Source organism: Podarcis bocagei (assembly GCF_964188305.1).
Source record: "Podarcis bocagei genome assembly, chromosome: 15".
Classification (NCBI taxonomy): Eukaryota; Metazoa; Chordata; class Lepidosauria; order Squamata; family Lacertidae; genus Podarcis; species Podarcis bocagei.
Window position 1 is genome coordinate 8,001,330 of NC_138141.1, and position 267,328 is coordinate 8,268,657.

General features: G+C 48.5%; 9 protein-coding genes and 1 long non-coding RNA gene across 19 annotated transcripts in view; 8 read left to right on the plus strand and 2 right to left on the minus strand.

The window, feature by feature from the left end:
* LOC308574123 (uncharacterized protein) overlaps nt 1–21,163 on the plus strand; it is a 36,996-nt gene extending 15,833 nt beyond the window's left edge. For 5 of the 7 annotated variants that reach the window (XM_081171587.1, XM_081171590.1, XM_081171592.1 and 2 more), the window contains 20 exons: nt 876–1,060; nt 3,917–4,109; nt 4,706–4,860; nt 5,952–6,058; nt 6,713–6,837; nt 7,604–7,948; nt 8,474–8,619; nt 9,806–9,884; nt 10,470–10,688; nt 11,671–11,814; nt 13,068–13,234; nt 13,721–13,833; nt 14,625–14,743; nt 14,927–15,087; nt 15,435–15,547; nt 16,340–16,464; nt 16,881–17,099; nt 18,135–18,239; nt 19,625–19,714; nt 20,920–21,163. In XM_081171587.1, coding sequence (XP_081027713.1) covers nt 876–1,060; nt 3,917–4,109; nt 4,706–4,860; nt 5,952–6,058; nt 6,713–6,837; nt 7,604–7,948; nt 8,474–8,619; nt 9,806–9,884; nt 10,470–10,688; nt 11,671–11,814; nt 13,068–13,234; nt 13,721–13,833; nt 14,625–14,743; nt 14,927–15,087; nt 15,435–15,547; nt 16,340–16,464; nt 16,881–17,099; nt 18,135–18,239; nt 19,625–19,714; nt 20,920–21,071 — 3,062 coding nt within the window. In that variant the 3' untranslated portion in view covers nt 21,072–21,163. The remainder of the gene's footprint in view (nt 1–875; nt 1,061–3,916; nt 4,110–4,705; nt 4,861–5,951; nt 6,059–6,712; nt 6,838–7,603; nt 7,949–8,473; nt 8,620–9,805; nt 9,885–10,469; nt 10,689–11,670; nt 11,815–13,067; nt 13,235–13,720; nt 13,834–14,624; nt 14,744–14,926; nt 15,088–15,434; nt 15,548–16,339; nt 16,465–16,880; nt 17,100–18,134; nt 18,240–19,624; nt 19,715–20,919) is intronic. The other 2 variants (XM_081171588.1, XM_081171589.1) reach the window with 2 other exon arrangements.
* A 670-nt stretch (nt 21,164–21,833) lies between these two features.
* LOC308574206 (leucine-rich repeat-containing protein 26-like) lies at nt 21,834–28,948 on the plus strand. Of its 2 annotated transcripts, XR_014002359.1 has the most exons (3): nt 21,834–22,986; nt 24,061–24,455; nt 28,481–28,948. XR_014002359.1 is itself a non-coding variant. In XM_081171823.1 (2 exons), the coding sequence occupies exons 1-2, from the start codon at nt 22,317–22,319 to the stop codon at nt 24,330–24,332; spliced, it is 942 nt and encodes a 313-aa protein (XP_081027949.1). In that variant the 5' UTR covers nt 21,834–22,316; the 3' UTR covers nt 24,333–24,641. The 2 variants fall into 2 exon arrangements, 1 of the variants encoding a protein (XP_081027949.1); XM_081171823.1 differs by lacking the exon at nt 28,481–28,948 and having other exon boundaries at nt 24,061–24,641.
* A 17,696-nt stretch (nt 28,949–46,644) lies between these two features.
* LOC308574536 (uncharacterized protein) lies at nt 46,645–82,707 on the plus strand (the record flags this gene model as incomplete). Its single annotated transcript, XM_081172425.1, has 30 exons — nt 46,645–46,775; nt 46,949–47,073; nt 48,044–48,214; nt 48,921–49,028; nt 49,971–50,117; nt 51,147–51,557; nt 52,424–52,664; nt 54,282–54,499; nt 54,922–54,991; nt 55,984–56,213; nt 57,753–57,937; nt 63,940–64,132; nt 64,741–64,895; nt 65,976–66,082; nt 66,779–66,903; nt 67,713–68,057; nt 68,588–68,733; nt 69,928–70,006; nt 70,569–70,787; nt 71,681–71,824; nt 73,086–73,252; nt 73,739–73,851; nt 74,634–74,752; nt 74,935–75,095; nt 75,443–75,555; nt 76,338–76,462; nt 76,879–77,097; nt 78,134–78,238; nt 79,605–79,694; nt 82,391–82,707. The coding sequence occupies 30 exons, from the start codon at nt 46,645–46,647 to the stop codon at nt 82,573–82,575; spliced, it is 4,947 nt and encodes a 1,648-aa protein (XP_081028551.1). The 3' UTR covers nt 82,576–82,707.
* Nucleotides 82,708–87,210: 4,503 nt separating this feature from the next.
* Nucleotides 87,211–89,878, minus strand: LOC308574298. Its single transcript, XR_014002457.1, has 2 exons — nt 89,842–89,878; nt 87,211–88,970 (listed from the first exon to the last, which is right to left on the minus strand). It is a non-coding gene; the product is annotated as an uncharacterized lncRNA (long non-coding RNA).
* An 8,236-nt stretch (nt 89,879–98,114) lies between these two features.
* Nucleotides 98,115–134,836, plus strand: LOC308574124 (uncharacterized protein). The gene is made up of 31 exons (XM_081171594.1): nt 98,115–98,190; nt 98,871–99,025; nt 101,373–101,503; nt 101,677–101,801; nt 102,788–102,958; nt 103,680–103,787; nt 104,779–104,925; nt 105,984–106,394; nt 107,262–107,499; nt 109,100–109,317; nt 110,346–110,534; nt 112,072–112,256; nt 115,053–115,245; nt 115,842–115,996; nt 117,082–117,188; nt 117,881–118,005; nt 118,896–119,240; nt 119,770–119,915; nt 121,109–121,187; nt 121,785–122,003; nt 122,982–123,125; nt 124,353–124,519; nt 125,396–125,508; nt 126,306–126,424; nt 126,608–126,768; nt 127,116–127,228; nt 128,017–128,141; nt 128,558–128,776; nt 129,813–129,917; nt 131,803–131,892; nt 134,616–134,836. The coding sequence occupies exons 1-31, from the start codon at nt 98,139–98,141 to the stop codon at nt 134,798–134,800; spliced, it is 5,040 nt and encodes a 1,679-aa protein (XP_081027720.1). The 5' UTR covers nt 98,115–98,138; the 3' UTR covers nt 134,801–134,836.
* Nucleotides 134,837–137,142: 2,306 nt separating this feature from the next.
* LOC308574125 (uncharacterized protein) lies at nt 137,143–184,774 on the plus strand. Its single transcript, XM_081171595.1, has 32 exons — nt 137,143–137,185; nt 149,592–149,668; nt 150,342–150,496; nt 152,848–152,978; nt 153,152–153,276; nt 154,250–154,420; nt 155,144–155,251; nt 156,194–156,340; nt 157,375–157,785; nt 158,660–158,897; nt 160,533–160,750; nt 162,281–162,469; nt 164,002–164,186; nt 166,982–167,174; nt 167,772–167,926; nt 169,010–169,116; nt 169,808–169,932; nt 170,823–171,167; nt 171,694–171,839; nt 173,032–173,110; nt 173,674–173,892; nt 174,871–175,014; nt 176,236–176,402; nt 176,889–177,001; nt 177,799–177,917; nt 178,100–178,260; nt 178,608–178,720; nt 179,508–179,632; nt 180,049–180,267; nt 181,290–181,394; nt 183,250–183,339; nt 184,545–184,774. The coding sequence occupies exons 2-32, from the start codon at nt 149,596–149,598 to the stop codon at nt 184,694–184,696; spliced, it is 5,028 nt and encodes a 1,675-aa protein (XP_081027721.1). The 5' UTR covers nt 137,143–137,185; nt 149,592–149,595; the 3' UTR covers nt 184,697–184,774.
* SLC18A1 (solute carrier family 18 member A1) lies at nt 140,144–230,177 on the plus strand. 3 transcript variants are annotated; one of them, XM_081171703.1, is made up of 17 exons: nt 140,144–140,926; nt 142,501–142,606; nt 200,674–200,867; nt 201,842–202,208; nt 205,031–205,089; nt 207,779–207,862; nt 209,019–209,111; nt 211,622–211,711; nt 213,656–213,699; nt 213,787–213,847; nt 215,985–216,080; nt 221,203–221,281; nt 221,770–221,821; nt 223,827–223,890; nt 226,500–226,619; nt 227,099–227,232; nt 229,437–230,177. In XM_081171703.1, the coding sequence occupies exons 3-17, from the start codon at nt 200,729–200,731 to the stop codon at nt 229,548–229,550; spliced, it is 1,596 nt and encodes a 531-aa protein (XP_081027829.1). In that variant the 5' UTR covers nt 140,144–140,926; nt 142,501–142,606; nt 200,674–200,728; the 3' UTR covers nt 229,551–230,177. The 3 variants fall into 3 exon arrangements, with proteins under 3 accessions (XP_081027829.1, XP_081027831.1, XP_081027830.1); XM_081171705.1 differs by lacking the exons at nt 140,144–140,926; nt 142,501–142,606 and adding an exon at nt 191,948–192,391; XM_081171704.1 differs by lacking the exons at nt 140,144–140,926; nt 142,501–142,606 and adding an exon at nt 196,697–197,346.
* LOC308574084 (leucine-rich repeat-containing protein 26-like) lies at nt 184,972–188,942 on the plus strand. The gene is made up of 2 exons (XM_081171543.1): nt 184,972–186,600; nt 187,629–188,942. Exons 1-2 carry the CDS (start codon nt 185,925–185,927, stop codon nt 187,898–187,900), a joined length of 948 nt encoding a protein of 315 aa, XP_081027669.1. The 5' UTR covers nt 184,972–185,924; the 3' UTR covers nt 187,901–188,942.
* Nucleotides 230,178–235,037: 4,860 nt separating the features above from the next.
* On the plus strand, nt 235,038–249,168 carry MAK16 (MAK16 homolog). The gene is made up of 10 exons (XM_081171824.1): nt 235,038–235,123; nt 236,625–236,674; nt 238,406–238,515; nt 239,611–239,675; nt 240,783–240,934; nt 241,340–241,394; nt 242,317–242,391; nt 244,320–244,430; nt 245,115–245,171; nt 248,476–249,168. The coding sequence occupies exons 1-10, from the start codon at nt 235,109–235,111 to the stop codon at nt 248,668–248,670; spliced, it is 885 nt and encodes a 294-aa protein (XP_081027950.1). The 5' UTR covers nt 235,038–235,108; the 3' UTR covers nt 248,671–249,168.
* On the minus strand, nt 248,960–257,573 carry TTI2 (TELO2 interacting protein 2). The gene is made up of 7 exons (XM_081171712.1): nt 256,193–257,573; nt 253,235–253,421; nt 252,393–252,485; nt 251,194–251,381; nt 250,966–251,109; nt 249,800–249,962; nt 248,960–249,251 (listed from the first exon to the last, which is right to left on the minus strand). The coding sequence occupies exons 1-7, from the start codon at nt 256,855–256,857 to the stop codon at nt 249,150–249,152; spliced, it is 1,542 nt and encodes a 513-aa protein (XP_081027838.1). The 5' UTR covers nt 256,858–257,573; the 3' UTR covers nt 248,960–249,149.
* Nucleotides 257,574–267,328: the final 9,755 nt, after the last annotated feature.

Consider the following 267,328-nt stretch of genomic DNA (forward strand, 5'->3'; position numbering starts at 1 on the left):
CCTGTTGTTTGGTTCCAGCTTCTGCCCACCTAGCAATTCGAAAGCACATCAAAGTTCAAGTAGATAAATAGGTACCACTCCAGCAGGAAGGTAAACGGCGTTTCTGTGCGCTACTCTGGTTTCGCCAGAAGTGGCTTAGTCATGCTGGCCACATGACCCAGAAAAACTGTCTGCAGACAAACGCCAGCTCCCTTGGCCTATAGAGCGAGATGAGCGCACAACCCCAGAGTCGTCCACGACTGGACCTAACTGTCAGGGTATCTTTACCTTTACCTTTACCTACCTGCTTAAGAAAGAAGGGCCGGCCAGATGGAGAGGTAGTTGCCAACCTGGCATCCAGAGATTGCCACATGGTCGCAACTGGACCTGTGCCAGTCACAAAACGTGCCTGGCGCCTGGCGAATTTAAAACACTGGATGAAGCCCAGGATCAAAGGGGGAGGGGTGAGGGCAGGCAGCAGCTTGGGCTACTAAGGGGACAGTGTGGTGTCACCATGTGACCTTCATCTCGGGTTGTGGGAAGCAGCTTTTAGCTCCTGTGAGACATGGGCTCCGGACTGAGAGGAGATATGAAAGCTATCTTCAAATATCTCAAAGGCAGTCACATGGAAGGTGGAGCAAGCTTTGTTTCCCCCCACTCCGGAGGGTAGGGCTTAAAGCAATGGCTGTAAGTTACAAGAAAGGAGATCCCAACTAAGCATTCTGTCATAAGGAGTGCTCAACAGTGGAATGGACTTCATCTGAAGATGGTAGACTCTCCTTCCTTGAATGTTTTTAAGCAGAGGTTGGATGCTTGAGTTGAGATTCCTACATTGCAGGGGGTTGGGCTAGATGACCCTCGGTCTTCCAACTCTATGATTCTGTGATTCACCACAGGCACCGCCTTCGTGTGGTTTGGGTTCCTTCGGCTCAGAGGCAAACAGTCAGCCCTGTGCACCGATCCAGAGCAGTCCCTGGTCTATATTGAGCTTGCGCTGGACCAGCGCCTCAAATGTGCTTTCTGGGGGCTGCAGCCAAATGGTCGACTCCGCAACATCGCAGACCCTCCTTCCTGCCTTCAGGTAAATGGAACTGGCACTCCCTCTCCTGAATGATGTCAAGGGATAAACTCTTTGATAGTGGTGGAGTGAGGGGGGCAGGAGGAATCGGCCACCCTATTTATTTATTTATTTGCATTCTATGACTGCTTTTAATCTCAGTCGTCTCTTTCCAGTCTCTCAAATCTACAGGGAAAAAGCTTTTATTTATGATATTGGTTAATTTGAAGTGGTTGCTAGATCACAGCAACTCCTTTTCCAGTTTTTATTTATGTCCTTACTAATTTTTTCTTAAGTCACAGTAGAACACACAAAGAGTCTCTGTTTTCACATCACTGAATTGTTCCAACAAAGCAATATGTTGTAGGCAATAAGGGCTCACCCAGACTGCTTTCGATTCACACCCCTTAAAGCAGCTTAAATTTATACAAGCTTCTTTTTAGGAGCTGATTGATTCTCTCTCTCTCACACGCACACATTTATTTCCCCTCCGCTCCTGAGAAGACAAGCAGGGGGCAGGGTCCTTTGCAGGGGGTGCCAACACCCCAAATCCTTTAGGGAAAGAAATGCAAGATAGTGCTTCAAAACAACCTGCTCTGGCATAGTTCAGGGTCATGGTTTTGAGCCCCATGGTGGGCCAAATAATCTTGCAAAACAGAGCATTGGAATACAGTGGCACCTTGGTTCTCAAACGGCTTATTTGTTGAACAAATCAGCTCCCAAATGCTGCAAACCCGGAAGTGTTCTGGTTTGCGAACGTTTTAAAGGAAGTCAACTGCAGCTTCCGCTTGGGGGAAGGAAGCTCCTGCAGCCAATCAGAAGCCGCGCCTTGGTTTTCGAATGGTTTCAGGAGTTGAACAGACTTTCGGAACGGATTAAGTTCAACAACCAAGGTACCACTACTGAGGAGCCTTGTGGTCCCTTCCAGCTCCACATTCTATGATTCTATGTACCTTTTTTGGGGGGGGGGGAACCCCACTGCCTCTTCTGCTTATTTTCCAGCATGAACCTGAGGAGACGGACGGGGCAGCAGGAGATTCCTCACCCTGATGCTGGTGGGGGCCTCTTGGCTAAGTCCTGGGGTTTTGCTCATGCATTTCAAAAAAACCACCAATTAATTAATTACATTGATATACCCTGCTTCATCTGAAGATCTCAAGGCAGTTCAAAAGATTAAAGAGCAGGATAAAAGCACAAATAAATTGAACAGAAACAAAACAAAACAAAAACAGCCTTTAAAACACATTTAGAAGGCTGCAGAATATTAATCAGCCCACCATGTTATTTTTGGAAAGGTGAAGACTCACTGCACAGATATACATAAAAGGTCAGTGTTGTTGTTGTTTTTTTAAATGCAACACAATGTTTTAAAAATGCAACAGCCCATTGAGTGCAGACTCGCTGACCAACCATTTGACTTGGTGGCAGGTAGCCTCAGTGGCAAAGGCCGTCTCTCTTCCCCTCACACCAGCTGTATACCCACCATACTTCATTTAAAACACCCCCGTTCCAAAAGGGTGCTGGGAATTGTAGCTTTGTGAGGGCTGAGCTACAGTTCCCAAGATTATTTAAAGGAAGGAGATGAGCATCAGGAATATGGCACACATGCAGCCACCAGCACTGCCGGTTTGAAACCAGCTTGGAACAGCATCCACTGCCCTGCATTTCCCAGCTCTAGAAACTGCATTTTTGTGTGAGTGCTGCTATTTTCTTTTAGGTGTTCCTTGTCCCTTTCACAGAAAAACTACTTGTTTAGGAGTCATGAGAGTTAAATAGATTTAAGTCTGTAGTTTCGGGGTGACATCTCAAGGCAGTTTTTAAATGTTTGATTGTTTTGCTGTGTTTTTATATTCTGTTGGAAGTTGCTCAGAGTAGCTGGGACAACCCAATCTGATGGGCGGTGTAAAAATAATAAAATTATTACTAAATTATTATTACAAAGAAAGGAGCTCTAATTCCTGTGGGGTATCTCTGTGTGAGTTCTTGTGCCAGCTTGCCGATGAGCTCAGTTGTTTGTGGGTTTTCCCCCTTCAATAATTAGTTTTCAGTTACAATAATCCAATGGTAGGCGGGATATCAAAACCAAAATCTTCTTCTTCTTCTTCTTCTTCTTCTTCTTTTTCTTCATTATAACAATGCCAAGTTATAATACAATTATGAACCCCAGTCATTCAGATGCCAAATTATATACCATATTTTTTGCTCTATAAGACTCACTTTTTCCCTCCTAAAAAGTAAGGGGAAATTTGTGTGCATCTTATGGAGCGAATGCAGGCTGCACAGCTATCCCAGAAGCCAGAACAGCAAGAGGGATCGCTGCTTTCGCTGCACAGCGATCCCTCTTGCTGTTCTGGCTTCTGAGATTCAGAATATTTTTTTTTCTTGTTTTCCTCCTCCAAAAACTAGGTGCGCCTTGTGGTCTGGTGCGTCTTATAGAGCGAAAAATATGGTAATTTAGGAGGCCTCCCATGTGCTAGAATTGATGGTTTGATGATTTACTTTGTTTCTGCGTTCCAAAATCTTATTGAGCTCAATTCCATTCCATTCAAAATAACACTCCCTTATACAACAACTGCAATATTAACGGCATCCGTTCATTTTGACACATTAAATGATTAACAAATCTGTAGGTGAAGCACTCAAACTACGTATATCCTTATTCCTTCTGTGTGTGACAATTATTCTGTCCATTGTGTTCCTTCCTGTCCGGTTAGCTCAGTTGTTAAAAGTGTGATGCTAATAATGCCAAGATTATGGGTTTGATCCCCGTACAGGTTCATATTCCTGCATTGCAGGGGGTTGGACTAGATGATCCAATGGGTCCCTTCCAACTCTCTGATTCTGTGATTCATGCAGGCTTCTCCCCTGTTCTCTGTGCAGGTGGCACCAGGCGGAGTCTCCTTGTTGAGCAGTTCAGACTGTTCCACAGACACCAAGAGCTCCTTTCGCCTCTTACCGGACCAGCGGCTGCAGAATCTGCACTTGGGGTTCTGCGTGTTTCAAGGAGTCATTCACACCAAGCTCTACCTGGGGAAGTGCACCCCACAGGCATTGTACTTTGTGCTGGATCGGGGTGTGTTCTTTTAAAAGTATACTTGCCCCTCCCTTCCTCCAAGGAGATCAGGGCAGGAGACTCCTCCCTCCCCTTTCACATTTTATCTTCACCACAACCCTGCATGGTAGGAGACTTGGGTGAGGCAGAATGACTGATACAACACCTGGTGCTTCGTTGGGGCCCATCTCACACAGCCAACAGTTTGGACTGCTTCATTTTGCTGTGGGGAGGGGTGAGCTGTGATGAGCCCAGCTGGTGTGTGTGCAAAAGGAACCCTGATGTGTTTGTCAGCAGACTTTGCAGGTTGTGTGAATTAGATTGGCGTAATCACTTACAGTTTCTGGAGTTCAAAGGCTTTATTCATGCAAAAACTATTTATAGGTTGGGCGGAGATGAGAGAGAGAAAGACATTTTGTCAGGACAGAATAAAAACAAAATAGCTCAGGGTTAAGGGGCAGAGTAAACAGAGGCTACAAGCAAGTGCTGACTAGATTCTTAGACAAACAGTGCCTTGTATGGTTTAAGTAACACATGTAGAAATTCAGTGAGAAGGAAATGTATTTGTTTTTCTCCAACGGTGTGCACATCATGCTCTTTGCCATTTCCTCCTGCAGATGTGTACTGCCCCCAGTCCAGGGCCTGGAGATCCAGGAAGGACAAATGCCTCTTCCTTGTCTTGGATGCGGCCCTTGAGTGGAGCCAGGCCCTGAAGTTCTGCCAGAGGTTCCACGGTGGGAGCCTGGCCACGCTGAGCAGCCCACAAGATCTGGTGAGCAGTTGCTCTGGTCTGTGCACAGGGAGTATCTGAAATGGCACCTAGGGCTGCCAAGAGTCATTTGGGCCCCAGGGAAGAAAAAACAAATGGGGCCCCCACCCAGCAAGGGCTGGCCAGCTAAAAGTATTTACACAGGATATAAAATAAATTTGTAATCTCATTTTTATGTTAATAATAAGCACGATAAAATTTGCTTGAATTCATTTCATTCTGGATTGTTTGATTGGATGTTTATTTTTATTTTTTTAAAAAAAATTATTAGGAATTTCAATTTCAATAACAATTTATCAAAAATACATCATCCTCATTTCCCCCCATTTCCCCCCTCCCCCCTCCCCCAAAAAGAAAAAGAAAACCCTCCCCCCCAGACTTCCCTCAGCTCCTCTCTCTGGTTTCTCAGCATATGCTATTCTCTTCATATTGTAAAATGATTATTGTAAATAATCCTTAATTAATCTATCAATATGTTACCAATAAAAAAAATGTGTATGTTTATTCAAAACCTGCCAAGGAGTCCAGTTCATTTTGTTGTTTCTTTAAGTACTTTGTAAAAGGTTCCCATTCTTCTTTAAAGTCACAGTTATTCTTATCACGTAGTTTGTGTGTCAATTTCGCCAGTTCCGCGTAATCCATCAGTTTCTCTTGTGACAATTCTTTGGTCGGGATTTCCTCATGTTTGATTGGCTGTTTAAATGTGTTGTCAACCACTTTGAGATTTCATTTAAAATATAAAGTCGTATATAAATGAAATGAATAATAATAATAACAATAATAACAATAAATCCCACTGGGGGAAAATCTGGTGCCATTGCGGCGACTGTAAATTAGGTCTAGTTCAGTTGAGTTTCTAACACTGATCACTCTGCCTCATGATAGAGCCGGCCCTACATAGGTAATGGCGCTGGGCTTCCCAGTCTAGGCTCTTTGCGCTCTTCCCAGCATCTTCTTGGCACTTAGGCCTCTCCACCCTGCTGTCTCTGGTGGCTTTGCACAGTTTGCATCCTTTGGGGTGCGCTGACCGGCAAGATAACCCACTGTGTGTTTTTGACTGGCGAAGGAGAATGACCTTCTGCGTTCCTCCACAGGTCTGGCTGCAGAAAGAGCTGGAGGTGAGTGTCTGGACTGGGCTTCGCAGTGGCAGAGGCTTGTGGCATTGGGCCGATGGGGCACCCTTCAACAAAGCATTGCGGCGGTAAGTAAGAACCCCTGAGAAAGAGACTGTGGGGCGGGATGGGTGGATTGGGGCCATTTGTCTATTAAGACGGCAATCCTGTGCACACCTGCTTAGAAGTGCATCTCACGGAACTTAATAAGAACCACTTCTGAATAATCAGTCAATAAATAATAGAAGCAGCTATAGTGCAGAGATTGAAAACACTCGCTGCCAAGTCATCTTGCCATCCGTACAAGAACCCAGTAAGGTTGGCCACTATCATTGTCACCATATTGCAAGTGGGGGAAGGTATGGGGAGAGGCTGCAGCTGGGAGAGAGTTAGTTTATCGTAAGCAACTTTCAAAGGAGTTCTATTTTTATTTAATTACTTTTTATTATTGTATTGTATGTTGAAAAGTCTCAACCTCCCAAAAAATTATCAAAGGAGTTTGAGGTCTCCTAAGGAGCTGTTCAGGTCCTGAAGGTCTGATAGAGAAACGTTCAGAGGAGCTGTTTCATTCACCAGGCTTATCTTTGCCTGGATCTAGCAATTGCAAGTCTTGAACAACTTGCTTTGATTTCCAAGAAGGTTGTCTGAGAAACATGGGACTGAAGCCAAGCCAAGGGGACGAGATGTAAAAGTGAGCACCTCAAAAGGCTTCCCTCACCCTCTGTCATTCTCTTTGGGGCCAGCTTTGTTCTCTCACAGGGTCCCTCGGACATAGAAACCTGCATGCTGGCCCTGAGCTCCGGCTTCCTGAAGGCTGAGCCGTGCCACAGGCCTCACCGCTGGATATGCCAGGCCTCCCACCAGAGTGGTAAGCAGAGCTGCTTTGGGCTGCAGACAATTTTCATTTCATAGAATCCTAGAGTTGGAAGGGACCCCGAAGGTCATCCAGTCCAACCCCCTGCAACACAGCTGTCCCATACAGAGATCGAACCTGCAACCTTGGCATTAGCAGCACCACACTCTAACCAGCTGAGCTATCCAGGCTGAGTTTTCATTTTGGTATCTATGGGGCATTCCTGAATTGCAGGGGGTTTGACTAAATAACAACAACAACATTTTTTATTTATACCCTGCCCTCCCCAACCAGAGCCAGGCTCAGGGCAGCTAACACCAATAAAATCACAGTAAAAACATAATAGGGGAAAGAGAGAGGGATTTTTTTAAAAAAAAATACAGGTTAAAATGCAATTTAAAATACAGCCTCATTTTAGAATAGCCGATAAATCAAGACCATAAGGGGAGGGAAACATAAGAGTCAGACTGAGTCCAAACCAAAGGCCAGGCGGAACAGCTCTGTCTTGCAGACCCTGTGGAAAGATGTCAAGTCCCGCAGGGCCCTAGTCTCTTGTGACAGAGTGTTCCACCATGTCGGGGCCAGTGCTGAAAAGTCCTTGGGCCTAGGCCACATAGGGCTTTAAAGGTCAAAACCAGCACCTTAAACCTGACCCTGTACTCCACCGGGAGCCAGTGCAGTTGCTAAAGCACTGTGAATGTGATCCCACGGCAAGGACCCCGTAAGGAGCCCTCGTGGTCCCTTCCAACCCCACAATTCTATGATTCTCCCCTCCCCTCAGGCTCCTACATGACCTTCCCTGAGAAGTCCTTCTATGGTGCGCCCTCCTTGGATCTGAGCTTCCCTTCGCTGGAGGCTGCCAAGCGGCAGTGCTCTGCCTTGGGCACGGGGTGTGATGCCGTGGTCAGCTCCGCAGGGGGCCACCGCCTTGCCAAGGGGACACGCCTTGTGGCCCTGGAAGACCCTGATGCCAGTTCGGCTGCTGCCGTGCATGTCAAGACGAGCTGCCGGCCCGGCTTCTCTGGCCAGGACTGCCAGTCGATGTGCCCCCGGTGTGAGCCAGGCCTGAGCTGCAACCCGCTGACGGGCCTCTGCGATGGATTCCTGCGCTACAGAGAGGCAGCCGGTATGTGCATCTCAAAGCAGTGGGCTAATGGGGCTCTCCTCCAAGCCGTCCCTAATGCAGCCACCCTCAATCCCATGCAAAAAAAGGTCACATTTGGAGAAACAGGGTTAAACCAGTCGTGGCACTGGCTCCAACCGCCAGCCCTGGAGCCCTGAGAGGAAGGAGAGCTGGTGGCCTCATTTGGCACCATGGAGCCCTTCAGACCTTCTGCTGCTCCCCCCCCCAACCTCCCTTGCCACCTGTTTGCTCCCTTGCCCCAGTGCAAATGGAATTGCAGCTGCCTTCAAGCTTGTAGCTCTTCCAGAATAATAATAATATTTTTTATTTATACCCCGCCCTCCCCAGCCATGGCCGGGCTCAGAGCGGCTTGCCAGGAAGCATCATGCCTTCTGACTTAAAAACCCTGCTCCTGAGTGCCAGGAGCCAGGGGGCACCCTGCAGTTACTTGGTGCACAAGGGTGTGTGGTTGCCGAGTAACCCCCTGGCACTGCGGTCAGCTAGTAATGGCCAAACCCCTTTCCCTAGCGGCGTATGCCTCTCTGAAGTGCCTGCCCCTGGATGACTGGGTGTTTGAGCATGGAGCCTGCGTGTCCTTGGAGCGCTACAGCAGGCAGGACGAAGCAGCCTCTGCTTGCCAGAGGTACCTGGGTGCTACCGTGCAGAAGGTCAAGGTGAGATGGGGTCCCTGCTGGAGGCTGGGGGTGGGGGAGGAGGTAGGTTCTGGTGAACTTCTCACATTGGAACCACCATAATTTGACTTGACTAGAGTTGAGAGGGACCCCAATAACCATGGAATGGGTGTGCTATGCCAACCTCCTGGAGATGGGCTGTGGGAAGGGGTCCTGGGTAGTGCTTTCTTTCTAGGAAAAAGGTGCCGGAAATTTTGCCCTGGCTGCAAAATTTCCTCAGGGCCAGGAAAAACAAATGCATGTAAAACAATTACATGATTTACTGGAACTTCATTGAGATCTTGGTATATAGTAAAGGTAAAGGGACCTCTGACTGTTAGGTCCAGTCGTGGCCGACTCTGGGGTTGTGGCGCTCATCTCGCTTTATTGGCCAAGGGAGCCGACATACAGCTTTCGGGTCATGTGACCAGCATGACTAAGCCGCTTCTGGCGAACCAGAGCAGTGCACAGAAACGCTGTTTACCTTCCCGCCAGAGTGGTACCTATTTATCTACTTGCACTTTGACGTGCTTTCAAACTGCTAGGTTGGCAGGAGCAGGGACTGAGCGACAGGAGCTCACCCCGTCGCGGGAATTCGAACCGCCGACCTTCTGATCAGCAAGTCCAAGGCTCTGTGGTTTAACCCACAGCGCCACCCACGTCCCTATCTTGGTATATAGAGATGCATTATAAATAACTTGCTGCATTATGCATGCCTATTTTTACCACAGGGGTAACACTGTCCAACATTTTGGCAGGACCTGGGCTCGCATCTCCTTCCCCAAGCCCAGGAGGCATTTGCCCAGCTTAGGGAAGAAGGCACAATGCTCTAAGGGGGTCTGCCTGGCTTTGGGAAGGAGGCAGCAGGGCTCCAGAATCCTGTCGCAGCCTCCTGCCTCCTTGGGAAAGGAGGCGTGATGCTCTGAGGGGTCCAAGAGCCCTTCCTCCTCCTCCCCTCCAAAAAGGTGATGGCTTTGTGTACCATTGTGTCCCACCAGAAAAAAAGCACTGATCCTGGGACAGGCAAAGTACTTTGAACCTGACATGCCTGATCTCTCCCGCAACCTCCCCTGGTCTTGCCCCAACCAACCTGGCCAGGGATCAAGGGGGTGATGATGGGAGCCCAGCAACATCTGACTGCCCCACAGGCTGAGCTGCCCCATCTCTCCCCTTTCTTTCTTTTTTTCAGGCCAGGGCTGGCTTTGCTGGTGGCGAAAGAGGAGGCTCAGAGCCAGGCAGCTTCCGTTGGGCTTGCCAGCGACCTGAAGGTGGGAGTATTCTCTGGGGAGAAAAGATGATGATGAGAATTTATTAAATTTGTATACCGCCTTATACCGGCAGGTCTCAGGGCGGTTCTCAACATAAAATCACAATATCACAAAATACATAATAAAAACAAGAACAACCCAGTAATCCCACTGGCTCCCCAAACACATTTTAAAAGGGCATTGGATGTCAGTCAGCCAAAGGCCTGGTTAAGGAGGAACATTTTTGCCTGGCACCTAAATCCCCACTCAATCTGTCTTTGATGCACTGAGGGGCTTAATGCCAACGTATCCTTATAGCGGAGAGGTGGGGAATGTTAGGGGTCTTTTGCCCTTTGTCACACTTCAGGGGATGCCCCCGGGAGCTGAGTTCCAGGCTGCATACACACCTTATATTTAAAGCACATTATCCAATGTACCCTGGGATCTGCACGTTGTTAAGGGTGCTGGGGGGTTCTGGCTCTGTGAGGGATAAACTACAGTTCCCAGTTTTCGGGTGGAGGAAATGTGCCTTAAGTCGCCTTGTTCTGTACATTGCCAGGAAGAGCTTTCACTTTATTTCTCCCGCTTCATGGCATCCCCACACAGATGTGGACCTGCCATCTTTCAGGGAGAAGCTGCTCCTTCCTCAGCAGCGCTCGGCCCCCCAGCAGAGGCGAGCGTCGCTGCAGGAAGCCAAGGACGCCTGCTACCTGCGGAAGGAGGGCTGCACGGGGCTGCTGAGACTTAGCGGGGCCTATTACCTGGTGGCAGGGACGGTGTTGGTGGACAGCCCTGGCTCGGACGCCATCCTCTACGTGAAGGCAGGTGAGTGGCTGCTTCTGCTGCACTTGAGATGCAGGAGGACAGGGAGGAGGTTGGGAAGGGGGAATAGTAGTGGGTTGGTAGATCGGGGGCTGGAACACCTTCCTCCCTCCATTTCAGGGATGCCCCTGAACACTGCACAGCCCAGCAAGGTGCTTTAAATGTGTCTTGTGGTGCCAAGTTAAAGGCCAACCCAGTGTATGGCAGTCTGAGCTTGTGTGGATTAGAAGCCCCTTTGTCAATGGATTTCAGGAGCCTTTCCCAGAATAAATTCATGCCTGGCTTACTGCCCTTTGACCCATCCTACCTGGGCTGAGGAATGTTTGCAGGTTCAGCTGCATGAGAAGACAGGAGACGTCTCCCACTATGCCTGTGCCCTGTTTCCAAGAGTGACCAGTCAGATGCTTCCGGGGAGTCCCCAATGAGGGCTGGGAGGCAATTTCATTATTTACTGCTTATTTATTTCAGCCCAAGAGGCTTCCAGTTAAAACAAGGCAGTCCCTGCAGGCTTACAATCTAGAAATCACGACAGACACACACAAGGGGAAAGGGGCAGGGAGGGGAGAGAGAAGCAGCCCTTCTCTGATGGTCTTCAGAGGCTGACTTGAAAGAGAGATCCCACTCTGGTGTCAATAAAAGCTTAAGATTTGCTGGAGAGGACCAAAGACCTGGTGGCCAAACACATCACACAAGGCACGAAGGCAGCCCTAACCCCACCTGGCCAGTACTGAGACTTTCCTCCCTAGTCCAGTGCTGAGAGAGGCTTCCTTGTTGAGGCTGGCCATTCCTCCTGTGTGTTGGTGTGTGCCTGTGCCGCCAGGTTCAAAGGCTGAGCTTCAAGGCTGCAGGATCTGACCCCTGACACCTCCAGTGACTTCTGCAGGGCCTCCAGCAGACATGCCTCTAGAGTATCGTGAGGCCAGTCAGAGGGGCTGGTGTCTCCAGGTAGCTCACTGCCTTAACCGACAACTCTCTGTCCTTGCAGCCTGCTCCCCCAGCTTCTGTGGGGATGGGTGCCGGCGGCGCTGCTCTCCGTGTTTGAGCACATCGACCTACAACCCCCTGACGGGCCAATGCGATGGGCGCCACCTGCGCTGCGTCCGTCGCCTCACCCCCTCGTGCCTTCATGGTAAGTTTGGGGGGCGGGGCGGAATATGAGTGACATAAAAATGCTGCAGCATGACTGAGAGAGGCCTTGTTGGCATATGACACCTGCGCTCAGAGATCTGCCCTGGTTGCTGATTTGCTCCTGCACCGAGTTCAAGGTGTTGCCATTTGCATATAAAGCCCATGGCAACTTGGGACCAGTTTACCTACGAGATTGTGTGATTACATGTGCCTATCAACTGCTTAAAAGGTAAAGGGACCCCTGACCATTAGGTCCAGTCATGACCGACTTGGCATAACTGGCATTGCTACAGGTGCCACAGATACACTTTGTTATAGTGGTGTGGGGGTGTGTACAATTTGACAACAAAACATACAAATTCTATAGCAAAACCAAAAATAACATCAAATTGACCTCCCCTCCCCCTCTCATCTGTGGTTTCTTTCATTTTATCTTTACTGCTGCATATCCAAACCAATACCTTATTATTTATTTTCTCTAATAATTTCCTTGAGTTATCTTTACTGCTCATCTTACATTAACCTTGCTAATGTTTTAAGTTGTTCACAATTAAAAAAAAAATACTCAGTAAATTTTCCCCAGTCTTAGTTAAATTTCTTTCTTCCTGGTTCCTTACTCCTCCCATCGAAGTTTAGCCATCTCCGCATACTCCACCAAGCACCTACACTTTGGAACTCACTGCCTATTGAGGTCAAGCAGGCGCCTGCTAAAAACATCCTTGTTTAGGCAAACCTAGCCAGGTGTTTGGAAAGTGGATGCGAATTCACATCCATTTTTTCCGCAGCACTGGAAAAAGTGGATGTGAATTTCAGTCTCTTTTAGTACTTTAACTTCCGTATGTTTAAAAGTATTATTGTTAATTTACTTGATGCTACTGTTTTATCTTTCGGTAAGCCACTTTGAGGTGTGTGGTTTTTTTGTTGTTTTTGTTTTAAATACAATCAAGCGGTGTATCTTTTTTTAATGAAATAAATATGTACAAGGCAGGCCTTCTTTTGCTCCATGAACTCCCACTGTTGGATGCATTTCTTTAGCTTAATCATTTACACTCATCTTTTCTGTTAATAAAATAAGCCAAGTGGCTTTGTGATAAAAGGGAAAGTCAACATAGAAAAACAAAACAATACATCATTGGAAATAACAACATTGTCAAGAGGCAGCGCTACAACTTCACAGAGAACAGGCAGGCTGGCAGGTTAGAGTCAGGGTCATGTTGCGAAGCTACTACTGCTCTGCCTGTGGTTGTTTTCCAGGTTTGGTGAGCTCGAGATGTCCACATGCTCCTGGCTGGTGGTTCTGGGATGGTCACTGCTATTACGTGGAGGAGCACAGCAGCAAGAACTGGCAGGGGGCAAAAGCCACCTGCCAGACGTATGGAAAAGACGTGGGCCTCCTGACCCTCAGCAGTGCCAAGGAAAAGGCAGGTTGGGAGCTAGCCATGCTCCCAGGTGGCATGGCTGGCGCTCCATGCTTCACTGTGGGGTAGCTGCCAGTAAGCGTGCGTGGCCCAGTTCAAGGCCAGTATATGAAGCCCTAAATGACTTGGGCCCATGCACCTTCCCCATTGCCAACCATCTTGGACTCTGCAAAATCAGTAGGTGAAGCCTATTCAGGGATGTTACTACAGGGCCTTTTCAGTGGTGGCTCCCATTTTGTGGAGTGCCCTCCTCACTACTGACTTTTAGGAGGAAATTTCCAAGCATTCCTGTTTGCCAGGCATTTGACGGCTGAAGGACAATGTTCCTGGCAACCAACCCTCAGATCACTGGGCGGGAGAACGTTTCCCACTTTTGGGAGGCTGTTCTAACTCTTTATAGGTGTTTATACCTACAAACATTTTGTTTCAATATATGAAGCTATGAAGCACATTGCTGCTGCCAGAGAGCTGAATGTTCTCCCCCTCCAGGCCTGGATAGCAGCCATGGTGCAGAAGAACAGCTGGACGGGGCTGAATGATGTCGATAGAGACGGGACTTGGACATGGGCAGAGGGCCGAGCAGCCAACCTCTCTTCTCCCTGGTGAGTGTTTTGGGGGCAGGTGGCTGCCTTCAAGTAGACATGGGCAACCAGACCAGCATTGACAGGAAAGACTCCCTCTATGCTGGGCCAAGGATTGAACCCAGGACCTCCAGCCGGCGTGGCCTGTCCTGTTTCGCTGCCTAAGGCAAAGCATGAAGGTGCTACCCATGCTGTTCCCAATTACTGGGGTGTGTGGCTATGGCTTCTGGGTTCTGTCAAGGTCTTGCGAGCATCCTGTGAGATCACGTGCTGTTCTTGCAAGATCACCCTGGAAGCTGCTACTGCTTCAGTGGAGACAGTGGTGGTGGTGGGATTCACACCCATGGAGGGGCCCCTTGGATTCTGTCACCTGAGGCAGCTACCTCAGTCTGCCTCATGGAGGACCCGGCCCTGTTCTACAGGCAGAGCAGGTGCTTCACAACTGACAGAGGAGATCCCTTGATACATTGGTCCTCTGGCGGCCAACTTACTCAGAACTCCAGCAAACCTGACAGAATCATAGCGTTGGAAGGGACCCCAAGGGACATCTAGTCCAACCCTTATGCAGCTTCTGAAGGAGCGTCTTTGTCTAGGGAGACTGAGGAGGGACAGTGATCATCTCCCTGCATCTCCTGCCACCACACTGTCAGAACTGCACCCCCAGCTTGCAAGGCTTAGCACCTCATTCCAGGTCCCCATTGTCCTTCCTTCTCTGTCTGGCATGTGACTTTGGCTTCCTTGGCACCTGCCATTCCTTGTCGAGAAGTTGGTGGTCCCAGCCATGTGTGACCCATTTTTGCTTCCCTCGCTAGGTTGGCGGACACACAGCTTGCTACCGGGGGCTGCCTGGAGATTGGGCCGCAGGGAGAGGGGCAGGTGGCTGCATCCTCCTGCTCCGAGCTCAAGCCGTGGGTGTGCGAGGGGCCACTGGGTAAGTGCTTGGCGGGACTTTGGAAGGGGACAATGTCATCAGGTCCCAATGCTCTCACCTGTCTCTCTTGGCCAGAGAGCCTCTGCTCCACTGAATGGACTTTGGGAATGATGGACTATGGTCATAATCAGGGAAAGCGGCTTGGGCCTCATTCTGGATAATATCCCCCTGCCTCCTCCTCAGCACCCCGGAGTTCCTGTCCGACAGAGCCTGGGTGGAGCCACTGGAATGGCAGCTGCTACTTCTGGGACCCCTCCTTGGCCAGCGGGTGGCAAGAGGCCCTGCATGCCTGCCGGAGATTCAAGAATACAGAACTGCTGCACCTGACCTCTCCGCAAGAGAAGGTATGGCTTTTCTGTACCAGCATCCCTCCAGAAGCACAGGGCCCCTCATGATGACCTCTGATGGCATGCAGCCCATGGAGTTGGGCTGCAGTTTTCAGAAGACGGCTCCCTCACTGGTCCTCCCCTCAGCCTGCAACCAGGGGCCAAGTGGTGCTTGCCCTAGGGAAGCCGGAGCCCTCTCCTTCCTTGATATTGACCTTTCTGGAGAACCCTGTGCCACCCTGTACGTGCCCAACTCCCCCACCGCTCTCCGTGCAGGGAGGCAGGTGAAAGGCCAACTGAGGCATCATGGGATGGTTGCCTTCTTTCCACCCACCCTGAGGTTGCGGTTGCCATGTTTGTTCCAGGACTGGGTCCGCTCAAACTTTGGAGGCTCCTTCTGGACGGGCTTGAATGACCTGAAGGAGGAATCCGTCTTCCGGTGGACAACACAGGAGCCCCTCAGCGAGCAGATGGCACAGTGAGCACCCGGGTGGCTCCTCCAGGGCCCTTTCCCCCTTGATATGAGTGCCCTGTGGGCGAAGGGTGCTGGGGAAGGTCATTCCCCACCAAGCTTGAAGTAGATCAGCTCAGATATCCCCCCAACAATGTCATTATTTTGTAATAGAAAATAGCTCAGCTTAATCCAAAATGACCCAGTTGGCATTGCACCCCCTGACTGGGCATATGCGATGGGATCCAATCCCAACCCAACTCCTGTGGGCCTCCTCCCTTATCCATCAGAGCTTCCTGACATCAGTGGCTGGGAAAACTGCATTTTCCATTCCTCCTTGTACCTGGTGTGCTGTATAGCCACCCTGCATCCCTTCTGTCTGTCTGTCTGTCTGTCTGTCTGTCTGTCTGTCTGTCTGTCTTTCTCCCTCCCTTCTGCCTGCTGCCACCATCAGTGTAGCAACCAATGAACAATGGGTCTGGAAGGAACATAGGACTGTGGCTTAGGGGCTTAGGGGAAGGAGGGAAGAAAGTGAACACTGCCCTAGCTCAGATGAGAATCTGAGCCATGGAAGAATCGGTTGGGAGGGTAATGGTGTTCATCTCATATTCGAGGAAAGCATTGCATTTTGAACCAGGAAATATGAGATGTGGCAATACCTCTGATGATGAATTGAATTTATATGCCCTGGAGTGCTGGCATCCTAGTTGAGAGCATTTGCAAAATTCCTTTTGGAGGGAGCTCTTGTGACCCCGCCCCCCCACCTGAGCCCTGGAGCAGAAACAACCCTCTTCCTTTTGCTTTTGTGTGTGGGGAAAGGTACCTAAAGGATGATATGGCTGATGGGGGCCTGAAGGACTGTGTGTGGTTTGACTCATCAACGGGGCTTCTCAGCGATGCCAGCTGCAAGGAGGAGAAGCCCTTCCTGTGCAAATGTAGTGAAGGTAATTTGTTTATTTGTTGAATTTGTGAGCTGCTTTATTTTGCCCAGGGTAACCCAAAGCTTCTTACAACCAACCCAACCCTCCTTCCCTGAGGAGGGAGCACACAATCCCCATCGCTCTTTCTGAATGCTGAAACCAGGCCCCTGCCCATGCATGTGCCCCTTTTGAAAACTACCTGAGACCCTGGAGCCTGGCTGTTATTTTTACTTGTTGGTTATGATGGTCTTTTCTTCTGCTCTGCTCTTTCACTGTGCTTTTATGTGAGTCACTTTTGGGGGTTGTTTTGGGGACAAAAAGCCGCATTCGAATGCATCCGCAAATAAATAATTTTACAACATGCCATGTAAACAGGCTCTGTTGGTGGTTTTAATTGTGAAGCATTAGCTAAGCTGGCCACACCATGTTTCCCTTCCCAGCAGCCACAGAATGGTTTGATGAGCAACCTGGCCACGGCGTGGCAGGAGAGCCGTCCGTGCTGTACCCCTCCGCTGAGAGCCTGGAGCAAGCGAAGCAGGAATGCCTGATGGAGCACAGCGTGTGTGCCGCCGTCCTCCAAACAGGGACTGGCTACTATCTGATAAGCTCCACAGATAGCATTGTCGCCAAGCCAGATTCAACGCTTTACAGGTGGACCAGTAAGTGGGTCTTGCGTAGGGACGGGAAGAGAACCCTCTTCGTGTCTTCTGCCTGAAGGACATGATGGTTCCTCCTTGCAGAGGAGTGGAGCTTCCAGGTGTCGCGGCAGTGCACTTCTCTCCAGGGAGAAGGAGGTCTCCTTGGGGGCTTTGAGAAGGATCTCTAAAGCCCCTGTGAGCAGCAGGGATGCTGGACTAGATCTTGCCTAGATCAGCAGGGCTCTTCTTATGTCCTTGTGAGAGAAAGGCATCACCAAAGTGTAATTCTGAACCATGATTTACCTTGGAGTCAGCACTGCCTGCCCAGGGGCAGAGTGTCACCCCCAGCGATCTGCAACATGCCTGCATCCTGGCTGCTCTGGTGAGGAGCACATGCACCAGGTCATCCAGGTCTGCAATGCAAAAGCCTTAGGGTCTGTCCAAACTGGGGTTAATGCAGATCGTGAACCACTCACGCCTACTTTTTTCCCCCTCATCCACGTGGGGGCTCTCCTCCAACAGCTCCCCCCTAAATCGAGAGATTCCTTGTGCTTTGAAAATCCAAACAGGAGAGCTGCATGGGTTGCATTAAGCCCAGGTATGGACAGCCCTTTGTCGAGAGCTGCTTCCATGTGCAAGACATGAAACTGGTGTAGCTTTCCCTGTTGATTAAAGGAAGAACTTCATCTGCTGGACTTCTGTGCATCATGCTGATGTGAAAGAACAGCGGGAAAGCAATGGGGGGAAAGTGTCAAGCCAGCTGCAGTCAGTAGGCCAGCCTAAAAGGCGAAGCCACTGTCCATCTCGGCCTCCTTTCTCTGCCCTCATTGGCTTGCCTGAGAGCCAAGTTGAAACAACAACAGCAACAGTTGCTCAAGTCAGGTGTTTGATGAGAACATCCTGCTGGCTTTTAATGCTGTGTGTTATGTCGCGAAGCCCCAGAAACGTGGTTGCTTGGAGGAGAGAGCTGTGTGATGTCAGCTGCTTCTGGGGCCACCATGCCCTTCCCTCTCATGCCTGAGCCCTGCTGCACTCATTTGCTCTGTTTCCTTTCAGTCTGCGCAGAGGGCTTCAGCGGCCCCTCCTGTCATAGGGCCTCGGCACCCCCACCACGACCTGCCTGCGACTGCAGCGGCCAATTCCAGACAACGGCTGAGAAAGGTGAGGGAGCCGGCAGTCGTTGTCACAGAGCCTCTCTTGGGGAGCAGCAGTGGCTCAAGAAACTCATTTTTTGTGGCCTGTGCCAACATTCCAGTGGGTTACATAGCATGGCTGGCAGGCTGTGGCCACTTAGGAGTGCACAAGTACCTGCTCAGTTGCTGAGCACCAAACCTGGATGAATGTGGTTCACCCTAGCAGCAGTGTGTGTGTGTGTGTGTGTGTGTGTGTGTGTGTGTGTGAGAGAGAGAGAGAGAGAGAGAGAGAGAGAGAGAGAGAGAGAGAACATCTTAGTCATACTTACCTGTGTGTAGCTGCTTCCAGCAGGACATCCTGTTCCTGCCAGCTGTCCTGGGCAACCCCAGTGACAGAAACCTGCTTGTTGCAGAGGCGGGTGGGGACAGCAGGCACAGAGAAGTCTGTTTACTTTCCTGATGGAACAGGTTCCTATGCTTTCCTTTTGACGTGGCATAGCTGCAATCCAATCCCCGCTTACCTGAGAGTACGTTCCGTTGAATTCAATAGGACTCATTTCTGAGTAGACATGGTTAGTATGGTGCTGTTAAACATGATCTGCCCTCTCACACTGGAGGTGACAAATTTCTTCCCCCTTCTCCTGGATTGTTTGCTCGGTCTCTCTCTCTCTCCCCCCCCCCCCCGGCCCCTTCCTATCCTGGTCTGCTTTCTTTTCCTCTTGAGAACGGTGCCATCAGAAGGTTAGCCGGATGCTATGCTGGGCCCTGCAAAATGGGAGGGGGGCAATATGTCTTCATTGAGTCATGGAGAAACAGGGGTAGAGGAAGGTCTAAGTGGGGTGGGTGGAAATACAGACTTGCATTTTTGAGGCAGCAGCAATTCCATTTCTTAGATAACTTATTCAGGAAGCAAATTCGCCCCTTCGGTTAACAATGAATGACTTCAGTGGACTCTCTTGCGCCTGGTGTGTGATGCTAGCCAGTCCTTAGATCTTCTTGGGAATGGAACTTTCTGACCCAGCCTTCAGCCCTGTACATCTGGGGCTTGGCTCTGTTACTTCAGCAGTGGTGGAAAGCCACAGGCTGAGATGCTTGGGGGTGGGAGAGGCATTCCAGAGCTGTGGGGCAGCCCCTTCCCTAGCCCTTGGAGGGTGTTTTCACCGGAGTCTGGCACTGTCCAGTCCTCCTACCATGTGTACTGACCCCACCATTTCCTGGTTCTGCCATCCTTCCTTTGCACAGAGTATGGGTTTTGCAGTGTGTGTGAGGGGGGGGGGAGAAGTTGACTTAAACCAGTTTACACTGGTGGTAGCATAGGCATTTGCATAGTTACATCCTGCTGAGTAGGAAGAGGAGGCAGTGAGTCTGAGGTTTTGCCTGAGACAAATAACTAAGGGGCCTTTCTTGTTGCAGTCTGTGGTGTCCCGGTGCAGACGTGTGTGGAGGACTGCCAGCAAATGACAACCTGGAGCAATTGCTCTCTCTGCCTGCCTGCCTGTACTGGTAAGCAAAGAGCCCCTGTCCCGTGAGTTGGGTTGGGAGCACATGGGCAAACCCTCCGCATTCTCTGGGTCCTCAGTCTCTGGGCTTAGATTTCCAAGGATAACAGCTTTCTTTCTTAAAACAATATCCCTGGTGTGTTATTCCTTGGCATGGCATGCCGTAAATAGTCCTGCATATCCTTACAAGCCACTTTGCAGGACCTCAATCTTTCTGCAAGGTAAACAAAATAAAAATAAACATTGCAAAGCCCAAGCTCCCCACTGAAGCAGAGCTGCTTGCCAGACCTTGGCTTCTTTGCATATGGAGAGGTATTTTGCTAAACCTGCCTGAGCCACTGAAAACCGGCCTTACCAGGCTTCATTCTTCTTCATTTATTTGATTTGTGTATTTGTACACTTTACTGGCTGTGCTGGCAAGCTGAGCAGAGGTCCATGGCCTGTTGTTTACAGTAGGATCCCAATGGATGCAATGTTAAGTGTTGTTGAATTTGGGCCTGGTGATGTGGAGAGGGTGAAGCACTCAGGGGCCTCTGGCAGCCGGTACCTCTTATTTGGGTGGGTGGGGGACACTACAGGTGGCCAGGCTGTGTCTTGTGGCCACTAGTACAGCACAAGTCCAGTGACACTAGATCCATGCACTGGCTGCCCAGTTCCTTAAACTGCGAAGCTCTTTGCCACTTACCTGTTGACGGGGCTCGTGGGATACTTCCTTGCTAGTTTCGTCTGACTGGTTGCTGGCTGCTTCCTTTTTTCCAGAGCACCAGCCCTAAAACTTAGGATTGTGCTTTGTATCAGCAGCTCCACCTCCTGCCCCTGCCACGCCCCTCCTCTTTAGTTCTATGTTTAACATATCCTGCCTTTCCTCCCAAAGATGGCCAGGGTGGCAGCAAGTAACAAAACATTACCAAAAACCTTTCAAAACATTTTAAAATCCTTCCAGTGCAGAGGAAGATTGGGAAAAGTCTCAAACTGAAAGTCTTGTTGGAAGAGGAAGGTCTTCAGCAGAGATGGTACTTCCCCTATGCTGCCTCTCCCAGCAAGGAGCCCTCTTTGGGTAGCTGAAATGCTTCTTCAGCTGACAGCTTTGCGCTGGCAGGAAGGGGTCCAGCACAGGACCCTCCTCCCTCTTCAGGTTGGCCTGGGCTTGGAGAAGTCGGCAGGTATGGAACCAGCCAACCAGTGTGCTCTCTTTTCCTCTACCCCCAGACGTGACCCTGATGAGCGGCCTAGATCCTGAGGAGCTGGCCCTCATCACCATGGTCCAGTACAAAGTGCTGCACTCCCTCAACCTCACCGCAGAAGACGAAAGGGACCGGGGAAACTCCTCCAAAATCATCTATGATGCCAAATACCCATGATGCTGTTTCCGCACCCTGGAGGAAGGAAGGAAGGAAGGAAGGAAGGAAGGAAGGAAGGAAGGAAGGAAGGAAGGAGGGAAGGGGTCAATAAAAGGTTTGGGGGGGGGTTCGTCCCCTCCTATCTTCTTGAGGCTTGCATCCCGAGTGTTCCTGTTTCCATTGGGAGCTTGGCTGGATGGATGGATGGGCAGCAGCAGGGGCTCAGGGCAAAGTGGCAAATTTGGGTGTCCCATTTGTAGAGGGAGGGAGTTGTGACACCTTTCCACTCCGGTTGGCCAGCCACATGCCTCAATGGGAAACCCACCAACAGGACCTGCATGGAAGAGCAACTCTCTTTTCCTTTGGCTTCCAGCAATGGCTATTCAGAAGCACCCCCTCCCCCCATGGCTGTTGGCACCTGCAGTCCATGGGGCACCCCTTGTGCAACTGGAAATGGGCCAGTAGCTGGCCCGCCTTATGGCGGAACAAAAGCTGCTTTGTCAGAGTTTTCATCCGCTTCCTCCATCGTCCTGTCCCCTGCAGCAGACAGCCAAGTCCCTCTCTGTCAGGAGCTGGAGTCAAGCGTAGGCAAGGCCCTTGGGAATCCTGGTTCCAGCCTCGTGAGCATGTTGTTGCATCATTCCTCCTGCTTCTCCTCAAATTTGCCTAGTCCTTCTCCTGAAGCCACCCAAGCTGACTGTCACCCAGCTCTTGTGGTGTGAATCCTCTCAGCTATAACTATGCCTTGTGTTTCAAGGCTGACCTTACCTTACAGGCTTCTTGCTGCGAGCCTGAAATGCTGCTCTGAGCAGCTCCTTGGAGGAAGGGCAGGGTGAAGCACACTAATAAGTAAACCAGTTAACTTGCCTGGCATGATGTGCCAGGGCAGCCTGAGAGCAGGAGCTGAGGGGTGATGCCAGGCAAAGCTGGGAGCTGGCTATCCCAGGGCAGCCTGGTGTGGCTCTTTTGGAGGAGACAGGCTGGGCCAAGGAGGAAGCTGTGGCTTTGCCCCTTGGCAGGCGAGGCTGCCCTGTTAAAATATTTGCTAAGGAAGAGTGAAAGCTCCACCCATCATCAGCTGCATCCAGAAGAGCAGCCAAGTTAATAGCTGGGCAGAAGGACTCTGCTGGAGCAAGGGCAGTTGCTAAGAAGGGGAGCCCGAGAATTGCCCTCCTTTTGCAGGGAAAGGCTGGTGGGTTGGGAGGTTTTGGGCACAAGCTGTGAATCCTGGCCCAGGAGTCAGGGTGGGCATGAAGAGGAAGCTCCATGGCTTGGTGTGGTAGAAGCCAGGTCCTCCCCTCAGGCTCTAGCCTTACCCGCTGCAGTTGCCTTCAGACCTTTGCCACTTTCGCCCTCCTCCTCCTCTACCCATCCCCCAGCTGCTCTGCCTGCCCAGCTGTTTGCAGCTGTACCTCTGGGGAAATCAACTGCATGGAACACAAGCTGCGCTGGGTGCCGGAGGACCTTCCAGCCAATGCCACCACTGTCCTGTTGGACTACAACCGCATTGCTACCCTCCAGAACCGCACCTTTGTCATCCAGGGCAGCACCCTGCACCACCTGAGCCTTCGGAGCAACATCCTCGGGGTCATCCATCCCCAGGCCCTAGCTGGCCTTAGTGAGCTGCGGGAACTGGACCTGAGTGGGAACTACCTGATTGTCCTGCAACCCAATACTTTCCTCCCCGTCCCGAGGCTGAGGATGCTGAACCTGGGGAACAACAAGCTCTTGACGCTGGAGCCAGAGCTGCTCCGGTCCTTGCCCCACCTCGAGTCTCTGTTTCTGCAGGGCAATGCACTTGTCTCACTCTCGCCCGACCTCTTCAGCCACCTGCCTTCCTTGCACTTCCTCAGGCTGCACAACAACCCCTGGGGGTGCACCTGCGCCATCCAGCCCCTCTACCAGTGGCTCACTGACAACGTGGAGAAAGTCCCAGGTGAGCAGGACTCAACAGGGAAAGGGTTGGAAAGCTCACCTGTAGCTGGCGGCTTTAACAACAACGATCACCTTTATTTATTGTTTTATTTCATGAAATTTATAAACAGTAGACCCACAACTTAGGCACATTTAACTTGTGCACATTTAGCTTTATACGCTTGGCAAAAAAAATATTTTAAAACTTTTTTTAAAAAACGGGTGTCTGGGGGGAAAAATGATGTTGACAATTCCACCAGCACTCGTGTTTTGACTCTACACAATTTTGGATTTATGCACTATCCCTGAAATGTAACCCTCATGTAAGATAAGAGTTGACTGTACTGCTTGACTGTAGAAAACCTCAAAGTGGTTGAAATTTTTATTATCAGTTATCTCCACTGCCCTTCAAAGTTCCAGCAATACAAGTCTGTGAACACAGTTTCTCAAAACAAACAAATAAATTGGAGCCATAACAATTTTTTTTAGGGGGAGGATTCAGTTTCCCCAAGCAGCTTGCCAAAAAGAATACATGGTGTGTGGTGGGTGAAGCAGGGCAGCTGGACGCAACTGGCTTTTATTATAGCACCATCAGCTCCTTTAGAAATGACTAACCATCTGTTTGTTCATTTAGGGTTGTATCCAACAAAGTTCAAAGCAGACCCATTGGAACAAATGAACCTAAGTTAGCCATGTACATTAGTTTCAGCGGGTCTCCTCTGAGTAGGACTAACATTGGATACAATCTTTATTTCTAAATTAGATTCCTTCCCGGCCAGACACCCGGGGGGGGGGTCACAACTATCTCCGGTTTGGCAATTAATCATGTAGAGGACATATTGATGGATTTTTATGGAAGTTATGCACCACATGGAACTGCTATTTTGATTTCTTTTCTGGCTAAATTTAGAACAGCAGGTGCCTTGGTCTCCCTAAAAGGTCCTAGCAGAAGCAACCTCCAAGCAATCCACGTTAATTCCTTTGTCAGGCAGCTTAAGAGCTTAAACCGGTTTGTGCTTGTTGGTTAGCAACCAACATCCCCAACTGCTGCAATAACCACAGCCTTGCCCTGAGTCTCTGTCTCTCCCTTTTCCAGAGGTGGACTCTGTCTCTTGCAAACGCCCCACACAGCTCACCCAACATCCCATCGCTGCCATTGGGAACGAGTCCTTTGCTCACTGCCGGGAGCCCTGGCTGAACGTAAAAGATTATGCTTTCTTCCTGCTCATTGGCCCGTCCACCTTCCTAACCAGCATCTGCATCTGCATCCTCTTCGGCTCGCTAGCGGTGGCCCAAGCAAAGATCCTCAAGGTGTCGTCCATCCAGCCAGGAGCCCTGGCAAGGCGTGCAGAGCGCGGTCCTCGCTAGCCAAGCTGCACCTCCAAACTGCCACTGTTTTGATGGCTCCCCCTCAGTCTCTATGGTGTAGTTACGCTGTGGCCCTGCAATGTGGGTCACTGTTACTCCTGGTTTGTTGGTGGTATTGAGGGGGTTTACCTGGATGGGAACGTGAGAAAGCCTTGGGTAAGAGTGTGGGTGTGCAGCTAGAAAGCAGGAGGCAGGTTTGCAGTGAAGTGGCAGCAAGTGGCTTCTGGACCTTTCCTCCTACCCCACCCTTTGACCCTGGAAGAAGTGACCCCCACCAGCTCAGTTCCAAGATCACAAGCCGGCCTTGAGTCGAAGAAGAAGAAGAGTTTGGATTTGATATCCCGCCTTTCACTCCCTTTAAGGAGTCTCAAAGCGGCTAACATTCTCCTTTCCCTTCCTCCCCCACAACAAACACTCTGTGAGGTGAGTGGGGCTGAGAGACTTCAAAGAAGTGTGACTGGCCCAAGGTCACCTAGCAGCTGCATGTGGAGGAGCGGAGACACGAACCCGGTTCCCCAGATTACGTGACTACCACTCTTAACCACTACACCACACTGGTGACATGCTAGAAGTTTGTGAAATTATAGCCAGCACAGAGAAATGAAGCTGAATGTGGGAAGATTCAGGACAGACAAAAGACAGTTTTTCTTCGTGCAGCACAGAGCTAAACTGTGGAACTCGCTTCCATTGGGAGGCAGTGATGACCACCAACCTAGATGGGTTAGGACAAATTCATGGCTATTGGTGGCTACGAGCCGTGGTGGCTAAGCTCTGCCTCCACAGTTGGGAGGCACCAAATGCTTCTGAATACCAGGTGGTGGAAACCACAAGAAGGGAGAAGGCCCGTGTGCTCAGGTCCTGCTTGTGGGTTTTCCAAGGTGAGAACGGATTCTGGACAAAATGGGTCCCCACTGGCCTGATCCTGCAGGGCTCTTTTCATGTTCTTGCCAATAGAAATGTGACTGGGTGGAGCAGTGTTGACACCTGCAGCTGTGGGCAGAGGCAGTGCTGAGCACCCTTCTTCTGCTCTGCTGCGTGTCAGCACCATCACTGGCTAGAGTGTGTTTTGCAGCCGCTAGCACAGCAGAGGTCAGGGGGAGCCAATCAGCTTCCAGCTAGCGCTCTAAAGCAGGGGTCAGCAAACTTTTTCAGCAGGGGGCTGGTCCACTGTCCCTCAGACCTTGTGGGGGGCCAGACTATATTTTGAAAGGGGAAAAAACACACGAATTCCTATGCCCCACAAATAACCCAGAGATGCATTTTAAATAAAAAGACACATTCTACTCATGTAAAAACACATGCTGATTCCCGGACCGTCCATGGGCTGGATTTAGAAGGCAATTGGGCTGGATTCAGCCCCTGGACCTTAGTTTGCCTACCCATGCTATAAAGCTATCAGCTGCTGGGCCAACTCCTTCGTCTGAGACCTGATTTCTCTTCAGTTTAAGAAACCTCCTTGGCACTTGTCCTCTTTGCGTGGCACAGCAAGTGTTCTGAGATGATGCCACATAAGCCCCTGAGGAAGGGTGACTTGCCCAATAACTGCAAGCCTATAGCAAAAGGTAGGGTTCGAACACAGAGATCAGCAACCAATCCTGTGGCATACCCAAATCTGTGACTCGAAGATGGCTGGTTGGGGGGGCTGGCTTCTCAGGACGGGAAGGATACAGCGAGGCCTGAGCCAGCACACACACCTGCACAAGTTTCTGTTGCACTTAGGAGAGCTTTAGGGTCTGAACAAACATAGAGCGGAGAGGATGGATGTGGCAGGCATGTATGTGGTGCCAATTCAGCTCCTTAGATGGGGATGTGGGTCAATGCTGTGCCTAGTCTGGTGGTAGAGACAGAGGTGTCTACTGGATGCCTCCCATGGTGACTTCAAAATGACTGCCTTTTCATTCTGGGGGTTGGAAAGCTGCTGACCCCTTTCAGCCTGCAGCTGGGCCCACGCAAGGCTGCTCCCCCCAAATGGGTAACCAGAGACCGAATCTTACTCTTCCGCACACATTCCCACCTGTCTGCTGCTCAGTTGCCTAGAATTCTACTGCTTGGGGTGGAAGTTCACTCTATTCACTGGTTGCTAGAAAAGAGGCGCGTCTAAAGCTGGTGATGCAAAAGGAAATTTGCTTCCTACTGAGAAACGTCACTGCCAGGCAGAGTAAGCAATGCTGAGCTACATGGGGAAATAATCTGACCCTGGGAAACGATAGGCTCCCATGTTTCCCAGAGCCAGGAAAAGTGGTGCATTCTTGCTATTTCCCTAAAATTAATTGTCAATTTATTGAGGAAAGGGTGTTGCCATGTGTCAGGGGTTCAGGGACAGAGGCACAGGTGAGGGGGGAGACGGAGAGCGATGGGGAAGAATCCCAGGACTGTGAGGAAGAGGAGGACAATGACTTGAGGTCTTCCATGAGTCTCTCAAGTGAATCGGAGGATTCCCAGAAGGGGGCGCCCCTAGTCAGGCCAAGGGGGTTCACAGGGGGGACATGCCAGGGGCAGGGAAGCAGCAGGGAAACCCTGAGTGGGAGTGGGAGATCGGGGCCGGCTTCCCAGCAGGAACGAAGTGAAGAGAGGGGAGTTCCCAGTGTGACACACGGAGCAGAGCAGGAAGGAGACAGGGGAAGGAGATCGGGGCAGAACGTCCTGCCGGAAGAGGCGGAGAGTAGTACAGGGAGTAGTGTAAGTGTCAAGAGGAAGGTCAGGGGTAGCGAACGCGCGCCAAGTTCAAATGTGGAGGTACGCGGAAATGGAGAGAGCCTGGAGGAGGAGCCTGGCCCCAAAGCACGAAGGAGGGGGGAACAGGCATCTGAGGAATCCGCTTCAGGAGAGAGCAGGAGAGAAGGGACCCAGGGGGGCAGAAAGACCCTGCGGAAAAGGAAAGACAGGAAGAGGTGGACTAGCACAAGCCTCTTAAGCTGGTGTAGGGGCGGGACCGATTCAGAGGGGACTTAAAACGTCTAGGCTAAGAGACGCGGGGCTGCGCGCCTCGGTTGTGAAAGCAACAATGAACTGCAATAAACAGCCTTGTATATAAGAAGAACCTGGCGTTGGTCTTTTGTGAGCTGAGACCTGAGGCAGCCCTGACACCATGTGATAAGTTTTAAAGTAATAAAACACGGTCCACTTTGCTCTGCACATGCTCAGAGGTGCTGTCAGTAGGCCAGCCAACAGCATCCGTGCAGCAGAAGTCTTGTATATAGCAGCTGAAACCAGGACAGGACACTGTGGCCCAGACAGCCAGTCCTGCTTCGCTTCCTGCTGTGTATTATTCCCAGGCCCCACAGCACTTCCTCTGTCTGAGCCATCTGCTGCGGTCAGAATGCAGCAGGGTAGGATAAGATGCCACCTCACTTCCTTTCAGGCAAAGCAAGCTAAATTTGGCCTCACCGTTCAAACTAGGGGCACCCTTGTGGCAAAAAGCTACCCTTCCAGGTTTCCAGTCCCTGCCATCTGCCTTCCGGATGCCTATCTCACCCGCTCCCTGTTTCTGCCTCCTGCGTAGTCCTTCAGCTGCATGCAACTGTCAGGTCATGGCTACAAACTCCTTTGCAGGTTCCCATCTCTGCTTCACACCACCTGCAGCTGCTGCAACTCGACCTTGACACCACTCCAGCACATGCCGTGGGGCAGGTGGTGTTTTTAGGGTTGCCGTTTTAAAAGCAGTAGCTGTCAGGAGCTAGAGTCAAGCATTAGGTCAGCTATCAAAGAAAAGCACGGTGTCAGTGAAGTTAACTCCTTATTCGAGAAACCGAAACGGCACAGGCCTAGTGGTCCCAGCAACTCTTCCCAGTAGGTCTTGCTCCAACAAAGTAGTTGCGAGGAGGTCCCTGCATTCCCAGAACTTCCTAAGGCTCCTCCTCTCCAGGGTCTTTCCCAAGCAGTCACAAACTGCTTGCACACAGCCCCTCTCTGCTCTGACCTCTTCAGGGTGTGGGGTGTGGAGCTGGTCCCAGCAGGAAGGGGAAATACCCTGGCTTCTTCAGCAGTCTGCCTCACCATGCATCTTGGCCTGCCTCCTCTCCAGCCTCTGATTCTGGACTGCCCTCTTCCTGCTTACTAAACCCTGTTAACCCTTCAGCTTCCAACCCCTCCTCCTTCCAGTCTTCTCCCTCTTCTCCTCAGACCACTCACCGTCATCCCACCTCCAGTCACCTGACTCTGAGCCTTCTGGACGAAAAACTTCAGTTCGCCATATTCCGGCATTCTCCCTGAAGTTTCAGAAACTTTGAATGCCGACATTAGGAAGTGTCAGGCACTCCCCGAGCTATCCTTGGGGAAACAGAGACTTAAAGTTGCAGCAAGTTGGGTGTGACGACTAGAGGTGAGTCAGAAACGAATGTGGACAGCAGACAGTAGGGTTTGGCAGGCAGCCCTGTACGAAGGCAGTCTCCCTGCTGCACTGGTTTGGCTACATTAGCTGGCAGCCAGTTAATCCTAACACACAAACATTTCTCTTTCCAGACAGTCACAGTTCAGAAGGCACTTCAGTTCCTTACTTTCCGAAGTCCATCTGTGCAATATAAGGGCTTATACACACGACCCTTTCTTCTCTCTTTCCAGGAACGGTCTGTGATTTAAACCTCCATGGCCCCTCCCTTTTTTTGCTCGGGAGCTTTCCCTGCAAAAACTCGCTCTTTAAAGCTCAATCGTAAAGCAAACAGCAATCTGAGTAAAAACTGAATTGACATTTGCTCTGATCCAGATTTGAAGAGCGGGGTTTTGTGGGGAAAGCTCAGGTCAAAACAAAGCAGAAACCATGCTCAGACACAGTGTGTTAAAGCACAGATCAGTGCCTGGAAAGAGTGGGGCAAAAGGTAAATGTGGATAACGAAAACCTAAAAATAAAAGCCCACTTGTAAAAAGGTGTGCAGGTACATCCCACGTGGGAAGCAAGCAAGGGCTGTGTCACTGCTGCATCTCATGGACCCAAGAACAGAATTTATGTTTTGTGTGTGTGTTGAACAGTTATGCAGAGTGGGTATTCACTGGCCATAGTCAATAATTTAGTGAGCAGAATAATAATTGCTCTGCAGACACAAAACAGAGAATGCAGCCATTAAAAGGAGAGCCCGTGTGTTTTCACCCTGCAGTCTCTGCACTGCAGAGGGTTGGACTAGATTGTCCCTTGGGCCCATTCCAATTCTCTGATCCTCCAACCTTTACTTTTCCTTTGGAGCATGTGCCAGGCCCTGAATGAAGTGCTGGTTTTTGAACTTGCTTTTGATCTACCCCCACCCCAAGCTTCAGGTATACAGTATGTTTATCCAGTTAAGGTTCATTCCATTGGAAGGGCTCTCAGTGGAATAGCCTCTGCTTTGCCTGCAGGATGTCCCAGGTTCAACTTTCACTGGCATCTCCAGGCAGGGCTGAGAGAAAGATTCCTGGCCTGAAACCCGGGAGAGCTCATAATACTGAGCTAGACGGACCAGTAGAGGGAGGCAACTTACTGTGTTTGGCGCCTTTTTAAAGAGAAATAAACTGGATGTCTGGGAAGAAGTCGAAACAGTGCTCTGCGCAAGAAGGTATGTGTGGTTTGCTGACTGCCACAAAGGCCTGCCAATCAACACTCTACAGCTTGATGGGGGTTGAGAAAGGGCTTCGTAAGAAAGGCCAACCAATCGTCACTCTGCGCAGCCGGATGGAGAGGGAAGTGGCTTAGGGCTGCCACAGTTGCCGGCTAGCTGTTGAGATTCTGCACAGCTGGATCCTGCCGAGGACAGAAAGAAATGGTTGGTTCTACAGCGGTACCTCGGCTTACATACGCTTCAGGTTACAGACTCCGCTAACTCAGAAATAGTACCTCAGGTTAAGAACTTTGCTTCATGATAAGAACAGAAATCGTGCTCCGGCGGCGCAGCGGCAGCAGGAGACCCCTTTAGCTAAAGTGGTGCTTCAGGTTAAGAACAGTTTCAGGTTAAGAACGGACCTTGGGAACGAATTAAGTACTTAACCTGAGGTACCACTGTATTTCGAAGGCTGGAAGCCGAGAAAGGAACAATGGCAGCACCATACGAAATCTGTACATTTGTGGACAACCTTTCTTGACTAGTCTGCCCTTCAAGAGTCAAGGTTGGGTTCTTACTGACCCACTTGGAAAAAAATAAAATCTGTGTATGGTAACTAAAATTCTGCAACCTGTACCCCATCTGTAAATTAAGAAGATGCTTACGACTTCCCCTTGCTATTCTGCTAATCTTGGGAAGGGACATAGAAGCAGTTCAAGCCAAGCCCCTTACCCCCCAACCCACAATGAGAAAGTTTTATTTTAAGGGGCCGGGGGTGGCAAGAAAGCTGAGTTTTCTGCAACAGCCCCTTCCTTCCTTCTCGAAATCAATACAACTTCTTTTTGTAAAAAAATGGAATCGCCTGAAGTGAGATGAGCGCCGCACCCCATGGTCGCCTTTAACTGGACTTAATCCGTCCAGGGCTCCTTTACCATTACCTTATTATTCACAATAATTGGATACTAATGTGCAATTAAAAATTCCATAAATGCACACATCTCTTTACGAGATCATCGCCGGAAGGCACCGGTTCCCCCTCCCTTCTCCCCACCTGCCTCCCGGCGCCGCTACTCACTGAGCTCGGACACGACTCCGTTCACCATCCCTCGAATGGCCCGCAGCGCTACTGCGCAGGCGCTCATATAGGCGCTGCTCGCCGGGCTCGGCCCTCCCTCCCTCCCTCCTTCTCCGGCCCCGCCCCTCCCGCGAGCCGGCGGGGAGAACCCGGAAGTAGCAGGAGGGGGAAGGAGCTGGCCAGGGTGCTGAGCGGAGGCGGGAGGGGAGAAGGGGGATCTGTTTTCAGCCAGAGCTCCACAGGGAGCGCCTGGGATCTAAACCCTGGACCTGAATATATATACATATCATATCTTATCATAGAGCTTGGCAGTGCTCCTGAGCATGTGCAGTGTGCTAGCTCCACTCTGCTGAATCAATCAATCAATCAATCAATCAATCAGTGACTCCATCAATTTGTTTCAGTCACTGACCAGAGTGAATTCCACTCTGCAGTGTACTACATTTGCTAAAGAGGAGCCCTTTCCATGCAAGAATCATTTCACCTCTGCAGAATATTGAGCGCAATTCCCCCTAATAATAATAATAATAATAATAATAATAATAATAATAATTTATTTATACCCCACCCATCTGGCTGGGTTGCCCCAGCCACTCTGGGCAGCTTCCAACAAAACACTAAAATACAATAACCTATTAAACATTAAAAGCTTCCCAGATGGTTGGGATATAAATGATATTGCTGCTGCTGCTGCTACTACTACTACAACAACAACAACAACAACAACAACAACAACAACAACAACAACAACAACAACAACAACAACCTGCTTGGGAACAGGGTGAAGATTTTGGAAAAATGTGTTTGGTTTTTTTTCTCTCCTCCAGTTTCAACTGCAACCATGGAAAGGTTCTGAATCTCGTACAAAAGGGATGGGGAACATGTGACTCACCTGATGTTGTTGGACTACAACTCCCATCGTTCTGGACCCTGGCCACACCGATACCCCATCCACGCTGCAGAGAGTAGGAATGTGTCCTATTGACCCCAATATTGTATGCTAAAGATATGCCCTTCACATGCGATACTCCCTGGAGAATATTGAGTGAAATTCCCCCACTGCTTGGGAACAGGGTGAAGAATTTGAAGAAACAGGTTTTGTGATATGTGCTATTGACCCCAATATAGTTTCTGACTGCTTTGGCAAGTGCTTTGACACATGACATTAAAGGGCACACCCAATTCTAGCTTGAGCTGCATGTTCTGTATGTGAATGTTATTAAGGCGGCATAGATTTATTTGAAGAGCTTCCATGTCAAAGGGCATGTGTGCCAGGAAGTCCCACACTTTATTTATTACCATTTTTAGCAGCAATGTAAAAAACCCCAGCATAAGAACAAAACACACAGTATAATTTTGTAGTCATAGATATGGTAACATTAATATTGGCTCATAATATTGATGTAACCATATCCACCAAATAATAATAATAATAATAATAATAATTTATACCCCACCCATCTGGCTGGGTTTCCCCAGCCACTCTGGATGGCTCCCAACTGAATATTAAAAACACAATGCAGCATTAAACATTGAAAACTTTCCTAAACAGGGCATACAGAAAAAAACCCTTAATGATGCAAACAGTGATTTGGTTCTCTCCCCCCCCCCATGTTGTTGGGTACACACACAGTGCAAACCTGTCTCAAGGAGAGAAATCCAGCTTCTATACTCTACCAAACAATACAATACTTTTTGTACACCCTTATTTTGCAAGTGAGCCTGCCTGCTTTTCCTTAAACCCCCCCACCCCAGCCCTTCACAATGGCAGATAGAAATATTACTTTCTGAGAGTTTTGAAAATACAATATCCCCACAGTGAAAATGCAATATCCTGCAGTGTGGTGGAGAAAGAGATGTGCCCACAGTGTAACAGATGATAAACAAATATGTATTGCATAATAAATTGATTGTGGCAAAAAGACCCAAGTCTCTACTCTTCTGAAGGAATAAACAAATAGCAACATTTATTCTGGTCTGGAAAAATTGTCTGCATGAACCATAACAAGGGCCATAACCTGTAACAGTTATCTGCCACTGCAGCCTTTATTACTCAAATATTGGATTAGATACCAATCACAACTGCATGATAAGCCTCTGGGGAAAAAACAAACAACCTACTATGATTGGAGCAGTTTTTAAAAACACTGTACCTTCGAGTGTTTTTTTATGTGCAACTTAGCTAGTAATGAGCAGCACCCTGGATGGTTTTCAACTAAGTTTTACTCTGAGTATTGTCATTGAAATAAATGAAAATGTCTGTTACTGTAGGTCCATTAATTTCAGTGGGTCAAGTGAAACATAGCTGAATACTACCCCCTAAGTCCAGGGATGTGAGAGGTGGCATTTCTGTGTGGGTCCTTTCTGGTGGATGAGTACATGCGTGGCTGGCCCAAGACATTTTGCCACCTATAGCAATGGATAGGATGGCACCTCCTGCCTGTTTCATGTACACAGAAGCTGACTGGACTGACAGGTGTCACTTACTGGTGTTGACCTATAAAGTCTTACACAGCTCAGGACCCCAGTGCCTTAAAGAAACAACTCTCCCCATACAAACCATCCCAGACCCTGTGCTTGTCATCTGAGGCCCTTCTCTATGTCCCACCTCCCTGAGAGGTTCGGAGGGTGACATCTAGGGATTCACCCATCCTTAGAGTGGGGTGTGCTGTTGTGCCAGACCTATAGTCTTTAGGCCTCTCCTTTTTGGCTCTAAAGGTCACTTTTCCTGGGCCACAGGAAGATGTTGTCATCTTCCTGCATATGGGGTTCTCTGTCAGGGGTGGGTTTGAGCTGATGGACATTGTGAACTATGGGTTAAAATTAAATGGTCTCATGTCTTGAGACCAATCCCCCATGTCTGGATGATCTGAGATAAGGGAGCCATGTGGCACTGGGTTACCATTGTGATACCTGGGAGGTCAAGTGTATGACTTGCTGAGTCATTTCATGACTACGTGTAGAGATGGGTATCATAGTCTCTAGGACATTGCATGCCTTGCTGCTGTCCTGTTTGCATGTCAGGAGCCTGAGTCAGGTGTAGGTCTGTAATAAAAAACACCAGTCTCAGTGAAGTTAACTCTTCATTCAAAGAAACTAGAACTACACAGTCCTAGTGATGCCAGCAACTCTTCAGTAAGAGAATGAGCCAGTTGTGAGGTGAGCCAGTTGTGAGGACTGAAGGTCCCTGTCTTCCCTTCCTCTCTGGGTTTTTTTTCCAAGCTATCATAGACTGCGTCTGTATGCAACCAATCTCTCCTCTGATCTTTTCATTTCTCTGTGTTTTCTGGAAGACTGGGGGTCGGGAGCGCATGTCTGTCTCCTGGCCCCCTCTCCTCCCAAGGGTCATCTAGTTCAACTCCCTGCAATGCAGAATATGCAGGTTGCCAATACAGGATCAAACCTTGGCATTACCAGCTCCTCGCTCTAACCAACGGAGCTGAAACAGTGGTCTACTTAGTCCATGGAATAGCACTGGATATGAGCTTGTTTCAGCGTTAAGCTTAGAATCATGGAACTGTAGAGCCCAAGGATAATCTAATCCAACTCCCCACAAGTCATGAATCTGTTCCCTAATGCGGGGCTTGAACCCACAACCCAGAGAAGAAGAGTTTCATGCTCCACCAACTGAGCTATCTCAGGTTGAGAAATGACAGATTGTTCTCACTTTTCAGGCTAGTCTTGGAAAGGGGCCATCTTTCGATATAAATCTTTTGATATAAAGTCAACACATCAAAGCCTGCTGCTCCAGGGTCACTTAAAGCAGCTTCCGTCGTTCCTGCTCCTCTTGACACAAACAGGATTTCAACACATACAGTCAAGTCAATGCAGCCATTGTTCACTGATTTTTCGGCCTGGTACATTTCCCCTTCTTCAGACATCTCACTGTCAGCGCATAAAAGAACCATTCATTCATGGTAATGCCCCAAAGTATTGTGTCGGTCAATTAGGTGAGGTGCTCTTGTCTTATATGAGCCTTAGGATTGCAGCGTTAGAATCATAGAATCGTATGGCTGGAAGGGACCGCAAGTGTCATCTAGTCCAACCCCCTGCCATGAGATTAATAGTCATCTAGTCCCACCGCCCTGAGATTAATAGTCTCATGTTCTACTGACTGAGCTTTCATGAAGCAAAAGCAACTGGAAAAAATTTCAGCATCAGAATCCTACTGCTTCAGAGAGCTAAATAGGTGTGATAGCTCTGTCAGTAAAGCACAAGGTGCTTCATCTCAGGGTTGTGGGTTCAAACCCACGTTGGGCAAAAAATTCCTGCATCCCCAGGTAGGACAATGGGAAAGCTCAGTTGGTAAGAGCATGAAACTCTTAATCCCGGAGTTGTGGATTCAAGCCCCATATTGGGCAAACGATTCCTGCACTGGCAGGCAGAAATTCAACAGGGGCAGCTGTCTCCCCATCCTAACCAGATGTTGTTGAACAAATCTGTTGAGGTCTGCTGCAAAAACATGGTCATTCTGCAAAAGGGCCACCATTCTGCTCTCTTCTTGACCAAGGGAGGTGCTGCTTTTGCCTCATCCATTTTTTCACCTGTCCGACTATGGGTGTTTTTGGTGTGTGTGTGGTTCCCCCCCAGTAGTTATTGTTTTTGAGTCAAAATTTATTTCCTAATGCCTTGTTTCCCCCCAGCACTGATCATCACCAGTAGACCACGAGACTCTTCATCTCATCAGAACTAGACCATTCTATGATCTATGACCAGCAGCAACAACTAGTAACAAAAGGCAGGCTGTGTTTCGGCCTAGTGGCTGGAACCTTTAAACCAAGCCTGCCTAGAGTTATCAGTTGCTAGGCAGTGCCCCAAAGCAAGCGGGATTTTTGGGTGTGTGTGTGATGCTGTGGGCGTTGCCACTCTCTCTTACACACACATAGGAAAGGTTGCCTATTTCAGAGCCCTCAACTGCTCCTCAACCATCCTGGTGTGTGTGTGTGTGTGTGTGTGTGTGTGTGTGTGTGTGTGTGTTTGTGAGAGCACAGAGGCCATTTTGTAAGCATCCATACTGGGTGCTTTAACCACTCCTAGAGTCTTTCTGCTACAGGCCAGCTCTATAAATTAAGTCAGTCAATATATATGGGGAAAGCCAAGTGTAACTTTGAGAAGGATCTGAAATACTTCCTTTGAAGCTTGACTTTGTTTTATTCTGGATTGTTTGATTTTTTTATGGTGGGGGTGAACCATGTATTCCTTGGAGGAAAAAGTAGGATAAAAATGCAATAAATAAGCTCTTCTGCTTACATCATTAAGAAAGCTGGAGGGGCCAGCGAGATGGAGATGTCAGTTGCCAGCCTGCTGCCCAGAGATCTCCACGTGGTCACAATTGGACCTCTGCCCATTGCAAAACTCACCTGGGGAATTTTTTTTTATAAGATATTTATTAAAGTTTCACAAATTATATAATCAAACACAACAATACAAACAAACACAAACAAGAAAAAAACCAAAACACATATGTCAGAGGCTGCCTCAGGTCTCAGCTCACAAAAGACCAACGCCAAGCTCTTCTTATATACAAGGATGTTTATTGCAGTTCATTATTGGTTCCACAACCGAGGCGCGCAGCCCCGAGTCTCTAACGTCAGACATTTGAAGTCCCCTCTGAATCGGTCCCGCCTCTACACCAACTTAAGAGGCTTGTGCTAGACCACCTCTTCCTGTCTTTCCTTTTCCGCAGGGTCTTTCTGCCCCCCTGGGTTCCTTCCCTCCTGCTCTCTCCTGAAGCGGATTCCCCAGATGCCTGTTCCCCCCTCCTTCGTGCTTTGGGGCTGGGCTCCTCCTCCGGGCTTTCTCCATTTCCGCGCGCCTCCACATTTGAACTTGGCGCGCGCTCGCTACCCCTGACCTTCCTTTTGACACTTACACTACTCCCTGTACTACTCTCCGCCTCTTCCGGCAGGACGTCCTCCCCCGATCTCCTTCCCCTGTCTCTTTCCTGCTCCGCTCTGTGTGTCACACTGGGAACTCCCCTCTCTTCCCTTCGTTCCTGCTGGGAAGCTGGCCCCGATCTCCCTCTCCCGCTCGGGGTTTCCCTGCTGCTTCCCTGCTCCTGGCAGGTCCCCCCTGTGACCCCCCTTGTCCTGACTAGGGGCGCCCCCTCCTGAGAATCCTCCAATTCACTTGAGAGACTCATAGAAGATCTCAAGTCATTGTCCTCCTCTTCCTCACTGTCCTGGGATTCTTCCTCGTCGCTCTCCGTCTCCTCCCTCACCTGTGCCTCTGTCTCTGAACCCCTGACATCCATCCCCCCCTCGAAGCCCCCCTTCCCCCCTCCTGCTGCTCGGGCGCAGGTTCCGGGGGCTCCGCCGTTGCGGAGGTCGCTGCCGGACACAGGTCGTCGACGTCGATCTCCTCTGCTTCCAGTTCATTGTTTGTGTACTCGAACCCATTGTCCTCTCCCAACATGTTCACGTCCTCCCCTCCCCCTGTTGCCTGGGTGGGGTCTGCTTGCCAAGGACCCACCCGCCACCTCATGCGCCAGTCCTCTTCTGGTTGGTCGTCCCACCAGTAAGAAGGGTCGGTGTCCACCCCTGAACACGATCCCCTTGGAGGGCTCGACTCTGGCGTCGTCTCCTCTGCGGAGGAGAACCCTCGGAAGGTGCTGGCGGAAAGTGTGGGCGTAAAAAGCCAATCGTCGAAAAACTGTGCTGGCATGGGCCTGTGTGGGAAAAGGGCATGGAACTCGTCCTTGAGGAGGGGTTCGTGCAAAGCGTAGTCCGGCACCCAACTGTTGGTGCTGGCCGGGGCGCCCACCCTGGCGAGAAAATATTCTACTCCCTCTTCCCCCCATCTCGAGTCCAGAATCTCTGTGATCTCGTTGACTGGTTCGTCCTTAGGAGACCTCCCCCTCTTGGGCGACTCCCTGCTTGGTTCTGGTGCCGTCCCTGACTCCTGAAATCTGTGTGGGGCCTTGTAGGGGGTGAGCATCGACCTATGAAAGACCGGGTGCATTCTGGAACCCTCGGGGAGGGCCAATCGAAACGCTACGGGATTGATCCTGGCCTCAACTTGGTACGGCCCTAGTTGCCTGTGTCCTAGCTTCTTTTTAGCTAACGACTTGGCCGGCACCGCTTGGGCCGCTAACCATACCCAGTCTCCCACCTGGATGTCTTCCCCCTCCCTCCTGTGTTTGTCCGCCTGCACCTTATAGGCTTGTTTAGCTAGCTCTAAATGTCTCCGTAGCTCGTCGTGCACCTCTTGCAATTCTGCTGCGAAATGGGCGGCTTCCTGTGGCGCCCCCTCCCCCGTCGTTACGAGCCCCGGGAAGGTTCTGGGATGCCTCCCATTGTTAGCGAAGAACGGCGTCACCCCCGTCGACGCGTGCTTCGTGTTGTTGTAGGCAAACTCAGCCATCGGCAGGTAATCCACCCAAGCCGCGGGTCGCTGATTGGCGTAACATCTCAGGTACTGCTGCATGATCGCGTTGACCCTCTCTGCTTGGCCGTTGGTCTGCGGATGTCTCGCCGACGACAGGTTGATTTTGACGTGCAGGATCCCTAGGAGCTTCTGCCAGAAGCTGGACACAAACTGGCGCCCCCTGTCGGACAGAATGGACCGTGGCAACCCATGCACCTTGAACACGTGGTCGATGAACAGTTTGGCTGTCTGCTCCGCTGTTGCCACCTTCGCGCAAGGAATGAAATGCACCATCTTGGTGAACAGGTCTACAACCACAAGCACCGCCGTCTTGCCTCGCGAACTGGGCAGATCAGTGACAAAGTCCAGCGCCACCCTCTCCCACGGTTGCAGTGGCGTTTCCAGCGGTTCCAGCAGTCCCGCTGGTTTCTGGTGCACTGGCTTGGACCTTTGGCACGTGTCACACCTGGCGACGTACTCCGCGACCTCCCCTCGCATCTGGGGCCACCAAAAGTCTCTGGCCACTAATTCCGTCGTCTTTTCCTTGCCGAAGTGGCCAGCGCTGGGTGCATCGTGCAACTGCTGCAGAACCTTCGCGCGGAGATCGTCTCCCGGAACGTAGAGAGCACCTTTACGGGTCAGCAGGCCGTCGCGTATCTGGAACTCGTCGTCCTTCGCTGTGCCCCTCCGCACCTCTTCCATCTTGGACTGTGCGAACGGATCCGCCTACAACGCGCGACGCACCGCCTCCAGGTCCACGGCGGCTGAAGCGCACGCCCACGCCTGCGGTGCAAAAATGTGCTTGGCTGCCACCGGTGCCGCTGCCTCGAGATATTGCGGTTTCCTGGAGAGTGCATCTGCTATGACATTGTTGTCGCCTGGGATGTACTCTATCCTGAAATCGAAATCCGCAAAGAACTCCGCCCAGCGTATGTGCCTCTGGCTCTGTAGCTTTGCCGTGCACCAGTACTCCAGGTTCTTGTGGTCCGTGCGGACCTGCACGGTGTGCTTGGCTCCGATGAGAAAGTGCCTCCACGCCTTGAAAGCTGCGTGGATGGCCAGCAACTCCCTGTCCCAAATGGTGTAGTTCTGCTCCGACTTGCTGAGCTTCCGGGAGTAGAAAGCACAGGGCCTCCAGTTTCCCTGCGGGTCTTCCTGTAAGAGGACGGCCCCCACCGCTCTGTCAGATGCGTCAGTCTCCACCCTCATGGGCCTGCCAGGATTCACGTGTAGCAGCTGTTCTTCGGACGCGAAGAGACTCTTAAGTCTCCTGAAGGACTGCTCCGCTTGGTCCGTCCAGGTGAACTTCTTCTTCTTGGAGCTGAGAGTGTCCGTGATAGCTGCCGTCTCCTTGGCGAAACCCCTGATGAACTTGCGGTAAAAGTTGGCGAAGCCGACGAACCTCTGGACCTCTTTCCGATTTCGCGGGCTCTTCCAGTCCAACACCACGCGGACCTTGGCGCTGTCCATGGCCAGTCCCCTGTCGGACAGCCTATAGCCCAGAAAATCCACCTCCGTCACGTCGAATTGGCACTTCTCCAGCTTGGCGTAGAGCCTGTGCTCCCGTAGCCTCTGCAGGACCTCCTTCACGTCGCTCTCATGAGCCTCCGGCGATTCTGAGAAGATCAGAATGTCGTCGAGGAAACATACGCACTTCTTGTAGAGGAGTCCCGCTAGCACATGATGCATAAAAGCTTGGAAAAAGTGGGAGCCATTTTGGAGACCAAACGGCATAACTCTGTATTCGTAGGTGCCCAACGGCGTGAACATGGCCGTCTTCCACTCATCACCCTCTCGCACGCGTATGAGATTGTAAGCTCCGCGGAGATCCAACTTGGTGAAGATCTTCCCTTTCCGCACCGTTGCGAGCAGGTCGTCAATCTTGGGCATGGGAAAGGCCGCGGGTTTTGTCTTTGAGTTTATGAATCTGAAGTCTACGATCAGCCTCTTTTGGGGCGTGTCTTTCTTCTTCACAAAAAACACAGGACTGCCCCCTACAGCCTTCGATTCTCAGATGAATCCCCACTGCAGATTGTGATCTATGAACTCCCTGAGCTCCTGCAGCTCCTCCTCGGACATGGAATACAGCTTCACAGGCGGCAGCGTTGTCCCTGGCAAGAGGTCAATAGCGCAATCGTAGGGCCGGTGAGGTGGCAACTGGTCAGCCTCCTTTTTGCAGAAAACCTCCAAAAACCCCTTGTACTTGAGGGGTACTGCTTGCGCCATGCTGAGGCGTAGCTGCTGCCCCTCCTCTTGGCCCTCCTCCTCCTGACCGGTCTGGATGCAATGCTGCGCGCAATAGGACGAGCCGAAGGTGAGCTGCCGCTGGTACCACGCCATGGTCGGGCTGTGCCTATCCAGCCAACTCATGCCTAACACTATAGGCGTGTCTGACAGGCGGGTGACGTTGAAACTGATGACTTCTCGGTGATTGCCAATCTGCATCACCATGGGCGGCGTCTGTTGTACCACTTGCCCCCCCAGCAGCTTCCTGCCATCCACTGTGACGACGTTCAATGGCAGCGTGGCTGGCAGAAGCTCTATGTGATGCTGCTTGATGAACTGCACCCCCACGAAGTCTGCGTTGCTCCCACTGTCAATTGTGATGGGGACCTCCAGGGTGCGTCCATTAGGTAGCTGGAGGGTTGCAGTGAGCTGCACTACAGGTTTGGGTGGCAGGGGGTCTGTAGGCTGCAAAAGCGCTGGGGACTGCTCTACTGATACGCCTGGCTGTGCCCCAACATTGCTGATTCCAGCCAGGCATTGTCGTTTCCCTGAAACTGCTCTTCATGTTGTGCTGCTGCAGTTACTGTTGCCAAGGCTGCAGTGTGCTGCCGGAGCCTCTGGGGACACTCTTTCGCCATGTGCGTTGCACTGTCACAGATGTAACACTTCCTGTTCCCTCTAGGAGGCTTCTTCTTGACTGTTCCGGACGCTGGGGCTCCGGCCACTGACTGAGCCTTTGCACTCCCCAGTTCCATAGGCTCCTCCCCTGGCTGCAGCTGAGGGGAGAGATGCGGACGTCCTGGATCTCTGGGAAACAAAGGAGGCACTCTAGACGGTGCGTGAAGCTGGCTACCCCCCTCATTGCGCCAAGGGCGTTCCTCCTGGTGCACTCCAATGGCAAGCGCACGCTGCACCACATCTGCCAGGGTTTTAGGTCTGTCCCCCCTAGCCAGTTCGTCCTTCACCGGGCCAGAGAGCCCCTCCCAAAATAAGTCTCTGACAGCCAGAGAATCTTTCTCCCATCGCAGCACATTCAGCAAGGCGAAAAAGCGAGCATGGTACTGACGTACTGAAGCCTTGCCTTGCCTTAAACCATGGATCTGCTGGCGTGCCACATCCACATCCACGCTAGACTGAAAGCAAGCGTCCATGCATTTGATAAATTCATCAGAGTCCCTTCGAGCAGGGCAATCCTCGCGCCACAGATTGCGCAGCCAAGCCCTCGCTTCCCCATGCAGGTGGGACACAATGAAACCCACTTTCTCCTCCTCATCTGTAAAGTCGTCGCGAAGCAAATGCAACGCATATTCTACGTCTGCTTTAAAACTGGGGTATTGCTGCAGGTTCCCATCGAAGTGGGCTACTAAGTTGCCCCCTCTTCTGCCCAGGGCTACTCCAGCAGCTTTGGTCCCCGGGAACCCCACTTGGCATGCATGATCCCACCTGGCTTGCAGATCTTGGCACCGCTTTTCCGCCTCTTCCCCCTTCTTCTGGGAGACCACTACCTCAGTGGTAAGCCGGGAGACTGCGTTGCGTAGCTCAGCTATCTGCTGCTCCATACTCATGGCTACCAAACTTCGTGAGCTTTGCAAAAAAAAATTTTGCGTAGTTTTGAGAGGGGACTTACTGTCAGAGGCTGCCTCAGGTCTCAGCTCACAAAAGACCAACGCCAAGCTCTTCTTATATACAAGGATGTTTATTGCAGTTCATTATTGGTTCCACAACCGAGGCGCGCAGCCCCGAGTCTCTAACGTCAGACATTTGAAGTCCCCTCTGAATCGGTCCCGCCTCTACACCAACTTAAGAGGCTTGTGCTAGACCACCTCTTCCTGTCTTTCCTTTTCCGCAGGGTCTTTCTGCCCCCCTGGGTTCCTTCCCTCCTGCTCTCTCCTGAAGCGGATTCCCTAGATGCCTGTTCCCCCCTCCTTCGTGCTTTGGGGCTGGGCTCCTCCTCCGGGCTTTCTCCATTTCCGCGCGCCTCCACATTTGAACTTGGCGCGTGCTCGCTACCCCTGACCTTCCTTTTGACACTTACACTACTCCCTGTACTACTCTCCGCCTCTTCCGGCAGGACGTCCTCCCCCGATCTCCTTCCCCTGTCTCTTTCCTGCTCCGCTCCGTGTGTCACACTGGGAACTCCCCTCTCTTCCCTTCGTTCCTGCTGGGAAGCCGGCCCCGATCTCCCTCTCCCGCTCGGGGTTTCCCTGCTGCTTCCCTGCTCCTGGCAGGTCCCCCCTGTGACCCCCCTTGTCCTGACTAGGGGCGCCCCCTCCTGAGAATCCTCCGATTCACTTGAGAGACTCATAGAAGATCTCAAGTCATTGTCATCCTCTTCCTCACTGTCCTGGGATTCTTCCTCGTCGCTCTCCGTCTCCTCCCTCACCTGTGCCTCTGTCTCTGAACCCCTGACAACATATAATTTCAAATCCTTGTTTTCTTAAAACTTACTTCACCAACCTCCTCATACCTCCCCTTTCTGCATTCCAGAAATATTTCAAATATTTAGTTCAGCAAATCCTCACCCTTAATTTTATCTAATTGTTAACCTTTCTTTTCTTTTAACTTAATCTTTACAGCTGTAATCCACTTAATTTCTAAAGCCGCATCATTTTAACACTCATTAATTTTACAATGTTTCTTAAGATAGTTCTTAAATATACTCTGGCTTCTCCTCAGATCGTATAAATCTTTCGCCTTTTTCACCTGGGGAATTTTGAACAGTGCTGGGTACAGAGACCAGAAAATTTGCTACATTACCACATGAATTGGTAGCATTGAATTGAAGGCATGAGGAAGACCAGTATGCAGTCTGTTCCTTGACAAGGTTGGGAACATGTCCTGGCAGGGGATGGAGATCTCCTATCCCAGAGAAAGACTAACTGTGATGTAATTTCGATTTTAGGGTGAGGGGTCAGCGGCTCTAAGGATGCATCCGAAGGTAGTCCGAGTCGTGTTGGGGTTGCTCTTCGCCAGTTCTGGTAGGAAGTTCCTGGAGGAAGACAAGAGATAAAAAGTGGGAAGATCACAATATTTATTTCAAGTCCCCTGGCTTTTCTTTCTTCTTCTTATGGATGCAACTGAGCAAATTCTGAGTCATTTTATCTGTGGATAAAATTATGAGGGGTGTGTGTGTGTGTGCAAAAGTCCTAGGTGTCAGAGTCAACCCTTCCAAAACTGTTAGGCTGGCAAGGCAAAGGAGATAAAGGCTGTCTGTAACCAGCAAGAGCAGTTCTCCTTAGAATAAGAGAATCATATATTTGGAAGGGACCCCAAGGGTCATCTAGTCCAACCCTCTGCAATGCAGGAAGTTGGAGTTATTGTTCTTTTTTGTTCAACTGAGGTTTTAAAGCAGAGATTGGATGGCCATCTGTCATGGATGTTTGAGTGGAGATTCCTGCATTGGAGGGGGTCGGGCTAGATGACCCCTGGGTCCCTTCCTATTCTATGATTCTGTGGTTCCCAGACCAGCAAGCAGGCCCAACCCAAAAGCATTTCTAGTGCCCAGGAACACCATCTGACATGCCCCTGCCCTCCTTTGTCCAAATCCCCAGCTTTGAGAGGTGGGAACAAGAAGCTGCTGTTTTGAAAGTTAGCAACAAGAAGCTAACATTTTACTGATGCCACCTTTCCTTTCCACACAGTGCTGGGGTTGTGCCCCCCAAGGTGGATCCTGTACAGGAATGAGCTTTGCCTTTACATCCCAGCTGGCTCTCTTGTTCTGTCCTGGAGTGAAGCCAGAGTCTTCTGCAGGGACCAAAAGGCAGACCTGGTTGTCATTAAGGATTACCACAAGCAGGTAAGAGGCAGATTTTGCAAGCTGCAGGCTGGGAATGCTTTAGTTTGGGAGGGAGGAAGCGAGGGAAACCTCACTTGAGGTTGACTGCCTGGCATAGAATCCAGATCTGACCCAGGTATGGCAATGGCCAGGTGCTCTAGGTGCCGTGTTTCATTTCTGCTTTATCTTTTAAAGGAAAAATCTCAAAGTGGTTGACAACCCACTAAAACATCCAATCAAACAATCCAGAAGGGGGGAAAATTCAAGCTTCAAGGAAAATATTGCAGATCCTTCTCAAAGTGACAATTTGCTTTCCCCTTATTTATTGACCAATTTAATTGATAGAGTGGTCCCAAAGCAGAATTTCTTTAGGAAGCCAGTGTGCTGTAGTGGTTGAAGAGTTGAACCAGGACCTGGGAGATCAGGGTTCAACTCCCCACTCAGCCAGTCATGAAGCTCACTGCGTGACCTTGGAGTCAATCACAGACTCTTAACCTACTTCGCAGGGTCGTTGTAGGGATTAACTGAGGAGGAGGCGAACCAAGAGATCTCTGCAAAATGCACCCGGCACCTGGCGAATTTCTAACACTGTTCAGAACCCTTTTCTATTTTCTTTTTTAAAGTAATATTTATTAGAGTTTCGAGTAATACAAAGAACAAAAAGAAAAAAAAGAAAAAAAGAATTCATCATTTACAGTCCCATTTTCAATAACTTTTTTCCGCGACTTCCCCTCACCTCCCCTTCTTGTATTCCAAGTCCAAATATTTATCCAACAAGTTCTTATCTCTAATTTCTTAACCTTAATTTGTTATTATACTTATTTATATTAGATTTTTAACCTTAATTCATTATTATATTTAATTCAATTTATATATCAACTTTTAACTTATATACCTCAATCATTTATAGAAAACTTTTTCTAAGGTCGACCCTATTTCCCTTCCACGAATTCCCCATTCTTATACTAATAGCAACACAAAATTAAACAGAATAAAAAAGATCAAGCCCCCTTTGGATTTCCAAACCCCACCCTCCCTTCCCCGGTTACGATCCCCAAACCATAGTCCATTAGTCAATCTATTATTAGCCTGGCAACCTCACGTCCGAGGCTCTTAAATCTCTCTCAGTCCCTTTCTGCCGGCTTCCAGAACCCTTTTCTATTCTGCACCCAATGAGGGCTCTTGAGTCCCAGGTCGGCTAGGTCATTTCCTGAGCCCAGGAACATAGCTAGTGCAACTAGCTGAGCATTGTCTGCACTGACTAGCAGCAGCTCTCCAAGATTTCATGCAAGGACGCTGCCCCAGCGCTACCCAGAGATGCTGCCTTCTGCATGCAAAGCAATTGCCCTAACACCAAGCCATGGCCCCTTTCCTGTAGAAGTCCCTGGCAGAGACTGTTGGGAAAGTGGCGAAAGTTATGCTGCCTGCCTTTGCTCCCACTGCAGGACAGCTCAGTCGGTAGAGCATGAAACTCTTTTTTAAAAAAATATTTTTATTACAGATTTAAACAAAACATATTATCTTAATACATATCATCCTTAATTCCCCCCATTCCCCCTCCCCCCATAAAATAACCCACCCTCCCCTCCCCCCTGACTTCCCTCAGCTCCAGTCTCTGGTTTCTCTACAAATACTATTCTCTGCATATTACAAAACTGTATAAATCCTTAATTTATCTGGCTGGTTATTGTCCATAAAAAGTTTGTGAGTGTTTATTCAAAACCTGCCAAAACCTGCCAGTTCACTTTGTTGTTTCTTTAAGTACTTTGTAAAAGGTTCCATTCATCATTAAAGTCACAGTTATCCTTGTCCCATAGTTTACGTGTCAATTTTGCCAATTCTGCATAGTCCATCAGTTTCTCTTGCCATAGTTCTTTAGTCGGGGGTTCCTCATTCTTCCATCCTTGTGCTATTAAGACTCTCCCCGCTGTTGTTGCATACATGAAGATATTTTTCAGCTTCCTTGGCAGGTCTTTTCCTACAATCCCTAACAGAAATGCTTCAGGTTTCTTAACAAATGTTAGATGGAACATTTTCTTCAGTTCATTGTATATCATTTCCCAAAACTTTTTAATTTCATTACAATCCTACCACATATGATAAAATGTCCCCTCCTTTTCCTTACACTTCCAACACACATTTGAACTGGTTTTATACATTTTACCTAACTGCACTGGAGTTATATACCATCTATACATCATCTTCATATAATTTTCTTTCAGCAAAGAACAATCTGAGAGCATGAAACTCTTAATCTTGGGCAAAAAGATTCCTGCATTGCAGGGGTTTAGATTAGATGACCCTTGGGGTTCCTTCCAACTCAACAATGTTATGATTCTGTGATTTTATTATGCTGCCTTTGCACAGATGTTCCTGACGGAACTCTCAGACAGCACCCGGGAAAACGCCTTGCACTACTGGATCGGGTTAGCATGGCGAGAGGCGAGCAGTCAGCTCGCCTGGGTGGATGGGACCCCATTATCGCAGAGCTGGTACAGGTAAGAGAACCTTGATGCGTGGCTCTGATGGCAGAGGGCTCCAGTGTGGGGCTTCAACCCACAACCGCAAGATCAAGTCTCCTGCTCTGCCGACGGAGCTATAAAAGTGGTTTGCTAAGAGATCAGAAGCAAGTTCTTTGCTTTTGGATCTTGAACTCTTTCTGCTTTATCAGAAACTGGCTCCAAGGCCACCCCAAGAAGGAGCGTTGCACACAGCTCGTGGGCATCTACGCTGGCCAGTGGAGGGACTGGGATTGCGGTGCCAACGTGTCCTTCATCTGTGAGATGCCCATGAAAGGTAAGAGCAAAGGGGGTGTCTCCTTCTCAGCCTCGACATTCAGCAACCAGCAGGAGGCATAATGAGGGAGGCTATAGAAATACTGCATTTTGCTGATGAATGGAGAAAGCCAACCCCAGCAGCCCTCACTAATTTTAATAGTAGTAGTAGTAATTGTAGTAGTAGTATTTATATCCTGCCCATCTGGCTGGGTTTTACCTCCCCAGCACCCAGGGTCGGCATGGAAGGGGTCCCTTGACGCTTCAAGACTTAGTAGCCATTGACAGGCCTCTCCTCTGTGCATCACACTGTTGACTCATGTTATGCTTGTTGTCCACTAAGACCCCTAGACCCTTTTCACATGTACTACTAGTAAGCCAGGTGTCCCCCATCTTATATTTGTGCAGATGGTTTTTCCTACCAAGGCGCAGAACCTTACATTTGTCCCTGTTGAAATTTTGCTAGTTTGGGCTCAGTTCTCCAATCCGTTAAGGTCATCTTGAAACCCGATTCTGTCTTCTGTGGCAATAGCTACCCCTTTCACTTTGGGGTCATCTGCAAATTTGATGAGCATCCCCTCAATTCCTTCATCCAAGATGTTAAACTACAGCGGACCCAGGACAGAGCCCTGCGGCAGCCCCCCTTTCCCCCCAGGATGACGAGGAACCATTAACGAGCACACTTTGGGTTCAGCCAGGCAACCAGCTACAAATCCATCTAACAGTTTCCTCGTCCAGCTCACATTTTACCTGCTTCTTCACAATAATATCATGGGGGATTTTGTCGAAAGCCCTGCTGGGGGAAGTGCAAAGGGGATCTCTGGATTTCAGGAGGAGAAAGTGTGGAGGGGAATGCTGGGTGGATGAAGGGGAAATAAAGGCAGTGTGAGGAGTTCACCATTTACATTAATCTAAAATGTGGACCTGCCCACCAACTTCATAGCTGCACCTTCTTGTACCTCTCTCTCTCCCCTTGTGCCTTTCCTGTTTAGATGCCCTCCCTGGCTCTGTGAGGAAAGTGCCCTTCCGCTCCCACTGCTATGCCTTCCATTTCCCATCCTTCCGGGAACTGAGGTCATGGAGAGAGGCCCAGTCTTTTTGCCAGGAATCTGGGGAGGGCCTCGCAATTGTTGGAGATGAGGAGCAGAACACCTTCCTGTCAGGTGAGGGATGGAAGCAGCAAACCAGTAGCCAAGACAGTAGCATTTGGGGCTGATCTAGCTGGGCTCCTCTTAGAATAATAGAATCATAGTTGGAAGGGACCACAAGGACCATCTATCTAGTAGTCCAGCCCCCGCAATGCAGGAATCCTTTTGCCCAACACGGGGCTCGAACCCATGAACCAGAGATAAAGAATCTCATGCTCTACCAATTGAGATATGTGCTTCTTATTAGTTTTTTAAGTGCCCTTAGGGGATGGCTGTTGCCATTTATCTCTTTATATTTTAAATATTTGGGGGGCTGCTTTTCTGGGCAAATGCCCCTTTAAAGATGCTTACAGTCAAAAGCAGCAAAAAAATGAGATTTTCAAAACTTAAAAGAGCACATGTACCCAAATGCCGCCCTCAGAATAACTCTCTTCCTCCTCCTCTTCAGTTGGTACAGTGTGGTGCTGATAATGCCAAGGTTGCAGGTTTGATCCCCGTATGGGACAACTGTGTATGCCTGCATTGCAGGGGGTCAGACTAGATGACCCTCGGGTCCCATCCAGACCTACAATTCTATGATTCTATGAGATGGTGGCATTTATTGTCCCCATTCAAACTGAGAGGTAGTAGTGATGGTTTTGCACTGGAAGAGGGTGCGGGGAGCTGGCCATCTAATCCTTACCAAGAAACATCTGTGATGGTTTCTCCTTTTCCTCCCCAGATGCCTTTCCTGAGGACGGCTGGCAGATGTGGATCGGGTTGCGCTTTGGCACCTCATGGAGGTGGAGCGACTCGTCAGCCCCCCCAGCCTATTTCCGGTGGCATCTGGGTATGTTGAGTCCAAGCATGATCGCTCCTGAACAGAAGGGTCCTGAATCACAGCTGGTTCTCTGTGTCAGAACTCTTGGTTGCCATCCAGAACTGCATAAAAACTAGAATCATAGATTTGTAGAGTTGGAAGGGACCCCAACTCAACCCCCTGGAATGCAGGAATCTCAACTCAAGCATGATGACAGATGGCCATCCAACCTCTGCTTCAAAACCTCCAAGGAAGGAGAGGCCACCACCTTCTGAGGGGGTCCAATCCTCTGTTGAACAGCTCGTACTGCCCTAAAGCTGTTCCTAACATTTAGTCAGAATCCTCTTTCTTGTAACTTGAATCCATTGGTTCGAGTCTTAGGCTCCAGAGCAGCAGAAAGCAAGCTTGTTCTATCTTCCATGTGATGACCTTAAGATATTTGAAGATGGCTCTCATCTGTCCCATCAGATTCCTCTTTTTCAGGCTAAACATACCCAACTCTCTCTACTGTTCCTCATAAGACTTGCTCCATAAGACCTGGGGCTCTTTATTATTTTATTGCCCCTATTTATTTATTTATTTATTTATTTATTGCATTCATATCCCACATTTTTCTACAAGGAGCTCTTTCCCTCCACCCTTAATCCCCTTAATCCCCACAACAACAATGCCCAAATTAAGATTTGAACCCTGGTCTCTCCCAGGCCCTAGTCTGCAATACCACATTGACTCAGCTGGGGTTCCTTCTCCACACAAATGGGCTCTGGGATGGGGTGTTGAGGCTGGGGGAAGGGTGTGGAATGGGCCTAAAGTTCTTGCCCATTTCCCACTTGGGGTGGGAAAGAAGTGCAGGAAGTGATAATGAAGGTAGCATTAGGAAGTGTGTTGGGACTTCCTGGAGACTAGGTAGGAGGCTGTAGCTAGAAGCCGCTCATATGGGCTCTTACAACCCCTGGCTGCTCTATTCTCTAGGAAAAGCCCCTGAACAGGTGAAGGACCAGTGTGTGGTGCTGAGTCTGCAGCCCACCAATATGGCCCAACATGGGACGTGGCAAACCAGACCGTGCAATGAGCGTCCTACGACCGAAATAACAGGATTTGTCTGCCAGCACAGATATGGTGAGTGCCATAGATGCTCAAGGGCAACAGAGGGGCCGCAGACAGGCTGGAGCAGAGAGAGAGAGCTGCCTCTTAACTCCTCTCTTCTCATGAGTGGAGAAAAGGGGAGCTAAAATCACAAAGCAATTTGCAGTATAAAAGCACCACTCAGGTGTGAAACTGTTGGATTTTCATCTGAAATGCTGGACATCATCTCAAGGAAAGCAGCTGATAATAATGATAGCGATAACGATATCGGTAACGGTAACCAGAACTGTAACCATAACCATAACCATAACCGTAACAGTATGATATCAATTAACGATAACGATAAACATAACGGTAACGGTAACAGTAACAATGTTATTAATTGTACTCTGCTCTAGCCACTCTGGGATCTAAGGAATTAGCAAATTCCTGATAAATTAGGTAGAAAGACTAGAGGAACAGACTATGCAAAGGGCTGGCAACAAACCTGTGAAGGACTGAGCTGAGAGTTTGAGACAAAATCCCTCTCCAAAGGCTTTTATGGGAAATCTTGGAAGAAAGCCCTCATGTAGGGGGGTAGCTTTCATCCCCTTGAATTATAATTATAATTATTTAAATTATGCCAACCTTATATAAATTATATGCCACCCTTCATCAAGATCTCAGAGTGGTTTACAAGAGGCAATTCAAAAAAGGCATGCTCATTTTGGTTTCAGAATCGGCATTTCGTAACTGCATAAAATCCTTCTGAAAGATAAAAGAATCTGGATTTGGGGGACAAGTTTGGGAACCTCAGATTCCACATGTGAATTTTTGTAGGTCGCTGCCCCTCCCAATCCCTTTTGCCTCGGCAGGGGGTGGGGGGAGAGGCAGTGGCTGAGTGCTAGGGGGCTGATCCAAAAGGCGGGTGGGCTTCTTGTGGGATGGAGCCCTCCGATGCTTCCTCTCACAGGCTCTGAATGAAATGAGTGTTGGGAGTCCTTGAGTCGAGCTCCACCAATAACAGCAGGCTCCTCCGCCTTGCCTTCCCTGGGCCTAATTTGCTCCCATCTCTGTTGCCAGATTTTTGTGGTCCGCCGGAGCCTGTGTACTTTCCCCTCCCTGGCGGGATAGGTCCGCACGCCACAGCTGACGTCACCTTCTCTTTCCCTGGTCATTCTTCCTGCACCCTGTCCTTGGCTGGCCTCCACACCGATGCCACTCATTTCCGTCTAAGCCTGGAATCCAATGCCACCCACGTGCGTGGCAGTGTCACCACAGATCTCAGCGGCTCCCTGGAGCGCAAGAACTTTTCTGGGGTGCCCTTTTCGCCTGGGCTGTTCAGCACATGGAGCCTCTTCACTTACCCTGACGGCCTCGCAAGCTTCTTGGACCATCAGGAGCATTTCCGTCTCTCCGGCGCCCAAGACATTCCCTTCGCAAACCTCGGCTCCTTGAGGGTAGTGGGAGCAACCGTGGCCAACGCGTCTCTAGGTAGGTTGGGGTGGATTTTTTTTGGGGGGGGGACAACGAAAGAAGATTCCTCCTTGCTTTTGTGGGCAAACATTGATGTTTCTGTAAAGAGATATGGGTGGTCCCTGCAGCAAGCCCCTTCTACCTGGTTTCCTTGGAATTCATGTCAACAGAGATATACGTCTCCTTGACATATATCTGCTAGCTGAGCATGATAGTCGGAAAGGTTGCACTGCCTGCAGATCTCCAGGTGCTTCCCTTGCATGTTGCAAGACTGCCAGCTTTTTCTTTCTCTTTTTTTCCATGCGCAGACACCATGCACATACACCATTTCCCATGCACAGACACCATCACCCCCAACAAGGGGGGGGGACAGTACAACCAAACATGGTGTAGTGGTTAGAGTGTCAGGTTTTGGACTTGGGAGATCAGGGTTCAACTCCCCATTCAGTCATGAAGCTCACTGGGTGACCTTGGAGTCAGCCGCAGCCTCTTAGCCTACCTTGCAGGCTCGTTGTAGGGATTGACTGAGGGGGGGTGAACTATGGACTCCTTGGAGAAAAAGGTGGGAGATAAATGAAATAAATAAGCCTTTCTGCTAACTTGCTTGCATAAGAAAGCTGGAGAGTCAGGTGGAGATCACCGACCTGGTGCCCAGAGATCTTGACGCAGTCGCAATTGGACCTGTGCCAGTCTCAAAGTGCGACTGACCTGCAGCCCACCCTCTCAATTCCCTCCAAGTCCACCACTGATTGTTTCCAGGAGTAGCTGAAGGAGGGCAGGGAAAGGCTACAAAGGCTTTTTGTGCTTTCCCAGAGAATCTGCAAAGGAGGGTGCTCACATTGTTGGGTAAGTTCAGAGGCTGACCTCTTTGCCTTCCCTTCCAGAGTATCGCCTTTCTTTTGACCTACACTTCCCCAGCAGTGGCAGCAGCCTGCAGCTGGAAGATGCCATACGCCGCTACCTCAACAACTTCGCCATCGGGCTGTGGGTTCGAAGTCAACCTGCTGCTGCTGCTGCCGCTGGCTCCCGCAAGATGTGCCTGGTCAGCTATGCGCTAAAGTGGAGGCAGCCAGAGTTTGCCCTCTTCCTCCTCTCCCCCTCTGGGCTGGAGTTCCACATCAAGGGGTAAGCAGGAGGTCCCTCCACTGGCAATGATGGTTTTAAATGATGCTTCCCTCCCAGCTTTTGGTCTTGGATGTGGGTTTGAGGTTTTATGACATTTTATATGGGGTTTCTATACTGTGTGTGTATAATGCTATATATTACATATCTCCACAATTCTATGATTCTATGTCCTTTGCTGCCGCTCTAACTTGGGCACCAAAATGTTTCGAGCTGGTGGCACAGCCCTCTCACCATCCCAGTTGCCAGGAAGCCACTAAGTTTCTTTGTACTCCAAATGTCCATTATGTGAGGGGGATAGCTCAGCTGGCAGAGCATGCGACCCTTAATCTCAAGGTCGTAGGTTTGAGCCCCACATTGGGAAAAAGATTTCTGCACTGCAAGGGGTTGGACTAGATGACCCTCATGGTCCCTTCCAGCTCTATGATTCTATTATCCCAGTTCCCTGTATTCTTTGGGTGTGGGAGGGAGTCATGTGCTTTAAATGTGCTTGATGTGGATGTGGCCTCAGTTAAGGAGAGTTTCATCAACGAGCCACCTACCAAGCAATTTACAGCAATTCCAAAATTATAATTTTTGACCTCATGGCTATAAATGATGTGATCTGAACAAGCCAGGAAGCTGGCATGAAATGTATTCTTTGAAATGCATTTGCTGATTTATCTGCACACATCCCAGCCTGAGCATGGAAAGGTAAAAGTGATCCACAGTAATCCATGCGACGGTCATTTCCAGGCTTGACTACTGTAATTCGCTCTATGCGGGGCTGCCCTTGAAGCTGTCCCAGAAACTCCAGCGGGTGCAGAATGCTGCAGCGAGGCTCCTCACGGGGTCTCTGCCATGGGAGCATATTCACCCAGTGCTTTTCCAGCTGCACTGGCTCCCGGTGGAGTACAGGGCCAGATATAAGGTGCTGCTTTTGACCTAGGACCCTCGTACCTACGGGACCGCCTCTCCTGGTATGCCCCACGGAGGACATTAAGGTCCATAAATAGCAACACCCTAGTGGTCCCGGGCCCTAAGGAAGTTAGATTGCCTTCAACCAGAGCCAGGGCCTTTTCAACTCTGGCTCCGGCCTGGTGGAACGCTCTGCCTCATGAGACCAGGGCCCTGCAGGATCTGATTTCTTTCCGCAGGACCTGTAAGACAGAGTTGTTCTGCCTGGCCTTTGGCTTGGAGCCAATTTGATTCCCTCCCTCTCTTTCTTTTTTCTTTTCCTTCTCCTCCTGCGATGAGGCTACATTTTAATATTTTAATGTTTCAGTATTTTAATGCTGTATTTTAATTTTGTTTTTAAGTTGTAATCATTCAACTTGTTTTTATTATTGCTTGTAAGCCGCTCTGAGCCCGGCCTTGGCTGGGGAGGGTGGGGTATAAATAAAAAATATTATTATTATTATTATTATTATTATTATTATTATTATTATTATTATTATTATTATTAAAAGGAGAACCCAGATAGCTCAGTTGTTAGAGCATGAGACTCTTAATCTTAGGGTTGTGGGTTTGAGCCCCATAATGGGCAAAATATTCCTGCACTGCAGAGGGTTGGACTAGCTGACCCTTGCTGTCCATTCCACTTCTATGATTCTATCACTTCTTCCCGGTTTCTCTTTGCAGGTCAGTGATGTTCAGCGGCACCCAGGGCTCCTTTATGGATGGATCCTGGCACCATGTGGCCGTCTCGGTCTCCAGCGCTCCTGGCTACCCGTCCTTCAAGGTCTTCGTGGATGGATTTCTCTGGGAGCCCCACTTCGCTGAGAGTAGCAGCTTCCTGAGGAAGGGGCTCTCCCTTGGGGGGAAGCTGATAATTGGACAGCTAGAAGTGGGCAGCAGAGGTAAGTCCCTCCTTTGCACAGAGGCTGTAGGCTTGCCCTGTGGCTGTAGTATAGAAACCCCATATAAAATGTCATAAAACCTCAAAACCACATCCAAGACCAAAAGCTGGGAGGGAAGCATCATTTAAAACCATCATTGCCAGTGGAGGGACCTCCTGCTTACCCCTTGATGTGGAACTCCAGCCCCGAGGGAGAGAGAAGGAAGAGGGCAAACCCTGGCTGCCTCCACTTCAGCGCATAGCTGACCAGGCACATCTTGCGGGAGCTGGTGGCAGCAGCAGCAGGTTGACCTTGAACCCACAGCCTGATGGCGAAGTTGTCAAGGTAGTGGTGAATGGCATCTTCCAACTGCAGGCCGCTGCCACCACTGGGGAAGTATAGATCAAAAGATCCCCCCCTCAAAGGCTGGGCCCATAACAAAGACTTGGGGAAAAGCCGTAGCCCCTCCATCTCTCACCTCCATGCCCCCACATCACTGGTCCTCATCTCTGGGCAATAGGGTTCTGTCTTGGGCCCGGTCTTATTCAACATCTTTATCAACGACTTGGATGATGGACTCAAGGGCATCCTGATCAAATTTGCAGATGACACCAAACTGGGAGGGGTGGCTAACACCCCAGAGGACAGGATCACACTTCAAAACGACCTTGACAGATTAGAGAACTGGGCAAAAACAAACAAGATGAATTTTAACAGGGAGAAATGTAAAGTATTGCACTTGGGCAAAAAAAATGAGAGGCACAAATACAAGATGGGCGACACCTGGCTTGAGAGCAGTACATGTGAAAAGGATCTAGGAGTCTTGGTTGACCACAAATTTGACATGAGCCAACAGTGTGACGCGGCAGCTAAAAAAGCCAATGCAATTCTGGGCTGCATCAATAGGAGTATAGCATCTAGATCAAGGGGAGTAATAGTGCCACTGTATTCTGCTCTGGTCAGACCTCACCTGGTGTACTGTGTCCAGTTCTGGGCACCACAGTTCAAGAAGGACACTGACAAACTGGAACGTGTCCAGAGGAGGGCAACCAAAATGGTCAAAGGCCTGGAAACGATGCCTTATGAGGGACGGCTAAGGGAGCTGGGCATGTTTAGCCTGGAGAAGAGGAGGTTAAGGGGTGATATGATAGCCATGTTCAAATATATAAAAGGATGTCATATAGAGGAGGGAGAAAGGTCGTTTTCTGCTGCTCCAGAGAAGCGGACACGGAGCAATGGATCCAAACTACAAGAAAGAAGATTCCACCTAAACATTAGGAAGAACTTCCTGACAGTAAGAGCTGTTTGACAGTGGAATTTGCTGCCAAGGAGTGTGGTGGAGTCTCCTACTTTGGAGGTCTTTAAGCAGAGGCTTGACAACCATATGTCAGGAGTGCTCTGATGGTGTTTCCTGCTTGGCAGGGGGTTGGACTCGATGGCCCTTGTGGTCTCTTCCAACTCTATGATTCTATGATTCTATGATTCCATGATTCTATGATTCTAAGGGGCTCTTACCACATCCCTGCATGTTGGGGCTGCATTGTAGGGACCAGCCGCTTTGTGGGTGATCTGAGTGAAGTCAACCTGTGGGACCGAGCCTTGCCCGAGGTTTCCATAAAGCAGATGGCAGCCTCAAGGACTCGGTGGAAGTTCCCTGGGAACGTGGTGAGCTGGAGCACACTGGTAGCAAAGAAGCCTTCCTCTGTGCAAATCAGCACTGCGAGCCAAGACCCAGGTAAGTGGGCTGGTGCAGCCAGATATATAAGCTAATCGCCAAATGGCACCTTAAACCTAAGTTACAGTCGCCGCAATGGAATGTCTAGGCACCAACTCCCCCCCCCCATGAATATTTGTTTTTGTTGTTATCATTTCTATACCGCTTTATATTTTAAAGGAAAAATCTCAAAGCGGTTGACAACACATTAAAACATCCCATCAAACAATTCAGAATAAAACAAATTCAAGCACCTAGGGAAATATTTTAGAACCTTTCAGTGACATTTAGCTTTCCCCATACTTGTCGACCAACTTAATTAAAAGAGCTGCTCTATAGCAGAAGTAAATCTAGGAAGCCAGTGTGCTGTAGTGGTTAGAGTGTCAAAACAGGACCTTGGGAGAACAGGGTTCAGATTCCCAGCCAGCCAGCCATGAAGCTCATTGGCGTCAGTCGCAGCCTTGGAGTCAGTCGCAGCCTCTTAACCTACCTCACAGGGTTGTTGTAGGCAATGACTGAGGAGGGAGTGAACCATGGAGTCCTTGGAGGAAACGGTGGGCTATAAATGCAATAAATAAGCTCTTCTACCTACCTGCTTGGGACGTGGGTGGCACTGTGGTCTAAACCACCGAGCCTAGGGCTTGCCGATCAGAAGGTTGGCGGTTCGAATCCCCGCAACGGGGTGAGCTCCTGTTGTTCGGTTCCAGCTTCTGCCCACCTAGCAATTCGAAAGCACATCAAAGTTCAAGTAGATAAATAGGTACCACTCCAGCAGGAAGGTAAATGGCGTTTCTGTGTGCTGCTCTGGTTTCGCCAGAAGTGGCTTAGTCATGCTGTCCACATGACCCAGAAAAACTGTCTGCGGACAAACGCCAGCTCCCTTGGCCTATAGAGCGAGATGAGCGCACAACCCCAGAGTCGTCCACGACTGGACCTAACTGTCAGGGTATCTTTACCTTTACCTTTACCTACCTGCTTAAGAAAGAAGGGCCGGCCAGATGGAGAGGTAGTTGCCAACCTGGCATCCAGAGATTGCCACGTGGTCGCAACTGGACCTGTGCCAGTCACAAAACGTGCCTGGCGCCTGGCGAATTTAAAACACTGGATGAAGCCCAGGAACAAAGGGGGGGTGAGGGCAGGCAGCAGCTTGGGCTACTAAGGGGACAGTGTGATGTCACCATGTGACCTTCATCTCGGGTTGTGGGAAGCAGCTTTTAGCTCCTGTGAGACATGGGCTCCGGACTGAGAGGAGATATGAAAACTATCTTCAAATATCTCAAGGGCAGTCACATGGGAGGTGGAGCAAGCTTTGTTTTCCCCCACTCCGGAGGGTACGGCTCAAAGCAATGGCTTCAAGTTACAAGAAAGGAGATCCCGACTAAGCATTCTGTCATAAGGAGTGCTCAACAGTGGAATGGACTTCATCTGAAGGTGTAGACTCTCCTTCCTTGAATGTTTTTAAGCAGAGGTTGGATGCTTGAATTGAGATTCCTACATTGCAGGGGGTTGAGCTAGATGACCCTCGGTCTTCCAACTCTATGATTCTGTGATTCACCACAGGCACCGCCTTCGTGTGGTTTGGGTTCCTTCGGCTCAGAGGCAAACAGTCAGCCCTTTGCACCGATCCAGAGCAGTCCCTGGTCTATATTGAGCTTGCGCTGGACCAGCGCCTCAAATGTGCTTTCTGGGGGCTGCAGCCAAATGGTCGACTCCGCAACATCGCAGACCCTCCTTCCTGCCTTCAGGTAAATGGAACTGGCACTCCCTCTCCTGAATGACGTCAGGGGATAAACTCTTTGATAGTGGTGGAGTGAGGGGTGCAGGAGGAATCGGCCACCCTATTTATTTATTTATTTATTTGCATTCTATGACTGCTTTTAATCTCAGTCGTCTCTTTCCAGTCTCTCAAATCTACAGGGAAAAAGCTTTTTTTATGATATTGGTTAATTTGAAGTGGTTGCTAGATCACAGCAACTCCTTTTCCAGTTTTTATTTATGTTCTTACTAAATTTTTCTTAAGTCACAGTAGAACACACAAAGAGTCTCTGTTTTCACATCACTGAATCGTTCCAACAAAGCAATATGTTGTAGGCAATAAGGGGTCACCCAGACTGCTTTCGATTCACACCCCTTAAAGCAGCTTAAATTTATACAAGCTTCTTTTTAGCAGCTGATTGGTTCTCTCTCTCACACACACATTTATTTCCCCTCCGCTCCTGAGAAAAATGAATAGGAAGACAAGCAGGGGGCGGGGTCCTTTGCAGGGGGTGCCAACACCCCAAATGCTTTAGGGAAAGAAATGCAAGACTCCGGGAGTAGCTTGATAGTGCTTCAAAACAACCTGCTCTGGGATAGTTCAGGGTCATGGTTTTGAGCCCCATGGTGGGCCAAATAATCTTGCAAAACAGAGCATTGGAATACAGTGGCACCTTGGTTCTCGAACGGCTTATTTGTTGAACAAATCGGCTCCCAAATGCTGCAAACCCGGAAGTAAGTGTTCTGGTTTGCGAACGTTTTAAAGGAAGTCAACTGCAGCTTCCGCTTGGGGGAAGGAAGCTCCTGCAGCCAATCAGAAGCCGCGCCTTGGTTTTCGAATGGTTTCAGGAGTTGAACAGACTTTCGGAACGGATTAAGTTCAACAACCAAGGTACCACTACTGAGGAGCCTTGTGGTCCCTTCCAGCTCCACATTCTATGATTCTATGTACCTTTGGTTTTTGTTGTTGTTTTTTTTTATATAAAATATTTACCGTATTTTTCGCACCATAGGGCGCACCGGACCATAGGGCGCACCCAGTTTTTAGGGGGGGAATTCAAGAAAAAAAATCTTTTTCCCCCCCCCGCAGCCCCAAAGAGCAGCGTACAGGCTGCACACAACCTCTCCCTGCCGGAGGGGTTGCGTGCAGCTATGGATCAAGCCAAGGCAGCGAGCGGGATGGATCCCGCTCGCTGTTTTGGCTTCCCCTTTAGCCCCGTGCAGCCTCTCCTTGGCGGAGGGGCTGCACAGGGCTTTCCTGGCTTTACTGGGAGGTGGGGGGATTCCCTCACCTCTCCCCAAAGCCCGCAGAAGCCGTGCAAACCCTTTAAAGAGATCACGGCTTCTCCTGGCTTTCCTGGGAGGCGGGGGATTCCCCCACCTCCCGCAAAACCGGCAGAAGCCGCGCGCCTTTTAAAAGGGCTGCACGGCTTCTCCTGGCTTTCCTGGGAGGCGGGGGGATTCCCCCGCCTCCCGCAAAACCGGCAGAAGCCACGCGCCTTTTAAAAGGGCTGCACGGCTTCTCCTGGCTTTCCTGGGAGGCGGGGGATTCCCCCGCCTCCCGCAAAACCAGGCTCCCCCCCCAGCCTTCTAACCAAGTCGGGGGACAGCGGCAAAGGCGCGCTGCGCCCCTGCCGCTGTCCCCCGAGTTTGCGGGGCTGGCGACGGGGAGGAGCAGGCTTCTCCCCCCGCCAGCCTTCTAGACAAGTCGGGGGACAGCGGCAAAGGCGCGCTGCGCCTCTCCCGCTGTCTCCCGAGTTTGCGGGGCTGGCGACGGGGAGGAGCAGGCTTCTCCCCCCGCCAGCCTTCTAGACAAGTCGGGGGACAGCGGCAAAGGCGCGCTGCGCCCATGCCGCTGTCCCCCGAGTTTGCGGGGCTGGCGACGGGGAGGAGCAGGCTTCTCCCCCCGCCAGCCTTCTAGACAAGTCGGGGGACAGCGGCAAAGGCGCGCTGCGCCTCTCCCGCTGTCTCCCGAGTTTGCGGGGCTGGCGACGGGGAGGAGCAGGCTTCTCCCCCCGCCAGCCTTCTAGCCAAGTCGGGGGACAGCGGCAAAGGTGCGCTGCACCCCTGCCGCTGTCCCCCGAGTTTGCGGGGCTGGCGACAGGGAGGATCAGGCTTCTCCCCCCGCCAGCCTTCTAGACAAGTCGGGGGACAGCGGCAAAGGCGCGCTGCGCCCCTGCCGCTGTCTCCCGAGTTTGCGGGGCTGGTGACGGGGCGGAGCAGGCTTCTCCCCCCGCCAGCCTTCTACCCAAGTCGGGGGACAGCGGCAAAGGCGCGCTGCACCCCTGCCGCTGTCCCCCGAGTTTGCGGGGCTGGCGACGGGGAGGAGCAGGCTTCTCCCCCCGCCAGCCTTCTAGCCAAGTCGGGGGACAGCGGCAAAGGCGCGCTGCGCCCCTGCCGCTGTCCCCCGAGTTTGCGGGGCTGGCGACGGGGAGGAGCAGGCTTCTCCCCCCGCCAGCCTTCTAGCCAAGTCGGGGGACAGCGGCAAAGGTGCGCTGCACCCCTGCCGCTGTCCCCCGAGTTTGCGGGGCTGGCGACGGGGAGGAGCAGGCTTCTCCCCCCGCCAGCCTTCTAGCCAAGTCGGGGGACAGCGGCAAAGGTGCGCTGCACCCCTGCCGCTGTCCCCCGAGTTTGCGGGGCTGGCGACAGGGAGGAGCAGGCTTCTCCCCCCGCCAGCCTTCTAGACAAGTCGGGGGACAGCGGCAAAGGCGCGCTGCGCCCCTGCCGCTGTCTCCCGAGTTTGCGGGGCTGGTGACGGGGCGGAGCAGGCTTCTCCCCCCGCCAGCCTTCTACCCAAGTCGGGGGACAGCGGCAAAGGCGCGCTGCACCCCTGCCGCTGTCCCCCGAGTTTGCGGGGCTGGCGACGGGGAGGAGCAGGCTTCTCCCCCCGCCAGCCTTCTAGCCAAGTCGGGGGACAGCGGCAAAGGCGCGCTGCGCCCCTGCCGCTGTCTCCCGAGTTTGCGGGGCTGGCGAGGGGGAGGAGCAGGCTCCCCCCCGCCAGCCTTCTAACCAAGTCGGGGGACAGTCCCCCGAGCTTGTGGGGCTGGCGGTGGGGCTCTCCTGAAGCCTGGAGAGCGAGAGGGGTCGGTGCGCACCGACCCCTCTCGCTCTCCAGGCTTCAGCGAAAGCCTGCATTCGCACCATAGGACGCACACACATTTCCCCTTCATTTTTGGAGGGGAAAAAGTGCGTCCTATAGTGCGAAAATACAGACAAACCCAACAATACAAACAAACACAAACAAAAAAGAACAAGTATAATTTCAAACCCTTATTTTCTTATAACTTACTTCTCCAACCTCCTCATACCTCCCCTCTCTGCATTCCAATTTCAAACTTTAATTTAGCAAATCCTCACCCTTAAATTTATCTAATTTTTAACCTTTCTTTTCTCTTAACTTAATCCTTACAACTGTAATCCACTTAATTTCTAAACCAGCATCATTCTAACATTCATTAATTTTGCAATGTTTCTTAAGATAGTTCTTAAATTTCTTCCAATCTTCTTCCGCCGTCTCTTTTCCCTGGTCTCGGATTCTGCCGGTCATTTCTGCCAGTCCCATATAGTCTATCACCTTCATCTGCCATTCTTCCAAGGTGGGTAGATCTTGTGTCTTCCAATACTTTGCAATGAGTAATTCTTGCTGCTGTTGTAGCATACATAAAGAATGTTCTGTCTTTCTTTAACACCAATTGGCCGGGCATGCCCAGGAGAAAGGCCTCTGGTTTCTTAAGAAAGGTATATTTAAATACGTTTTTCATTTCATTATATATCATTTCCCAGAAAGCCTTAATCCTTGGGCACGTCCACCAAAGGTGAAAGAAGGTACCTTCAATCTCTTTACATTTCCAACATTTGTTATCAGGCAAGTGGTAGATTTTCGCAAGCTTGACTGGAGTCATGTACCACCTATAAATCATTTTCATAATATTTTCTTTTAAGGCATTACATGCCATAAATTTCATACCGGTGGTCCACAACTGTTCCCAGTCAGCAAACATAATGTTATGACCAATATCTTGTGCCCACTTAATCATAGCAGATTTCACCGTTTCATCCTGCGTATTCCATTTCAACAGCAAGTTGTACATCTTTGACAAATTCTTAGTTTTGGATTCCAGATTCTATGTACCTTTGGGGGGGGAAACCCCACTGCCTCTTCTGCTTATTTTCCAGCATGAACCTGAGGAGACGGACGGGGCAGCAGGAGATTCCTCACCCTGATGCTGGTGGGGGCCTCTTGGCTAAGTCCTGGGGTGTTGCTCATGCATTTCAAAAAACCACCAATTAATTAATTACATTGATATACCCTGCTTCATCCGAAGATCTCAGTGCAGTTCCAAAGATTAAAGAACAGGATAAAAGCACAAATAAATTGAACAGAAACAAAACAAAACGAAAACAGCCTTTAAAACACATTTAAAAGGCTGTAGAATATTAATCAGCCTACAATGTTATTTTTGGAAAGGTGAAGACTCACTGCACAGATATACATAAAATGTCAGTGTTGTTGTTGTTTTTTAAATGCAACACAATGTTTTAAAAATGCAACAGCCCATTGAGTGCAGACTTGCTGACCAACCATTTGACTTGGTGGCAGGTAGCCTTAGTGGCAAAGGCCGTCTCTCTTCCCCTCACACCAGCTGTATACCCACCATACTTCATTTAAAACACCCCCGTTCCAAAAGGGTGCTGGGAATTGTAGCTTTGTGAGGGCTGAGCTACAGTTCCCAAGATTATTTAAAGGAAGGAGATGAGCATCAGGAATATGGCACACATGCAGCCACCAGCACTGCCGGTTTGAAACCAGCTTGGAACAACATCCACTGCCCTGCATTTCCCAGCTCTAGAAATTGCATTTTTGTGTGAGTGCTGCTATTTTCTTTTAGGTGTTCCTTGTCCCTTTCACAGAAAAACTACTTGCTTAGGAGTCATGAGAGTTAAATAGATTTAAGTCTGTAGTTTCGGGGTGACATCTCAAGGCAGTTTTTAAATGTTTGATTGTTTTGCTGTGTTTTTATATTCTGTTGGAAGTTGCCCAGAGTAGTTGGGACAACCCAATCTGATGGGCGGTGTAAAAATAATAAAATTATTACTAAATTATTATTACAAAGAAAGGAGCTCTAATTCCTGTGGGGTATCTCTGTGTGAGTTCTTGTGCCAGCTTGCCGATGAGCTCAGTTGTTTGTGGGTTTCCCCCCTTCAATAATTAGTTTTCAGTTACAATAATCCAATGGTAGCCTCATTATAACAATGCCAAGTTTTAATACAATTATGAACCCAGTCATTCAGATGCCAAATTATATACCATATTTTTTGCTCTATAAGACTCACTTTTTTCCTCCTAAAAAGTAAGAGGAAATTTGTGTGCGTCTTATGGAGCGAATGCAGGCTGCACAGCTATCCCAGAAGCCAGAACAGCAAGAGGGATTGCTGCTTTCACTGCGCAGCGATCCCTCTTGCTGTTCTGGCTTCTGAGATTCAGAATTTTTTTTTTCTTGTTTTCCTCCTCCCAAAACTAGGTGCGTCTTGTGGTCTGGTGCGTCTTATAGAGCGAAAAATACGGTAATTTAGGAGGCCTCCCATGTGCTAGAATTGATGGTTTGATGATTTACTTTGTTTCTGCGTTCCAAAATCTTATTGATCTCAATTCCATTCCATTCAAAATAACACTCCCTTATACAACAACTGCAATATTAACGGCATCCGTTCATCTTGACACATTAAATGATTAACAAATCTGTAGGTGAAGCACTCAAACTATATCCTTATTCCTTCTGTGTGTGACAATTATTCTGTCCATTGTGTTCCTTCCTGTCCGGTTAGCTCAGTTGTTAAAAGTGTGATGCTAATAATGCCAAGATTATGGGTTTGATCCCCATATAGGTTCATATTCCTGCATTGCAGGGAGTTGGACTAGATGATCCAATGGGTCCCTTCCAACTCTCTGATTCTGTGATTCATGCAGGCTTCTCCCCTGTTCTTTGTGCAGGTGGCACCAGGCGGAGTCTCCTTGTTGAGCAGTTCAGACTGTTCCACGGACACCAAGAGCTCCTTTCGCCTCTTACCAGACCAGCGGCTGCAGAATCTGCACTTGGGGTTCTGCGTGTTTCAAGGAGTCATTCACACCAAGCTCTACCTGGGGAAGTGCACCCCACAGGCATTGTACTTTGTGCTGGATCGGGGTGTGTTCTTTAAAAAGTATACTTGCCCCTCCCTTCCTCCAAGGAGCTCAGGGCAGGAGACTCCTCCCTCCCCTTTCACATTTTATCTTCACCACAACCCTGCATGGTAGGAGGCTTGGGTGAGGCAGAATGACTGATACAACACCTGATGCTTCGTTGGGGCCCATCTCACACAGCCAACAGTTTGGACTGCTTCATTTTGCTGTGGGGAGGGGTGAGCTGTGATGAGCCCAGCTGGTGTGTGTGCAAAAGGAAGCCTGATGTGTTTGTTAGCAGATTTTGCAGGTTGTGTGAATTAGATTGGCGTAATCACTTACAGTTTCTGGAGTTCAAAGGCTTTATTCATGCAAGAACTATTTAGAGGTTGGGCAGAGATGAGAGAGAGAAAGGCATTTGTCAGGAGAGAATAACAACAAAATAGCTCAGGGTTAAGGGGCAGAGTAAACAGAGGCTACAAGCAAGTGCTGACTAGATTGTTAGACAAACAGTGCCTTGTATGGTTTAAAGTAACACATGTACTGTATTAGCTGGAAATTCAGTGAGAAGAAAATGTATTTGTTTTTCTCCAACGGTGTGCACATCATGCTCTTTGCCATTTCCTCCTGCAGATGTGTACTGCCCCCAGTCCAGGGCCTGGAGATCCAGGAAGGACAAATGCCTCTTCCTTGTCTTGGATGCGGCCCTTGAGTGGAGCCAGGCCCTGAAGTTCTGCCAGAGGTTCCACGGTGGGAGCCTGGCCACGCTGAGCAGCCCACAAGATCTGGTGAGCAGTTGCTCTGGTCTGTGCACAGGGAGTATCTGAAATGGCACCCAGGGCTGCCAAGAGTCATTTGGGCCCCAGGGAAGAAAAAACAAATGGGGCCCCCACCCAGCAAGGGCTGGCCAGCTAAAAGTATTTACACAGGATATAAAATAAATTTGTAATCTCATTTTTATGTTAATAATAAGCGCGATAACATTTGCTTGAATTCATTTCATTCTGGATTGTTTGATTGGATGTTTATTTTTATTTTTTTAAAAAAAATTATTAGGAATTTCAATTTCAATAACAATTTATCAAAAATACATCATCCTCATTTCCCCCCATTTCCCCCTCCCCCTCCCCTAAAAAGAAAAAGAAAACCCTCCCCCCCAGACTTCCCTCAGCTCCTCTCTCTGGTTTCTCAGCATATGCTATTCTCTTCATATTGTAAAATGTTAAAGATCCTTAATTAATCTATCAATATGTTACCAATAAAAAAATGTTTATGTTTATTCAAAACCTGCCAAGGAGTCCAGTTCATTTTGTTGTTTCTTTAAGTACTTTGTAAAAGGTTCCCATTCTTCTTTAAAGTCACAGTTATCCTTATCACGTAGTTTCTGTGTCAATTTCGCCAGTTCCGCGTAATCCATCAGTTTCTCTTGTGACAATTCTTTGGTCGGGATTTCCTCATGTTTGATTGGCTGTTTAAATGTGTTGTCAACCACTTTGAGATTTCATTTAAAATATAAAGTCGTATATAAATGAAATGAATAATAATAATAACAATAATAACAATAAATCCCACTGGGGGGAAATCTGGTGCCATTGCGGCGACTGTAAATTAGGTCTAGATCAGTTGAGTTTCTAACACTGATCACTCTGCCTCATGATAGGGCCGGCCCTACATAGGTAATGGCGCTGGGCTTCCCAGTCTAGGCTCTTTGCACTCCTCCCTTCATCTCCTTGGCACTCAGGCCTCTCCACCCTGCTGTCTCTGGTGGCTTTGCACAGTTTGCATCCTTTGGGGTGCGCTGACCGGCAAGATCCCCACTGTGTGTTTTTGACTGGCGAAGGAGAATGACCTTCTGCGTTCCTCCACAGGTCTGGCTGCAGAAAGAGCTGGAGGTGAGTGTCTGGACTGGGCTTCGCAGTGGCAGAGGCTTGTGGCATTGGGCTGATGGGGCACCCTTCAACAAAGCATTGCGGCGGTAAGTAAGAACCCCTGAGAAAGAGACTGTGGGGCGGGATGGGTGGATTGGGGCCATTTGTCTATTAAGACGGCAATCCTGTGCACACCTGCTTAGAAGTGCATCTTACGGAACTTAATAAGAACCACTTCTGAATAATCAGTCAATAAATAATAGAAGCAGCTATAGTGCAGAGATTGAACACACTCGCTGCCAAGTCATCTTGCCATCCATACAAGAACCCAGTAAGGTTGGCCACTATCATTGTCACCATATTGCATGTGGGGGAAGGTATGGGGAGAGGCTGCAGCTGGGAGCGAGTTAGTTTATCTTAAGCAACTTTCAAAGGAGTTCTATTTTTATTTAATTACTTTTTTTCATTGTATTGTATGTTGAAAAGTCTCAGCCCCCCAAAAAAATTATCAAATGAGTTTGAGGTCTCCTAAAGAGCTGTTCGGGTCCTGAAGGTCTGATAGAGAAACGTTCAGAGGAGCTGTTTCATTCACCAGGCTTATTTTTGCCTGGATCTAGCAATTGCAAGTCTTGAACAACTTGCTTTGATTTGCAAGAAGGTTGTCTGAGAAACATGGGACTGAAGCCAAGCCAAGGGGACGAGATGTAAAAGTGAGCACCTCAAAAGGGCACAAGTCAGCAGGCCTGCCAGGCGCCGTCTCTGGCTTCCCTCACCCTCTCTCATTCTCATTGGGGGGGGGGCAGCTTTGTTCTCTCACAGGGTCCCTCGGACATAGAAACCTGCATGCTGGCCCTGAGCTCCGGCTTCCTGAAGGCTGAGCCGTGCCACAGGCCTCACCGCTGGATATGCCAGGCCTCCCACCAGAGTGGTAAGCAGAGCTGCTTTGGGCTGCAGACATTTTTCATTTCATAGAATCCTAGAGTTGGAAGGGACCCCGAAGGTCATCCAGTCCAACCCCCTGCAACACAGCTGTCCCATACAGAGATCGAACCTGCAACCTTGGCATTAGCAGCACCACACTCTAACCAGCTGAGCTATCCAGGCTGAGTTTTCATTTTGGTATCTATGGGGCATTCCTGAATTGCAGGGGGTTTGACTAAATAACAACGACAACAATTTTTATTTATACCCTGAGAGGGATTTTTTTTTTTAAATACAGGTTAAAATGCAATTTAAAATGCAGCCTAATTTTAGAATAGCCGATAAATCAAGACCATAAGGGGAGGGAAACATAAGGGTCAGACTGAGTCCAAACCAAAGGCCAGGCGGAACAGCTCTGTCTTGCAGGCCCTGCGGAAAGATGTCAAGTCCCGCAGGGCCCTAGTCTCTTGTGGCAGAGTGTTCCACCATGTCGGGGCCAGTGCTGAAAAGTCCTTGGCCCTAGTTGAAACCAATCTAACCTCCTTGAGGCTCGGGACCTCCAAAGTGTTGTCATTTGTGGACCTTAAGTTACTCCGTGGGGCATACCAGGAGAGGCGGTCCTGTAGGTACGTGGGTCCTAGGCCGCATAGGGCTTTAAAGGTCAAAACCAGCACCTTAAACCTGACCCTGTACTCCACCGGGAGCCAGTGCAGTTGCTAAAGCACTGGATGAATGTGATCCCACGGCAAGGACCCCGTAAGGAGCCCTCGTGGTCCCTTCCAACCCCACAATTCTATGATTCTCCCCTCCCCTCAGGCTCCTACATGACCTTCCCTGAGAAGTCCTTCTATGGTGCGCCCTCCTTGGACCTGAGCTTCCCTTCGCTGGAGGCTGCCAAGCGGCAGTGCTCTGCCTTGGGCACAGGGTGTGATGCCGTGGTCAGCTCCGCAGGGGGCCACCGCCTTGCCAGGGGGACACGCCTTGTGGCCCTGGAAGACCCTGACGCCAGTTCGGCTGCTGCCGTGCATGTCAAGACGAGCTGCCGGCCCGGCTTCTCTGGCCAGGACTGCCAGTCGATGTGCCCCCGGTGTGAGCCAGGCCTGAGCTGCAACCCACTGACGGGCCTCTGCGATGGATTCCTGCACTACAGGGAGGCAGCCGGTATGTGCATCTCAAAGAAGTGGGCTAATGGGGCTCTCCTCCGAGCCGTCCCTAATGCAGCCACCCTCAATCCCATGCAAAAAAAGGTCACATTTGGAGAAACAGGGTTAAACCAGTCGTGGCACTGGCTCCAACCGCCAGCCCTGGAGCCCTGAGAGGAAGGAGAGCTGGTGGCCTCGTTTGGCACCATGGAGCCCTTCAGACCTTCTGCTGCTCCCCTCCCCCCCATAACCTCCCTTGCCACCTGTTTGCTCCCTTGCCCCAGTGCAAATGGAATTGCAGCTGCCTTCAAGCTTGTAGCTCTTCCAGAATAATAATAATATTTTTTATTTATACCCCGCCCTCCCCAGCCATGGCCGGGCTCAGAGCGGCTTGCCAGGAAGCATCATGCCTTCTGACTTAAAAACCCTGCTCCTGAGTGCCAGGAGCCAGGGGGCACCCTGCAGTTACTTGGTGCACAAGGGTGTGTGGTTGCCGAGTAACCCCCTGGCACCGCGGTCAGCTAGTAATGGCCAAACCCCTTTCCCTAGCGGCATATGCCTCTCTGAAGTGCCTGCCCCTGGATGACTGGGTGTTTGAGCATGGAGCCTGCGTGTCCTTGGAGCGCTACAGCAGGCAGGACGAAGCAGCCTCTGCTTGCCAGAGGTACCTGGGTGCTACCGTGCAGAAGGTCAAGGTGAGATGGGGTCCCTGCTGGAGGCTGGGGGGTGGGGGAGGTGGTAGGTTCTGGTGAACTTCTCACATTGGAACCACCATAATTTGACTTGACTAGAGTTGAGAGGGACCCCAATAACCATGGAATGGGTGTGCCAAGCCAACCTCCTGGAGATGGGCTGTGGGAAGGGGTCCTGGGTAGTGCTTTCTTTCTAGGAAAAAGGTGCCGGTACTCTGGGTAATTGCCCGGGGTGCAAAATTTCCTCAGGGCCAGGAAAAACAAATACATGTAAAACAATTACATGATTTACTGGAACTTCATTGAGATCTTGGTATATAGTAAAGGTAAAGGGACCCCTGACCGTTAGGTCCAGTCGTGGCCGACTCTGGGGTTGTGGCGCTCATCTCGCTTTATTGGCCGAGGGAGCCGACATACAGCTTCCGGATCATGTGACCAACATGACTAAGCCGCTTCTGGCGAACCAGAGCAGTGCACAGAAACGCCGTTTACCTTCCTGCCAGAGTCGTACCTATTAATCTACTTGCACTTTGACGAGCTTTCAAACTGCTAGGTTGGCAGGAGCAGGGACTGAGCGACAGGAGCTCACCCCGTCGCGGGAATTCAAACCGCCGACCTTCTGATCAGCAAGTCCAAGGCTCTGTGGTTTAACCCACAGCGCCACCCGCGTCTCTATCTTGGTATATAGAGTTGCATTATAAATAACTTGCTGCATTATGCATGCCTATTTTTACCGCAGGAGTAACACTGTCCAGCATTTTGCCAGGACCTGGGCTCGCATGTCCTTCCCCAAGCTCAGGAGGCATTTGCCCAGCTTAGAGAAGAAGGCACAATGCTCTAAGGGGGTCTGCCCGGCTTTGGGAAGGAGGCAGCAGGGCTCCAGAATCCTGTCGCAGCCTCCTGCCTCCTTGGGAAAGGAGGCGTGATGCTCTGAGGGGTCCAAGAGCCCTTCCTCCTCCTCCCCTCGAAAAAGGTGATGGCTTTGTGTACCATTGTGTCCCGCCAGAAAAAAAGCACTGATCCTGGGACAGGCAAAGTACTTTGAACCTGACATGCCTGATCTCTCCCGGAACCTCCCCTGGTCTTGCCCCAACCAACCTGGCCAGGGATCAAGGGGGTGATGATGGGAGCCCAGCAACATCTGACTGCCCCACAGGCTGAGCTGCCCCATCTCTCCCCTTTCTTTCTTTTTTTCAGGCCAGGGCTGGCTTTGCTGGTGGCGAAAGAGGAGGCTCAGAGCCAGGCAGCTTCCACTGGGCTTGCAAGCGACCTGAAGGTGGGAGTATTCTCTGGGGAGAAAAGATGATGATGAGAAGTTATTAAATTTGTATACCGCCTTATACCGGCAGGTCTCAGGGCGGTTCTCAACATAAAATCACAAAATCACAAAATACATAATAAAAACAAGAACAACCCAGTAATCCCACTGGCTCCCCAAACACATTTTAAAAGGGCATTGGATGTCAGTCAGCCAAAGGCCTGGTTAAGGAGGAACGTTTTTGCCTGGCACATAATCCCCACTCAATCTGTCTTTGATGCACTGAGGGGCTTAATGCCAACGTATCCTTATAGCGGAGAGGTGGGGAATGTTAGGGGTCTTTTGCCCTTTGTCACACTTCAGGGGACGCCCCCGGGAGCTGAGTTCCAGGCTGCATACACACCTTATATTTAAAGCACATTATCCAATGTACCCTGGGATCTGCACGTTGTTAAGGGTGCTGGGGGGTTCTAGCTCCCAGTTTTCGGGTGGAGGAAATGTGCCTTAAGTCGCCTTGTTCTGTACATTGCCAGGAAGAGCTTTCACTTTATTTCTCCCGCTTCATGGCATCCCCACACAGATGTGGACCTGCCATCTTTCAGGGAGAAGCTGCTTCTTCCTCAGCAGGGCTCGGCCTCCCAGCAGAGGCGAGCGTCACTGCAGGAAGCCAAGGACGCCTGCTACCTGCAGAAGGAGGGCTGCACGGGGCTGCTGAGACTTAGCGGGGCCTATTACCTGGTGGCAGGGACGGTGTTGGTGGACAGCCCTGGCTCGGACGCCATCCTCTACGTGAAGGCAGGTGAGTGGCTGCTTCTGCTGCATTTGAGGTGCAGGAGAACACTGCACAGCCCAGCAAGGTGCTTTAAATGTGTCTTGTGGTGGCAAGTTAAAGGCCAACCCAGTGTATGGCAGTCTGAGCTTGTGTGGATTAGAAGCCCCTTTGTCAATGGATTTCAGGAGCCTCTCCCAGAATAAATTCATGCCTGGCTTACTGCCCTTTGACCCATCCTACATGGGCTGAGGAATGTTTGCAGGTTCAGCTACATGAGAAGACAGGAGATGTCTCCCATTCTGCCTCTGCCTGTGCCCTGTTTCCAAGAATGGCTAGTCAGATGCTTTCAGGGAGCCCCCAATGAGGAATGGGAGGCAATTTTATTATTTACTGCTTATTTATTTCAGCCCAAGAGGCTTCCAGTTAAAACAAGGCAGTCCCTGCAGGCTTACAATCTAGAAATCACGACAGACACACACAAGGGGAAAGGGGCAGGGAGGGGAGAGAGAAGCAGCCCTTCTCTGATGGTCTTCAGAGGCTGACTTGAAAGAGAGATCCCACTCTGGTGTCAATAAAAGCTTAAGATTTGCTGGAGAGGACCAAAGACCTGGTGGCCAAACACATCTCACAAGGCACGAAGGCAGCCCTAACCCCACCTGGCCAGTACTGAGACTTTCCTCCCTAGTCCAGTGCCGAGAGAGGCTTCCTTGTTGAGGCTGGCCATTCCTCCTGTGTGTTGGTGTGTGCCTGTGCCGCCAGGTTCAAAGGCTGAGCTTCAAGGCTGCAGGATCTGACCCCTGACACCTCCAGTGACTTCTGCAGGGCCTCCAGCAGACATCCAGAGTATCATGAGGCCAGTCAGAGGGGCTGGTGTCTCCAGGTAGCTCACTGCCTTAACCGACAACTCTCTGTCCTTGCAGCCTGCTCCCCCAGCTTCTGTGGGGATGGGTGCCGGCGGCGCTGCTCTCCGTGTTTGAGCACATCGACCTACAACCCCCTGACGGGCCAATGCGATGGGCGCCACCTGCGCTGCGTCCGTCGCCTCACCCCCTCGTGCCTTCATGGTAAGTTTGGGGGGCGGGGTGGAATATGAGTGACATAAAAATGCTGCAGCATGACTGAGAGAGGCCTTGTTGGCATATGACACCTGCGCTCAGAGATCTGCCCTGGTTGCTGATTTGCTCCTGCACCGAGTTCAAGGTGTTGCCATTTGCATATAAAGCCCATGGCAACTTGGGACCAGTTTACCTACGAGATTGTGTGATTACATGTGCCTATCAACTGCTTAAAGGGTAAAGGTAAAGGGACCCCTGACCATTAGGTCCAGTCATGACCGACTTGGCATAACTGGCATCGCTACAGGTGCCACAGATACACTTTGTTATAGCGGTGTGTGGGGGTGTGTACAAATTGACAACAAAACATACAAATTCTATAGCAAAACCAAAAATAACATCAAATTGACCTCCCCTCCCCCTCTCATCTGTGGTTTCTTTCATTTTATCTTTACTGCTGCATATCCAAACCAATACCTTATTATTTATTTTCTCTAATAATTTCCTTGAGTTATCTTTACTGCTCATTTTACATTAACCTTGCTAATGTTTTGAGTTGTTTACAATTTTTAAAAAAATACTCAGTAAATTTCCCCCAGTCTTAGTTAAATTTCTTTCTTCCTGGTTCCTTACTCCTCCCATCGAAGTTTAGCCATCTCCGCATACTCCACCAAGCACCTACACTTTGGAACTCACTGCCTATTGAGGTCAAGCAGGCGCCTGCTAAAAACATCCTTGTTTAGGCAAACCTAGCCAGGTGTTTGGAAAGTGGATGTGAATTCACATCCATTTTTTCCGCAGCACTGGAAAAAGTGGATGTGAATTTCAGTCTGTTTTAGTACTTTAACTTCCGTATGTTTAAAAGTATTATTGTTAATTTACTTGATGCTACTGTTTTATCTTTCGGTAAGCCACTTTGAGGTGTGTGGTTTTTTTGTTGTTTTTGTTTTAAATACAATCAAGCGGTGTATCTTTTTTTAATGAAATAAATATGTACAAGGCAGGCCTTCTTTTGCTCCATGAACTCCCACTGTTGGATGCATTTCTTTAGCTTAATCATTTACGCTCATCTTTTCTGTTAATAAAATAAGCCAAGTGGCTTTGTGATAAAAGGGAAAGTCAACATAGAAAAACAAAACAATACATCATTGGAAATAACAACATCGTCAAGAGGCAGCGCTACAACTTCACAGAGAACAGGCAGGCTGGCAGGTTAGAGTCAGGGTCACGTTGCGAAGCTACTACTGCTCTGCCTGTGGTTGTTTTCCAGGTTTGGTGAGCTCGAGATGTCCACATGCTCCTGGCTGGTGGTTCTGGGATGGTCACTGCTATTACGTGGAGGAGCACAGCAGCAAGAACTGGCAGGGGGCAAAAGCCACCTGCCAGACGTATGGAAAAGACGTGGGCCTCCTGACCCTCAGCAGTGCCAAGGAAAAGGCAGGTTGGGAGCTAGCCATGCTCCCAGGTGGCATGGCTGGCGCTCCATGCTTCACTGTGGGGTAGCTGCCAGTAAGCTTGCGTGGCCCAGTTCAAGGCCAGTATATGAAGCCCTAAATGACTTGGGCCCATGCACCTTCCCCATTGCCAACCATCTTGGACTCTGCAAAATCAGTAGGTGAAGCCTATTCAGGGATGTTACTACAGGGCCTTTTCAGTGGTGGCTCCCATTTTGTGGAGTGCCCTCCTCACTACTGACTTTTAGGAGGAAATTTCCAAGCATTCCTGTTTGCCAGGCATTTGACGGCTGAAGGACAATGTTCCTGGCAACCAACCCTCAGATCACTGGGCGGGAGAACATTTCCCACTTTTGGGAGGCTGTTCTAACTCTTTATAGGTGTTTATACCTACAAACATTTTGTTTCAATATATGAAGCTATGAAGCACATTGCTGCTGCCAGATAGCTGAATGTTCTCCCCCTTCAGGCCTGGATAGCAGCCATGGTGCAGAAGAACAGCTGGACGGGGCTGAATGATGTCGATAGAGACAGGACTTGGACATGGGCAGAGGGCCAAGCAGCCAACCTCTCTTCTCCCTGGTGAGTGTTTTGGGGGCAGGTGGCTGCCTTCAAGCAGACATTGCCTTCAAGACTCCCTCTATGCTGGGCCAAGGATTGAACCCAGGACCTCCAGCCGGCGTGGCCTGTCCTGTTTCGCTGCCTGAGGCAAAGCATGAAGGTGCTACCCATGCTGTCCCCAATTACTGGGGTGTGTGGCTATGGCTTCTGGGTTCTGTCAAGGTCTTGCGAGCATCCCGTGAGATCACGTGCTGTTCTTGCAAGATCACCCTGGAAGCTGCAGCTGCTTCTCTTCGATTCAGTGGAGACAGTGGTGGTGGTGGGATTCACACCCATGGAGGGGCCCCTTGGATTCTGTCACCTGAGGCAGCTACCTCAGTCTGCCTCATGGAGGACCCGGCCCTGTTCTACAGGCAGAGCAGGTGCTTCACCACTGACAGAGGAGATCCCTTGATACATTGGTCCTCTGGCGGCCAACTTACCCAGAACTCCAGCAAACCTGACAGAATCATAGCGTTGGAAGGGACCCCAAGGGACATCTAGTCCAACCCTTATGCAGCTTCTGAAGGAGCGTCTTTGTCTAGGGAGACTGGGGAGGGACAGCGATCATCTCCCTGCATCTCCTGCCACCACACTGTCAGAACTGCACCCCCAGCTTGCAAGGCTTAGCCCCTCAATCCAGGTCCCCATTGTCCTTCCTTCTCTGTCTGGCATGTGACTTTGGCTTCCTTGGCACCTGCCATTCCTTGTCGAGAAGTTGGTGGTCCCAGCCACGTGTGACCCATTTTTGCTTCCCTCGCTAGGTTGGCGGACACACAGCTTGCTACCGGGGGCTGCCTGGAGATTGGGCCTCAGGGAGAGGGGCAGGTGGCTGCATCCTCCTGCTCCGAGCTCAAGCCGTGGGTGTGCGAGGGGCCACTGGGTAAGTGCTTGGCGGGACTTTGGAAGGGGACAATGTCATCAGGTCCCAATGCTCTCACCTGTCTCTCTTGGCCAGAGAGCCTCTGCTCCACTGAATGGACTTTGGGAATGATGGACTATGGTCATAATCAGGGAAAGCGGCTTGGCCTCATTCTGGATAATATCCCCCTGCCTCCTCCTCAGCACCCCGGAGTTCCTGTCCGACAGAGCCTGGGTGGAGACACTGGAATGGCAGCTGCTACTTCTGGGACCCCTCCTTGGCCAGCGGGTGGCAAGAGGCCCTGCGTGCCTGCCGGAGATTCAAGAATACAGAACTGCTGCACCTGGCCTCTCCGCAAGAGAAGGTATGGCTTTTCCGTACCAGCATCCCTCCAGAAGCACAGGGCCCCTCATGATGACCTCTGATGGCATGCAGCCCATGGAGTTGGGCTGCAGTGTTCAGAAGACGGCTCCCTCACTGGTCCTCCCCTCAGCCTGCAACCAGGGGCCAAGTGGTGCTTGCCCTAGGGAAGCCGGAGCCCTCTCCTTCCTTGATTTTGACCTTTCTGGAGAACCCTGTGCCACCCTGTACGTGCCCAACTCCCCCACCGCTCTCCATGCAGGGAGGCAGGTGAAAGGCCAACTGAGGCATCATGGGATGGTTGCCTTCTTTCCACCCACCCTGAGGTTGCGGTTGCCATGTTTGTTCCAGGACTGGGTCCGCTCAAACTTTGGAGGCTCCTTCTGGACGGGCTTGAATGACCTGAAGGAGGAATCCGTCTTCCGGTGGACAACACAGGAGCCCCTCAACGAGCAGATGGCACAGTGAGCACCCGCGTGGCTCCTCCAGGGCCCTTTCCCCCTTGATATGAGTGCCCTGTGGGCGAAGGGTGCTGGGGAAGGTCATTCCCCACCAAGCTTGAAGTAGATCAGCTCAGATATCCCCTCAACAATGTCATTATTTTGTAATAGAAAATAGCTCAGCTTAATCCAAAATGACCCAGTTGGCATTGCACCCCCTGACTGGGCATATGCGATGGGATCCAATCCCAACCCAACTCCCTTGGGCCTCCTCCCTTATCCATCAGAGCTTCCTGACATCAGTGGCTGGGAAAACTGCATTTTCCATTCCTTCTTGTACCTGGTGTGCTGTATAGCCACCCTGCACCCCTTCTGTCTGTCTGTCTGTCTGTCTGTCTTTCTCCCTCCCCTCTGCCTGCTGCCACCATCAGTGTAGCAACCAATGAACAATGGGTCTGGAAGGAACATAGGACTGTGGCTTAGGGGCTTAGGGGAAGGAGGGAAGAAAGTGAACACTGCCCTAGCTCAGATGAGAATCTGAGCCATGGAAGAATTAGTTGGGAGGGTAATGGTGTTCATCTCATATTCGAGGAAAGCATTGCATTTTGAATCAGGAAATATAAGATGTGGCAATACCTCTGATGATGAATTGAATTTATATGCCCTGGAGTGCTGGCATCCTAGTTGAGAGCATTTGCAAAATTCCTTTTGGAGGGAGCTCTTGTAACACACACACACACACACACACACACACACACACAGAACACAAACAAGCCTCTTCCTTTTGCTTTTGTGTGTGGGGAAAGGTACCTGAAGGATGATATGGCTGATGGGGGCCTGAAGGACTGTGTGTGGTTTGACTCATCAACGGGGCTTCTCAGCGATGCCAGCTGCAAGGAGGAGAAGCCCTTCCTGTGCAAATGTAGCGAAGGTAATTTGCTTATTTGTTGAATTTGTGAGCTGCTTTATTTTGCCCAGGGTAACCCAAAGCTTCTTACAACCAACCCAACCCTCCTTCCCTGAGGAGGGAGCACACAATCCCCATCGCTCTTTCTGAATGCTGAAACCAGGCCCCTGCCCATGCATGTGCCCCTTTTGAAAACTACCTGAGACCCTGGAGCCTGGCTGTTATTTTTACTTGTTGATTATGATGGTCTTTTCTTCTGCTCTGCTCTTTCACTGTGCTTTTATGTGAGTCACTTTTGGGGGTTGTTTTGGGGACAAAAAGCAGCATTCGAATGCATCCGCACATAAATAATTTTACAACATGTCATGTAAACAGGCTCTGTTGGTGGTTTTAATTGTGGAGCATTAGCTAAGCTGGCCACACCATGTTTCCCTTCCCAGCAGCCACAGAATGGTTTGATGAGCAACCTGGCCACGGCGTGGCAGGAGAGCCGTCCGTGCTGTACCCCTCCGCTGAGAGCCTGGAGCAAGCGAAGCAGGAATGCCTGATGGAGCACAGCGTGTGTGCCGCCGTCCTCCAAACAAGGACTGGCTTCTATCTGATAAGCTCCACAGACAGCATTGTCGCCAAGCCAGATTCAACACTTTACAGGTGGACCAGTAAGTGGGTCTTGCGTAGGGACGGGAAGAGAACCCTCTTCGTGTCTTCTGCCTGAAGGACGTGATGGTTCCTCCTTGCAGAGGAGTGGAGCTTCCAGGTGTAGTGGCAGTGCACTTCTCTCCAGGGAGAAGGAGGTCTCCTTGGGGGCTTTCAGAAGGATCTCTAAAGCCCCTGTGAGCAGCAGGGATGCTGGACTAGATCTTGCCTAGATCAGCAGGGCTCTTCTTATGTCCTTGTGAGAGAAAGGCATCACCAAAGTGTAATTCTGAACCATGATTTACCTTGGAGTCAGCACTGCCTGCCCAGGGGCAGAGTGTCACCCCCAGCGATCTGCAACATGCCTGCATCCTGGCTGCTCTGGTGAGGAGCACATGCACCAGGTCATCCAGGTCTGCAATGCAAAGGCCTTAGGGTCTGTCCAAACTGGGGTTAATGCAGATCGTGAACCACTCACGCCTGCTTTATTCCCCCCTCATCCACGTGGGGGCTCTCCTCCAACATCTCCTCCCTAAATCAAGAGATTCCTTGTGCTTTGAAAATCCAAACAGGAGAGCTGCATGGGTTGCATTAAGCCCAGGTATGGACAGCCCTTTGTCGAGAGCTGCTTCCATGTGCAAGACATGAAACTGGTGTAGCTTTCCCTGTTGATTAAAGGAAGAACTTCATCTGCTGAACTTCTGTGCATCATGCTGATGTGAAAGAACAGCGGGAAAGCAATGGGGGGAAAGTGTCAAGCCAGCTGCAGTCAGTAGGCCAGCCTAAAAGGCGAAGCCACTGTCCATCTCGGCCTTCTTTCTCTGCCCTCATTGGCTTGCCTGAGAGCCAAGTTGAAACAACAACAGCAACAGTTGCTCAAGTCAGGTGTTTGATGAGAACATCCTGCTGGCTTTTAATGCTGTGTGTTATGTCGCGAAGCCCCAGAAACGTGGTTGCTTGGAGGAGAGAGCTGTGGGATGTCAGCTGCTTCTGGGGCCACCATGCCCTTCCCTCTCATGCCTGAGCCCTGCTGCACTCATTTGCTCTGTTTCCTTTCAGTCTGTGCAGAGGGCTTCAGCGGCCCCTCCTGTCATAGGGCCTCGGCACCCCCACCACGACCTGCCTGCGACTGCAGCGGCCAGTTCCAGACAACGGCTGAGAAAGGTGAGGGAGCCGGCAGTCGTTGTCACAGAGCCTCTCTTGGGGAGCAGCAGTGGCTCAAGAAACTCATTTTTTGTGGCCTGTGCCAACATTCCAGTGGGTTACATAGCATGGCTGGCAGGCTGTGGCCACTTAGGAGTGCACAAGTACCTGCTCAGTTGCTGAGCACCAAACCTGGATGAATGTGGTTCACCCTAGCAGCAGTGTGTGTGTGTGTGTGTGTGTGTGTGTGTGAGAGAGAGAGAGAGAGAGAGAGAGAGAGAGAGCGCACATCTTAGTCATACATACCTGTGTGTAGCTGCTCCCAGCAGGAAATCCTGTTCCTGCCAGCTGTCCTGGGCAACCCCAGTGACAGAAACCTGCTTGTTGCAGAGGCGGGTGGGGACAGCGGGCACAGAGAAGTCTGTTTACTTTCCTGATGGAACAGGTTCCTATGCTTTCCTTTTGACGTGGCATAGCTGCAATCCAATCCCCGCTTACCTGAGAGTACGTTCCGTTGAATTCAATAGGACTCATTTCTGAGTAGACATGGTTAGTATGGTGCTGTTAAACATGATCTGCCCTCTCACACTGGAGGTGACAAATTTCTTCCCCCTTCTCCTGGATTGTTTGCTCGGTCTCTCTCTCTCCCCCCCCCCCGGCCACTTCCTATCCTGGTCTGCTTTCTTTTCCTCTTGAGAACGGTGCCATCAGAAGGTTAGCCGGATGCTATGCTGGGCCCTGCAAAATGGGAGGGGGGCAATATGTCTTCACTGAGTCATGGAGAAACAGGGGTAGAGGAAGGTCTAAGTGGGGTGGGTGGAAATACAGACTTGCATTTTTGAGGCAGCAGCAATTCCATTTCTTAGATAACTTATTCAGGAAGCAAATTCGCTCCTTCGGTTAACAATGAATGACTTCAGTGGACTCTCTTGCGCCTGGTGTGTGATGCTAGCCAGTCCTTAGATCTTCTTGAGAATGGAACTTTCTGACCCAGCCTTCAGCCCTGTACATCTGGGGCTTGGTTCTGTTACTTCAGCAATGGTGGAAAGCCACAGGCTGAGATGCTTGGGGGTGGGAGAGGCATTCCAGAGCTGTGGGGCAGCCCCTTCCCCAGCCCTTGGAGGGTGCTTTCACCAGAGTCTGGCACTGTCCAGTCCTCCTACCATGTGTACTGACCCCACCATTTCCTGGTTCTGCCATCCTTCCTTTGCACAGAGTATGGGTTTTGCAGTGTGTGTGGTGGGGGGGCGGAGAAGTTGACTTAAACCAGTTTACACTGGTGGTAGCATAGGCATTTGCATAGTTACATCCTGCTGAGTAGGAAGAGGAGGCGGTGAGTCTGAGGTTTTGCCTGAGACAAATAACTAAGGGGCCTTTCTTGCTGCAGTCTGTGGTGTCCCAGTGGAGACGTGTGTGGAGGACTGCCAGCAAATGACAACCTGGAGCAATTGCTCTCTCTGTCTGCCTGCCTGTACTGGTAAGCAAAGAGCCCCTGTCCCGTGAGTTGGGTTGGGAGCACATGGGCAAACCCTCCGCATTCTCTGGGTCCTCAGTCTCTGGGCTTAGATTTCCAAGGATAACAGCTTTCTTTCTTAAAACAATATCCCTGGTGTGTTATTCCTTGGCATGGCATGGCGTAAATAGTCCTGCATATCCTTACAAGCCACTTTGCAGGACCTCAATCTTTCTGCAAGGTAAACGAAATAAAAATAAACATTGCAAAGCCCAAGCTCCCCAGTGAAGCAGAGCTGCTTGCCAGACCTTGGCTTCTTTGCATATGGAGAGGTATTTTGCTAAACCTGCCTGAGCCACTGAAAACCGGCCTTACCAGGCTTCATTCTTCTTCATTTATTTGATTTGTGTATTTGTACACTTTACTGGCTGTGCTGGCAAGCTGAGCAGAGGTCCACGGCCTGTTGTTTACAGTAGGATCCCAATGGATGCAATGTTAAGTGTTGTTGAATTTGGGCCTGGTGATGTGAAGAAGGTGAAGCACTATGGGGCCTCTGGAAGCCAGTACCTCTTATTTGGGTGGGTGGGGGACACTACAGGTGGCCAGGCTGAGTCTTGTGGCCACTAGTACAGCACAGCTCCAGTGACACTAGATCCACACACTGGCTGCCCAGTTCCTTAAACTGCGAAGCTCCTTGCCACTTACCTGTTGATGGGGCTCGTGGGCCACTTCCTTGCTAGTTTCGTCTGACTGGTTGCTGGCTGCTTCCTTTTTTCCAGAGCACCAGCCCTAAAAGTTAGGATTGTGCTTTGTATCAGCAGCTCCACCTCCTGCCCCTGCCACGCCCCTCCTCTTTAGTTCTATGTTTAACATATCCTGCCTTTCCTCCCAAAGATGGCCAGGGTGGCAGCGAGTAACAAAACATTACCAAAAACCTTTCAAAACATTTTAAAATGCTTCCAGTGCAGAGGAAGATTGGGAAAAGTCTCAAACTGAAAGTCTTGTTGGAAGAGGAAGGTCTTCAGCAGAGATGGTACTTCCCCTATGCTGCCTCTCCCAGCAAGGAGCCCTCTTTGGGTAGCTGAAATGCTTCTTCAGCTGACAGCTTTGCGCTGGCAGGAAGGGGTCCAGCACAGGACCCTCCTCCCTCTTCAGGTTGGCCTGGGCTTGGAGAAGTTGGCAGGTATGGAACCAGCCACCCAGTGTGCTCTCTTTTCCTCTACCCCCAGACGTGACCCTGATGAGCGGCCTCGATCCTGAGGAGCTGGCCCTCATCACCATGGTCCAGTACAAAGTGCTGCACTCCCTCAACCTCACCGCAGAAGATGAAAGGGACCGGGGAAACTCCTCCAAAATCATCTATGATGCCAAATACCCATGATGCTGTTTCCGCATCCTGGAGGAAGGAAGGAAGGAAGGAAGGAAGGAAGGAAGGAAGGAAGGAAGGAGGGAAGGGGCTAATAAAAGGTTGGGGGGGGGGTTCGTCCCCTCCTATCATCTTGAGGCTTGCATCCCGAGTGTTCCTGTTTCCATTGGGAGCTTGGCTGGATGGATGGGCAGCAGCAGGGGCTCAGGGCAAAGTGGCAAATTTGTAGAGGGAGGGAGTTGTGACACCTTTCCACTCCGGTTGGCCAGCCACATGCCTCAATGGGAAACCCACCAACAGGACCTGCATGGAAGAGCAACTCTCTTTTCCTTTGGCTTCCAGCAATGGCTATTCAGAAGCACCCCCTCCCCCCATGGCTGTTGGCACCTGCAGTCCATGGGGCACCCCTTGTGCAACTGGAAATGGTCCAGTAGCTGGCCCGCCTTATGGCGGAACAAAAGCTGCTTTGTCAGAGTTTTCATCCACTTCCTCCATCATCCTGTCCCCTGCAGCAGACAGCCAAGTCCCTCTCTGTCAGGAGCTGGAGTCAAGCGTAGGCAAGGCCCTTGGGAATCCTGGTTCCAGCCTCGTGAGCATGTTGTTGCATCATTCCTCCTGCTTCTCCTCAAATTTGCCTAGTCCTTCTCCTGAAGCCATCCAAGCTGACTGTCACCCACCTCTTGTGGTGTGAATCCCCTCAGCTATAACTATGCCCTGTGTCTCAAGGCTGACCTTACCTTACAGGCTTCTCGCTGCGAGCCTGAAATGCTGCTCTGAGCAGCTCCTTGGAGGAAGGGCAGGGTGAAGCACACTAATAAGTAAACCAGTTAACTTGCCTGGCATGATGTGCCAGGGCAGCCTGAGAGCAGGAGCTGAGGGGTGATGCCAGGCAAAGCTGGGAGCTGGCTATCCCGGGGCAGCCTGGTGTGGCTCTTTTGGAGGAGACAGGCTGGGCCAAGGAGGAAGCTGTGGCTTTGCCCCTTGGCAGGCGAGGCTGCCCTGTTAAAATATTTGCTAAGGAAGAGTGAAAGCTCCACCCATCATCAGCTGCACCCAGAAGAGCAGCCAAGTTAATAGCTGGGCAGAAGGACTCTGCTGGAGCAAGGGCAGTTGCTAAGAAGGGGAGCCCGAGAATTGCCCTCCTTTTGCAGGGAGAGGCTGGTGGGTTGGGAGGTTTTGGGCACAAGCTGTGAATCGTGGCCCAGGAGTCAGGGTGGGCATGAAGAGGAGGCTCCATGGCTTGGTGTGGTAGAAGCCAGGTCCTCCCCTCAGGCTCTAGCCTTACCCGCTGCAGTTGCCTTCAGACCTTTGCCACTTTCACCCTCCTCCTCCTCCTCCTCTACCCATCCCCCAGCTGCTCTGCCTGCCCAGCTGTTTGCAGCTGTGCCTCTGGGGAAATCAACTGCATGGAACACAAGCTGCGCTGGGTGCCGGAGGACCTTCCAGCCAATGCCACCACTGTCCTGCTGGACTACAACCGCATTGCTACCCTCCAGAACCGCACCTTTGTCGTCCAGGGCAGCGCCCTGCGCCACCTGAGCCTTCGGAGCAACATCCTCGGGGTCATCCACCCCCAGGCCCTAGCTGGCCTTAGTGAGCTGCGGGAACTGGACCTGAGTGGGAACTACCTGATTGTCCTGCAACCCAATACTTTCCTCCCCGTGCCGAGGCTGAGGATGCTGAACCTGGGGAACAACAAGCTCTTGACGCTGGAGCCAGAGCTGCTCCGGTCCTTGCCCCACCTCGAGTCTCTGTTTCTGCAGGGCAATGCACTTGTCTCACTCTCGCCCGACCTCTTCAGCCACCTGCCTTCCTTGCACTTCCTCAGGCTGCACAACAACCCCTGGGGGTGCACCTGCGCCATCCAGCCCCTCTACCAGTGGCTCACTGACAACGTGGAGAAAGTCCCAGGTGAGCAGGACTCAACAGGGAAGGGGTTGGAAAGCTCACCTGTAGCTGGTGGCTTTAACAACAACGATCACCTTTATTTATTGTTTTATTTCATGAAACTTATAAACAGTAGACCCACAACTTAGGCACATTTAACTTGTGCACATTTAGCTTTATACGCTTGGCAAAAAAAATATTTTAAATCTTTTTTTAAAAAACGGGTGTCTGGGGGGAAAAATGATGTTGACAATTCCACCAGCACTCGTGTTTTGACTCTACACAATTTTGGATTTATGCACTATCCCTGAAATGTAACCCTCATGTAAGATAAGAGTTGACTGTACTGCTTGACTGTAGAAAACCTCAAAGTGGTTGAAATTTTTATTATCAGTTATCTCCACTGCCCTTCAAAGTTCCAGCAATACAAGTCTGTGAACACAGTTTCTCAAAACAAACAAATAAATTGGAGCCATAACAATTTTTTTTAGGGGGAGGATTCAGTTTCCCCAAGCAGCTTGCCAAAAAGAATACATGGTGTGTGGTGGGTGAAGCAGGGCAGCTGGACGCAACTGGCTTTTATTATAGCACCATCAGCTCCTTTAGAAATGACTAACCATCTGTTTGTTCATTTAGGGTTGTATCCAACAAAGTTCAAAGCAGACCCATTGGAACAAATGAACCTAAGTTAGCCATGTACATTAGTTTCAGCGGGTCTCCTCTGAGTAGGACTAACATTGGATACAATCTTTATTTCTAAATTAGATTCCTTCCCGGCCAGACACCCGGGGGGGGGGGGTGCGGGGTCACAACTATCTCCGGTTTGGGAATTAATCATGTAGAAGACATATTGATGGATTTTTATGGAAGTTATGCACCACATGGAACTGCTGTTTTGATTTCTTTTCTGGCTAACTTTAGAACAGCAGGTGCCTTGGTCTCCCTAAGTGGTCCTAGCAGAAGCAGCCTCCAAGCAATCCACGTTAATTCCTTTGTCAGGCAGCTTAAGAGCTTAAACCGGTTTGTGCTTGTTGGTTAGCAATCCTCTGGTCCAACATCCCCAACTGCTGCAATAACCACAGCCTTGCCCTGAGTCTCTGTCTCTCCCTTTTCCAGAGGTGGACTCTGTCTCTTGCAAACGCCCCACACAGCTCACCCAACATCCCATCGCTGCCATTGGGAACGAGTCCTTTGCTCACTGCCGGGAGCCCTGGCTGAACGTAAAAGATTATGCTTTCTTCCTGCTCATTGGCCCGTCCACCTTCCTAACCAGCATCTGCATCTGCATCCTCTTCGGCTCGCTAGCGGTGGCCCAAGCAAAGATCCTCAAGGTGTCGTCCATCCAGCCAGGAGCCCTGGCAAGGCGTGCAGAGCGCAGTCCTCGCTAGCCAAGCTGCACCTCCAAACTGCCACTGTTTTGATGGCTCCCCCTCAGTCTCTATGGTGTAGTTACGCTGTGGCCCTGCAATGTGGGTCACTGTCACTCCTGGTTTGTTGGTGGTATTGAGGGGTTTACCTGGATGGGAACGTGAGAAAGCCTTGGGTAAGAGTGTGGGTGTGCAGCTAGAAAGCAGGAGGCAGGTTTGCAGTGAAGTGGCAGCAAGTGGCTTCTGGACCTTTCCTCCTACCCCACCCTTTGACCCTGGAAGAAGTGACCCCCACCAGCTCAGTTCCAAGATCACAAGCCGGCCTTGAGTCAAAGGTGACATGCTAGAAGTTTGTGAAATTATAGCCAGCACAGAGAAATGAAGCTGAATGTGGGAAGATTCAGGACAGACAAAAGACAGTTTTTCTCCGTGCAGCACAGAGCTAAACTGTGGAACTCGCTTCCATTGGGAGGCAGTGATGACCACCAACCTAGATGGCTTTCAAAGAGGGTTAGGACAAATTCATGGCTATTGGTGGCTACGAGCCGTGGTGGCTAAGCTCTGCCTCCACAGTTGGGAGGCACCAAATGCTTCTGAATACCAGGTGGTGGAAACCACAAGAAGAGAGAAGGCCCGTGCGCTCAGGTCCTGCTTGTGGGTTTTCCAAGGTGAGAACGGATTCTGGACAAAATGGGTCCCCACTGGCCTGATCCTGCAGGGCTCTTTTCATGTTCTTGCCAATAGAAAGGTGACTGGGTGGAGCAGCGTTGACACCTGCAGCTGTGGGCAGAGGCAGTGCTGAGCGCCCTTCTTCTGCTCTGCTGCGTGTCAGCACCATCACTGGCTAGAGTGTGTTTTGCAGCTGCTAGCACAGCAGAGGTCAGGGGGAGCCAATCAGCTTCCAGCTAGCGCTCTAAAGCAGGGGTCAGCAAACTTTTTCAGCAGGGGGCCGGTCCACTGTCCCTCAGACCTTGTGGGGGGGCCAGACTATATTTTGAAAGGGAAAAAAACACACAAATTCCTATGGCCTACAAATAACCCAGAGATGCATTTTAAATGAAAGGACACATTCTACTCATGTAAAAGCACACTGATTCCCGGACCATCCGTAGGCCAGATTTAGAAGGCGATTGGGCCGGATCCAGCCCCTGGACCTTAGTTTGCCTACCCATGCTATAAAGCTATCAGCTGCTGGGCCAACTCCTTCGTCTGAGACCTGATTTCTCTTCAGTTTAAGAAACCTCCTTGGCACTTGTCCTCTTTGCGTGGCACAGCAAGTGTTCTGAGATGATGCCACATAAGCCCCCTGAGGAAGGGTGACATGCCCACTAACTGCAAGCCTGCAGCAAAAGGTAGGGTTCAAACACAGAGACCAGCAACCAATCCTGTGGCACACCCAAATATGTGACTCGGAGATGGCTGGTTGGGTGGGCTGGCTTCTCAGGATGGGAAGGATACAGCGAGGCCTGAGCCAGCACACACCTCTGCACAAGTTTCTGTTGCACTTAGGAGAGCTTTAGGGTCTGAACAAACATAGAAGGGAGAGGATGGATGTGGTGCCAATTCAGCTCCTTAGATGGGGATGTGGGTCGATGCTGTGCCTAGTCTGGTGGTAGAGACAGAGGTGGCTACTGGATGCCTCCCATGGTGACTTCAAAATGACTGCCTTTTCATTCTGGAGGTTGGAAAGCTGCTGACCCCTTTCAGCCTGCAGCTGGGCCCATGAAAGGCTGCTACCCCCAAATGGGTAACCAGAGACCAAATCTTACTCTTCCGCACACATTCCCACCTGTCTGCTGCACAGTTGCCTAGAATTCTACTGCTTGGGGTGGAAGTTCACTTTATTCACTGGTTGCTAGAAAAGAGGTACGTCTAAAGCTGGTGATGCAAAAGGAAATTTGCTTCCTACTGAGAAACGTCACTGCCAGGCAGAGTAAGCAACGCTGAGCTACATGGGGAAATAATCTGACCCTGGGAAACGATAGGCTCCCATGTTTCCCAGAGCCAGGAAAAGTGATGCATTCTTGCTATTTCCCTAAAATTAATTGTCAATTTATTGAGGAGGGGGTGTTCCCATGTGATAAGTTTTAAAGTAATAAAACACGGTCCACTTTGCTCTGCACATGCTCAGAGGTGCTGTCAGTAGGCCAGCCAACAGCATCCGTGCAGCAGAAGTCTTGTATATAGCAGCTGAAACCAGGACAGGGACGCTGTGGCCCAGACAGCCAGTCCTGCTTCACTTCCTGCTGTGTATTACTCCCAGGCCCCACAGCACTTCCTCTGTCTGAGCCATCTGCTGCGGTCAGAATGCAGCAGGGTAGGATAAGATGCCACCTCACTTCCTTTCAGGCAAAGCAAGCTAAATTTGGCCTCACCATTCAAACTAGGGGCACCCTTGTGGCGAAAAGCTACCCTTCCAGGTTTCCAGTCCCTGCCATCTGCCTTCCGGACACCTATCTCACCCGTTCCCTGTTTCTGCCTCCTGCTTAGTCCTTCAGCTGCATGCAACTGTCAGGTCATGGCTACAAACTCCTTTGCAGGTTCCCATCTCTGCTTCACACCACCTGCAGCTGCTGCAATTTGACCTTGACACCACTCCAGCACATGCCGTGGGACAGGTGGTGTTCTTAGGGTTGCCGTTTTAAAAGCAGTAGCTGTCAGGAGCTAGAGTCAAGCATTAGGTCAGCTATCAAAGAAAAGCACGGTGTCAGTGAAGTTAACTCCTTATTCGAGAAACTGAAACGGCACAGGCCTAGTGGTCCCAGCAACTCTTCCCAGTAGGTCTTGCTCCAACAAAGTAGTTGCGAGGAGGTCCCTGCCTTCCCAGAACTTCCTAAGGCTCCTCCTCTCCAGGGTCTTTCCCAAGCAGTCACAAACTGCTTGCACACAGCCCCTCTCTGCTCTGACCTCTTCAGGGTGTGGGGTGTGGAGCTGGTCCCAGCAGGAAGGGGAAATTCCCTGGCTTCTTCAGCAGTCTGCCTCGCCATGCATCTTGGCCTGCCTCCTCTCCAGCCTCTGATTCTGGACTGCTCTCTTCCTGCTTACTAAACCCTGTTAACCCTTCAGCTTCCAACCCCTCCTCCTTCCAGTCTTCTCCCTCAGACCACTCATCGTCATCCCACCTCCAGTCACCTGACTCTGAGCCTTCTGGGCGAAAAACTTCAGTTTGCCATATTCAGGCATTCTCCCTGAAGTTTCAGAAACTTTGATTGCCGACATTAGGAAGCGTCAGGCACTCCCTGAGCTATCCTTGGGGAAACAGAGACTCAAAGTTGCAGCAAGTTGGGTGTGACGACTAGAGGTGAGTCAGAAACGAATGTGGACAGCAGACAGTAGGGTTTGGCAGGCAGCCCTGTACGAAGGCAGTCTCCCTGCTGCACTGGTTTGGCTACATTAGCTGGCAGCCACTAACACACAAACATTTCTCTTTCCAGACAGTCACAGTTCAGAAGGCACTTCAGTTCCTTACTTTCTGAAGTCCATCTGTGCAATATAAAGGCTTATACACATGACCCTTTCTCCTCTCTTTCCAGGAACGGTCTGTGATTTAAAGCTCCATGCCCCCTCCCTTTTTTTGCTCGGGAGCTTTCCCTGCAAAAACTCGCTCTTTAAAGCTCAATCGTAAAGCAAACAGCAATCTGAGTAAAAACTGAATTGACATTTGCTCTGATCCAGATTTAAAGAGCGGGGTTTTGTGGGGAAAGCTCAGGTCAAAACAAAGCAGAAACCATGCTCAGACACGGTGTGTTAAAGCACAGATCAGTGCCTGGAAAGAGTGGGGCAAAAGGTAAATGTGGATAAGGAAAACCTAAAAATAAAAGCCCACTTGTAAAAAGGTGTGCAGGTACATCCCACGTGGGAAGCAAGCAAGGGCTGTGTCACTGCTGCATCTCATGGACCCAAGAACAGAATTTATGTTTTGTGTGTGTGTTGAACAGTTATGCAGAGTGGGTATTCACTGGCCATAGTCAATAATTTAGTGAGCAGAATAATAATTGCTCTGCAGACACAAAACAGAGAATGCAGCCATTAAAAGGAGAGCCAGTGTGTTTTCACCCTGCAGTCTCTGCACTGCAGAGGGTTGGACTAGATTGTCCCTTGGGCCCATTCCAATTCTCTGATCCTCCAACCTTTACTTTTCCTTTGGAGCATGTGCCAGGCCCTGAATGAAGTGCTGGTTTTTGAACTTGCTTCTGATCTACCCCCACCCCAAGCTTCAGGTATACAGTATGTTTATCCAGTTAAGGTTCATTCCATTGGAAGGGCTCTCAGTGGAATAGCCTCTGCTTTGCCTGCAGGATGTCCCAGGTTCAACTTTCACTGGCATCTCCAGGCAGGGCTGTGAGAAAGATTCCTGGCCTGAAACCCGGGAGAGCTCATAATACTGAGCTAGACGGACCAGTAGAGGGAGGCAACTTCCTGTGTTCAGCGCCTTTTTAAAGAGAAATAAACTGGATGTCTGGGAAGAAGTCGAAACAGTGCTCTGCGCAAGAAGGTATGTGTGGTTTGGTGACTGCCACAAAGGCCTGCCAATCAACACTCTACAGCTTGATGGGGGTTGAGAAAGGGCTTCGTAAGAAAGGCAAACCAATCATCACTCTGCGCAGCCGGATGGAGAGGGAAGTGGCTTAGGGCTGCCACAGTTGCCGGCTAGCTGTTGAGATTCTGCACAGCTGGATCCTGCCGAGGACAGAAAGAAATGGTTGGTTCTACAGCGGTACCTCGGGTTACATACGCTTCAGGTTACAGACTCCGCTAACTCAGAAATAGTACCTCAGGTTAAGAACTTTGCTTCATGATAAGAACAGAGATCGTGCTCCGGCGGTGCAGCGGCAGCAGGAGGCCCCTTTAGCTAAAGTGGTGCTTCAGGTTAAGAACAGTTTCAGGTTAAGAACGGACCTCGGGAACAAATTATGTACTTAACCTGAGGTACCGCTGTATTTCGAAGGCTGGAAGCCGAGAAAGGAACAATGGCAGCACCATACGAAATCTGTACATTTGTGGACAACCTTTCTTGACTAGTCTGCCCTTCAAGAGTCAAGGTTGGGTTCTTACTGTCCCACTTGAAAAAAAAAAAATCTGTGTATGGTAAGTAAAATTCTGCAACCTGTACCCCGTCTGTAAATTAAGAAAATGCTTACGACTTCCCCTTGCTATTCTGCTAATCTTGGGAAGGGACATAGAAGCAGTTCAAGCCAAGCCCCTTACCCCCCAACCCACAATGAGAAAGTTTTATTTTAAGGGGCCGGGGGTGGCAAGAAAGCTGAGTTTTCTGCAACAGCCCCTTCCTTCCTTCTCGAAATCAATACAACTTCTTTTGGTAAAAAAATGCAATCGCCTGAAGTGAGATGAGCGCCGCACCCCATGGTCGCCTTTAACTGGACTTAATCCGTCCAGGGCTCCTTTACCATTACCTTATTATTCACAATAATTGGATACTAATGTGCAATTAAAAACTCCATAAATGCACACATCTATTTACGAGATCATCGCCAGAAGGCACCGGTTCCCCCTCCCTTCTCCCCACCTGCCTCCCGGCGCCGCTACTCACTGAGCTCGGACACGACTCCGTTCACCAGCCCTCGAATGGCCCGCAGCGCTACTGCGCAGGCGCTCATATAGGCGCTGCTCGCCGGGCTCTGCCCTCCCCCCTCCCTCCTTCTCCGGCCCCGCCCCTCCCGCGAGCCGGCGGGGAGAACCCGGAAGTAGCGGGAGGGAGAAGGAGCTGGCCAGGGTGCTGAGCGGAGGCGGGAGGGGAGAAGGGGGATCTGTTTTCAGCCAGAGCTCCACAGGGAGCGCCTGGGATCTAAACCCTGGACCTGAATATATCATATATTATTATCATAGAGCTTGGCAGTGCTCCTGAGCATGTGCAGTGTGCTAGCTCCACTCTGCTGAATCAATCAATCAATCAATCAATCAGTGACTCCATCAATTTGTTTCAGTCACTGACCAGAGTGAATTCCACTCTGCGGTGTACTACATTTGCTAAAGAGGAGCCCTTCCCATGCAAGAATCTTTGTCACCTCTGCAGAATATTGAGCGCAATTCCCCCTAATAATAATAATAATAATAATAATAATAATAATAATAATAATAAAAGTAGTAGTAGTAGTAGTAGTAGTAGTAGTAATTTATTTATACCCCACCCATCTGGCTGGGTTGCCCCAGCCACTCTGGGCAGCTTCCAACAAAACGCTAAAATACAATAACCTATTAAACATTAAAAGCTTCCCAGATGGTTGGGATATAAATGATATAAATGATATTGCTGCTGCTGCTGCTGCTGCTGCTACTACTACAACAACAACAACAACAACCTGCTTGGGAACAGGGTGAAGATTTTGGAAAAATGTGCTTGGTTTTTTTGCTCTCCTCCAGTTTCAACTGCAACCATGGAAAGGTTCTGAATCTCGTACAAAAGGGATGGGGAACATGTGACTCACCTGATGTTGTTGGACTACAACTCCCATCGTTCTGGACCCTGGCCACACCGATACCCCATCCACGCAGCAGAGAGTAGGAATGTGTCCTATTGGCCCCAATATTGTTTGCTAAAGATATGCCCTTCACATGCGATACTCCCTGGAGAATATTGAGTGAAATTCCCTCACTGCTTGGGAACAGGGTGAAGAATTTGAAGAAACAGGTTTTGTGATATGTGCTATTGACCCCAATATAGTTTCTGACTGCTTTGGCAAGTGCTTTGACACATGACATTAAAGGGCACACCCAATTCTAGCTTGAGCTGCATGTTCTGTATGTGAATGTTATTAAGGCGGTATAGATTTATTTGAAGAGCTTCCATGTCAAAGGGCATGTGTATGCCCCACAGAGAAACCTACGGTCTGCAAATAATAACATCCTCAAGGTCCCAGGCCTCAGAGAGGTTAGGCTGGCCTCAACTAGAGCCAGGGCCTTCTCGGCTGCAGCTCCAAACTGGTGGAATGCTCTGTCAAAAGAGACTAGGGCCCTGCGGGACCTGACATCTTTCCGCAGGGCCTGCAAGACAGAGTTGTTCCGCCAGGCCTTTGGTCAGGGCGCAGCCTGACTCCCTCCTCTGGCAACCTGCACATAATTCTACTTAATTGGTTGCCATCAATTTGATTTAATTAATTTTTATAATGAAATATTTTTAGATTGTGTGATTATTTGATTGATTATTTTATTGTTGTTAGCCGCCCTGAGCCCGGCTTTGGCTGGGGAGGGCGGGATATAAATAAAATTTATTATTATTATTATTATTATTAGTGTGCCAGGAAGTCCCACACTTTATTTATTACCATTTTTAGCAGCAATGTAAAAAACCCCAGCATAAGAACAAAACACACAGTATAATTTTGTAGTCATAGATATGGTAACATTAATATTGGCTCATAATATTGATGTAACCATATCCACCAAATAATAATAATAATAATAATAATAATAATAATAATAATAATAATAATAAATTTATACCCCACCCATCTGGCTGGGTTTCCCCAGCCACTCTGGATGGCTCCCAACTGAATATTAAAAACACAATGCAGCATTAAACATTGAAAACTTCCCTAAACAGGGCATACAGAAAAAAACCCTTAATGATGCAAACAGTGATTTGGTTCTCTTCCCCCCCCCCCATGTTGTTGGGTACACACACAGTGCAAACCTGTCTCAGGGAGAGAAATCCAGCTTCTATACTCTACCAAACAATACAATACTTTTTGTACACCCTTATTTTGCAAGTGAGCATGCCTGCTTTTCCTTAACCCCCCACCCCAGCCCTTCACAATGGCAGATAGAAATATTACTTTCTGAGAGTTTTGAAAATACAATATCCCCACAGTGAAAATGCAATATCCTGCAGTGTGGTGGAGAAAGAGATGTGCCCACAGTGTAACAGATGATAAACAAATATGTATTGCATAATAAATTGATTGTGGCAAAAAGACCCAAGTCTCTACTCTTCTGAAGGAATAAACAAATAGCAACATTTATTCTGGTCTGGAAAAATTGTCTGCATGAACCATAACAAGGGCCGTAACCTGTAACAGTTATCTGCCACTGCAGCCTTTATTACTCAAATATTGGATTAGATACCAATCACAACTGGATGATAAGCCTCTGGGGAAAAAACAAACAACCTACTATGATTGGAGCAGTTTTTTAAAACACTGTACCTTCGAGTGTTTTTTTATGTGCAACTTAGCTAGTAATGCGCAGCACCCTGGATGGTTTTCAACTAAGTTTTACTCTGAGTATTGTCATTGAAATAAATGAAAATGACTGTTACTGTAGGTCCATTAATTTCAGTGGGTCAAGTGAAACATAGCTGAATACTACCCCCTAAGTCCAGGGATGTGAGAGGTGGCATTTCTGTGTGGGTCCTTTCTGGTGGATGAGTACATGCGTGGCTGGCCCAAGACATTTTGCCACCTGTAGCAATGGATAGGATGGCACCTCCTGCCTGTTTCATGTACACAGAAGCTGACTGGACTGACAGGTGTCACTTACTGGTGTTGACCTATAAAGTCTTACACAGCTCAGGACCCCAGTGCCTTAAAGAAACAACTCTCCCCATACAAACCATCCCAGACCCTGTGCTTGTCATCTGAGGCCCTTCTCTATGTCCCACCTCCCTGAGAGGTTCGGAGGGTGACATCTAGGGATTCACCCATCCTTAGAGTGGGGTGTGCTGTTGTGCCAGACCTATAGTCTTTAGGCCTCTCCTTTTTGGCTCTAAAGGTCACTTTTCCTGGGCCACAGGAAGATGTTGTCATCTTCCTGCATATGGGGTTCTCTGTCAGGGGTGGGTTTGAGCTGATGGACATTGTGAACTATGGGTTAAAATTAAATGGTCTCATGTCTTGAGACCAATCCCCCATGTCTGGATGATCTGAGATAAGGGAGCCATGTGGCACTGGGTTACCATTGTGATACCTGGGAGGTCAAGTGTATGACTTGCTGAGTCATTTCATGACTACGTGTAGAGATGGGTATCATAGTCTCTAGGACATTGCATGCCTTGCTGCTGTCCTGTTTGCATGTCAGGAGCCTGAGTCGGGTGTAGGTCTGTAATAAAAAACACCAGTCTCAGTGAAGTTAACTCTTCATTCAAAGAAACTAGAACTACACAGTCCTAGTGATGCCAGCAACTCTTCTCAGTAAGAGAATGAGCCAGTTGTGAGGTGAGCCAGTTGTGAGGACTGAAGGTCCCTGTCTTCCCTTCCTCTCTGGGTTTTTTTCCAAGCTATCATAGACTGCGTCTGTATGCAACCAATCTCTCCTCTGATCTTTTCATTTCTCTATGTTTTCTGGAAGACTGGGGGTGGGGAGCGCATGTCTGTCTCCTGGCCCCCCCTTCCTCCCAAGGGTCATCTAGTTCAACTCCCTGCAATGCAGAATATGCAGGTTGCCAATACAGGATCAAACCTTGGCATTACCAGCTCCTCGCTCTAACCAACGGAGCTGAAACAGTGGTCTACTTAGTCCATGGAATAGCACTGGATATGAGCTTGTTTCAGCGTTAAGCTTAGAATCATGGAACTGTAGAGCCCAAGGATAATCTAATCCAACTCCCCACAAGTCATGAATCTGTCCCCTAATGCGGGGCTTGAACCCACAACCCAGAGAAGAAGAGTTTCATGCTCCACCAACTGAGCTATCTCAGGTTGAGAAATGACAGATTGTTCTCACTTTTCAGGCTAGTCTTGGAAAGGGGCCATCTTTCGATATAAATCTTTTGATATAAAGTCAACACATCAAAGCCTGCTGCTCCAGGGTCACTTAAAGCAGCTTCCGTCGTTCCTGCTCCTCTTGACGCAAACAGGATTTCAACACATACAGTCAAGTCAATGCAGCCATTGTTCACTGATTTTTCGGCCTGGTACATTTCCCCTTCTTCAGACATCTCACTGTCAGCGCATAAAAGAACCATTCATTCATGGTAATGCCCCAAAGTATTGTGTCGGTCAATTAGGTGAGGTGCTCTTGTCTTATATGAGCCTTAGGATTGCAGCGTTAGAATCATAGAATCGTATGGCTGGAAGGGACCGCAAGTGTCATCTAGTCCAACCCCCTGCCATGAGATTAATAGTCATCTAGTCCCACCACCCTGAGATTAATAGTCTCATGTTCTACTGACTGAGCTTTCATGAAGCAAAAGCAACTGGAAAAAATTTCAGCATCAGAATCATACTGCTTCAGAGAGCTAAATAGGTGTGATAGCTCTGTCAGTAAAGCACAAGGTGCTTCATCTCAGGGTTGTGGGTTCAAACCCACGTTGGTCAAAAAATTCCTGCATCCCCAGGTAGGACAATGGGAAAGCTCAGTTGGTAACTCTTAATCCCGGCGTTGTGGATTCAAGCCCCATATTGGGCAAACGATTCCTGCATTGGCAGGCAGAAATTCAACAGGGGCAGCTGTCTCCCCATCCTAACCAGATGATGTTCAACAAAGCTGTTGAGGTCTGCCACAAAAACATCGTCATTCTGCCAAAGGGCCACCATTCTGCTCTCTTCTTGACCAAGGGAGGTGCTGCTTTTGCCTCATCCATTTTTTCACCTGTCCGGCTATGGGTGTTTTTGGTGTGTGTGTGGTTCCCCCCTCCCAGTAGTTATTGTTTTTGAGTCAACATTTATTTCCTAATGCCTTGATTCCCCCCAGCACTGATCATCACCAGTAGACCACGAGACTCTTCATCTCATCAGAACTAGACCATTCTATGATCTATGACCAGCAGCAACAACTAGTAACAAAAGGCAGGCTGTGTTTCGGCCTAGTGGCTGGAACCTTTAAACCAAGCCTGCCTAGAGTTATCAGTTGCTAGGCAGCGCCCCAAAGCAAGCGGGATTTTTGGGTGGGTGTGCGATGCTGTGGGCGTTGCCACTCTCTCTTACACACACATAGGAAAGGTTGCCTATTTCAGACCCCTCAACTGCTCCTCAACCATCCTGGGGTTGTGTGTGTGTGTGTGTGTGTGTGTGTGTGTGTGTGTGTGTGTTTTGTGAGAGCACAGAGGCCATTTTGTAATTAACCACTCCTAGAGTCTTTCTGCTACAGGGCAGCTCTATAAATTAAGTCAGTCAATATATATGGGGAAAGCCAAGTGTAACTTTGAGAAGGATCTGAAATACTTCCTTTGAAGCTTGACTTTGTTTTATTCTGGATTGTTTGATTTTTTTATGGTGGGGGGTGAACCATGTATTCCTTGGAGGAAAAAGTAGGATAAAAATGCAATAAATAAGCTCTTCTGCTTACATCCTTAAGAAAGCTGGAGGGGCCAGCGAGATGGAGATGTCAGTTGCCAGCCTGCTGCCCAGAGATCTCCACGTGGTCACAATTGGACCTCTACCCATTGCAAAACTCACCTGGGGAATTTTGAACACTGCTGGGTACAGAGACCAGAAAAGTTGCTACATTACCACATGAATTGGTAGCATTGAATTGAAGGAATACCCAGCTCCTGGCAGCCATCGATGAGATCGCACCTAAGCGCCCTCTGCGACCCCGCAGAAACCGGGCTCCCTGGTTTACCGAGGAGCTTCGGAAAATGAAGCGGGACCTCAGACGGCTAGAGCGAGTATGGCGGGGTGCCCGTGACGGAGCCTCAAGAACATCTTATAGGGTTTTTATGAAAACCTATGAGATGGCAGTGAAGGCCGCTAAGAAGTCTTACTTCTCGGCCTCCATTGCATCCGCTAGCTCTCGCCCGGCGCAATTATTTAGTATAATTCGGTCTTTAACGTCCCTTGAAGGACAGCCAAATTTAAATAACAATCTGACACACAGCTGTGAGGCATTTGCGAGCTTTTTTGCGGAGAAGGTCCTGTTGCTCCGCCATGACCTCCCTGCCAACTTGGATACAATAAAGGAACTGGAGACCCCTCGACTGTCCTCGGGTCCAGTATTGGACCACTTTGACCGGATATCTCCAGCCGATGTGGACAGATTCCTCCAAGCTGGAAAGCCCACCACCTGTCCTCTTGACCGTGCCCGTCCTGGCTGATTAGAGCGTGTCCAGACGAGGTGCGGGCCCCCCTGGGGGATATCATCAATTTGTCCCTTGGCACCGGGATATTCCCAGGGGAACTGAAGGAGGCGGTGGTGCGTCCGCTCTTAAAGAAAACATCATTAGATCCCTCAGATCTATCCAATTACCGCCCGGTCTCGAATCTTCCATTCCTGGGTAAGGTGATTGAGAGAGCGGTTGCTGATCAGCTTGGTAGGTTTCTGGATGAAACATCTGCTCTGGATCCATTCCAGTCCGGCTTCCGCGCTGGTCATGGGACCGAGACGGCTCTGGTCGCCCTAACAGATGATCTCTGCAGGCAGCTGGATCGAGGCGGGTCGGGGCTGCTGATTCTTCTAGATCTGTCAGCAGCCTTTGACATGGTCGATCACGAACTCCTGGACCACCGCCTTGCCGACGTGGGGATCCAGGGCACAGTCCTTCAATGGCTGCGCTCGTTTCTCTCTGGTCGGGGACAGAGGGTGGCGCTTGGGGGGGAATTGTCATCACGCCACTCCTTGGTGTGTGGAGTGCCTCAGGGTGCAATTCTCTCCCCGATGCTTTTTAACATCTTTATGCGCCCCCTCGCCCAGCTTGTCCGGAGTTTTGGGCTGGGTTGCCATCAGTATGCTGATGACACCCAACTCTATCTGTTGATGGATGGCCATCCTGACTCGGCCCCAGACACACTGACCAGATGTCTGGAAGCTGTGGCTGGATGGTTACGTGGGAGCCGGTTGAAGTTAAATCCTTCGAAGACAGAGGTCCTCTGGCTGGGGCGGGACGATATGGGATCGAGGGGGCAACTCCCATCTCTTGCGGGGGTGCAATTAGTGCCAGCACCGGCCGTTAAGAGTTTGGGTGTAATCTTCGATACCTCCCTCTCTATGGAGGCGCAGATTACAGCTATAACAAAGGCGGCATTTTTTCATCTCCGCCAAGCTAAGCAGTTGGCCCCTTATCTCTCTCGTCCTGACCTAGCCACTGTGATCCATGCGACGGTCACCTCCAGACTGAATTATTGTAACTCGCTCTACGTGGGGCTGCCCTTGAGACTGACCCAGAAACTCCAGCGGGTGCAGAATGCCGCGGCGAGACTCCTTATGGGGTCTTCGCTGCGAGAGCACATTCATCCGGTATTATACCAGCTGCACTGGCTCCCGGTGGAGTACAGGATCAGGTTTAAGGTGCTGGTTTTAACCTTTAAAGCCCTATACGGCCTAGGACCCTCGTACCTACGGGACTGCCTCTCCTGGTATGCCCCACAGAGAAACCTACGGTCTGCAAATAATAACATCCTGAAGGTCCCAGGCCTCAGAGAGGTTAGGCTGGCCTCAACTAGAGCCAGGGCTTTTTCGGCTGCGGCTCCAAACTGGTGGAATGCTCTGTCACAAGAGACTAGGGCCCTGCGGGACCTGACATCTTTCCGCAGGGCCTGCAAGACAGAGTTGTTCCGCCAGGCCTTTGGTCAGGGCGCAGCCTGACTCCCTCCTCTGGCAACCTGCACAGAATTTTGCTTAATTGGTTGCCATCAATTTAATTTAATTAATTTTTATAATGAAATATTTTTAGATTGTGTGATTATTTGACTGATTATTTGATTGTTGTTAGCCGCCCTGAGCCCGGCTTCGGCTGGGGAGGGCGGGATATAAATAAAATTTATTATTATTATTATTATTATTATTATTATTATTATTATTATTATTATTATTAAGGCATGAGGAAGACCAGTATGCAGTCTGTTCCTTGACAAGGTTGGGAACATGTCCTGGCAGGGGATGGAGATCTCTTATCCCAGAGAAAGACTAACTGTGATGTAATTTCGATTTTAGGGTGAGGGGTCAGCGGCTCTAAGGATGCATCCGAAGGTAGTCCGAGTCGTGTTGGGGTTGCTCTTCGCCAGTTCTGGTAGGAAGTTCCTGGAGGAAGACAAGAGATAAAAAGTGGGAAGATCACAATATTTATTTCAAGTGCCCTGGCTTTTCTTTCTTCTTCTTATGGACGCAACTGAGCAAATTCTGAGTCATTTTATCTGTGGATAAAATTATGAGGGGTGTGTGTGTGTGTGTGTGTGTGTGCGCAAGCAAAAGTCCTAGGTGTCAGAGTCAACCCTTCCAAAACAGTTAGGCTGGCAAGGCAAAGGAGATAAAGGCTGTCTGTAACCAGCAAGAGCAGTTCTCCTTAGAATAAGAGAATCATATATTTGGAAGGGACCCCAAGGGTCATCTAGTCCAACCCTCTGCAATGCAGGAAGTTGGAGTTATTGTTCTTTTTTGCTCAACTGAGGTTTTAAAGCAGAGATTGGATGGCCATCTGTCATGGATGTTTGAGTGGAGATTCCTGCATTGGAGGGGGTCGGGCTAGATGACCCTCAGGGTCCCTTCCTATTCTATGATTCTGTGGTTCCCAGACCAGCAAGCAGGCCCAACCCAAAAGCATTTCTAGTGCCCAGGAACACCATCTGACATGCCCCTGCCCTCCTTTGTCCAAATCCCCAGCTTTGAGAGGTGGGAACAAGAAGCTACTGTTTTGAAAGTTAGCAACAAGAAGCTAACATTTTACTGATGCCACCTTACCTTTCCACACAGTGCTGGGGTTGTGCCCCCCAAGGTGGCTCCTGTACAGGAATGAGCTTTGCCTTTACATCCCAGCTGGCTCTCTTGTTCTGTCCTGGAGTGAAGCCAGAGTCTTCTGCAGGGACCAAAAGGCAGACCTGGTTGTCATTAAGGATTACCACAAGCAGGTAAGAGGCCGATTTTGCAAGCTGCAGGCTGGGAATGCTTTAGTTTGGGAGGGAGGAAGCGAGGGAAACCTCACTTGAGGATGACTGCCTGGCATAGAATCCAGATCTGACCCAGGTATGGCAATGGCCAGGTGCTCTAGGTGCCGTGTTTCATTTCTGCTTTATCTTTTAAAGGAAAAATCTCAAAGTGGTTGACAACCCACTAAAACATCCAATCAAACAATCCAGAAGGGGGGGGAGAATTCAAGCTTCAAGGAAAATATTGCAGATCCTTCTCAAAGTGACAATTTGCTTTCCCCTTATTTATTGACCAACTTAATTGATAGAGTGGTCCCATAGCAGAATTTCTTTAGGAAGCCAGTGTGGTGTAGTGGTTGAAGAGTTGAACCAGGACCTGGGAGATCAGGGTTCAACTCCCCACTCAGCCAGTCATGAAGTTCACTGCGTGACCTTGGAGTCAATCACAGACTCTTACCTACTTCGCAGGGTCGTTGTAGGGATTAACTGAGGAGGAGGCGAACCAAGAGATCTCTGCAAAATGCACCCGGCACCTGGCGAATTTCTAACACTGTTCAGAACCCTTTTCTATTTTCTTTTTTAAAGTAATATTTATTAGAGTTTCGAGTAATACAAAGAACAAAAAGAAAAAAAAGAAAAAAAGAATTCATCATTTACAGTCCCATTTTCAATAACTTTTTTCCGTGACTTCCCCTCACCTCCCCTTCTTGTATTCCAAGTCCAAATATTTATCCAACAAGTTCTTATCTCTAATTTCTTAACCTTAATTTGTTATTATACTTATTTATATTAGATTTTTAACCTTAATTCATTATTATATTTAATTCAATTTATATATCAACTTTTAACATATACCTCAATCATTTATAGAAAACTTTTTCTAAGGTCGACCCTATTTCCCTTCCACGAATTCCCCATTCTTATACTAATAGCAACACAAAATTAAACAGAATAAAAAAGATCAAGCCCCCTTTGGATTTCCAAACCCCACCCTCCCTTCCCCGGTTTCGATCCCCAAACCATAGTCCATTAGTCAATCTATTATTAGCCTGGCAACCTCACGTCCGAGGCTCTTAAATCTCTCTCAGTCCCTTTCTGCCGGCTTCCAGAACCCTTTTCTATTCTGCACCCAATGAGGGCTCTTGAGTCCCAGGTCGGCTAGGTCATTTCCTGAGCCCAGGAACATAAACAGCTAGTGCAACTAGCTGAGCATTGTCTGCACTGACTGGCAGCAGCTCTCCAATATTTCATGCAAGGACGCTGCCCCAGCGCTACCCAGAGATGCTGCCTTCTGCATGCAAAGCAGATGCCCTACCACCAAGCCATGGCCCCTTTCCTGTAGAAGTCCCTGGCAGAGACTGTTGGGAAAGTGACGAAAGTTATGCTGCCTGCCTTTGCTCCCACTGCAGGACAGCTCAGTCGGTGGAGCATGAAACTCTTTTTTTAAAAAAATATTTTTTATTACAAATTTAAACAAAACATATTATCTTAATACATATCATCCTTAATTCCCCCCATTCCCCCCTCCCCCCATAAAATAACCCACCCTCCCCTCCCCCCTGACTTCTCTCAGCTCCAGTCTCTGGTTTCTCTACAAATACTATTCTCTGCATATTACAAAACTGTATAAATCCTTAATTTATCTGGCTGGTTATTGTCCATAAAAAGTTTGTGAGTTCACTTTGTTGTTTCTTTAAGTACTTTGTAAAAGGTTCCATTCATCATTAAAGTCACAGTTATCCTTGTCCCATAGTTTACATGTCAATTTTGCCAATTCTGCATAGTCCATCCGTTTCTCTTGCCATAGTTCTTTAGTCGGGGTTTCCTCATTCTTCCATCCTTGTGCTATTAAGACTCTCGCCGCCGTTGTTGCATACATGAAGATATTTTTCAGCTTCCTTGGCAGGTCTTTTCCTACAATCCCTAACAGAAATGCTTCAGGTTTCTTAACAAATGTTAGATGGAACATTTTCTTCAGTTCATTGTATATCATTTCCCAAAACTTTTTAATTTCATTACAATCCTACCACATATGATAAAATGTCCCCTCCTTTTCCTTACACTTCCAACACACATTTGAACTGGTTTTATACATTTTACCTAACTGCACTGGAGTTATATACCATCTATACATCATCTTCATATAATTTTCTTTCAGCAAAGAACAATCTGAGAGCATGAAACTCTTAATCTCAGGGTTGTGGGTTCAAGCCCTGCATTGGGCAAAAAGATTCCTGCATTGCAGGGGTTTAGATTAGATGACTCTTGGGGTTCCTTCCAACTCAACAATGTTATGATTCTGTGATTTTATTATGCTGCCTTTGCACAGATGTTCCTGACGGAACTGTCAGACAGCACCCGGGAAGATGCCTTGCACTACTGGATCGGGTTAGCATGGCGAGAGGCAAGCAGTCAGCTCGCCTGGGTGGATGGGACCCCATTATCGCAGAGCTGGTACAGGTAAGAGAACCTTGTTGCATGGCTCTGATGGCGGAGGGCTCCAGTGTGGGGCTTCAACCCACAACCCCAAGATCAAGTCTCCTGCTCTGCCGACGGAGCTATAAAAGTGGTTTGCTAAGAGATCAGAAGCAAGTTCTTTGCTTTTGGATCTTGAACTCTTTCTGCCTTATCAGAAACTGGCTCCAAGGCCACCCCAAGAAGGAGCGTTGCACACAGCTTGTGGGCATCTACGCTGGCCAGTGGAGGGACTGGGATTGCGGTGCCAATGTCTCCTTCATCTGTGAGATGCCCATGAAAGGTAAGAGCAAAGGGGGTGTCTCCTTCCCAGCCTCGACATTCAGCAGCCAGCAGGAGGCATAATGAGGGAGGCTATAGAAATACTGCATTTTGCTGATGAATGGAGAGAGCCAACCCCAGCAGCCCTCACTAATTTTAATAGTAGTAGTAGTAGTAATTCTTGTTGTAGTAGTAGTAGTAGTATTTATATCCTGCCCATCTGGCTGGGTTTTACCTCCCCAGCACCCAGGGTCGGCATGGAAGGGGTCCCTTGACACTTCAAGACTTAGTAGCCATTGACAGGCCTCTCCTCTGTGCATCACACTGTTGACTCATGCTATGCTTGTTGTCCACTAAGACCCCTAGACCCTTTTTACATGTACTACTAGTAAGCCAGGTGTCCCCCATCTTATATTTGTGCAGATGGTTTTTCCTACCAAGGTGCAGAACCTTACATTTGTCCCTGTTGAAATTTTGCTAGTTTGGGCTCAGTTCTCCAATCCGTTAAAGTCATCTTGAAACCCGATTCTCTCTTCTGTGGCATTAGCTACCCCTTTCATTTTGGGGTCATCTGCAAATTTGATGAGCATCCCCTCAATTCCTTCATCCAAGATGTTAAACTACAGCGGACCCAGGACAGAGCCCTGCGGCAGCCCCCCTTTCCCCCCAGGGTGACGAGGAACCATTAATGAGCACACTTTGGGTTCAGCCAGGCAACCAGCTACAAATCCATCTAACAGTTTCCTCATCCAGCTCACATTTTACCTGCTTCTTCACAACAATATCATGGGGGATTTTGTCGAAAGCCCTGCTGGGGGAAATGCAAAGGGGATCTCTGGATTTCAGGAGGAGAAAATGTGGAGGAGAACGCTGGGTGGATGAAGGGGAAATAAAGGCAGTGTGAGGAGTTCACCATTTACATTAATCTAAACTGTGGACCTGCCCACCAACTTCATAGCTGCACCTTCTTGTACCTCTTTCTCTCCCCCTTGTGCCTTTCCTGTTTAGATGCCCTCCCAGGCTCTGTGAGGAAAGTGCCCTTCCGCTCCCACTGCTACGCCTTCCATTTCCCATCCTTCCGGGAACTGAGGTCGTGGAGAGAGGCCCAGTCTTTTTGCCAGGAATCTGGGGAGGGCCTCGCAATTGTTGGAGATGAGGAGCAGAACACCTTCCTGTCAGGTGAGGGATGGAAGCAGCAAACCAGTAGCCAAGACAGTAGCATTTGGGGCTGATCTAGCTGGGCTCCTCTTAGAATAATAGAATCATAGTTGGAAGGGACCACAAGGACCATCTGTCTAGTAGTCCAGCCCCCTGCAGTGCAGGAATCCTTTTGCCCAACACGGGGATCGAACCCACGAACCAGAGATAAAGAATCTCATGCTCTACCAATTGAGATATATGCTTCTTATTAGTTTTTTAAGTGCCCTTAGGGGATGGCTGTTGCCATTTATCTCTTTATATTTTAAATATTTTGGGGGCTGCTTTTCTGGGCAAATGCCCCTTTAAAGATGCTTACAGCCAAAAGCAGCAAAAAAAATGAAACTAACAGTGGAGATTTTCAAAACTTAAAAGAGCACCTGTACCCAAATGCCGCCCTCAGGATAACTCTCTTCCTCCTCCTCTTCAGTTGGTACAGTGTGGTGCTGATAATGCCAAGGTTGCAGGTTTGATCCCCGTATGGGACAACTGTGTATGCCTGCATTGCAGGGGGTCAGACTAGATGACCCTCGGGTCCCATCCAGACCTATAATTCTATGATTCTATGAGATGGTGGCATTTATTGTCCCCATTCAAACTGAGAGGTAGTAGTGATGGTTTTGCACTGGAAGAGGGTGCGGGGAGCTGGCTATCTAATCCTTACCAAGAAACATCTGTGATGGTTTCTCCTTTTCCTCCCCAGATGCCTTTCCTGAGGACGGCTGGCAGATGTGGATCGGGCTGCGCTTTGGCACCTCATGGAGGTGGAGCGACTCGTCAGCCCCCCCAGCCTATTTCCGGTGGCATCTGGGTATGTTGAGTCCAAGCATGATCGCTCCTGAACAGAAGGGTCCTGAATCACAGCTGGTTCTCTGTGTCAGAACTCTTGGTTGCCGTCCAGAACTGCATAAAAACTAGAATCATAGATTTGTAGAGTTGGAAGGGACCCCAACTCAACCCCCTGTAATGCAGGAATCTCAACTCAAGCATGATGACAGATGGCCATCCAACCTCTGCTTAAAAACCTCCAAGGAAGGAGAGGCCACCACCTTCTGAGGGGGTCCAATCCTCTGTTGAACAGCTCGTACTGCCATAAAGTTGTTCCTAACATTTAGTCACAACCCTCTTTCTTGTAACTTGAATCCATTGGTTCGAGTCTTACGCTCCAGAGCAGCAGAAAGCAAGCTTGTTCCATCTTCCATGTGAAGACCTTAAGATATTTGAAGATGGCTCTCATCTGTCCCATCAGTTTCCTCTGTTTCAGGCTAAACATATCCAACTCTCTCTACTGTTCCTCATAAGACTTGTTTCATAAGACCTGGGGCTCTATTATTTTATTGCCCTTAGTTATTTATTTATTGCATTCATATCCCATATCCCTCCCACAAGGAGCTCTCTCTCCCTCCACCCTTAATCCCCACAACAACAACCCTGGGAAGTAAGTGAGGCTGAGAGAGGCAGTGACTGTCTCCACAGTCACACCTGGTGAGCTTCATGATGCCCAAATTAGGATTTGAACCCTGGTCTCTCCCAGGCCCTAGTCTGCAATACCACATTGACTCAGCTGGGGTTCCTTCTCCACACAAATGGGCTCTGGGATAGGGTGTTGAGGCTGGGGGAAGGGTGTGGAATGGGCCTAAAGTTCTTGCCCATTTCCCACTTGGGGTGGGAAAGAAGTGCAGGAAGTGATAATGAAGGTAGCATTAGGAAGTGTGTTGGGACTTCCTGGAGACAAGGTAGGAGGCCGTGGCTAGAAGCCACTTGGATGGGCTCTTACAACCCCTGGCTGCTCTATTCTCTAGGAAAAGCCCCTGAACAGGTGAAGGACCAGTGTGTGGTGCTGAGTCTCCAGCCCACCAATATGGCCCAGCATGGGACATGGCAAACCAGACCGTGCAATGAGCGTCCTACGACCGAAATAACAGGATTTGTCTGCCAGCACAGATATGGTGAGTGCCATAGATGCTCAAGGGCAACAGAGGGGCCGCAGACAGGCTGGAGCAGACAGAGAAAGAGAGCTGCCTCTTAACGCCTCTCTTCTCATGAGTGGAGAAAAGGGGAGCTAAAATCACAAAGCAATTTGCAGTATAAAAGCACCACTCAGGTGTGAAACTGTTGGATTTTCATCTGAAATGCTGGACATCATCTCAAGGAAAGCAGCTGATAATAATGATAGCGATAACGATATCAGTAACGGTAACCAGAACTGTAACCATAACCATAACCGTAACAGTACGATTTCGATTAACGATAACGATAAACATAACGGTAACGATAATGGTAACGGTAAAAGTTACAATGTTATTAATTGTACTCTGCTCCAGCCACTCTGAGATCCAAGGAATTGCAAACCCCTAATTAGCAAATTCCTGATAAATTAGGTAGAAAGACTAGAGGAACAGACTATGCAAAGGGCTGGCAACAAACCTGTGAAGGACTGAGCTGAGAGTTTGAGACAAAATCCCTCTCCAAAGGCTTTTATGGGAAATCTTGGAAGAAAGCCCTCATGTAGGGGGGTAGCTTTCATCCTCTTGAATTATAATTATAATTATTTAAATTATGCCAACCTTATATAAATTATATGCCACCCTTCATCAAGATCTCAGGGTGGGGGACAAGAGGCAATTCAAAAAAGGCATGCTCATTTTGATTTCAGAATCGGCATTTCATTTCGTAACTGCATAAAATCCTTCAGAAAGATAAAAGAATCTGGATTTGGGGGACAAGTTTGGGAACCTCAGATTCCACATGTGAATTTTTGTAGGTCGCTGCCCCTCCCAATCCCTTTTGCCTCGGCAGGGGGTGGGGGGAGAGGCAGTGGCTGAGTGCTAGGGGGCTGATCCAAAAGGCGGGTGGGCTTCTTGTGGGATGGAGCCCTCCGATGCTTCCTCTCACAGGCTCTGAATGAAATGGGTGTTGGGAGTCCTTGAGTCGAGCTCCGCCAATAACAGCAGGCTCCTCCGCCTTCCCTTCCCTGGGCCTAATTTGCTCCCATCTCTGTTGCCAGATTTTTGTGGTCCGCCGGAGCCTGTGTACTTTCCCCTCCCTGGCGGGATAGGTCCGCACGCCACAGCTGACGTCACCTTCTCTTTCCCTGGTCATTCTTCCTGCACCCTGTCCTTGGCTGGCCTCCACACCGATGCCACTCATTTCCGTCTAAGCCTGGAATCCAATGCCACCCACGTGCATGGCAGTGTCACCACAGATCTCGGCGGCTCCCTGGAGCGCAAGAACTTTTCTGGGGTGCCCTTTTCGCCTGGGCTGTTCAGCACATGGAGCCTCTTCACTTACCCTGATGGCCTTGCAAGCTTCTTGGACCATCAGGAGCATTTCCGTCTCTCCGGCGCCCAAGACATTCCCTTCGCAAACCTCGGCTCCTTGAGGGTAGTGGGAGCAACCGTGGCCAACGCGTCTCTAGGTAGGTTGGGGTGGATATTTTTTTGGGGGGGGGACAACGAAAGAAGATTCCTCCTTGCTTTTGTGGGCAAACATTGATGTTTCTGTAAAGAGATATGGGTGGTCCCTGCAGCAAGCCCCTTCTACCTGGTTTCCTTGGAATTCATGTCAACAGAGATATACGTCTCCTTGACATATATCTGCTAGCTGAGCATGATAGTCGGAAAGGTTGCACTGCCTGCAGATCTCCAGGTGCTTCCCTTGCATGTTGCAAGACTGCCAGCTTTTTTTTCTCTTTTTTTCCATGCACAGACACCATGCACAGACACCATTTCCCATGCACAGACACCATCACCCCCAACAAGGGGGGGGGCAGTACAACCAAACATGGTGTAGTGGTTAGAGTGTCAGGTTTTGGACTTGGGAGATCAGGGTTCAACTCCCCACTCAGTCATGAAGCTCACTGGGTGACCTTGGAGTCAGCCGCAGCCTCTTAGCCTACCTTGCAGGCTCATTGTAGGGATTGACTGAGGAGGGGGAGTGAACTATGGACTCCTTGGAGAAAAAGGTGGGAGATAAATGAAATAAATAAGCCTTTCTGCTAACTTGCTTGCATAAGAAAGCTGGAGAGTCAGGTGGAGATCACCAACCTGGTGCCCAGAGATCTTGACGCAGTCGCAATTGGACCTGTGCCAGTCTCAAAGTGCGACTGACCTGCAGCCCACCCTCTCAATTCCCTCCAAGTCCACCACTGATTGTTTCCAGAATAGCTGAAGGAGGGCAGGGAAAGGCTACAAAGGCTTTTTGTGCTTTTCCAGAGAATCTGCAAAGGAGGGTGCTCACATTGTTGGGTAAGTTCAGAGGCTGAGCTCTTTGCCTTCCCTTCCAGAGTACCGCCTTTCTTTTGACCTACACTTCCCCAGCAGTGGCAGCAGCCTGCAGCTGGAAGATGCCATACGCCGCTACCTCAACAACTTCGCCATCGGGCTGTGGGTTCGAAGTCAACCTGCTGCTGCTGCCGCTGGCTCCCGCAAGATGTGCCTGGTCAGCTATGCGCTAAAGTGGAGGCAGCCAGAGTTTGCCCTCTTCCTCCTCTCCCCCTCTGGGCTGGAGTTCCACATCAAGGGGTAAGCAGGAGGTCCCTCCACTGGCAATGATGGTTTTAAATGATGCTTCCCTCCCAGCTTTTGGTCTTGGGTGTGGTTTTGAGGTTTTATGACATTTTATATGGGGTTTCTATACTGTGTGTGTATAATGCTATATATTACATATCTCCACAATTCTATGATTCTATGTCCTTTGCTGCCGCTCTAACTTGGGCACCAAAATGTTTCGAACTGGTGCCCTCTCACCATCCCAGTTGCCAGGAAGCCACTAAGTTTCTTTGTACTCCAAATGTCCATTATGTGAGGGGGATAGCTCAGCTGGCAGAGCATGCGACCCTTAATCTCAAGGTCGTAGGTTTGAGCCCCACATTGGGAAAAAGATTTCTGCACTGCAAGGGGTTGGACTAGATGACCCTCATGGTCCCTTCCAGCTCTATGATTCTATTATCCCAGTTCCCTGTATTCTTTGGGTGTGGGAGGGAGTTGTGTGCTTTAAATGTGCTTGATGTGGATGTGGCCTCAGTTAAGGAGAATTTCATCAACGAGCCACCTACCAAGCAATTTACAGCAATTCCAAAATTATAATTTTTGACCTCATGACTATAAATGATGTGATCTGAACAAGCCAGGAAGCTGGCATGAAATGTATTCTTTGAAATGCATTTGCTGATTTATCTGCACACATCCCAGCCTGAGCATGGAAAGGTAAAAGTGATCCACAGTGATCCATGCGACGATCATCTCCAGGCTTGACTACTGTAATTCGCTCTATGCGGGGCTGCCCTTGAAGCTGTCCCAGAAACTCCAGCGGGTGCAGAATGCTGCAGCGAGGCTCCTCATGGGGTCTCTGCCATGGGAGCATATTCACCCAGTGCTTTTCCAGCTGCACTGGCTCCCGGTGGAGTACAGGGTCAGATTTAAGGTGCTGCTTTTGACCTTTAAAGCCCTTCACGGCCTAGGACCCTCGTACCTACGGGACCGCCTCATGGTATGCCACACGGAGAGCCTCAAGGTCCATAAATAGCAACACCCTTGTGGTCCCGGGCCCTAAGGAAGTTAGATTACCTTCAACCAGAGCCAGGGCCTTTTCAACTCTGGCTCCGGCTTGGTGAAACGCTCTGCCTCATGAGACCAGGGCCCTGCAGAATCTGATTTCTTTCCGCAGGGCCTGTAAGACAGAGTTGTTCCGCCTGGCATTTGGCTTGGAGCCAATTTGATTCCCTCCCTCTCTTTCTTTTTTCTTTTCCTTCTCCTCCTGCGATGAGGCTACATTTTAATATTTAATGTTTCAGTATTTTAATGCTGTATTTTAATTTTGTTTTTAAGTTGTAATCATTCAACTTGTTTTTATTATTGCTTGTAAGCCGCTCTGAGCCTGGCCTTGGCTGGGGAGGGCGGGGTATAAATAAAAATTGTTGTTGTTGTTGTTGTTCTTGTTGTTATTAAAAGGAGAACCCAGATAGCTCAGTTGTTAGAGCATGAGACTCTTAATCTTAGGGTTGTGGGTTTGAGCCCAATAATGGGCAAAATATTCCTGCACTGCAGAGGGTTGGACTAGCTGACCCTTGCTGTCCATTCCACTTCTATGATTCTATCACTTCTTCCCGGTTTCTCTTTGCAGGTCAGTGATGTTCAGCAGCACCCAGGGCTCCTTTATGGATGGATCCTGGCACCATGTGGCCGTCTCGGTCTCCAGCGCTCCTGGCTACCCGTCCTTCAAGGTCTTCGTGGATGGATTTCTCTGGGAGCCACACTTCACTGAGAGTAGCAGCTTCCTGAGGAAGGGGCTCTCCCTTGGGGGGAAGCTGACAATTGGACAGCTAGAAGTGGGCAGCAGAGGTAAGTCCCTCCTTTGCACAGAGGCTGTAGGCTTGCCCTGTGGCTGTAGTATAGAAACCCCATATAAAATGTCATAAAACCTCAAAACCACATCTGCAGATGACACCAAACTGGGAGGGGTGGCTAACACCCCAGAGGACAGGATCACACTTCAAAACGACCTTAACAGATTAGAGAACTGGGCCAAAACAAACAAGATGAACTTTAACAGGGAGAAATGTAAAGTATTGCACTTGGGCAAAAAAAATGAGAGGCACAAAAACAAGATGGGTGACACCTGGCTTGAGAGCAGTACATGTGAAAAGGATCTAGGAGTCTTGGTTGACCACAAACTTGACATGAGCCAACAGTGTGACGCGGCAGCTAAAAAAGCCAATGCAATTCTGGGCTGCATCAATAGGAGTATAGCATCTAGATCAAGGGAAGTAATAGTGCCACTGTATTCTGCTCTGGTCAGACCTCACCTGGAGTACTGTGTCCAGTTCTGGGCACCACAATTCAAGAAGGACACTGACAAACTGGAACGTGTCCAGAGGAGGGCAACCAAAATGGTCAAAGGCCTGGAAACGATGCCTTATGAGGGACGGCTAAGGGAGCTGGGCATGTTTAGCCTGGAGAAGAGGAGCCATGTTCAAATATATAAAAGGATGTCACATAGAGGAGGGAGAAAGGTTGTTTTCTGCTGCTCCAGAGAAGCGGACAAGGAGCAATGGATCCAAACTACAAGAAAGAAGATTCCACCTAAACATTAGGAAGAACTTCCTGACAGTAAGAGCTGTTTGACAGTGGAATTTGCTGCCAAGGAGTGTGGTGGAGTCTCCTACTTTGGAGGTCTTTAAGCAGAGGCTTGACAACCATATGTCAGGAGTGCTCTGATGGTGTTTCCTGCTTGGCAGGGGGTTGGACTCGATGGCCCTTGTGGTCTCTTCCAACTCTATGATTCTATGATTCTATGATTCTATGATTCTATGATTCTGTGATTCTAAGGGGCTCTTACCACATCCCTGCATGTTGGGGCTGCATTGTAGGGACCAGCCTCTTTGTGGGTGACCTGAGTGAAGTCAACCTGTGGGACCGAGCCTTGCCCGAGGTTTCCATAAAGCAGATGGCAGCCTCAAGGATTCGGTGGAAGTTCCCTGGGAACGTGGTGAGCTGGAGCACACTGGTAGCAAAGAAGCCTTCCTCTGTGCAAATCAGCACTGCAAGCCAAGACCCAGGTAAGTGGGCTGGTGCAGCCAGATATATAAGCTAATCGCCAAATGGCCCCTTAAACCTAAGTTACAGTCGCCGCAATGGAATGTCTAGGCACCAACTCCCCCCCAATGAATATTGCTTTTGTTTTTGTTGTTATCATTTCTATACCGCTTTATATTTTAAAGGAAAAATCTCAAAGCGGTTGACAACACATTAAAACATCCCATCAAACAATTCAGAATAAAACAAATTCAAGCACCTAGGGAAATATTTCAGAACCTTTCAGTGACATTTAGCTTTCCCCATACTTGTCGACCAACTTAATTAAAAGAGCTGCTCCATAGCAGAAGCAAATCTAGGAAGCCAGTGTGCTGTAGTGGTTAGAGTGTCAAAACAGGACCTTGGGAGAACAGGGTTCAGATTCCCAGCCAGCCAGCCTTGAAGCTCATTGAGTAACCTTGGAGTCAGTCGCAGCCTCTTAATCTACCTCACAGGGTTGTTGTAGGCAATGACTGAGGAGGGAGTGAACCATGGAGTCCTTGGAGGAAATGGTGGGCTATAAATGCAATAAATAAGCTCTTCTACCTACCTGCTTGGGACGCGGGTGGCACTGTGGTCTAAACCACCGAGCCTAGGGCTTGCCAATCAGAAGGTTGGCGGTTCGAATCCCTGCGACAGGGTGAGCTCCTGTTGTTCGGTTCCAGCTTCTGCCCACCTAGCAATTCGAAAGCACATCAAAGTTCAAGTAGATAAATAGGTACCAGTCCAGCAGGAAGGTAAATGGTGTTTCTGTGTGCTGCTCTGGTTTCGCCAGAAGTGGCTTAGTCATGCTGTCCACATGACCCAGATAAACTGCGGACAAACGGCAGCTCCCTTGGCCTATAGAGCGAGATGAGTGCACAACCCCAGAGTCGTCCACGACTGGACCTAACTGTCAGGGTATCTTTACCTTTACCTTTACCTACCTGCTTAAGAAAGAAGGGCCAGCCAGATGGAGAGGTAGTTGCCAACCTGGCATCCAGAGATTGCCACATGGTCGCAACTGGACCTGTGCCAGTCACAAAACGTGCCTGGCGCCTGGCGAATTTAAAACACTGGATGAAGCCCAGGAACAAAGGGGGGGGTGAGGGCAGGCAGCAGCTTGGGCTACTAAGGGGACAGTGTGATGTCACCATGTGACCTTCATCTTGGGTTGTGGGAAGCAGCTTTTAGCTCCTGTGAGACATGGGATCCGGACTGAGAGGAGATATGAAAACTATCTTCAAATATCTCAAGGGCAGTCACATGGGAGGTGGAGCAAGCTTTGTTTTTTTTTTGTCCCACTCCGGAGGGTAGGGCTTAAAGCAATGGCTTCAAGTTACAAGAAAGGAGATCCCGACTAAGCATTCTGTCATAAGGAGTGCTCAACAGTGGAATGGACTTCATCTGAAGGTGTAGACTCTCCTTCCTTGAATGTTTTTAAGCAGAGGTTGGATGCTTGAGTTGAGATTCCTACATTGCAGGGGGTTGGGCTAGATGACCCTCGGTCTTCCAACTCTATGATTCTGTGATTCACCACAGGCACCGCCTTCGTGTGGTTTGGGTTCCTTCGGCTCAGAGGCAAACAGTCAGCCCTGTGCACCGATCCAGAGCAGTCCCTGGTCTATATTGAGCTTGCGCTGGACCAGCACCTCAAATGTGCTTTCTGGGGGCTGCAGCCAAATGGTCGACTCCGCAACATCGCAGACCCTCCTTCCTGCCTTCAGGTAAATGGAAGTGGCACTCCCTCTCCTGAATGACGTCAGGGGATAAACTCTTTGATAGTGGTGGAGTGAGGGGTGCAGGAGGAATCGGCCACCCTATTTATTTATTTATTTGCATTCTATGACTGCTTTTAATCTCAGTCGTCTCTTTCCAGTCTCTCAAATCTACAGGGAAAAAGCTTTTTTTATGATATTGGTTAATTTGAAGTGGTTGCTAGATCACAGCAACTCCTTTTCCAGTTTTTATTTATGTTCTTACTAAATTTTTCTTAAGTCACAGTAGAACACACAAAGAGTCTCTGTTTTCACATCACTGAATTGTTCCAACAAAGCAATATGTTGTAGGCAATAAGGGCTCACCCAGACTGCTTTCGATTCACACCCCTTAAAGCAGCTTAAATTTATACAAGCTTCTTTTTAGCAGCTGATTGGTTCTCTCTCACACACACACATTTATTTCCCCTCCGCTCCTGAGAAGACAAGCAGGGGGCAGGGTCCTTTGCAGGGGGTGCCAACACCCCAAATCCTTTAGGGAAAGAAATGCAAGATAGTGCTTCAAAACAACCTGCTCTGGGATAGTTCAGGGTCATGGTTTTGAGCCCCATGGTGGGCCAAATAATCTTGCAAAACAGAGCATTGGAATACAGTGGCACCTTGGTTCTCAAACGGCTTATTTGTTGAACAAATCGGCTCCCAAATGCTGCAAACCCGGAAGTAAGTGTTCTGGTTTGCGAACGTTTTAAAGGAAGTCAACTGCAGCTTCCGCTTGGGGGAAGGAAGCTCCTGCAGCCAATCAGAAGCCGCGCCTTGGTTTTCGAATGGTTTCAGGAGTTGAACAGACTTTCGGAACGGATTAAGTTCAACAACCAAGGTACCACTACTGAGGAGCCTTGTGGTCCCTTCCAGCTCCACATTCTATGATTCTATGTACCTTTGGGGGGGGGGAAACCCCACTGCCTCCTCTGCTTATTTTCCAGCATGAACCTGAGGAGACGGACGGGGCAGCAGGAGATTCCTCACCCTGATGCTGGTGGGGGCCTCTTGGCTAAGTCCTGGGGTTTTGCTCATGCATTTCAAAAAAACCACCAATTAATTAATTACATTGATATACCCTGCTTCATCTGAAGATCTCAAGGCAGTTCAAAAGATTAAAGAGCAGGATAAAAGCACAAATAAATTGAACAGAAACAAAACAAAACAAAAACAGGCTTTAAAACACATTTAAAAGGCTGTAGAATATTAATCAGCCCACAATGTTATTTTTGGAAAGGTGAAGACTCACTGCACAGATATACATAAAAGGTCAGTGTTGTTGTTGTTTTTTAAATGCAACACAATGTTTTAAAAATGCAACAGCCCATTGAGTGCAGACTCGCTGACCAACCATTTGACTTGGTGGCAGGTAGCCTCAGTGGCAAAGGCCGTCTCTCTTCCCCTCACACCAGCTGTATACCCACCATACTTCATTTAAAACACCCCCGTTCCAAAAGGGTGCTGGGAATTGTAGCTTTGTGAGGGCTGAGCTACAGTTCCCAAGATTATTTAAAGGAAGGAGATGAGCATCAGGAATATGGCACACATGCAGCCACCAGCACTGCCGGTTTGAAACCAGCTTGGAACAGCATCCACTGCCCTGCATTTCCCAGCTCTAGAAACTGCATTTTTGTGTGAGTGCTGCTATTTTCTTTTAGGTGTTCCTTGTCCCTTTCACAGAAAAACTACTTGTTTAGGAGTCATGAGAGTTAAATAGATTTAAGTCTGTAGTTTCGGGGTGACATCTCAAGGCAGTTTTTAAATGTTTGATTGTTTTGCTGTGTTTTTATATTCTGTTGGAAGTTGCTCAGAGTAGCTGGGACAACCCAATCTGATGGGCGGTGTAAAAATAATAAAATTATTACTAAATTATTATTACAAAGAAAGGAGCTCTAATTCCTGTGGGGTATCTCTGTGTGAGTTCTTGTGCCAGCTTGCCGATGAGCTCAGTTGTTTGTGGGTTTCCCCCCTTCAATAATTAGTTTTCAGTTACAATAATCCAATGGTAGCCTCATTATAACAATGCCAAGTTTTAATACAATTATGAACCCAGTCATTCAGATGCCAAATTATATACCATATTTTTTGCTCTATAAGACTCACTTTTTTCCTCCTAAAAAGTAAGAGGAAATTTGTGTGCGTCTTATGGAGCGAATGCAGGCTGCACAGCTATCCCAGAAGCCAGAACAGCAAGAGGGATCGCTGCTTTCGCTGCACAGCGATCCCTCTTGCTGTTCTGGCTTCTGAGATTCAGAATATTTTTTTTTCTTGTTTTCCTCCTCCAAAAACTAGGTGCGCCTTGTGGTCTGGTGCGTCTTATAGAGCGAAAAATATGGTAATTTAGGAGGCCTCCCATGTGCTAGAATTGATGGTTTGATGATTTACTTTGTTTCTGCGTTCCAAAATCTTATTGAGCTCAATTCCATTCCATTCAAAATAACACTCCCTTATACAACAACTGCAATATTAACGGCATCCGTTCATTTTGACACATTAAATGATTAACAAATCTGTAGGTGAAGCACTCAAACTACGTATATCCTTATTCCTTCTGTGTGTGACAATTATTCTGTCCATTGTGTTCCTTCCTGTCCGGTTAGCTCAGTTGTTAAAAGTGTGATGCTAATAATGCCAAGCTTATGGGTTTGATCCCCGTACAGGTTCATATTCCTGCATTGCAGGGGGTTGGACTAGATGATCCAATGGGTCCCTTCCAACTCTCTGATTCTGTGATTCATGCAGGCTTCTCCCCTGTTCTCTGTGCAGGTGGCACCAGGCGGAGTCTCCTTGTTGAGCAGTTCAGACTGTTCCACAGACACCAAGAGCTCCTTTCGCCTCTTACCGGACCAGCGGCTGCAGAATCTGCACTTGGGGTTCTGCGTGTTTCAAGGAGTCATTCACACCAAGCTCTACCTGGGGAAGTGCACCCCACAGGCATTGTACTTTGTGCTGGATCGGGGTGTGTTCTTTAAAAAGTATACTTGCCCCTCCCTTCCTCCAAGGAGATCAGGGCAGGAGACTCCTCCCTCCCCTTTCACATTTTATCTTCACCACAACCCTGCATGGTAGGAGACTTGGGTGAGGCAGAATGACTGATACAACACCTGGTGCTTCGTTGGGGCCCATCTCACACAGCCAACAGTTTGGACTGCTTCATTTTGCTGTGGGGAGGGGTGAGCTGTGATGAGCCCAGCTGGTGTGTGTGCAAAAGGAACCCTGATGTGTTTGTCAGCAGACTTTGCAGGTTGTGTGAATTAGATTGGCGTAATCACTTACAGTTTCTGGAGTTCAAAGGCTTTATTCATGCAAAAACTATTTATAGGTTGGGCGGAGATGAGAGAGAGAAAGACATTTTGTCAGGACAGAATAAAAACAAAATAGCTCAGGGTTAAGGGGCAGAGTAAACAGAGGCTACAAGCAAGTGCTGACTAGATTCTTAGACAAACAGTGCCTTGTATGGTTTAAGTAACACATGTAGAAATTCAGTGAGAAGGAAATGTATTTGTTTTTCTCCAACGGTGTGCACATCATGCTCTTTGCCATTTCCTCCTGCAGATGTGTACTGCCCCCAGTCCAGGGCCTGGAGATCCAGGAAGGACAAATGCCTCTTCCTTGTCTTGGATGCGGCCCTTGAGTGGAGCCAGGCCCTGAAGTTCTGCCAGAGGTTCCACGGTGGGAGCCTGGCCACGCTGAGCAGCCCACAAGATCTGGTGAGCAGTTGCTCTGGTCTGAGCACAGGGAGTATCTGAAATGGCACCCAGGGCTGCCAAGAGTCATTTGGGCCCCAGGGAAGAAAAAACAAATGGGGCCCCCACCCAGCAAGGGCTGGCCAGCTAAAAGTATTTACACAGGATATAAAATAAATTTGTAATCTCATTTTTATGTTAATAATAAGCACGATAACATTTGCTAGAATTCATTTCATTCTGGATTGTTTGATTGGATGTTTATTTTTATTTTTTTTAAAAAAAAAATATTAGGAATTTCAATTTCAATAACAATTTATCAAAAATACATCATCCTCATTTCCCCCCATTTCCCCCCTCCCCCTCCCCTAAAAAGAAAAAGAAAACCCTCCCCCCCCAGACTTCCCTCAGCTCCTCTCTCTGGTTTCTCAGCATATGCTATTCTCTTCATATTGTAAAATGTTAAAGATCCTTAATTAATCTATCAATATGTTACCAATTAAAAAAATGTGTATGTTTATTCAAAACCTGCCAAGGAGTCCAGTTCATTTTGTTGTTTCTTTAAGTACTTTGTAAAAGATTCCCATTCTTCTTTAAAGTCACAGTTATCCTTATCATGTAGTTTGTGTGTCAATTTCACCAGTTCCGCGTAATCCATCAGTTTCTCTTGCGACAATTCTTTGGTCGGGATTTCCTCATGTTTGATTGGCTGTTTAAATGTGTTGTCAACCACTTTGAGATTTCATTTAAAATATAAAGTTGTATATAAATGAAATGAATAATAATAATGACAATAATAACAATAAATCCCACTGGGGGAAAATCTGGTGCCATTGCGGCGACTGTAAATTAGGTCTAGATCAGTTGAGTTTCTAACACCGATCACTCTGCCTCATGATAGGGCCGGCCCTACATAGGTAATGGCGCTGGGCTTCCCAGTCTAGGCTCTTTGCGCTCCTCCCAGCATCTCCTTGGCACTCAGGCCTCTCCACCCTGCTGTCTCTGGTGGCTTTGCACAGTTTGCATCCTTTGGGGTGCGCTGACCGGCAAGATCCCCACTGTGTGTTTTTGACTGGCGAAGGAGAATGACCTTCTGCGTTCCTCCACAGGTCTGGCTGCAGAAAGAGCTGGAGGTGAGTGTCTGGACTGGGCTTCGCAGTGGCAGAGGCTTGTGGCATTGGGCCGATGGGGCACCCTTCAACAAAGCATTGCGGCGGTAAGTAAGAACCCCTGAGAAAGAGACTGTGGGGCGGGATGGGTGGATTGGGGCCATTTGTCTATTAAGACGGCAATCCTGTGCACACCTGCTTAGAAGTGCATCTCACGGAACTTAATAAGAACCACTTCTGAATAACCAGTCAATAAATAATAGAAGCAGCTATAGTGCAGAGATTGAACACACTCGCTGCCAAGTCATCTTGCCATCCGTACAAGAACCCAGTAAGGTTGGCCACTATCATTGTCACCATATTGCATGTGGGGGAAGGTATGGGGAGAGGCTGCAGCTGGGAGACAGTTAGTTTATCACAAGCAACTTTCAAAGGAGTTCTATTTTTATTTAATTACTTTTTATTATTGTATTGTATGTTGAAAAGTCTCAACCCCCCCAAAAAAATTATCAAAGGAGTTTGAGGTCTCCTAAGGAGCTGTTCAGGTCCTGAAGGTCTGATAGAGAAACGTTCAGAGGAGCTGTTTCATTCACCAGGCTTATTTTTGCCTGGATCTAGCAATTGCAAGTCTTGAACAACTTGCTTTGATTTCCAAGAAGGTTGTCTGAGAAACATGGGTCTGAAGCCAAGCCAAGGTGACGAGATGTAAAAGTGAGCACCTCAAAAGGGCACAAGTCAGCAGGCCTGCCAGGCGCCGTCTCTGGCTTCCCTCACCCTCTCTCATTCTCTTTGGGGCCAGCTTTGTTCTCCCACAGGGTCCCTCGGAAATAGAAACCTGCATGCTGGCCCAGAGCTCCGGCTTCCTGAAGGCTGAGCCGTGCCACAGGCCTCACCGCTGGATATGCCAGGCCTCCCACCAGAGTGGTAAGCAGAGCTGCTTTGGGCTGCAGACATTTTTCATTTCATAGAATCCTAGAGTTGGAAGGGACCCCGAAGGTCATCCAATCCAACCCCCTGCAACACAGCTGTCCCATACAGAGATCGAACCTGCAACCTTGGCATTAGCAGCACCACACTCTAACCAGCTGAGCTATCCAGGCTGAGTTTTCATTTTGGTATTTATGGGGCATTCCTGAATTGCAGGGGGTTTGACTAAATAACAACAACAACAACAACAATTTTTATTTATACCCTGCCCTCCCCAGCCAGAGCCAGGCTCAGGGCAGCTAACACCAATAAAATCACAGTAAAAACGTAATAGGGGAAAGAGAGAGGGATTTAAAAAAAAATATACAGGTTAAAATGCAATTTAAAATGCAGCCTCATTTTAGAATAGCCGATAAATCAAGACCATAAGGGGAGGGAAACATAAGAGTCGGACTGAGTCCAAACCAAAGGCCAGGTGGAACAGCTCTGTCTTGCAGGCCCTGCGGAAAGATGACAAGTCCCGCAGGGCCCTAGTCTCTTGTGACAGAGCGTTCTACCATGTCGGGGCCAGTGCTGAAAAGTCCTTGGCCCTAGTTGAAACCAATCTAACCTCCTTGAGGCTCGGGACCTCCAAAGTGTTGTCATTTGTGGACCTTAAGGTACTCCGTGGGGCATACCAGGAGAGGCGGTCCCGTAGGTACGTGGGTCCTAGGCCGCATAGGGCTTTAAAGGTCAAAACCAGCACCTTAAACCTGACCCTGTACTCCACCGGGAGCCAGTGCAGTTGGTAAAGCACTGGATGAATGTGATCCCGCGGCAAGGACCCCGTAAGGAGCCCTCGTGGTCCCTTCCAACCCCACAATTCTATGATTCTCCCCTCCCCTCAGGCTCCTACATGACCTTCCCTGAGAAGTCCTTCTATGGTGCGCCCTCCTTGGACCTGAGCTTCCCTTCGCTGGAGGCTGCCAAGCGGCAGTGCTCTGCCTTGGGCACAGGGTGTGATGCCGTGGTCAGCTCTGCAGGGGGCCACCGCCTTGCCAGGGGGACACGCCTTGTGGCCCTGGAAGACCCTGACGCCAGTTCGGCTGCTGCCGTGCATGTCAAGACGAGCTGCCGGCCCGGCTTCTCTGGGCAGGACTGCCAGTCGATGTGCCCCCGGTGTGAGCCAGGCCTGAGCTGCAACCCGCTGACGGGCCTCTGCGATGGATTCCTGCACTACAGGGAGGCAGCCGGTATGTGCATCTCAAAGCAGTGGGCTAATGGGGCTCTCCTCCGAGCCGTCCCTAATGCAGCCACCCTCAATCCCATGCAAAAAAAGGTCACATTTGGAGAAACAGGGTTAAACCAGTCGTGGCACTGGCTCCAACCGCCAGCCCTGGAGCCCTGAGAGGAAGGAGGGCTGGTGGCCTCGTTTGGCACCATGGAGCCCTTCAGACCTTCTGCTGCTCCCCCCCCCCCATAACCTCCCTTGCCACCTATTTGCTCCCTTGCCCCAGTGCAAATGGAATTGCAGCTGCCTTCAAGCTTGTAGCTCTTCCAGAATAATAATAATATTTTTTATTTATACCCCGCCCTCCCCAGCCATGGCCGGGCTCAGAGCGGCTTGCCAAGAAGCATCATGCCTTCTGACTTAAAAACCCTGCTCCTGAGTGCCAGGAGCCAGGGGGCACCCTGCAGTTACTTGGTGCACAAGGGTGTGTGGTTGCCGAGTAACCCCCTGGCACCGCGGTCAGCTAGTAATGGCCAAATCCCTTTCCCTAGCGGCGTATGCCTCTCTGAAGTGCCTGCCCCTGGATGACTGGGTGTTTGAGCATGGAGCCTGCGTGTCCTTGGAGCGCTACAGCAGGCAGGACGAAGCAGCCTCTGCTTGCCAGAGGTACCTGGGTGCTACCGTGCAGAAGGTCAAGGTGAGATGGGGTCCCTGCTGGAGGCTGGGGGTGGGGGAGGAGGTAGGTTCTGGTGAACTTCTCACATTGGAACCACCATAATTTGACTTGACTAGAGTTGAGAGGGACCCCAATAACCATGGAATGGGTGTGCCAAGCCAACCTCCTGGAGATGGGCTGTGGGAAGGGGTCCTGGGTAGTGCTTTCTTTCTAGGAAAAAGGTGCCGGTACTCTGGGTAATTGCCCGGGGTGCAAAATTTCCTCAGGGCCAGGAAAAACAAATACATGCAAAACAATTACATGATTTACTGGAACTTCATTGAGATCTTGGTATATAGTAAAGGTAAAGGGACCCCCTGACCGTTAGGTCCAGTCGTGGCCGACTCTGGGGTTGCGGCGCTCATCTCGCTTTATTGGCCGAGGGAGCCGGCGTACAGCTTCTGGGTCATGTGACCAGCATGACTAAGCCGCTTCTGGCGAACCAGAGCAGTGCACAGAAACGCCGTTTACCTTCCCGCCAGAGTGGTACCTATTTATCTACTTGCACTCTGACGTGCTTTCAAACTGCTAGATTGGCAGGAGCAGGGACTGAGCGACAGGAGCTCACCCCGTCGCGGGAATTCGAACCGCTGACCTTCTGATCAGCAAGTCCCAGGCTTTGTGGTTTAACCCACAGTGCCACCCGCGTTCCTATCTTGGTATATAGAGATGCATTATAAATAACTTGCTGCATTATGCATGCCTATTTTTACCACAGGGGTAACACTGTCCAGCATTTTGCCAGGACCTGGGCTCGCATCTCCTTCCCCAAGCCCAGGAGGCATTTGCCCAGTTTAGGGAAGAAGGCACAATGCTCTAAGGGGGTCTGCCCGGCTTTGGGAAGGAGGCATCAGGGCTCCAGAAACCTGTCACAGCCTCCTGCCTCCTTGGGAAAGGAGGCGTGATGCTCTGAGGGGTCCAAGAGCCCTCCCTCCTCCTCCCCTCCAAAAAGGTGATGGCTTTGTGTACCATTGTGTCCCACCAGAAAAAAGCACTGATCCTGGGACAGGCAAAGTACTTTGAACCTGACATGCCTGATCTCTCCCGCAACCTCCCCTGGTCTTGCCCCAACCAACCTGGCCAGGGATCAAGGGGGTGATGATGGGAGCCCAGCAACATCTGACTGCCCCACAGGCTGAGCTGCCCCATCTCTCCCCTTTCTTTCTTTTTTTCAGGCCAGGGCTGGCTTTGCTGGTGGCGAAAGAGGAGGCTCAGAGCCAGGCAGCTTCCACTGGGCTTGCCAGCGACCTGAAGGTGGGAGTATTCTCTGGGGAGAAAATATGATGATGAGAATTTATTAAATTTGTATACCGCCTTATACCGGCAGGTCTCAGGGCGGTTCTCAACATAAAATCACAATATCACAAAATCACAAAATACATAATAAAAACAAGAACAACCCAGTAATCCCACTGGCTCCCCAAACACATTTTAAAAGGGCATTGGATGTCAGTCAGCCAAAGGCCTGGTTAAGGAGGAACATTTTTGCCTGGCACCTAAATCCCCACTCAATCTGTCTTTAATGCACTGAGGGGCTTAATGCCAACGTATCCTTATAGCGGAGAGGTGGGGAATGTTAGGGGTCTTTTGCCCTTTGTCACATTTCAGGGGATGCCCCCGGGAGCTGAGTTCCAGGCTGCATACACACCTTATATTTAAAGCACATTATCCAATGTACCCTGGGATCTGCACGTTGTTACGGGTGCTGGGGGGGGGGTTCTAGCTCTGTGAGGGGTAAAGTACAGTTCCCAGTTTTCGGGTGGAGGAAATGTTCCTTAAGTCGCCTTGTTCTGTACATTGCCAGGAAGAGCTTTCACTTTATTTCTCCCGCTTCATGGCATCCCCACACAGATGTGGACCTGCCATCTTTCAGGGAGAAGCTGCTTCTTCCTCAGCAGGGCTCGGCCCCCCAGCAGAGGCGAGCGTCACTGCAGGAAGCCAAGGACGCCTGCTACCTGCAGAAGGAGGGCTGCACGGGGCTGCTGAGACTTAGCGGGGCCTATTACCTGGTGGCAGGGACGGTGTTGGTGGACAGCCCTGGCTCGGACGCCATCCTCTACGTGAAGGCAGGTGAGTGGCTGCTTCTGCTGCACTTGAGATGCAGGAGGACAGGGAGGAGGTTGGGAAGGGGGAATAGTAGTGGGTTGGTAGATCGGGGGCTGGAACACCTTCCTCCCTCCATTTCAGGGATGCCCCTGAACACTGCACAGCCCAGCAAGGTGCTTTAAATGTGTCTTGTGGTGCCAAGTTAAAGGCCAACCCAGTGTATGGCAGTCTGAGCTTGTGTGGATTAGAAGCCCCTTTGTCAATGGATTTCAGGAGCCTTTCCCAGAATAAATTCATGCCTGGCTTACTGCCCTTTGACCCATCCTACCTGGGCTGAGGAATGTTTGCAGGTTCAGCTGCATGAGAAGACAGGAGACGTCTCCCACTATGCCTGTGCCCTGTTTCCAAAAGTGACCAGTCAGATGCTTCCGGGGAGTCCCCAATGAGGGCTGGGAGGCAATTTCATTATTTATTGCTTATTTATTTCTGCCCAAGAGGCTTCCAGTTAAAACAAGGCAGTCCCTGCAGGCTTACAATCTAAAAATCACGACAGACACACACAAGGGGAAAGGGGCAGGGAGGGGAAATTGAAGCAGCCCTTCTCTGATGGTCTTCAGAGGCTGACTTGAAAGAGAGATCCCACTCTGGTGTCAATAAAAGCTTAAGATTTGCTGGAGAGGACCAAAGACCTGGTGGCCAAACACATCACACAAGGCACGAAGGCAGCCCTAACCCCACCTGGCCAGTACTGAGACTTTCCTCCCTAGTCCAGTGCTGAGAGAGGCTTCCTTGTTGAGGCTGGCCATTCCTCCTGTGTGTTGGTGTGTGCCTGTGCCACCAGGTTCAAAGGCTGAGCTTCAAGGCTGCAGGATCTGACCCCTGACACCTCCAGTGACTTCTGCAGGGCCTCCAGCAGACATCCAGAGTATCGTGAGGCCAGTCAGAGGGGCTGGTGTCTCCAGGTAGCTCACTGCCTTAACCGACAACTCTCTGTCCTTGCAGCCTGCTCCCCCAGCTTCTGTGGGGATGGGTGCCGGCGGCGCTGCTCTCCGTGTTTGAGCACATCGACCTACAACCCCCTGACGGGCCAATGCGATGGGCGCCACCTGCGCTGCGTCCGTCGCCTCACCCCCTCGTGCCTTCATGGTAAGTTTGGGGGGCGGGGCGGAATATGAGTGACATAAAAATGCTGCAGCATGACTGAGAGAGGCCTTGTTGGCATATGACACCTGCGCTCAGAGATCTGCCCTGGTTGCTGATTTGCTCCTGCACCGAGTTCAAGGTGTTGCCATTTGCATATAAAGCCCATGGCAACTTGGGACCAGTTTACCTACGAGATTGTGTGATTACATGTGCCTATCAACTGCTTAAAAGGTAAAGGTAAAGGGACCCCTGACCATTAGGTCCAGTCATGACCGACTTGGCATAACTGGCATTGCTACAGGTGCCACAGATACACTTTGTTATAGCGGTGTGGGGGGGGTGTACAATTTGACAACAAAACATACAAATTCTATAGCAAAACCAAAAATAACATCAAATTGACCTCCCCTCCCCCTCTCATCTGTGGTTTCTTTCATTTTATCTTTACTGCTGCATATCCAAACCAATACCTTATTATTTATTTTCTCTAATAATTTCCTTGAGTTATCTTTACTGCTCATTTTACATTAACCTTGCTAATGTTTTAATTTGTTTACATTTTTTTAAAAAAACTCAGTAAATTTCCCCCAGTCTTAGTTAAATTTCTTTCTTCCTGGTTCCTTACTCCTCCCATCGAAGTTTAGCTATCTCCACGTACTCCACCAAGCACCTACACTTTGGAACTCACTGCCTATTGAGATCAAGCAGGCGCCTTCACTGTACTCTTTTCAGCACCTGCTTAAAAACATCCTTGTTTAGGCAACCCTAGCCAGGTGTTTGGAAAGTGGATGTGAATTTCTGTCTGTTTTAGTACTTTAACTTCTGTATGTTTAAAAGTATTATTGTTAATTTTCTTGATGTTACTGTTTTATTTTTGGGTAAGCCACTTTGAAGTGTGTGGCTTTTTTTTTTTAAAAAAGCAGTGTATCTTTTTTTAATGAAATAAATAAGTACAAGGCAGGCCTTTTTTTGCTCCATGAACTCCCACTGTTGGACGCATTTCTTTAGCTTAATCATTTACGCTCATCTTTTCTGTTAATAAAATAAGCCAAGTGGCTTTGTGATAAAAGGGAAAGTCAACATAGAAAAACAAAACAATACATCATTGGAAATAACAACATCGTCAAGAGGCAGCAGCGCTACAACTTCACAGAGAACAGGCAGGCTGGCAGGTTAGAGTCAGGGTCATGTTGCGAAGCTACTACTGCCCTGCCTATGGTTGTTTTCCAGGTTTGGTGAGCTCGAGATGTCCACATGCTCCTGGCTGGTGGTTCTGGGATGGTCACTGCTATTACGTGGAGGAGCACAGCAGCAAGAACTGGCAGGGGGCAAAAGCCACCTGCCAGACATATGGAAAAGACGTGGGCCTCCTGACCCTCAGCAGTGCCAAGGAAAAGGCAGGTTGGGAGCTAGCCATGCTCCCAGGTGGCATGGCTGGCGCTCCATGCTTCACTGTGGGGTAGCTGCCAGTAAGCTTGCGTGGCCCAGTTCAAGGCCAGTATATGAAGCCCTAAATGACTTGGGCCCATGCACCTTCCCCATTGCCAACCACCTTGGATTCTGCAAAATCAGTAAAGGTAAAGGTAAAGGTACCCCTGCCCGTACGGGCCAGTCTTGCCAGACTCTAGGGTTGTGCGCCCATCTCACTCAAGAGGCCGGGGGCCAGCGCTGTCCGAAGACACTTCCGGGTCACGTGGCCAGCGTGACATCGCTGCTCTGGCGAACCAGAGCCGCACACGGAAACGCCGTTTACCTTCCCGCTTGTAAGCGGTCCCTATTTATCTACTTGCACCCGGGGGTGCTTTCGAACTGCTAGGTTGGCAGGCGCTGGGACCGAACGACGGGAGCGCACCCCGCCGCAGGGATTCGAACCGCCGACCTTTCGATCGGCAAGCCCTAGGCGCTGAGGCTTTTACCCACAGCGCCACCTGCGTCCCCAGTAGGCGCTGTGGGTAAAATCAGTAGGCGAAGCCTATTCAGGGATGTTACTACAGGGCCTTTTCAGTGGTGGCTCCCATTTTGTGGAGTGCCCTCCTCACTACTGACTTTTAGGAGGAAATTTCCAAGCATTCCTGTTTGCCAGGCATTTGACGGCTGAAGGACAATGTTCCTGGCAACCAACCCTCAGATCACTGGGCGGGAGAACATTTCCCACTTTTGGGAGGCTGTTCTAACTCTTTATAGGTGTTTATACCTACAAACATTTTGTTTCAATATATGAAGCTATGAAGCACATTGCTGCTGCCAGAGAGCTGAATGTTCTCCCCCTTCAGGCCTGGATAGCAGCCATGGTGCAGAAGAACAGCTGGACGGGGCTGAATGATGTCGATAGAGACGGGACTTGGACATGGGCAGAGGGCCAAGCAGCCAACCTCTCTTCTCCCTGGTGAGTGTTTTGGGGGCAGGTGGCTGCCTTCAAGCAGACATGGGCAACCAGACCAGCATTGACAGGAAAGACTCCCTCTGTGCTGGGCCAAGGATTGAGCCCAGGACCTCCAGCCGGTGTGGCCTGTCCTGTTTCGCTGCCTGAGGCAAAGCATGAAGATGCTACCCATGCTGTCCCCAATTACTGGGGTGTGTGGCTATGGCTTCTGTGTTCTGTCAAGGTCTTGTGAGCATCCCGTGAGATCACGTGCTGTTCTTGCAAGATCACCCTGGAAGCTGCAGCTGCTTCTCTTCAATTCAGTGGAGACAGTGGTGGTGGTGGGATTCACACCCATGGAGGGGCCCCTTGGATTCTGTCACCTGAGGCAGCTACCTCAGTCTGTCCCATGGAGGGGCTGGCCCTGTTCTACAGGCAGAGCAGGTGCTTCATCACTGACAGAGGGGCTCCATTGATATATTGGCCCTCTGGCAACCAGCTTATCCAGCAAACCTGAATCACAGAATCGTAGAGTTGGAAGGGACCCCAAGGGACATCTAGTCCAACCCTTATGCAGCTTCTGAAGGAGCGTCTTTGTCTAGGGAGACTGAGGAGGGACAGTGATCATCTCCATGCATCTCCTGCCACCACACTGTCAGAACTGCACCCCCAGCTTGCAAGGCTTAGCACCTCATTCCAGGTCCCCATTGTCCTTCCTTCTCTGTCTGGCATGTGACCTTGGCTTCCTTTGCACCTGCCATTCCTTGTCGAGAAGTTGGTGGTCCCAGCCACGTGTGACCCATTTTTGCTTCCCTCGCTAGGTTGGCGGACACACAGCTTGCTACCGGGGGCTGCCTGGAGATTGGGCCGCAGGGAGAGGGGCAGGTGGCTGCATCCTCCTGCTCCGAGCTCAAGCCGTGGGTGTGCGAGGGGCCACTGGGTAAGTGCTTGGCAGGACTTTGGAAGGGGACAATGTCATCAGGTCCCAATGCTCTCACCTGTCTCTCTTGGCCAGAGAGCCTCTGCTCCACTGAATGGACTTTGGGAATGATGGACTATGGTCATAATCAGGGGAAGCGGCTTGGGCCTCATTCTGGATAATATCCCCCTGCCTCCTCCTCAGCACCCCGGAGTTCCTGTCCAACAGAGCCTGGGTGGAGACACTGGAATGGCAGCTGCTACTTCTGGGACCCCTCCTTGGCCAGCGGGTGGCAAGAGGCCCTGCGTGCCTGCCGGAGATTCAAGAATACAGAACTGCTGCACCTGACCTCTCCGCAAGAGAAGGCATGGCTTTTCCGTACCAGCATCCCTCCAGAGGCACAGGGCCCCTCATGATGACCTCTGATGGCATGCAGCCCATGGAGTTGGGCTGCAGTTTTCAGAAGACGGCTCCCTCACTGGTCCTCCCCTCAGCCTGCAATCAGGGGCCAAGTGGTGCTTGCCCTAGGGAAGCCGGAGCCCTCTCCTTCCTTGATATTGACCTTTCTGGAGAACCCTGTGCAACCCTGTAGGTGTCCAACTCCCCCACCCCTCTCCGTGCAGGGAGGCAGGTGAAAGGTCAACTGAGGCATCATGGGATGGTTGCCTTCTTTCCACCCACCCTGAGGTTGCGGTTGCCATGTTTGTTCCAGGACTGGGTCCGCTCAAACTTTGGAGGCTCCTTCTGGACGGGCTTGAATGACCTGAAGGAGGAATCCGTCTTCCGGTGGACAACACAGGAGCCCCTCAACGAGCAGATGGCACAGTGAGCACCCGGGTGGTTCCTCCAGGGCCCTTTCCCCCTAGATATGACTGCCCTGTGGGCGAAGGGTGCTGGGGAAGGTCATTCTCCACCAAGCTTGAAGTAGATCAGCTCAGACATCCCCCCAACAATGTCATTATTTTGTAATAGAAAATAGCTCAGCTTAATCCAAAATGACCCAGTTGGCATTGCACCCCCTGACTGGGCATATGCGATGGGATCCAATCCCAACCCAACTCCCGTGGGCCTCCTCCCTTATCCATCAGAGCTTCCTGACATCAGTGGCTGGGAAAACTGCATTTTCCATTCCTCCTTGTACCTGGTGTGCTGTATAGCCACCCTGCATCCCTTCTGTCTGTCTCTCTCTCTGTCTGTCTTTCTCCCTCCCCTCTGCCTGCTGCCACCATCAGTGTAGCAACCAATGAACAATGGGGCTGGAAGGAACATAGGACTGTGGCTTAGGGGCTTAGGGGAAGGAGGGAAGAAAGTGAACACTGCTCTAGCTCAGATGAGAATCTGAGCCATGGAAGAATCGGTTGGGAGGGTAATGGTGTTCATCTCATATTCGAGGAAAGCATTGCATTTTGAATCAGGAAATATAAGATGTGGCAATACCTCTGATGATGAATTGAATTTATATGCCCTGGAGTGCTGGCATCCTAGTTGAGAGCATTTGCAAAATTCATTTTGGAGGGAGCTCTTGTAACACACACACACACACACACACACACACACACACACACACACAACACAAATAAGCCTCTTCCTTTTGCTTTTGTGTGTGGGGAAAGGTACCTGAAGGATGATATGGCTGATGGGGGCCTGAAGGACTGTGTGTGGTTTGACTCATCAACGGGGCTTCTCAGCGATGCCAGCTGCAAGGAGGAGAAGCCCTTCCTGTGCAAATGTAGTGAAGGTAATTTGTTTATTTGTTGAATTTGTGAGCTGCTTTATTTTGCCCAGGGCAACCCAAAGCTTCTTACAACCAACCCAACCCTCCTTCCCTGAGGAGGGAGCACACAATCCCCATCACTCTTTCTGAATGCTGAAACCAGGCCCCTGCCCATGCATGTGCCCTTTCTGAAAACTACCTGAGACCCTGGAGTCTGGCTGTTATTTTTACTTCTTGGTTATGATGGTCTTTTCTTCTGCTCTGCTCTTTCACTGTGCTTTTATGTGAGTCACTTTTGGGGGTTGTTTTGGGGACAAAAAGCCGCATTCGAATGCATCCGCAAATAAATAATTTTACAACATGCCATGTAAGCAGGCTCTGTTGGTGGTTTTAATTGTGGAGCATTAGCTAAGCTGGCCACACCATGTTTCCCTTCCCAGCAGCCACAGAATGGTTTGATGAGCAACCTGGCCACGGCGTGGCAGGAGAGCCGTCCGTGCTGTACCCCTCCGCTGAGAGCCTGGAGCAAGCGAAGCAGGAGTGCCTGATGGAGCACAGCGTGTGTGCTGCCGTCCTCCAAACAGGGACTGGCTTCTATCTGATAAGCTCCACAGACAGCATTGTCGCCAAGCCAGATTCAACGCTTTACAGGTGGACCAGTAAGTGGGTCTTGCGTAGGGACGGGAAGAGAACCCTCTTCGTGTCTTCTGCCTGAAGGACGTGATGGTTCCTCCTTGCAGAGGAGTGGAGCTTCCAGGTGTCGCGGCAGTGCACTTCTCTCCAGGGAGAAGGAGGTCTCCTTGGGGGCTTTCAGAAGGATCTCTAAAGCCCCTGTGAGCAGCAGGGATGCTGGACTAGATCTTGCCTAGATCAGCAGGGCTCTTCTTATGTCCTTGTGAGAGAAAGGCATCACCAAAGTGTAATTCTGAACCATGATTTACCTTGGAGTCAGCACTGCCTGCCTAGGGGCAGAGTGCCACCCCCAGCGATCTGCAACATGCCTGCATCCTGGCTGCTCTGGTGAGGAGCACATGCACCAGGTCATCCAGATCTGCAATGCAAAGGCCTTAGGGTCTGTCCAAACTGGGGTTAATGCAGATCATGAACCACTCATGCCTACTTTATTCCCCCCTCATCCACGTGGGGGCTCTCCTCCAACATCTCCTCCCTAAATCGAGAGATTCCTTGTGCTTTGAAAATCCAAACAGGAGAGCTGCATGGGTTGCATTAAGCCCAGGTATGGACAGCCCTTTGTCGAGAGCTGCTTCCATGTGCAAGACATGAAACTGGTGTAGCTTTCCCTGTTGATTAAAGGAAGAACTTCATCTGCTGGACTTCTGTGCATCATGCTGATGTGAAAGAACAGCGGAAAAGCAATGGGGGGAAAGTGTCAAGCCAGCTGCAGTCAGTAGGCCAGCCTAAAAGGCGAAGCCACTGTCCATCTCGGCCTTCTTTCTCTGCCCTCATTGGCTTGCCTGAGAGCCAAGTTGAAATAACAACAGCAACAGTTGCTCAAGTCAGGTGTTTGATGAGAACATCCTGCTGGCTTTTAATGCTGTGTGTTATGTCGCGAAGCCCCAGAAACGTGGTTGCTTGGAGGAGAGAGCTGTGGGATGTCAGCTGCTTCTGGGGCCACCATGCCCTTCCCTCTCATGCCTGAGCCCTGCTGCACTCATTTGCTCTGTTTCCTTTCAGTCTGTGCAGAGGGCTTCAGCGGCCCCTCCTGTCATAGGGCCTCGGCACCCCCACCGCGACCTGCCTGCGACTGCAGCGGCCAATTCCAGACAACGGCTGAGAAAGGTGAGGGAGCCGGCAGTCGTTGTCACAGAGCCTCTCTTGGGGAGCAGCAGTGGCTCAAGAAACTCATTTTTTGTGGCCTGTGCCAGCATTCCAGTGGGTTACATAGCATGGCTGGCAGGCTGTGGCCACTTAGGAGTGCACAAGTACCTGCTCAGTTGCTGAGCATCAAACCTGGATGAATGTGGTTCACCCTAGCAGCAGTGTGTGTGTGTGTGTGTGTGTGTGTGTGTGTGTGTGTGTGAGAGAGAGAGAGAGAGAGAGAGAGAGAGAGAGAGAGAGAGAGAGAGAGCACATCTTAGTCATACATATCTGTGTGTAGCTGCTTCCAGCAGGACATCCTGTTCCTGCCAGCTGTCCTGGGCAACCCCAGTGACAGAAACCTGCTTGTTGCAGAGGCGGGTGGGGACAGCGGGCACAGAGAAGTCTGTTTACTTTCCTGATGGAACAGGTTCCTATGCTTTCCTTTTGACGTGGCATAGCTGCAATCCAATCCCCGCTTACCTGAGAGTACGTTCCGTTGAATTCAACAGGACTCATTTCTGAGTAGACATGGTTAGTATGGTGCTGTTAAACATGATCTGCCCTCTCACACTGGAGGTGACAAATTTATTCCCCCTTCTCCTGGATTGTTTGCTCGGTCTCTCCCCCCCCCCGCCCCTTCCTATCTATCCTGGTCTGCTTTCTTTTCCTCTTGAGAACGGTGCCATCAGAAGGTTAGCCTGATGCTATGCTGGGCCCTGCAAAATGGGAGGGGGGGCAATATGTCTTCACTGAGTCATGGAGAAACAGGGGTAGAGGAAGGTCTAAGTGGGGTGGGTGGAAATACAGACTTGCATTTTTGTTTTGTTTTTTTAAATAGATATTTATTGAGAATATTCCATTAAGAAAAACAAAAAACAAAAAAAGAAAACATATACAGTTTACGATCCTTATTTTCTGTAACATATTTCCCTGACTTCCCCACACCTCCCCTTCTTATATTCCAATTCAAATTGTTAATTCAGCAAGTTCTTATCCCCAATTTTTTAACCTTTTTTATATTTAGTTCAATTTAAAAAACCAATTTTACAACGTCAAAATTTATACATTAGTGCTCATTCTTAAATCCTTTCCCTAAAGTCGTCCCAAATTCCCTTCCACAAATTCCCCACTTTTCATATTAATGACAAAACAGAATAAAAAGGAAAAAGACGGGTTATAATTATACCCTTTGGATCCCCAAACCCCACCCCGTCCCCTTTCCCGGTTTCAATCCCCAACAAATGTCCATCAGTCTTAATCTACTATCAGCCTGGAGATCTCACGTCCGAGGCTCTTAATTCTACAGACTTGCATTTTTGAGGCAGCAGCAATTGCATTTCTTAGATAACTTATTCAGGAAGCAAATTCGCTCCTTCGGTTAACAATGAGTGACTTCAGTGGACTCTCTTGCGCCTGGTGTGTGATGCTAGCCAGTCCTTAGATCTTCTTGAGAATGGAACTTTCTGACCCAGCCTTCAGCCCTGTACATCTGGGGCTTGGCTCTGTTACTTCAGCAATGGTGGAAAGCCACAGGCTGAGATGCTTGGGGGTGGGAGAGGCATTCCAGAGCTGTGGGCCAGCCCCTTCCCTAGCCCTTGGAGGGTGTTTTCACCAGAGTCTGGCACTGTCCAGTCCTCCTACCATGTGTACTGACCCCACCATTTCCTGGTTCTGCCATCCTTCCTTTGCACAGAGTATGGGTTTTGCAGTGTGTGTGTGGGGGGGGGGAGAAGTTGACTTAAACCAGTTTACACTGGTGGTAGCATAGGCATTTGCATAGTTACATCCTGCTGAGTAGGAAGAGGAGGCGGTGAGTCTGAGGTTTTGCCTGAGACAAATAACTAAGGGGCCTTTCTTGTTGCAGTCTGTGGTGTCCCGGTGCAGACGTGTGTGGAGGACTGCCAGCAAATGACAACCTGGAGCAATTGCTCTCTCTGTCTGCCTGCCTGTACTGGTAAGCAAAGAGCCCCTGTCCCGTGAGTTGGGTTGGGAGCACATGGACAAACCCTCCGCATTCTCTGGGTCCTCAGTCTCTGGGCTTAGATTTCCAAGGATAACAGCTTTCTTTCTTAAAGCAATATCCCTGGTGTGTTATTCCTTGGCATGCATGGCGTAAATAGTCCTGCATATCCTTACAAGCCACTTTGCAGGACCTCAATCTTTCTGTAAGGTAAACAAAATAAAAATAAACATTGCAAAGCCCAAGCTCCCCACTGAAGCAGAGCTGCTTGCCAGACCTTGGGTTCTTTGCATATGGAGAGGTATTTTGCTAAACCTGCCTGAGCCACTGAAAACCGGCCTTACCAGGCTTCATTCTTCTTCATTTATTTGATTTGTGTATTTGTACACTTTACTGGCTGTGCTGGCAAGCTGAGCAGAGGTCCATGGCCTGTTGTTTACAGTAGGATCCCAATGGATGCAATGTTAAGTGTTGTTGAATTTGGGCCTGGTGATGTGGAGAGGGTGAAGCACTCAGGGGCCTCTGGCAGCTGGTACCTCTTATTTGGGTGGGTGGGGGACACTACAGGTGGCCAGGCTGTGTCTTGTGGCCACTAGTACAGCACAAGTCCAGTGACACTAGATCCATGCACTGGCTGCCCAGTTCCTTAAACTGCGAAGCTCCTTGCCACTTACCTGTTGATGGGGCTTGTGGGCTACTTCCTTGCTAGTTTCGTCTGACTGGTCGCTGGCTGCTTCCTTTTTTCCAGAGCACCAGCCCTAAAAGTTAGGATTGTGCTTTGTATCAGCAGCTCCACCTCCTGCCCCTGCCACGCCCCTCCTCTTTAGTTCTATGTTTAACAAATGTATATCCTGCCTTTCCTCCCGAAGATGGCCAGGGTGGCAGCGAGTAACAAAACATTACCAAAAAACTTTCAAAACATTTTAAAATCCTTCCAGTGCAGAGGCAGACTGGAAAAAGTCTCAAACTGAAAGTCTTGTTGGAAGAGGAAGGTCTTCAGCAGAGATGGTACTTCCCCTATGCTGCCTCTCCCAGCAAGGAGCCCTCTTTGGGTAGCTGAAATGCTTCTTCAGCTGACAGCTTTGCGCTGGCAGGAAGGGGTCCAGCACAGGACCCTCCCCCCTCTTCAGGTTGGCCTGGGCTTGGAGAAGTCGGCAGGTATGGAACCAGCCACCCAGTGTGCTCTCTTTTCCTCTACCCCCAGACGTGACCCTGATGAGCGGCCTAGATCCTGAGGAGCTGGCCCTCATCACCATGGTCCAGTACAAAGTGCTGCACTCCCTCAACCTCACCGCAGAAGACGAAAGGGACCGGGGAAACTCCTCCAAAATCATCTATGATGCCAAATACCCATGATGCTGTTTCCGCATCCAGAAGGAAGGAAGGAAGGAAGGAAGGAAGGAAGGAAGGAAGGAAGGAAGGAAAGAAAGAAAGAAGGAGGGAAGGGGCCAATAAAAGGTTTGGGGGGGGGTTCGTCCCCTCCTATCTTCTTGAGGCTTGCATCCCGAGTGTTCCTGTTTCCATTGGGAGCTTGGCTGGATGGATGGATGGGCAGCAGCAGGGGCTCAGGGCAAAGTGGCAAATTTGGGTGTCCCATTTGTAGAGGGAGGGAGTTGTGACACCTTTCCACTCCGGTTGGCCAGCCACATGCCTCAATGGGAAACCCACCAACAGGACCTGCATGGAAGAGCAACTCTCTTTTCCTTTGGCTTCCAGCAATGGCTATTCAGAAGCACCCCCCTCCCCCCATGGCTGGCGGCACCTGCAGTCCATGGGGCACCCCTTGTGCAACTGGAAATGGGCCAGTAGTTGGCCCGCCTTATGGCGGAACAAAAGCTGCTTTGTCAGAGTTTTCATCCGCTTCCTCCATCGTCCTGTCCCCTGCAGCAGACAGCCAAGTCCCTCTCTGTCAGGAGCTGGAGTCAAGCGTAGGCAAGGCCCTTGGGAATCCCGGTTCCAGCCTCGTGAGCATGTTGTTGCATCATTCCTCCTGCTTCTCCTCAAATTTGCCTAGTCCTTCTCCTGAAGCCACCCAAGCTGACTGTCACCCACCTCTTGTGGTGTGAATCCCCTCAGCTATAACTATGCCTTGTGTTTCAAGGCTGACCTTACCTTACAGGCTTCTTGCTGCGAGCCTGAAATGCTGCTCTGAGCAGCTCCTTGGAGGAAGGGCAGGGTGAAGCACACTAATAAGTAAACCAGTTAACTTGCCTGGCATGATGTGCCAGGGCAGCCTGAGAGCAGGAGCTGAGGGGTGATGCCAGGCAAAGCTGGGAGCTGGCTATCCCAGGGCAGCCTGGTGTGGCTCTTTTGGAGGAGACAGGCTGGGCCAAGGAGGAAGCTGTGGCTTTGCCCCTTGGCAGGCGAGGCTGCCCTGTTAAAATATTTGCTAAGGAAGAGTGAAAGCTCCACCCATCATCAGCTGCACCCAGAAGAGCAGCCAAGTTAATAGCTGGGCAGAAGGACTCTGCTGGAGCTAAGAAGGGGAGCCCGAGAATTGCCCTCCTTTTGCAGGGAAAGGCTGGTGGGTTGGGAGGTTTTTGGCACAAGCTGTGAATCGTGGCCCAGGAGTCAGGGTGGGCATGAAGAGGAGGCTCCATGGCTTGGTGTGGTAGAAGCCAGGTCCTCCCCTCAGGCTCTAGCCTTACCCGCTGCAGTTGCCTTCAGACCTTTGCCACTTTCACCCTCCTCCTCCTCCTCCTCTACCCATCCCCCAGCTGCTCTGCCTGCCCAGCTGTTTGCAGCTGTACCTCTGGGGAAATCAACTGCATGGAACACAAGCTGCGCTGGGTGCCGGAGGACCTTCCCGCCAATGCCACCACTGTCCTGCTGGACTACAACCGCATTGCTACCCTCCAGAACCGCACCTTTGTCGTCCAGGGCAGCGCCCTGCGCCACCTGAGCCTTCGGAGCAACATCCTCAGGGTCATCCATCCCCAGGCCCTAGCTGGCCTTAGTGAGCTGCGGGAACTGGACCTGAGTGGGAACTACCTGATTGTCCTGCAACCCAATACTTTCCTCCCCGTGCCGAGGCTGAGGATGCTGAACCTGGGGAACAACAAGCTCTTGACGCTGGAGCCAGAGCTGCTCAGCTCCTTGCCCCACCTCGAGTCTCTGTTTCTGCAGGGCAATGCACTTGTCTCACTCTCGCCCGACCTCTTCAGCCACCTGCCTTCCCTGCACTTCCTCAGGCTGCACAACAACCCCTGGGGGTGCACCTGCGCCATCCAGCCCCTCTACCAGTGGCTCACTGACAACGTGGAGAAAGTCCCAGGTGAGCAGGACTCAACAGGGAAGGGGTTGGAAAGCTCACCTGTAGCTGGTGGCTTTAACAACAACGATCACCTTTATTTATTGTTTTATTTCATGAAATTTATAAACAGTAGACCCACAACTTAGGCACATTTAACTTGTGCACATTTAGCTTTATACGCTTGGCAAAAAAAATATTTTAAATCTTTTTTTTTAAAACGGGTGTCTGGGGAAAAAAATGATGTTGACAATTCCACCAGCTTCCACCAGCACTCGTGTTTTGACTCTACACAATTTTGGATTTATGCACTATCCCTGAAATGTAACCCTCATGTAAGATAAGAGTTGACTGTACTGCTTGACTGTAGAAAACCTCAAAGTGGTTGAAATTTTTATTATCAGTTATCTCCACTGCCCTTCAAAGTTCCAGCAATACAAGTCTGTGAACACAGTTTCTCAAAACAAATAAATAAATTGGAGCCATAACAATTTTTTTAGGGGGAGGATTCAGTTTCCCCAAGCAGCTTGCCAAAAAGAATACATGGTGTGTGGTGGGTGAAGCAGGGCAGCTGGACGCAACTGGCTTTTATTATAGCACCATCAGCTCCTTTAGAAATGACTAACCATCTGTTTGTTCATTTAGGATTGTATCCAACAAAGTTCAAAGCAGACCCATTGGAACAAATGAACCTGTGTTAGCCATGTACATTAGTTTCAGCGGGTCTCCTCTGAGTAGGACTAACATTGGATACAATCTTTATTTCTAAATTAGATTCCTTCCCGGCCAGACACCCCGGGGGGGGGGGTCACAACTATCTCCGGTTTGGCAATTAATCATGTAGAAGACATATTGATGGATTTTTATGGAAGTTATGCACCACATGGAACTGCTGTTTTGATTTCTTTTCTGGCTAACTTTAGAACAGGAGGTGCCTTGGTCTCCCTAAAAGGTCCTAGCAGAAGCAACCTCCAAGCAATCCACATTAATTCCTTTGTCAGGCAGCTTAAGAGCTTAAACCGGTTTGTGCTTGTTGGTTAGCAATCCTCTGGTCCAACATCCCCAACTGCTGCAATAACCACAGCCTTGCCCTGAGTCTCTGTCTCTCCCTTTTCCAGAGGTGGACTCTGTCTCTTGCAAACACCCCACACAGCTCACCCAACATCCCATCGCTGCCATTGGGAACGAGTCCTTTGCTCACTGCCGGGAGCCCTGGCTGAACGTAAAAGATTATGCTTTCTTCCTGCTCATTGGCCCGTCCACCTTCCTAACCAGCATCTGCATCTGCATCCTCTTCGGCTCGCTAGCGGTGGCCCAAGCAAAGATCCTCAAGGTGTCGTCCATCCAGCCAGGAGCCCTGGCAAGGCGTGCAGAGCGCGGTCCTCGCTAGCCAAGCTGCACCTCCAAACTGCCACTGTTTTGATGGCTCCCCCTCAGTCTCTATGGTGTAGTTACGTTGTGGCCCTGCAATGTGGGTCACTGTCACTCCTGGTTTGTTGGTGGTATTGAGGGGTTTACCTGGATGGGAACGTGAGAAAGCCTTGGGTAAGAGTGTGGGTGTGCAGCTAGAAAGCAGGAGGCAGGTTTGCAGTGAAGTGGCAGCAAGTGGCTTCTGGACCTTTCCTCCTACCCCACCCTTTGACCCTGGAAGAAGTGACCCCCACCAGCTCAGTTCCAAGATCACAAGCCGGCCTTGAGTCAAAGGTGACATGCTAGAAGTTTGTGAAATTATAGCCAGCACAGAGAAATGAAGCTGAATGTGGGAAGACTCAGGACAGACAAAAGACAGTTTTTCTTCGTGCAGCACAGAGCTAAACTGTGGAACTCGCTTCCATTGGGAGGCAGTGATGAACACCAGCCTAGATGGCTTTCAAAGAGGGTTAGGACAAATTCATGGCTATTGGTGGCTACGAGCCGTGGTGGCTAAACTCTGCCTCCACAGTTGGGAGGCACCAAATGCTTCTGAATACTAGGTGGTGGAAACCACAAGAAGAGAGAAGGCCCGTGCGCTCAGGTCCTGCTTGTGGGTTTTCCAAGGTGAGAACGGATTCTGGACAAAATGGGTCCCCACTGGCCTGATCCTGCAGGGCTCTTTTCATGTTCTTGCCAATAGAAAGGTGACTGGGTGGAGCAGCGTTGACACCTGCAGCTGTGGGCAGAGGCAGTGCTGAGCACCCTTCCTCTGCTCTGCTGCGTGTCAGCACCATCACTGGCTAGAGTGTGTTTTGCAGCTGCTAGCACAGCAGAGGTCAGGGGGAGCCAATCAGCTTCCAGCTAGCGCTCTAAAGCAGGGGTCAGCAAACCTTTTCAGCAGGGGGCCGGTCCACTGTCCCTCAGACCTTGTGGGGGGCCGGACTATATTTTGAAAGGGAAAAAAACACACGAATTCCTATGCCCTACAAATAACCCAGAGATGCATTTTAAATGAAAGGACACATTCTACTCATGTAAAAGGACACAGATTCCCGGACCATCCGTAGGCCAGATTTAGAAGGCAATTGGGCTGGATTCAGCCCCCGAGCCTTAGTTTGCCTACCCAAGCTATAAAGCTATCAGCTGCTGGGCCGACTCCTTCGTCTGAGACCTGATTCTCTTCAGTTTAAGAAACTTCCTTGGCACTTGTCCTCTTTGCGTGGCGCAGCAAGTGTTCTGAGATGATGCCACATAAGCCCCTGAGGAAGGGTGACTTGCCCAATAACTGCAAGCCTATAGCAAAAGGTAGGGTTCAAACACAGAGACCAGCAACCAATCCTGTGGCACACCCAAATATGTGACTCGGAGATGGCTGGTTGGGTGGGCTGGCTTCTCATGACAGGAAGGATACAGCGAGGCCTGAGCCAGCACACACCTCTGCACAAGTTTCTGTTGCACTTAGGAGAGCTTTAGGGTCTGAACAAACATAGAGCGGAGAGGATGGATGTGGCAGGCATGTATGTGGTGCCAATTCAGCTCCTTAGATGGGGATGTGGGTCGATGCTGTGCCTAGTCTGGTGGTAGAGACAGCGGTGTCTACTGGATGCCTCCCATGGTGACTTCAAAATGACTGCCTTTTCATTCTGGAGGTTGGAAAGCTGCTGACCCCTTTCAGCCTGCAGCTGGGCCCACGCAAGGCTGCTCCCCCCCCAAATGGGTAACCAGAGACGGAATCTTACTCTTCCGCACACATTCCCACCTGTCTGCTGCACAGTTGCCTAGAATTCTACTGCTTGGGGTGGAAGTTCACTTTATTCACTGGTTGCTAAAAAAGAGGTGCGTCTAAAGCTGGTGATGCAAAAGGAAATTTGCTTCCTACTGAGAAACGTCACTGCCAGGCAGAGTAAGCAATGCTGAGCTACATGGGGAAATAATCTGACCCTGGGAAACGACAGGCTCCCATGTTTCCCAGAGCCAGGAAAAGTGGTGCATTCTTGCTATTTCCCTAAAATTAATTGTCAATTTATTGAGGAAGGGGTGTTCCCATGTGATAAGTTTTAAAGTAATAAAACACGGTCCACTTTGCTCTGCACATGCTCAGAGGTGCTGTCAGTAGGCCAGCCAACAGCATCCGTGCAGCAGAAGTCTTGTATATAGCAGCTGAAACCAGGACAGGGACACTGTGGCCCAGATTGCCAGTCCTGCTTCACTTCCTGCTGTGTATTACTCCCAGGCCCCACAGCACTTCCTCTGTCTGAGCCATCTGCTGCGGTCAGAATGCAGCAGGGTAGGATAAGATGCCACCTCACTTCCTTTCAGGCAAAGCAAGCTAAATTTGGCCTCACCATTCAAACTAGGGGCACCCTTGTGGCGAAAAGCTACCCTTCCAGGTTTCCAGTCCCTGCCATCTGCCTTCCGGACGCCTATCTCACCCGCTCCGTTTCTGCCTCCTGCTTAGTCCTTCAGCTGCATGCAACTGTCAGGTCATGGCTACAAACTCCTTTGCAGGTTCCCATCTCTGCTTCACACCACCTGCAGCTGCTGCAATTTGACCTTGACACCACTCCAGCACATGCCGTGGGACAGGTGGTGTTCTTAGGGTTGCCGTTTTAAAAGCAGTAGCTGTCAGGAGCTAGAGTCAAGCATTAGGTCAGCTATCAAAGAAAAGCACGGTGTCAGTGAAGTTAACTCCTTATTCGAGAAACCGAAACGGCACAGGCCTAGTGGTCCCAGCAACTCTTCCCAGTAGGTCTTGCTCCAACAAAGCAGTTGCGAGGGGGTCCTTGCCTTCCCAGAACTTCCTAAGGCTCCTCCTCTCCAGGGTCTTTCCCAAGCAGTCACAAACTGCTTGCACACAGCCCCTCTTCTCTGACCTCTTCAGGGTGTGGGGTGTGGAGCTGGTCCCAGCAGGAAGGGGAAATTCCCTGGCTTCTTCAGCAGTCTGCCTCGCCATGCATCTTGGCCTGCGTCCTCTCCAGCCTCTGATTCTAGACTGCTCTCTTCCTGCTTACTAAGCCCTGTTAACCCTTCAGCTTCCAACCCCTCCTCCTTCCAGTCTTCTCCCTCTTCTCCCTCAGACCACTCATCGTCATCCCACCTCCAGTCACCCGACTCTGAGCCTTCTGGATGAAAAACTTCAGTTCGCCATATTCCGGCATTCTCCCTGAAGTTTCAGAAACTTTGAATGCCGACATTAGGAAGCGTCAGGCACTCCCCGAGCTATCCTTGGGGAAACAGAGACTTAAAGTTGCAGCAAGTTGGGTGTGACGACTAGAGGTGAGTCAGAAACAAATGTGGACAGCAGACAGTAGGGTTTGGCAGGCAGCCCTGTACGAAGGCAGTCGCCCTGTTGCACTGGTTTGGCTACATTAGCTGGCAGCCACTAACACACAAACATTTCTCTTTCCAGACAGTCACAGTTCAGAAGGCACTTCAGTTCCTTACTTTCCGAAGTCCATCTGTGCAATATAAGGGCTTATACACACGACCTTTTGCCCCACTCTTTCCAGGAACGGTCTGTGATTTAAAGCTCCATGCCCCCTCCCTTTTTTTGCTCGGGAGCTTTCTCTTCAAAAACTCGCTCTTTAAAGCTCAATCGTAAAGCAAACAGCAATCTGAGTAAAAACTGAATTGACATTTGCTCTGATCCAGATTTAAAGAGCGGGGTTTTGTGGGGAAAGCTCAGGTCAAAACAAAGCAGAAACCATGCTCAGACACGGTGTGTTAAAGCACAGATCAGTGCCTGGAAAGAGTGGGGCAAAAGGTAAATGTGGATAAGGAAAACCTAAAAATAAAAGCCCACTTGTAAAAAGGTGTGCAGGTACATCCCACGTGGGAAGCAAGCAAGGGCTGTGTCACTGCTGCATCTCATGGACCCAAGAACAGAATTTATGTTTTGTGTGTGTGTTGAACAGTTATGCAGAGTGGGTATTCACTGGCCATAGTCAATAATTTAGTGAGCAGAATAATAATTGCTCTGCAGACACAAAACAGAGAATGCAGCCATTAAAAGGAGAGCCAGTGTGTTTTCACCCTGCAGTCTCTGCACTGCAGAGGGTTGGACTAGATTGTCCTTTGGGCCCATTCCAATTCTCTGATCCTCCAACCTTTATTTTTCCTTTGGAGCATGTGCCAGGCCCTGAATGAAGTGCTGGTTTTTGAACTTGCTTTTGATCTACCCCCACCCCAAGCTTCAGGTATACAGTATGTCTATCCAGTTAAGGTTCATTCCATTGGAAGGCCTCTCAGTGGAATAGCCTCTGCTTTGCCTGCAGGATGTCCCAGGTTCAACCTTCACTGGCATCTCCAGGCAGGGCTGTGAGAAAGATTCCTGGCCTGAAACCCGGGAGAGCTCATAATACAGTAGTGCCCCGCAAGACGAACGCCTCGCAAGACAAAAAACTCGCTAGACGAAAGGTTTTTTCGTCCGCGATTTGCCTCGCAAGACGAATTCCCCTATGGGCTTGCTTCGCAAAACGAAGCTTGCCCCGGGGACAGCGGGTCTTCTCTTTTGAAGCAAGGGGCTGCGGGGAGATAGCGATCTCCCTGCAGCCCCTTGCTTCAGAAGAGGTCCGGGGGAAGCGGGGAAGCGAAGCGCTTCGCTTCCCCGCTTCCCCCCGACCTCTTCTGAAGCAAGGGGCTGGGGGGAGATAGCGATCTCCCTGCAGCCCCTTGCTGCAAAAGACGTCGGATGAAGCGGGGAAGCGAAGCGCTTCGCTTCCCCGCTTCCCCCCGACCTCTTCTGAAGCAAGGGGCTGGGGGGAGATAGCGATCTCCCTGCAGCCCCTTGCTGCAAAAGACGTCGGATGAAGCGGGGAAGCGAAGCGCTTCGCTTCCCCGCTTCCCCCCGACCTCTTCTGAAGCAAGGGGCTGGGGGGAGATAGCGATCTCCCTGCAGCCCCTTGCTGCAAAAGACGTCGGATGAAGCGGGGAAGCGAAGCGCTTCGCTTCCCCGCTTCCCCCCGACCTCTTCTGAAGCAAGGGGCTGGGGGGAGATAGCGATCTCCCTGCAGCCCCTTGCTGCAAAAGACGTTGGGGGAAGCGGGGAAGCGAAGCGCTTCGCTTCCCCGCTTCCCCCGGACCTCTTCTGAAGCAAGGGGCTGGGGGGAGATCGCTATCTCCCCCCATCCCCTTGCTTCAGAAGAGGTCCGGGGGAAGCGGGAAGCGAAGCGCTTCGCTTCCCCGCTTCCCCCTGACGTCTTTTGCAGCTGTTCCGAAGTGGGGCGGGGGGCGGGGTCACCTGCCCCAGCCGCCCCACTTCGGAAAGCTGTTCCAGGAACAGCTCCATAGGAACCTCCATAGGCGCCCGTCACCTCTCCAGCCAGGAGAGCGCGCGCGGGGCTAAACCAGCCCCCCGCGACCCTCTCCCAGCTGGAGAAGTGACGCGCGCCTATGGCAGGAGCCTCCATAGGCGCCCGTCACCTCTCCAGCCGGGAGAGCGCGCGCGGGGCTAAACCAGCCCCCCGCGACCCTCTCCCAGCTGGAGAAGTGACGCGTGACTATGGCAGCAGCCTCTGAAGGATGCACCGAAGCCTGGCGTGGGGGGGGGCGGAGAGACCTTCTCCCCGCGCCAGCCTTCGGATGGCTGTCCTGAAGACTTGGGGTGGGAGAAGGGTTTTCCTTCCCACCGCCAACATTCAGAATGCTGTTCTGAATGTTGGCGGTGGGGAGGAAAAACCCTCCTCCCACGCAAGCCCCGGGAACAGAGGGAAAGCGCTGCGCGCCTTCCCCTCTGTTCCCGTACCTGTCCTGAAGGCTTGCGGTGCGGAGAAAAGCCCTTCTCCGCACCGCCAGCCTGGCAAGCGGTTTCCCTAGGAACGCATTAATTGATTTTCAATGCATTCCTATGGGAAACCGTGCTTCGCAAGACGAAAAATTCGCTAGACGACAAAAATTGCGGAACGAATTAATTTCGTCTTGCGGGGCACCACTGTACTGAGCTAGACGGACCAGTAGAGGGAGGCAACTTCCTGTGTTCAGCGCCTTTTTAAAGAGAAATAAACTGGATGTCTGGGAAGAAGTCGAAACAGTGCTCTGCGCAAGAAGGTATGTGTGGTTTGCTGACTGCCACAAAGGCCTGCCAATCAACACTCTACAGCTTTGATGGGGGTTGAGAAAGGGCTTCGTAAGAAAGGCCAACCAATCGTCACTCTGCGCAGCCGGATGGAGAGGGAGGTGGCTTAGGGCTGCCACAGTTGCCGGCTAGCTGTTGAGATTCTGCACAGCTGGATCCTGCCGAGGACAGAAAGAAATGTTTGGTTCTACAGCGGTACCTCGGGTTACATACGCTTCAGGTTACAGACTCCGCTAACTCAGAAATAGTACCTCAGGTTAAGAACTTTGCTTCATGATAAGAACAGAAATCGTGCTCCGGCGGCGCGGCGGCAGCAGGAGCCCCTTTAGCTAAAGTGGTGCTTCAGGTTAAGAACAGTTTCAGGTTAAGAACGGACCTCGGGAACGAATTAAGTACTTAACCTGAGGTACCACTGTATTTCGAAGGCTGGAAGCCCAGAAAGGAACAATGGCAGCACCATACGAAATCTGTACATTTGTGGACAACCTTTCTTGACTGGTCTGCCCTTCAAGAGTCAAGGTTGGGTTCTTACTGTCCCACTTGAAAAAAAATAAAATCTGTGTATGGTAACTAAAATTCTGCAACCTGTACCCCGTCTGTAAATTAAGAAAATGCTTACGACTTCCCCTTGCTATTCTGCTAATCTTGGGAAGGGACATAGAAGCAGTTCAAGCCAAGCCCCTTACCCCCCAACCCACAATGAGAAAGTTTTATTTTAAGGGGCCGGGGGTGGCAAGAAAGCTGAGTTTTCTGCAACAGCCCCTTCCTTCCTTCCTTCTCGAAATCAATACAACTTCTTTTGGTAAAAAAATGCAATCGCCTGAAGTGAGATGAGCGCCGCACCCCATGGTCGCCTTTAACTGGACTTAATCCGTCCAGGGCTCCTTTACCATTACCTTATTATTCACAATAATTGGATACTAATGTGCAATTAAAAACGCCATAAATGCACACATCTCTTTACGAGATCATAGCCGGAAGGCACCGGTTCCCCCTCCCTTCTCCCCACCTGCCTCCCGGCGCCGCTACTCACTGAGCTCGGACACGACTCCGTTCACCGTCCCTCGAATGGCCCGCAGCGCTACTGCGCAGGCGCTCATATAGGCGCTGCTCGCCGGGCTCGGCCCTCCCTCCCTCCCTCCCTCCTTCTCCGGCCCCGCCCCTCCCGCGAGCCGGCGGGGAGAACCCGGAAGTAGCGGGAGGGAGAAGGAGCTGGCCAGGGTGCTGAGCGGAGGCGGGAGGGGAGAAGGGGGGCATCTGTTTTCAGCCAGAGCTCCACGGGGAGCGCCTGGGATCTAAACCCTGGACCTGAATATGATATATACATATCATATATTATCATAGAGCTTGGCAGTGCTCCTGAGCATGTGCAGTGTGCTAGCTCCACTCTGCTGAATCAATCAATCAATCAATCAATCAGTGACTCCATCAATTTGTTTCAGTCACTGACCAGAGTGAATTCCACTCTGCAGTGTACTACATTTGCTAAAGAGGAGCCCTTCCCATGCAAGAATCTTTGTCTCCTCTGGAGAACATTGAGTGCAATTCCTAATAATAATAATAATAATAATAATAATAATAATAATAATAATAATTTATTTATACCCCACCCATCTGGCTGGGTTGCCCCAGCCACTCTGGGCAGCTTCCAACAAAACACTAAAATACAATAACCTATTAAACATTAAAAGCTTCCCAGATGGTTGGGATATAAATGATATTGCTGCTGCTGCTGCTGCTACTACTACTACTACTACTACTACTACTACTACTACTACTACTACAACAACAACAACCTGCTTGGGAACAGGGTGAAGATTTTGGAAAAATGTGTTTGGTTTTTTTGCTCTCCTCCAGTTTCAACTGCAACCATGGAAAGGTTCTGAATCTCGTACAAAAGGGATGGGGAACATGTGACTCACCTGATGTTGTTGGACTACAACTCCCATCGTTCTGGACCCTGGCCACACCGATACCCCATCCACGCAGCAGAGAGTAGGAATGTGTCCTATTGGCCCCAATATTGTTTGCTAAAGATATGCCCTTCACATGCGATACTCCCTGGAGAATATTGAGTGAAATTCCCTCACTGCTTGGGAACAGGGTGAAGAATTTGAAGAAACAGGTTTTGTGATATGTGCTATTGACCCCAATATAGTTTCTGACTGCTTTGGCAAGTGCTTTGACACATGACATTAAAGGGCACACCCAATTCTAGCTTGAGCTGCATGTTCTGTTTGTGAATGTTATTAAGGCGGTATAGATTTATTTGAAGAGCTTCCATGTCAAAGGGCATGTGTGCCAGGAAGTCCCACACTTTATTTATTACCATTTTTAGCAGCAATGTAAAAAACCCCAGCATAAGAACAAAACACACAGTATAATTTTGTAGTCATAGATATGGTAACATAAATATTGGCTCATAATATTGATGTAACCATATCCACCAAATAATAATAATAATAATAATAATAATAATAATAATAATAATAATAATAAATTTATACCCCACCCATCTGGCTGGGTTTCCCCAGCCACTCTGGATGGCTCCCAACTGATTATTAAAAACACAATGCAGCATTAAACATTGAAAACTTTCCTAAACAGGGCATACAGAAAAAAACCCTTAATGATGCAAAGAGTGATTTGGTTCTCTCTCCCCCCCCCCCAATGTTGTTGGGTACGCACACAGTGCAAACCTGTCTCAAGGAGAGAAATCCAGCTTCTATACCCTACCAAACAATACAATGCTTTTTGTACACCCTTATTTTGCAAGTGAGCCTGCCTGCTTTTCCTTAACCCCCCACCCCAGCCCTTCACAATGGCAGATAGAAATATTACTTTCTGAGAGTTTTGAAAATACAATATCCCCACAGTGAAAATGCAATATCCTGCAGTGCGGTGGAGAAAGAGATGTACCCACAGTGTAACAGATGATAAACAAATATGTATTGCATAATAAATTGTGGCAAAAAGACCCAAGTCTCTACTCTTCTGAAGGAATAAACAAATAGCAACATTTATTCTGGTCTGGAAAAATTGTCTGCATGAACCATAACAAGAGCCGTAACCTGTAACAGTTATCTGCCACTGCAGCCTTTATTACTCAGATATTGGATTAGATACCAATCACAACTGGATGATAAGCCTCTGGGGAAAAAACAAGCAACCTACTATAATTGGAGCAGTTTTTAAAAACACTGTACCTTCGAGTGTTTTATTATGTGCAACTTAGCTAGTAATGCGCAGCACCCTGGATGGTTTTCAACTAAGTTTTACTCTGAGTATTGTCATTGAAATAAATGAAAATGACTGTTACTGTAGGTCCATTAATTTCAGTGGGTCAAGTGAAACATAGCTGAATACTACCCCCTAAGTCCAGGGATGTGAGAGGTGGCATTTCTGTGTGGGTCCTTTCTGGTGGATGAGTACATGCGTGGCTGGCCCAAAACATTTTGCCACCTGTAGCAATGGATAGGATGGCACCTCCTGCCTGTTTAATGTACACAGAAGCTGACTGGACTGACAGGTGTCACTTACTGGTGTTGACCTATAAAGTCTTACACAGCTCAGGACCCCAGTGCCTTAAAGAAACAACTCTCCCCATACAAACCATCCCAGACCCTGTGCTTGTCATCTGAGGCCCTTCTCTATGTCCCACCTCCCTGAGAGGTTCGGAGGGTGACATCTAGGGATTCACCCATCCTTAGAGTGGGGTGTGCTGTTGTGCCAGACCTATAGTCTTTAGGCCTCTCCTTTTTGGCTCTAAAGGTCACTTTTCCTGGGCCACAGGAAGATGTTGTCATCTTCCTGCATATGGGGTTCTCTGTCAGGGGTGGGTTTGAGCTGATGGACATTGTGAACTATGGGTTAAAATTAAATGGTCTCATGTCTTGAGACCAATCCCCCATGTCTGGATGATCTGAGATAAGGGAGCCATGTGGCACTGGGTTACCATTGTGATACCTGGGAGGTCAAGTGTATGACTTGCTGAGTCATTTCATGACTACGTGTAGAGATGGGTATCATAGTCTCTAGGACATTGCATGCCTTGCTGCTGTCCTGTTTGCATGTCAGGAGCCTGAGTCAGGTGTAGGTCTGTAATAAAAAACACCAGTCTCAGTGAAGTTAACTCTTCATTCAAAGAAACTAGAACTACACAGTCCTAGTGATGCCAGCAACTCTTCTCAGTAAGAGAATGAGCCAGTTGTGAGGTGAGCCAGTTGTGAGGACTGAAGGTCCCTGTCTTCCCTTCCTCTCTGGGGTTTTTTCCAAGCTATCATAGACTGCGTCTGTACGCAACCAATCTCTCCTCTGATCTTTTCATTTCTCTATGTTTTCTGGAAGACTGGGGGTGGGGAGCGCATGTCTGTCTCCTGCCCCCCCCTCCTCCCAAGGGTCATCTAGTTCAACTCCCTGCAATGCAGAATATGCAGGTTGCCAATACAGGATCAAACCTTGGCATTACCAGCTCCTCGCTCTAACCAACGGAGCTGAAACAGTGGTCTACTTAGTCCATGGAATAACACTGGATATGAGCTTGTTTCAGCGTTAAGCTTAGAATCATGGAACTGTAGAGCCCAAGGATAATCTAATCCAACTCCCCACAAGTCATGAATCTGTCCCCTAATGCGGGGCTCGAACCCACGACCCACAGAAGAAGAGTTTCATGCTCCACCAACTGAGCTATCTCAGGTTGAGAAATGACAGATTGTTCTCACTTTTCAGGCTAGTCTTGGAAAGGGGCCATCTTTCGATATAAATCTTTTGATATAAAGTCAACACATCAAAGCCTGCTGCTCCAGGGTCACTTAAAGCAGCTTCCGTCGTTCCTGCTCCTCTTGACGCAAACAGGATTTCAACACATACAGTCAAGTCAATGCAGCCATTGTTCACTGATTTTTCGGCCTGGTACATTTCCCCTTCTTCAGACATCTCACTGTCAGCACATAAAAGAACCATTCATTCATGGTAATGCCCCAAAGTATTGTGTCGGTCAATTAGGTGAGGTGCTCTTGTCTTATATGAGCCTTAGGATTGCAGCGTTAGAATCATAGAATCGTATGGCTGGAAGGGACCGCAAGTGTCATCTAGTCCAACCCCCTGCCATGAGATTAATAGTCATCTAGTCCCACCACCCTGAGATTAATAGTCTCATGTTCTACTGACTGAGCTTTCATGAAGCAAAAGCAACTGGAAAAAATTTCAGCATCAGAATCATACTGCTTCAGAGAGCTAAATAGGTGTGATAGCTCTGTCAGTAAAGCACAAGGTGCTTCATCTCAGGGTTGTGGGTTCAAACCCACGTTGGTCAAAAAATTCCTGCATCCCCAGGTAGGACAATGGGAAAGCTCAGTTGGTAAGAGCATGAAACTCTTAATCCCGGAGTTGTGGATTCAAGCCCCATATTGGGCAAACGATTCCTGCACTGGCAGGCAGAAATTCAACAGGGGCAGCTGTCTCCCCATCCTAACCAGATGATGTTGAACAAATCTGTTGAGGTCTGCCGCAAAAACATGGTCATTCTGCCAAAGGGCCACCATTCTGCTCTCTTCTTGACCAAGGGAGGTGCTGCTTTTGCCTCATCCATTTTTTCACCTGTCCGACTATGGGTGTTTTTGGTGTGTGTGTGGTCCCCCCCCAGTAGTTATTGTTTTTGAGTCAAAATTTATTTCCTAATGCCTTGATTCCCCCCAGCACTGATCATCACCAGTAGACCACGAGACTCTTCATCTCATCAGAACTAGACCATTCTATGATCTATGACCAGCAGCAACAACTAGTAACAAAAGGCAGGCTGTGTTTCGGCCTAGTGGCTGGAACCTTTAAACCAAGCCTGCCTAGAGTTATCAGTTGCTAGGCAGCGCCCCAAAGCAAGCGGGATTTTTGGGTGGGTGTGCGATGCTGTGGGCGTTGCCACTCTCTCTTACACACACATAGGAAAGGTTGCCTATTTCAGACCCCTCAACTGCTCCTCAACCATCCTGGTGTGTGTGTGTGTTTTGTGAGAGCACAGAGGCCATTTTGTAATTAACCACTCCTAGAGTCTTTCTGCTACAGGGCAGCTCTATAAATTAAGTCAGTCAATATATATGGGGAAAGCCAAGTGTAACTTTGAGAAGGATCTGAAATACTTCCTTTGAAGCTTGAATTTCTTTTATTCTGGATTATTTGATTTTTTTATGGTGGGGGGTGAACCATGTATTCCTTGGAGGAAAAAGTAGGATAAAAATGCAATAAATAAGCTCTTCTGCTTACATCCTTAAGAAAGCTGGAGGGGCCAGCGAGATGGAGATGTCAGTTGCCAGCCTGCTGCCCAGAGATCTCCACGTGGTCACAATTGGACCTCTGCCCATTGCAAAACTCACCTGGGGAATTTTTTTTAAAATATAAGATATTTATTAAAGTTTCACAAATTATATAATCAAACACAACAATACAAACAAACACAAACAAGAAAAAAACCAAAACACATATAATTTCAAATCCTTGTTTTCTTAAAACTTACTTCACCAACCTCCTCATACCTCCCCTTTCTGCATTCCAATTTCAAATATTTAGTTCAGCAAATCCTCACCCTTAATTTTATCTAATTGTTAACCTTTCTTTTCTTTTAACTTAATCTTTACAGCTGTAATCCACTTAATTTCTAAAGCCGCATCATTTTAACACTCATTAATTTTACAATGTTTCTTAAGATAGTTCTTAAATATACTCTGGCTTCTCCTCAGATTGTATAAATCTTTCGCCTTTTTCACCTGGGGAATTTTGAACAGTGCTGGGTACAGAGACCAGAAAAGTTGCTACATTACCACATGAATTGGTAGCATTGCATTGAAGGCATGAGGAAGACCAGTATGCAGTCTGTTCCTTGACAAGGTTGGGAACATGTCCTGGCAGGGGATGGAGATCTCCTATCCCAGAGAAAGACTAACTGTGATGTAATTTCGATTTTAGGGTGATGGGGTCAGCGGCTCTAAGGATGCATCCGAAGGTAGTCCGAGTCGTGTTGGGGTTGCTCTTCGCCAGTTCTGGTAGGAAGTTCCTGGAGGAAGACAAGAGATAAAAAGTGGGAAGATCACAATATTTATTTCAAGTCCCCTGGCTTTTCTTTCTTCTTCTTATGGACGCAACTGAGCAAATTCTGAGTCATTTTATCTGTGGATAAAATTATGAGGGGTGTGTGTGTGTGTGTGTGTGCGTGCAAAAGTCCTAGGTGTCAGAGTCAACCCTTCCAAAACAGTTAGGCTGGCAAGGCAAAGGAGATAAAGGCTGTCTGTAACCAGCAAGAGCAGTTCTCCTTAGAATAAGAGAATCATATATTTGGAAGGGACCCCAAGGGTCATCTAGTCCAACCCTCTGCAATGCAGGAAGTTGGAGTTATTGTTCTTTTTTGCTCAACTGAGGTTTTAAAGCAGAGATTGGATGGCCATCTGTCATGGATGTTTGAGTGGAGTTTCCTGCATTGGAGGGGGTCGGGCTAGATGACCCCTGGGTCCCTTCCTATTCTATGATTCTGTGGTTCCCAGACCAGCAAGCAGGCCCAACCCAAAAGCATTTCTAGTGCCCAGGAACACCATCTGACATGCCCCTTCCCTCCTTTGTCCAAATCCCCAGCTTTGAGAGGTGGGAACAAGAAGCTACTGTTTTGAAAGTTAGCAACAAGAAGCTAACATTTTACTGATGCCACCTTTCCTTTCCACACAGTGCTGGGGTTGTGCCCCCCAAGATGGATCCTGTACAGGAATGAGCTTTGCCTTTACATCCCAGCTGGCTCTCTTGTTCTGTCCTGGAGTGAAGCCAGAGTCTTCTGCAGGGACCAAAAGGCAGACCTGGTTGTCATTAAGGATTACCACAAGCAGGTAAGAAGCGGATTTTGCAAGCTGCAGGCTGGGAATGCTTTAGTTTGGGAGGGAGGAAGCGAGGGAAACCTCACTTGAGGTTGACTGCCTGGCATAGAATCCAGATCTGACCCAGGTATGGCAATGGCCAGGTGCTCTAGGTGCCGTGTTTCATTTCTGCTTTATCTTTTAAAGGAAAAATCTCAAAGTGGTTGACAACCCACTAAAACATCCAATCAAACAATCCAGAAGGGGGGAAAAATTCAAGCTTCAAGGAAAATATTGCAGATCCTTCTCAAAGTGACAATTTGCTTTCCCTTTATTTATTGACCAACTTAATTGATAGAGTGGTCCCAAAGCAGAATTTCTTTAGGAAGCCAGTGTGCTGTAGTGGTTGAAGAGTTGAACCAGGACCTGGGAGATCAGGGTTCAACTCCCCACTCAGCCAGTCATGAAGCTCACTGCGTGACCTTGGAGTCAATCACAGACTCTTAACCTACCACGCAGGGTCGTTGTAGGGATTAACTGAGGAGGAGGCGAACCAAGAGATCTCTGCAAAATGCACCCGGCACCTGGCGAATTTCTAACACTGTTCAGAACCCTTTTCAATTTTCTTTTTTAAAGTAATATTTATTAGAGTTTCGAGTAATACAAAGAACAAAAAGAAAAAAAAGAAAAAAAGAATTCATCATTTACAGTCCCATTTTCAATAACTTTTTTCCGCGACTTCCCCTCACCTCCCCTTCTTGTATTCCAAGTCCAAATATTTATCCAACAAGTTCTTATCTCAAATTTCTTAACCTTAATTTGTTATTATACTTATTTATATTAGATTTTTAACCTTAATTCATTATTATATTTAATTCAATTTATATATCAACTTTTAACTTATATACCTCAATCATTTATAGAAAACTTTTTCTAAGGTCGACCCTATTTCCCTTCCACGAATTCCCCATTCTTATACTAATAGCAACACAAAATTAAACAGAATAAAAAAGATCAAGCCCCCTTTGGATTTCCAAACCCCACCCTCCCTTCCCCGGTTTCGATCCCCAAACCATAGTCCATTAGTCAATCTATTATTAGCCTGGCAACCTCACGTCCGAGGCTCTTAAATCTCTCTCAGTCCCTTTCTGCCGGCTTCCAGAACCCTTTTCTATTCTGCACCCAGTGAGGGCTCTTGAGTCCCAGGTCGGCTAGGTCATTTCCTGAGCCCAGGAACATAAACAGCTAGTGCAACTAGCTGAGCATTGTCTGCACTGACTGGCAGCAGCTCTCCAAGATTTCATGCAAGGACGCTGCCCCAGCGCTACCCAGAGATGCTGCCTTCTGCATGCAAAGCAATTGCCCTAACACCAAGCCATGGCCCCTTTCCTGTAGAAGTCCCTGGCAGAGACTGTTGGGAAAGTGGCGAAAGTTATGCTGCCTGCCTTTGCTCCCACTGCAGGACAGCTCAGTCGGTAGAGCATGAAACTCTTTTTTAAAAAAATATTTTTATTACAAATTTAAACAAAACATATTATCTTAATACATATCATCCTTAATTCCCCCCATTCCCCCTCCCCCCATAAAATAACCCACCCTCCCCTCCCCCCTGACTTCCCTCAGCTCCAGTCTCTGGTTTCTCTACAAATACTATTCTCTGCATATTACAAAACTGTATAAATCCTTAATTTATCTGGCTGGTTATTGTCCATAAAAAGTTTGTGAGTGTTTATTCAAAACCTGCCAAAACCTGCCAGTTCACTTTGTTGTTTCTTTAAGTACTTTGTAAAAGGTTCCATTCATCATTAAAGTCACAGTTATCCTTGTCCCATAGTTTACGTGTCAATTTTGCCAATTCTGCATAGTCCATCAGTTTCTCTTGCCATAGTTCTTTAGTCGGGGTTTCCTCATTCTTCCATCCTTGTGCTATTAAGACTCTCCCCGCCATTGTTGCATACATGAAGATATTTTTCAGCTTCCTTGGCAGGTCTTTTCCTACAATCCCTAACAGAAATGCTTCAGGTTTCTTAACAAATGTTAGATGGAACATTTTCTTCAGTTCATTGTATATCATTTCCCAAAACTTTTTAATTTCATTACAATCCTACCACATATGATAAAATGTCCCCTCCTTTTCCTTACACTTCCAACACACATTTGAACTGGTTTTATACATTTTACCTAACTGCACTGGAGTTATATACCATCTATACATCATCTTCATATAATTTTCTTTCAGCAAAGAACAATCTGAGAGCATGAAACTCTTAATCTTGGGCAAAAAGATTCCTGCATTGCAGGGGTTTAGATTAGATGACCCTTGGGGTTCCTTCCAACTCAACAATGTTATGATTCTGTGATTTTATTATGCTGCCTTTGCACAGATGTTCCTGACGGAACTCTCAGACAGCACCCGGGAAAACGCCTTGCACTACTGGATCGGGTTAGCATGGCGAGAGGCAAGCAGTCAGCTTGCCTGGGTGGATGGGACCCCATTATCGCAGAGCTGGTACAGGTAAGAGAACCTTGTTGCGTGGCTCTGATGGCAGAGGGCTCCAGTGTGGGGCTTCAACCCACAACCCCAAGATCAAGTCTCCTGCTCTGCCGACGGAGCTATAAAAGTGGTTTGCTAAGAGATCAGAAGCAAGTTGTTTGCTTTTGGATCTTGAACTCTTTCTGCTTTATCAGAAACTGGCTCCAAGGCCACCCCAAGAAGGAGCATTGCACACAGCTCGTGGGCATCTACGCTGGCCAGTGGAGGGACTGGGATTGCGGTGCCAACGTCTCCTTCATCTGTGAGATGCCCATGAAAGGTAAGAGCAAAGAGGGTGTCTCCTTCTCAGCCTCGACATTCAGCAACCAGCAGGAGGCATAATGAGGGAGGCTATAGAAATACTGCATTTTGCTGATGAATGGAGAAAGCCAACCCCAGCAGCCCTCACTAATTTTAATAGTAGTAGTAGTAGTAATTGTAGTAGTAGTATTTATATCCTGCCCATCTGGCTGGGTTTTACCTCCCCAGCACCCAGGGTCGGCATGGAAGGGGTCCCTTGACGCTTCAAGACTTAGTAGCCATTGACAGGCCTCTCCTCTGTGCATCACACTGTTGACTCATGTTATGCTTGTTGTCCACTAAGACCCCTAGACCCTTTTCACATGTGCTACTAGTAAGCCAGGTGTCCCCCATCTTATATTTGTGCAGATGGTTTTTCCTACCAAGGTGCAGAACCTTACAGTTGTCCCTGTTGAAATTTTGCTAGTTTGGGCTCAGTTCTCCAATCCGTTAAGGTCATCTTGAAACCCGATTCTGTCTTCTGTGGCAATAGCTACCCCTTTCACTTTGGGGTCATCTGCAAATTTGATGAGCATCCCCTCAATTCCTTCATCCAAGATGTTAAACTACAGCGGACCCAGGACAGAGCCCTGCGGCAGCCCCCCTTTCCCCCCAGGATGACGAGGAACCATTAACGAGCACACTTTGGGTTCAGCCAGGCAACCAGCTACAAATCCATCTAACAGTTTCCTCGTCCAGCTCACATTTTACCTGCTTCTTCACAATAATATCATGGGGGATTTTGTCGAAAGCCCTGCTGGGGGAAGTGCAAAGGGGATCTCTGGATTTCAGGAGGAGAAAGTGTGGAGGGGAATGCTGGGTGGATGAAGGGGAAATAAAGGCAGTGTGAGGAGTTCACCATTTACATTAATCTAAAATGTGGACCTGCCCACCAACTTCATAGCTGCACCTTCTTGTACCTCTCTCTCTCCCCTTGTGCCTTTCCTGTTTAGATGCCCTCCCTGGCTCTGTGAGGAAAGTGCCCTTCCGCTCCCACTGCTATGCCTTCCATTTCCCATCCTTCCGGGAACTGAGGTCATGGAGAGAGGCCCAGTCTTTTTGCCAGGAATCTGGGGAGGGCCTCGCAATTGTTGGAGATGAGGAGCAGAACACCTTCCTGTCAGGTGAGGGATGGAAGCAGCAAACCAGTAGCCAAGACAGTAGCATTTGGGGCTGATCTAGCTGGGCTCCTCTTAGAATAATAGAATCATAGTTGGAAGGGACCACAAGGACCATCTATCTAGTAGTCCAGCCCCCGCAATGCAGGAATCCTTTTGCCCAACACGGGGCTCGAACCTATGAACCAGAGATAAAGAATCTCATGCTCTACCAATTGAGATATGTGCTTCTTATTAGTTTTTTAAGTGCCCTTAGGGGATGGCTGTTGCCATTTATCTCTTTATATTTTAAATATTTTGGGGGCTGCTTTTCTGGGCAAATGTCCCTTTAAAGATGCTTACAGTCAAAAGCAGCAAAAAATGAAACTAACAGTGGAGATTTTCAAAACTTAAAAGAGCACCTGTACCCAAATGCCGCCCTCAGAATAACTCTCTTCCTCCTCCTCTTCAGTTGGTACAGTGTGGTGCTGATAATGCCAAGGTTGCAGGTTTGATCCCCGTATGGGACAACTGTGTATGCCTGCATTGCAGGGGGTCAGACTAGATGACCCTCGGGTCCCTTCCCTTCCCGACCTATAATTCTATGATTCTATGAGATGGTGGCATTTATTGTCCCCATTCAAACTGGGAGGTAGTAGTGATGGTTTTGCACTGAAAGAGGGTGCGGGGAGCTGGCCACCTAATCCTTACCAAGAAACATCTGTGATGGTTTCTCCTTTTCCTCCCCAGATGCCTTTCCTGAGGACGGCTGGCAGATGTGGATCGGGCTGCGCTTTGGCACCTCATGGAGGTGGAGTGACTCGTCAGCTCCCCCAGCCTATTTCCGGTGGCATCTGGGTATGTTGAGTCCAAGCATGATCGCTCCTGTACAGAAGAGTCCTGAATCACAGCTGGTTCTCTGTGTCAGAACTCTTGGTTGCCGTCCAGAACTGCATAAAAACTAGAATCATAGATTTGTAGAGTTGGAAGGGACCCCAACTCAACCCCCTGTAATGCAGGAATCTCAACTCAAGCATGATGACAGATGGCCATCCAACCTCTGCTTAAAAATCTCCAAGGAAGGAGAGGCCACCACCTTCTGAGGGGGTCCAATCCTCAGTTGAACAGCTCGTACTGCCCTAAAGCTGTTCCTAACATTTAGTCAGAATCCTCTTTCTTGTAACTTGAATCCATTGGTTCGAGTCTTAGGCTCCAGAGCAGCAGAAAGCAAGCTTGTTCCATCTTCCATGTGATGACCTTAAGATATTTGAAGATGGCTCTCATCTGTCCCATCAGTTTCCTCTTTTTCAGGCTAAACATACCCAACTCTCTCTACTGTTCCTCATAAGACTTGCTCCATAAGACCTGGGGCTCTTTATTATTTTATTGCCCCTATTTATTTATTTATTTATTTATTTATTGCATTCATATCCCACATTTTTCTACAAGGAGCTCTTTCCCTCCACCCTTAACCCCCTTAATCCCCACAACAACAATGCCCAAATTAAGATTTGAACCCTGGTCTCTCCCAGGCCCTAGTCTGCAATACCACATTGACTCAGCTGGGGTTCCTTCTCCACACAAATGGGCTGTGGGATGGGGTGTTGAGGCTGGGGGAAGGGTGTGGAATGGGCCTAAAGTTCTTGCCCATTTCCCACTTGGGGTGGGAAAGAAGTGCAGGAAGTGATAATGAAGGTAGCATTAGGAAGTGTGTTGGGACTTCCTGGAGACTAGGTAGGAGGCTGTAGCTAGAAGCCGCTCATATGGGCTCTTACAACCCCTGGCTGCTCTATTCTCTAGGAAAAGCCCCTGAACAGGTGAAGGACCAGTGTGTGGTGCTGAGTCTGCAGCCCACCAATATGGCCCAACATGGGACGTGGCAAACCAGACCGTGCAATGAGCGTCCTACGACCGAAATAACAGGATTTGTCTGCCAGCACAGATATGGTGAGTGCCATAGATGCTCAAGGGCAACAGAGGGGCCGCAGACAGGCTGGAGCAGACAGAGAGAGAGAGCTGCCTCTTAACTCCTCTCTTCTCATGAGTGGAGAAAAGGGGAGCTAAAATCACAAAGCAATTTGCAGTATAAAAGCACCACTCAGGTGTGAAACTGTTGGATTTTCATCTGAAATGCTGGACATCATCTCAAGGAAAGCGATAGCGATATCGCTATCGGTAACGGTAACCAGAACTGTAACCATAACCATAACCATAACCGTAACAGTATGATATCAATTAACGATAACGATAAACATAACGGTAACGGTAACAGTAACAATGTTATTAATTGTACTCTGCTCCAGCCACTCTGAGATCCAAGGAATTGCAAACCCCTAATTAGCAAATTCCTGATAAATTAGGTAGAAAGACTAGAGGAACAGACTATGCAAAGGGCTGGCAACAAACCTGTGAAGGACTGAGCTGACAGTTTGAGACAAAATCCCTCTCCAAAGGCTTTTATGGGAAATCTTGGAAGAAAGCCCTCATGTAGGGGGGTAGCTTTCATCCCCTTGAATTATAATTATAATTATTTAAATTATGCCAACCTTATATAAATTATATGCCACCCTTCATCAAGATCTCAGAGTGGTTTACAAGAGGCAATTCAAAAAAGGCATGCTCATTTTGGTTTCAGAATCGGCATTTCGTAACTGCATAAAATCCTTCTGAAAGATAAAAGAATCTGGATTTGGGGGACAAGTTTGGGAACCTCAGATTCCACATGTGAATTTTTGTAGGTCGCTGCCCCTCCCAATCCCTTTTGCCTCGGCAGGGGGTGGGGGGAGAGGCAGTGGCTGAGTGCTAGGGGGCTGATCCAAAAGGTGGGTGGGCTTCTTGTGGGATGGAGCCCTCCGATGCTTCCTCTCACAGGCTCTGAATGAAATGGGTGTTGGGAGTCCTTGAGTCGAGCTCCGCCAATAACAGCAGGCTCCTCCGCCTTCCCTTCCCTGGGCCTAATTTGCTCTCATCTCTGTTGCCAGATTTTTGTGGTCCGCCGGAGCCTGTGTACTTTCCCCTCCCTGGCGGGATAGGTCCGCACGCCACAGCTGACGTCACCTTCTCTTTCCCTGGTCATTCTTCCTGCACCCTGTCCTTGGCTGGCCTTCACACCGATGCCACTCATTTCCGTCTAAGCCTGGAATCCAATGCCACCCACGTGCGTGGCAGTGTCACCACAGATCTCGGCGGCTCCCTGGAGCGCAAGAACTTTTCTGGGGTGCCCTTTTCGCCTGGGCTGTTCAGCACATGGAGCCTCTTCACTTACCCTGATGGCCTTGCAAGCTTCTTGGACCACCAGGAGCATTTCCGTCTCTCCGGCGCCCAAGACATTCCCTTCGCAAACCTCGGCTCCTTGAGGGTAGTGGGAGCAACCGTGGCCAACGCGTCTCTAGGTAGGTTGGGGTGGATTTTTTTTTTTGGGGGGGGGAACAATGAAAGAAGATTCCTCCTTGCTTTTGTGGGCAAACATTGATGTTTCTGTAAAGAGATATGGGTGGTCCCTGCAGCAAGCCCCTTCTACCTGGTTTCCTTGGAATTCATGTCAACAGAGATATACGTCTCCTTGACATATATCTGCTAGCTGAGCATGATAGTCGGAAAGGTTGCACTGCCTGCAGATCTCCAGGTGCTTCCCTTGCATGTTGCAAGACTGCCAGCGTTTTCTTTCTCTTTTTTTCCATGCACAGACACCATGCACAGACACCATTTCCCATGCACAGACACCATCACCCCCAACAAGGGGGGGGGGGACAGTACAACCAAACATGATGTAGTGGTTAGAGTGTCAGGTTTTGGACTTGGGAGATCAGGGTTCAACTCCCCACTCAGTCATGAAGCTCACTGGGTGACCTTGGAGTCAGCCGCAGCCTCTTAGCCTACCTTGCAGGCTCGTTGTAGGGATTGACTGAGGAGGGGGAGTGAACTATGGACTCCTTGGAGAAAAAGGTGGGAGATAAATGAAATAAATAAGCCTTTCTGCTAACTTGCTTGCATAAGAAAGCTGGAGAGTCAGGTGGAGATCACCAACCTGGTGCCCAGAGATCTTGACGCAGTCGCAATTGGACCTGTGCCAGTCTCAAAGTGCGACTGACCTGCAGCCCACCCTCTCAATTCCCTCCAAGTCCACCACTGATTGTTTCCAGAATAGCTGAAGGAGGGCAGGGAAAGGCTACAAAGGCTTTTTGTGCTTTTCCAGAGAATCTGCAAAGGAGGGTGCTCACATTGTTGGGTAAGTTCAGAGGCTGACCTCTTTGCCTTCCCTTCCAGAGTATCGCCTTTCTTTTGACCTACACTTCCCCAGCAGTGGCAGCAGCCTGCAGCTGGAAGATGCCATACGCCGCTACCTCAACAACTTCGCCATCGGGCTGTGGGTTCGAAGTCAACCTGCTGCTGCTGCCGCTGGCTCCCGCAAGATGTGCCTGGTCAGCTATGCGCTAAAGTGGAGGCAGCCAGAGTTTGCCCTCTTCCTCCTCTCCCCCTCGGGGCTGGAGTTCCACATCAAGGGGTAAGTAGAAGGTCCTTCCACTGGCAATGATGGTTTTAAATGATGCTTCCCTCCCAGCTTTTGGTCTTGGATGTGGGTTTGAGGTTTTATGACATTTTATATGGGGTTTCTATACTGTGTGTGTATAATGCTATATATTACATATCTCCACAATTCTATGATTCTATGTCCTTTGCTGCTGCTCTAACTTGGGCACCAAAATGTTTCGAGCTGGTGGCGCAGCCCTCTCACCATCCCAGTTGCCAGGAAGCCACTAAGTTTCTTTGTACTCCAAATGTCCATTATGTGAGGGGGATAGCTCAGCTGGCAGAGCATGCGACCCTTAATCTCAAGGTCGTAGGTTTGAGCCCCACATTGGGAAAAAGATTTCTGCACTGCAAGGGGCTGGACTAGATGACCCTCATGGTCCCTTCCAGCTCTATGATTCTATTATCCCAGTTCCCTGTATTCTTTGGGTGTGGGAGGGAGTCGTATGCTTTAAATGTGCTTGACGTGGATGTGGCCTCAGTTAAGGAGAGTTTCATCAACGAGCCACCTACCAAGCAATTTACAGCAATTCCAAAATTATAATGTTTGACCTCATGACTATAAATGATGTGATCTGAACAAGCCAGGAAGCTGGCATGAAATGTATTCTTTGAAATGCATTTGCTGATTTATCTACACACATCCCAGCCTGAGCATGGAAAGGTAAAAGTGATCCACAGTGATCCATGCGACGGTCATCTCCAGGCTTGACTACTGTAATTCGCTCTATGCGGGGCTGCCCTTGAAGCTGTCCCAGAAACTCCAGCGGGTGCAGAATGCTGCAGCGAGGCTCCTCACGGGGTCTCTGCCATGGGAGCATATTCACCCAGTGCTTTTCCAGCTGCACTGGATCCCGGTGGAGTACAGGGTCAGATTTAAGGTGCTGCTTTTGACCTTTAAAGCCCTTCACGGCCCAGGACCCTCATACCTACGGGACCGCCTCTCCCGGTATGCCCCACGGAGAGCCTCAAGGTCCATAAATAGCAACACCCTAGTGGTCCCGGGCCCTAAGGAAGTTAGATTGGCTTCAACCAGAGCCAGGGCCTTTTCAACTCTGGCTCCAGCCTGGTGGAACGCTCTGCCTCATGAGACCAGGGCCCTGCAGGATCTGATCTCTTTCCGCAGGGCCTGTAAGACAGAGTTGTTCTGCCTGGCCTTTGGCTTGGAGCCAATTTGATTCCCTCCCTCTCTTTCTTTTTTTCCCTTCTCCTCCTGCGATGAGGCTACATTTTAATATTTTAATGTTTCAGTATTTTAATGCTGTATTTTAATTTTGTTTTTAAGTTGTAATCATTCAACTTGTTTTTATTATTGCTTGTAAGCCACTCTGAGCCCGGCCTTGGCTGGGGAGGGTGGGGTATAAATAAAAATAATAATTATTGTTGTTATTGTTATTACTACTACTACTACTACTACTATTATTATTATTATTAAAAGGAGAACCCAGATAGCTCAGTTGTTAGAGCATGAGACTCTTAATTTAGGGTTGTGGGTTTGAGCCCCATAATGGGCAAAATATTCCTGCACTGCAGAGGGTTGGACTAGCTGACCCTTGCTGTCCATTCCGCTTCTATGATTCTATCACTTCTTCCCGGTTTCTCTTTGCAGGTCAGTGATGTTCAGCGGCACCCAGGGCTCCCTTCTGGATGGATCCTGGCACCATGTGGCCGTCTCGGTCTCCAGCGCTCCTGGCTACCCGTCCTTCAAGGTCTTCGTGGATGGATTTCTCTGGGAGCCCCACTTCGCTGAGAGTAGCAGCTTCCTGAGGAAGGGGCTCTCCCTTGGGGGGAAGCTGATAATTGGACAGCTGGAAGTGGGCAGCAGAGGTAAGTCCCTCCTTTGCTCAGAGGCTGTAGGCTTGCCCTGTGGCTGTAGTATAGAAACCCCATATAAAATGTCATAAAACCTCAAAACCACATCCAAGACCAAAATCTGGGAAGAGAGCATCATTTAAAACCCTCATTGCCAGTGGAGGGACCTCCTGCTTACCCCTTGATGTGGAACTCCAGCCCCGAGGGAGAGAGGAGGAAGAGGGCAAACTCTGGCTGCCTCCACTTCAGCGCATAGCTGACCAGGCACATCTTGCGGGAGCTGGTGGCAGCAGCAGCAGCAGGTTGACCTTGAACCCACAGCCCGATGGCAAAGTTGTCAAGGTAGTGGTGAATGGCATCTTCCAACTGCAGGCCGCTGCCACCACTGGGGAAGTGTAGATCAAAAGATCCCCCCCTCAAAGGCTGGGCCCATAACAAAGACTTGGGGAAAAGCCGTAGCCCCTCCATCTCTCACCTCCATGCCCCCACATCACTGGTCCTCATCTCTGGGCAATAGGGTTCTGTCTTGGGCCCGGTCTTATTCATCATCTTTATCAACGACTTGGATGATGGACTCAAGGGCATCCTGATCAAATTTGCAGATGGCACCAAACTGGGAGGGGTGGCTAACACCCCAGAGGACAGGATCACACTTCAAAACGACCTTGACAGATTAGAGAACTGGGCAAAAACAAACAAGATGAATTTCAACAGGGAGAAATGTAAAGTATTGCACTTGGGCAAAAAAAAAATGAGAGGCACAAATACAAGATGGGTGACACCTGGCTTGAGAGCAGTACATGTGAAAAGGATCTAGGAGTCTTGGTTGACCACAAACTTGACATGAGCCAACAGTGTGACGCGGCAGCTAAAAAAGCCAATGCAATTCTGGGCTGCATCAATAGGAGTATAGCATCTAGATCAAGGGAAGTAATAGTGCCACTGTATTCTGCTCTGGTCAGACCGCACCTGGAGTACTGTGTCCAGTTCTGGGCACCACAGTTCAAGAAGGACACTGACAAACTGGAACGTGTCCAGAGGAGGGCAACCAAAATGGTCAAAGGCCTGGAAACGATGCCTTATGAGGAACGGCTAAGGGAGCTGGGCATGTTTAGCCTGGAGAAGAGGAGGTTAAGGGGTGATATGATAGCCATGTTCAAATATATAAAAGGATGTCATATAGAGGAGGGAGACAGGTTGTTTTCTGCTGCTCCAGAGAAGCGGACATGGAGCAATGGATCCAAACTACAAGAAAGAAGATTCCACCTAAACATTAGGAAGAACTTCCTGACAGTAAGAGCTGTTTGACAGTGGAATTTGCTGCCAAGGAGTGTGGTGGAGTCTCCTTCTTTGGAGGTCTTTAAGCAGAGGCTTGACAACCATATGTCAGGAGTGCTCTGATGGTGTTTCCTGCTTGGCAGGGGGTTGGACTCGATGGCCCTTGTGGTCTCTTCCAACTCTATGATTCTATGATTCCATGATTCTATGATTCTGTGATTCTAAGGGGCTCTTACCACATCCCTGCATGTTGGGGCTGCATTGTAGGGACCAGCCGCTTTGTGGGTGATCTGAGTGAAGTCAACCTGTGGGACCGAGCCTTGCCCGAGGTTTCCATAAAGCAGATGGCAGCCTCAAGGACTCGGTGGAAGTTCCCTGGGAACGTGGTGAGCTGGAGCACACTGGTAGCAAAGAAGCCTTCCTCTGTGCAAATCAGCACTGCGAGCCAAGACCCAGGTAAGTGGGCTGGTGCAGCCAGATATATAAGCTAATCGCCAAATGGCACCTTAAACCTAAGTTACAGTCGCCGCAATGGAATGTCTAGGCACCAACTCCCCCCCAATGAATATTTGTTTTTGTTGTTATCATTTCTATACCGCTTTATATTTTAAAGGAAAAATCTCAAAGCGGTTGACAACACATTAAAACATCCCATCAAACAATTCAGAATAAAACAAATTCAAGCACCTAGGGAAATATTTTAGAACCTTTCAGTGACATTTAGCTTTCCCCATACTTGTCGACCAACTTAATTAAAAGAGCTGCTCTATAGCAGAAGTAAATCTAGGAAGCCAGTGTGCTGTGGTGGTTAGAGTGTCAAAACAGGACCTTGGGAGAACAGGCTTCAGATTCCCAGCCAGCCAGCCATGAAGCTCATTGAGTAGCCTTGGAGTCAGTCGCAGCCTCTTAACCTACCTCACAGGGTTGTTGTAGGCAATGACTGAGGAGGGAGTGAACCATGGAGTCCTTGGAGGAAACGGTGGGCTATAAATGCAATAAATAAGCTCTTCTACCTACCTGCTTGGGACACGGGTGGCGCTGTGGTCTAAACCACCGAGCCTAGGGCTTGCCGATCAGAAGGTTGGCGGTTCGAATCCCTGCGACAGGGTGAGCTCCTGTTGTTCGGTTCCAGCTTCTGCCCACCTAGCAATTCGAAAGCACATCAAAGTTCAAGTAGATAAATAGGTACCAGTCCAGCAGGAAGGTAAATGGCGTTTCTGTGCGCTGCTCTGGTTTCGCCAGAAGTGGCTTAGTCATGCTGTCCACATGACCCAGATAAACTGTCTGCGGACAAACGGCAGCTCCCTTGGCCTATAGAGCGAGATGAGCGCACAACCCCAGAGTCGTCCACGACTGGACCTAACTGTCAGGGTATCTTTACCTTTACCTTTACCTACCTGCTTAAGAAAGAAGGGCCGGCCAGATGGAGAGGTAGTTGCCAACCTGGCATCCAGAGATTGCCACATGGTCGCAACTGGACCTGTGCCAGTCACAAAACGTGCCTGGCGCCTGGCGAATTTAAAACACTGGATGAAGCCCAGGATCAAAGGGGGGGGGTGAGGGCAGGCAGCAGCTTGGGCTACTAAGGGGACAGTGTGATGTCACCATGTGACCTTCATCTCGGGTTGTGGGAAGCAGCTTTTAGCTCCTGTGAGACATGGGATCCGGACTGAGAGGAGATATGAAAGCTATCTTCAAATATCTCAAGGGCAGTCACATGGGAGGTGGAGCAAGCTTTGTTTCCCCCCACTCCGGAGGGTAGGGCTGAAAGCAATGGCTTCAAGTTACAAGAAAGGAGATCCCGACTAAGCATTCTGTCATAAGGAGTGCTCAACAGTGGAATGGACTTCATCTGAAGGTGGTAGACTCTCCTTCCTTGAATGTTTTTAAGCAGAGGTTGGATGCTTGAATTGAGATTCCTACATTGCAGGGGGTTGAGCTAGATGACCCTCGGTCTTCCAACTCTATGATTCTGTGATTCACCACAGGCACCGCCTTCGTGTGGTTTGGGTTCCTTCGGCTCAGAGGCAAACAGTCAGCCCTGTGCACCGATCCAGAGCAGTCCCTGGTCTATATTGAGCTTGCGCTGGACCAGCGCCTCAAATGTGCTTTCTGGGGGCTGCAGCCAAATGGTCGACTCCGCAACATCGCAGACCCTCCTTCCTGCCTTCAGGTAAATGGAACTGGCACTCCCTCTCCTGAATGACGTCAGGGGATAAACTCTTTGATAGTGGTGGAGTGAGGGGGGCAGGAGGAATCGGCCACCCTATTTATTTATTTATTTGCATTCTATGACTGCTTTTAATCTCAGTCGTCTCTTTCCAGTCTCTCAAATCTACAGGGAAAAAGCTTTTATTTATGATATTGGTTAATTTGAAGTGGTTGCTAGATCACAGCAACTCCTTTTCCAGTTTTTATTTATGTCCTTACTAATTTTTTCTTAAGTCACAGTAGAACACACAAAGAGTCTCTGTTTTCACATCACTGAATTGTTCCAACAAAGCAATATGTTGTAGGCAATAAGGGGTCACCCAGACTGCTTTCGATTCACACCCCTTAAAGCAGCTTAAATTTATACAAGCTTCTTTTTAGCAGCTGATTGGTTCTCTCTCACACACACACATTTATTTCCCCTCCGCTCCTGAGAAAAATGAATAGGAAGACAAGCAGGGGGCGGGGTCCTTTGCAGGGGGTGCCAACACCCCAAATGCTTTAGGGAAAGAAATGCAAGACTCCGGGAGTAGCTTGATAGTGCTTCAAAACAACCTGCTCTGGGATAGTTCAGGGTCAAATAATCTTGCAAAACAGAGCATTGGAATACAGTGGTACCTTGGTTCTCAAACGGCTTATTTGTTGAACAAATCGGCTCCCAAATGCTGCAAACCCGGAAGTAAATGTTCTGGTTTGCGAACGTTTTAAAGGAAGTCAACTGCAGCTTCCGCTTGGGGGAAGGAAGCTCCTGCAGCCAATCAGAAGCCACGCCTTGGTTTTCGAATGGTTTCAGGAGTTGAACAGACTTTCGGAACGGATTAAGTTCAACAACCAAGGTACCACTACTGATGAGCATTGTGGTCCCTTCCAGCTCCACATTCTATGATTCTATGTACCTTTGGGGGGGGGGGAAACCCCACTGCCTCTTCTGCTTATTTTCCAGCATGAACCTGAGGAGACGGACGGGGCAGCAGGAGATTCCTCACCCTGATGCTAGTGGGGGCCTCTTGGCTAAGTCCTGGGGTGTTGCTCATGCATTTCAAAAAACCACCAATTAATTAATTACATTGATATACCCTGCTTCATCCGAAGATCTCAGTGCAGTTCCAAAGATTAAAGAACAGGATAAAAGCAGAAATAAATTGAACAGAAACAAAACAAAACAAAAACAGCCTTTAAAACACATTTAAAAGGCTGTAGAATATTAATCAGCCCAGAATGTTATTTTTGGAAAGGTGAAGACTCACTGCACAGATATACATAAAAGGTCAGTGTTGTTGTTGTTGTTGTTTAAATGCAACACAATGTTTTAAAAATGCAACAGCCCATTGAGTGCAGACTCGCTGACCAACCATTTGACTTGGTGGCAGGTAGCCTCAGTGGCAAAGGCAGTCTCTCTTCCCCTCACACCAGCTGTATACCCACCATACTTCATTTAAAACACCCCCATTCCCAAAGGGTGCTGGGAATTGTAGCTTTGTGAGGGCTGAGCTACAGTTCCCAAGATTATTTAAAGGAAGGAGATGAGCGTCAGGGATATGGCACACATGCAGCCACCATCACTGCCGGTTTGAAACCGGCTTGGAACAGCATCCACTGCCCTGCATTTCCCAGCTCTAGAAATTGCATTTTTGTGTGAGTGCTGCTATATTCTTTTAGGTGTTCCTTGTCCCTTTCACAGAAAAACTACTTGCTTAGGAGTCATGAGAGTTAAATAGATTTAAGTCTGTAGTTTCGGGGTGACATCTCAAGGCATTTTCTAAATGTTTGATTGTTTTGCTGTGTTTTTATATTCTGTTGGAAGTTGCCCAGAGTAGCAACCCAATCTGATGGGCGGTGTAAAAATAATAAAATTATTACTAAATTATTATTACAAAGAAAGGAGTTCTAATTCCTGTGGGGTATCTCTGTGTGAGTTCTTGTGCCAGCTTGCCGATGAGCTCAGTTGTTTGTGGGTTTTCCCCCTTCAATAATTAGTTTTCAGTTACAATAATCCAATGGTAGCCTCATTATAACAATGCCAAGTTATAATACAATTATGAACCCCAGTCATTCAGATGCCAAATTATATACCATATTTTTTGCTCTATAAGACTCACTTTTTCCCTCCTAAAAAGTAAGGGGAAATTTGTGTGCGTCTTATGGAGCGAATGCAGGCTGCACAGCTATCCCAGAAGCCAGAACAGCACGAGGGATCGCTGCTTTCGCTGCACAGCAATCCCTCTTGCTGTTCTGGCTTCTGAGATTCAGAATATTTTTTTTCTTGTTTTCCTCCTCCAAAAACTAGGTGTGCCTTGTGGTCTGGTGCGTCTTATAGAGCGAAAAATACGGTAATTTAGGAGGCCTCCCATGTGCTAGAATTGATGGTTTGATGATTTACTTTGTTTCTGCGTTCCAAAATCTTATTGATCTCAATTCCATTCCATTCAAAATAACACTCCCTTATACAACAACTGCAATATTAACGGCATCCGTTCGTCTTGACACATTAAATGATTAACAAATCTGTAGGTGAAGCACTCAAACTATATCCTTATTCCTTCTGTGTGTGACAGTTATTCTGTCCATTGTGTTCCTTCCTGTCCGGTTAGCTCAGTTGTTAAAAGTGTGATGCTAATAATGCCAAGATTATGGGTTTGATCCCCGTACAGGTTCATATTCCTGCATTGCAGGGAGTTGGACTAGATGATCCAATGGGTCCCTTCCAACTCTCTGATTCTGTGATTCATGCAGGCTTCTCCCCTGTTCTCTGTGCAGGTGGCACCAGGCGGGGTCTCCTTGTTGAGCAGTTCAGACTGTTCCACGGACACCAAGAGCTCCTTTCGCCTCTTACCGGACCAGCGGCTGCAGAATCTGCACTTGGGGTTCTGCGTGTTTCAAGGAGTCATTCACACCAAGCTCTACCTGGGGAAGTGCACCCCACAGGCATTGTACTTTGTGCTGGATCGGGGTGTGTTCTTTAAAAAGTATACTTGCCCCTCCCTTCCTCCAAGGAGCTCAGGGCAGGAGACTCCTCCCTCCCCTTTCACATTTTATCTTCACCACAACCCTGCATGGGAGGAGACTTGGGTGAGGCAGAATGACTGATACAACACCTGGTGCTTCGTTGGGGCCCATCTCACACAGCCAACAGTTTGGACTGCTTCATTTTGCTGTGGGGAGGGATGAGCTGTGATGAGCCCAGCTGGTGTGTGTGCAAAAGGAAGCCTGATGTGTTTCTTAGCAGACTTTGCAGGTTGTGTGAATTAGATTGGCGTAATCACTTACAGTTTCTGGAGTTCAAAGGCTTTATTCATGCAAGAACTATTTATAGGTTGGGCAGAGATGAGAGAGAGAAAGACATTTTGTCAGGACAGAATAAAAACAAAATAGCTCAGGGTTAAGGGGCAGAGTAAACAGAGGCTACAAGCAAGTGCTGACTAGATTCTTAGACAAACAGTGCCTTGTATGGTTTAAAGTAACACATGTAGAAATTCAGTGAGAAGGAAATGTATTTGTTTTTCTCCAACGGTGTGCACATCATGCTCTTTGCCATTTCCTCCTGCAGATGTGTACTGCCCCCAGTCCAGGGCCTGGAGATCCAGGAAGGACAAATGCCTCTTCCTTGTCTTGGATGCGGCCCTTGAGTGGAGCCAGGCCCTGAAGTTCTGCCAGAGGTTCCACGGTGGGAGCCTGGCCACGCTGAGCAGCCCACAAGATCTGGTGAGCAGTTGCTCTGGTCTGAGCACAGGGAGTATCTGAAATGGCAGCCAGGGCTGCCAAGAGTCATTTGGGCCCCAGGGAAGAAAAAACAAATGGGGCCCCCACCCAGCAAGGGCTGGCCAGCTAAAAGTATTTACACAGGATATAAAATAAATTTGTAATCTCATTTTTATGTTAATAATAAGCACGATAACATTTGCTAGAATTCATTTCATTCTGGATTGTTTGATTGGATGTTTATTTTTATTTTTTAAAAAAAAAAAATATTAGGAATTTCAATTTCAATAACAATTTATCAAAAATACATCATCCTCATTTCCCCCCATTTCCCCCTCCCCCTCCCCTAAAAAGAAAAAGAAAACCCTCCCCCCCCAGACTTCCCTCAGCTCCTCTCTCTGGTTTCTCAGCATATGCTATTCTCTTCATATTGTAAAATGTTAAAGATCCTTAATTAATCTATCAATATGTTACCAATTAAAAAAATGTGTATGTTTATTCAAAACCTGCCAAGGAGTCCAGTTCATTTTGTTGTTTCTTTAAGTACTTTGTAAAAGATTCCCATTCTTCTTTAAAGTCACAGTTATCCTTATCATGTAGTTTGTGTGTCAATTTCACCAGTTCCGCGTAATCCATCAGTTTCTCTTGCGACAATTCTTTGGTCGGGATTTCCTCATGTTTGATTGGCTGTTTAAATGTGTTGTCAACCACTTTGAGATTTCATTTAAAATATAAAGTCGTATATAAATGAAATGAATAATAATAATAACAATAATAACAATAAATCCCACTGGGGGAAATCTGGTGCCATTGCGGCGACTGTAAATTAGGTCTAGATCAGTTGAGTTTCTAACACCGATCACTCTGCCTCATGATAGGGCCGGCCCTACATAGGTAATGGCGCTGGGCTTCCCAGTCTAGGCTCTTTGCGCTCCTCCCAGCATCTTCTTGGCACTCAGGCCTCTCCACCCTGCTGTCTCTGGTGGCTTTGCACAGTTTGCATCCTTTGGGGTGCGCTGACCGGCAAGATCCCCACTGTGTGTTTTTGAGTGGCGAAGGAGAATGACCTTCTGCGTTCCTCCACAGGTCTGGCTGCAGAAAGAGCTGGAGGTGAGTGTCTGGACTGGGCTTCGCAGTGGCAGAGGCTTGTGGCATTGGGCCGATGGGGCACCCTTCAACAAAGCCTTGCGGCGGTAAGTAAGAACCCCTGAGAAAGAGACTGTGGGGCGGGATGGGTGGATTGGGGCTATTTGACTATTAAGATGGCAATCCTGTGCACACCTGCTTAGAAGTGCATCTTACGGAACTTAATAAGAACCACTTCTGAATAATCAGTCAATAAATAATAGAAGCAGCTATAGTGCAGAGATTGAACACACTCGCTGCCAAGTCATCTTGCCATCCATACAAGAACCCAGTAAGGTTGGCCACTATCATTGTCACCATATTGCATGTGGGGGAAGGTATGGGGAGAGGCTGCAGCTGGGAGACAGTTAGTTTATCATAAGCAACTTTCAAAGGAGTTCTATTTTTATTTAATTACTTTTTATTATTGTATTGTATGTTGAAAAGTCTCAACCCCCCCAAAAAATTATCAAAGGAGTTTGAGGTCTCCTAAGGAGCTGTTCAGGTCCTGAAGGTCTGATAGAGAAACGTTCAGAGGAGCTGTTTCATTCACCAGGCTTATTTTTGCCTGGATCTAGCAATTGCAAGTCTTGAACAACTTGCTTTGATTTCCAAGAAGGTTGTCTGAGAAACATGGGTCTGAAGCCAAGCCAAGGTGACGAGATGTAAAAGTGAGCACCTCAAAAGGGCACAAGTCAGCAGGCCTGCCAGGCGCCGTCTCTGGCTTCCCTCACCCTCTCTCATTCTCTTTGGGGCCAGCTTTGTTCTCCCACAGGGTCCCTCGGAAATAGAAACCTGCATGCTGGCCCTGAGCTCCGGCTTCCTGAAGGCTGAGCCGTGCCACAGGCCTCACCGCTGGATATGCCAGGCCTCCCACCAGAGTGGTAAGCAGAGCTGCTTTGGGCTGCAGACATTTTTCATTTCATAGAATCCTAGAGTTGGAAGGGACCCCGAAGGTCATCCAATCCAACCCCCTGCAACACAGCTGTCCCATACAGAGATCGAACCTGCAACCTTGGCATTAGCAGCACCACACTCTAACCAGCTGAGCTATCCAGGCTGAGTTTTCATTTTGGTATTTATGGGGCATTCCTGAATTGCAGGGGGTTTGACTAAATAACAACAACAACAACAACAATTTTTATTTATACCCTGCCCTCCCCAGCCAGAGCCAGGCTCAGGGCAGCTAACACCAATAAAATCACAGTAAAAACGTAATAGGGGAAAGAGAGAGGGATTTTTTAAAAAAAATACAGGTTAAAATGCAATTTAAAATGCAGCCTCATTTTAGAATAGCCGATAAATCAAGACCATAAGGGGAGGGAAACATAAGAGTCGGACTGAGTCCAAACCAAAGGCCAGGTGGAACAGCTCTGTCTTGCAGGCCCTGCGGAAAGATGACAAGTCCCGCAGGGCCCTAGTCTCTTGTGACAGAGCGTTCTACCATGTCGGGGCCAGTGCTGAAAAGTCCTTGGCCCTAGTTGAAACCAATCTAACCTCCTTGAGGCTCGGGACCTCCAAAGTGTTGTCATTTGTGGACCTTAAGGTACTCCGTGGGGCATACCAGGAGAGGCGGTCCCGTAGGTACGTGGGTCCTAGGCCGCATAGGGCTTTAAAGGTCAAAACCAGCACCTTAAACCTGACCCTGTACTCCACCGGGAGCCAGTGCAGTTGGTAAAGCACTGGATGAATGTGATCCCGCGGCAAGGACCCCGTAAGGAGCCCTCGTGGTCCCTTCCAACCCCACAATTCTATGATTCTCCCCTCCCCTCAGGCTCCTACATGACCTTCCCTGAGAAGTCCTTCTATGGTGCGCCCTCCTTGGACCTGAGCTTCCCTTCGCTGGAGGCTGCCAAGCGGCAGTGCTCTGCCTTGGGCACGGGGTGTGATGCTGTGGTCAGCTCTGCAGGGGGCCACCGCCTTGCCAGGGGGACACGCCTTGTGGCCCTGGAAGACCCTGACGCCAGTTCGGCTGCTGCCGTGCATGTCAAGACGAGCTGCCGGCCCGGCTTCTCTGGCCAGGACTGCCAGTCGATGTGCCCCCGGTGTGAGCCAGGCCTGAGCTGCAACCCGCTGACGGGCCTCTGCGATGGATTCCTGCGCTACAGGGAGGCAGCCGGTATGTGCATCTCAAAGCAGTGGGTTAATGGGGCTCTCCTCCGAGCCGTCCCTAATGCAGCCACCCTCAATCCCATGCAAAAAAAGGTCACATTTGGAGAAACAGGGTTAAACCAGTCGTGGCACTGGCTCCAACCGCCAGCCCTGGAGCCCTGAGAGGAAGGAGAGCTGGTGGCCTCGTTTGGCACCATGGAGCCCTTCAGACCTTCTGCTGCTCCCCCCCCCCAACCTCCCTTGCCACCTGTTTGCTCCCTTGCCCCAGTGCAAATGGAACTGCAGCTGCCTTCAAGCTTGTAGCTCTTCCAGAATAATAATAATATTTTTTATTTATACCCCGCCCTCCCCAGCCATGGCCGGGCTCAGAGCGGCTTGCCAGGAAGCATCATGCCTTCTGACTTAAAAACCCTGCTCCTGAGTGCCAGGAGCCAGGGGGCACCCTGCAGTTACTTGGTGCACAAGGGTGTGTGGTTGCCGAGTAACCCCCTGGCACCGCGGTCAGCTAGTAATGGCCAAACCCCTTTCCCTAGCGGCGTATGCCTCTCTGAAGTGCCTGCCCCTGGATGACTGGGTGTTTGAGCATGGAGCCTGCGTGTCCTTGGAGCGCTACAGCAGGCAGGACGAAGCAGCCTCTGCTTGCCAGAGGTACCTGGGTGCTACCGTGCAGAAGGTCAAGGTGAGATGGGGTCCCTGCTGGAGGCTGGCGGTGGGGAGGAGGTAGGTTCTGGTGAACTTCTCACATTGGAACCATCATAATTTGACTTGACTAGAGTTGAGAGGGACCCCAATAACCATGGAATGGGTGTGCTAATGCCAACCTCCTGGAGATGGGCTGTGGGAAGGGGTCCTGGGTAGTGCCTTCTTTCTAGGAAAAAGGTGCCGGTACTCTGGGTAATTGCCCAGGGTGCAAAATTTCCTCAGGGCCAGGAAAAACAAATACATGTAAAACAATTACATGATTTACTGGAACTTCATTGAGATCTTGGTATATAGTAAAGGTAAAGGGACCTCTGACTGTTAGGTCCAGTCGTGGCCGACTCTGGGGTTGTGGCGCTCATCTCGCTTTATTGGCCGAGGGAGCCGGTGTACAGCTTCAGGGTCATGTGACCAGCATGACTAAGCCGCTTCTGGCGAACCAGAGCAGTGCACAAAAACGCCGTTTACCTTCCCGCCAGAGTGGTACCTATTTATCTACTTGCACTTTGACGTGCTTTCAAACTGCTAGGTTGGCAGGAGCAGGGACTGAGCGACAGGAGCTCACCCCGTCGTGGGAATTCGAACCGCCGACCTTCTGATCAGCAAGTCCTAGGCTCTGTGGTTTAACCCACAGCGCCACCCGCGTCCCTATCTTGGTATATAGAGATGCATTATAAATAACTTGCTGCATTATGCATGCCTATTTTTACCGCAGGAGTAACACTGTCCAACATTTTGCCAGGACCTGGGCTCGCATCTCTTTCCCCAAGCCCAGGAGGCATTTGCCCAGCTTAGGGAAGAAGGCACAATGCTCTAAGGGGGTCTGCCCGGCTTTGGGAAGGAGGCAGCAGGGCTCCAGAATCCTGTTGCAGCCTCTTGCCTCCTTGGGAAAGGAGGCGTGATGCTCTGAGGGGTCCAAGAGCCCTCCCTCCTCCTCCCCTCCAAAAAGGTGATGGCTTTGTGTACCATTGTGTCCCGCCAGAAAAAAAGCACTGATCCTGGGACAGACAAAGTACTTTGAACCTGACATGCCTGATCTCTCCCGGAACCTCCCCTGGTCTTGCCCCAACCAACCTGGCCAGGGATCAAGGGGGTGATGATGGGAGCCCAGCAACATCTGACTGCCCCACAGGCTGAGCTGCCCCATCTCTCCCCTTTCTTTCTTTTTTCAGGCCAGGGCTGGCTTTGCTGGTGGCGAAAGAGGAGGCTCAGAGCCAGGCAGCTTCCGTTGGGCTTGCCAGCGACCTGAAGGTGGGAGTATTCTCTGGGGGGGAAAGATGATGATGAGAATTTATTAAATTTGTATACCGCCTTATACCGGCAGGTCTCAGGGCGGTTCTCAACATAAAATCACAAAATCACAAAATACATAATAAAAACAAGAACAACCCAGTAATCCCACTGGCTCCCCAAACACATTTTAAAAGGGCATTGGATGTCAGTCAGCCAAAGGCCTGGTTAAGGAGGAACATTTTTGCCTGGCACCTAAATCCCCACTCAATCTGTCTTTGATGCACTGAGGGGCTTAATGCCAACGTATCCTTATAGCGGAGAGGTGGGGAATGTTAGGGGTCTTTTGCCCTTTGTCACACTTCAGGGGATGCCCCCGGGAGCTGAGTTCCAGGCAGCATACACACCTTATATTTAATGCACATTATCCAATGTACCCTGGGATCTGCACGTTGTTAAGGGTGCTGGGGGGTTCTAGCTCCCAGTTTTCGGGTGGAGGAAATGTGCCTTAAGTCGCCTTGTTCTGTACATTGCCAGGAAGAGCTTTCACTTTATTTCTCCCGCTTCATGGCATCCCCACACAGATGTGGACCTGCCATCTTTCAGGGAGAAGCTGCTTCTTCCTCAGCAGGGCTCGGCCCCCCAGCAGAGGCGAGCGTCGCTGCAGGAAGCCAAGGACGCCTGCTACCTGCGGAAGGAGGGCTGCACGGGGCTGCTGAGACTTAGCGGGGCCTATTACCTGGTGGCAGGGACGGTGTTGGTGGACAGCCCTGGCTCGGACGCCATCCTCTACGTGAAGGCAGGTGAGTGGCTGCTTCTGCTGTACTTGAGATGCAGGAGGACAGGGAGGAGGTTGGGAAGGGGGAATAGTAGTGGGATGGTAGATTGGGGGCTGGAACACCTTCCTCCCTCCATTTCAGGGATGCCCCTGAACACTGCACAGCCCAGCAAGGTGCTTTAAATGTGTCTTGTGGTGGCAGGTTAAAGGCCAACCCAGTGTATGGCAGTCTGAGCTCGTGTGGATTAGAAGCCCCTTTGTCAATGGATTTCAGGAGCCTCTCCCAGGATAAATTCATGCCTGGCTTACTGCCCTTTGACCCATCCTACCTGGGCTGAGGAATGTTTGAAGGTTCAGCTGCATGAGAAGACAGGAGACGTCTCCCACTCTGCCTGTGCCCTGTTTCCAAGAGTGACCAGTCAGATGCTTCCGGGGAGTCCCCAATGAGGGCTGGGAGGCAATTTCATTATTTATTGCTTATTTATTTCAGCCCAAGAGGCTTCCAGTTAAAACAAGGCAGTCCCTGTAGGCTTACAATCTAAAAATCACGACAGACACACACAAGGGAAAAGGGGCAGGGAGGGGAGAGAGAAGCAGCCCTTCTCTGATGGTCTTCAGAGGCTGACTTGAAAGAGAGATCCCACTCTGGTGTCAATAAAAGCTTAAGATTTGCTGGAGAGGACCAAAGACCTGGTGGCCAAACACATCACACAAGGCATGAAGGCAGCCCTAGCCCCACCTGGCCAGTACTGAGACTTTCCTCCCTAGTCCACTGCTGAGAGAGGCTTCCTTGTTGAGGCTGGCCATTCCTCCTGTGTGTTGGTGTGTGCCTGTGCCGCCAGGTTCAAAGGCTGAGCTTCAAGGCTGCAGGATCTGACCCCTGACACCTCCAGTGACTTCTGCAGGGCCTCCAGCAGACATCCAGAGTATCATGAGGCCAGTCAGAGGGGCTGGTGTCTCCAGGTAGCTCACTGCCTTAACCGACAACTCTCTGTCCTTGCAGCCTGCTCCCCCAGCTTCTGTGGGGATGGGTGCCGGCGGCGCTGCTCTCCGTGTTTGAGCACATCGACCTACAACCCCCTGACGGGCCAATGCGATGGGCGTCACCTGCGCTGCGTCCGTCACTTCACCCCCTCGTGCCTTCATGGTAAGTTTGGGGGGCGAGGTGGAATATGAGTGACATAAAAATGCTGCAGCATGACTGAGTGAGGCCTTGTTGGCATATGACACCTGCGCTCAGAGATCTGCCCTGGTTGCTGATTTGCTCCTGCACCGAGTTCAAGGTGTTGCCATTTGCATATAAAGCCCATGGCAACTTGGGACCAGTTTACCTACGAGATTGTGTGATTACATGTGCCTATCAACTGCTTAAAAGGTAAAGGGACCCCTGACCATTAGGTCCAGTCATGACCGACTTGGCATAACTGGCATTGCTACAGGTGCCACAGATACACTTTGTTATAGCGGTGTGGGGGTGTGTACAATTTGACAACAAAACATACAAATTCTATAGCAAAACCAAAAATAACATCAAATTGACCTCCCCTCCCCCTCTCATCTGTGGTTTCTTTCATTTTATCTTTACTGCTGCATATCCAAACCAATACCTTATTATTTATTTTCTCTAATAATTTCCTTGAGTTATCTTTACTGCTCATTTTACATTAACCTTGCTAATGTTTTAAGTTGTTCACAATTTTTTAAAAAAATACTCAGTAAATTTTCCCCAGTCTTAGTTAAATTTCTTTCTTCCTGGTTCCTTACTCCTCCCATCGAAGTTTAGCCATCTCCGCATACTCCACCAAGCACCTACACTTTGGAACTCACTGCCTATTGAGATCAAGCAGGCGCCTTCACTGTACTCTTTTCAGCACCTGCTTAAAAACATCCTTGTTTAGGCAACCCTAGCCAGGTGTTTGGAAAGTGGATGTGAATTTCTGTCTGTTTTAGTACTTTAACTTCCGTATGTTTAAAAGTATTATTGTTAATTTTCTTGATGTTACTGTTTTATTTTTGGGTAAGCCACTTTGAAGTGTGTGGCTTTTTTTTAAAAAAAAGCAGTGTATCTTTTTTTAATGAAATAAATAAGTACAAGGCAGGCCTTCTTTTGCTCCATGAACTCCCACTGTTGGACGCATTTCTTTAGCTTAATCATTTATGCTCATCTTTTCTGTTAATAAAATAAGCCAAGTGGCTTTGTGATAAAAGGGAAAGTCAACATAGAAAAACAAAACAATACATCATTGGAAATAACAACATCGTCAAGAGGCAGCAGCGCTACAACTTCACAGAGAACAGGCAGGCTGGCAGGTTAGAGTCAGGGTCACGTTGCGAAGCTACTACTGCCCTGCCTGTGGTTGTTTTCCAGGTTTGGTGAGCTCGAGATGTCCACATGCTCCTGGCTGGTGGTTCTGGGATGGTCACTGCTATTACGTGGAGGAGCACAGCAGCAAGAACTGGCAGGGGGCAAAAGCCACCTGCCAGACATATGGAAAAGACGTGGGCCTCCTGACCCTCAGCAGTGCCAAGGAAAAGGCAGGTTGGGAGCTAGCCATGCTCCCAGGTGGCATGGCTGGCGCTCCATGCTTCACTGTGGGGTAGCTGCCAGTAAGCTTGCGTGGCCCAGTTCAAGGCCAGTATATGAAGCCCTAAATGACTTGGGCCCATGCACCTTCCCCATTGCCAACCATCTTGGACTCTGCAAAATCAGTAGGTGAAGCCTATTCAGGGATGTTACTACAGGGCCTTTTCAGTGGTGGCTCCCATTTTGTGGAGTGCCCTCCTCACTACTGACTTTTAGGAGGAAATTTCCAAGCATTCCTGTTTGCCAGGCATTTGACGGCTGAAGGACAATGTTGCTGGCAACCAACCCTCAGATCACTGGGTGGGAGAACATTTCCCACTTTTGGGAGGCTGTTCTAACTCTTTATAGGTGTTTATACCTACAAACATTTTGTTTCAATATATGAAGCTATGAAGCACATTGCTGCTGCCAGATAGCTGAATGTTCTTCCCCTCCAGGCCTGGATAGCAGCCATGGTGCAGAAGAACAGCTGGACGGGGCTGAATGATGTTGATAGAGACAGGACTTGGACATGGGCAGAGGGCCAAGCAGCCAACCTCTCTTCTCCCTGGTGAGTGTTTTGGGGGCAGGTGGCTTCCTTCAAGCAGACATGGGCAACCAGACCAGCATTGACAGGAAAGACTCCCTCTGTGCTGGGCCAAGGATTGAGCCCAGGACCTCCAGCCGGCGTGGCCTGTCCTGTTTCACTGCCTGAGGCAAAGCATGAAGGTGCTACCCATGCTGTTCCCAATTACTGGGGTGTGTGGCTATGGCTTCTGGGTTCTGTCAAGGTCTTGCGAGCATCCCGTGAGATCACGTGCTGTTCTTGCAAGATCACCCTGGAAGCTGCAGCTGCTTCTCTTCAATTCAGTGGAGACAGTGGTGGTGGTGGGATTCACACCCATGGAGGGGCCCCTTGGATTCTGTCACCTGAGGCAGCTACCTCAGTCTGTCCCATGGAGGGGCTGGCCCTGTTCTACAGGCAGAGCAGGTGCTTCATCACTGACAGAGGGGCTCCATTGATATATTGGCCCTCTGGCAACCAGCTTATCCAGCAAACCTGAATCACAGAATCGTAGAGTTGGAAGGGACCCCAAGGGACATCTAGTCCAACCCTTATGCAGCTTCTGAAGGAGCGTCTTTGTCTAGGGAGACTGGGGAGGGACAGTGATCATCTCCCTGCATCTCCTGCCACCACACTGTCAGAACTGCACCCCCAGCTTGCAAGGCTTAGCACCTCAATCCAGGTCCCCATTGTCCTTCCTTCTCTGTCTGGCATGTGACTTTGGCTTCCTTGGCACCTGCCATTCCTTGTCGAGAAGTTGGTGGTCCCAGCCACGTGTGACCCATTTTTGCTTCCCTCGCTAGGTTGGCGGACACACAGCTTGCTACCGGGGGCTGCCTGGAGATTGGGCCGCAGGGAGAGGGGCAGGTGGCTGCATCCTCCTGCTCCGAGCTCAAGCCGTGGGTGTGCGAGGGGCCGTTGGGTAAGTGCTTGGCAGGACTTTGGAAGGGGACAATGTCATCAGGTCCCAATGCTCTCACCTGGCTCTCTTGGCCAGAGAGCCTCTGCTCCACTGAATGGACTTTGGGAATGATGGACTGTGGTCATGATCAGGGGAAGCGGCTTGGGCCTCATTCTGGATAATACCCCCTGCCTCTTCCTCAGCACCCCGGAGTTCCTGTCCGACAGAGCCTGGGTGGAGACACTGGAATGGCAGCTGCTACTTCTGGGACCCCTCCTTGGCCAGCGGGTGGCAAGAGGCCCTGCGTGCCTGCCGGAGATTCAAGAATACAGAACTGCTGCACCTGGCCTCTCCGCAAGAGAAGGTATGGCTTTTCCATACTAGCATCCCTCCAGAAGCACAGGGCCCCTCATGATGACCTCTGATGGCATGCTGCCCATGGAGTTGGGCTGCAGTGTTCAGAAGACGGCTCCCTCACTGGTCCTCCCCTCAGCCTGCAACCAGGGGCCAAGTGGTGCTTGCCCTAGGGAAGCCGGAGCCCTCTCCTTCCTTGATATTGACCTTTCTGGAGAACCCTGTGCCACCCTGTACGTGCCCAACTCCCCCACCCCTCTCCGTGCAGGGAGGCAGGTGAAAGGCCAACTGAGGCATCATGGGATGGTTGCCTTCTTTCCACCCACCCTGAGGTTGCGGTTGCCATGTTTGTTCCAGGACTGGGTCCGCTCAAACTTTGGAGGCTCCTTCTGGACGGGCTTGAATGACCTGAAGGAGGAATCTGTCTTCCGGTGGACAACACAGGAGCCCCTCAACGAGCAGATGGCACAGTGAGCACCCGGGTGGCTCCTCCAGGGCCCTTTCCCCCTTGATATGAGTGCCCTGTGGGCGAAGGGTGCTGGGGAAGGTCATTCCCCACCAAGCTTGAAGTAGATCAGCTCAGATATCCCCTCAACAATGTCATTATTTTGTAATAGAAAATAGCTCAGCTTAATCCAAAATGACCCAGTTGGCATTGCACCCCCTGACTGGGCACATGCGATGGGATCCAATCCCAACCCAACTCCCTTGGGCCTCCTCCCTTATCCATCAGAGCTTCCTGACATCAGTGGCTGGGAAAACTGCATTTTCCATTCCTTCTTGTACCTGGTGTGCTGTATAGCCACCCTGCATCCCTTCTGTCTGTCTGTCTGTCTGTCTGTCTGTCTGTCTGTCTGTCTTTCTCCCTCCCTTCTGCCTGCTGCCACCATCAGTGTAGCAACCAATGAACAATGGGGCTGGAAGGAACATAGGACTGTGGCTTAGGGGCTTAGGGGAAGGAGGGAAGAAAGTGAACACTGCCCTAGCTCAGATGAGAATCTGAGCCATGGAAGAATCGGTTGGGAGGGTAATGGTGTTCATCTCATATTCGAGGAAAGCATTGCATTTTGAATCAGGAAATATGAGATGTGGCAATACCTCTGATGATGAATTGAATTTATATGCCCTGGAGTGCTGGCATCCTAGTTGAGAGCATTTGCAAAATTCCTTTTGGAGGGAGCTCTTGTGACCCCCCCCCCCACCTGAGCCCTGGAGCACAAACAACCCTCTTCCTTTTGCTTTTGTGTGGGGGGAAAGGTACCTGAAGGATGATATGGCTGATGGGGGCCTGAAAGACTGTGTGTGGTTTGACTCATCAACGGGGCTTCTCAGCGATGCCAGCTGCAAGGAGGAGAAGCCCTTCCTGTGCAAATGTAGTGAAGGTAATTTGTTTATTTGTTGAATTTGTGAGCTGCTTTATTTTGCCCAGGGCAACCCAAAGCTTCTTACAACCAACCCAACCCTCCTTCCCTGAGGAGGGAGCACATAATCCCCATCGCTCTTTCTGAATGCTGAAACCAGGCCCCTGGCCATGCACATGCCCTTTTTGAAAACTACCTGAGACCCTGGAGTCTGGCTGTTATTTTTACTTGTTGGTTATGATGGTCTTTTCTTCTGCTCTGCTCTTTCACTGTGCTTTTATGTGAGTCACTTTTGGGGGTTGTTTTGGGGACAAAAAGCAGCATTCGAATGCATCCGCAAATAAATAATTTTACAACATGTCATGTAAACAGGCTCTGTTGGTGGTTTTAATTGTGGAGCATTAGCTAAGCTGGCCACACCATGTTTCCCTTCCCAGCAGCCACAGAATGGTTTGATGAGCAACCTGGCCACGGCGTGGCAGGAGAGCCGTCCGTGCTGTACCCCTCCGCTGAGAGCCTGGAGCAAGCGAAGCAGGAGTGCCTGATGGAGCACAGCGTGTGTGCCGCCGTCCTCCAAACAGGGACCGGCTTCTATCTGATAAGCTCCACAGACAGCATTGTCGCCAAGCCAGATTCAACGCTTTACAGGTGGACCAGTAAGTGGGTCTTGCGTAGGGACGGGAAGAGAACCCTCTTCGTGTCTTCTGCCTGAAGGACGTGGTGGTTCCTCCTTGCTTCCAGGTGTAGTGGCAGTGCACTTCTCTCCAGGGAGAAGGAGGTCTCCTTGGGGGCTTTCAGAAGGATCTCTCAAGCCCCTGTGAGCAGCAGGGATGCTGGACTAGATCTTGCCCAGATCAGCAGGGCTCTTCTTATGTCCTTGTGAGAGAAAGGCATCACCAAGATGTAATTCTGAACCATGATTTACCTTGGAGTCAGCACTGCCTGCCCAGGGGCAGAGTGCCACCCCCAGTGATCTGCAACATACCTGCATCCTGGCTGCTCTGGTGAGGAGCACATGCACCAGGTCATCCAGATCTGCAATGCAAAGGCCTTAGGGCCTGTCCAAACTGGGGTTAATGCAGATCGTGAACCACTCACGCCTACTTTTTCCCCCCTCATCCACATGGGGGCTCTCCTCCAACAGCTCCCCCCTAAATCGAGAGATTCCTTGTGCTTTGAAAATCCAAACAGGAGAGCTGCATGGGTTGCATTAAGCCCAGGTATGGACAGCCCTTTGTCGAGAGCTGCTTCCATGTGCAAGACATGAAACTGGTGTAGCTTGCCCTGTTGATTAAAGGAAGAACCTCATCTGCTGGACTTCTGTGCATCATGCTGATGTGAAAGAACAGCAGAAAAGCAATGGGGGGAAAGTGTCAAGCCAGCTGCAGTCAGTAGGCCAGCCTAAAAGGCGAAGCCACTGTCCATCTCGGCCTTCTTTCTCTGCCCTCATTGGCTTGCCTGAGAGCCAAGTTGAAATAACAGCAGCTACAGTTGCTCAAGTCAGGTGTTTGATGAGAACATCCTGCTGGCTTTTAATGCTGTGTGTTATGTCGCGAAGCCCCAGAAACGTGGTTGCTTAGAGGAGAGAGCTGTATGATGTCAGCTGCTTCTGGGGCCACCATGCCCTTCCCTCTCATGCCTGAGCCCTGCTGCACTCATTTGCTCTGTTTCCTTTCAGTCTGTGCAGAGGGCTTCAGCGGCCCCTCCTGTCATAGGGCCTCGGCAGCCCCACCACGACCTGCCTGCGACTGCAGCGGCCAATTCCAGACAACGGCTGAGAAAGGTGAGGGAGCCGGCAGTCGTTGTCACAGAGCCTCTCTTGGGGAGCAGCAGTGGCTCAAGAAACTCATTTTTTGTAGCCTGTGCCAACATTCCAGTGGGTTACATAGCATGGCTGGCAGGCTGTGGCCACTTAGGAGTGCACAAGTACCTGCTCAGTTGCTGAGCACCAAACCTGGATGAATGTGGTTCACCCTAGCAGCAGTGTGTGTGTGTGTGTGTGTGTGTGTGTGTGTGTGTGTGTGTGAGAGAGAGAGAGAGAGAGAGAGAGAGAGAGAGAGAGAGCAGATCTTAGTCATACATACCAGCAGGACATCCTGTTCCTGCCAGCTGTCCTGGGCAACCCCAGTGACAGAAACCTGCTTGTTGCAGAGGCGGGTGGGGACAGCGGGCACAGAGAAGTCTGTTTACTTTCCTGATGGAACAGGTTCCTATGCTTTCCTTTTGACGTGGCATAGCTGCAATCCAATCCCTGCTTACCTGAGAGTACGTTCCGTTGAATTCAACAGGACTCATTTCTGAGTAGACATGGTTAGTATGGTGCTGTTAAACATGATCTGCCCTCTCACACTGGAGGTGACAAATTTCTTCCCCCTTCTTCTGGATTGTTTGCTCGGTCTCCCCCCCCCCCGGCCCCTTCCTATCCTGGTCTGCTTTCTTTTCCTCTTGAGAACGGTGCCATCAGAATGTTAGCCTGATGCTATGCTGGGCCCTGCAAAATGGGAGGGGGGCAATATGTCTTCACTGAGTCATGGAGAAACAGGGGTAGAGGAAGGTCTAAGTGGGGTGGGTGGAAATACAGACTTGCATTTTTGTTTTGTTTTTTTAAATAGATATTTATTGAGAATTTTCCATTAAGAAAAAACAAAAAAGAAAAAAAGAAAACATATACAGTTTACGATCCTTATTTTCTGTAACATATTTCCCTGACTTCCCCACACCTCCCCTTCTTATATTCCAATTCAAATTGTTAATTCAGCAAGTTCTTATCCCCAATTTTTTAACCTTTTTTATATTTAGTTCAATTTAAAAAACCAATTTTACAACGCCAAAATTTATACATCAGTGCTCATTCTTAAATCCTTTCCCTAAAGTCGTCCCAAATTCCCTTCCACAAATTCCCCACTTTTCATATTAATGACAAAACAGAATAAAAAGAAAAAAGACGGGTTATAATTATACCCTTTGGATCCCCAAACCCCACCCCATCCCCTTTCCCGGTTTCAATCCCCAACAAATGTCCATCAGTCTTAATCTACTATCAGCCTGGAGATCTCACGTCCGAGGCTCTTAATTCTACAGACTTGCATTTTTGAGGCAGCAGCAATTGCATTTCTTAGATAACTTATTCAGGAAGCAAATTCGCTCCTTCGGTTAACAATGAATGACTTCAGTGGACTCTCTTGCGCCTGGTGTGTGATGCTAGCCAGTCCTTAGATCTTCTTGAGAATGGAACTTTCTGACCCAGCCTTCAGCCCTGTACATCTGGGGCTTGGCTCTGTTACTTCAGCAATGGTGGAAAGCCACAGGCTGAGATGCTTGGGGGTGGGAGAGGCATTCCAGAGCTGTGGGCCAGCCCCTTCCCTAGCCCTTGGAGGGTGTTTTCACCGGAGTCTGGCACTGTCCAGTCCTCCTACCATGTGTACTGACCCCACCATTTCCTGGTTCTGCCATCCTTCCTTTGCACAGAGTATGGGTTTTGCAGTGTGTGTGGGGGGGGGGGAGAAGTTGACTTAAACCAGTTTACACTGGTGGTAGCATAGGCATTTGCATAGTTACATCCTGCTGAGTAGGAAGAGGAGGCGGTGAGTCTGAGGTTTTGCCTGAGACAAATAACTAAGGGGCCTTTCTTGTTGCAGTCTGTGGTGTCCCGGTGCAGACGTGTGTGGAGGACTGCCAGCAAATGACAACCTGGAGCAATTGCTCTCTCTGCCTGCCTGCCTGTACTGGTAAGCAAAGAGCCCCTGTCCCGTGAGTTGGGTTGGGAGCACATGGGCAAACCCTCCGCATTCTCTGGGTCCTCAGTCTCTGGGCTTAGATTTCCAAGGATAACAGCTTTCTTTCTTAAAGCAATATCCCTGGTGTGTTATTCCTTGGCATGGCATGGCGTAAATAGTCCTGCATATCCTTACAAGCCACTTTGCAGGACCTCAATCTTTCTGCAAGGTAAACAAAATAAAAATAAACATTGCAAAGCCCAAGCTCCCCACTGAAGCAGAGCTGCTTGCCAGACCTTGGCTTCTTTGCATATGGAGAGGTATTTTGCTAAACCTGCCTGAGCCACTGAAAACTGGCCTTACCAGGCTTCATTCTTCTTCATTTATTTGATTTGTGTATTTGTACACTTTACTGGCTGTGCTGGCAAGCTGAGCAGAGGTCCATGGCCTGTTGTTTACAGTAGGATCCCAATGGATGCAATGTTAAGTGTTGTTGAATTTGGGCCTGGTGATGTGGAGAGGGTGAAGCACTCAGGGGCCCCTGGCAGCCGGTACCTCTTATTTGGGTGGGTGGGGGACACTACAGGTGGCCAGGCTGTGTCTTGTGGCCACTAGTACAGCACAAGTCCAGTGACACTAGATCCATACACCGGCTGCCCAGTTCCTTAAACTGCGAAGCTCTTTGCCACTTACCTGTTGATGGGGCTCGTGGGCTAGTTCCTTGCTAGTTCCGTCTGACTGGTTGCTGGCTGCTTCCTTTTTTCCAGAGCACCAGCCCTAAAAGTTAGGATTGTGCTTTGTATCAGCAGCTCCACCTCCTGCCCCTGCCACGCCCCTCCTCTTTAGTTCTATGTTTAACATATCCTGCCTTTCCTCCCAAAGATGGCCAGGGTGGCAGCGAGTAACAAAACATTACCAAAAACCTTTCAAAACATTTTAAAATCCTTCCAGTGCAGAGGCAGACTGGAAAAAGTCTCAAACTGAAAGTCTTGTTGGAAGAGGAAGGTCTTCAGCAGAGATGGTACTTCCCCTATGCTGCCTCTCCCAGCAAGGAGCCCTCTTTGGGTAGCTGAAATGCTTCTTCAGCTGACAGCTTTGCGCTGGCAGGAAGGGGTCCAGCACAGGACCCTCCCCCCTCTTCAGGTTGGCCTGGGCTTGGAGAAGTCGGCAGGTATGGAACCAGCCACCCAGTGTGCTCTCTTTTCCTCTACCCCCAGACGTGACCCTGATGAGCGGCCTAGATCCTGAGGAGCTGGCCCTCATCACCATGGTCCAGTACAAAGTGCTGCACTCCCTCAACCTCACCGCAGAAGACGAAAGGGACCGGGGAAACTCCTCCAAAATCATCTATGATGCCAAATACCCATGATGCTGTTTCCGCATCCTGGAGGAAGGAAGGAAGGAAGGAAGGAAAGAAAGAAAGAAGGAGGGAAGGGGCCAATAAAAGGTTTGGGGGGGGTTCGTCCCCTCCTATCTTCTTGAGGCTTGCATCCCGAGTGTTCCTGTTTCCATTGGGAGCTTGGCTGGATGGATGGATGGGCAGCATCAGGGGCTCAGGGCAAAGTGGCAAATTTGGGTGTCCCATTTGTAGAGGGAGGGAGTTGTGACACCTTTCCACTTCGGTTGGCCAGCCACACGCCTCAATGGGAAACCCACCAACAGGACCTGCATGGAAGAGCAACTCTCTTTTCCTTTGGCTTCCAGCAATGGCTATTCAGAAGCACCCCCTCCCCCCATGGCTGTTGGCACCTGCAGTCCATGGGGCACCCCTTGTGCAACTGGAAATGGGCCAGTAGCTGGCCCGCCTTATGGCGGAACAAAAGCTGCTTTATCAGAGTTTTCATCCACTTCCTCCATCGTCCTGTCCCCTGCAGCAAACAGCCAAGTCCCTCTCTGTCAGGAGCTGGAGTCAAGCGTAGGCAAGGCCCTTGGGAATCCCGGTTCCAGCCTCGTGAGCATGTTGTTGCATCATTCCTCCTGCTTCTCCTCAAATTTGCCTAGTCCTTCTCCTGAAGCCATCCAAGCTGACTGTCACCCAGCTCTTGTGGTGTGAATCCCCTCAGCTATAACTATGCCTTGTGTTTCAAGGCTGACCTTACCTTACAGGCTTCTTGCTGCGAGCCTGAAATGCCGCTCTGAGCAGCTCCTTGGAGGAAGGGCAGGGTGAAGCACACTAATAAGTAAACCAGTTAACTTGCCTGGCATGATGTGCCAGGGCAGCCTGAGAGCAGGAGCTGAGGGGTGATGCCAGGCAAAGCTGGGAGCTGGCTATCCCAGGGCAGCCTGGTGTGGCTCTTTTGGAGGAGACAGGCTGGGCCAAGGAGGAAGCTGTGGCTTTGCCCCTTGGCAGGCGAGGCTGCCCTGTTAAAATATTTGCTAAGGAAGAGTGAAAGCTCCACCCATCATCAGCTGCACCCAGAAGAGCAGCCAAGTTAATAGCTGGGCAGAAGGACTCTGCTGGAGCAAGGGCAGTTGCTAAGAAGGGGAGCCCGAGAATTGCCCTCCTTTTGCAGGGAGAGGCTGGTGGGTTGGGAGGTTTTGGGCACAAGCTGTGAATCGTGGCCCAGGAGTCAGGGTGGGCATGAAGAGGAGGCTCCATGGCTTGGTGTGGTAGAAGCCAGGTCCTCCCCTCAGGCTCTAGCCTTACCCGCTGCAGTTGCCTTCAGACCTTTGCCACTTTCACCCTCCTCCTCCTCCTCCTCTACCCATCCCCCAGCTGCTCTGCCTGCCCAGCTGTTTGCAGCTGTGCCTCTGGGGAAATCAACTGCATGGAACACAAGCTGCGCTGGGTGCCGGAGGACCTTCCCGCCAATGCCACCACTGTCCTGCTGGACTACAACCGCATTGCTACCCTCCAGAACCGCACCTTTGTCGTCCAGGGCAGCGCCCTGCGCCACCTGAGCCTTCGGAGCAACATCCTCGGGGTCATCCACCCCCAGGCCCTAGCTGGCCTTAGTGAGCTGCGGGAACTGGACCTGAGTGGGAACTACCTGATTGTCCTGCAGCCCAAGACTTTCCTCCCCGTCCCGAGGCTGAGGATGCTGAACCTGGGGAACAACAAGCTCTTGACGCTGGAGCCAGAGCTGCTCAGGTCCTTGCCCCACCTCGAGTCTCTGTTTCTGCAGGGCAATGCACTTGTCTCACTCTCGCCCGACCTCTTCAGCCACCTGCCTTCCTTGCACTTCCTCAGGCTGCACAACAACCCCTGGGGGTGCACCTGCGCCATCCAGCCCCTCTACCAGTGGCTCACTGACAACGTGGAGAAAGTCCCAGGTGAGCAGGACTCAACAGGGAAGGGGTTGGAAAGCTCACCTGTAGCTGGTGGCTTTAACAACAACGATCACCTTTATTTATTGTTTTATTTCATGAAATTTATAAACAGTAGACCCACAACTTAGGCACATTTAACTTGTGCACATTTAGCTTTATACGCTTGGCAAAAAAAAAAAATTAAATATTTTTTTTTAAAAAACGGGTGTCTGGGGGGAAAAATGATGTTGACAATTCCACCAGCTTCCACCAGCACTCGTGTTTTGACTTTACACAATTTTGGATTTATACACTATCCCTGAAATGTAACCTTCATGTAAGATAAGAGTTGACTGTACTGCTTGACTGTAGAAAACCTCAAAGTGGTTGAAATTTTTATTATCAGTTATCTCCACTGCCCTTCAAAGTTCCAGCAATACAAGTCTGTGAACACAGTTTCTCAAGCAGCTTGCCAAAAAGAATACATGGTGTGTGGTGGGTGAAGCAGGGCAGCTGGACGCAACTGGCTTTTATTATAGCACCATCAGCTCCTTTAGAAATGACTAACCATCTGTTTGTTCATTTAGGGTTGTATCCAACAAAGTTCAAAGCAGACCCATTGGAACAAATGAACCTAAGTTAGCCATGTACATTAGTTTCAGCGGGTCTCCTCTGAGTAGGACTAACATTGGATACTATCTTTATTTCTAAATTAGATTCCTTCCCGGCCAGACACCTGGGGGGAGGGGGGGTCACAACTATCTCCGGTTTGGGAATTAATCATGTAGAAGACATATTGATGGATTTTTATGGAAGTTATGCACCACATGGAACTGCTGTTTTCTGGCTAACTTTAGAACAGCAGGTGCCTTGGTCTCCCTAAATGGTCCTAGCAGAAGCAACCTCCAAGCAATCCACGTTAATTCCTTTGTCAGGCAGCTTAAGAGCTTAAACCGGTTTGTGCTTGTTGGTTAGCAATCCTCTGGTCCAACATCCCCAACTGCTGCAATAACCACAGCCTTGCCCTGAGTCTCTGTCTCTCCCTTTTCCAGAGGTGGACTCTGTCTCTTGCAAACGCCCCACACAGCTCACCCAACATCCCATCGCTGCCATTGGGAACGAGTCCTTTGCTCACTGCCGGGAGCCCTGGCTGAACATAAAAGATTATGTTTTCTTCCTGCTCATTGGCCCGTCCACCTTCTTAACCAGCATCTGCATCTGCATCCTCTTCGGCTCGCTAGCGGTGGCCCAAGCAAAGATCCTCAAGGTGTCGTCCATCCAGCCAGGAGCCCTGGCAAGGCGTGCAGAGCGCGGTCCTCGCTAGCCAAGCTGCACCTCCAAACTGCCACTGTTTTGATGGCTCCCCCTCAGTCTCTATGGTGTAGTTACGCTGTGGCCCTGCAATGTGGGTCACTGTTACTCCTGGTTTGTTGGTGGTATTGAGGGGTTTACCTGGATGGGAACGTGAGAAAGCCTTGGGTAAGAGTGTGGGTGTGCAGCTAGAAAGCAGGAGGCAGGTTTGCAGTGAAGTGGCAGCAAGTGGCTTCTGGACCTTTCCTCCTACCCCACCCTTTGACCCTGGAAGAAGTGACCCCCACCAGCTCAGTTCCAAGATCACAAGCCGGCCTTGAGTCAAAGGTGACATGCTAGAAGTTTGTGAAATTATAGCCAGCACAGAGAAATGAAGCTGAATGTGGGAAGATTCAGGACAGACAAAAGACAGTTTTTCTTCGTGCAGCACAGAGCTAAACTGTGGAACTCGCTTCCATTGGGAGGCAGTGATGACCACCAACCTAGATGGCTTTCAAAGAGGGTTAGGACAAATTCATGGCTATTGGTGGCTACGAGCCGTGGTGGCTAAGCTCTGCCTCCACAGTTGGGAGGCACTAAATGCTTCTGAATACCAGGTGGTGGAAACCACAAGAAGAGAGAAGGCCCGTGTGCTCAGGTCCTGCTTGTGGGTTTTCCAAGGTGAGAACGGATTCTGGATAAAATGGGTCCCCACTGGCCTGATCCTGCAGGGCTCTTTTCATGTTCTTGCCAATAGAAATGCGACTGGGTGGAGCAGTGTTGACACCTGCAGCTGTGGGCAGAGGCAGTGCTGAGCACCCTACTTCTGCTCTGCTGCGTGTCAGCACCATCACTGGCTAGAGTGTGTTTTGCAGCCGCTAGCACAGCAGAGGTCAGGGGGAGCCAATCAGCTTCCAGCTAGCGCTCTAAAGCAGGGGTCAGCAAACTTTTTCAGCAGGGGGCTGGTCCACTGCCCCTCAGACCTTGTGGGGGGCCGGACTATATTTTGAAAGGGAAAAAAAACACATGAATTGCTATGCCCCACAAATAACCCAGAGATGCATTTTAAATAAAAGGACACATTCTACTCATGTAAAAGGACACAGATTCCCGGACCATCCGTAGGCCAGATTTAGAAGGCGATTGGGCCGGATCCAGCCCCTTGACCTTAGTTTGCCTATCCATGCTATAAAGCTATCAGCTGCTGGGCCGACTCCTTCATCTGAGACCTGATTTCTCTTCAGTTTAAGAAACTTCCTTGGCACTTGTCCTCTTTGCGTGGCACAGCAAGTGTTCTGAGATGATGCCACATAAGCCCCTGAGGAAGTGACTCGCCCAATAACTGCAAGCCTATAGCAAAAGGTAGGGTTCAAACACAGAGACCAGCAACCAATCCTGTGGCACACCCAAATCTGTGACTCGGAGATGGCTGGTTGGGTGGGCTGGCTTCTCAGGATGGGAAGGATACAGCGAGGCCTGAGCCAGCACACACCTCTGCACAAGTTTCTGTTGCACTTAGGAGAGCTTTAGGGTCTGAACAAACATAGAGGGGAGAGGATTGATGTGGCAGGCATGTATGTGGTGCCAATTCAGCTCCTTAGATGGGGATGTGGGTCGATGCTGTGCCTAGTCTGGTGGTAGAGACAGAGGTGGCTACTGGATGCCTCCCATGGTGACTTCAAAATGACTGCCTTTTCATTCTGGAGGTTGGAAACCTGCTGACCCCTTTCAGCCTGCAGCTGGGCCCACGCAAGGCTGCTCCCCCAAATGGGTAACCAGAGACTGAATCTTACTCTTCCGCACACATTCCCACCTGTCTGCTGCACAGTTGCCTAGAATTCTACTGCTTGGGGTGGAAGTTCACTTTATTCACTGGTTGCTAGAAAAGAGGTGCGTCTAAAGCTGGTGATGCAAAAGGAAATTTGCTTCCTACTGAGAAACGTCACTGCCAGGCAGAGTAAGCAATGCTGAGCTACATGGGGAAATAATCTGACCCTGGGAAACGACAGGCTCCCATGTTTCCCAGAGCCAGGAAAAGTGGTGCATTCTTGCTATTTCCCTGAAATTAATTGTCAATTTATTGAGGAAGGGGTGTTCCCATGTGATAAGTTTTAAAGTAATAAAACACGGTCCACTTTGCTCTGCACATGCTCAGAGGTGCTGTCAGTAGGCCAGCCAACAGCATCCGTGCAGCAGAAGTCTTGTATATAGCAGCTGAAACCAGGACAGGGACACTGTGGCCCAGATAGCCAGTCCTGCTTCACTTCCTGCTGTGTATTACTCCCAGGCCCCACAGCACTTCCTCTGTCTGAGCCATCTGCTGCGGTCAGAATGCAGCAGGGTAGGATAAGATGCCACCTCACTTCCTTTCAGGCAAAGCAAGCTAAATTTGGCCTCACCATTCAAACTAGGGGCACCCTTGTGGCAAAAAGCTACACTTCCAGGTTTCTAGTCCCTGCCATCTGCCTTCCGGACACCTATCTCACCCGCTCCCTGTTTCTGCCTCCTGCTTAGTCCTTCAGCTGCATGCAACTGTCGGGTCATGGCTACAAACTCCTTTGCAGGTTCCCATCTCTGCTTCACACCACCTGCAGCTGCTGCAATTCGACCTTGACACCACTCCAGCACATGCCGTGGGACAGGTGGTGTTCTTAGGGTTGCCGTTTTAAAAGCAGTAGCTGTCAGGAGCTAGAGTCAAGCATTAGGTCAGCTATCAAAGAAAAGCACGGTGTCAGTGAAGTTAACTCCTTATTCGAGAAACCGAAACGGCACAGGCCTAGTGGTCCCAGCAACTCTTCCCAGTATGTCTTGCTCCAACAAAGCAGTTGCGAGGAGGTCCTTGCCTTCCCAGAACTTCCTAAGGCTCCTCCTCTCCAGGGTCTTTCCCAAGCAGTCACAAACTGCTTGCACACAGCCCCTCTCTGCTCTGACCTCTTCAGGGTGTGGAGCTGGTCCCAGCAGGAAGGGGAAATTCCCTGGCTTCTTCAGCAGTCTGCCTCGCCATGCATCTTGGCCTGCCTCCTCTCCAGCCTCTGATTCTGGACTGCTCACTTCCTGCTTACTAAACCCTGTTCACCCTTCAGCTTCCAACCCCTCCTCCTTCCAGTCTTCTCCCTCTTCTCCTCAGACCACTCATCATCCCACCTCCAGTCACCTGACTCTGAGCCTTCTGGATGAAAAACTTCAGTTTGCCATATTCCGGCATTCTCCCTGAGGTTTCAGAAACTTTGAATGCCGACATTAGGAAGTGTCAGGCACTCCCCGAGCTATCCTTGGGGAAACAGAGACTTAAAGTTGCAGCAAGTTGGGTGTGACGACTAGAGGTGAGTCAGAAACGAATGTGGACAGCAGACAGTAGGGTTTGGCAGGCAGCCCTGTACGAAGGCAGTCGCCCTGTTGCACTGGTTTGGCTACATTAGCTGGCAGCCAGTTAACCCTAACACACAAACATTTCTCTTTCCAGACAGTCACAGTTCAGAAGGCACTTCAGTTCCTTACTTTCCGAAGTCCATCTGTGCAATATAAGGGCTTATACACACGACCTTTTGTCCCACTCTTTCCAAGAACGGTCTGTGATTTAAAGCTCCATGCCCCCTCCCTTTTTTTGCTCGGGAGCTTTCCCAGCAAAAACTCGCTCTTTAAAGCTCAATCGTAAAGCAAACAGCAATCTGAGTAAAAACTGAATTGACATTTGCTCTGATCCAGATTTAAAGAGCGGGGTTTTGTGGGGAAAGCTCAGGTCAAAACAAAGCAGAAACCATGCTCAGACACGGTGTGTTAAAGCACAGATCAGTGCCTGGAAAGAGTGGGGCAAAAGGTAAATGTGGATAAGGAAAACCTAAAAATAAAAGCCCACTTGTAAAAAGGTGTGCAGGTACATCCCACGTGGGAAGCAAGCAAGGGCTGTGTCACTGCTGCATCTCATGGACCCAAGAACAGAATTTATGTTTTGTGTGTGTGTTGAACAGTTATGCAGAGTGGGTATTCACTGGCCATAGTCAATAATTTAGTGAGCAGAGTAATAATTGCTCTGCAGACACAAAACAGAGAATGCAGCCCTTAAAAGGAGGGCCAGTGTGTTTTCACCCTGCAGTCTCTGCACTGCAGAGGGTTGGACTACATTGTCCTTTGGGCCCATTCCAATTCTCTGATCCTCCAACCTTTACTTTTCCTTTGGAGCATGTGCCAGGCCCTGAATGAAGTGCTGGTTTTTGAACTTGCTTTTGATCTACCCCCACCCCAAGCTTCAGGTATACAGTATGTTTATCCAGTTAAGGTTCATTCCATTGGAAGGGCTCTCAGTGGAATAGCCTCTGCTTTGCCTGCAGGATGTCCCAGGTTCAACTTTCACTGGCATCTCCAGGCAGGGCTGTGAGAAAGATTCCTGGCCTGAAACCCGGGAGAGCTCATAATACTGAGCTAGACGGACCAGTAGAGGGAGGCAACTTCCTGTGTTCAGCGCCTTTTTAAAGCGAAATAAACTGGATGTCTGGGAAGAAGTCGAAACAGTGCTCTGCGCAAGAAGGTATGTGTGGTTTGCTGACTGCCACAAAGGCCTGCCAATCAACACTCTACAGCTTGATGGGGGTTGAGAAAGGGCTTCGTAAGAAAGGCAAACCAATCATCACTCTGCGCAGCCGGATGGAGAGGGAGGTGGCTTAGGGTTGCCACAGTTGCCGGCTAGTGGTGAGATTCTGCACAGCTGGATCCTGCCGAGGACAGAAAGAAATGGTTGGTTCTACAGTGGTACCTCAGGTTACATACGCTTCAGTTTACAGACTCCGCTAACTCAGAAATATTACCTCAGGTTAAGAACTTTGCTTCATGATAAGAACAGAAATCGTGCTCCGGCGGCGCAGCGGCAGCAGGAGCCCCTTTAGCTAAAGTGGTGCTTCAGGTTAAGAACAGTTTCAGGTTAAGAACAGACCTCGGGAACAAATTAAGTACTTAACCTGAGGTACCACTGTATTTCGAAGGCTGGAAGCCCAGAAAGGAACAATGGCAGCAACATACGAAATCTGTACATTTGTGGGCAGCCTTTCTTGACTAGTCTGCCCTTCAAGAGTCAAGGTTGGGTTCTTACTGTGCCACTTGAAAAAAAATAAAATCTGTGTATGGTAAGTAAAATTCTGCAACCTGTACCCCGTCTGTAAATTAAGAAAATGCTTACGACTTCCCCTTGCTATTCTGCTAATCTTGGGAAGGGGCATAGAAGCAGTTCAAGCCAAGCCCCTTACCCCCCAACCCACGATGAGAAAGTTTTATTTTAAGGGGCCGGAGGTGGCAAGAAAGCTGAGTTTTCTGCAACAGCCCCTTCCTTCCTTCTTGAAATCAATACAACTTCTTTTTGTAAAAAAATGGAATCGCCTGAAGTGAGATGAGCGCCGCACCCCATGGTCGCCTTTAACTGGACTTAATCCGTCCAGGGCTCCTTTACCATTACCTTATTATTCATAATTGGATACTAATGTGCAATTAAAAATTCCATAAATGCACACATCTCTTTACGAGATCATAGCCGGAAGGCACCGGTTCCCCCTCCCTTCTCCCCACCTGCCTCCCGGCGCCGCTACTCACTGAGCTCGGACACGACTCCGTTCACCGTCCCTCGAATGGCCCGCAGCGCTACTGCGCAGGCGCTCACATAGGCGCTCCTCGCCGGGCTCTGCCCTCCCTCCTTCTCCGGCCCCGCCCCTCCCGCGAGCCGGCGGGGAGAACCCGGAAGTAGCGGGAGGGAGAAGGAGCTGGCCAGGGTGCTGAGCGGAGGCGGGAGGGGAGAAGGGGGATCTGTTTTCAGCCAGAGCTCCACGGGGAGCGCCTGGGATCTAAACCCTGGACCTGAATATATATACATATCATATCTTATCATAGAGCTTGGCAGTGCTCCTGAGCATGTGCAGTGTGCTAGCTCCACTCTGCTGAATCAATCAATCAATCAGTGACTCCATCAATTTGTTTCAGTCACTGACCAGAGTGAATTCCACTCTGCGGTGTACTACATTTGCTAAAGAGGAGCCCTTCCCATGCAAGAATCTTTGTCTCCTCTGGAGAACATTGAGTGCAATTCCTGATAATAATAATAATAATAATAATAATAATAATAATAATAATAATAATAATAATAATAATAATAATAATAATAATAATTTATTTATACCCCACCCATCTGGCTGGGTTGCCCCAGCCACTCTGGGCAGCTTCCAACAAAACACTAAAATACAATAACCTATTAAACATTAAAAGCTTCCCAGATGGTTGGGATATAAATGATATTGCTGCTGCTGCTGCTACTACTACTACTACTACTACTACAACTACAACAACAACAACAACAACAACAACAACAACAACAACAACAACAACAACCTGCTTGGGAACAGGGTGAAGATTTTGGAAAAATGTGTTTGGTTTTTTGCTCTCCTCCAGTTTCAACTGCAACCATTGAAAGGTTCTGAATCTCGTAGAAAAGGGATGGGGAACATGTGACTCACCTGATGTTGTTGGACTACAACTCCCATCGTTCTGGACCCTGGCCACACCGATACCCCATCCACGCAGCAGAGAGTAGGAATGTGTCCTATTGGCCCCAATATTGTTTGCTAAAGATATGCCCTTCACATGCGATACTCCCTGGAGAATATTGAGTGAAATTCCCCCACTGCTTGGGAACAGGGTGAAGAATTTGAAGGAACAGTTTTTGTGATATGTGCTATTGACCCCAATATAGTTTCTGACTTCTTTGGCAAGTGCTTTGACACATGACACTAAAGGGCACACCCAATTCTAGCTTGAGCTACATGTTCTGTATGTGAATGTTATTAAGGCAGCATAGATTTATCTGAAGAGCTTCCATGTCCAAGCGCATGTGTGCCAGGAAGTCTTGAGCTACGACGTCATTGGATGCCTGTTCCCCCCTCCACAAAACACTTTATTTATTACCATTTTTGGCAGCAACATAAAAAACCAGCATAAGTACAAAACACACAGTGTAATTTTGTAATTTTGTAAGGTAACAGTAATATTGACTTACAAGATTGATGTAACCATATCCACCAAAGCATACAGAAAGAAACTTTAATGATGCAAACAGTGAATTTGGTCTTATTTCCTCTCCACAATGCCCTTGAATTCACCCACCATGCAGGCTTCTCAAGGAGAGAAATCCAGCTTCTATACACTACCAAACAATACAATACTTTTAGTGCACCCCTATTTTGCAAATGATCCTACCTGCTTTACTTAATTCACCCCAACTCAGCCCTTCACAATGGCAGATAGAATGCAGCCTTCAAAGTACAGTGTTTTCAGAAGCTGCTCCAATTATAGTAGGTTGTTTGTTCTCCGGAGGCTTATCATCCAGTTGTGATTGGTATCTAATCCAATATTTGAGTAATAAAGGCTGCAGTGGGAGATAACAGTTACAGGCTACTGCCCTTGTTATGGTTCACACAGACAATTCTTGCACAAGATAAATGTTGCTATTTGTTTATTCCTTCAGAAGAGTAGAGACTTGGGTCCTTTGGCAACCATTAATTCACTATGCAATATGTATACATATTTGTCTATCATTTTTTGCACTGTGGGCACATCTCTTTCTTCACCGCACTGCAGGATATTGCATTCTCACTGTGGGGATATTGCATTTTCAAAACTCTCAGAAAGTAATATTTCTCACTGGAGAAAATGTGACATCAACTGTTGGTGCTGTGATCTAAGTGTGGGAAAATGACAGTGTTTCACCAGAACCGAGTGTTTTTTGTGTGTGCTACTTAACTAGTAATGAGCAGCATCATGAGTGGTATTCAACTAAGTTTTACTCAGAGTAGTGCCATTGAAATCAATGGAAATGATTGTTCATTAATTTCAGTGGGTCAGGACAGGCCGTGCACCATCCAAAACTCTGTCCTCCAACAAAGGGCTGTGGCCAGAAGCAGTGGCAGAGCATGACTACAGCACGCCTGGGATGGGAGGGGGCGGGGCAGGTGGCAGAGAACAAAGGCATCATGCAGCCACCCCCCCCCCCACCACTGGAGCAACCCCAGCTCCAAGCAGAGGCTGTTGAGCCCTTCTGACAGCCCCCTCCCCAGATCCGAGCCTTGCAAGGCTGCTTGGTGTGGGGACATGGCATAAACGAAAGTCACCTGGCTTGGTGGTTTTGTTTGTGTTTTGAAAGACACTCGCTGCTGCAGGGCGCCTGTTTGTGCATGTTGTGTTTTCCTGCAGAAGGTTCTGCTTCCAAGTTCACCCCTGCCCCACATCTCCAGTGGGATGGAGTCAGGCTTTGCCCCCCACCCAGCTCCCCAAGCCAGTGCCAGCTGGCTCCAGTTCAGGATGGTAGTGCCGGGAAGCAGGTGCACAGTGCGCTCAGAGCTGAGTGCTGGCACTGGGGAAGTGGTGTCCCCGCCTCCCAGCTGGTTGGCTATTTTGTCACCCCCCTCACTGATGACACCCGGGGCAGACTGCACCTCCCGCACCCCCTTCCAATGCCACTGGCCAGAAGGAACACCCAGGGGCTGCTGCTACCCTCTTGCATCGACTGCCTGAGACAATCACATCACTTTGCCTAATGGTAGGACTGGCCCTGAGTACATGGGTGAGAGAGGTCACATTGGAGATAGGGGAGAAGTTTGGTTGTTTGCATTTAAAGGCAAACCCATCAATCTTCACTTTCTGAAACAATGCAATGTATATATTAGGAGAAATTTGCGCTAAACTGCTGGTGAATTTCCACGAGGACTTTATAAATAATACAAAGTAAGATAGAAAAATGAGAAACTGAGAGAAACTAAGAACACCAATTCTCCCATCCTTAGAGGTGATGTGTCTATGTGTGCTGTTGAGCTGGACTTGAAGACTTTAGGACTCTCCTTTTTGGCCCTAAATGGCACTTTTTCTGGGCCACATTGTTGCTTGGATATTGCCATCTTCCAGTATATGGGCTTCTCTGTCAGAAGTGGGTTTGAGCTGGTGTCTCAGAAAAAAAGGGGATAGGTTGGAATACCTCCCAGCTCCCTTCAGTTCAGTGATCTTGCTGGGAATATTCTGATGGGAGACCTAGAGGAGGAAGCCTGTATTGGGAAAAGTGATGGAGTCCATTGAAGGTGAGCAACAACCTTTTATCACATGGAGAAGGGGCCTGCATTGTTCACCTTCATTGGGCTGTGACAACAGAGCACATGCGTCTAAGAGATAAATCCTGATAATTAAAAAAAAGAGCTGTGGATTTCAGGTGCCTCAGAACAGCAGATAATCTCTGCAGCCCTTTCCAGTCCACACCCTGTTCCCCTGCCTCTGACGCAAACGCAGCTGACAGATTGAAAGGAGCATATTTGAACTTCCATTTGCATCTTCCTGGACAAGGGATCCTCATATCCTCCCCAGATAAAAGGCTTTAATAAATTTACCAGGAAGGACACTTTCAAAGCACTGTGCCACCATCAGCACCATGGAGAGGAGTGGACTGTGATGCACTCGGCAATGGTAAGAAAAAGGACTCTCCATTTTTTACTTCTGGGCAACAAGTTGGAGACGGATGCAGGGAACTAGAGTTTCAAATCCTATCTTTGATAGCAGGAAAGACAGACAGGCAGATGATTTAGACTGTAATCTGAAGCTTGATTACTAGTGATTAAGCCCACTGAATTCAGTGAGAAGGACCTCTTGACATAAAATGACTAGAAAGTTACATGCTATTTGGATAATCATATGGTTCCTTAAACCGGAACACTGTTTTCATTTTTTTAAAAAGATACAGGTAGCTTAGATGCGCTGCTCCATTAGAAAAAGAACCTAAAAGATACAATAGGAAATAACCTTTAAAGGGAATACCAAAATGTCACAGAAATATCAGGCAAGGCTATGAGTTCTCCTGGACTCTTCTTCGCACTCAATGTTAATCAAAACAAGGTGAAGCGGGAGGAAAAAGTAGAATATGTTAAAGCCCCAGAGGCTACAGTTTATTAGAGTCTTTATGATGGAGTTCAGGAGGAATTGTACAGATTTAATTACTGTACATTTGACTCTGCTAGGTGCTAAAGAGATTTCAGAGTCACTTCTAGACAACCTGTTTATTGAGCATTTATTTGCACAAAATCTGTGAGCATATTTTATGATAATGGCTATTTATCGAGCATTTATTCTGATTTGTTTGTGCGGGAGGCTATCTGATGCCATATCAAACAATTATTATCCCACACTTTTCCATACATCTTCCTGTCACTTTCCTTACTACAAAAGTCTGATTTATGCGTACATGTGAAAGTGGGTTTGTTGCACAACAGTGCCAAATCAACTTTAATTTTGCAACCTGAATTTTCTGGTGTGCAACTGAACCCTAACAGCAAAATAGCAACTGTCCAAAAATGAGTCTGAAAGCATCCCATGTTGCAATGAAGGCTACCAGGACAAAGCAGCAATAATAAATATCCACTCATTGTTATTTTTTAAAATATGAAATAAAGCAATGAGGTTTTGCCCCCCAGAAGTCTTTTCATAAGATTGTAATCAGTTTGAAGCAATAGGTGGGTATCTTTGACAGATAAATTGAACGGGGGATAAAAATAGCTGGTGTTTGGATATTAAAAAGTTCTGCTGTGTTGATTGATGAAGCCAAAAAGGAGGATACTCTAAACATGAAAAATTGCTGTGGATAATACAATGAAATAGGAATATATGCACAACTTTACAAACAAAAGTTCACTGGGAATGCAGCTCATCACCTTGGAAAATAAAGGATATCCATGTTAATGGTCTTTTAACTTTTATAGACTTGTTATAATTTCTATGCTATTATAAGTCTGAAATGTATTACTGATGTCTCTGCCCCCCCTTGCCCCTGCTTTCATGCCTGTATTCTGTGATTATTTTGTTCTAAGCTTGATTTTCCATTTTAATGTAAAAATATATAAAACATCTACCTACCTGTCGAGAAAGATAGAAAAAACAGATAAACAGATTTTTAAAATCCACTAGTTTGCTATGGAGAGTAGCACTGCAACCAATTACTCTCAAAAAGCTTTCAGCTAAAGCAGGGCTTTGGGGTATACACCCACTCCCCAACAGACAATACCTTTGTCTGGTTTTGTTTCCCCATGTCTACTACCGCAAGTGCCATTTTTCTTTTTCTGTCTGGGCTTTCTTTCTCAACAGCCATCACAGCCATTTCCTTGATTATATTTTCCTCCCCCACTTCAACAGACAATTCAATGCCCCTTGGATGGAAAAGTACTGGGAAGGGGGGGGGCATTCTGCCCATGAAAACATTCACACAACTTGGTTCTGCCTTTTAGTTCTCTCCCTGGGCCCATCTTCCCAGTGAATGTATGTGTGAATGAGCCCAGGTTCCACCCATCACCAGCTACTGACTGCCACATCCTCTGGCCCGCAGTCCCAATTGCCCATCCACCGTATGGTGGCAAAAGAGCTGCCTACGCCTGGATTGCAGCCTTGTTGGTGCAATGTGAACAATGGGTTAAACTGCACAGTGCTTGGTCTCATATCTTGAGGAGCACATCCCCCACGTCTGGAGGCTCTGAGGCAAGGGTGCCAGGTGCACTGGGTTGCCATAGCAACGCCAGCGAGGTTGAGTGCATGACTTCCTGAGCCATTCCCCTCCCGTTAGTTCAAGGGATATGTCTGTGCGTAGAGAGATGGGTGTAATAGTCTCTTTCATCATGTCCTGAGGCTGCCCTCTTTGTGTGTCATGGTCTGACTCTGAATCTGTGAGAGTCGGGGAAAGAAGGTGTGGGTTTCATACAGCAGCGTTAGCTAGCATGTCGGTAGTGTTAGCAGATCTATCTGTACATCTATCGAAGACCAGGAGAATTGTATGTAGTAGAAAGTAGAGTTTAGCTTTGTCTTGAGTCTGGAGCCAATAAACACCTTGAAACTTTGAAGGTAGCCCTCCAGTCCTTTATGTCTGGTCCTTTCCCCAGGCTACACACCCCTCTCTGAAGGCCATGCCCCCACACTGACCCTGCTATACACCTTCCTTGACATTTTTGCCTGGCTGGCAAGTTTCCTCTGATAAGGCTTCTTGCTAGCCTGGATGCAGAATGGGACTCTCTGCATGCAAAGTGTGTGTGTGTGTGTGTGTGTGTGTGTGTGTGTGTGTAGAAACCAGTCTACTGCATGAAGATAACGTTCGCTTCCATTGCTCCACCCATTTTTACCCCAGAAGCTAGCTCAGGAGGAAATGTGGTCCTCAGGCTGAAAAAGGTTTCCTAGCATTTACGCTTTGAAATCAATGCGACTTAGTCCGACACTCTTTTTATGGACTCTTATATTTGCAAATGGGATGCTGGTGGCACTGTGGGTTAAACCACAGAGCCTAGGACTTGCCGATCAGAAGGTCAGCAGTTCGAATCCCCGCAACGGGGTGAGCTCCCGTTGCTCGATCCCTGCTCCTGCCAACCTAGCAGTTTGAAAGCACGTCAAAGTGCAAGTAAATAAATAGGTACTGTTCTGGCGGGAAGGTAAACGGTGTTTCCGTGCGCTGCTCTGATTCGCCAGAAGTGGCTTAGTCATGCTGGCCACATGACCTGGAAGCTGTACGCCGGCTCCGTTGGCCAATAAAGCGAGATGAGCGCGGCAACCCCAGAGTCGTTCGCAACTGGACCTAATGGTCAGGGGTCCCTTTACTTTATATTTGCAAATAAGCCACCCCAAATTGAAAGATGAATAAATATGAGCATGGAAACCCATTATACAGCAAGTGCTTTTTGAGCACTGGAAACTTATACTCCTGGTTGGTCTTCCGAAGCCGAAGCGTTTGGATAGAGGTTTTGCAACATTTCCCCCCTCTTACAGCTACCTGGGGACTGAGAGCCCCGAGAAGCAGGCGAAGAAGTGCACCTCAAAGCTGATGGCGCTGCTTTCCCCAAGGTTGCCAATGGATTGTGCCCCGCGGAGCTGGTTAAAGGAGGGGAGGGAATCCCGGAAGTTAGTGCTGCTGGTTGTATTTGTTGCCCTGCTGGTTGACAACATGCTGCTGACAGTTGTGGGTAGGTGGCACATTGCTTTGTCTTCTCTCTCCTCTGAGCTGTGTTAATGCTGACAGACAGGGCTGGATCCAGGCCAGCATCTTGCCGCTGACCTCCTCCGGTAATCTCCCTCCCATAATACGGCCATTGAGCTCACTTGGCTCCATTCCTGCAGTCAGTTGGATGGCACCATTTAAATTTCCCACTTTTATCTCTGGCAAGTGACCCTTGAGTGGTTGCCTAGAATCATAGAGTTGGAAGGGACCCTGAGGGTCATCTAGTCCAACCCCTGCAACGCAGGAATCTCAATAAGCGGTCCTCATTCCATTTGAAACCACACCGTACCCTGCTTAGCTTTGCAAACCAGTTTTATTGCTGATCCTCACTGGGAGGTGAATGTGGTCCCCCACCCATCCCTTAGAGTCACAATAGCAGCATGTCTGCTTCCTATCAAACAGTCCTCTGGTTATTATATTATATTGCAATTATTGTTGTTATTGTTGTTATATTGAGACTTTCTCATAAGTTTTGATTCAAGGAAGCTTACAACAATTAAAAACAACATTATAAAATACAAAGTAATAGAAACAAACTAGTTAACAACAAGAGTTAAAATACATCCAAACACAGATTAGAATCACCGTTAAAATACAGCTTGCCCTGGCAGCGAGCCTGGTCATTAGCACTCCCTGCACCTTAGTTTTCAGAGGCCTGCATAGAAAGGTATTAGCTTGCCAATGGGAGAATAACAAAGAGAGAGCCCACCTTGTCTCTCTTGGGAGGGAATTCTGCAATATGAGAGCAGCCACAAGAAAGGCTCTCTCTCGGGTCACCACCAACCATGTTTCTGATGTTGATAGGACCAAGAGAAGGGTTGAATGGGACGTCTCTGTAGGAGGAGCTTGCTTCATGCCTGTCTTCTTATCCGGCTGCTCTGCTTTGTGTCTTGCCCACTAGAAGTGCAATATCTAACCTCTCAACGGACTTCCTTGCAGTGCCGATCATTCCTTCCTTCCTGTTTGCCACCTACAAAAGCGCAAACCACTCTTCTCTTCAGACCACAGCGATGACGACTGCTGCCCTCTCCTCGACAGCTCCCTACGCTTCAGGGCTCTCTCCATATGACGAAACCACAGTGCTGACCTTGGACTCTCATGCTCATCCCCCTGCGGTCCACGCAAACGAGACCCAAGACAGAAATCTTGTCCCTCACCTTCCCACGACCACTTTGCTGCTGAGTAACAGCTGTACAGATGGGGTGGACTTTCTGTCCAAAGAGAACGTTCGCGTTGGGCTGCTCTTTGCCTCGAAAGCCACGGTGCAGCTCTTAGTCAACCCATTTGTGGGACCTTTAACTAACAGGTATGCCCATTTGGGGGGGGGGAGGTGTTATTCCCTTACTTTCGTGTACTCAAGGAACCACAGACAGCAGCTCCCGGTCACAAACAGAATTGCAAAGGTGGCAAGGAAACTATAGCACTGAGGGCTGAGGGAGTTATTTCACACACTGCTCTGAGAGGTCCCTCAGCAAAGTGTCCTCTGTGGTGCCCTACTAAATTTGCTGGGCTCCTGGCTTTTGGCTTACTTGATGGAGGGGGGGGGAGTAGTGGGGTGCTATGAGCTGCTACTTTTCCACCATGTCCCAAATATGCAACATTGTGGTGCGTGCTGACAAACAATCAGTCCAGGTTTCATTTTAATTTTCTGCAATAGAGTGGCACTATGCTGGGCATTTTGGGGCATGTTGGGAAATAGTGGTGCCTGTTGCCTCATCTAAGGGAGAGACATGGCAGGTGTCAGCATTGGTGGGCTCTTTGAGGGTAGACGGAGTGCACTTGTCATTGTAGGTTTACTTAATACATGAATCATTTGCCACAATAAAATTCCCAAAGCACTTAAGAAGACAGTCACACCCACAACATACATTTAAAGCAGTAGCAGAGGAAGCCGCTTGGGTGCCTTGGGCGGCGCGGCCAGGGGCGGGGCGAGCCACCCATAGGGGCAGGACGCTCAGTGGGGCCTCCGAGGAGTCTGCCTGCGTCCTCCCACCCAGCCGCCCTACAGCTGAGGGGGCGGCAGCAGGCGGACTGTCTGTGGCAGCACGGAACCTGCGGGCGCCCAAGACACCGCGTCACTCCCAGGAGAGACGTGTGGCTGGGGCATGCCGCAGGCCCCGTGGTGAATGTCGCCCAGCATCTTGTCACCCCCCTCGGTGGTGACACCTGGGGCGGCCCGCACCCACCGCACCCCCTTCCTCCGCCCCTGATTTAAAGCACATGTATTATTATTATTATTATTATTATTATTATTATTATTATTATTATTATTATTCTGTTCATTTATTGAAGTTAACTTAAACAATACATTGTTTACAATTCACAGTAAATTGAAGAGCTATTCTGATTATTTTCTTGCTCCAGAGTTCTTTTTAAAAAAATATTTATGCATTTTTAACTACTACTACTTCTATCATGAGACGTGGGTGGCACTGTGGTCTAAACCACTGAGCCTCTTGGGCTTGCCGATCAGAAGGTCGGAGGTTCGAAACCCCGTGACAGGGTGAACTCCCGTTGCTCGGTCCCAGCTCCTGCCAACCTAGCAGTTCAAAAGCATGCCCCCAAATGCAAGTAGATAAATAGGTACCGCTCTGGTGGGAAGGTAAACGGCATTTCAGTGCGCTGCTCTGCTTTCGGTATTCCATTGCGCCAGAAGCAGATTAGTCATGCTGGCCACATGACCCAGAAAAACTGTCTGCAGACAAATGCTGGCTCCCTTGGCCTGTAATGTGAGATGAGCACCGCAACCCCAGAGTCGTCTGCGACTGGACTTAACTGTCAGGGGTCCTTTATCTTTACCTTTTTTACTGCTATCATTATTACTATTATTACTATTATATTATTAAATTTTCTCAAAGAATTATTGGGACAGTAGTTTAGCCCTCACAAAGCTACATTTCCCAGCACCCTTAGCAAACTACAGTTCCCAGGATTATCGTGTGCTTTGTGGATGCATGATGTGGATGTGACTGCAAAATAAAATTCTGTAATGAATATACATTAACCTATGAACGTAAGAGCCAGTGGGCCACTTTTTGTCCAGCATCATGTTCTGGCAGCAGCCAACTGACCTGTAGAACCTGAACAGAAGAGAATTATTCCCTCCTAAGGTTTCCAGAAGCAACGCTGCCTCTTACTGTGGGGACAGAGCACAGGGATCCCGCCTTGTAGCTACTGATAGCTTTATCCTCCACGAATTTGCCTAATCCTTTTTTAAAGCCCTCCAAGTTGTGGCCATCACTGCTTCCTGCAAGAGTGAATTCCATAGCTTAACTACAGTGGTACCTTGGTTCTCAATCCGTTCCGGAAGTCCGTTCCAAAACCAAAGTGTTCCAAAACCAAGGCACGCTTTCCTATAGAAAGTAAGGCAAAACGGATTAATCTGTTCCAAACTTTTAAAAACAACCCCTAAAACAGATTTTTAACATGGATTTTGCTATTTAATGAGACCATTGATCCATAAAATGAAAGCAATAAACAATGTACTGCAGACACACAATCAATCAATCAATCAGTAGCTGAACTGGTTCCACACAGTCACAAAAACAAAAACACAAAATAAATAGCAAAAACAGACAGACCGCAGCCTAACACTCAAAATGGAAGTGTGGCACTCGAATCAGAAGCGTAACGCTCAAAATGGAGCATGTTCGGCTTCCAAAAAAAGTTCGCAGACCAGAACACTTACTTCCAGGTTTGCAGTAGTTGGGTTCCAAGCTGTTTGAGTACGAAGGCGTTTTGAGAACCAAGGTACCACTCTATACGCTTTGTGAAGAACTTTCTTTTGCCTGTCCTGAATCTGCCAGCAATCATCTTCATTGGATGCCTACAAGTTCTAGTGCTGTGAGAGAAGGAGAAAACTCTTCTCTACCCAGTTTCCATACCATGTATAATTGTATGCTATCGTGTTGCTTTTTAACTCTGTGAAAGACATAGAGTAAAAATATCCAGTCAGTGGTGCTGCCCAACTGCTCAGTGCCAAAAGGATGGCTAAGTCAGAAAGAGGTGGACCTTCTCTGGACAAAGGATTCTGCAAACAGAACCCATTCCACAGACACATTCTCTGGTCTGGGGAATAAGTGTGTGCTTAACAGTGAGTGCAAACCCTTATGTCTTCTCTCCCTGCAGGATAGGATACCATATCCCCATGTTTCTTGGATTTGTCATCATGTTCCTCTCCACCCTTTGTAAGTATCCTGCACCTCATACCTGGCCTTCAGGTATCTTGTCTACAAGATTGTGAAATTTGCCAATGAGTAAAAGTAATATTTTTTTAAGCAAGCAGGGTGCTTTTTGTTGTTATTGTTCTTAGAGGATACACACATGTGTTCTAGTGGGCATCCATGTAGGAAAAAAGCATTTTCTACTATGTGAGGAAAAGGGGGAGAAATACCTCTTTTGTGATGTTATTTGCCATCTGCAGATTTTATAAGCTTGTGTGTTAAAAGCATTTTTAAATAATAAAAAAATAGCTGCCTGAATTAATCAGGGCACCTTTTTCGTGGATTAAAAGTTTTTAAACTGACCAATTAATCTACAGAACATTGCAACCTTTATTACAAGTCAGGCCTGTAACAAAATGCTGCAGTATTTATTCTCATGCTCACCCCATAATCAGAATGCTGCAAGTGGAGGTCATTGACTCACCTACCATGCCATCCTCCAGAATATTCCATTCTCCTCCTCCCTTCCCACCAGTCCTCATTGGGCTGTTTCAGTGGCGTAGCGTGGGTTGTCAGCACCCGGGGCAAGGCAAGTAATTTGCGCCCCCTAACCCGTGGATTTTAGCACTCGAGTCTCTTCCACTAGATTAGTTAAAGAAACCCTTACCCCCTAAGCACATGTATTGTTTGTTATGAAAATACTGATGTAATTAAAGTAAAATGCATCTAAATACAAGTTTATTTTCAAACACTTTATTGAGTGCGAACATGCATTACACATTCTCCACATTTTCAGCAGGTCTATGAATACAAATTTACAAATGTAGTAACCTAGCATGGGCCATGCTATTATATGTCGTCTCACAACCATCGTAAACGACAAAAAATATCAAGAACAAAAACTAAACATCAAAATGGAACCATACCCTGGAGATGATCCAAGATTGGGCTAGATGGAGCCAACTTCCTCAATCCTGTACCTCTAATTGTAATTCTTTAATAGAAGTGCAAGATATCAATCTGTATATACAGATTAATTTAAATTCACCTGCTTTTAATTAGCACAAATTTTTCAACAGCGGAATTGAAATCTACATTAAAGTCTCTCTCAATGGACATCTGCCTTGTGCACCAGATTCTTTTTTGTATGGCATGATATAGGTGTAGTATTCTGCTAAAATTCTAAAAAAAGAAAAAAAAGAAAAAAACTTTCATGCCTTGCTGCACTTTTAGCACCCCTTCATTGTATAACCATTTCTTTACTCTTAACATAATGTTTATTCACCTTCATGCCTATTGCCTTACTCTTTCAGCAAAAAAATAAAATAAATTAAAGGTTGCTAGACCTACTGGCTTACATCAACTTATGTTGAGCTGGAGCAGCTACGTATGGATCGAAATCTGTCTCATCACTGTTGAACCAACCAAACTTCAATCCATCTGGTCAGCTCAACAACAGAATGACCAGTGTGCCCCCTTTCAATGCAGAGAGGCCAACGTGCCCCCTTTCAATGCAGAGAGACTTACCTGCAGCGGCGGCTTCTACTCAGTTCCCCGCGTCTCCTCGAGTCCTCCCGCCTCCTGCTCGGCAGCTCAGCCAATTGCATGCATTCACCTTTCGGCCAATGAGGAAGTGGATCCCACTTCCTGATTGGCTAGGAGGAGGATCTGTGTGACAATAGCGATTTTTTTGCGAAATCTGTGACAGCGCTGAGAGAGAGTGAGTGAGCCAGGTAGGGGCAGAGAGCTGCGCGTGCGAGCGCGCCCCCCCCAGATGTTGCGCCCGGTGCGGCCGGCCCCCCCTGCACCCCCCACGCTACGCCACTGGGCTGTTTTATTTCTCAGTCTTCCCTTAGACATTTACATTCTTATATATGTTTGTTGTACTTCTGCAAACCACAGCCCTCTTGTTTCTCAAGCCCTATTTTGGCTCAAATCCTGTCAGCACTCACCATCTGTGTTTGCTATTAGAGCAGGCGTGGGGAATCTTGGGCCCTCCAGGTGTTCATGAACTACAACTCCCATCATCCCTCACCTTTGTCAATGCTTGCTGGTGTTGACAGGAGTTGTAGTTCAACGACATCTGGAGGGCTGAAGGAATTAGAGGTATTGATAACTGCTGCTGTTATAATTACAGTGGTATCTGTGGTTAAGAACTTAACTCGTTCCGGAGGTCCATTCTTAACCTGAAACTGTTCTTAACCTGAGGTACCACTTTAGCTAATGGGGCCTCCCGCTGCCGCGCGATTTCTGTTCTCATTTTGAGGCAAAATTCTTAACCCGAGGTACTATTTCTGGGTTAGCGGAGTCTGTAACCTGAAGCGTTAGTAACCCAAGGTACCACTGTACATTCCTCCTTTTCAGCTTGGGATTCTCAACATAGACTACAAATAAGATGCAATAGCAATAACAGAAGCAGCAATATCATGGGGCAGGGCTGGGGAACGTCAAGCCAAGGGGCCAAACATGGTCCTCCAAGCCTGTTTGTCTGGCCCTCAGAACTTCCCTCAGATTACATGCTCCGCCCACTTTTGTCTCTGGCCCCGCCCAACACAGGCACATGGCCATCAGAAAGTTGCTGGCAAGAGAATGCGGGCCTTGAGAGAATGTTCCCCATCTCTGCTGCAGAGGGTTTAAAGCACTTCACAAACATCAAACCAATAACCTGACTATGCCACTGTTACAACTGGGCACATCTGTTTCCTTCTCTTAGTGTTTGCGTTCTCGAGTACCTACACTTTGCTGTTCATCGCCCGAGCGCTCCAAGGCATTGGCTCTGCCTGTTCGTCTGTTGCAGGTAAAAACGATTGTATCCTGGGGTGCCAGCAGACACCAGCCCAGTCCCTGTGTGCAAAGGCAGCAGGAGAGGACTCTTCATAGAGGGGCTGCAGCTGTAGCTACATGCTACCTGGAGAGGGTGGCACTGTGGTCTAAACCACTGAGTCTCTTGGGCTTGCCAGTTGGAAGGTCAGCAGGTAGAATCCCCGCAACGGGGTGAGCTCCCGTTTCTCTGTCCCAGTTCCTGCCAAACTAGCAGTGTGAAAGCACACCAGTGCAAGTAGATAAATAGGCACAGCTGTGGTGGGAAGGTAAACAGTGTTTCCATGCATTCAGGTTTCCATCACGGTGTTCCATTGCACCAGAAGCGGTTTAGTCATGCTGGCCACATGACGTGGAAAGCTGTCTGTGGACAAACGCCGACTCCCTCTGCCTAAAAGCAAGATGAGTCCCGCAACCCCATAATCGCCTTTGACTGGACTTAACTGTCCAGGGTTCCTTTACCTTTTCTTTTTACTTTAGAAGGTACACCATAGAGGAGGGGGTGTAACACATGCGTTGTGTGGAAAAGGTATCAGGTTCTCTCCCTGGCATCTTCGGGTAGGACTAGGACCCTGTCTAAAACCCTAAAGAGCTGGTACCCCACTAACCTGTCAACCTTCAACCAGACCCCATCTTCCTGCCATCATACCTCTGGTTGGGAGCTTCCTTCTCCTTAATCTCAGAGTTGCCCTTGTAGAGCTCAATATGGATGATGGGACAAAACTACAAAGAGCTTCCCTTGACTCTGGCTCTACCCGCTGCTGGCTTCCTTGCCTCCTGCACCCCCAACGGACGCTACTGCCCACTTGCCAGATAGTCAGATAGACCAATGACCTTGCACTCTATAAGGCAGCCTCCTGTGCTACTAAATGAGGAGTCCAGAGTGACACTCAAAACTTATTTCTTCACTACCTATAGCCCACCTTTCCTCCAAGGAGCTCAGGCATAGCTCTCCTGCTTCCCTTTTTGCCCTCAAAACAATCCTGTGAGGAGGTTAGACTGAGAGACGAGGATTGGCCCAAGGTCACACAGGGAGCTTCACAGATGAGTGGAGATTTGAACCCTGGGCTCCTAAGTTGTAGCCCAACACGCTTACCACTTCACCACAGTAGCTTTATTCTCTCTGTTTGCAGGTCTGGGGATGCTAGCAAGTGTATACACGGATGACAACGAGAGGGGAAATGCCATGGGAATAGCCTTGGGGGGGCTGGCTTTGGGAGTGCTGGGTGAGTAATCCTTCACATCCACAGCAAACAGGTAGAAATGTCAGAACATAGCCTCTCTATACTGCTTCAGTCTTTCCTTTGCTCAGCTTCCATTATCCCGTCTAATTAGACCTGGGACCCATCAGGCATTGCTGGACTCCAACTCCCATCAGCCTCAGCCAGCATGGCCAATGATGAAGGATGATGACGACCTCTGCTGGGCTAAAGAATGAGCCTCCTCCTCATTCCTGAGTCTTCATCACCCAAGCCCAACACACTCTGTCCACTGCGCTGTGTTTATCCACTAGCCTGTTGCTAAGTATCACATTCCTGTGCTCCCCTGAACCACTATTTCTAATTTGTGATGCCCACTTAGATCCAGGCAGGTTGTTTAGTTATGTCACAAATTGTATACAGTATTCTGCTTGATGGCAATAAAAACCTCAAAGCGGTTTACAGAAAGAATAAAACAATACAATCATCAGATGAAAACACACAGAGGTAAAAACAACTTCAGTATTTAAACTGTTATAAACAATAAAAATCAACGATAAGCAAAAAACCAAATTAAAACGCATGCCAACATTCTACTCGTCTGAACAGGCTTGCCTAAACAAAACTGTTTTTAGCAGGTAATGAAAACAGTCTAGTGAAGGCGTCTGCCTTACAGTATGTCAAGAAGCAGGGAGGTCCAAATCTCCATGATGCCGTAAGCTCTCAGGGGCTTAAACTAGCCAATTATCTCCCCACTTTCCCCTCCTCTCTGTCTCAACGATAGACTCACAGTCTGCTCACCTTACAGTACCTGCTTCCTCCTCCTCCTCTTCCTCCTCCTCCTCTTCCTCCTCCTTTTCTTCCTCTTGTCTTCCCCAATTCATGTTCAAGGCTTCTTAGGCGCAGGGATACGTCTTGGGGCAGGAGACTGTATGAAACACCCTAAGAATGTGTAAATGTGCACTGATGCCTCTGTATGAACAGTAACAGTATTAATAAATGGGAGATCATAAAGAATAAAAATGATTTGTACAATCCTGCTAGCAACCTCTCTCCCCTCCACTCCATTGAAGCGAACTACCTTCATTCTGAAGGGACGTGGATGGCGCTGTGGGTTAAACCACACAGAGCCTAGGACTTGCCGATCAGAAGGTCGGCAGTTCGAATCCCTGTGATGGGGTGAGCTCCCATTGCTCGGTCCCTGCTCCTGCCAACCTAGCAGTTCGAAAGCACGTCAAAGTGCAAGTAGATAAATAGGTACTGCTCTGGCGGGAAGGTAAACGGCATTTCTGTGTGCTGCTCTGGTTCGCCAGAAGCGTCTTAGTCATGCTGGCCACATGACCCGGAAGCTGTACGCTGGCTCCCTCGGCCAATAAAGCAAGATGAGCGCCGGAACCCCAGAGTCGGCCATCACTGGACCTAATGGTCAGGGGTCCCTTTACCTTTACCTTACCCTTCATTTTGAAGTCTTGGAGGAATCAGGTGCTGTTCCTCAGAGGCAGGAATATGGAACCTCGGACTCTGAAGACCAAATGCAGCTATCCAAGCCTTGGGAATCTCCTCAGGCCATACCAGATACACTGCCCCTGTTTCATGCCCCTTTTTGGCAGTTTTGCCTGGCTGAAATGTGTTCTTGAACTCGGCTCATGCCTCTACCTTTGATCTGCATGGAGAGCATGGAGAGTGTTTGCTTCTGCGTAGTAGAAACTAACCTACTGTACAATGCCAACATTCACATTTGCTGCTTCACCCAGTTTTCCTCTGGCTCTGCTGGCCACTGGCCACTTGAGGAATGGAGTTTATCTCAGTGAAGACCACCACACTCCACAAAGACCTTACTTGGAAAATAAATACAACCCAGGTGGTTAAGAAAGCCCAACAGAGACTCCATCTCCTCAGAGTATTGCGGAAGAACGATGTCAATCAACATCTGATGATCTCCTTCTACCGGTCAACAATAGAAAGTGTCCTTTCATACTGCATCATGGTTTGGTATGCTGGTTTGACATCAACTGATAGGAAGTGCCTACAGAGGGTGGTGTATACAGCACAAGATATTATGGGCTGTCCCGTGAATCCACTGGATGAAATAGCGGAAGAACGTTGCCTCAGGAGAGTGAGGAAAATTCTCAGGGATGATTCACACCCTAGCCGGCACTTTCTTGATCTCCTGCCCTCAGGCAGAAGATATAGAAGCATGATTTAGTCGCACCAACAGGATAGAGAGCAGCTTCTATCCATGGGCTGTTAGGCTGCTGAATTAAAATATAACAACAGGGCAACTGACTTTTGGGTTTGGTGGGTGTGCGTCAGTAAACGAGGTTAATTAAGACTAAGAGGTCTGAGTGGGAGGTCCTCGTGTAATCTCACTGTATACAAGTTGTACAAGTGACAATAAAGTATTTCAATTCAATATTTCAATTGAATGCTGCCCTTGGGGGTGAGAAGGGTTCCCCACTGCTATAAACCTCTTTCTGTTTCTATGGTTGCTTTTTCCAACACTGATGGAGCACTGATCATCACTGTTTTCCTTGCAGTCGGTGCTCCTTTTGGAAGTGTCATGTATGAATTTGTTGGGAAATCATCTCCTTTTATGATCTTGGCATTCTTAGCTCTTTTGGATGGAGGTGAGTAGCTCTCTGGGGTGTCACGCAGTAGGGCAGTTTGGCAATTTTAGGCTCTGGACTTAATGGTCTTACAAGGCCTGTGTGGGGCAGGACTTCTTTCGATGTAGAACTTCAAAACTCCCTTCAAAATGTGTTGAGCCAGCTGTGGTGCATTTGAGGACCCCCATGCTCATTCTGGTGCGTAGGGGTGTGGAAACCCTACCATGATGACACCACCAGTGGCAGAATCAAGACAACTGTGTGACTGAGGCAATACCCACACCAAACATTTAAAATCCACTTAACACACAGTTAAATTACATGGCTTATTCAAAAGAACCCTGGGAACTGTAGTTTTGAGGTGTGCTGGGAATTATAGTTCTTTGAGGAGTAAAAAAGGTAAAGGACCCCTGGACAGTTAAGTCCAGTCAAAGGTGATTATGGGGATGTGGCGCTCATCTCGCTTTCAGGCCGAGAGAGCCTGTGCGTGTCCACAGACAATTTTCCGGGTCATGTGGCCAGCATGACTAAACCGCTTCTGGCACAACGGAACACCGTGATGGAAGCCAGAGCGCACAGAAACACTGTTTACCTTCCCGCCACAGTGGTGCCTATTTATATACTTGCACTGGTGTGCTTTCGAACTGCTAATTTGGCAGGAGCTGGGACAGAGCAACAGGAGCTCATCCTGTTGTACGGTTTCAAACCCCAACCTTCTGACTGGCAAGCCCAAGAGGCTCAGTGGTTTAGACCACAGCGCCACCTATGTCCTTTACCTTTACTTTTATGAGGAATACACTATTGGTCCCAGGATTCTTTGGGGGAAGTCAAATGCTTTAAATGTGCCTTAAGTGCACGTTGTGGATGGGATCTCATCAGGCTGTAGTCCTTCAATAATAATAATAAAATTTTATTTATATCCCACCCTCCCCAGCCGAAGCAGGGCTCAGAGCGGCTACCAACAGTAAAAGTAACACAGCATTCTACAATCAATTCATTATAAAATCAATTCAGAATCAAATTAATGGCAACCGTTGGGCTAGAGTTCTATGAGGATTACCAAAGGAGGGGGGTCAGACTGTGCCTTGGCCAAAGGCCTGGTGCAGGCCCTGTGGAAAGATGTCAAGTCCCGCAGGGCCCTTGTCTCTTGTGACAGAGTGTTCCACCAGATTGGGGCCACAGCCGAAAAAGCCCTGGCTCTGGTTGAGGCCAGCCTAACCTCCCTGTAGCCCGAGACCTCCAAGATGTTTTTGTTTGAAGACCGTAAGGGCCTCCATGGGACATACCAGGAGAGGCGGTCCCATAGGTACGAGGGTCCTAGGCTGTATAAGGCTTTAAAGGTTAAAACCAGCACCTTAAACCTAATCCTGTACTCCACTGAGAGCCAGTGCAGCTGGTATAGCACCGGGTGAATGTGATCTCGCAGCGAGGACCCCGTAAGGAGTCTCGCCGCAGCATTCTGCACCCGCTGGAGTTTCTGCGTCAGTCTCAAGGGCAGCCCCATGTAGTGTGAGTTTCAATAATCAAGTCTCGAGGTGACCGTCGCATGGATCACAGTGGCTAGGTCAGGGCGAGAAAGGTAAGGAGCCAACTGCTTAGCTTGGCAGAGATGAATATATTTCCCTTGAAGTAAATATCACTAAACATAGTGGGACTTATTTCTGGATAAATTTGCTTAGGATTTGACCGCCCAAGCTCCAAAGCCAAATGAGAGCCGAGATCACAGCCTCACCATACATTTAACTCCCATGACTTTCCCCCCTGCAGAGAATCTTGGGAACTGTAGTTTGATAAGTATGCTGGGAATTGTAACTCTTGTGAAGGGTAAACCACAGTTCCCAGGATTTGTGGGGAGTGAGTGAAGCAATAAATTGAAAGAGAGGGAGCATCAAAACATCACCATTAAGAGCAAAGTTGAAATGACATTCCAAGAAAAGCAAGCCAGTAACAATATTTCTGTGTTAGCTTTACAGCTTTGTATCTTACATCCATCAAAGATTTCGCCTGAGGTAGGTACAACATACACTTATTAGTTTTTTAATTGTTTTAGAATTATTGCAAAAAATAAAATCTACCTTTTTCTGTGTGTCTTCCAGAGTACGAAAGGGACTCCGCTGTTGACCTTGCTAGGAGACCCTTACATTTTGATTGCAGCAGGTAAGTCGCCATGCCTTCCTCCTGGATATTTGGGGTCATGGATATTCTTCACTGGAATTTAGCTTTTTTGGATATGGAGCTGGCGAGAGGAACATTTTTATAAACTTCAGAAAATATGTGCACCCCTCCCAGAAACAAAACTAAACCCCAAGCATCAATCAAGGGGGAGGGCAAAACAAACACATTTATTAATAAAATAAATTAATTAAAAAGCAGCTCCCTTTTCTAAGAGCAGGACTAGCCGACATGTGGCCCTCCAGCTGCTTCTGGACTAAAACTGCCACCATCTTGATCACTGGCCATGCTAGCTGGGGCTGATGGGAGTTGCAGTTCTGGAGCGCTGCAGGTAGCGCCAGCCCTATCATTGGGCATGAGGAGGCAGCTGCCTCAGGCAGCAGATGCTCTGGAACAGCAGCAGCTCCATTCTTCTCTGTTGCCACATGTTCCCCCTTCTGGGTCCTCTAAAGTTCTGGATACTGTAAAGCTCCTCCTGCTACCTTAGGTGTGGTGGAGAAGGATGCCTCACCACCTTGTTGAAGGCAGATTCACCTGCCATTTCACTCACCTTCTGTACATTGAAGGGGGAGGCATTTTCCCCTTTGCGTGGGGCAGCAAAACGTCTTGGGCCAGCCCTGGCTGCAGGTGAGTCTCCCCTGTTTTAGTGAACCTTTGCTCCTCTGATTCTACTGCTTTTGTCACTTTGAATGTTTGATTATTTCAATGAAATACATGCCGAGGGAAACAGTGGAAAGAAACAAGATCTGTTGGGTTGAGAATAGGGAGGTCCCCATTTTCATTTGCGGGGAGAACTTATTTGTTTTTTTATTGTTATTATTATTTCGGGCTTTTTACATTGGGATACTGCCAGGGAGATAAAGTCCATCATGGCCCCAAGCCGTCTGCCGGACGATCCATCGATCTCCCGTAGTCACGCAGTATCAGCGATTAGCGACATGAGTTTCTTCTAGAGCTCATGCACGCTCTATCAGCAGATAATGCACAGCCAAAAGTTGCACGCAGGAGAGCATTATTTACAAGCTTTATTCAGTGCTGATCAGAACAAAGAAAGACATGATTGCCTGCCTGAGTCAGTGTCTCCGACAGAGAGAGAGAAAACGAAAGCAATAGATAACATAAACATCCTGTGAACAGGAAATGCGCAGGAAATGTTTTTATAGATTATGTTTGAATAGGATGAGAGTGTCGGAGATACGTGCAAATGTATATGTGAACCCGGTCTTTGGGTGGGTGTTTGATTTTCGTTGTTGTGTATACTGTGTATATACGGACAATGACAATAAATTTATCTTCTTCATCTTCATCTTCTTCACTCTGACTCACAAAGCCTGCTCCCTTTTAAGGTGGAACGGAAATATCCTAACAACATTATCTCCTTCCAGTTTTAAAATTTCCCGTACAATTTTCCCTTCCCCTCCCTTCCCCCCCCATATCCGTTGGAAGGGTTCAAACAATCATCCTCAGCCACAGGCATAGCGTCTTTAGTTTCCACCAAATGTCTTTTGTTCCAGTAGTTTCTATCCATTGAAGATAGGAGTTCCATCTGTTCCTTATCGTGGTGGACTTGTCCTTCCACGATGTTTCCTGTGACATTACTGCGACAATGCTCAACTGAATAAGTTCAAACAAATAACTATTCCATGCCTCTACTGTCCATTTTTCTTTATCTTTCCAACCTAAAGCTATCGTTGCCTTTCCCGCTAATATCATAGCTTTGAAAGTAAACTGGTCCCCTTTCTCTATAGCCATGTTTCCAAGTATACCCACTGTCATGAAATCAAAGTCTTTTGGAAGCTTCACTTTAAACAGTTCATTAATAACCTTTAGGATTTTATTCCAGAATTCCTTTACCTCTGGGCATCGGCGGGAACTTATTTGTATTCTGATTATTTATTAATTCATATTGCCAAAAGGGGCTTCAAAATATGCTACTTCTGGAGCTTCTGGGATTCTCTGCACCAGGCGTGGGGAAGCTGTAGCCCTCCAAATGCTGTTGGACACCCAGCTCCCATCAGCCACCGCTGGCATGGACAATGTTCAGGGATGATGGGGGATTGCTTTGCCTTTTGCTTTCTTAACAAGAATGGTGACCATGCAGGTATCTCTCATCTCCCTCCAGGCTCAATCTGCTTTGCCAACATGGGGGTTGCGATCCTCGAAGCCACTTTGCCCATTTGGATGATGCAAACCATGTGCTCCCCAGAGTGGCAACTGGGTAGGTTCCTTTTCATATCCTTCCTGGCTATCAGTTGGCAAAGGCCACTAGCCTTTAGCCAAAGGGGGTCTGAAGTAGCCAAGGAGTGACTTTCAGGTGATTGTGAGGTCTTGGGGGGCAATTCTCGGGTGGCAGGTGTTGGGATGGTGGTCAGCAGCAGCAGCCCCCTGCCATTCCTCTTGAGCTCCCTAGCCATTCTAGGGCTCTGTGTGCAATGCATTCTGCTTTGTTAACCTGCTGTCCTCAGGTGTGCAGGTTAGACCAGGTGTCAGCAAACTTTTTCAGCAGGAGGCCGGTCCACTGTCCCTCAGACCTTGTGAGGGGCCAGACTATATTTTGGGGGGGGGGGGGATGAACGAATTCCTAAGCCCCACAAATAACCCAGAGATGCATGTTAAATAAAAGGACACATTCTCCTCATGTAAAAACATGCTGATTCCTGGACCGTCCGCAGGCCAGATTTAGAAGGCGATTGGGCCAGATCTGGCCCCCGGGCCTTAGTTTGCCTACCCATGGATTAGGCACTCCCATCACTAGCCTTGAGGTAAAAGGACTTTGAGACAACCTACTTATTTGAGAGTTCATTCTGATTTGTTTCCAGGGAGATTAGACAATGTTGGCTATTTAATGAAAATTCATTCTAATTTGTTTCCAGAGAGATTAGAAGAGGTTGGCTATTTACTGAGCATTCATTTTGATTCCTTTTGTGTGGAGTTAGATGCAGTTGGCTATTTAATGAACACCTACTTTGAGTGTGTGTGTGTGTGTAGAGGTTAAACAACATTCTGTCAATGCTAGCATTATCCCACACTTTCTACTACCTTTCCTCATCACTCTCCTTATCACAAATGCTGTGATCTTTTCGGGAATTGGTCCGCTGTGCAAGACTGGGAAGGCTGATTAATTGCACACCATGAATTTGCCAATGTGTGATTTAATCCCATCTGAAAATAGCTGCAGTCTGGAAGTGCCCCAAGAGTCAACTTGCAGCCCACTTGGCTTCAATATATGGAATAGATGGGGCATTATCTTCACCTTAGCTAGTAAAATGACTTGGACCTGAATGTGCATGGTTTTGCGTGCAACTAGGTGCGAGAGCACTTTTCCACCCATGCCTCCAACTGCTAACTTCAAGAGGAACCCACCCCACCCCCACCAACACAACCATATCAAACAACATGGCTTTTGAAGGTGCACCTACAGATTTAAAATAGCAACAACAAAGGTATCTTCAGAGGCACAGGAAGAGTGACTCGGTACATGGCAATTATGCGCTGCCTTGGAGACTGGATAATGAGATGAAATTGCCTACCTTTTCTGTAAAACGCCCCCCCCCCCGAAATTCAATTTGGGGAGGAGGGGCCTGGGGGGATGCTCTCAGCTATGCTTTCTTCCCAAATTAAATTGCTACCTAGGCTCAGTAGTGCTCCCGAGAGCCACTAATCAAGTTAACTACCAGTTAGTCAGCAGAAAGCCTTGGCTAAACAAGGGCCTGTGAGCATGACCTTTCTGCTCGCTTCTAAGAACAAGCAGTGGAGCAAAGAAGGATGAGAAGGATGTTACAAACGAGAGACACAGAACCTGTGAAACATGGGAAGAAGAAAGAGGAATCGCTATTCTGAAATTGAGGATAAGATGTTGCTAGACTACCACTATTCCTGATCACTGCTGCCTGGGGCTGATGGGAGATGAAATCTGACTACATATGGAAGGCTGCTGATTCCTCATCTCTGCATTAGTGGCAAAGATCCCACTGCTCTCTTTTCAGGGCAGTTGCCTTGTTTGGACCATGAACAGGAGACTATGCAGAACAATGGACATCTGGGTACCACCAGATTGGTACTGCAGGACCTTGGATAGCTCCAAGATGACAACTTGCTCCATAAGGGCTGGAGCTGGAGTTGTTTGAGAACTTTTTATCCTTTCTTGCCAGCCTATCCCCCCAGACTCCTACCCCTTCATGAACAGTGGAGAGCCTTATAGTCCTCTGCTCTGGAACCTAGCACTTTGTCAACTCTCAAGTCACTTCCCATCATGTGTGAGATACACGTACACATCAGCTGTGTTACTGGCACACTGGTTCAAATCCCTGCTTGTTATAGTTGTCCACTGCGTGATCCTGGGCCAGTCATTGAGTTGTATCCAATGTTAGTCCTACTAGTACACCTATTGAAATCAATAGACCTGAGTGTTGGTTGTCATTGAACCATGTATGTATGCCACCTTGAACTCCTTGTACAAAAAAGTGATATATGAATGCAATAAATAAATAACTAAGGGCAATAAAATAATAAATAGCCCCAGCTCATATGGAGCAAGCCTTATGAGGAACAGTTGAGGGAGTTGGGCATGTTTAACCTGAAAAAGAGGAGAGTGAGAGGAGAGCCATCTTCAAACATCTCAAGGGCTTTACACGGAAGATGAAACAAGCTTGTTTTCTTCTGATCCGGACTGTAAGACTCAAATCAATGGATTCAAGTTACAAGAAAGGAGATTCTGACTAAATGTTAAGAGTAGCTTTCTGACGGTAAGAGATGTTTGACAGTGGAATGGGCTCCCACAGGAGGTAGTGGGCTCTCCTTCTTCCTTGGAGGTTTTTAAGCAGAGGTTGGATGACCATTTGTCTTGGATGCTTTAGCTGAGATTCCTGCGTTGCAGGGAGTTGGACTAGATGGTCCCTTGCAACTCTACAATTCTATGATCCTATGAGTACAATGGAACCTTAAGCCCGATTAATTAAACATGGTTCCAGTCCAGTAGATAAAACCTAACAATGAGCAAGTAGATTGTAACAGCTGTAACAGTACGCGGATGGCACTGTGGTGTAAACCACTGAGCCTCTTGGGCTTGCTGATCGGAAGGTTGGCGGTTTGAATCCATGCGACGGTGGTGAGCTCCTGTTGCTCTGTCCCAGCTCCTGCCAACCTAGCAGTTCGAAAGCACACCAGTCCAAGTAGATAAATAAGTACCGCTGTGGTGGGAAGGTAAATGGCATTTCCGTGTGCTCTGGTTTCTGTCATGGTGTTCTGTTGTGCCAGACAGAAGTGGTTTAGTCCTGCTGGCCACATGACCCAGAAAGCTGTCTGTGGACAAACGCTGGCTCCCTTGGCCTGAAAGCGAGATGAGCGCCGCAACCCCAGATTCTCCTTTGACTAGACTTAACCGTCTGTTGCACTCAGGTTGCATTTGTGGTCTTTGCAGCAACATCTGGTTGGCCCAGGCATTCCCAACCTGCGGCCCTCCAGCCCACAACTCCCTTGATCCCTAGCTAACAGGACCAGTGGTCAGGGATGATGGGAATTGTAGTCCAAAACATCTGGAGGGCTGAAGGTTGGGGGTGCCTGGGTTAGCCACTGTGAGAACAGGATGCTGGACTATAGGGGCCTTTGACCTGGTTTATCTTACGTTCTTAAGGCCGACGAATGACATCATCATCATTTTGAGTATTTTTGAACTATTGGCACAGGGCATTTTTCAATTATTGCTTTTATTTGCCTAACCTGGTGTTTCACAAGCAGAAGAGCATGGATTTTCCCAGAGCACTGGCAAGATAAACATAAGGGTTTATCTTAGAGGAAATTAAACACAAATGGCTGGGTTTCAATAAGGATGCTGTGACATATCCAGGCAAACAGAGGTGCCTGCAACACATTTGTAAGCCGGAGGAGAGTAAATTAAAGCTAAGCAACTGCCAACCGACAGCCTGTCAAATATTTGATTTGGATTTAATTATAACTGCAGATCAAATTGCTGTTCTCTTGGTCCAGAGCATGAGGCTGGAGTGAGGGAGGAAATGGGTTGGTTTCATATGGACTAGTTTAAAAAAGGGGTCTGCCATGGAACTTGTTTTGAATACAACTTAGGTATGGAATATCTATGATGCCCAGGGATTCAGGAGTATATCTCAGCCAAGATTTTGCAAATGATCAAAGGAGCTAGGGGTAAGATTATCTCATGACATCTTCAAAACAAGGAGACATAGGAGCCCCCCCCCAAAAAACAAAAACAAAATGGGCTCTGAAGATGTTGCTTGACTACATCTCCCATCATCCCTGACAACTGCCTATGCTGGATGGAGCTGGTGGAGGTTATAGTTCAACAACATCCAGGGAGCCAGTAGTGGGGAAGTCTAGTTAAGGCAATGATACCCAGTCTGAGTCCCACCTTTCACCACAATTGGCAACATGGAATCTAGTTTTTTTATTATATGTGCCCCTCTTTCTCCCCTTAAGACTACTTAGGAATAGCCTTACTGGATGGCTCATTTGGTCAATCATCCACTTTCCAGTTGTAGCTATTCAGATGCTATTCAGACTGGGCAACCCAGTCAGATGGATGGAGTACAAATACATCATCATCATCATCATCATCATTATTGAAATCCCACAAGCAGAGCTTGAAGGCCATGTTTAAGGGATGGTCTCCTGATAGCTGGGAATCTCTCTGTGTTTGTGAATGAGATACCCACCAGAGTTTTGAGAACATGATACCTGTGCAGTTTGGAGAGGAAGTGGATGATGATGATAATAATAATAATAATAATAATAATAATAATAATAATAATAATAATAATAATAATAATAATAGCTATTATTTTTATACGTTGCCCATCTGGCTGGGTTTCCCATCAGGCAACTGGTATTCAGCCAATAACACCATTATAGCTGGAGGTTTAATTTTGTTATAATGGCTAATACCCATTGTTAGACTGGTCCTCTACAAATATGTTTCATCCTATTTTAAAATCTTGTCCCTCCCCCCCTCTATAAATATATATAGCGACATATCTTCAATGCATACGTATTGGTTTAACAAGACCTATTGTCCCTGACCATTGTTAGAGGATTGGCCTCCTGTAGGTGTCCGCTGCTGCAATGATAATAATAATAATTTATTTATACCCCGCCCATCTGGCTGGGTTACCCCAGCCACTCTGGGCGGCTTCCAACAAAATATTAAAATACAATAGTCTATTAAACATTAAAAGCTTCCATAAAGAGGGCTCTCTGTATGTATCTCTGCATGTAACAGGGATTTAAGGAGAGGTCTGCGAGGTCATTCTGTCCCTTTGCAGAAAATGCCATGTGCCTTTATTTCAGACTGATGCTTCTCTGTTTTGCAGGGGTAGCTTTCTTGCCTGCTAGCCTGTCTTACCTCATTGGTACCAACCTCTTTGGGATGCTAGCCAACAAAATGGGGCGGTAAGTGGAGGAGCCCAAAGATGTTTGAATCCTGCAAATCCGTGAGTCACTTTTATGACTTTTGGGAAACACAGGACTTGCCTTAAAAAAACTATTCGTGCCGTTGCCCCATCCATCTTGGATGCTGACTGGAAGCAGCAATCCAGCCTTGGACTTTTTGCATGCCAAGTTTAATAAAGGCTTCCCCTTTCATGCTGCTTTCTTCCTAAATGAAATAACATCAAATGTAACCTTTATTTGTAGGGCTGCAAATCCAGCCCCCTGTTTGCCCCCTTCTTTCCCTTTTCTGGGTCAACAGTACCCTTTCTGAGATGTACAACCAGAACTGCACATAGTATTCCAAGTGTGGTGTCATCGTAGATCTGTGTGACAGCAGCATGAGATTGTCAGTTTTATTCAACCTGCTTAGCTTCAGAAAGGTTGCTGTGCCATTCAGATCATGTTCTGGGATCTCTCTCTCACACACACCAATTGCCTTTTCTTTATAGGTGGCTCTGCTCACTGATTGGGATGGTGGTAGTGGGAGTCAGCCTCCTTTGCGTGAGTACGCTAGTGAATCTGTATTCCATGACTGACATGCAGAGAAATCAGCTGTAATGGGGAGCCAGGCCAAGAAGCCGCAGGGCCAGCTTAACTCTGGCCATCTGTGTTATGAGTGGGAAAGGAATCCTGGAAGAGAATTTGGTGGCAGCAGACTAGTCAAGTATTTTCTGTCCTATGAAATGAAGACCGATGATCCACCAGGAGAGCAAAATCCACCCCCCACCCACCCAAATAGTAAGGCAGTAGCCCAATTCAGACTTAGGTTTCTCTCCAATAAACAGTGGTTTGCTCAAGTGACGAATTAAAGTCATAGCCCATCTCCTTCCATGCCCATCTTTACGGGTGAAACTCGGAAAATTAGAATATTGTGGAAAAGTTCATTTATTTCAGTAATTCAACTGAAAAGGTGACACTAATGTATGAGATAGGCTTGAGATATGTCAAGCCTTTATTTGTTTTAATTGTGATGATTATGGCATACAGCTGATGAAAACCCCAAATTAACAATCTCAGAAAATTAGAATATTAAATGAAATCAGCAAAACGAGGATTGCAAATAGAGCAATATTGGACTTCTGAGAAGTAGAAGCATGCATATGTACTCAGTACTTGGCTTGGGCCCCTTTTGCATCAATTACTGCCTCAATGCAGCGTGGCACGGATGCGATCAGCCTGTGGCACTGCTGAGGTGTTATGGAAGACTAGGATGCTTCAATAGCAGCCTTCAGCTCTTCTGCATTGCTCGGTCTCATTTGATATTCTAAATTTCTGAGATTGTTAATTTGGGGTTTTCATCAGCTGCAAGCCATGATCATCACAACTATAACAAATAAAGGCTTGACATATCTCACTTTGCATGTCATGAGTCTATCTCATTTATTAGTTTCACCTTTTAAATTGAATTACTGAAATAAATGAACTTTCCCACCATATTCTAATTTTCCGAATTTCACCTGTATATGAATTGTCAAGCCATGGTTTCCTACCATGTCCAAACCAGGAAACTGTGGTTTAAGCACTCCCCATGAAACCAGCAGCAATCCAGGCACAGAGTCAGACGCTGCAGACTCACCAGATAAGCGGCAGGAGCGTGACCTTGAACATGCTGCAGAAGATCAGACGACCTCTGGATCCGAGGCTATCCAGCAGGGAACCCCTGGAAGAGCCTTCTGTACCACCAAGGCCTATAGGGCCAGGACTGTCCCAGGCACCTTCCCTTCAAGAAACAGATTAGCTGAAGGGCTGGAGTATCCTGGGATGGGCATGGCAGGCTTGCTGGAACCCTGAATAGGGACACTCCACACCGTGACGTTTTTGTCGCAAGACTCCTAATCAATGTCATGCTTGGTACCTGAGTCGTCATGTTGGATTGAGATGTGTGCTCTCATTCAGTGGTGAAGCTGCCTGCTCTGGCACCGGGGGAGGAGAGCAGGCAGGGGTGTGGCTGGCGCACACCCCACAGGGTGGGGCATGTGTCCTGGGGGCATGCGTGCCGCCTGTGGGGGCGTGGCGCCTAGCACGGTGGGGTGCGCGCGGCGCATGCCCGTGGGGGACGGTTGCAATGGCACCGTCTCCCTGATGGTGCCGGGGGTGCTCTTCCCCTGCCCCCCCCCCCGTTCCTCTGCCAGTGCTCTCATTTCATATCCAGGTGTTGAACTCACATATCCATGCTTTTAAGTCTGTAAAGCAGGGGTCGGCAAACTTTTTCAGACCTTGTGGGGGGCTGGACTATATTTTGAATGGGGGGGGGATGAATGAATTCCTATGCCCCACAAATAACCCAGAGATGCATTTTAAATAAAAGGACACATTCTACTCAGGTAAAAACACGCTGATTCCTGGACCATCCGCAGGCTGGATTTAGAAGGCGATTGGGCCAGATCCGGCCCCCGGGCCTTAATTTGCCTGCCCATGCTGTAAAGGAAATAAGAGGCAGGGCACTGTTTTGGCTTTTATTGTCCTTTCCAGGCCTTACCCCCATTTCATTTCTTTCGTTCTACAGGTCCCCCTGGCTCAAAATCTTTATGGACTCATCGGGCCTAATGGTGGGGTTGGCTTTGCCCTTGGTAAGGTTTTGAAGTCGTCCGCAGCAAACACATAGAGCAAAAACGCATGTTGAAAAACAGCCAAACAGCTTTAGGAAGGCTGGTGGGGAATCTGCAGGCTTGGAGTTAAAATGAAAGATCCATCTTAGCATGCCAGGAAGAAAGGTCATGGGGCAGTCTTCTCCTGGATATGCAGCTTTTCTAGGTGTGTGTGGGGTTTGACATGAAGAAAGCATTCCCTCCCACAATACCCCCACCTGCAATCCAAAGTGGTGCAGTCCAGGATGAGCACACATGCACTGTCTGCAGGCTCTTGGATTTTGAGAAGGGCTGGAGGGGAGGTCACTATCGTCCTGCATGGACAGGCACTTCAACCATCAGAGGGGACCCATCCTTGTTCTGGCCAGGAGCCCACCAGGTTTGGCCCTTGATTGTCCACACTTGAGATACCTCCAGACTGCCACTATTTTGTGGGAGGGATTCGAGTGCATTGTGCCAATTTAGGTTTGCACAATTAAACTGGATTAAAGCGCTTGGGCAACAAATCTACTTTTTAAAAGAATTGGCGTTTGAAAAGTGACAGAGAGGTGCATTAAAAGGTGTGGAATGAAAGAATAATGCTAAATAAAGACTGAACATAGTCTAACCTCTGCATTAGCTTTGTGCAAGCCAAACACTGTTCCAGCAGGCTGTTCTTACATTGTTAAATGAGGATGGTTGTTCAATAAATAGTTTGCCTCAGGAAGTCCCTGGAATAACAGGGGTCATAAATATGGATGAGACAGGGCCCTTGGCCCTTTATATTCTGCAGCAGCAGGAGCTGAGCAAGTCTAGAAAAACTGTTGCCTTTTTAATGGTGATAACTGCAGACAGTAGAGACTTCTACTCTAGAAGAGAGAAGGAAGCTGAAAGGAACAGGTACTGCAGGAATGGAAGAGTTCCCTGCATTTCATCCTGAGCAGCTTGAATTCCCAAGACTTGCCTTTTACAGGGTTCACTCCCTTGTGAAATCTGAATACTGGAGATAAATGATATTTTCGTAATACATGTTTACAAATATATCCCCTGAACTTTGGGTCAGGGGGACTTCAAATCAGGGCAAAAATGTGACCCATTTTGGGTTGGGACTCTGAATTCAGTAAAAATATTGCAGTCTTTGGCTGGATCTACACAGATAAAGAAAACGCTACAGGAAAACATGTTCTACAAACTCTTAACGACAGATCACTGCCCCTCAATGCCATCTGCTGTCGCATGTTTATAACGCAGTTATAAGAATATACCGTATTTTTCCATGTATAAGACTATGTTTTTTTCCTATAAAAGAATGTCAAAAATTAGGGGGTGTCATACTCTGGGCCATCTCCCCCCATTTTCTTAAATCTGAGTCCCCCAAAATAGTATGCATGACCTTATGCATGGGGGCATCTTATAGATGGAAAAATACGGTAATTGACGAGTGTACCTGAGTCCCTAGTGTTTAAAGCTGCCTCAGTTTCCCAAAAGCAAACTGCATGCTGGAACCCTACAAAGCTCCTGCTTGCCAACCATCTACAAATCTCAAATTTCCCCTCCACTCTAACCCAGATTATCTTGAAAGCATACTGTGTAACCTGAGAAGGGAAACCTCAGAGGACTGTATTGTCACTTTGCTATCGGTATAACAGAAATACGTTCCTTTGATAGACATCTGGCCTTCTGCGTCTCAGCTTTGTGTTCATCCTCAGCCCTGCACTGCAGAGACAGGGTGACTGCAACATTGGGATAAGAGAACAAACAAACAAACAAACAAACAAACAAACAAACAATGCATGCTAGACCAGGAAACGCAGTCTAGTTTAGTTGACTTTTTGCATCTGACTCACAAGTAAGGATCTTAAGAGGCGTCAACAGATGGGTTATTCAGAGCTGCCATTTCAGCTTTTTGTGATGGGGCAGGGCAAAGATTTTGGGTTGCATCGAATGTTAGTCAAACACAGAGTAGACCCACTGAAATTCGTGGACCTAAATTTGTCGTCCTCATTAATTTCTCAGTAGTCTGAGTATGACTAATACAAGCCTTTGCCTCTATGTGCCAGGGAAAATTCCCAGGGTAATTCAAAAGGTCTGCTTGGAATATATCTTCTAGACTGAATTGCATAAACGTAGTGTGTTAAGAAAATGGGGGAGGCAATGTATTTTGGGGTTATTTGTTGCAGTTATTTCATAGCCACCATATCTACCAACCAATAAATGTTAAGTGGAGATATATTTTTTTATCCCAGCTTAGATGCAATAAAATTATACATATATATGATTGCTTCACAATGTTTCACAGGGATTCATTAATATAATCAGTGCTTTTTTCCTGGGAGATACACAGGGATACGCATACCCCTAAACATATTGTAAATCTTTGTACTTTTGTCCATTTACCGTATTTATTTCCCCCGATTTGAACTATAAAATGGTGATTTTCTTGAGTCAAAATGAGAGTACCACTAAACATTTTTTTTAGAAAAAAAGCACTGAATATAATATAATAATATTAATATTTCAGAACAATAATCACATGTGGTTTGAAACCTGGGCTATGGTTAAATACTACGTCTCATGGCATTTCCCCCCCCTCCCTTTTGTTCTGGGAATAGGTATGGTGGATTCTTCAATGATGCCGATCATGGGATATTTGGTGGACCTTCGCCACACCTCTGTCTACGGCAGTGTCTATGCCATTGCTGATGTGGCCTTCTGCATGGGCTTTGCTTTTGGTATGGATGAGTACTCTGCCGCCCTGTGGTTTCTTTGCCTATCGGTTGCGCCCATGTGCTGTTCTTTTCTAGCTTTTAAATATTTAACTCCAACCAATACACCATGCTGGCTTATGACTGCTCCGACAGCATCATGAACACAAACCATCAAGAATGTGTGATAGAAAAGGACATCTGGAGAGGTCCTCAGGCTGCAGTAGAACATCTGGCTTTTTTTTTCTAATTTCAACTGTAATTTGCCAAAACAAAAAGTCACCTCAGAGAGTCTGTTGTGTCCCTTGCCCAACCTCAGAACAGATGCAAGTTGTAATTTGTAAAGTTGTCTTCATCCCCCCCACCAGCTCCTAATCAGCCCACTGTCTCTGAATACTGCATAGCTTTTGAAGGACACTGAATGTTGAAAACAGAATTTACTGCACAGCCTGAATGCACTTAGCTCACTGAATTAACTAAGCATTGATATTATTCTTTGCTTGCAGGTCCCTCTATAGGGGGTTCTCTTGTACGGGTCATTGGCTTTCCCTGGCTGATGGTCATCATTGGAGGGATCAACCTTGCATATGCCCCTCTCTGCTGGTTCCTGCGGAGCCCACCAGCCAAGGAGGAGAAGATTGTAAGTTCACCCCCTAGGGAGTCATCTGACCGAATCCAAAGGGTTCCTAGTCTTCTTGTTTATTTATATAAAACATTTTGGACCCCACCTTTCCGTAATGTTTCCAAGGTGCCTCCCAGCATCTGAAACCAATAATCCAAAAGTCATATCAAAAGGAGGGAATGCCAGCAGGTGAAGTCCAAATGTAAGCAGCTAAAATATCCACTCTGGCCTGTGCCATTAACCAGGGGAGCAAAGAGCATTGGAAGACTGCTGCTGGATCCTGTAGAAAATGTGGATCCAGTAGAATTAATCTGGGACTTAAGAAACACATAGAGCTGAAAGAGGAGGAGGGGGAAAGTGTGACTCTTACAACTTCCACCTTCAGATCAATCTATTTTTCAAGGGAGAAAGGGGTAACATCCCTCTCTGCAGAAGAGATGACTGGGAGGCTGAACTTCCCAGGAAATTCATCATGGAAAGGGGAGGTCCTGTTTGGCCCCATCCATTGGCCAGAGAAAGTGCAGATGCAGTGAGCTTGCTTAACCCCTCCTTGTCAGAAAGAACAACGGGGAGTTGCCCCAGGATTTCAGAACTGAGCACACTCTGGCCTCAATTCACCAGCCACGGGACTAAAGGTGGCTGGGACGGAGGTTTCTGTATTCTTCGGACTGGCAAGCTGCCTTGCAAATAATCTGATCGAAAGGTTTGGTATGAATTTTCAAAGTGAATCCCAATTAAGAAAATATTATAAAGTCAAATTCATGCAGGGGCTTACGATGATCTCTCCGGGTGACAATTCTGTGCAAAATTGAAACTGCCAAGGAAGGGAGGGGGGCATGGAAGGGAGGGGGGGCATGACATTTTGTGCCTCCAGCATTGCTCCCTCTGTAGGACAGATTGAGATATCTATGCATAGCCTGTGCCTCTCTTGCAAATAGGAAAGATGATTGTGAGTAGCTTCTTGTTGGGTGATCTGCAAAAGTGAGCAAACATGTGCACACGCTGTTTCTTTACGGCTAGTCTGTTAATTATTGAAACTCCAACCATGCCTTCCTCCCTTCTTTCCATCTGGGCTGCTATGTCCAGAGCACCCATTAACAGCAGCCTGCGTGTGGCACGGGTGCAACTCTGGCTACGTGCTGATCATACGTTTGAAGCATGAGCAAAACCTCCCCAAAGCATCCTGGGAACCATAGTTTGGTAAGGGTGCAGGGCATTGTGGCTCTGTGTGGGACAAACGAGGGTTCTCTGGGGGAAGTTGTGTGCTTTATATTGTTGTAAACAAAACCAATCTGCCCTTTTTCCCTTATGGGATATCCAAGAGCCAGCATAGAGTCCTTACATGGGTTCGCTATTGGTAGGAGAAAATAACAGAGGCCAACCAGAGAATATTGAGAAGCAAAGCAGCTTGTAAGCCTGATCTTTATTGATCTGTTGCAACAGGGTGCTCCCCTCACATGCAGGAGGATGGAGGAGGACCCAGAACAAAGGTGTGCCTGCCCTTTTATAGACATTTTAATTTCCCTGCCCTGGAGCTCAAGACCACCCCTCCATACATCATACATACATCACAGAAGGGGTGTAACCCAAGACCACCCCCCCACAAACATCATACCTACATCACAGAAAAGGTGGTCTTACAACAGAAATTTGAATGCTGTTGTTTTTCCTGTCTGCCAGGTTACCTGATAATGCCTTATCTGATTGCCTTTCCTGGTAGTCTTTTCCTGGTAGTCTGTCACCCTTTGAAATGGTGATTACTAAATTCCTGTAACAGGGAAGGTTTTTTTTCCACCTCCTCCCTCCTTTTCAGAGAAACATTTGGTCAGCTTGGGAGTCAAAATGGTTTCAGGACTGTCTTCCTGTGCTGCTTCAGACGTGTGGTTTATATATTTATGTGCATGTTTGCTTGGTACATTTATGAACATTTAATATATATCTAAGACCTTAAAATTCTTATTGCAATATATATGGGTTGCTCACAGCCTATGAATACAACTCCAGAGGGAGGAGTCGTTTGTATATTTGGTTGTACTAGGGCAGGGGTTCTCAGTGTGTCGTTCACTGGGACAGGGGGACAACAGGACCTTTGAGACATTTCCCCCTGAAGGGCCGAGTCAGTGCAAAAGGCCTGGCGTTTAAGATCCCTTGGCCGGCACCTTACAATGCATCTGATATTTTTTGTCCTGTCTCTCCCCGCTACCCCCACCCCACTTCCAAAGGCAATTCTAAGCCAAGAATGCCCCATGCAGACCAGAAGCTACACCACACAGAAGGCCCTCCAGGAGTTCCCACTCACAGACAGCAGTGATGAAGAAGCTGAGACTGAAGAATAGGAGCTGAGAGTGATGAGCAGAACCGAGACTCAATCAACGGCTGCGTTGTCAAGTCAGTGCAGCCCCAAGCCAAGTGCAGTACTCTAAGGGGTCTCCCTGGGATGTACTATAATAAATGGCGGAGGATGGCATCAGAATGCAGAAGTGGGTCCTGCAACAGAATGCTGCAGCCTGGGGTACTCCCTGCTCAGGATTCCAACTCCTCCGTTCCATTCCTTCTCCCTCTGGCTTGCCAGCTGGATTCCACCTTCATTCTACAGCCACTGAGCAAGTTGAGTCCTCATCAACTGTTCTTGGGTCCCCCCACCCCAAGATTCTCTCATACTTCTGCAAACTTTGAAGTTTCCCAATGCTTGCTGATGCCTCTTTCTTGTGTGTGGGTGGTGCCATTTTGGCAACATAAGCAATGACACTCCTACTCTGAACCCTGGAAACAGAGGGAATGTCAATTTATGTGCAGTGTGTAGGCAAACTAACACCCTTGCTTTAAAACACTTCCCATTTGCCATTCAGAAGTTAAATATCTTCCTATGGCTATTTGAAACAAACAGATGTGGCCAGTCTCTGCTATTCATCTAAACATTGTTTGCTGCCTTATTATTGAGTGATTAAAGCTATTTGACTTATTCTTCTGCTTGATCTGGGAATAACGTCCTTTAGCAACCTCTCTGCATTAGGAGGGGTACAAATGTTTTAACTAAAATTAAAATAAAATCTCACACCCCCCAAAGAGGGGGTCTGACCAGTTGCAGGTCCATACTTCTGCAGCTGTGAGTGCCAGAATTTGCATCATGAAGAAAAACAAAGAAAGAAAGGTTAAGAAAAACAGAGAGGTGGGGGAGTGAAAAAAGGGGAAATTTCCCATCAGTTCACATTGATAATACAATAATCATCTGTACAGTTTGCCCACAACATATGCAAGGAATCTGTTCTGGGGGTCCATGTGCAAAGGCAAAACCAAGCAAAGTGAGGAACCACTGGAAATGCCCCCTAATGAGGCAGAGGGCTGTTTATCGGGTTCTAGAAATGATGTGTGAGGGCTCTGGAAGCTTCCCAGGGTATTCCCATGACCATTGCAGAGGCTAGTAAGCAAGGAAAACACATTGAGTGAACTGGTGGGGGGGGAAATAAATGGAGAGTGGGGAACTGTGGATATTCCCTGATCTCCATCTATTTATGTATTTCCCTCTGACCCGTGTAAGATTGCAATCACATATACAAAGGGGGCATAAGTTACAAGCCCACTGTATATAAATCTATGTAAGCCATTTACATGTCCAAATGCGTATCCTCACGAAACTGACATATAAAAAATGTGTTCAAATATAGCAAGGATGGTGAGGTCTTCAGGCAGTAGGTATTTATCCTTCCAGGCTCAAGGTATAAGTCTCTTACTACTTTTAGTTCAGGATTCACACAATCCACTTTTCTGGTCCTGCCTTTCGTCTCCATACTACAGGAATATACTTTAAAAGTCAATGAATACTTGCAAATATCAAGAAAACTCATATGGACAACAATGCTGATATCTCCTTCTTGTGAGAATGGTGCCCTTTTGGTTACCTAAATAATAGCACTCACACCTAAGGCATATATAAAGTGCCTAGTCTGATTCACTAGACCATGATTGGTTCATCCAGTTCAGTACTGTTTATACCGACTAGCAGCGGCATCCGAAGGTTTCAGGCAGGCATCTCTCCAGCCCAGGCTGGAGATGGCAGGGATTGAATTTGGGACTTCTTGCAGAGCCAGCGTGGTGTAGTGGTTAAGAGCGGTAGACTCGTAATCTGGTGAACCGGGTTCGCTTCCCCGCTCCTCCACATGCAGCTGCTGGGTGACCTGGGGCTAGTCACACTTCTCTGAAGTCTCTCAGCCTCACTCACCTCTCAGAGTGTTTGTTGTGGGAGAGGAAGGGAAAAGGAGATTGTTAGCCGCTTTGTGACTCCTTACGATAGTGATATAGCGGGATATCAAATCCAAACTCTTCTTCTTCTGCAAGGAAGAGGCTCTACCATTGAGCTATGGACCTTTCCCAATGGAGGGAAAGATGATAAAGTGCGACCTCCATGATCAGAATCAGTATATCCTGTTACGGTAAAATCTGGGTGCGGGGCTACACAGCCACCCAGTCCGTCGGACAAAGTCCGCGGGTCCCTGCGGAGGAAAATGAGTTCAGCCGGGCACAGGAGCAAACTGCAGAAGATCCGAGTTTATTGCGCAACAGGTTCAAAACGAGATTGAACCCCGAGAAAGAGGTGACAGGAGTTTTTGAAACTTCCCTCCATGTCCCAGAATACAGTGCAAATTGCGTCATGAATACATTAGAAATAGGTTGGGTTACACAGGTGACCTCATGAATACATTAGATAGGGGTTGAGTTACACAGATTAACATACACAGTGGGGTGGAGGGAATGTGCAGAGTCAGATATGCGCGGATAAGCGCTTCCTGACTACCGGTGATGAGAAGACAATGGTCCAAGTATGCAGAGTCTATCACCTGGCATTGCCCGGAGGAAAGGTTGGGCAAAAGCGATCTGGCCGGATTAGGGTCTTCCTGAGTACGTGACTCTTCGCTCGAGGGATTATGGAGGCTGAAGAAGTGTCATAGAGTCCTGAGGAAACTGAGTCGATTGACACCAGAATCAAGGAAATCGGAGCTGCGGTTGATTTAATATGAATTTTAGAAGTTTTAGTCCATTCTGGTCTAGTCTTATGTCAGTGATTGAAGTCGGAAAGAAATTGGATACATTGTAACAGGATTTGACACTTTTATGAGTTCATGAGTTTCGGTTCCATTGTTCCCCCAGTGGGGAGCCGTCAGTAGCTTGTCAAGAGGTTAAACGAGGCGTGCAGAGGCTCGCTGAGCTGATACTGCAGAGCGGATGCATGGTTCTGATTGGCTAGAACGCGGCCATTGAAACAAATGGAAACGCAGTTTCCATTGAAACGAATGGGAGCGCAGTTTGATACGGTCAACCCATGATAAAGATAGAGCGAGAGGGAGGCTTAGGGAAAGATGGTGGGCTTATTTCGCCCGTAGAGAGAGAGAGGGAAAACCATTTTATTTACAAGGCCAGGGGTATAGTGTGGTGCTTGTGTAACGGTGTGAGGGCTGAGGGGTCAGGGCAAAGCTGGGCGCCGTCGAGGTCATCGCCTTTGGTGGCTGGCGGAGGGGTGCGGGAAGGTACCCCCCCTCCTTCCGTATCAATCCAAAGACCAGTTTATTTATGTGTACTATAAGAGGAGAGCCTGTTGCCTTCATGTGCTGCTTGTGAACTTCCTGAAGGTATCTCATTTGTCTCTGTGAGAAGCAGGATACCTGAAAGGATGGGTCTTTGCTCTGATCCAGCAGGACTGTTGTGCTGAGAAACTCTAGAAGGCTTTGTTGCCTTTTTAATGCATTGCACGCTCCCCACCTCTCCCCATATTCCATGCAAATCCCTGTTCTGAATCTTCTCATCTCAACTGTCCCTGAAGGAACTAAAAAACACCCATCAGTGTGTGTCATGGGCTGACTGCACCTGCCTGTCTCTATCACTGAAGCAACCACAATTTCCATTTGAAACAGTCCAGGCGTGAGACTGGGAAGGGAATCAGGGCATCCTTGTTCATGCTGCCAGATTTCCAAAGGGACGTGGAGAAGAAACCTCTGAGAAAGGACCTGCATACAGATGGCTCCTGAGACACTGGTGGTTGCTTTCTCTTCCTGCAATGTTTTTTTTTTTAAAAAAAACTGTGAACAAGGACTGAAGGCATTTAAATGGCACAAACTACACTGCAGCATTTTGTCCTGAGCAAGCACAGTTGCCTATCTCCTGGTTTGGTGATCTGGTACTCAGTGTAGGGAATTAAGGGAAGAACTGAGGCTCAATTAAGTTAGTTCTTGGTATGAGCTTTCGTGTGCATGCAAACTTCTTCAGATACACTGAAACAGAAGTTGCCAGATCCTTCTATATAGTGAGAAGGTGGGGAGGGGTATTACTCAGAAGGGTGAAGGACTCTGAAGGACACTGTTGGCATTTGATGGCATACACAATGTTAGACGATGAGCAATTAAATATTGGTAATGAATTGAATTGCAACTCATTACCAAACTTAAAACCATGGAGAGACCTGGTCTGAACAAAGACATTGGATTCTTATCTCATTATACATGACTAAGCCATTTTTCACCTTCTCACCCCTTGCCTTTTCCTGTAAGACCTATTGCAGTCGTTAAGAGTCGTCAACAGGCTCATCTCAGCTATCTGCCAATCTCCCATTCCCACCACCCTTCTGAGTAATACCCCTCCCCACCTTCTCACTATATAGAAGGATCTGGCAACTTCTGTTTCAGTGTATCTGAAGAAGTGTGCATGCACACGAAAGCTCATACCAAGAACTAACTTAGTTGGTCTTTAAGGTGCTACTGGAAGGAATTTTATTTTGACTATGGCAGACCAACACGGCTACCTACCTGTAACTGAGGCTCAATGGTAGAAGATATCCTTTGCATGCAGGTTCAATCCCTGGCATCTCCAGGTAGCACATATGAAACGCTTGAGCGTTATTTTGTGGCATTTCAGTTGACCTAGTAACGGCATTGCCTTAATAAAGATTTTTTATTTTTTCTCATGGCAAAGCTACCTTTACTTTTTGTATAAAAAAGGGAATTAGCAACTGATATACTTTGAAATTAGCTGCAGAAAGTTTGCCAAACTACAAGCTATTTGGGTGGGCTGGGGCAGGATCGCACCCCACTGCTATAGACTTTCCTACTACGCAGACAGCCCCCACCCCAATTTACTAATTTCTAAGAAATGGATACATTGAAGAGCAACAAAAGCGGGAGGAATAACGCGGCTAAAACCCCAACCAGACTGATAAAGAGAAACAAGCAGCTGAGCTTTCTGATTGGTCGCCACGCACGGAGAGGCTCCACCCCTAGCTGCAATTCAGCCAATCCTGTGTCCCTTCATCAGATTCAAACCCACCTCTCCGTGCGTCCACACTTTTACTGCCTAGAGATACGAAATCAAGAAAGAGTGACACGTCTCTTTATCTGGGCATGTCGTTTCCGGGTTCAAATAAGAAAAGTCACTGTTCAACTTCCAGAACTAGCCCAAATTTAGTGCGGAGTTGCATGCAGAATCGACTTGTATGCAGATACGCTACACTTTTAAAAACGTCCTGAAAGCAAGAAAGAAAACCGTGCTAAATTAGACCCGTGTTAGGGAGAGCAAGCCCTTGTGCCTTGAAAGCCACTTTGTGTAAAAAAAACACCCAGGCTGCACTATAACCCTGTATTGATTTTTTATTTTTATTTTTTTTGACCGGGGGAAGAGAGAGAAAAGGAAAGAAAAGAAAAGAAAGAGAAGCAAAAGTTATACTGAACCCGTAAGGAGACCCCGCGCATGGATCTGCAGGTTAAGAGTCTACAGCCGAGCATGCGCAGCTGCAGCCTCCTCCTCCTCCTCCGGGCAGCGCCCACCGCCCAGCTCTCGCGAGGTCTCCGCGCGCGGCTCCTCCCCTGAGCTCCGCCGGGTCGCTGAGTCGCGTCTCCCTCGTGGCCGCAAGATGCACGCGGACGACGTGAGTCGGGGGGCAAAGCGGGCAGGGAGGGACTAAGGAGCCCCCTCAGTCTTTGAGGGGCAAGACCCGTGTGGAACGGGGATCCGCATGGCGGGGGTTGGACTGGATGACCCTTAGGGGTCCCTCCAACTCCACACAGTTCTCTTCGATTGATTGATTGATTGAATTTATATACCGCCCTATACTTTGGGCGGTTCACAGAATAAAATCGAAATACAAAACCACAAAATACATCATCAGAATTGAAAGCAGCCACCCAATTTCCACCCCACCCCCAGGTCTGTGATTCTGTGCCTCCCCGGCCGTCGTCTCAGACCACACCACGCCGGATCCCTTCCCGTGTAGAACTTTGCACGTGGGAAGGTGACCCTTGAGCATGCACAGAGCGCCATTACTTCATCGGTCTGGCCCTTATGTTTCCCTCCCCTTATGGTCTTGATTTATCAGCTACTTTCAAATGAGGCTGCATTTTAAATTGCATTTTAACCTGTATTTTAAATTGGTTCCCCCCTCTCTTTTCCCCCTATAATGTTTTTACTGTGATTTTATTGGTGTTAGCCTCCCTGATCTAAATAATATTTTGCTGTTGTTGTTGTTATTATTACTGATTCCAGAAGTGTGTCTGTCTGTTTGCTTGTGAGTGAGTGAGTCGGTGACAGTATAGAAAGCTCCCTTAGTCAAGGGGGAAGCTCGCCGTGTTTCTCTCTGGATGTTGTTGGGACTACAACTCCCATCTTCCCTAGCTAGCAGAACCTCTGGTCCGGGATGATAGGAGCTGTGGTCCCAAGTTTGAGAAACAGCACCTGATCTTAGCTGAAGGATGGTGGCTCTGAGACCTTTGCTGTAGATGTCAGGACTGAACCAGAGTCCGACTGAATGACCCCTGTCTCAGACGCATGCACTTTCCCGTACTGGGTGTGCTCACATGCATCACATTACAAGCAGGGCTGGGGAACCTGTGCCCCACCCCCAAAGATGTGGTTGGCATTCCCAACCTCACTCCAGCTAGCATGGCCAGTGGTCTGGAATGGTGGGAGTTGTAGCATGCCAACATCTGGAGGCCACCATCTGTGCATTGAAAGCTCAATCGCTGCTGGGAAGGACCTCTGTTGCTGCAAGGCTGCTAAGATCATCCATCTATTTCAGCTAAGGTTGTCAACTCTGCCTTTCCCAACCCTCCTGTTGTGATCCCTTTAATAAGACCGGGGCCCACGCCCAACTTTCAAGCTTCCCACAGGCTTCCGATCTGTCCTATTAGTGAGGAATCGGTAGTAATTTGATAAAACGACAAAAGAGGTTAAATTAGAGCAAGGTGTTTGCCATGTGTCCAAAATTATAGACGTTTTGGAAGGGACTTTGGAGGCTGTCTAGCAGTCCAAAACCAGTGCTCAAACACAGGATCTTCAATTTGAGTTGCAGCTACAGCATATCAAAGAGTGTTGATGTTTCGGAGCACGATAGCATTGGGAGAATTACTAACAAAGCTTTCTCTCTTTGTCAGGTTGTCTGGGACACTCTTGGCAATAGACAGTTCTGCTCATTTAAGATCAAGTAAGTATTCTGCTCCCTTTCCTCTACCTCTTGTTGAATTTAAGGGCTACAGGATGTGCTGGCTGTTCTAGTACTGCCTGGGGTGGGTAGATTTGGATCTCAGGAAAAAGAACCAAAGTAAATAGTGATTTAAATTGAGCTTCCTCCTGCCTAATTTGTATCTTTCCTGAGCAGGCACGCATAACATCTGAATATGTAAAAGGTAAAGGGACCCCTGACCATTAGGTCCAGTCGTGGCCGACTCTGGGGTTGCGGCGCTCATCTCCCTTTATTGGCCGAGGGAGCCGGCATACAGCTTCCAGGTCATGTGGCCAGCATGACTAAGCCGCTTCTGGTGAACCAGAGCAGCGCACGGAAACGCCGTTTACCTTCCTGCCGGAGCAGTACCTATTTATCTACTTGCACTTTGACGTGCTTTCGAACTGCTAGGTTGGCAGGAGCTGGGACTGAGCAACGGGAGCTCACCCCGTCGCGGGGATTTGAATCGCCAACCTTCTGATCGGCAAGGCCTAGGCTCTGTGGTTTAACCCACAGTGCCACCCGCGTCCCCTCTGAATATGTAGGCACGCTAAAAAAAATGTAGATTTAGATCATATGGTAGTTTCCAGAAGTTGTGGGCTACAGCTTCTATCATTTCCGATAATTGGGCCTGTTGGCTGGGGCTTATAGGAGTTGGAGCCCACGCCATCTGAAGAGGGCTATGTTATCTGGTGGCCTCCTGGCCAGTGGTCAAGGAGGATAGGAGTTTTGTCCAGCAACATCTGGAGGGCTGCAGGCTCCCTACCCTGATTTAAGAGGACTGCAGCACATCAATTGCTGGATGTTCAAACCAGCCCTTTGCTTGCCTTTGCCATGCCCCCCTTTAGCCTCCTTGGGGCATGGCCAGGTTGCTGCTGAGTACGCCCTGCCAACAATGCCATTGTTAAAACATCTGTACTGGCTGCCCATCTGCTACTGAGCCAGGTTCACGGTCCTTGCATTAGTTTTTCAAAGCCCGGAACAACTTAGGTCCAGGGTACCTTAGGGAAGGCCTGAGACCTTATATCCTGGTTCAGTCACTGCGGTCCTCTGCAGAAGCGCCATTGGCCATCCCCTAAGCTGTTGAGGCACATCTGTCAGCAACAAGAAAAAGAGCCTTTACTTTCATTGGCTTGGTCCGGTGGAAGATTTAGCAGCTTCCTTGCGTTTAACGGCCCGCTGAAAATTATTCTGTGCTGGCAATTGAGAAGACATCTTTCTGTTAATAGATGGCCTCTGATTTGTTTTATTTTTTTAATGTTGGTTCGATTGTATATAGATATTCTTGTTGCAAACCGTTCTGATATTTTTTGTGGCATTGTGGTATATAAATATGTATATATTTATAAATAAATAATAAATGGCATGTGCCAGATTGTGTTGTATACGGGAATTAAGGGAATACACAGGGAGTATCCAAAATCCAAAATATTTTTTTGCCTGTGGTTTGAATGTTTATCAGAGCATATCGTCAGGCAGCCTTCCAGATGCTATGCTAGCTGGGGCTGGTGAGAGTTAGAAGTACAAAACATATCTGGGGGGCGTCAGGTTGGGAAAGGCTGTCCCTAAGACATCTGACTTTAAACCACCCTGTGCCCATCAGCTTAATTCTTCCAGTTCTGTAGGGACATTTCGTAGTCTGGATTAGAATTAATGTTCTATGTAATACAAGGTATGGAAACGAATGTTTCATTCCAAGTCTCTTCCTTGTAGGACGAAAACACAGAGCTTTTGCCGGAATGAATTTAATATAACAGGCCTGTGCAACCGCTCCTCCTGCCCCTTGGCAAACAGCCAGTATGCTACCATTAAGGAAGAGAAAGGTGAGGCTCTTTGCTTTGTTTTCCTCAATGTTGTACTCAATGTTGCTGGTTCTCATCTTTCATGGATAGCTCAGTTGGCTAGAGTGTGGTGCTGATAATGCTGAGATTGCAGGTTCGATCCCCCGGAAGGAGCGGCATATTGCAGGGGTTGGTCTAGATGATCCTGAGGTCCCTTTACTCTGTGATTCTAATGGTCTCATAGGTCTTTGACCTCTCAAGGCCCCTAGAGGGAAGGCTTGGCTTAAATTTGTGGAAGTGCCTTTCAAACAATGTGCAGAAGCCATCAAGAGTTATAAGCACTGCCCAAAGGTTAAAATGCTGTGAATATTATGCACCGGTAGGAATTATCTGAGGGATGCGGGTGGCGCTGTGGGTAAAACCTCAGTGCCTAGGACTTGCCAATCGTATGGTCGGCGGTTCGAATCCCCACGCCGGGGTGAGCTCCCGTCTTTCGGTCCCAGCTCCTGCCCACCTAGCAGTTCGAAAGCACTCTTAAGTACAAGTAGATAAATAGGTACCGCTTTATAGCGGGAAGGTAAATGGCGTTTCTGTGTGCTGAGCTGGTGCTGGCTCGCAAGCTGCAGCTTCGTCACACTGGCCACGTGACCCGGAAGTGTCTTCGGACTGCACCGGCTCACAGCCTCTAAAGCGAGATGAGCATGCAACCCTAGAGTCGGACACGACTGGCCCGTACGGGCAGGGGTACCTTTACCTTTACCTTAGGAATTATCTGAGACAAATCTTAATGCATCTGATGTGACACACAATATCGGAGGGTTAAAAGAAAAGATGAAAGAGCTCTAGCTTAAAATCAGAGATGAAGGGTTTGCAATGACAGTACTGTTTCCATGCTTGCCTGGTCCCCGTTTATCCAAAGCCTTGCATCAGACCGTCTTGTGCCTGCTCTGGAGCTCTTCGTAGATTTAGGAGCACCTGCTCTTCAGCTAGAAGCCTGGTGCTCCAGTAACGTCTGAGCATTGACCTTGCATGGTGTGCGCTGTGTTTGTATTGTGGCCCGCATCCTGCATCTCGTAAACCAAGGCTGCAGCAGACCTCATGGTGACCATGCATAAGCTGCTTTTGTTCTCTTTTTAGGGCAGTGTTACCTATACATGAAGACCATTGAACGTGCTGCGTTCCCCAATCGGCTGTGGGAAAGGGTAAGTCCTCCTTCCAGTCCTCCTAGGGTGGTGTGGGTCTGATCTGTTTGTTTTTAACTTTTATGTCTTGGGTTTGTGATGGTGCAGGGTTTTTCCGTTCAAAGAGTGATCAGACTTTAAACAATGGATGTGTTACGGCTTGTAAGAGAGGCTGCGATTCCTCTCTGCTGCTGCTACCCACACATTCTGAGTTTGATTGCACAGATAGCCCTTATTTCTTAGAAATAGCTGTGAATTTAATGACTTTGAAAGAGGATCAAGATGAGTTTTAATGGAGAATAAGGCTACTGGTGTCTACTAGCTACAACATCGATGTTCAGCCTGTACCTTCAAGGGCGCTGTTTCCTGATAATCACAACTGGGGAGTTTCACTCAGGCCTTGCTTGTTGAATTATTTGTTTATTTATACAAATATTTATATATCACAAAGTCATTTTAAAAAAATCAAAGTGGTTCACAGCAACTACATAAAACCATAGAATAAAAACCATATAAAGAAGTTAAAATCAGGAAACACTTGTGAGAAGATATATCATTAAATGCCTGCATAAGCCCGATGGAAAAAGTTTACAGCAGGTGTTTAAAAGTTGAAGTAGAAGACACGAAGACATCTGATTGGCCACTGTGAAAAAACAATTCTTGACTAGCTGAGCCTTTGGTCCGATCGTTCTTAGGACTAGTGGATTAACTCTCACCTTCATAACTATTACAGTCTTTCTTCAGAACTTAAGCAAGCAATTTAAATAAGAACCAGTCTCTAAATCTGCATGGCCCTAGTCAAGAAAGGACATCTTAAGCCAGAATGGAAACTCAAGTTTTTTCATGGCAAAGTCTGTTTCTCTCTACTTTGCACTGATGGGCCTCTCAGAATATAGGAAGCTGCCTTATACCAAGTCAGACTATTTGTCTATCATGCTCAGCACTGTCTACTCTGACTGGACGTAGCTCTCCAGGCAGTTCAGCGGAGGACTTTCCCTAATTTAGGGTGGCAAAAACCCGAGAGGACTTCACAGAGCTCCGAAAGGATCTGTGAACGAGAAAGACAATGGAAAAACAATGGCAAATGAGGACCCACCACAGACTTCTCCCCTTCCTAATTTTTGGCAGGTCCGGCTGAGCAAGAACTACGAGAAAGCGCTGGAGGAGATTGACGAGAACCTGATCTATTGGCCCCGCTTCATCCGGCACAAGTGCAAGCAGCGCTTCACCAAGATCACCCAGTACCTGATCCGAATCCGCAAGCTGACTCTCAAGAGGCAGTAAGTCATGGGGCTTGGCATGGGGCCTTTTCCTGAGTTTTGTTGTCCCAGGCAGACTCATGCCAACCAGCCAGGAACAGTGGCCAAAGTGATATCAAATCCAGCATATCTGTCATTGGGCAGTTTGCCAGACGCAAAAGTCCACAACAGTCACATTTGACTTCAGAAAAGAGGCAACTTCCCTGAAATGAAGGAGTTGCTATTAAAAAAAGAAGAAGTTGAAAGGGATTATTGGGAGAGTCAGGTGTCCCCAGAATGCTCAGGGGGTTGTTCAAAAGCACTGTGATAGAAGCTCGGCTAGAAGAACATTTAAAAAGCCCTAGAAATTGGAGTCTTTTTTCCTAGTTGCTTGTTGACAGTTGCTTTTGCAAAACCATTTCACTAACTTCATTTTCGCCTTTGTAGGAGGAAGCTTGTTCCGTTAAGTAAAAAGATCGAAAGGCGTGAGAAGAGACGAGAGGTAACGTACCTGTCTGCTGCTGTGGTTCCTTACTGTTCGTCAGTTTATCTCTCAGTCCAGATGAAGCATGCAGCTCCTATAAGGTCTGCTGTTTCTGCCTCCCCTAATACTCCAATCAGCACCAGGCAGCTGTGTTTTGGAGTTACCATTTCAACTTCCCACAATGCCCCCAGTAGAGCTTTGCTCACCACCTGCTTCTCCCAGATCTTGTTGCCTTACATGGAAACTTAAGAAGCTGCCAAATACAGAGTCAAGCCATTGGTCTTCTCAGCTCAGTATTATCTACACAGACTAGTAGCAGCTCCGTGTGGTGTGGTGTAGTGTAGTAGAGCCAGTGTGGTGTAGTGGTTAAGAGCGGTAGTCTCGTTATCTGGGAAAACCGGGTTCACGTCTCCGCTCCTCCACATGCAGCTGCTGGGTGACCTTGGGCTAGTCACACTTCTCTGAAGTCTCTCAGCCTCACTCACCTCACAGAGTGTTTGTTGTGGGGGAGGAAGGGAAAGGAGAATGTTAGCCGCTTTGAGACTCCTTAAAGGGAGTGAAAGGCGGGATATCAAATCCAAACTCCTCCTCCTCCTCCTCCTCTCATGGGGCTTTAGGCAGGGGACGTTCCCAGCCCTACCTGGAGATGCCAGAAATTAGAGGTGGGACCTTCTGCATGGAAGGTAGATGCTGTACCAATGGACATTTTTAAAGCAAGGCATTCATAACTGCTCATCTGCAATCCCAGGTGGAATAGGACGGGGGGAAACCCCTGCAGAGTCCTGCTTCCTGGTGAAGATGGGAGGAACTAACCTATTTCCAAAAGGCACCCTCCTCTCCTCTTTCCCCCACTCACCTCCATCCATCGTGAAAAATCTTCATGATAAATCCACTGTTTCCTTCCTCCAAATCAACTCATCCCTTTGTTTTTGTTGGCCAGGAAAAAGCTCTGATTGCTGCTCAGCTGGACAACGCAATAGAGAAAGAATTGCTGGAGAGACTCAAGCAGGAGACGGTAAGATGCTGTGATGCAGTGCATGCTGTTTGTGCAGGGGTCAATTAACCAGGTTGCTTCCCAGAAGGCAGTGAAAGAAATGAAGCAGTACCCAGATACCTACCTAGGATCGCCTTGTTGTTAGCTGTAACTGACCTGTGGCACCTGGACCAGCCTTTGCTAGCCTGGTCCCCCCCCCCATGTTTTGGATGACAACTTTGGCTGTTGAGAGTTGTTGCTGGAGGGACAGAAGAGGATCCCAGGGCCCACTGAATGGCCTGATTCTGCATGATGCTCAGCAGATAGCCTACAGGCAGAGGGCCTTTTCGGTGGTGGCACCCACCCTGTGGAACGCCCTCCCACCAGATGTCAAAGAGAACAACAACTTACCAGACTTTTAGAAGACATCTGAAGGCAGCCCTGTTTAGGGAAGCTTTTAATGTTTGATGCTTTACTGTATTTTAATATTTTGTTGGAAGCTGCCCAGAGTGGCTGGGGAAGCCCAGCCAGATGGGCGGGGTATAAATAATAATAATAATAATAATAATAATAATAATAATAATAATAATAATAATAATAATAACCTTAGAGCCCTGTATAGCTGAGCCCAATTTTACAGTGTTCAGCCTTCAGATCATTTTCTTTGAACTCTGCAGCTCAGGGCAGGATTTTTTTTTGGGGGGGGGGGAGAGCCCAGGGCCAGAATGAGCAGAGAGCCCCCCCCCAAAAGCAGCACAGCTGACTTATCGGATTTCCAAATAAGTATGCATGTTACCTGTGGGACGCGGGTGGTGCTGTGGCTAAAAACTCAGCGCCTAGGACTTGCCGATCGTATGGTCGGCGGTTCGAATCCCCGTGACGGAGTGAGCTCCTGTCGTTCGGTCCCAGCGCCTGTCAACCTAGCAGTTCGAAAGCATGTCAAAGTGCAAGTAGATAAATAGGGACCGCTTACTAGCGGGAAGGTAAACGGCGTTTCCGTGTGCGGCGCTGGTGCTGGCTCGCCAGATGCAGCTTGTCACGCTGGCCACGTGACCCGGAAGTGTCTGCGGACAGCGCTGGCTCCCGGCCTCTTAAGTGAGATGAGCACGCAACCCTAGAGTCTGGCAAGACTGGCCCGTATGGGCAGGGGTACCTTACCAGTTCAAAAAGGGACCCGGGTGGCGCTGTGGGTTAAACCACAGAGCCTAGGACTTGCCAATCAGAAGGTGGGCGGTTCGAATCCCTGCGACGGGGTGAGCTCCCGTTGCTCGGTCCCTGCTCCTGCCAACCTAGCAGTTCGAAAGCATGTCAAAGTGCAAGTAGATAAATAGGTACCGCTCCGGCGGAAGGTAAACGGCGTTTCCATGCGCTGCTCTGGCTAGCCAGATGCAGCTTGTCACGCTGGCCACGTGACCCGGAAGTGTCTCCGGACAGCGCTGGCCCCCGGCCTCTTGAGTGAGATGAGCGCACAACCCTAGAGTCTGTCAAGACTGGCCCGTACGGGCAGGGGTACCTTTACCTTTTCCTATGCATGTTACCACCTTAACTGTACCACTGTTAAGTCCCATGTCTTAAAATTACCTAACTGCAGCTAGACTAATTGCAGCTGGAAAATGGCTGAAACGTGGGTGGGGTGGGACCACCCAAGCAGGAGTGAATCCGGCCACTTGTTGACATCATCCACTGTCTTCAACTGATGGGCTGGTGGGAGCAGCTTGGGGGGAGTAGCCTTGCGGGCCAGAATTCACTTGTGGGATGGCGGTTCCTTACCCTTGGTTGGGTTAAGAGCATCCTTGGCGGAAGCCCCAAAGTTATGGAATGTGTTGGCTAAGGCTGCAGAGTGTTCATTCCTATTTTGGTAGGCTATCGTATGCAAAGTTGTCTATGTCTTTAAATCTGTGGCTTTTTTGTGTGTTTTTGGGGATCATCTTATCTAATCGTCCTTCCTCCTTAATGTGCTCCCTCTTCAGTACGGCGATATCTACAACTTCCCCATCCATGCCTTCGACAAAGCTCTAGAACAGCAGGAAGTGGAGAGTGAGAGTGACTCGGATACAGAGAAGAAGGACGAGGAGGAAGAAGTAATGCTTTTGAAACTCTTTGCCCAGTGCAACTCTCCAGGGCTGGAGGGCAGGAACTGTGCAACTCTCTATGCATTGCACATTTATACTAAGGAGAGAATTGGGTCTGCAAGTTATTTCTGCCAAATGGCTTGCATTCTTGCCAAACAGCACATTACAACTTTCGCACAGTTCTCTGTTCCCTTCCCTAAGCTTTCCTCCTCCAGAAATAATGTAATGGATGGGGTAGCTAAATATTATTTGCCCGTGTGTTAAATGTTCATGTACTTAAGAGACTAGCCCAAGGCCCTGCCTATGGGACATCACAATCATAGCCAGAGCCTCATCGCTTGCCAAGAAACCTCAGATATAGACTGGCATTGCCAAAGAAACCACAGCTGTTCACTTGGCTGTTACGCACTATGTATCAATTTGTGCTTTGTCTCCTTCCAAGAACTGGGGTTCCAAAAACTTTGGATTTCATTGATCAAGGACTTGGAACTGGATGAAGGATCTTATCATGTAGACTGAAATTAGGAAAAAATAAAAGTGTAGCCACGTGAGAAGGAACACTCCTTCCTTCCCCTTGATCTGTCAGGAATGCTGTAATTGCATCCTGCATCGCAAAATCGTGCATGGGGGTGGGGGTATTTGACCTAGAGTGAGGCCCCTTCCAACTCGTATTCTGCTATGTTCTGCTTGTAGGACTCAAACAAGAGAGAATTTGTGGAAGTAGATGAGAGTGACCTCAGTGACTTTGAGGTAAGTGCAGCCTGTCAAAAACTGTTTATGATAATTTAGAGCCTCTTACGTTTCATTTGTTCTAATGGAACGCTGAAACATACTTTTTGCTATTTTCTCTGGCCTGCCTCCCCTTCCTTTGTGTCAAATTTAAGTGCTGTGCACACTGATGGTGCTGTAAAATCATGCTGGAATCTGGAGGTGGGAGAGGAGAAGGCGTGTGATGAGATTATTCCATTCCTATCAAGGAATCCTCCCTGAGCATAATACAGTGATACCTCGGGTTCAATACGCTTCAGGTTACATACTCTTCAGGTTACAGACTCCGCTAACCCAGAAACAGTACCTCGGGTTAAGAACTTTACCTCAGGATGAGAACAGAAATCGTGTGCCAGTGGCGCAGCGGCAGCAGGAGGCCTCATTAGCTAAAGTGGTGCTTCAGGTTAAGAACAGTTTCAGGTTAAGAACGGACCTCCGGAACGAATTAAGTACTTTTTTTTTTTAAAAAAAATAATATTTATTATTTTTCCAAAAACACTAAAAGAAAAAAAAGAAAAAGAAAAACAATACAATACAACACATCAAATTAACAAAACAAGACTAAGACAATAAAATAAATCAACCAATTTCATTATCCCATCTTTCATTCACTTATTTCCACGACCTCCTCACACCTCCCTTTTTGTATTCCACTTCTGTTAATTATTTCAGCAATTCCTTTCCATCCTCCGCTGTTTTCTATCCTATAATTATCTTAACTCATTCTAACCTTATTTTTTTCCCTTTAATACTCTATTAACCTATCTGTACTTAATTCCTTATAATATTTTTACTAAAGCCATATAACTTCATTTCAACGTTTTTCTAACATTCATTAATTTTACAATATTTCTGTAGATAGTCTTTAAACTTTTTCCAGTCTTCTTCCACCAACTCCTCTCCCTGGTCTCGGATTCTGCCAGTCATTTCCGCCAGTTCCATATAGTCCATCAACTTCATCTGCCATTCTTCCCGGGTGGGCAAATTTGTGTCTTCCAATACTTCGCGATGAGTATTCTTGCTGCTGTTGCGTACATAAAAAAGGTTCTATCCTTCTTTGGCACCATTTGGCCGACCATGCCTAGGAGAAAGGCCTCTGGTTTCTTCAAGAAGGTATATTTAAATACCTTTTTCATTTCATTATAAATCATCTCCCAGAATGTCTTAATCCTTGGGCACGTCCACCAAAGGTGAAATATGCCTTCAGTCTCATTACATTTCCAACATTTATTGTCAGGCATATGATAATTTTTTGCAAGCTTGACTGGTGTCATGTACCACCTATAAATCATTTTCATTAAGTTTTCTCTTAGGGCATTACATGCCTTAAATTTCATACCTGTGGTCCATAACTGTTCCCAGTCAGCCATCATTATATTATGTCCAACATCTTGTGCCCATTTAATCATAGCTGATTTCACAGTTTCATCCTGAGTGTTCCATTTCAACAGCAAGTTATACATTTTTGACAAATTCTTGATTTTGGAATCTAACAATTCTGTTTCCAATTTTGATTTTTCCACCTGGAAACCAACTTTTTTGTCCAAATTATATGCCTCCATTATTTGATAATAATGGAGCCAATCTCGCACTTTATTTTTCAATTTTTCAAAGCTCTGCAATTTTATTCTGTCTCCATCTTGATCCAGAATTTCCCAATATTTCGGCCATTTGGCCTCCATATTGAGTTTTTTCTGTGCCTTCGCTTCCATTGGTGACAACCATCTTGGGGTTTTCTTTTCTAACAAATCTTTATATCTTATCCAAACATTAAACAATGCTTTTCTAACAATATGATTTTTAAACGCTTTATGTACTTTTACCTTATCGTACCACAGATATGCATGCCAACCAAATACATTATTAAAACCTTCTAGATCCAACACATCAGTGTTTTCAAGTAGCAGCCATTCTCTCAGCCAACAAAAAGCAGCTGATTCATAATAGAGTTTTAGGTCTGGCAGGGCAAATCCACCTCTTTCTTTAGCATCAGTTAATATCTTAAATTTTATTCGACGCTTCTTGCCCTACCAAACAAATCTGGAAATATCTTTCTGCCACTTCTTGAAACAATCCATCTTATCCAAAATTTGTAATGTTTGAAACAAGAACAGCATCCTTGGCAGCACATTCATTTTTATCGCAGCAATTTGGCCTAACAATGATAACTTCAAATTTGACCACGGAACGAATTAAGTACTTGACCCGAGGTACCACTGTAGAGAGAAACTGGGTCTTTGGCTTTAAGCCCCAGCAGAGTGCTGCACTGCTCCTGACCAGCATTTATTTCAGTAGAACCTATCCTGTAACCCTCTGCTGGTTCCTCCCAATATTTTCTGCTCTACTTAACTTACGTACTTGCTACACACAATGCACACACCTCCCTCAAAGCAGGGCTGGGAATCAAAAAGTAGGGTGAGAATAACTGCACATCAGGCAGAACAAAAATGCCAGTGGGTTTCTGGTGGGTAGAATGTCAGACTAGGAGCTGGGAGACCAGGGTTCAATTCCCCACTTGGCTGTGAAGCTCACTGGGTGGCCTCACCTTCCTCACAGGGTTGTGTGGATTGCAGAAGGGGAGAACTATGTGTGGTACCTTGAGCTCCTTGGAGAAGGTGGGCTATAAATGAGATGCATAGATAATAAAACAAATAAAAGTTGTATGTAATACATTGACTTAAGCGGTCAGGGAGGGCAGCGATGCTCAGAACACACCAAGCGGTTTCACACAACTTCTACACCAGGCCTAATTATATATACTTCTATCATGTTTCGTTTTACTCGCATTTTCTCTTAAAACCGATAACCTCCAAATACAGTGGTGCCTCGCAAGACGAAATTAATTCGTTCCGCAAGTTTTTTCTTCTTGCGAGTTTTTTGTCTTGCGAAGCACGGTTTCCCATAGGAATGCATTGAAAATCAATCAATGCGTTCCTATGGAGACCGTCCGGGGACAGAGGGGAAGCGCCGCGCGCCTTCCCCTCTGTCCCCGGAGATTGCGGGGCTGGCAACGGGGAGAAGCGATCTTCTCCCCGCCGCCCCTTGCTTCAAAAGCAGTCCGGGGACAGCGGGGAAGACCCGCTGCGCTTCCCCGCTATCCCTGGAGCTTGCGGCGCAAGCTTCGTTTTGCGAAGCAAGCCCATAGGGAAATGCATCTTGCGAAGCGGCTAAGAAAACGAAAAACTCCTTCGTCTAGCGAGTTTTTCGTCTTCCGAGGCGTTCGTCTTGCGGGGCACCATTGTACTTGCTAAGGGAGTGTGCTAACGCGCCTGTTTTCTCTGCCAAGGATATGGATAAACTGGCAACAAGCAGTGAGGAGGAGGAGGAGGCTACATCCAGCGAGGAGGAAGAGAAAGGCCAGCGGCCCAAGTCTAAAGGCAAAACTCCCTTGAAGGGGCCAGCAGTCAGGAAAAAACGAGCTTATGTTGAAATAGAGTATGAGCAGGAGACAGAACCGCTGTCTAAATCGAAAGCAACGTGATTCCTCCCAGTTTTTGTGTCTGGGGGCAGATCTGAAAAATGGACTGAATGAACTAGCTGGTGGGATGTTTCTCCGCAAAGGCTGACTCACCGGGATGCAAGATCACATAGGAAAAGTTCCAGCTGCTTGAAGACCTAGTGAGCTGGCATTCCCAGATGCCGCAGCGTATATTTTTGCATATTGACAATTTAAAACGTCATCTATTTTTAAGGCTACCCAACTAAGATTGTTAAATATTTGTATATGTCTATTAATTTGTGAGCTGCATTGAAGGGATTTTTTTTGGGGGGGGGGGTGGATTGGGAGGTATAAAAGTGGCATATAAATATGAATCAGAACAAACCTGTCATTGCCTTTTTTTACTTAATGCCCTGCTTTCTCCAACATTAGACAGTTTATGTATAGCATGAGTCTTAAAAGCTAGGAATGTTCTTCCTTCCAACTCTGAACACAGTGAATATAAGCCTCCCCACTTGAGCTCAGGGAGTGATTATACTTTTTACAGACTCCTCCTCTACTTTTCTTAGGCATTCCTTGAGGGTCTCATCTTGACAGCTGCGTCGGACTCCTTGTAATAGGACCTGAATATTAGGAATGGGAAGAAATCAAATTTAATCGTGTTAGAAGTGGGCAGCAACAGCCTCTTATCTGCTCTATTTCTGACACAAGAATCTCCCTTATTCTAAGTCAGACCATTGCTCTGCATTGTCCAGACAGGTGGGCAGTTGCTCTCCAGCATTTTAGGCGGCTTTCCCAGTCCTACCTGGAGATACCAGAGAGTGATTTTAGGATGTTCCTAATGCAAAGCACCTATGAGCCAGGTGCTGAGGCTGTTTGCACACTGCAAGGTGTACTTCCTTGACGGAGCTACTTTTAGTATTAAAATCAAGGAAGAGTGGACTCATCAATTGGGAGTATGACAAGAGTATTAATTAGCATGTCCATTTGAGAAAAAGGACCGCACTTAATTTGTTTCTTATGGGCACATGCGTGCTGATCAGTGGTGACTGCCAGACATATGCAACACACCCAGAGACTCCGCAGTTGTCTCTTGTTAAGAAGCAGAGGGCCTGCTTTTCCCTAAATCACAGGCCTGCTGAACCTTGGGCTCTCCCTTGGTCTTGCTTACCTTCACCTGTCCGTGAGAAGCGTGATCCAGTAAGATAAGGCACTCAGTGGCTTTCTGGAGTAACTCTGCTTTCACTGGTTCTGGTGTTAAGCTCCTGTCTGTAGCCACATCCAACATCATTCTCAGCAAAGCCTTGAGAAGGACAGCGAGGCGGCAGGACATTCTACAGCAAGGAGATGGCAAACTCATGTCACCCTGACTTGAAAGCTACTTCTGGAGCCAGCTGCATCCCAGGAGGAGGTGGCACTACAACTCCAGTGTAGCTGGTACAAGTAACAACCTTTCAGCAGAGCAAGATGTAGACTCCCAACTTCCATCATCCCTGACAGCTGGCCATGCTGGCCCCAACAATATCTGGAGGGATATTCTTCAGGATCTTTAGCAGATCTTTCCAATCACCTGGTCCCTTTTAACGAGTGATTGAACCTATGTCCTTTCGCATGCAAAACAGGTTATCCAGCTATGGTTCCTCCCAGAGTAGGGAACAATGGGAACCTTCTGGAGCAGACTTTTGACAGGCGACGGAGCTGCAGGGGAAGGGGAAAGATACTGCTGCCAGAACTCTGCTCCTCTAAACCACTGTATCTAGTGCATTTGGGAAAGGGAAAGAAAAATGGGATGAGGAAGTGCAGAAGCCTTATGATGACCCTTCTCTCAGAAGAGAAGGTCCAGACTCCTGTTGAAAGCGATAGCAAGTTTGCTAGTCCTGCCTTGTGACCTTGGACAAGAGGTGAACCCGTCTGATTGCCTTGAACTGAGCCTGTTGAGTCAAAGCTCTTGTACAACCAGGACAGTTCAAACACCATAACAGCCTGATGAATTTCAGCTAAGGCTCACTGGTATTAGGTCCCCATATCCATTTCAAAAACATGTGGCAGGTTCAGGAACCAAAAGTTCTCATTTTCTACTAGCTAGATATTTGTATTTAGGCAGGCAGAAGTGTTTACTGCTTACACTCAAGTTTTCGGCTTCACACTGGGGTCAGAAGCAGCACCTCCAAAGCAGTGGGACTAGTTTCCATGCTGCCAACCCACCTCTGAAAAGGATGCTTCTTGACCATAACAGTGGCGACAGGTTTTTTGGTTGGTTTCTTAAAGCAAGATCAAGTGAAGAGAAAAATGCCCCTCTACAAGTACACAGCTACCGCTTAGGGCTTATCAAAGTACCTGGGCCAGGCATGTTGTATGGTGTGTTTCAAGGTTTCTAATGTTGCCAATCTAGCCGTTTCGTCGGGACCATCGGAGACCTCCAGGTATCCCACAATCACCCGCTGCAACCTCTTCAGATGACGGGCTATCTGAATGCCGAGCCTCAAAAGACAAATCAAGGATTATAAACCTCTACACAAAGAGGGAGGCTTATCTGCTTACAGGGTTCGCCATTAAAACACTCACCTCTCCACAAAGGCAGGCAGGTTCCTGGCGTACACCCTCCGTAAGGGGAGCCGGTGCTCCGATTCCATGTGGGTCAGGACCAGCTGGAGCACCTCATCGGAAGGTGTGACAAGCTGGGGGTTCTGGGGCAGCCGCTGCAGGGCCTTCTCCAGGATGGGAAGCAAGTCCAGCAAGCACAGCAACACAACCTGCGAAGAGTAACGGGATGGGTTTAGAGAAAAAGCAAGTAACATCTGAAGCTGAATTCTGGAAGATTGAGGTTAGGCAAACTAAAGTACTTCTTCACACAGTGCTTAAACTACGAAATTTCTTCCCACAAGAGGCAGTGATGGGTTTCAAAAAAAGATTAGACAAATTCATAGAGGATAAGGCCATCAGTTGCTTCTAACCTTGATGTTTATGTTGAACTGCAGGTCACTGCAGAGCCCACACACTGAGCTTGGCGGACCAAGGGCTTGACATGCCATCAGGCAGCACCTTGTTTTGCTACTCTAACCTCAGCTTCTGTTGTGCATTCCCCAAATGCCAAAATGGTGGTCTAAACACAGGTCTTGGTTTAGCAAGGATACATATTCCCAGCCTGCTTGTTAACAAGGCAGCAGAAGAGAACAAATAAGCAGCCCCTACTGAGCCAGCACTATGAGAATATTGCTATGGCTGGTTCTTTTAAGCACATTCAGATTTGAGCCAGTAGAAATTCCACTTACGACCTGAAAACTGCTGCCCCTTCAAAACGTAATGCTTAGAAAGCATCAGGGAGAAACAGATGTTATAGAGCACATGTGGGCTGTTACTTAGTGCTACACTGGCTTTAACCCTTAATATCTCCCCTTGCTGTTTGAAAGGGCTAAAGGAAGCACAGGGTAGCAAGTCAGAAAGTCATCCACACATGCCATGCTACCAATGTAAAATTTGCTTCCCCCAGCCTGCCAAACAGCTCTTTAGGAACCTGGGGAAGCACAACTACATAGGAATATGTGTGTGTGCATGAGTGTGTCAGCCTAGGCCCTGCCCATCACCACCCACATTGAGCGGTGTGTCGCCCTGCAATAGCCCACCCATTGCTGGATGTGACTCTCAGGATCAAAAAGGTTGCCACCCCCTACTGTAGAGTGTAAAAGGATCTGTAATCTTGTATTTAGTCCACCACCTGAATAAATTCAGTAGAGTTAAAGAGGAAACACCAGTCTTTATATTACCTGCAGGAGATGGGCTTCCTTGCTATAAAGGTGGTTGAAAAGGGCATGGTACACAACCTGCGCCCGGTTATACTGGCAGAGTTCAGCTGCTGGCTGCAAGGAAAGGAAATGATTGTTATCATCTGACCAGCATTATGCAAAAGGAATTCTGTACAAGGGACAAGGTTCACCCTTACTGTTAACAGGGGCGGTGGCATGACCCAAGCTTTGATGGGACCTTTACAAATCCCACCCAACAGGACAGCAAATGACAAAATAACAGTTAATGGCGCTGCAGTTTAGACAATGAGATGCTTGAAATAAGCAACAGTAAATAAAACCATGCTGTACTTGGAAACTTCTCGGGTTGTCCAGAAGATGGCACTCAGGTCCTCCAGGTGAGAACAGAATGATGGGCTAGATGAGCCTTTGGCATGATCCACTAGGTGTCTTCTTATGTCTGAATGGTGTCTGCTCTTATTAAAAACCTAATACAGCAGCATCATCCAAATCCACCTTTCCTTCCCTCACAACTCCAACTACAAAGATAGTGAGGATGCAACTGGACACTAGGCCAAGTAACAGTCTTTGATCCAAGGGTACCTATGTTAACAGCAATGATCTAATGGCTACCAATTCTCATGAATGCTGTTTCAGTTGTGGGCAAAATAGTTAGTAAAATGGAGGTGGGTGGGTGTGAGGATTCAGCCCCTGCTAACACTCTCTCCTATGGCTCTGAGGATGATTCCTTACTCTGAAGTCAGACAAAGTCATAAAGCCATCCCCAACCTTTGGCTGGAGACCAGAGGACTCTGATGACCCAGTTCATGGTCCCCCAAATGCCTATGTACGTCTGTCCTTACCACATTCCGAATGATATGGTGTAGGCACTGCACTCCCAAGATTTTATTTTCCTCTCGGTAGTCGTCCGACAGCAGCAGCGAGGGCGGCAGGACTTTCTCCAAGTGAGGGCCAAGCCAGGGCCTTGTGACGTGTTGGAGCGTGCAGGAGAAGACATGTTTTGTTGCTGGGCTGCGCTGCCATGTATCTCTGGAGCAGAGGAAAAGGGAATCATTGCACATCTTGGGAGGTGAAATGGAGCCTAGGATCAAATTATAGATGGACTGCTGGTGGTGTGTTAACAACATAAACTTATACCAGATCTGTCTTTCTGCCCCGCTAGCCCAGGGATTATCTACTCTTAACTAGACCTCTCAGGTCAAGAGGGGGCTTTCCCTGTCACCTGTGACACAGCCCTTTTAACAAGGAGCCTGGGATTCAATACAGCATTTCTGCATGCAGTGCCTGTGCTCTCTCACTGAGGTATGGTGCCTCCAATTAACAGATGTGTGCTAATTTCAGTCACATTGCACTAATTCAAAAGGTGGTGAAGGTAACAAGGACTTGGGGGTGGCGGCCAAGGTTGTGGAAGATGCTTGTTTCAAGCCAGAGTTCTGTTGGGCACATTTAAATATTTCTCTCATAACTGGAGGCAGTTCAGAAATGCCCCCCCCAATATGTCAGCCACAGTGGGGCAGCCAAAAAGCAGGCAATTTACCCACCTTATTCAAGCCAAGAGTGAGAAACAAGAGTGGGAAGCCTGCAATACCAGCCGCCACAAAGTGACTTTAGTGGTAACAGGCTTGGTTTTCAGAGAAGCAGACTCCTAATTATGGTGAATGGAATGAGGAAAAGCCTTGCAAGCAGAAGGTCATCTCCTGTTAAAAGGGTTAGGCACAAGCGATGGTATACATTGGCTTCCTAGGTTCCTTGCAAGAGCAGCACCAGACTCTTCACTTGCAGCAAGCGATGATCAAGGCTAGAGAACCAGCTGCAAGGAAACATAGCTGCCTTAGATCTATCCAATTACCGCCCAGTTTCGAATCTTCCATTCCTGGGTAAGGTGATTGAGAGAGCGGTTGCTGAACAGCTTGGTAGGTTTCTGGATGAAACATCGGCTCTGGATCCATTCCAGTCCGGCTTCTGCGCTGGTCATGGGACCGAGACGGCTCTGGTCACCCTAACAGATGATCTCCGCAGGCAGCTGGATCGAGGCGGGTCGGGGCTGCTGATTCTTTTAGACCTGTCAGCAGCCTTCGACATGGTCGATCACGAACTCCTGGACCACCGCCTTGCCGACGTGGGGATCCAGGGCACAGTCCTTCAATGGCTGCGCTCCTTTCTCTCTGGTCGGGGACAGAGGGTGGCGCTTGGGGGGGAACTGTCATCCCGCCACTCCTTGGTGTGTGGAGTGCCCCAGGGTGCGATACTCTCCCCGATGCTTTTTAACATCTTTATGCGCCCCCTCGCCCAGCTTGTCCGGAGTTTTGGGCTGGGCTGCCATCAGTATGCTGATGACACCCAACTCTATCTGTTGATGGATGGCCATCCTGACTCGGCCCCAGACACACTGATCAGATGCTTGGAAGCTGTGGCTGGATGGTTACGTGGGAGCCGGTTGAAGTTAAATCCTTCGAAGACAGAGGTCCTCTGGCTGGGACGGGACGATATGGGATTGAGGGGGCAACTCCCATCTCTTGCGGGGGTGCAATTAGTGCCAGCACCGTCCGTTAAGAGTTTGGGTGTAATCTTCGATACCTCCCTCTCCATGGAGGCGCAGATTGCAGCTATAACAAAGGCGGCATTTTTTCATCTCCGCCAAGCTAAGCAGTTGACTCCTTACCTCTCTCGCCCTGACCTAGCCACTGTGATCCACGCGACGGTCACCTCCAGACTGGATTATTGTAACTCGCTCTACGTGGGGCTGCCCCTGAGACTGACCCGAGAAACTCCAGCGGGTGCAGAATGCCGCAGCGAGACTCCTTACGGGGTCTTCACTGCGGGATCACATTCATCCGGTGCTATACCAGCTGCACTGGCTCCCGGTGGAGTACAGGATCAGGTTTAAGGTGCTGGTTTTAACCTTCAAAGCCCTATACAGTCTAGGACCCTCGTATCTACGGGACCGCCTCTCCTGGTATGCCCCACAGAGAAACTTACGGTCTTCAAATAAAAACATCTTGAAGGTCCCAGGCCACAGAGAGGTTAGGCTGGCCTCAACTAGAGCCAGGGCTTTTTCGGCTGCGGCTCCAACCTGGTGGAACACTCTGTCACAAGAGACAAGGGCCCTGCAGGATTTGACATCTTTCCGCAGGGCCTGCAAGACAGAGCTGTTCCACCAGGCCTTTGGTCAGGGCGCAGCCTGACTCCCTCCTTTGGCAATCTTTACAATACTTTAGTTTATGGTTGCCATCAATTTTGATTTTAATTAATTCTTATGATGTTTTTATAATGTTGCACTATTTTAGTGTTGTTAGCCGCCCTGAGCCTGGCTTCGGCTGGGGAGGGCGGGATATAAATAAAATTTATTATTTATTATTATACCATTGGTCCTTCTGCTCAATATTGTCTATGCTGATGTTAGCAACACTGACTGACAGCAACTCTCCAGAATTTCAGGCAGGGTTCTCTCCCAGCCCTACCTGGAGAAGTCAGGGATTGAACTTGGGATCTTGTGCATTCAAAGCAGCTGCTCTACCCTATGGCCCTTCCACAGAATTCCCATATTCAAGTCCCCAGTGGGATGAAATAACTGAAGAACATTCCACAGTTCTCACAAGCCACAGCCGTCCTTCTGCCTAAAACACCACACCCACAATACCTCACAGAAGTTACATTCAATTTCGGACTTCCAAACAATCCTGAAAGCCTTGTAACATTGTCACTGATGGGTGGTCCATATGAATCGTTTTGTCCCTATAAAAGGCCCCACAAATATAATTAGCCTCTGACAACCATCACTGGGCTTTCAGTTCACTTACTTGGTCAACTCTGGTTTCAGGCACTGCACCACCACTGCCAACCACCCTGTTTCGTCTTCACGTGCGCCTCTCAGGAACTCAGGTACCGACCGGCAGTCTGAAGCCCGAAGGAGACCATCCAGCAGCTCTTGAGCCATGCGCCGAGTTTTTGGTGTGGTCCACCACCTCTCTGCAACGTGTGTCACGGCAAAAAGATACAAGGGCCCTGCCACGTGGCGCAAGATGGGACCAACCACCGCAGCACCAAGTCTCTCGAGGCCTTTAGCCGATTCCACTTTGGCCATGATGCTGATGAAGCCCAGGCTGACGTCTGCTGCTCGGCTGGCTACCGCGGCATAGGAGGGGTCGCCGCTGGGGAGCCCTCCTCCCTCTGGCTCCTGCTGCTGGGGTGGCGCCGCATAGAGGCTCAGCGCGACCACCATGTCACGAAGCAGGGTGGAGGCGGCATTCGGGTGGCAGCTCCCAAAGAGCCACTGGCAGTCCGCGGCCTCCAAGATGGCCAGGAGGTCTCTGATCATGCCTGCCTTGGCATCACTGCTGGCTCCCCTGCTTGCAAAAAGCTGCAAGAATTGGGAGAGAACCTGCTCTGATGGGGGGCGCTGGAGGCATCCCTGGCCCTCTGCGATGGTCCACTGTAGGGAATCTAGCAAGGGATGCTGCGCCATTGGCTCTGGGTGGTGGTGATGGGACCTCAATCTTCTCCCCCCCCCCCAAAAAAAAACTTTTACCCCTCCTCCCAGCAAACTGGTTCCTAGCCTCCCTGCATTTATTGCAACCCTTGCTGAGAATGCAAGCTTCCCCCGGGAGTATTTAGCCTTCTCATAAGGCCTTTGTAGCCCTTAGTGGCCCCTCTGAGTATTTGAGCTCTAATACTCAGTCTGAGCTGGTCTTAAACCGCGTCCCAGAGCAAAGGATCGGACAGAGGGCTCTCACCATAGAGAGGCCGCGGCCTAGAGCGGCCTCATTAGGCCTCCCAGTGAATCGGAACCCGGCCAGCGGCGGATTTCCGTTTCAAACCGGAAGTTCGAGCGGAGACCCTAGAGATAGGAAACAGAACACGCGGTCGGGAAACCTCAGAAGCATTTCCGACGCAAAACCGTCAAGGGCCTTTGCCCTCTCACTCTAACGCCCGGTGCCAAGTAGTCATGCTTTCCACTACACTGAAGTCAAGGGGGAGAGAGAGAGAGGGTGTCCGCACGGAATATCATGGCTGACGACAAACAAAATGGTGGCTTCCGAGTTGAACCGGAAGCTCAGCCTACGTGCCGCTCTAGAAGTTAATCTCTATGAACATCTCCTCCTCCTCATGTAGCTTCGCCAATTTCTCCTTATTCTAAGCCCACTTTACTCTGTTCAGGCTGCTTTGGCCCCGAAACCGCAGCTCTGTGCGACAAATCGCCGGAAAGCACGGACGCTTTCCCACAGGTCGCAAACCGGTTTCCCGTAAAGCGAAAGGGGGCAGGAACGGATGGTGAATATATTAACATGCCTAATGAGCATGCCCGGTCCTGGTATTGCTGAGGGAAAAGAAGAAATCCAGGCTACGGAGAGAGAGGGAAATGAGCATCGCCTTTGTTTTTTCGTCAGGAGGAGACGTGTAGGGGCAAGAAATGGAGGGTTAGGAGCGAGGCCACCATAACATCAAAGCCTGCGGTACCTAATGGTGGCGCAGGCTCGCAGGCGCTTTAGCGATCCTTCAGGTTCTGCCATGTGATGAGTGGGTCTTCATGCGCCTGCGTGAGATGTGCCGTCCCGAATTGTTACGACGGGGCACAGTACCCTTCTGATCTGAACCTTTTGTAATAAATTATTACTTTATTTTGCTTTTTGGTAGCAGTACATTTTCAAACTTAATCTGTTCTGGAATTCTGTTCCAAAACCAAGGTGGGCTTTCCTGTAGAAAGTAATACAAAACAGACTAATTTGTTCCAGACTTTTGGAAACAACCCCATTTAACATGAATTTTACTTTCTAATGAGACCATTTATCCATAAAATGGAAGCAGTAATCAATGTGCTGTACTATAAAATAAGACAGCATTGTAGATTATAAAAATTTAAAAATAAATATATGCTTACTTGCACTGATGATAGTCATTGTTTGGATGGGGGGCTTTTATCCATTTCAGCAGTCGCTCAATCAATCAGTAGCTGAACTGGGCTCCACACAATAACAAAAACAAATTAACCGAAAAAGCCAAAAATGCAAAATAAATAGCAAAAACAAAAGCGCCAAATACAGTGGTACCTTGGTTCTCAAACTTAATCCGTTCCAGAAGTCCGTTTGACTTCCGAAATGTTCGGAAACCAAGGCAAGGCTTCTGATTGGTGCAGGCGCCCCAGAAACAATAGCCGACAGCTGCATCGGACGTTCGGCTTCCAAAAAATGTTTGAAAACCAGAACACTTCTGGGTTTTCAGTGTTTGGGAACCAAGGCGTCTGAGAACCTAGGTACCACTGTAGTTCATTTAGAAGGTAGCAATTTTTAGCTTTGTGCTTGCAAAGCCAGCGGAAGAATTAAATTTTGTTTTGTTGCTTGGAAAAGCTGGCTTTTGTTCGTTGTGTATTGTAAATACTGAGTGGTTCTGGTTTTTGTCTAAAGAGAGAAGCTAAAGTTTTGATCTGCTGGGTAAGCGTGGGTGGCTTTCGCACATTGTCAGAAACTTCAGCTGGCACAAATAGAGCTGCAGCCAGATGGTTACAGCAGCATACAAGCCCATTGTTGCAACAGCTCCACCAGCAATTCTAAGTGCTGGTTATGACTGGGAAAGAATGCATCCCCCCCCCAATGATCTTGCCCAGGTTTTGAGATCTTCTCTAGGTCCATCCAGTCTTACAGGCTGTTGGTGGGGACATGGAAGAGGGGCTTCTCAGTGACTGCTCCCAGACTTTGGATCTCAGATTGGCTCCCTCCTGGTTTTCCTTCCGCCTTCTTGTTCCAGCAGCCTTTGGGAACTGCCTTTTTTAATGAAAGGGCTAGTGCCATTTTTTTAAATTGTAATTATTTGTATGTTTTAAAGAGGTTTTATACAGTCATACCTCAGGTTACAGACGCTTCGGGTTGTGCGATTTCGGGTTGCAAATGTGATCCGTGCGGGATACATGTTTGCAACCCTCAGTGTTTGCAACCCACAGTGGCGCGTCTGCACATGCGTGGGTTGTGAATCAGGGCTTCTGTGCATGCGCAAAGCACGATTTAGCACTTCTGCGCATGCACGACTGCCGAAACCTGGAAGTAACGGTACTTCCAGGTTTCAGCGGGTCCGTAACCCCAAAAAACGCAACCTGAAGCGTCTGTAACCCGAGGTATGACTGTAATATGCTCAAACCGTCATGTTCCGGTGAGCAACCTGGTTGCTGAATTCTGCACTAGCTGAACTGTCTTCAGAGGTAGCCCTACGTATAATGCATTGCAGTAATCTAACCTTGAGGTTGTCAGAGCACAGGCCACAGTGGTTAGGCTATCGCTGTCCAGATAGGGGCATAGCTGTGCCACCAGCAGAAGTTGATAGAAGGCACTCTGGGCCACTGAAGCCAACTGAGTCTCGAGTGACAGCAAAGGATCCAAGCTACGAACCTGCTCCTGTAACCCCATCAAGAGCAGGCGATTTCCCACCCATCTGGTCTAGGGGAAGCACCCACCAACAGTGCTTCAGTCTTATCTGGATTGAATTTCAGTTTGTTGGCTCTCATCCAGTCCATTATCGAGGCAAGACACTGGTCCAGCCCTTTCACTGCCTCACCTGCAGATGTAAAGGAGAAATAGAGCCAGGTATCATCAGCTTACTGCTGACAATGTACTCCAAACCACTGGATAACGTATGGGATTGGATTGAGCCCTGCGGAACCCCACATGAAGGTTCCATGGGGCTGAAAAGCATTCCCCAAGCAATACCTCCTGGAATGGGGCACAAGATATTGGACATAACATAATGATGGCTGACTGGGAACAGTTGTGGACCACAGGTATGAAGTTTACGGCATGTAATGCCTTAAGAGAAAATATTATGAAAATGATATACAGGTGGTACATAACCCCAGTCAAGCTTGCAAAAATCTATCATTTGCCCGATAATAAATGTTGGAAATGTAAAGAAACTGAAGGTACATTCTTTCACCTTTGGTGGACGTGCCCAAGGATTAAGGCTTTCTGGGAAATGATATATAATGAACTGAAAAAGGTATTTAAATATACCTTCCTGAAGAAACCAGAGGCCTTTCTCCTGGGCATAGCCGGCCAATTGGTGTTAAAGAAGGACAGAAATTTCTTTATGTATGCTACAACAGCAGCAAGAATACTCATCGCAAAGTATTGGAAGACACAAGATTTACCCACTTTGAAAGAATGGCAGATGAAAGTGATGGACTACATGGAACTGGCGGAAATGACTGGTAGAATCCGAGACCAGGGAGAAGAGTCGGTGGAAGAAGATTGGAAGAAATTTAAAGACTATTTACAGAAGTATTGCAAAATTAATGAATGTTAGAATGATGTTTGAATGAGGTTAAGCGGTTTCCAGCTGTAATGATATAAAAGAATGTGGAAAATTGGATTTTTAAATAGGTAAAAATTTAATGTTATAATATATTAAGATCAAAGATCAGGATAATAAGGAGAGAAAGAAATTGCTGAATTAATTAACTGAATTGGAATACAAAAAAGGGAGGTATGAGGAGGTCAGGGAAACAAGGATATGAATGTAAGATATGGAAAGGTTGAATTTTTCTTTTTCTTTTTTTTATCTGTATACTTATTCTGTATTTTTCTTGTATTTTTATTTTTGTCTTTTATTTTTGCATTTTCTGCTTTAATGAAATTCCTTTTTTTGAAACTTTAATAAATATTTATATATATATATATAAACACCTCCTGGAATGACCATCCAAGTAAGATTGGAACCACCGCATAGCAGTGCCAACCACCCCTAGTTTGCACAGTTGCTCCAGTAGGATGCCATGGTCGTTGGTATCGAAAGCCACTGAGTGGTCGAGAAGAATTAACAGGGACATGTTTCTGTTCAGTTTCTATTAATTGGTTCTCGTGGGAAACTTGCAGATTCTAGCTTCACCAATTAACTCAAGCTGGTGTCAATTTACTCTTGGCAGAAAGCCCAGGTCTGCTTGACCTAGAAACTACTCACTCTGATTGGTTAACGAGCAGCACTCAACTCTGTTATCTAGGGATTGCTAGCACAGTTTGATGTGAGGTGTGTTAGGAGTTAGAAGTGCTGTGTATGGTTATGAGAGAGAGAGATAGGATTTATTTTGCTTTTATTTGTATGCAGAAACTCTGCTGGTTTTTTTTTTCCTTTTAATAAATCCTGTAAATAGTTATTCTGAGTCTAGCTGACTAGTCATTACCGCCGCAACTAGCTTCTTTGCTGTGCAGGAAAACTCTGCTACGTTTGGGCTAAAGCCAATAGGGCTATGCCTGACACTCCAAAGTTCCATGAGGTTATGGGCATTGTGCTGCCAGCCTGAGTTGTGGTGGTGTCAGCATCAACGGTGTTGGTTCCAGTAGTTCCAGAAGTTGTTGTTCCTGGCTGGTTCCTGACCGTGGTGAGCTGGTGACGCAGCGGACGCAAGGACAACAGCTGCAGCGTGTGAGTGCTGGGTGCTGTGGTTCCTGTTTTCTCTCTCGGTGGTCGTGAGTAGCTGGTTCCGGGTTCCAGGGACATCGCTCTCAAGATGGCCTCACAACCAGGTCAGATGGCTTTTGAGCGTCTGAATGACTCCAATTACTTGCTGTGGTCGGAACGCATGCAGGCAGTGCTGCAGAGGGATCGTCTCTGGCAAGTGGTGAGTAAGTTTCCTACGAAGCCTGATGATGAAGACCTCGATAAAGACCAAAGAGCAAGGGCCACAATTGTCTTGGGGCTGGAAGATTCCCAGTTGCTGTATGTGAGGGGAATCAAGACAGCTAGAGGTGTGTGGCAAGCACTTAAAGAACTCCATGTGCGTGAGACAGCGGTTTCCAAGCTGTTCATTCGCAAGGCATTGTACAAGGCAATGTTACAGCCTGGGGTTACAATGCAGGAACACCTACACAGTTTACAGTTAAAGTTTGCTGCGCTCCAGGAAAGAGACTGTGCATTAGACCAGCAGGAGAAGGTGGCTATTATTTTGAGTTCTCTCCCGGAAAGCTGGGATAATTTAGTTTTGTCTCTAGAAGGCATACAGGAGCGTGATTTATCAGTCAGTTACGTTACTGGGCGTTTGATTGAAGAATGGCAGAAGAGGCAAGAAAGGTCTTTGGCTGCAGAGGCTTCTACAGGTGGACGGTTTGGAAGGAGTTCTCATGCCGTGCCAGAGGTGAAGCAAGAGCAGCGTACCGGTGAAGAGTCAGCGTTTGCTGTTAGGCGTTGTTTCCGATGTGGGTCTTCAGCGCATCTAAAACGACAATGTCCGGAGTTGGTCAAGTCTCAGTTGCCGGTGCAGGAGCAGAGACGAGATCAGCAGCAGCAGCAGCGTAAAAAGAAATTCTTCAAACGAAAACAGTCGGCTCAGCTGGTGACCGGCGAGGTCAAGAGTGCTGATGAGAAACAAACGGTCTGGGTGGTCGATTCGGGAGCGTCTCGCCACATCGTGAATTCAGATGAATTGTTTGTTTCCAAGAACTCAGCACAGCGCAGCCAGGTGGCTCTAGCAGACGGAAGTACTTCCGAAGTGATTTCGGGGGGTGCAGTTTTTGTTCCTTGTCTTCGTGAATGTCTGCAAAATGTACTTTGTGTGCCTTCATTAAGGAGCAATCTGATGTCTGTAGATTGTTTGCTAAAAGCTGGGTTTAAAGTGCATTTTGAAGGAGACAGTTGCATTATTAAGAAGGCTGGTGAGATTTTAGGCACTGCTAAGTCAGAGGGAGGCTTGTTTTGGCTTAAAGCAGGATCTCAAGTTGCAGCAGTAGTCAGTAAATCTCAGCCTGCAGTGAATAACAAAGCTATACATGACAACTGTGTGCACTTATTGCATAGGAAAATGGGGCATGCTTGCTGGAAAAGTGTACTAAAAATGTCTGAATTGGCTGATGGGGGTAATTTAAAGAGTTGTAACAAGTACCTTGATTGTAATGTGTGTAAAAAGGTTAAAACCCACAGAGTCTCTTACCCCAGAAGTGACAGAGTTAGTGAGTCACCGCTACAGCTGGTTCACATGGACGTAATTGGTCCATTTGCTGTAAGCAGGGGTGGATCGCGTTTTTCACTAACAATTGTGGATAACGCCACGCGTTACTCCTGGGTTTTTCCCATGAAGAATAAGGGTGATGTGTTCACTAAGTTTAAAGGCTGGGTGGCATCTGTGGAAAGATTTCTGTCTGTTAAACTCCAAAGGATTCAGACGGACAGAGGTGGCGAATTTATGTCAAATGCCTTTAAAGATTGGTTACAAAAGCGTGGCATTGGGCATAGAAAAACGAACGTTTTTTCCCCAGAGGAGAATGGCGTTGCAGAGCGAAAAAACAGATCTTTACAAGATATGATGTTTGCCATGCTTGATGATGCTGATTTGCCCATGTCTTATTGGGGGGAGAGCATGCTCACCGCGTGTTATCTCCAGAATAGGCTCTTTCATCAAACAATAGGTACAACCCCGTACTTTAAATTGTTTCAGAAAAAACCCAAAATTGACCATTTGCATGTGTTTGGATCAAAAGCCTGGGTATTAATTCCGAAGCAAATGAGAAAGAAGGGAGATCCTAAGACCAAACAGCTAGTGTTTGTGGGTTACCAGGAGCTGGGAAAAGGTTTCCGTTTTGCTGAAGGGACGAATGGCATTGTGATCTCCAGGAATGCCAGTTTTTGTGAACATAGTGGCTGGGAGAGACTACATGCCAATACTGAGGTTTGGTTTGAACCTTCCCAGGAACTTCATGACTCTGAAGGTAGACACAGGGAGTCAGAGTCTGAGGGGGAGGAAAGTTCAGATAAGAGCTCTCAAGAAAGTGGAGTTAACCAGAGACCAGTTGCTAAGCAACAAAAGAGAGGTCGTAGTTCTGAGGAGGAAAGTGGGTCAGAAGAAAAATTTTCTCCCAGAAGATCTAAAAGACAAAACAAAGGAGTGCCTCCAGTGCGTTTTTCCCCAGATACTGCAAATGTGTTTAGTGTAAGTGCAGAACCCAAGAGTTTTCAGGAGGTGTTAAAATTACCAAAAGAGGAGGCAGAGCTCTGGAAACAGGCAATGGAGGAAGAGATGTCCTCTCTGAATGAGCACAAGGTTTTTACACCAGTAGCAGCGCCTGAGGGGGCAAAGATTGTAGGCTGCAGGTGGGTGTACAAACTTAAACCTCTGGTGACAGGAGAGTACAAATACAAAGCTCGTTTAGTGGCTCAAGGATATTCTCAGAGGCCTGGAAAAGATTATGACGAGACTTTTTCCCCTACTGCTAAGGGGGACAGTGTAAGGCTGATTTTAACGCTTGGAGCAAAGAGAAAACTCCTGTTAAACCATTTTGACATTCAGACTGCATATTTACATGCATCAATATCAGAAGACCTGTATCTAGCCGAACCGCCTGGTTATGAGACAGGTTCCAATAGAGTGTTGAAATTAAACAAAGCTCTATACGGTCTCAAACAGGCTGCAAGATCTTGGAACAGATGTTTCCATGAGGCCTTAGTGTCATTTGGTTTCAAGCAGAGTACAGCTGACAATTGTGTTTATGTACGTGGTACAGGCAGTGATCAAGAGTTTTGTCTGATTTATGTAGATGATGTATTGTATGCCTGCAAAACAGATAAACAAACTAAAAGATTTGCCAAGCAATTGTCCAGTAAGTTCAAAGTGAAAGACTTAGGCCCGGTTAGGACATATCTAGGGTTGGAAGTGTGCTGGGCCCAAGATGGCAGCTGCCTAATTAGTCAGCAGAACAAAGTTAAACAACTACTGACTACATACAGGATGCAGGATTGCAAAGGGGCAGCGGTGCCTATGGATCCAGGTTTCATAAAAACACTTCATATAGATGAGAGTCCTGAATTTGAACATCCTGATGTATATCACTCTGTAATTGGAAGTTTATTGTATATAGCACAGTGGTCCAGACCTGATATTAGCTATGCAGTAGGCATATTAAGTAGATTGGTCTCAAAACCCACACTAAATGCCTGGAAAGGGGTAAAACAAGTTCTGAGATATCTCAAACAGACAATTGGCTATATGTTACAATTAAATTCTTCAGAGGATGAAATGTTGAGTTGCTACTGTGATAGTGACTGGGGAAATTTGCCAGATAGAAAATCTGTCACAGGACTAGTCATAATGGTCGGTGGAGCTTTAATCAGCTGGCGGTCACGCAAGCAAGACGTTGTAAGTGTGTCATCAACGGAATCAGAGTACGCCGCATTGAGTGAATTGTGCAACGAGGTGATTTATTTCAAGCATTTGTTGGCAGATTTAAATGTAAATTGTGGAGAACCAGTACAAGTTTACATTGATAATCAAGCTTGTATAACATTAAGTAAAACAGAAGGTTTCAAATCGCGTTCCAAACATATCTCTGTAAAATACCAAAATGTACGTTGCTGTGTACAAGACAATGTAATCACCTGTACTTATGTGTCAAGTGAAGAAAATGTAGCAGATGTGTTAACTAAACCATTGGCAAAGGTAAAGAACAAGCGAATGTGCAAGGGTTTAGGTTTGCTGGAAAAATGATCTCCTACATAGGTGTATTTGGAGTTAATTGTTCAGCAGAATCTGTGAGGGGGTGTTCAGTTTCTATTAATTGGTTCTCGTGGGAAACTTGCAGATTCTAGCTTCACCAATTAACTCAAGCTGGTGTCAATTTACTCTTGGCAGAAAGCCCAGGTCTGCTTGACCTAGAAACTACTCACTCTGATTGGTTAACGAGCAGCACTCAACTCTGTTATCTAGGGATTGCTAGCACAGTTTGATGTGAGGTGTGTTAGGAGTTAGAAGTGCTGTGTATGGTTATGAGAGAGAGAGATAGGATTTATTTTGCTTTTATTTGTATGCAGAAACTCTGCTGGTTTTTTTTCCCCTTTTAATAAATCCTGTAAATAGTTATTCTGAGTCTAGCTGACTAGTCATTACCGCCGCAACTAGCTTCTTTGCTGTGCAGGAAAACTCTGCTACGTTTGGGCTAAAGCCAATAGGGCTATGCCTGACACTCCAAAGTTCCATGAGTTTCCCTTGTGTCTCTCTCGACAGAGGTCATCATATAGGGTGACCAAAGCAGTCTGGCAATCCCAAAGTGCCAGCAGCTGGGCAGCCTTCGGCAGGTCTTTTAATGCCTCTCTCAGCAATTGCTATGAAGATAACATGGTGAAGGTGAGGATGTCTCACTTTGTTCTCCTTGGAAAGAAGGCAGGATATCAATGAGATGTATGAATCAGCTAGCAAGGGATCCTGAAAGCTCAAATATGGAGACTGGTGGCCACTAGGGGGAAGCGCTTGGTGGTAGAGCATCTGCTTTGTGAGTAGGGTCCCAGATTTAATCCTGGCATCTCCAGGTCTGAAATTCAGGAGAGCTGCTGTCGGTCAGTATAGAGGCAATGCTGAGCAAGGTGGACCAGTGATCCGACTCATTATAAGGCAGCTTCCTGTTTAGCTGAGGAATGTAAAGGTAAAGGGACCCCTGACCATTAGGTCCAGTCGTGACTGACTCTGGGGTTGCAACACTCATCTCGCTTTATTGGCTGAGGGAGCTGGCGTACAGCTTCCAGGTCATGTGGCCAGCATGACTAAGCCGCTTCTGGCGAACCAGAGCAGTGCACGGAAACGCCGTTTACCTTCCCGCTGGACTGGTACCTATTTATCTACTTGCACTTTGACGTGCTTTCAAACTGCTAGGTTGGCAGGAGCAGGGACTGAACAACAGGAGCTCACCCCGTCGCGGGGATTCAAACAGCCAACCTTCTGATTGGCAAGCCCTAGGCTCTGTGGTTTAACCCACAGCACCACCCACGTTGAGGTATGCACCCTGAGCTAAAACAGAGGGCAAGCCCCATAAACTGTTGCTGGGGCTGCTTGGTTGGCACTGGTCCACATTCTTCATTTTTGGAATGCCCCCCATTGGTGAGGTGCCTCCCCCTTATTAACCTACAGCAGGAATTTAAACAGATTTCTGCTCACCCAGGGATTTGATAAGTCGAATGATAACTGCATTTCCAGCAGCCTT

Coding starts and splice junctions, on each gene's coding strand:
- LOC308574206 (XM_081171823.1), top strand. CDS start 22,317: ATGGCTTGGTGTGGTAGAAGCCAGGTCCTCCCCTCAGGCTCTAGCCTT. Junction 22,987..24,060: donor CAACGTGGAGAAAGTCCCAG/GTGAGCAGGACT, acceptor TCCCTTTTCCAG/AGGTGGACTCTGTCTCTTGC.
- LOC308574124 (XM_081171594.1), top strand. CDS start 98,139: ATGCATCCGAAGGTAGTCCGAGTCGTGTTGGGGTTGCTCTTCGCCAGT. Junction 101,504..101,676: donor TTATCGCAGAGCTGGTACAG/GTAAGAGAACCT, acceptor CTGCCTTATCAG/AAACTGGCTCCAAGGCCACC. Junction 119,241..119,769: donor GCACTACAGGGAGGCAGCCG/GTATGTGCATCT, acceptor CCCTTTCCCTAG/CGGCGTATGCCTCTCTGAAG.
- LOC308574125 (XM_081171595.1), top strand. CDS start 149,596: ATGGGGTCAGCGGCTCTAAGGATGCATCCGAAGGTAGTCCGAGTCGTG. Junction 156,341..157,374: donor TGTCTGCCAGCACAGATATG/GTGAGTGCCATA, acceptor CTCTGTTGCCAG/ATTTTTGTGGTCCGCCGGAG. Junction 176,403..176,888: donor TCAGCAGTGCCAAGGAAAAG/GCAGGTTGGGAG, acceptor CTTCCCCTCCAG/GCCTGGATAGCAGCCATGGT.
- LOC308574084 (XM_081171543.1), top strand. CDS start 185,925: ATGGCTTGGTGTGGTAGAAGCCAGGTCCTCCCCTCAGGCTCTAGCCTT. Junction 186,601..187,628: donor CAACGTGGAGAAAGTCCCAG/GTGAGCAGGACT, acceptor TCCCTTTTCCAG/AGGTGGACTCTGTCTCTTGC.
- SLC18A1 (XM_081171703.1), top strand. CDS start 200,729: ATGGCGCTGCTTTCCCCAAGGTTGCCAATGGATTGTGCCCCGCGGAGC. Junction 207,863..209,018: donor TGCCTGTTCGTCTGTTGCAG/GTAAAAACGATT, acceptor CTCTGTTTGCAG/GTCTGGGGATGCTAGCAAGT. Junction 211,712..213,655: donor CTTAGCTCTTTTGGATGGAG/GTGAGTAGCTCT, acceptor TTTCTGTGTTAG/CTTTACAGCTTTGTATCTTA.
- MAK16 (XM_081171824.1), top strand. Junction 241,395..242,316: donor GGCGTGAGAAGAGACGAGAG/GTAACGTACCTG, acceptor TTTGTTGGCCAG/GAAAAAGCTCTGATTGCTGC. Junction 245,172..248,475: donor GTGACCTCAGTGACTTTGAG/GTAAGTGCAGCC, acceptor TTCTCTGCCAAG/GATATGGATAAACTGGCAAC.
- TTI2 (XM_081171712.1), bottom strand. CDS start 256,857: ATGGCGCAGCATCCCTTGCTAGATTCCCTACAGTGGACCATCGCAGAG. Junction 252,486..253,234: donor ACCATATCATTCGGAATGTG/GTAAGGACAGAC, acceptor CTTTCCTTGCAG/CCAGCAGCTGAACTCTGCCA. Junction 251,110..251,193: donor CTGCCTGCCTTTGTGGAGAG/GTGAGTGTTTTA, acceptor TTGTCTTTTGAG/GCTCGGCATTCAGATAGCCC.